Source organism: Loxodonta africana, chromosome 13 (assembly GCF_030014295.1).
Source record: "Loxodonta africana isolate mLoxAfr1 chromosome 13, mLoxAfr1.hap2, whole genome shotgun sequence".
Lineage (NCBI taxonomy): Eukaryota > Metazoa > Chordata > Mammalia > Proboscidea > Elephantidae > Loxodonta > Loxodonta africana.
In genome coordinates, this window is record NC_087354.1 from 10024896 (window position 1) to 10313253 (window position 288358).

The 288358-nt window shown below is 42.6% G+C and overlaps 3 protein-coding genes and 1 non-coding gene across 13 annotated transcripts in view; 3 read left to right on the forward strand and 1 right to left on the reverse strand.

Moving 5' to 3' along the window:
- The first annotated feature begins 39938 nt into the window (after positions 1–39938).
- Positions 39939–178080, forward strand: TRPM1 (transient receptor potential cation channel subfamily M member 1). Its single transcript, XM_064296180.1, has 26 exons — positions 39939–39944; positions 66534–66613; positions 68621–68816; positions 70247–70460; positions 71145–71269; positions 72312–72483; positions 75646–75820; positions 76254–76377; positions 77140–77212; positions 78111–78211; positions 94803–94976; positions 96526–96660; positions 103972–104022; positions 112428–112568; positions 113851–113880; positions 119160–119452; positions 120988–121216; positions 137387–137845; positions 139818–139946; positions 142336–142587; positions 151697–151871; positions 153469–153489; positions 154466–154610; positions 156581–156783; positions 157945–158077; positions 176811–178080. Exons 1-26 carry the CDS (start codon positions 39939–39941, stop codon positions 178078–178080), a joined length of 5106 nt encoding a protein of 1701 aa, XP_064152250.1.
- On the forward strand, positions 78278–78349 carry TRNAC-GCA (transfer RNA cysteine (anticodon GCA)). Its single transcript has one exon. It is a non-coding gene; the product is annotated as a tRNA-Cys (tRNA).
- Positions 178081–187060: 8980 nt separating the features above from the next.
- MTMR10 (myotubularin related protein 10) lies at positions 187061–262792 on the forward strand. 4 transcript variants are annotated; one of them, XR_010323745.1, is made up of 17 exons: positions 187331–187462; positions 188485–188545; positions 212364–212500; positions 215043–215115; positions 215511–215653; positions 222063–222153; positions 228641–228824; positions 230724–230811; positions 230903–230991; positions 233607–233737; positions 234957–235026; positions 235612–235682; positions 250273–250442; positions 251586–251756; positions 257823–258005; positions 258613–259376; positions 259548–262792. XR_010323745.1 is itself a non-coding variant. In XM_064296228.1 (16 exons), exons 3-16 carry the CDS (start codon positions 212489–212491, stop codon positions 259207–259209), a joined length of 2073 nt encoding a protein of 690 aa, XP_064152298.1. In that variant the 5' UTR covers positions 187061–187090; positions 188485–188545; positions 212364–212488; the 3' UTR covers positions 259210–262792. The 4 variants fall into 4 exon arrangements, 3 of the variants coding, with proteins under 3 accessions (XP_064152298.1, XP_064152296.1, XP_064152297.1); XM_064296228.1 differs by lacking the exon at positions 187331–187462 and adding an exon at positions 187061–187090 and having other exon boundaries at positions 258613–262792; XM_064296226.1 differs by having other exon boundaries at positions 258613–262792.
- A 42-nt stretch (positions 262793–262834) lies between these two features.
- The window catches only part of FAN1 (FANCD2 and FANCI associated nuclease 1), a 43109-nt gene continuing 17585 nt past the window's right edge, over positions 262835–288358 (reverse strand). For 4 of the 7 annotated variants that reach the window (XM_064296222.1, XM_064296220.1, XM_064296221.1 and 1 more), the window contains exons 7-14: positions 288121–288229; positions 286957–287076; positions 278881–279045; positions 278213–278363; positions 271505–271608; positions 270732–270926; positions 269997–270125; positions 262835–263099 (exon numbers count right to left, since the gene is read on the reverse strand). In XM_064296222.1, coding sequence (XP_064152292.1) covers positions 262962–263099; positions 269997–270125; positions 270732–270926; positions 271505–271608; positions 278213–278363; positions 278881–279045; positions 286957–287076; positions 288121–288229 — 1111 coding nt within the window. In that variant the 3' untranslated portion in view covers positions 262835–262961. Of the gene's footprint in view, positions 263100–269996; positions 270126–270731; positions 270927–271504; positions 273162–278212; positions 278364–278880; positions 279046–286956; positions 287077–288120; positions 288230–288358 lie in introns of those variants that run through there. The other 3 variants (XM_064296223.1, XM_064296224.1, XM_064296225.1) reach the window with 3 other exon arrangements.

The following is a 288358-nucleotide window of genomic DNA, read 5'->3' on the forward strand; positions in this document are numbered from 1 at the left end:
TAGACGTATGGATTTTATCCTATCACTGACAGCGTTGTACTTCAGGACAGATCTTGAAACGTTCTTTTTGACGATGAATACACCATTCCTTTTCAAGTTGTCATTCCCAGCATAGTAGATTATATGATTGTCCAATTCAAAATGGCCAATACCAGTCCATTTCAGCTCACTAATGCCTAGGATATCGATGTTTATGTGTTCAATTTCATTTTTGACGATTTCCAATTTTCCTAGATTCATACTTCGTACATTCCAGGTTCCAATTATTAATGGATGTTTGCAGTTGTTTCTTCTCATTTTGAGTCGTGCCACATCAGCAGATGAAGGTCCTGAAAGCTTTACTCCATCCACATCATTAAGGTTGACTCTACTTTGAGGAGGCAGCTCTTCCCCAGTCATCTTTAAGTGCCTTCCAACCTGGGGTGCTCATCTTCCAGCACTATATCAGACAATGTTCCGCTGCTATTCATAAGGTTTTCAGTGGCTAATGCTTTCCAGAAGTAGACTGCCGGGTCCTTCTTCCTAGTCTGTCTTAGTCTGGAAGCTCAGCTGAAACCCGTCCTCCACAGGTGACCCTGCTGGTATCTGAATACCGGTAGCATAGCTTCCAGCATCACAGCAATACACAAGCCCCCACAGTACAACAAACGGACAGGTGGCCCAAAATAGCCAAGTGGTCCACAGTAAAGCAGGAGCAATAGCAAGAGGCAAGGGCCTTGGGAGAACAGTAAAGCAGTCAAGTGTGGGTGTTATCCCAAAGAGAAAACCAAGAAGGGCTACAACCAACACAGGCTCAGGAGGGCAGCAAAATAGGAAGCCCAGAGCATAGCCACAGTATAGACAGGGCATTGGTAGGGAGAACTCCAGGGGCATATAACACTCAGTTGAACCAGTATTCACAGAGTGCCTGCTAGGCTCAGGGCCATGGGCACCCCTTTACTTTGATGCCTTTGGGGAGGTTACAGTCTGACAGAGAACACAGGCCTAGACACAATAGTTCCCATACACAATGCCAAGTGCCAGGATGGAAGGTGCTATGGGAGTCCAAGGAAGGCACGTAGTCCCCAGGCCTAGATGGGTCAATGAAGACCTCCTGATGGAGATGATGCCCCTGTGTGGGGGATGACTTGGGCACAGAAAGGGAAGCCCAAGCTTAACAAATGTGATGGGTGAACTTCAAAGGCCAGTAAAGAGAAGGAGGGTAGGTTCATAAAGGCATGTATGAAGACCTATGGATAGGAAAAGACAGAGTCAGGCGATTTGATAGATATAGGAGAGAGATTTGCACAAAATGCTGAACACGGGAAGTGGCCCTTCAGAGAGTCCTTGGCCCAGGGCCACAGGACAGTCACCAGGGCACTACTTATCCAGGGCTCACCTCATGGGGAGCTCAGGAGGCAGAAGCTCCTCCTAGAGTCTGGCCCATCAGAAGAGTGGGAGTGGGGAGCAGAGCTGTTTGTCTCCATCTCCACTTCCTGCTGATTCAGCAGGGAGACTGGCTCCAATTGGTACACATACTCCAGCTGGAGCAGATGGGCAACGGTGAGTCACAATATTAGTAATTCCGATAGAATCCACATATAGAGATCATCCCATCTCACTAAAGACAAGCTAGCCCCTCAATAGGAACTGTCAAGGGCCTTTCCCCAGCCCATTTCTTGTTAGCCAGGACTTTGAATGGGGCCTCAGGGAGTAGTGTGTTCCAACACCAAACAGTCACTGGCACCTCCGATGGTTAAGCTTGTGGTGCTTCCCAAATCTTCCCGTGTGTCCCTTTGGATCTGAGAGATATTCAGAGGTATTCCAGAAGAAAAGAGGATTCCATGGCAAAATGAGTTTGGGAAATGCTGGTGTGGGTAAAGGATTATTTTACCCAGAGAATTTGGTTTTTGTCCTCCGTTCCTGGGAGGTAACATTTAAATCCTTGAATTTTCCCAAGTGATTGGCATGTCTTGGTTATTTATTATTTATGGAGGGCTCCAGACCACAGCTGAAAGTTTATGCTAATTAGGTGACTCTAGCTTGGGGTCTGGCCATGTCAGAAAGGCCCACCACGTGGTATCAGGCGAGGGGGCTGGATATTTAGTTCGACCACATGGGCAGTGATTTAATCCCTCATGCTTACACAATGAAACCCCAATGAAAGCTCTGGGCACTGAAGCCTGGTAAGGTTCCTTATTGCTGCATGGGAAGGCAACGTGTCTTTGGGTGGTGCAGTGGTTAAGAGCACCAGCCACTCCTTGGAAACCCTATGGGGCAGCTCTACTCTGTCCTTTAAGGTCACTATGAGTCAGAACCAACTCAACAGCAATGGGTTATTATAGAGGAGATGGAAGCTTTGAGTTAGAGATCCTTGCAGGCCTTGCCCTGTGTGTCTGTCTTGTGTCCTTTTAGCTGTAATAAAATTGTAGTTGTTAAGTATAGTGCTTTGCTTAGTTCTGCAAGTTGTTCTAATGAATTATAAAACCTAAGTGGGTAATGGGAACCCTCAAATTTGTAGCCAGAGGGGAACCCCCAAACTTGTAGCTGGTGTTTGAAGTCCTGGGCAGACTTGACAGTCTGGAGGATTGCGCACTTAACACGTGAAGTTTGAACCTAACTTTTGGTAGTTAAGATCAGAGGAACTAATACTATAGTTAATGTCAGAACAGGATTGAATTGAATTGATTTTTACAGCTGGGTTACATAAACGTAAAGAGATTTCATTGTCTCAAAACTTCTCAGAGTCTTTAATATCCTAATATGCATTGTGAAACTCCAGAAGAAAATACAGTAAGCAGAGTTGCCCAAACTTAGTTTACGTGGAATCATGTTTTCCGAATGTCCAAGCTCCGAGGAGCCCAGTTTACAGAACGTTGCTCCCTGACAAATACTATAGGAGACACCATCACTAGGTTAGGGGTTCTTCAAAGCAGCTGTCATTCTTCTTTGGCCCAGAAAGGTAACAAAAGTTTAATTGGCTCCCAGGGGAGAAGAACTGGGCATGATGGTGAAGAGAAATCTCTTCCAAGCAAAGTTTCCCAGGACTAGAGAAAATTTGGGAGTAATTGCTAATAATCTCTTTAACCAGGATATTTGCTGTTTGCTTGCACTTCTGAATCAAATGGGAAAGAAACAAGGAGCTTTAAAAAGAAGAATGTGAGAATGCCTCCCGCTGTTTCCACATTTTGCAGAGCTGACCTTGCCCACTGTGGCTGCCTCTGCTGCACTCACGCTTGCTGCCTTTCTCCTTAACCACCCTGCCCTCGGCTTGGGTCTCCATGGCCTTTCCAAAGATTTTTATCAAAAGATTTAAGTTCAAAGTCTTCCTGTAAATTTAAACAAAAGATTCAGGTGACAAATTACTCTCAGAACTTTGGAGTTAAACCTCTTACTGAGTTTTACTGGATGCACCCAAATTTTTGTTTGGGCCCCATTTTTTGCTTTTTGAGTTATTATAGCCAAATTTTTCTTGGATCCACAATCAACAGCCATGGAAGCAGCAGTCAAGAAATCAAACGATGCATTGCATTGGGTAAATCTGCTGCAAAGGACCTCTTTAAAGTACTGAAAAGCAAAGATGTCACCTTGAAGACAAAGGTGCACCTGAGCCAAGCCGTGGTATTTTCGATCTCTTCATATGCATGTAAAAGCTGGAAAGCTGAATAAGGAAGCCCAAAGAAGAATTGACGCCTTCGAATTGTGGTGTTGGAGAAGAATATTGAATATACCATGGACTGCCAAAAGAATGAACAAATCTGTCTTGGAGGAAGTACAACCAGAATGCTCCTTAGAAACAAGGATGGTGAGACTGCGTCTTACATACTTTGGACATGTTGTCAGGAGGGATCAGTCCCTGGAGAAGGACATCATGCTTGGCAAAGTACAGGGTCAGTGGAAAAGAGGAAGACCCTCAAAGAGGTGGATTGACACAGTGGCTACAAGAATGAGATCAAGCATAACAACGATCGTAAAGATGGCACAGGACCAGGCAGTGTTTCGTTCTGTTTTGCACAGGGTCACTATGAGTCAGAACCCACTCAGTGGCACCTAACAACAGCAACAACGATAGCCAAGTTGGGTAAAATCCAAATTTTAGAAGCTCTGAAGCATTACTGAAAGAGATGACACTCATAGACGTTTATGAGCACCAATGTTCAAGTAGGGCATGATATGTGAGATATAAACAACAACTTATGTGACAGGTGAAAAAAGTGTGTAGAACCTTCACAACCTTGGATCCACAATCAGTAGCCATGGAAGCAGCAGTCAAGAAATCAAATGACGCATTGCATTGGGTAAATCTTCTGCAAAGGACCTCTTTAAAGTGTTGAAAAGCAAAGATGTCACCTTGAAGACTAAGGTACACCTGACCCTCGTGCTTCTTCCAGGGCTGATTTGTGAGAAGACACAGCTGTCAGTGCGAGGCCCACTCTCATCATTTCAGTCCCCAGTGATTCTGTTCTTTTTATGCAATCGGTTGCCATAAACAAAAGAAGTTTGGGGTAAGATTGAGGCAAAAGAATCTCTTGCCATGGTTCCTGCTCAAATTTCTTCACAAGAGCACAGAGATCTTGAAGGAAAAAGGTCAATATGACTTTCATATAATTGGACCCACATTTTGGGAGATCCACCATCACTCCAAAGTGGAGAGTGTAAGAAGCATCGGACTCTGATAGTTCTCATTAGGACCCACTGGGGGTAGAATGCTACATCCTGACATTTATAGGTTGCAGCACAAGTCACACATAGGGCTTCTTACAGATGGTTGGTGGACTTTCGGATTAATGAGATGTCAGGAATTTGCTAAAGAGGAAAACCACCTCAGATAGTGCTTTCTCCATGGAATTTCCGGAGGCTCCGGATCTCACTTCCAGCTGTGACACTGCACCCGACAGGGCCCAGGCACCCTGCCCTCCTGTTCCAGGACTTACTCCACATGGCCACATCAGGTTCTTGACACTCATATGTGACCCTCTGCCTTCATGTAAACATCTACAAATTCTTTACGTAATTGATTATACCCACTGCAAAGTCACTGGCTTCGTTTTCATTGTAAAGATTATTCTGAAAACTAAAAATGTGAAATGCTTGGCAGGTTTTTCATCCATGTGTTTGTTATTCGAACACACATCACCTGCCAACATTGCTCCATAACCCACTGAGAAACAAAAATAAATAAGAAAATGAAAAGAAAAGAAAGCTCTTATAATCAGACAGAAAATCATTGTCCGGATGCTCCCACTGATACCTCCTGTGGTAGGTTTGTAAGAGCCTGTCTTATCCACTGCAGAATGATCATTGATGGAAGCAACCAGGAGAACTCCAGCTCTGCCTAGCCTAGAGCCATGTGGGGAGAAGAAGGGTGGTGTAAAAGGGCTGCTGCCAATATTCAATTATTGACAGTGCTGGGAATTGTTTGGAGAGTGACCAGCATTTGGTGGTCAACTTGGCCCCTAAGGGTCACCAGGAAGACCCTCTGCCTTTCTAACAGCTTTAGAACAAGATTTGGAAATAAAGAAAAAGACCTTATAGAAAAATGAGTAAGAGATATGTACAGTTCACAGAAAGAAACACAGAAGGCCCTTCAACATGAAAAGATACTCAACCTTACTCATAGCAAGATAAATGCAATCCTCCTCAATTCTTTTACAGCTATGTAGCCTTAATCGTTGGGTGAATGTATGAGAGTTGATACAACCAGTCCTTTACTGATGGATACTTGGGGGGGTTGACAGTCTTTTGCTTTCAAATAGTGCAACTATGAAAAGCCTTGTCATAAATCTTTCTGAACTGTGCCAATATATCTTTGGTATAGATTCCTGGATGTTGTTCTTGCTGGGGCTAAGGGTAAATGTAGATGTAATACCGCCAATAATGCAAAAATTTCCCCCAATGCATCATTTTGCATTTCCACCAGGATTTATGAGAGTTCTTGTTTCCCCATAATCTCTTCAACAGAATATGTTGTAAAACTTTCAGATTTTTGCCAGTCTTACGGGTAAGAAATGATATCTCAGTATAGTTTTGGGCTATAGTTTTCTTAGATGCCTTTGTTTGGTTTTGGTATTCAGGTAATACTGTTCGTATAGAATGAGTTGGGAACATTCCTCCTCTTCTATTTTCTGGAAGAGTTTGTACAGGATTGGAATTAATTCTTCTTTATATATATTTTCTTATCTTTTAAAGAAAATTGTTGTTGAGAATATGCACAGCAAAACATACACCAATTCAACAGTTTGAACATGTACCATTTAGTGAGTGACATTGACTACATTCTTCAAGTTGTACAACCATTCTCACCCTCCTTTTCTGAGTTGTTCATCCCGCATTAACATAAATTCATTGCGCTCTGTCTTGGTCATCTAGTGGTGCTATAACAGAAATACCACAAGTAGATGGCTTCGACAGACAGAAGTCTATTCTCTCACAGTCTAGCAGGCTGAGAAGCATGAATTCAGAGCACCAGATCTAAGGGAATGCCTTCTTTCTCTGTCAGATCTGCAGGAAGGTATTTGTCATCAATCTTCTCTCGGACAAGGAGCTTCTCCGAGAAGGAATTTTAGGTCCAAAGGACGTGATCTCCTTCTGGCACTGCTTTCTTGATGGTATGAAGTCTCCATGTCTCTCTGCTCACTTCTCTCTTATATATCTCAAAAGAGATTGACTTAAGACACAATCTAATCTTGTAAATCTCATCAACATAACTGCCAGTAATTCATCTCATTAACATCATAGTGATAGAATTTAGAACACACAGGAAAATCACATCAGATGACAAAATGATGGGCAATCACACAATACTGGGCATTATGGCTTAGCCAAATTGGCAGGTATTTTGGGGGGACACAATTTAATCCATGACACCCCCTAAGGTTCCTATCTAATATTTCAAGTTGCTTTTATCAATTTGATCCCATATAGATGGTTCTTAAAAGAGCATAATGTTCAAGGCAGACATTTTTTACTAGTTAAACTATCATTTGATTTTAAGAAGACTTCAGGGAATATTTTTGGCTTAAGGTCTAAAGATCATCTCAGGGCAGTACTTTCAGGGGCTCATCCAACCTTCATGGCTCCAGGAAGTCTGGAGTCCATGAGAATTTGAAATTCTGTTCTGCGTTTTGCCCCTTTTGATCAAGATTCTTCTAGAGAATGTTTGATCAAAATGTTCAGTAATGGTAGCTAGGCACCATCCACTTCTGGTCTCATGGCAAAGGAGGCAGTTGTTCATGGAGGCAATTAGCCACACATTTCATACCCTCCTCCTTTTTCTGACTCTCTTTCTTCTTCCATTGTTCCAAGTGAGTAGAGACATACTGTCACGTCTTGAATGGCTGCTTGCAAGCTTTTAAGACCCCAAGCACTATGCAGCCAACTAAGACGTAGAACAGAAGCACCAAACACGTTATTAAGCCAATTAACTGGGATGTGCACCAAGGAAGAGTGCAACTTGAACTCTTGTGTCCTGGGGAAGTGGAACACTGGAGAATAGACTGAACTGGAATTTATGAATACCCTGCCTGGGGAGCAGAAAGGCTGAATAGACAATCCCAGGTAAGGAATAGATAGACATGCTGAACACAGGTTGGCCAAAAGACTAAACCCAGAAGCCCTGGAAAATGGGTGAAAAGAACACAGCAGGATTTCATTGAGTACACAGTTCTCAAATGGAGGGGGAAAGCCCTCTTAACCCTGCGGTCCCAAAACCAGGAGCAGATCTCCAGGGAGAACAGTGTGGGAGCCCCCGCCCCTCTCCTAATAGCCAACCCACACTGTCAGCAGGAACACAGAGCTCTAGTGCCTCGACTCAGAGGCCACAGGCAAATTTCCAGGGTGGTTAGTTTGAGGGGTCCCTGCTTTTCCCCCTCACAATGCAGAAGAGAGAAGTCCAGTACACTCAGCAGCCTCAAGATTGCCCAGCAGCTGTGGACCTACACAGCAGCATTGGGGCCACCCACTAACCAGTGGCTTTGAAGCCTAAAGCAGATATCCTCTGCATAATGTCTGAAGTACCTCCACCCCTACCCTTTCCAGCGCAGCACAGAAAAGTCTGGGAATTTCCAGGCAGCTGTCAGCTGGCCCAGAGTGCAATGCAGACCACAGTACATGAATACTCAACCCTGGCACGGAGAGTTTAGGTTGACACAGTGCAGGCTGAGACACCTGAGCACCCAGGCTTGGGACACTGTAGCTGGCTCAGTACTGCTTGGGCAGAAGATTCTTTGAATCCTGGGAAGAAGCAATGAGATAAGCAGTGAGGACCAGTGTTCATAAACTTGTGAGGACATGTGGTGAATCAGCAATAGTTGTTGTTTCAAGGTGAGACTCTGCAACCCATATAGTGCAACCAGCACTCCTGGGAGAGGAGTCTTGTGGTGCATCTGTGAAGGCTGCAGCTCCTGGGTGGGAAGCCTAGCTTCAGAGTTATGACTTGCCCTCACAGGGAGAGAGATCTGTAGTGAGCAGTCAGAGACACCCAGCCATTCCAACAGGTGCTGGAGGGACATAGCAGGCATTTCTCAGGGTGGTGGAGTCTGATAGCAGAGTAACATAGTCAAGATCCCCAAGAGTTGAGGGGATGGCGAACACAACAAGTACTATAAGTCACAGAGTTTAGTGCTTTAGTGACTAGGCCAGTATAGCTAGTAAGGAAACTAGAAGCAAAACAGTGATGGCTGGTGCCCTTGGGCAGGGCAACCAATAAGGAAGCAACAACAGCAAGTGAGCCTAGACAGGGAGGTCAGAGTAGAAACAGAGAACTATAACCTTCAATGATAAAGAGGAAGAAGAGCAATTTATAGAGACAGAGAAGAATCTGATCTCTTGATTTATCAAAGTAAAATAGCTTAATGTCCTGAAGACAACAATTGCAAAGCATATGAAGGAACAGGGAAGGATGGCTCATGCAAATGACCAAAATAAGGGGACAAAAACTCACCCTGAGGAAGGAAAAATAATGAGATTACACTGCAAATACTTCAAAGCAACAGTATTAAGTATGCTCAAAGAGATAAAGGAAAGCACAGGTAAAGCTCTGTGATGGTTAAGACTGTGTGTCACCTTGGCTGGGCCATGATTCTCAGTCTCTTGGTAGTCGTATAATATTGCGATCACTTCCCTGTTGATATGTGATCACCCCCATGATGGGATCTGCTGTAAGTAGTAAATCACTTGAAAGGGAGTTTCCTTGGGCACATTTCCTGCATCAAGTGTCAGAAGACATTTTGGCAGGGCTCAGGGGCTTTTGCTCATTCTGGATCCTGCAGCTGACTCCTGTTTATCAGACCTCCAGTTCTTGGGACTTGAGCTAGTAGCTTACCTGTGGTCTTGCCTGCCAATCTTGGGATTTATTGATCTTCACAGCCTGTGAGCAACAACCCTGCTTTCTGACCTGCCAATCTTGGGTTTGCCAGTCCCTGTGGCTATGTGAATCGGGAGAAGCCTCTATCCTGACTCACAGACTTGGGACTTTCCAGCCTCTACAACCGAGTGAGCCATTTCCTTGATATAAATGTCTATAAATATATACATTTATAAGCTTTACTGGTTTTGCTTCTCTAGAGAACCCAGCCTAAGACAACCTCTAAAATAAATGAGCAAAACAACACGAGAACAAAACAAGAATTTCAATAAAGAGATAGAAATTAAAAATAAATAAATAAAACAAGTAGAAATTCCAGATTTAAAAGTAAAATAGCAGAAATAAACAATTCTCTGGAAGGACCCAACAGTAGAATTGAACAGACAGCGGAGGGTCAGTGAACTCGAAGAAGGGGACATTGAGATTGTTAAGCCTGAGGAGCAAACAGAAAAAAGATTGAAGAAAAATGAACAAAGCCTAAAGGATATGTGGGACACCATCAAAAGGAATAATAAATGCATTATGGGAGTTCTAGAAGGAGGAGAGAGAGAAAGGCCTAGAAAGAGTTTTTAAAGAAATTATGGCAGAAAAACTTCCCAAATATGACAAAAGATGAAAATTTTCACATCAAAGAAGCTCAGTGAACTCCAAATAGAATAAATCCTAAAAGAACCACAACAAGGCATATAATAATCAAACTCTCAAAAACCAGGGACAAGGAGAAAATCCTGAGAGCAGCACAAAAGAAGCGAAGTATCACATATAAGGAATCCTCAATAAGATCAAATGCCAATTTCTCTTTAGAAACCATGCAGACAAGAAGGCACTGGGATGACATATTTAAAGTACTGAAAGAAAAGAACTGTCAGTAAAGAATATTATACCTGGCAAAACTTTCATTCGAAAATGAGGATGAAATTCAGACACTCCAAGATAAACAAAAACTAAGGAACCAATCAGGCCTGCCCTACAAGAAATATTAAAAGGAGTCCTCCAGAAGGAAGAATAATGACTCTAGACAGTAACCTGAAGTGATACATACAGGAAGAAAAAATTCCACTAAAGGGAAAGTCTTGGTAGTATAGAGATCAGATTTAAGGTATCTCTGGATGACGAATACAATGAATATGTCCTTCATCCTTTACAATAAAATATTTTTAAAATGGGAAAATAAACACTATGTACATATAATAATAAAGTACATTTAAATTTAGATCACAGGGAAACAGAGATACAAGGATGCAACTTATGATAACAACAACATAAATAGGGGGAGGATTGGTGTAGGTAAAAGGTTTTTGTATGCTACTGAAGTTAAGTTGGTATCAATATAAACAAAGTTGTTATAAATGTAAGATGTTAAATGTAATCCTCATGGTAACCACAAAGAAAGTAAATTTAAAAAATACAAAAGAAGGAAAGCAAAATGGCTCAGCACACACACACAAAGAGGGAGAAAGAGAAAATCCATACACAAAAAGAAGTCAGCACAAGAGGAAAAGAGGAACAAAGAAGCCATTAAGTCACGCAAAAAATCCTGTAACAAAATGGCAGAAGTAAATCCTCCATTATCAGCAATTACTCTGAATGTAAACAGATTAAATACTCCAAACCAGAAGCACAGAGTGGCAGAATCAACAAAAACAAAATATGACCCATTTATATGCTCTCTACAAGAGACACATCTGGATATTCCAGTTAAGAAGATGGCTTTGTTAGACCACCATAACATCCCCCTACAATAAAGATTCCGAAAACTAAGAAAAAGAGACACAAATAATGACCTTGGACCCATGAACATCAAATGAAGGGCTGAAGAATTGGTTGGAGCACTGATTGTAAGGAGAGATAGAACAAACCAGTGGGAACACAGAGAACCACAGATCTCTGTGCATTGCGCAGGATTGCCATTTGGGGGCAACAGCAAATGTCATCCCCTGGTGAGAACCCCAGGAAGACAACTGCATGGAAAACACAGCCAGGGGCAAGGATACTGGAGAAACAAACTTGGAAGAAAATGAGGCAGGCAGAATTTGTCCCAAATCCAACCAAGCCTGAGAGGGCAATGCATGGCAGTGCCATACCTCTGGAATTAAGGAAACATAGAGAAGTGCTACTGGAGCAAACTAAGGTAGTCTGAATTGTTGGAGGCTTAAGATGGGGGACAGATAGGACAGCGAGTGCAAATCTGCTGAGAAGCAAAGGGAAGCAACAGGAGGGTGAAGGAGAGATACAGTGTCCCTGGTGAGTACAGAACAGGGAGGGAACTATGAACTAAGGCTCAGATTGCCAGTCAGTGGTGGCACCCATTCATTTGGACTGGAGATGCCCTTTGATTGGTAACCTGCAGAGTAACAACAAGTAGCCCCCCAAATGACCTTAGGTGTCCCACTTTTCCCTTTCTTTGAGCAGTCTCTCCCACAGGTCTCCAAGACTCTCCTACCCTGTACCTCCTCACCTGCCCAGGCTGCTTGTGTGGATCCTGGCACCCTGGCCCTCACCCAACCCCCACCTGCCCCTGTCTTGCCTACTTATCCTTGCCTCGACACTCCATCCCCTAGCCCCATCCTGGCCTAATCTTCACCCACCCCTCCTCAGCCTGCTAACATGTGTCCTGGCACTCCATTCTCCTCAACCCCTCCTCAACCTCCACCTCCTGGTCTAATCCTCCCATGTACACCCAGGCACTCTGCCTCCCTGCCTAGCCTCCAACGGCACCTGCCCAGCCCACTTGCTCACACCCCGGTGCTCTACCTCCTGCCCTGGCCCGATCTCCACACACATGCCTGACCCAAGGCTCATCCTGCCCTACAGGGGCCACACTAGCCATTAACGCCAAAGCATGATATCCCCCAAAAGCTGTGAGGGGACCCTGACTACCTGACACCTGGAGCCTTACATCAAGGAGAGGATCTGTTCTTGCACCTCCATACAATCCTCAAAGGGAAGTCATATGCACCTAACAACATAGAATCCCCAGGTGCATGTGACACATCACACTCATCAGTGAGAGGAAAGCACACCCAGCCAATCGATAGCATCAAAGTCATACATAGATCAATAACACCAAACAACAATTAAAACAATACAAGTAAAAGAAGCAAAACAAACAAATAAAAAACAAAGCCAAACAAGTATGTTTTATATATATACATATATGCCTCAAAGACAACCATCAATTACAGATCACATGAAGAAGCTGAAAAAGATGGCTCAAGCAAACAAAATAAAGTGACAGAAATGATCAATGAGGAACAGATAACAGATCTACCAGACAGAGAATTTTAAAAGCTAGTATTAAGATTCCTCAAAGAGATCAAGGAAAAGATGGAAAGAAGACTAGAAGAATTCAGGAAAACAATCCAAGACCAAAATGACAAATTAAATAAAGAAACAGAATTCTTAAGGAAACAAAAACTAGAAATTCAGAACCTTAGCATTGAAATAACAGAAATAAACATCTCAATGGAAGGACACTGAAGTAGAATTGAAACAATGGAAGGAAGAATTAGTGAAATAGAGGACAAAACGTTTGATATCACTTGAAATGAGGAACAAAAAGAAAAAAGATGGGGAAAAATGAAGAAAGCCTACGGGTTATGTGGGACACCATCAAAGAGGAATAATATGTATGTTTTAGGAACAACAGAAGAGGAAGAGAAAGAAAACACAGAAAGCTGGTCTGAAAGAGACTGGAGGAACCCCTGAGACTATGGCCCCCAGGCCCTCTGCTAACTCAGAATTAAAGCCATTTCCAAAGTGTACCCTTCAATCAAAGATTAGACAGCCCTATAAAACAAACCATAACACATGTGAGAAATGTGTTTCTTAGTTCAATTGAGTATACGAGACCAAATAGGCAACACCTGCCCAAAAACAAAGATGAGAAGGCAGGAAGGGACAGAAAAACTGGACAAAAGGACACAGGGAACTCAGGGTGGAAAGGCAAAGGGGGAGAGTGCCAACACATTGTGGGCATTGCAATCAAGGTCACAAAACAATTTGTATATAAGTTTTTGAATGACCAACTAATTTGCACTGTAAACTTTCACCTAAACACAATAAAATTTTTAAAAAGACATGAGAAAGAATATTTGAAGAATTAATGGCAGAAAACTTCCCAAATATCATGAAAGATGAGATGATGATTATCCAAGAAGCTCAATGAATACCACATAGGGTAGACCCCAAGAGACAAAGACACCAAGACCTATCATAATCAAACTTTTCAGATCCAAAGACAAAGAAAGAATTTTGAGAGCAGCACATGAAAAGTGAAATATCACCTACAAAGAAGCCCCAATAAGATTAAATGCTGACTCCTTATGAGAAACTATGCATGCAAGAAGACAGTGGGATGACGTATACAAAGTTCTGAAAGAAAACAACTGTAAACCAAGAATTAAATATCCAGGAAAAATATCATTCAAAAACAAAAGAGAAATTAGGACATTCTAGGACAAGCAGAAACTAAGGAATTTGTAACTACCAGACCAGCCCTACAAGAAATATTAGAGTCCTTCAGATAGAAAACCATCAACAACAGATAACACCTTGAGGTAGAGGCACATGAGAGCATGTGAAGACAGCAAGCCAGGTGAAGACATCACGAGAGTAAAATAAAGCTAAAAAATTACTACAGGGAATCCAAAATACAAAATTTTAACCGATGACAGCGTCAATACAAAAGAGGGAATTAATGGTGTACTTATAGAATTTCCATATGAAGAGGAAGTTAAAGTGATTTCGAGATATAATACAATGTTGTAATTGTAAGATGTTAAATGTAAACATCATGGTAACCACAAAGAAAATTAATAAATCTACTCGCATAGGATAAGAAAAGCAAAAAGACTCAGTATACAAAAAACCAAAACTAATAAGTGAACAAAAAATAAATTTCACATGCAAAATGAACTCAGCAAAGAAAGTAGAGCAAAGAAACATTTAACACCACACACACACACAAAATATATATGTGTATGTACAGTAAATTCATCCCTATTGATAATCACACAGTCAAGTGGCAGAATGGATAAAAAAACACAGCCCATCAATATGTTGCCTACAAGAGACAAACCTTAGGCACAAAGATGTAAAGAAGTTAAAAATCAAAGGCTGGAAAAAAACATGTCAAGCAAATAGCAACCAAAAGAGAGCGGGAGTGGCAATATAATAACTGACAAAATAGACTTTAAGTAAAAATCTATTATAAGAGAAAAAGAAGAGTGTTATATAATGCTAAAAGGGTCAACTTACCAAGAAGACATAAAAATTAAGAATATTTATGTACCCAATGCCAATGTCCCAAAATTAATAAAGCAAACTCTAACAGAACTAAAGAGAGAAACAGCTCTACAATAATAGTAGGAGATTGTAATACACCAATGTCGATGATAGATAGAACAACTAGGAAGAAAATCAATAAAGATATAGAAGACCTGAATAGTACTATTAACCAACTCGACCTAACAGACATATATAGAACACATCACTAAACAGCAGCACAAAACACATTCTTCTCCAATGCACATGGAACATTCTCCAGAGTAGATCATATCTTAGTTTACAAAGCAAACCTCAGTAAATTTTAAAAACTTGAAATCATACAAACCATCTTCTCTGAGAATAATGGTGTGATGCTAGAAATCAACAGGAATAATAATAATAAATCCATGGAAACTAAATGACACACTACTAAAAAGCCATTGGATCACAGGAGAAATCAAAAAGTGAAATTAAAAAATACTTAGGATCAAACAATAATGAAAACACAACATACCAAAACCTTTGGAATACAGCAAAAGCAGAAGGAAATTCATGACAATAAATGACTGCATTAAAAAGAAGAAAGATCCAACCTGACAACTTTAACAAATAGAAAAAAGGAAGAGCAAAAGAAGATCAAAGCTGCCAGAAGAAAGGAAATAATAAATATCAGAGCAGAAAGAAATGAAATAGAAAAAAGAAAAACAATAGAAAGCATCAACAAGACCTGAGGTTAGTTCTTTAAAAGGATCAATAAAGTAGACAAGCCACTAGCTAAACTGAGAAAGGAAAAAAATGAGAAGAGGTAAATAACCATAATAAAAAGTGAAAATGGAGAAATTACAACAGATCTCACAGACATAAAGAGGATCATAACAGAATACTATGAAAAACTGTACTCTAACAAACTTGAAAACCTACAAGAAATGGACATATTTCTCGAATCATGCTACCTACTTAAACTAACACAAATAGTGACAGAAAACCTAAACAGACCCATAAAAAAGAAGAGATTGAAAATGTCATCAAAAAACTCCCAACCAAAAGAAGTTCAGGACCAGATGGCTTCACCAGGGAATTTAACCAAATGTTCAGAGAAGAGATGACGACAATTCTACTGAAACTATTCCAAAACATAGAAGAGGACAAAATACCCCCTAACGCACTCTATGAAGCCAGCATCAAAGCCAGATAAAGACACTACAAAAATAGAAAATTATAGAGCAATATTCCTCACGAATATACACACAAAAATTCTCAATAAAATTCTAACCAACAGAATTCAACGGCATATCAAAAAAATAATACATTGTGATCAAGTGGTTCAATGTCAGAAAATCAAAGTAATTCACCACATAAATAAAACAAAGGAAAAGAGTTATACAATCATCTCGATGCAGAAAAGGCATGTGATAAAATTCAACACCCTTCCTGATAAAAACTCTCAGCAAAACAGGAATAGAAGGGAAATTCCTCAAGATAGTTAAGGACATATATGCAAAACCAACTGCCAGCATTATTCTCAATGGAGAAAGGTTGAGACCCTTCTCCTTGAAAACGGGAATGAGACAAGGATGCCCATGATCTCCACTCTAATTCAATATTGTACTGGAAGTCCTAGGCAGAGCAATTAGGCAAGAAAGAGTAATAAAGTGTATCCAAACTGGTAAAGAAGAACTAAAACAATCCCTATTCACAGATGACATGATCCTATATGTCTTAGTTATCTAGTGCAGAAATACCACAAGTGGATGGCTTTAACAAAGAGAAATTTGTTCCCTTAGAGCCTAGAAAGCTAAAAGTTTGAATTCAGGGTGCCAGCTCCAGGGGAAGGCTTTCTCTGTGTGTCAACTCTGGGGGAAGTCCTTGTCATCAATCTTCCTCTGGTCTAGGAGCTTCTCAGAACAGGGACCATGGGTCCAAAGGATGTGCTCACTTCCTGGTTCTTCCTTCTCGGTGGCATAAGGTGCCTCTCCTCTCTGCTCAGTTCTCTCTTTTATATCTCAAAACAGATTGACTCAACATACAACTTAATCCTGTAGATTGAATCCTCCCTCATTATCATAACTGTCTCTAATCCTGTCTCATTAACATTATAGAGGCAGGATTTACAACAGACAGGAAAATAACATCAGATTACCAAGTGGCACAATCACACAATACTGGGGATCATGACCTAGCCAAGTTGATACACATTTTGGGGGGATATAATTCAATCCATAACAGTATACATAGTAGAAAACCTGCAAAGATTCCACAAGAAAGCTCCTGAATCTAATTGAAGAATTCAACAACGTTGCAGGGTACAAGATCAATAAACAAAAATCACTTGGGTTCCTTTATATTAACAGGAATAACTCTGAAAAGGAAATCATGAAAATAATACCATTTACAATAGCCCCCCAAATCATAAAATAACTAGGAATAAACCTAACTTATATAATATCACTTATATAATAAAACTATAACTTACGTAATAAAAGTAATAACTTACATAATAAAAACTATAAAACACTACTGCAAGAAACTGAGAGATCTACATAAATGGAAAAAGCATTCCATGCTCATGGATTGGAAGACTTAACATTGTGAAAATGTCAATACAACCCAAAGCAATCTACAGATACAATGCAATCCTGATTCATATTCCAACATTTTTTACTTGCATGGAAAAACTAGTCACCTACTTGATACAGAAAGCAAAGAGGCTCTGAATAGCCAAAGCACTATATAAGATGAACAAAGTAGGAAGACTTACAATCCCCAGTCTCGAAACATACTATACAGCCACAGTAATCAAAATTGTCTGCTACTGGCTCAATGATAGACCAATGGAATAGAATCAAGAACCCAGAAATAAAACTATCCATCTACAGGCAACTGATTTTTGACAAAGAGTCAAATTCCATTTGATGAGAAAGAAACAGTCTCTTTAACAAATGGTGCTGGTAAAATTGGATATCCACGTGCAGAAAAATGAAAAAGGACCTATACCTTACACCATACACAAAAACTAATTCAAAATGGATCAAAGACCTAAATGTTAAAGCTAAAACCATAAAGTTTCTGGAAGAAAACATAGGGACAAAACTAGGGAACCTAATTAAAAAAAAAAATCGAACACAACTATCAATGCAGCAGAAGTCAAATTAGATAACTGGGACCTCATATTAAATAATATGTGCATCAAAAGACATTAATCAAAAGAGTAAAAAAGACAGCCTGCAGACTGGAAAAAAAAAAACTTCGGGAATAACATATCTGATAAGGGTTTAATCTCTAAAATAAATAGAAAACTTCAACAACTCAACAACAAAAAGACAACCCATTTTAAAAATGAGTAAGAGACATTAACAGACACTTCACAGAAGAGGACATTTAAGTGGCCAACAAACACATAAAAAGATGATTGCAATTATTACCATTGTTGCTGTTGTTGTTGTTAGGTGGCGTTCAGTCAGTTCTGACTCATAGCAACTGTATGTACAACGGAAGAAAACACTGCCCAGCCCTGCGCCATCCTCAGGATCATCGCCATGTTTGAGCCCATTGTTGCAGCCACTGTGCCAATCCATCTTGTTACGGGTCTTCCTCTTTTTTTGCTGACCCTCTGCTTTAACAAGCATGATGTCCTTCTTCAAGGACTGGTCCCTCCTGATAATATGTCCAAAATATTTGAGATGCAGATCAAAACTACAATGAGATGCCATCTCACTCTGCTAAAACTGCACTGATCAAAAAAAAAAAAAGATAAATACTGGCAAGTATATGGGGAGATTGGAACTCTTATCCACTGCTGGTGGAATGGAAAATGGTACAACCACTATGGAAAATGGTATGGTACTTCCTAAAAAAAAAAAGCTAGAAATAGAACTACCTTATGATCCAGCAATTCTAATTCTAGGTATATACCCTAGAGATCTAATATTAAAGGCACCGTCAGACATATGCACACATATGTTCATTGCAGCACTATTCATAATACCAAAAAGATGGGAAGAACCTAACTGCCCATCAATGGATAAATGGATAAACAAAATGTGGCACATACGTACAATGAAATACTGTGAGTCATAAAGAATAATGATGAGTTCTAAAAATGTATTATAATGAGGATGAATCTGGAGGACATTATGCTGAGCGAAATAATTTAATCACAAAAGGACAAATATTGTGTGACCTCTGTATTATAAAAAGACAAGAATAGGTATACATACTGGCACCAATGATCACTGGCGGTTACCAGGGATAGGCTAAGGTGGATTGCTCTCTATAGTACACATCTGTTATTTCTGGTGATGGAAAATATAACACCAAATGTGAAGTGTGTGCACAACTTGACCAAGGTAAATGATGTTATTAAGAAGTAAGCAAGAAAAATGACATTTCTGGTAAATGCTGTGTCATACAACTGTGCAAGAACAACTAAAAAATAGGATTGTGGTTACATGTGTATGTATGTATGCATACAAGTATATATGTGTGTATGTGTGTGGGCATATATAGATGTATCTATATGCAGGTGATCCACTGGGTGCAATAAAGCACATTGGGGAAAAAACATGGATGCTTCCTAGACTTAACCAAATACCTCAAGGGATTGGTTTATGAGGTCTGAAGGCTTAGGACCATAGTCTTATGGGACAACTCAGGCAATCGGCATTATATAGTATGTAAAGTTTATGTCCTACATCCTAGCTTGGTGAGTAGTGTCTGGGGTCTTAAAAGTTTGTGATTGGCCTTCAAAGATACAACTATTGGTCTCTACACATTTGAAGTAAAAGAGAAAGAAACCAAAAACTCAGAGAATGAACTAGTCCACAGGCCTAACAGGCTACGTGAACCATGACCTCATCTACCCTAAGACCAGAAGAGCTAGATGGTGCCTGGCTACCACTGCTGACTATTCTGATCAGGAACATAATAGATGCATTCTGATAGAATGGGAGCAAAACATGAAACAGAATTCAAATTCTGGACTAGTTTAGACTGGAGGATGCCTCGAGACTATTGCTCTGAGATGTTCTTTAAATCTTGAACCAAAAGTATTCCATAAGGTCATCATTTAGCTAAAAAACAGATTGGCTCAGAAGATAAACAATATCATCTGTGAGTACTGTGCTCCTTTAAAAATTATCTCTATGAGACCAAATAGTCAATATTTGCTCAAAAGCTAAGACAAGAAGGCGATGGGGCAGGGAAGTTAGATTACTGGAAATGGAACAACCAGAATGCAAATAATGAGAAAGTTGACACAACCAATATCACTGAACAAATTATGTAAAAATTGTTAAATGATAACCTGATTTGCTGTGTAAACTTTCACTGAAAACGCAGTCGTGGCCATTTCCATTTTAGATATATTAAACTTTAAGTCAAAGTATATTATAAACGACAAAGAAGGACACTGCAGGCTTACATCCCAAGAATTGGCAGTCAGGTGACTAGAAGAGTGCAGGGTCGAGAGAGTGAGCCTTGCTGGAACATTCATTAATATACTGGAGGCAGCCCACACACTCAAGGAAACTATCCTTTCGATTGATTGGCTGATCACATCAGATCATATCATAGAGTTGATTACATTATATTACATTATGGAAGAGCAATCAGTCCAATGTCTGCCAAACCACTGAGAATCATCACCTTGCCAAGCTGACACATTAACCATCATAAGATCAGAGCAGAAACAAGTGAAATAGAGAATAGAAAAACAGTAGAGAATCAACTAAACCAGAAGTTGGTTATCTAAAAAGATCGATAAAATTGACAAACCATTTGCTAGACTGACGAAGAAAACAGCAGGTGCAAATTTCTAAAATTAGAAGTGGGGACATTACAACTGTTCCTACAGAAATAAAAAGGATTATAAGGGAATACTATGAACAGTTGTATGCCAACAAATTAGATACTTAGAAGAAATCGGCAAATTCCTTGAAACTCATAAACTCCCTACATTGACTCAAGAAGAAATAATGGGTCTCAACAGACCCATAACAAACTAAGAGATTGAATCAGTAATTAAAAACCTCCTGGACACAGGAAAATTCTATCAAAAATTTGTGGAAGTGACTCTAATCCTATTTAAATTTCTTCAAAAAATAGGAGAGAAGAGAAAGTTTCCTAACTCATTTTATGAGTCCAGGATTACCCTCACACAAAAGCCAGACAAAGATACCACAAGAAAACTACAGACCAATATCTGTAATGAATATAGGCTCAAATGTACTCATCAAAGTACTACCAAACCTAATCCAAATACATATTAAAGGGATTATGCATGATCAAGTGGGATTCATACCAGGAATGCAAGGTTGATTCAACATTAGGAAATTAATCAATGTAATACACCGCACCAATAGCACAAAGGGAAAGAACTACATGATCATCTCAATCTATGCAGTAAAGGCATTCATCAAAATTCAATACCCTTTCATGATTAAAACACTCAACAGTATAGGAATAGAAGGGAAATCCTTCAATATAATCAAGGGCATCTATTTAAAAAAAAAAGCAAAAAACCACAGCTGAAATAATAATCAACAGAGGAAGACTGAAAACTTTCCCACTAAGATCAGGTGCAAGACAGAGAGAGATGCCCACTTTCACCACTACTAGTCAATATCATTCTGTAAGCCCTACACAGAACAATTAGGCTAGAGGGAAAAACAAGTATCCAAATCAGGAAGAAGGAAGTAAAACTATCCCTTTTCATAAATGACATGATTCTATGCATAGAAAACTCAAAATAAACTCCACAAAAAAAGAAAGAAAAAAAGAATCTATTAGAAGCAATAAAGGAATTCAGCAAAGTGGCAGGGTACAAGGTGAACACACAAAAAATCAGTTGGGTTTCTATACATCAGCAATGTGCAAGAAGAAAAGGAAATTAAGGAAACAATTCCATCGACAATAGGGTTCAAAAGAGTAAATTACCTAGGAATAAATTTAACCAGGAAGGTAAAAGACATGTATACAAAAAAACTATAAAACATCACTAAAAGAAATTACAGAAGATCTAAAGAAATGGAAAGACATTTCATGTTCATGGACTGGAAGGCTTAATATAGTTAAGATGTCAATACTACCCAAAGTAATCTATAAATTCAATGCAATCCCCATCAAAATTCCAACAGCCTTCTTGACAGAAATGGAAAAGCCAATCCTCAAATTTATAAGAAGGCCAAAAAAAGCAAAAACAAACAAACAAACCAAACCCATTGCCATTGAGTAGTCAATTCTGACTCATAGCAAACCTATTGGACAGAGTAGAGCTGCCCCATAGGGTTTCCAAGGAGCAGCTGGTGGATTCAAACTCAGACCTTTCAGTTAGCAGCTGAGCTCTTAACCACTACACCACCAAAGATGGTCAAGGGACCCTGAATAGCTAAAGCACTCTTGAAGAAGAAGAATAAAGCAGGAGGACTCACGCATCCTGATTTCAAATCGTACTATAAAACCACAGTAATTAAAACACCCTGGTACTGGTATAACAATAGGCACATAAACAAATGGAATAGAATTGAGACTCCAGAAATAAGTCCATCCATCTATGGTCAACTGAGTTTCGACAAGAGCGCTAAATCCTTCCAATGTAGAAGAAAGAGTCTCTTCAATAAATGGTGCTGGGAAAATTGGATTTCCACAACCAGAGAATGAATTAGGGTACAACTCTCATATGATGCACAAAACCAGTTCAAAATCGATCAAGAACCTAAATGTGAAAAACCATGAAATTCTTAAAAGAAAATGTAGGCGTGAAATTGTAGTACCTAGGTTTTTGCAATGCATACTCAGCTATGACAACAAAAGCATGAGAAGCAAAAGACAAAAAAAAAAAAAAAAAAAGGACCTGATAAAAATCAAATACTTTTTTGTATCAAAGGACTTTATCAAAAAAGTGAAAAGACAGCCTACAGATGGGGAAGAAACATTTGGAATCTGTAAAAATGGCAGGGAAGAAGTGTCTGACTTCCTCTAAGGAAGGAGAATCAAGATCAACAGCCCATGGCTGATTCCTATGAGGCAGAGGTCAGACATGTCTCCTCCCTGCAAATTTTTTACCAATTCTGACACCAACCATCCCTCCTATAGCACTCTCTACTCCTCTGCTGGGTTCCATAATTCGTTGTAATGGCCACACAAAACTCATACACCATACTCACAATTACAGGGTTTATTAGGGAAGCAACAGGTTACAAGTCAGGATACAGTTCTTCAATAAGGACAGCTTCTTCTTAGCCATGCCCACAGGCAGGACTCTCTCTGGCCTTCAGCCGCTTGGCCCCTGCCCTGCTTGGGTAAGTGTTACAAAGCTCCACCAGGAAGCATCCTGCCTGAAGGCACTCAGCTCTCTGGCTCCATGGGCCAGGGAGCCCATCCGCTGTCTCCTGCCAGTCTCCTGGTTCTGCTGCCTCTGCTGCCACCATTTCTCTGCCGCTTTTTCTCATTGTCTCTCACCATCTCTGGTGTTACAACTCTTTCCATGTCCCCAGGGTCTAGAAGGGTCTCAGTACAGGGATCCTAGGTCCAAAGGATGCACTCCACTCCTAGCTCTTCTTTCTTAGTGGTAGTTAGGAACACCCCCCCTACCACACACACACACACACACACACACACACACACACACCCTGGTCTGGGATTGACGGCTCTGTTTAAGCCTGGTGGATGGCAAAACTGACCGATCCCCTCATTAGGTTTCCTAACACCTTATTTGCATGATCCCACCCCACAAAGGTGTCATGCACCTTATTTACATTATTAGCAAACTATTCACTCCCTTTGGTGGGCCACAAGCACCTCATCTGCATAGTCCCACCCAGTCATTTTGTGCAGTTACAAAGACAATGGCTAGAAGGGCTATATTAAGTAATTCACTGCACTGCAGAACCATATACCCAATAAGGGTCTAATATCAAAAATTTATAAAATACTTCCACAACTTAACAACAAAAAGGCAAACAACCCAATCAAAAAATGGACAAAGGACTTGAATGAACATTTCCCCAAAGAGGATATTCCAACGGCCAACAGCACATGAAAAGGTGTTCGAAGTCATTAGCCACTAAAAACCAAACCAAACCTGTTTCTGTGGAGTTGATTCTGACTCATGGTGACTCTTTAGGACAGAGTAGAACCGCCCCATGGGGTGAGATGCAGATGGAAATGCAGTAAGATACCATCTTACACCCATTAGAATGGCAATGATTTAAAATAAACAAAAAATATTAGGTTTTGGTGAGATTGTGGAGAAACAGGAACCCTCATCCATTGCTGGTGGGAATGTAAAATGATGTGGCCACTGTGGAAAACAGTTTGGCAGTTCCTCAAAAAGTGGAGCATAGAGCTACCACAACCAAAAAAAAAAAAAACCAAACCCAGTGCCGTCGAGTCAATTCGGACTCATAGCGACCCTATAGGACAGAGTAGAACTGCCCCATAGAGTTTCCAGGGCCCCTGGTAGATTCGAACTGCGGACCCTTTGGTTAGCAGCCGTAGCACTTAACCACTACGCCACCAGGGTTTCCTAGAACTACCATATGACCCAGTAATTCCACTTCTAGGTATATACCCAAAAGGTGTGAAAGAAGCAACACAGACACTTGTACACCAGTGTTCATTGCAGCACTATTCCCAATGGCCCAGAGATGGGAACAACCAAAATACCCAGCAACAGATGAATCAATAAACAAGCGGAATATTGTTGTTGTTGTTAGGTGCCTATGAGTCTGTTCCAACTCATAGTGACCCTGTGCACTACAAGGCAAAACACTGCCTGGTCCTGTGCCATCCCCACAACCATTGCTATGTTTGAGCCCATTGTTGCAGCCACTGTGTCAATCCATCTCGCTGAGAGTCTTCGTCTTTTTCTCTGACCCTCCACTTTACCAAGCGTGATGCTCTTCTCTGGGAACTGGTCCTTCCTGATAACATGTCCGAAATATGTGAGACGAAGTCTCGCCATCCTTGCTTCTAAGGAGCATTCTGGCTATACTACTTCCTCTAAGACAGATTTTGTTGTTGTTTTTGTTACGTGCTGTTGAGTCAGACTTATAGAGACCCCATGTACATATTTTACTTAGCCATGAAAAGGAATGAAGTCTGGATGCATTCCATAACAAGGATGAATGTAAAAAACATTATGCTGAGCAAAATAAGTCAATAACCAAAAGACAAATGCTGTATGATCTCACTCACACGATATAAACAAATATCTAGAAGCCAAAGATTATTGACGTTTACCAGGAGTGGGGGGAAGGGAAAAGGGGGAGTTTTTATTTAGGATGAATTGAATATACGTTCCTGTGGTGCGATAATTTGGAAAAAGATAGCAAGAATGGTTGTACAACTTGAAGAATGTAATCAACGTCACTGAATTACACAAGTAGAAATTGTTGAATTGCTTTGTTGTGTTGTATATATTTTATCACAATAAAAACAGATGAGGAATCGCTGTGTAATTGCCAGGATATATCATTGTTATGGATTGAATTGTGTCCCCCCCAAAAAACGTGTCAACTTGGCTAGTCCATGATTCCCAATATTGTGTGATTGTCCACCATTCTGACATTTGATATATTTTCCCATGTGTTGTAAATCCTACCCCTATGCTGTTAATGAGGCAGGATTACAGGCAGTTATGTTAAGGAGGCAGAACTCAATCTACAAGATTAGATTGTGTCTTAAATCAGTCTTTTTTGAGATATAAAAGAGAAAAATGAGCAGAGACACATGCATTCTTCAGACTCGAAGGCCCTGCACTGAGAAGCTCCTCAACTGGGGTACATTGATAACAAGGACCTTCCCCCAGAGCCAACAAAGAGAAAGCCTTCCCCTGGAGCTAGGCCCCTGAATTCAGACTTCTAGACTCTTGGACTGTGAGAGAATAAATTTCTCTTTCTTAAAGCCATCCACTTGCGGTATTTCTGTTATAGCAGCACTAGGTAACTAAGTTACAGAAACCCTGGTGGCGTAGTTGTTAAGTGCTACGGCTGCTAACCAAAAGGTCTGCAGTTCAGATCCACCACCCGCTCCTTGGAAACTCTATGGGGCAGTTCTACTTTGCCCTACAGGGTCACTATGAGTTGGAATCGACTCAACGGCAACTGGTTTAGATAACTGAGACAACTGTTAAGTGCAAAAAGCAAGATGAGAAAGTACGTAAAGTCCTCTACTGTTTATGAGAGAAAGGGGAGAAGGGATACAAATATATATTCATATTTGCTAATATCTTAGTTATCTAGTGCTGCTGTAACAGAAATACCACAAGTGGATGGCTTTAACAAAGAGAAACTCATCCTTTCACAATCTGGGAGGCTACAAGTCTAAATCCAGGGTGCCAGCTCCAGGGGAAGGCTTTCTGTCTCTGTTGGCTCTGGAGGAAAGCCCTTGCCATCAATCTTCCGCGGTCAAGGAGCTTCTCTACCCAGGAACCCGGGGTCCAAAGGACGCGCTCTGCTCCTGGTGCTTCTTTCTTGGTGGTAGGAGGTCCTAAACTCTCTGCTGGATTCCCTTTCCTTTTATCTCTTGTAAGATAAAAGGTAGTGCAGGCCACACCACAGGGAAACTCCCTTTACACTGGATCACAGATGTGATCTGAGCTAGGGTGTTACATCCCACCCTCACCCTCTTTAACATAATCTAACCTTGCCTCATAACCACTGGCAGAGATTAGAATTTACAACACAGAGCAAAATTACATCATTGACAAAATGGAGGAGAACCACGCAATACTGGGAATCATGGCCTAGCCAAATTGATACACATTTCAGGGGGACACAATTCAATCCATGACAGCTAATATTTAAAAACTGAAAGAATGAATGAAAACTTTTTTTAAAAGTTTACCTGTGAGGAGGGAGGGACTAGACGGAGGGATAGATACAGGTTCCAAACTCCCCTGAATAAATCTTGTATGCAAATTTGACTCTGCCATAATGTAAACGTTTTACATAATTTATTAAAAAATTACATTTAAAATTCAATTTCTGAAAATCCAAAGGAATATTAAGTAAATGAACATTACTGCATATCATGAAAGACCAATTGCTAGAAAAGGACATCATGACTGGTAGAGGGTCAGCGAAAAGAAGGAAAAAGGTCAATGAGATGGATTGACCCAGTAGCCAAAACAATGGACTCAGTCATAGCAATGATCATGAGGATGGCACAGGACTGGGCAACAATGTTATGTAACAGCTCTAGGCAACAATCATCAAAGGCCACTAACAAAAGAGAGACAACCCTACATTATTTGCCTTCCTGTGGAAGGCCACACCCCCACCAGTGAAATAGTCTGTGAAAAAGCCTACCCTGAATCTGAACAGGCTTCGAGATCTAATTATTGGTCAGGAAATGCAGGAGAAAGAGAATTCTAATAAATAATATTTCTGGGAAATATTACAAGTGATCCAGATTCCTCAACAAACAAAATGAGGGGGAGAGAGAGCCTGTAGCTGAATCTAGACTTTAGAGACACAGCCGCAAAATGCACTGTGTGGACCTTATTTGGATCTTGGTTCAAACAAATCGACTGTTTAAAAACATTCATGAGATAATCAGGGAATTTGAATACTGGGTATTTGAGAATATTATGGAATTATTGGTAATTTCTAAGTGTGATGATTGTTTCGTAGTTTTGGTTTTTAACTATCTTTTTAAAATACATACTGAGAGAGTTCTATGGATGCCATTGTATATCTAGGTTTGTTCCCAAGCAACCCAGTACATGTGGGGTGCGAGGGGGGGAATGGATATAAATGGAACAGTTGGCTGTGAGCTCGTGGTTGTTGAAGCTAGTAATCAGGCTATGAAGGCTTGTAATGCTTGTCTCTCTACTTTTGTACATCTTTGGAATTCTTCATGATAAAAAGAAAATCACTACAAAATTAAAATAATAAATAACCAGTTGGCATTGAGTTGACTGACTCAAGGCAACCCCAAGTGTGTCAGAGTAGGACTGTGCTTTAGAAGGTTTTCAATGGCTGATTTTTTTCAGAAGTAAACTGCCAGGCCTTTCTTCCAAGGCAGCCCTGGATGGACTTGAACTTCCAATCTTTCAGTTAGCAGTGAATTGTGTTAGCCATTTGCACTGCACACGGACTACAGCTTTAAGCATGCCGAAAAAACTCATTGCCCCCTAGTCAATTTTGACTCATAGCAACCCAGAGTAGAACTGCCTCATAGGGTTTCCAAAGCTGTGATCTTCACAGAAGCAGACCGCTACATCTTTCTCATTCAGAGCAGCTGATAGGTTCGAACCACCAACCTTTCGGTTCACAGCCCAGCTTTTTTTTTTAATCACAGCGCCACCAGGGCTCCATAGCTTTAAGTATACCAAACCAAAAAAACCTACTGCCGTTGAGTCAATTCCGACTCATAGCGACTCTATACGACAGACTAGAACTGCCCCATAGAGTTTCCAAGGAGTGCCCGGTGTGGATTTGAACTGCCGACCTCTGAGTTAGCAGTTGTTAACACTTAGCCACTACACGACCAGGGCTCCACAGCTCTAAGTATAAGCTTATAACATCTAAATATCACTGAGAATATCTAGCACTGAGCACTTCTAGACTTTCTACGATAGCCTTTTTGACATGTCTGCATCAGCACTACCATTAAGACAGCTTCTTACTGGACTCCTAGCCACCCTTAAAAGCCATCGCTTTTTCATACACAAAGAAGAACTACTCAAATAAAATACGCTTTATATCTTTGCCTGGTTAGCATATCTTATATTCTAATCACTTAAACTTTCATATTAAATCCGTGAAGCTGTAGGATAAATGATGGGGAAAATACATTTACAAGAAATCAAATGTGCAGAATATAGTTTTCCGGTCACCTATGCCTTTACTGGCTTTCGACTTGCTCTATCTATCAATTAGGAGCCCTGGTGGCGCAGTGGTTAAGAGCTCATGCTGCTAACCAAAAGCTTGGCAGTTGGAATCTACCAGTGGCCTTGGAAACCATCTGGGGCAGTTCTACTCTGTCCTGTAGGGTCGGTATGAGTCAAGATCAACTCCACAGCAATGCATTTTTTGGGTAGTCTCCAACTATAATAGCGAATTTGTCCATTTCTCTTTGCGGTTCTATCAGGAAAAAAAAAAAAGTCAGATTAATTCGTTAATAAAAGTCAGGGCAAGAGCCCAGAACTATGGAAGGCTGGTGCAGAGTGGGATATGAGGGGCAGATCCCCCAGTGGAAACGCCATAACCCAGAGAGAACTGTAAGGCCGGAAGCCCTGTCAGGGTGGGATAAGCAAGTGGCTGAGAGGTTAGGGTACCAACACGGGGCCCGGCAAGGGACAGGGCTTGCTGCCCCCGTGGTCAGACCTGCCTCCAGGTGACGCTCAGAAGGGATGGCAGAGGGGGACAGCCTCAGTGCTTTGGGTGACTGCAGGGGTCTCAGACAATCCTGTAGTGTCACGGGACATCTCAGGCAGTTCAAGCGGCCTTTCAGAGGACATCTCTGGGGCTGCCCTGAGGAACCAGCACCCAGGCTGGAAGGGGTCACTGCTGTCTACGTGTTGGCGCACAGAGGGTCCTGGCGGAGGGGCCAGCCGGGCGAACAGAGCCAGGATTGCTGGCTGGCACCGGAACCTCAGGAGGAAGGGCAACTGTTAAGCCTGCCCCGGGCCTGTATCTGTCCCCCTCCGCGGCTCTCCGGCGACAACTGTGGATAGGACTGTCTTGGGACAACTGTGGAAGGAATCACACCGGGCTGCCCTGCCGGTGCAAGGAGGGGAAGCCGCAGCCCAGCCCAGGTGTAGACAGGTGAGGCTCACCGCCTCTGCGCTGTGCGTCCGTGACCTCTGGCCCCGCTGCATATGATCTGAGGAAGGATTAGCCCTGGGGGGCGCCGGGGGTGCCTTCTGAGAGGACGGTTGTGTCTGACCGACTCAACTATGCAACCAAGCTGATATTTTTAGCCCTGGAAGGTCCGGCTGGGGGGCGGGGGTGTGGTCACTTCAAAGGGAAAATTCTAGCTCCAGCATCTCACAGATTCCGAGGCTGCTTTCGAGGGCCCCGGACGGGGCAGCCTGGCAGCTTGGGGCCTGGTTCCCTCCTGGTCACGGGGCGCGCCCTCACAGGGATCAGGAGAACCCGGCGCTCACATGCCAGTCATGTGGACTTGTCTTCTTAAAGGGTAAGCCTCCTCAGCCGCTTCCTGTCCGGCCAGAGGCGGAGGAGGAGGCCGGGCTGCGCCCTCCTGGCGGCAGGTAAGCTCAGGTGTGGCTCTGCCTCCCTCACCCGCCCCTCTCCTGCTGAGCTGGCTGGACAGGGCACTGGGGGAAAGGCCCGGATCCGGGCTCTGCCTGGGCTCCAGGAGACTCTCGGAAAGGGAATGGGTCCTGGGGGGATAGTTCCCTGAGAGGACAAGCGGTCCTTTCAGCAACCGCCACAGGGCTCCAACCAGGGAGCCTGGCCCAGGTGCTGGCTGGAGCAGGAGGCCCAGCTCCAGGGCTTAGCCTCCTCCGCCTGCTGCTCCTCAGCGTCTTTGCTTCTTGAAGAATGTGTCTTCGCGACAGCCCTGTAGAGTGCTGAAGCTCTTGTTGTTGATGTTAGTTGCGGTGAGTTGATTCTGACTCATGGCAACTCTGTACCTGCAGAGTAGAATTGCTCTGTAGGGTTTTCCAGGCTGGGACCTTTCGGAAGCAGATCGTAGGCCTATCTTCTGAGGTGCCTCTGCGTGGGCTTGAACCGCCAACCTTTTGGCTAGTAAGTAGTCTAGCCCTCAACCATTTTTACCACCTAGGGACTCCTGCTGACCTTCTTAGGAAGGGTTGTAGCTGTAGGCCTTTATCAGCTAATATTTTAACTGCTAGTTGAAACCTTAGGGAAAGATATCACAAAGGTTTTTCCCCCCTTTGGTTGGCTGGCACCTGTACAGTCCCTTAGGCTGCATCGATGCTGGGGGGCGGGGGGTGCAGTCAAATTGGCCAAAGAAGTGGATTTGTCTTTGTCTTGTTAACCCCAATCAGGGTTAGTAGCTGATCTCCAAGGTACAGTCCTTGCCCCTTCCCTCTCCCTCTAAAGCATTAATGGTCCCCAACTACGCAGCAGAGAGGCAGACCTAGGGGGTATTTGAAGGAGGAGCCACCTCTCCAAGGGCTTTTGCACCCCGACCTGGTCTCTGCTCTGGTGAGCCTCAGTGGAAGTTATGGTCATAGGAAGGAACCAAGTCAAGGAGGTGCTCCAGGGCCTGTGTGGGCCCCTGTGCCCACTCTGGTGAGCCTCAGGCGGAAGTGGTGGTTGTAGGAAGGGACCAAGGCAAGGAGGCGCTCCAGGGTTGGTACCCGCTCTGCACCTTGTGCCTCCACTCCACGCAGCTGGCTGCCAGGCTGAGCAGGCTGGTCCAGCTGAGGCTGATGCTCCAGCAGAACCTTGTGCTAATGTCCTGACCACTCTCCCACCCTCACCTCCCATCCCCCCAGGACCCAAGTCCCTGTTTCCTGAGCCCAGGGCTGTCTGGGCTGTTGGCATTCACAGTCCTGGAGAACCTGGGACGAGGCGGGGAAGGATGGTGGCCCAGCCAGCCTCTCCTGCCTCCAGCTTAATGCTGCTTTCCCCCGTGGGGATCTCAGGGGCTGTTTGAGTATATATTTTCACTCTGATTATTTCATTTTAGATGCTGATTTTTTGTGTGCATGTCTGTTTTCTACTTTTTAATGGGGATAGCAGCTGGACCACCCACCTTCCCACATCTACTGTCCCCCTATTGTTCTCCCCGGCTGTCCTGGCCTGGGGTGTAGGGAGGCTGCAGCATGTTGCTGAAGCAGAGCTGAGCCCCAAGTCCTGAAGGAAAAGGCAGGCAGGCCTGGTGGGCCCTAGGAAAGGGGGTCATGGCGGGGGGGGGCAGGCTATCATCTGTGTTTCAAATAGGGCTCATTGTACCAAGGGCTCGTGGGTCACTGGTTATCCGAATGCCAGGGGTAGGTGGGTGGTGGCAATGCGCCCCCCAACACTGTGCCCTGGTAGAGAAAGCATTGACCTGCCATACCCCCCCAAGCCCCCATCTTCTGACAAGCCTTTTGTACCCTCCCATCAGGATAATCAGTCCCCTCCCATCTGGGAGCCCCCTTTTCTTTCCTGTAGCCCCTCCTGGCACCCAGTCACCTGCCCAGGGGTGCCCTCTTCTCTTCCACCCCCACCCTTGTGGCCAACCCAGCTGATTTTGTAAGATACTGGGTTGGTGCACAGTGATTTTTTTATTCTTGTCATTTAAACAGGTCCAACATTGTTGGTTCTGTTTAACAGACAGGAGATGTTAGAGTTTATAGAGTGATTAAATGTGCAGACTATGCAGCAACAACCAAAAAAACAGGGCTGTGATGGGAAATTAAGATTCCTTCTCCATGCCAGTGGGAGTGTGTGTTGGCTTCCGGAAAGCAGATCGGCGGTTCCATGCCTAAGAATCCACAATCCTGAAGGTATGCCAAAATTCACCTACAAAAATGTTCATCATAGCATTGTTTACTACCTTAAAACAAAACTACCAATCCAAATGTCCAAAAATAGAGGATTGGTTACAAAATCATGGACTTCCTATAGGATGGCATATAATGTAGCCACTTTTTAAATGACCTAGAAAAATGCATGATAGCATAGAAAAATTTTAACAATATAAGGGGAAAAACAAACTATAAATTGGATGTGCAGAACGATCTCATTTTTCATTACACACACACCTGTACACACATGCACCTGCCGGGGGAAAAAAGCCCGGGATGGGGCATTATAGGTGATGTCTGTTTTCTCCTCCTCTACCTTCTCCTTTTTCTTCAATAATTTTCTATAAAAAAAAATCTTTAACTTTTATTGTCAAAAAATACATCTTTTTCAAACCTTAGCAAAAATTAGCAGAAGTGGTGGGGTGAAGGAAATAAAAATACATGTAGGCAGGGTACCCGGGCTGACAAGGGATTGGAGCTGACAGTGGAGTGGAGAGAGAGGTGGGGAGAAGAAAGACGAGACACATTTGCTGTCTGAATTAAATATTTAGGGAGGAATTAGAAGGGAACCCAGCCTTTGTAAGGGTGGACTTGAAAAATACGCGTTTGATTTTCAAGAAGTGCTCTCTTCAGCAATGTTCATCAATATCGTTTTGCAAACTATCTAGCGGTGGTTTTAATTCATGGCATTTGCAATTATATTTGTAGCATAAATTGGTTGCTCTCTGCAATGTATTTTAGGCCCCAGAGGATGTGATTAGAAATGTCAACTGATGTTGAATGTGTTTTCTGTGGTTGCTTACTTTTCATTGGCTATTTTCTGGGAGAAGTCTGGAATTTTATTTCGTTTGGTTCATTGCCACCTCGTTTATTTGTTTTGCAAGGTTGATAAGCACAAGAAATAGAACACCACTTAAACAGGTTAGGTGGCCGGTCATCTTCATTCGGAACCAAGTGAAAACAAAAGAGTTTTTCTATCAACCTAAAATTCCCTTATTTGGGGCATTAGGTTTTTTTTTTTTAATTCTCTTTTGCTTTGGTTGAAAATGTTTTCAAGGTGCCCTATATTCTGTATGTGTGTGTGTGTGTGTGTAGTTCTAGACCTGGGAAAACTGAAGCTCTCACCCAGGGAAATAATGGGACCCAACTCTGGGCTCCCATGACCTAGAAGCTTGGAGGTGGCAAATGAGTAAAATAAGCTCTTAGGCACTACGTGTGCATTGTCTGCGATCAGCAGAGAAGACCCAAACTGTGTTATTTGTACAACTGCTATTTACACTGATTTGCATTACTATGGTGTCATCTGTTGAATGTTACCACAGCAAAAGAGCAGAGGGGAGGGCAGCCTGGCTGCGAGCCTTCAGCCTTGGCTATAGTGCTGAGCTGCCGCTTGAATGCTTAGCTTGCAGGTGAACCACCCGGTGTCCCCGTCCCATCCTAGTGGACCCGGCCCTGCCCATCCAACCAGGGCAGACATACCATCCCCCAGGGGCCAGCAGTGGCAGCTTCATGGGCACCAACACATCACACATGCCATCAGTGACTGGTGCAACCTTCTCAGGGCCTGGGAGTCTGGAGAGGAAGCCCTGGTGGCAGGGACCTGGAAGGGTGGGGAAGGATGGAAAGCACCATTGAAACTGAAAGAGTGCTACCCTGGGAGCCGGGTGGGCATGGGGAGGCCTGGCTCTGGTCTTCTGGCCCTCTCCTCCATGGACACTGGGCTGCCCCTGCTTAGTTCGTGAGGACCAGACCACGGCACTTGGCAACTTAAGGGGGGACATTGAAACAGCATGTTCCCAGCTACCTCACCCTTCTGAGCTAGCCAGTGGGTGACACTGGCCAAGTCAGGAAGGGGGACTGGTGAAGGGCCCTTGTTGAAATCCCCAGGTTCCTGGACAATCAGGGATGCACTAGTCAAAAGGAAGATGGTGGTACCCGTAGATCATAGGCTATGCGATTCTTGTTTCTCTCTACTTCTTTTTTTATTCTTTTCAAATATTTTATTGTGAAATATAACATTGCTAAATAGTATATAAAACATACGCATACAGTTTAAGAAGTAATAATTAAACAAGCCCCCGACCCCCTCCCAGGGAGAGCCCATCCTGACTTGTGACACTCATGTTCGGACTTGTCTTTATCTTTTCATGTTAGACTCCATACAATTCTTAAATAATATGTTGTTTAGGTTCACCTGTTTCTGAGCTTTAGATTAGTGGAACTACACTACAAATCTTCAGGGTCTAGTTTCTTTGGCTCTGTTGGGCCCTGAGAGTCGTATGTATTCTTGCACGTGGTAGTAATTTGTCTCTTTCCATGGCTGGGTAACTTTCCCCTGTGGGACCACCTGGGAGCAGTGTACTCACACATCCTGCGGGACTGGACGCCTGGGCTGCCTCAGTCAGGCACTTAGGGACATCGGCCACAGACATACTTTCGTGCTTTCCTGGGGCACACAGGTGCAAGTACATGGGATAACCTCAGTGCTGAAGGACTGTAGGAGGTGGACATGCTCTCCTGAGGCACACAGGACCATGGCATGGGGATAACCTTGGTGCTGAAGGACCGCAGGAGGTGGACGTGCTCTCTGGGGGCTCACGGGACCAGTGCATGGGGTAACCTCAGTGCTGAAGGACCACAGGAGGTGGATGTGCTCTCCTGGGGTGCACAGGACCAGTGCATGGGGTAACCTCGGTGCTGAAGAACTGTAGGCAGTGGAAACGCCAAGTGGATTTCTGCTCCTCTCCTCCTATTTTAAAAGGAGGAGCTCAAAAAAAGTTGCCCAATTTGGAGAAAACCTTAGGAATCTGCCGAAGGAGACAGCTGTAGGATGACGGAAAGGGCTGTGGCTGTCCACTGGGGCTGATGATTCTGTGTGCCGCTTTGTCTCTTCTCTCAGGGCCCACTCACCTCCCAGAGCCCCCACCCACAGCCTAACTGCCCACGGCCTCAGTCTCCCCTCTGTGAAACCACAGTGAGGGAGCACATGGTCTCTGTCGCGCCCCCCCCAACCCTCCTTGCCTCAGTTCCACGTGGCGTCACTGTGACCAGGCAGTAGAGAAATGGGGCCCGAAGCTCCACCTGGTTGCTGCTGTTCCCTCTTCCAAGAGCTCCTTTCTCAGCTCCTCCACCCAGCGAAGTCCTCTTCATCCCTCCAGGCTGAGCCCAAACGCCACTTCCCCACCCCTCATTCCCTGTCCCCCCTCCCATTCTCTGGAGGCCATCAGCGTCTTCCAGAAGGAAATACTTGCTCCTTCCCCTCCTCTCCAAGCACATGTACACACTTTATGGTGACAGGTGCTCCACCTGGGAGCCTCAAGGGCCAACTGCACTCAGCACACCTGGAGCTGGCAGTGCCCACCACACCTAATAGGGGCTCCATCAGCTGATATTGTTGAATATGTGAACGCTGGCCCTGAATAACGTACAGGGTAGCCCCGTCGAACCTTTGAAGACCCACCCTCTGACGTGTGTGGTAAGGTGCATCTGTACATGCATGAGACCTTGACCAGGGGTCACCCCTTTCTGCACGCTACGCTGGTCAGCACAGCCCTTGGGGAGCATAGTGAGCTGAGGACCTGTTTGGGACGCCTGGGCCATCTCTTCTTCCTCTTCATCACCCAGCCGTCCAGGCTTCTCTTCACAGCTCTCACATCAGGGCCTGGCCTACCCAGGAACTCTCCTGCCTACCCTCAGACTTGCTCCTTCAGGAGTACCCATCAAGGCTTCCTGCTTCCTCCTCAGACCTGACCCCTCCTGGGTCCATACTTGTCCACAGAAAGTCCCAGGAAGCCATCTTACTGTGGATGATAATATTGTCTGCTCAGAGCAGCCATGAGGACCAAGTGAGAGAGCAGTTTTCAAAGTCTTTGTAAAACACAAAACCAGTGCTGTGTTCCTGAGGGAAAGGTCTCTGTGTCTCATCCGAGTGTGCCCACCACCCGGCACTGGGCAGGGCCTAAGGGAGCAGGTGTGAAGGAAAGGGCAGGTCTTGGGATGGCTGGCCAGGCCCAGGTGTGAATCTCAGCTCTGCTGTCTCCTCGACGGTGGAAGAGGAGATTAGAGACCGTTCAGAATCCATCCACCACACTGACGGGTCCTGGGCTTTAAAAGGGAAGTTTAATTCATGGCCCCTGTGACCCTTTTATCAATTAATGCTCATTGCGGAAGCTTTCAAAGTGTTCACTGACATGACAACATTTATACAAATGTCAAGAATAGACACATCCCTAAAGACAGAAGTAGATTAGTGGTTGCCGGGGGATGTGGGGGAGGGGAGAAAGGGGAGTGGCTGCTAATGGGCTTGGGGTTTCTTTTAGGGGTGCTCGGAATGTCCTGGAATCAGTGGTAATGGCTGCATAACTCTGGGAATGTACTAAAACCCGCCGAACTGTACACTCTGAAAGGGTTATATTCATGGTCACATCAATTTTTTGAAAAGAACAATGTCACTTCCTTTGGTCTGAAGTTTGGATTCTGTTTCTGGGGCTTCAGCCTGGAGGACTATCCACTGCATCCCCAGGGAACTGCAAACCTGGGAGAGAGGGACCCCTGGCCAGGGGAGAGGCCAGGTAAGAACCGAGAGGCCAGCCCTGTGCCTTCCTAGGTTCGGTGGCAGTATAGCACGGGAAATCGGCTCTCAAAGCTCTTCCGTACGTCATGTCACTTGGGTCTAAAACCTTCCCATAGTACAGGTGGGAGGGTGGTCTCATCCTCATTCACAGTTGCAAACACAGAGGCTGGGAAAGGTGGGGAGAGTCCAAGCTGGCCCAGCCTGGCATTCCACCTCATTCTCTGCTGCCAGGCTGGGTCTGCCCAGAGGCTCCCCTGGGGCCAGAGGAGGGAGCCTCAGCTAAACCTCCCAGAAATGGCCTGTTGGGCCCCAGCCAGGGCCTCTTGCAGGCAGTGGGGGTGGGTGGGAGGGTGGAGCAGGAAGAAATGATTATAGGGGTTGAATCCTTTGTGCATATAAAGAAGGGTGGTTTGTGCCATGTCATTTGCCAGAGAGGTTCCAGCAGGCAGGTGCTGCCCCAGGTGGGGCCCACAGCTGCCTCAGGAGTCAGGCAAGGGCAGGTCGTGGGGATCTGTCAATACATACCTGAGGGTCTACAACCACCTGCAGCCATGTGAGACACCAGCCACTGTTCCCACACCCTCAGGGCTCTCCTGGGACCCAGAAATCAAGGCTCTCACACATAGTCAGCCTACTTGTTAATAATAGCAGCTGGTTTGCCTTTTTATACAAGGGTCAAGCCAGGCCCATCTGCGGGCCAGCCGCAGCATGTGGGAGGAGAGTTTGAGATGTCTGCTCTAAATATAAACACAAAAAAAGTGGTTTCTTCTCGCTAAACTCGTCCACAAGTCAGTCATTTCATTGAGACTGCTGTTGATTTTGGCCCAGGAAACAGGACCATCGAGTAAACCAGAGACTCGCCTAGCAGTAAACCAGCTCTTATGTTGGAAACCACTGCCTGCTGGCGTGCCTTTGCACACCAAAGCCACACCCTGGTTTCACTGCCCCACCCTCTCCACCTCCCTCCAGGTGCCCTGACCCATTCCTGCCTCACCTTCCAAGGAGGTCTCCCTGCATGTAGGCTTCTCCTCCCTTCTGCACCCGTCAGTATTGGGTTGTCCCAATCTGTGTGTCAATGAGTGTTCTAGAAGGTCAGATTTGTTACAATCCCTCTCTTGACCCCCCATGCCCTTCCAGCTCCCACCATGTTCTCAAGGGGCTGATACTGCTGTCTGCACTTCCTCAGCCCCCTCCCTCTAAATCTGCAGGAATGTTTTGGGAGTAATACATCATGAGACCTGGGCAACCACCACCTGCGTTGTACAAAGGCTACCTTTGCCAAGCTTGTAGCAGATTCTCTCCCTTCCTTCCTTCCTCCCTCCCTCCCTGCCTCCCTTCTTTCCTTCCTTCCTCCCTCCCTCCCTGCCTCCCTTCTTTCCTTCCTCCCTCCCTCCCTTCCTTTCCTTCCTCCCTTCCTCCCTCCCTCCCTCCCTTCCTCCTCCCCTCCCTCCTTCCCTTTTTTTCTCTCTGTCTCCCTCTTTCCCTCCCTTCCTTCTTCACTCTCTCTTTCCCTCTATCTTTCTTTCAAAAACAGTGGCAAACCCATTTCTGCCTTGCTCTTCAGCCCACTCCCATCTGACTTCCTTCCCACCACTTTCCTGTGGTCCATCCACAGACACCTCATCTTTCGCTGAGGGGCCATTCCCAGCTCCCAAGACTGTGACTGTCCTTCCCTCACTGGCCTTCCTGCCGCAGTCTCCTTTGCTGCCTTCTCCTCCTCTGCTCCGTGCAGCCCAGTCCTGGGCCGTCTTTCTCTCTTCTATCTGCAGTCGCTAGGTCAGCACTCTTGATGATTCCCACTATCTTAGATACCAGCTACACACTAGGTGCCAATACTAGTAAGGCCACCTGCCTACGCAGCACCTCCACTTGGGTGTCCAAGGGACACGTTGGGCTAACACGTCAAAGCAGAGCTCTTGCCTGTCCTCCCCAAGCCCGTTCCCAAGCTACCCCACCTGCATAAATTGCACCACCAGCTGCCCAGTTCTTCAAGCCAGAAACCCAGGGGTCATTACTGCCTTCTTCCCCTTCCTGCATCCTCATCAGTGTCAGTCCCAACCCATTTCCCTTCCTTTCCTAAATATCTGCAATCTTTCTACCCTGCTCCATCTCCGCACTGCCACACTAGCCAGGCCTCCACCATCTCTTGGCTGGGCCACTCCTCCAGGCTTCCTACTGGTGCCCTGCCTTCCCTTTGCCCACATATAAGCCATTCTTCCTAAGATTATGTTACTCCCCTCTTACTCATTATATGGCCTAAAGTCCCTGCAGGATGTTCCCCGCCTGCCTCTCCACCCCAAGTTGTGCACATTCTCAATGCCCCTTGGCAACCACTCCCAGCTCTTCCTGCCGCAGAGCCTTTTCACACACTATTCCCTCAGTTGAGAATTCTTCTCTGATATTTAAGTTCTCAGTTTAAACATGTAACATGTTTAGTGAGGCCTTCCCTACCTAAAGAGCCCTCCCGCACCCCACATCCACACCCTGCACCCTTCATACCTCACATTTATCCACTTTGCACTCTGACCACAACTTGCAGTGCTCTAGTTTATTTTCTCGTTTCCTGTTTGCTGCCTGTGTTACCCACTGGAAGGTAAGCCCCATGTGGGCAGGGCCATGAGTACCTGGTTCGCCTTGTAGCCCTGCTCCCAGCCTGTGCCAGGTACATGGTGGGCACTCACACAGCTTCCACAGCATCAATCTGGCAGCCTGGTCTCTACTCACATCTCACAAAGAGAAAGCCCCCCCTAAAACATTTCCCTCACAGTGGGCACTTTCCTGCCTTGCACGGTACCATCCCAAGTGAATCCTGCCTAGATGAGGGATGGTGCAAAAATCCGCCCTCTCCCTTCCACTCGCCTGCTCCTCGGTCCCACCCTGCCCCTTCAGTCACATGGGTCCCCTCACTCACTCCTGCACTCCCAAGCCCGTGGTCACTCCCACTGCTTTGCCTATGCTGTTTCACCCACCCTGCTCACCCCCTGGCCCCAAATGTCTTCTGCCCACCTTTGCAAACCTTGCTTATCCTTGAGGCTTAGCTCAAGCTCCTTCCTCCGCGCTCACCTGCTCTGAACTCCCAGGGCCTGGCGGTTTTTGAACCACCAATTCACCCTTGATGACCTACTGCCTCTGCTCCCATTAGGCCTCTCACCATTTGGCAATAGAATAATGATCAAAATTTCCAGTTAAACTGCATACCTACCAAATACCTTATGGGTTATCCCAGCTGGGGCTCAAGGCAGCTCACAGCAGCTTCCATCTCAGAGAGGAGAAAACCACAGCACAGAGAGCATGGGGGCGTAGGGATGGCGGTGAGGTGAGTTCTGCCTCCAGCAGGACCTCCAGCGTTGGCTCGCTCAGCCACGCAGACAGACTGCCCGCTGGAACGGGCACTTGGGTCCGTGGGTGCCAGCTTTCGGCATTTCAGCACCAAAAAGAAAACAGTCGCTGTCGAGTAGGCTTCAACTGATGGTGACCCATGTGTGTCAGAGTAGAACTGTGCTCCTTAGGGTTTTCAATGGCTGATTTTTCAGAAGTAGATCTCCAGGCCTTTCTTCTGAGGCACCTCTGGGTGGATTTGAACTGCCAACCTTTTGGTTAGTAACCTAGTGCTTGACCATTTGCCTGACACAGGACTCTATCATCATGCACTTTGTTGTTGTTAGGTACCATCAAGTCAGTTCCGACTCGTAGTGACCCCGTGTACAACAGAACAAAACACTGCCAGGTCCTGTGCCATCCGTATTATGCTTGAGCCCATTGTTGCAGCCACTGTGTCGATCTGTCTCCTTGAGGGTGTTCCTCTTTTTCGCTGACTCTACCTTAGCCAGCCTGATGTGCTTCTCCAGGGACTGGTCCCTCCTGATAATAAGTCCAAAGTACATGAGACAAAATCTCACCATCTTTTGCTTCCAAGGAGCACTCTTGCTCTACTTCTTCCAAGACAGACTTGTTTGTTCTTCTGGCAGTCTGTGGTATATTCAATATCCTTTTTTTTTTGTCTTTCTCTCTCTCTCTCTGTCTTTTTTTTTTGTTTTAATTGTGATTTAAGTGAAAGTTTACAAATCAAGTCAGTCTCTCACACAAAAACTTATATACACTTTGCTACCTGTTACTCTCCCCCTAATGAGACAGCCCACTCTCTCCCTCCACTCTCTCTTTTTGTGCCCGTTTCACCAACTTCTAACCCTCTCTACCCTCTCATCTCCCCTCCAGGCAGGAGATGCGAACATAGTCTCAAGCGTCCACCTGATCCAAGAAGCTCACTCCTCACCAGCATCCCTCTCCAACCCATTGTCCAGCCCAATTCCTGTCTGAAGAGTTGGCTTCGGGAATGGTTCCTGTCCTGGGCCAACAGAAGGTCTGGGGACCATGACCACCAGGGTCCTTCTGGTCTCAGTCAGACCATTAAGTCTGGTCTTTTTATGATATTTGGGGTCTGCATCCCACTGCTCTCCTGCTCCCTCAGGGGTTCTCTGTTGAGTTCCCTGTCAGAGCAGTCATTGGTTGTAGCTGGGCACCATCTAGTTCTTCTGGTCTCAGGATGATGTAGTCTCTGGTTTATGTGGCCCTTTCTGTCTCTTGGGCTGGTAATTACCTTGTGTCCTTGGTGTTCTTCATTCTCCTTTGATGCAGGTGGGTTGACACCCATTGATGCATCTTAGATGGCTGCTTGCTAGCGTTTAAGACCCCAGACACCACTCTCCAAAGTGGGATGCAGAATGTTTTCTTAATTGAAAATATTAAGCCAATTGACTTAGCTGTCCCCTGAAACCATGGTCCCCAAACCCCTGCCCCTGCTATGCTGGCCTTCAAGGCATTCAGTTTATTCAGGAAACTTCTTTCTTTTGGTTTAGTCTAGTTGTGCTGACCTCACCTGTATTGTGTGTTGTCTTTCCTATCACCTAAAGTAGTTCTTATCTATCATCTAATTAGTGAGTACCCCTCTCTCACCCCCCCTCCCCTATCTCATAACCATCAAAGAATATTTTCTCTGTTTAAACTATTTCTCAAGTTCTTATAATAGTGGTCTTATACAATATTTGTCCTTTTGCAACCAACTAATTTCACTCAGCATAGTGCCTTCCAGATTCCTCCATGTTATGAAATGTTTCACAGATTTGTCACTGTTCTTTATTGATTTTTTTTTTAGTATTCTATTGTGTGAGGTATATTCAATATTCTTTGCCAATACCATAATTCAAAGGCAGCAATTCTTCAGTCTTTCTTAATCCATGTCCAGGTTTCACATGCATATGAGGCAATTGAAAACACCATGGCTTGGGTCAAACTTACCTTCATCCTTAAAGTGATGTTTTTGCTTTTCAACACTTCATACAGGTCTTTTGCAGCAGATATACCCAGTGCAATAAGTGGTTTGATTTCTTGACTGCTACTTCCATGGGTGTTGATTGTAGATCCAAGTAAAACGAAATCCTTGACAACTTCAATCTTTTCTCTGTTTATTATGATGTTGCTTATTGATCCAGTTGTGAGGATTTTTGCTTTCTTTATGTTGAGGTGTAATCCATACTGAAGGCTGTGGTCTTTGGTCTTCATCAGCAAGTGCTTCAAGTCCTCTTCACTTTCAGCAGGCAAGATTGTGTCATCTGCATGTGGTAGGTTGTTAACGAGTCTTCCTCCAATCCTGATGCCCCATTCTTCTTCATATAGTCCAGCTTCTTGCATTATTTTTTCAGCATACAGATTGAATAGGTATGGTGAAAGGATACAACCTTGACACACACCTTTCCTGACTTTAAACCACTCAGTATTCCCTTGTTCTGTTCAAGAGACTACCTCTTTGTCTATGTACAGGTTACTCATGAGAACAATTAAGTGTTCTGGAATTCCCATTCTTTGCAATTTATCCAAATTTGTCAGGATTGGAACAGTCAAATGCCTTTGCATAGTCAATAAAACATAGGTAAACAACTTTCTGGTATTCTCTGCTTTCAGCCAACATCCATCTGACATCAGCAGTGATAGCCCTCATTCCATGTCATCTTCTGAATCTGGCTTGAATTTCTGGCAGTTCACTGTCAATGTACTGCTGCAACCGTTTCTAAATTATCTTCAGCAAAATTTTACTTGAGTGTGATATTAATGATATTGTTCAATATTTTCCCCACTCTGTTGGATCACCTTTCTTTGGAGTGGGCATAAATATGGATCTCTTCTGGTCGGTTAATCAGGTAGCTGTCTTCCAAATTTCTTGGCATAGATGAGTAAGAACCTCCAGTGCTGCATCTGTTTGTTGAAACATCTCAGTTGGTATTCCCTCAATTCCTGGACCCTCGTTTTTCTGTCAGTGCCTTCAGTTCAGCTTGGAATTCTTCCTTCAATACCATTAGTTCTTGATTATATACTACCTCCTGAAATGATTGAATGTTGACCACTTCTTTTTGGTACAGTAACTCTGTGTATTTCTTTCATCTTCTTTTCATGCTTCCTGGGTCATTCAATATTTTGCCCACAGAAACCTTCAATATTGCAACTTGAGGCTTGAATTTTTTCTTCAGTTCTTTCATCTTGAGAAATGCCAAATGTGTTCTTCCCTTTTGAATTTCTAACTCCAGATCCTTGCACATATCTTTATAATACTTTGTCTTCTTCAGCCGCCCTTTGAAATCTTCTGTTCAGCTCTTATTATTTCGTCATTTCTTCCATTCACTTTAGCTACTCTATGTTCAAGAGTAAGTTTCAGAATCTCTTCTGACGTCTGTTTTGGTCTTTTCTTTCTTTCCTGTCTTTTTAAAGACCTTTTGCTTTCTTCATGTATGATGTCCTTGATGTTATCATGCAATGCATCTGGTCTTCAGTCATTAGTGTTCAATGCGTCAAAACTATTCTTGAGATGGTTTCCAAATTCAGGTGGGATGCACTCAAGGTCATATTTTGGCTCTCGTGGACTGGTTTTATTTTTTTTCATCTTCAACTTGAACTTGCTTGTGACCAATTGATGGTCTGTTCTGCAGTCAGCCCTGGCCTCATTCTGACTAATGATATCCAGCTTTTCCATTGTCTCTTCCCATAGATTTGATTCTTGTGTTTTTTATCCAGAGAGGTCCACGTGTATAGTCGCCATTCATGCACTAAAGCATTCAAAATAATTATTTCTGATGGACAGGGGTATTTCAGAAGAATGGGCAGTTTCTAACCCTAATGGGGGTCTTAAAGGGCTTGTACATGAACCACAGGAGGCCCCGCCCTCTGTTCATCCTTTGCAAGAACAGAGTGTGACATGAGTAGGGTCCTACCTGTGATGCGGCACCTGTTGCATGACTAATTTATTAGGAGACAAGGCAGTGTCAGCTCAAAGATGTGATGGCTTTGTCATTACCTCGGCATTCTCACTCCAGGAGCAGGTAACGCGTCCGGAGGGGAAGGAAGAGGTTGAACTTTCTCTGGGCAAATTTGGTGAACTTCCTTTTGCTCTTGGTGTGCACACTCCTGGGCTAGAATGGGCTGAATAGAACAGGCTGCCGCAAGGGTGTTAATAAGAGTGGAGTGGTCTTGGCAGTGCTCTGCCCAGGGGATTCACTCATTCATGTGGTTATTAAAAATATCGAGCATTGACTCTCTGCCAGGCACTCCTGGGAGCACAGGGGATATAACAAAGAATGGAAAAGGGTACGCTTCCAGGTGTTTGAGTTGGAGAAGGAGGACAGAGATCAGTGTGAGGAGGTGTTATGAAGAGCCCAGAAGCAGGGCCAGGATGAGATGAGATGGGGGGTCAGGAAGGTTGCATTGAAAAGGAGCCATTTGAGCAGAAACTGGAATGAAGCGAGGGCTCGATTTGTATGTCTTTCTCCTCCCCGCCCCCCCCCAAAAAAAAGTGCAGGCAAAGAGTGGCTGCTGTACCTTTTATTTACCCTCGGAATGTTCTAGAGCATTTTTGGAGACAGTATTAACTTGAACTATTGAACTAAGGACATTCTTCAAAACTAATCCTTTAAAAACTAATGGTTAACACTAAAGCAAAAGCATTTTCCCCCTAGGGAAAGTATGTTAGTCACATGCTAGCTTTTCCATTACAGAAAAATGGATTTTAAGTGAAGCAGAGAGACGTGGATTGAGCCTAGAGTAGGCTGTGGACACCAGCTGCACTTGCCGAGGGCCACAGCAAGAGCTGATGCTGAGCACTCTGAAAAGCCCCCTGCTAGGTTTAGAGGGCAAAATGCAAGATGATGCCACAGAGAGATCATGCACCCCCTGTACCAGGGCGTTAAGGAAGAGATGGAACCCTCATGTGACGAGGACATTTCAACACCCATCTGTAACAAAACAGACTTACTAATAAAAGCAAACAGCATGTGATTGCTCTCCAAGCATTTTCACCCACCCCATCATAAAATTCTGAAGGGCAGGTGGCATTTTCCACTTTTCATGCTTTGGGACCTGAGGCCAGAAGGATCAAGTGGAGTGGCTGAGCTGGACATGGGTTTTCCAACTCCCTATGCTGTGTTGGCTGCTGTGTTCCCGGGCACTGCCTCATCCTTGGTTTCATATCCTAAGACAGTGCAAGGTCAGGGGAAAATAATGTGAGGATTTGAAAAGCATTAACAGGCCAATACAGAGCCCTAGTGGCACAGGGGTTAAGTGCTTTGCTGCTAACTGAAAGGTCAGCAGTTCAAACCCACCAGCACCTGTGCAGGAGGAAAGATCTGGTGATCTGTTCCTGTAAAAATTACAGCCTAGGAAACCCCATGGTGCAGGTCTCTGTCCTATAGGGCCACTATGAGTCAGAATCCACTCTACAACACAATGGGCCAGTTGTCCAAACAAAAGCAAAATATGACTTGAAACTCCCAATAGACGATCCCTTAGTCAGGGGGAGCAGGGAGAAGGGGTTGGGATGAGGGGGTGACCTGGAGGGGGTGACCTGGAGGGGGGACATTTCAGTGCTTTGAAATCCCAGGGCCCCACCAGGCACTGCCTGAGCTCAGAGGAGAGCCAGTCAGAGGTTGACCCGAGTAAGGGATCGGGATCAGAAAGAGCTGAGGGCAGAGTCTATAGGGCAAGGATGAGGTGTGGGGCCTAGCAGGGATAGAAAGCAGGGCCTGAAGGGTGGGCTATAGAGGATGAGGCCAAAGGGGTGGGGCATTCCATTCTCATATCTCTTTAGCTTCTGGAACTCTTCCTCAGTCTGGCTTTGTCTCTCATGGTCCTGACATTTGTGAACAGTACAGGTTAGTTATTTTATAGGCTGTCCCTCAGTTTGGGGAGTCTGATGTTTCCTTGTGGTTAGATTCAGGTTATGCATTTTTGGTAGGAAAATTGAGTTCTTCTCAGTGCATTATATCAGGAGCCTTATGAAGAATGCTTGTTCCATTACTGGGATGTTCACTTTGTTCACTGGGTGGTGTTCATTGATTTCTCTACTATAAAGTTACTAACTTCCCCTTTGTAATTAATAAATATCTATGGAAGCTCTACCACTCACCTATCAGCTTGTCATACTATGGTTGCTTCCACCTGGGATGCTGGAAGCTATGCCACCAATATTTCAAATACCAGCAGGGTCACCCATGCTGGACAGGTTTCAGCTGAGCTTCCAGACTAAGACAGAATAGGAAGAAGGACCTGGCAGTCTACTTCTGAAAAAATTGGCCAGTGAAAACATTATGAATAGCAGCCAAGCACTGTCTGATATAGTACTGGAAGATGAGCCCCTCAGGCTTGAAGGCACTCAAAATATGACTGGGGAAGAGCTGCCCCTTCAAAGTAGTTGACCTTAATGACATGGATGGAGTCAAGCTTTCAAGAACTTCATTTGCTGATGTGGCACAACTCAAAATGAGAAGAAACAGCTACAAACATCCATTAATAGTCAGAATGTGGAATGTATGAAGTATGAATCCAGGAAAATTGGAAGTCATCAAAAATGAAATGAGACATATAAAGATCAACATCCTAGGTATTAGTGACCTGAAATGAAATGGTATTGGCCATTTGGAATCGGACAATCGTATGGTATACTATGCCAGAAATGACAAATTGAAGAGCAATGGCATCACATTCATCATCAAAAAGAACACTTCAAGGTCTACCCTGAAGTATAGTGCTGTCCATGATAGAATAATATCCATATGCCTACAAGAAAGACCAGTTAATGCTAATATTATTCAAACTTACATACCAACCACTAATGACAAAGATGAAGAAATTCAAGTTTTTCACCAACTTCTGTAGTCTGAAATTTATCAAACATACAATCCAGGTGGATTGACAATTACTGGTGAATGGAATGCAAAAGTTAAAAACAAGAAGGATCGATAGTTGGAAAATATGTCCTGGCGATAGAAATGATGCCAGAGATCACATGATAGAGTTTTGCAAGACCAATGACTTATTCATTGCAAATACTTTTTTCAACAATATAGGGGGGCAACTATATACATGGATCTCACCGGATGGAATACATAGGAATCAAATTGACTACATCTGTGGCAAGAGACCATGGAGAAGCTCAGTATCATCAGTCAAAAGAAGGCCAAGGCTGACTACAGAACATACCGTCAAATTGCTCATATGCAATTCAAGTTGAAGCTGAAGAAAATTAAAACAAGTTCTTTAGACAGGCCTATAAAACAAGCAATAACATACTTAGTCCAGCCATGTATACGAGACTAAATGGGCACACGGTCCAAATGCAAAGGCAAGAAGGCAGAAAGGAGCAGGAAAACTGGATGAATGAAAATGAGGAACCCAAGATCGAGAAGGGGAGTGTTGACACATCGCAGGATTGGCAAACAATGTCACAAAACAATTTGCATTTTAATTGTTAAATACAAAACTAATTTGCTCTGTAATCTTTCACCTAAAGGACACACACACACAAAAATTAAAACAAGTCTACAAGAGCCAAAGTATGGCCTTGAGTATATCCCACCTGAAATTGGAGACCATCTCAAGAATAGATTTGATGCATTGAACACTAATGACTGACTAGACGCATTATGGGATAACATCAAGGACATCATACATGAAGAAATCAAAAGGTCATTAAAAAGACAGGAAAGGGAGGGCGAGCCAAGATGGCAGAATAGACAGATGCTTCCGTTGAACCCTCTTTACAACAAAGACCCCCAAAAACAAGTGAAACGAGTATATTTGTGATAAGCTGGGAGCCCTGAGCATCAAAGGCAAGCTTAGACAACGAACTGAGGGGCAAGGGGAGGAAGAGACTGTTCAGAAGTGGAGAGCAATTGCCAGACCTGAATCATGGGGAGCCCTCAGGCACCATTCCCAGAGCGGCGGCAGTGGCAGCAGCGGTGGCAGCGGGCTGGTACTACCGTTTGGCCGTAGTTTCCTCCGGGAGGAGCAGCAGCCACCCAGCCCACTCACACCTCTGGAACCTGAGGAGAACACCGTACTCTCGGCAAAAGCTAAGTACTTGCATATATTTTCCTGCGCCTCCTCCCCTCCACACACAACCCCAAGCCGGCTTCAGCGGCTGAATCCCTGGGCCTGAGATAGACCCTGGTGAGCACCTAGAGCTGTCCTCCCAGCCTTGGGGAAGGAAAAAATTTGCAACTGGGGGAAAAGATAATTTGCTTGCTCCATTAACCAGGGGAGCTCAGGACAGAAGCGGCTCCTGTACAGGCATAAACCGTCCATGAACCTTGAGCACCTTTCCCTTCTGCATGGACCTGTGTGGGCCTATTTCGGGAGAATAGGCCCTGTTGGCAAACTCCAACCATTTCAGCTGTGCAGTGGAGAGGTGGGTGTTAGACGTTTGACATTGCTTTACCTATTAAACAAGGTCCTCACCTACCCACAAGAGGGACCTAAGGACTGGTAGCTCCACTCAGATCACCCAGCCACCTGCGACGGGGGTCCAAGGATAACTGGTACCTCCCAGTCCTTACAACAAAAACTTTGGCGTCCATGGTCCCTCTGCAGAACCCACCCACCACTACGCTCCAGGGAACAGAGACGTGTTTTCCTCAGAGACACTTGGGGGTCGGTTCTCAGCCCCCTGCCTTGTTCAGAGAGTGACCTGCTGCTGCAATCAGATACCTGTATATATGCCAATCACCCCTGCCCCTCTAAGACTGTATGACAGAGCCTGTACCACACACTTGATATCAGCTACCTGGAAACCTGAGCTGAATTCATACAAGAAAACTGAATGGACTCTAGACTGATATACTTGATAACAGCTCTAGCCAGCTGGGGACAGGATACCAGAGCTCCAAAGGTGGAAATAATCAAGGTAGTTCGCTCAAGCAACCCATAGGGGTATACCAAAACAAAACAAAGCAAGCAGCTACAACACAGTAAGTAATCATAAACTAATACAATACCTCCTAGATGGCTTGGAGATAACAGTCAGTATCAAGTCACATAAAGAAACAGGCCATGACTGATCACCTCAACAGGCTCTCAAAACAAAGAATCCAGGGATATTTTAGATGAAAGTGCATTCCTGGAATTACCAGATGCAGAATACAAAAGTTTAATATACAGAACCCTTCAAGACATCAGGAAGGAAATGAGGCAATACGCAGAACAAGCCAAGGAACACACAGAACACTCCACCCAACAGCAACCAAGTATACTTTCTTTTCTAGTGTACATGGAACATTCTCTAGGATAGACCACATATTAGGTCATAAAGCAAGCCTTAGCAGAATCCAAAATGTTGAAATATTACACACCATCTTCTCTGACCATAAGGCCATAAACATGGAAATCAATAACAGGAAAAGCAGGGAAAAGAAATCATACACTTGGAAACCGAACAATACCCTGCTAAAAAAGACTGGATTATAGAACACATTAAGGATGGAATAAAGAAATTCATAAAATCCAATGAGAATGAAAACACTTCCTGTCAGAACCTTTGGGACAGAGCAAAAGCGGTGCTCAGAGGCCAAATTATATCAATAAATGCACACATACAAAAAGAAGGAAGGGCCAAAATCAAAGAATTATCCCTACAAATTGAACAAATAGAAAGAGAGCAACAAAAGAAACCCACAGGCACCAGAAGAAAACAAATAAAAAAAATTAGAGCCAAAGTAAATGAAATAGAAAACAGAAAAACAATTGAAAGAATTAACAAGAACAAAAGCTGTTTTTTTGAAAAAATCAACAAAATTGATAAACCTCTGGCCAAACTGATAAAACAAAAACAGGAGAGGAAGCAAATAACCCGAATAAGAAATGAGATGGGCAATATTACAACAGACCCAACTGAAATGAAAAGAATCATATCAGAATACTATGAAAAACTCAAATTTGAAAACCTAGAAGAAATGGATGAATTCTTAGCAACATACTACCTACCCAAACTAACACAAACAGAAGTAGAACAACTAAATAGACCCATAACAAAAGAAAAGATTGAAAAGGTAATCAAAAACCTCCCAACAAAAAAAAAAGCTCTGGTCTAGAGGGCTTCACTGCAGAGTTCTACCAAACTTTCAGAGAAGAGTTAATTACTATTAAAGGTATTTCAGAGCATAGAAAAGGACGGAATACTACCAAACTCATTCTATGAAGCCACCATATCCCTGATACCAAAACCAGGTAAAGACACCACACAAAAAAAGAAAATTACAGACCTATATCCCTCATGAACTTAGATGCAAAAATCCTCAACAAAACTCTAGCCAATAGAATTCAACAACATATCAGAAAAATAATTCACCATGACCAAGTGCGATTCATACCAGGTATGCAGGGATGGTTCAACATTAGAAAAACAATTAATGTACTCCACCGCATAAATAAAACAAATGACAAGAATCACATGATTTTATCAATTGATGCAGAAAAGGCATTTGACAAAGTTCAACACTCATTCATGATAAAAACTCTCAGCAAAATAGGAATAGAAGGAAAATTCCTCAACATAATAAAGGACATTTACACAAAGCCAACAGCCAACATCACCCTAAAAAGAGAGAGCCTGAAAGCATTTCCACTGAGATCGGGAACCAGACAAGGATGCCCTTTATCACCACTCCTATTTAACATTGTGCTGAAAGTCCTAGCCAGAGCAATTAGGCTAGATAAAGAAATAAAGGGCATCCAGATTGGCAAGGAAGAAGTCAAAGTATCTCTATTTGCAGATGACATGATCTGATACACAGAAAACCCTAAGGAATCCTCCAGAAAACTACTGAAACTAATAGAAGAGCTCAGCAAAGTATCAGGATACAAGATAAACATACAAATATCAGTTGGATTCCTCTACACCAACAAAAACAACATCGAAGAGGAAATCACTAAATCAATGCCATTTACAGTAGCCTCCAAGAAGATAAAATACTTAGGAATAAATCTTACCAGAGATGTAAAAGACCTATACAAAGAAAACTACAGTACACTTCTGCAAGAAACCAAGAGAGACTTACATAAGTGGAAGAACATACCTTGCTCGTGGATAGGAAGACATAACATTATAAAAATGTCTATTCTACCAAAAGCGATCTATACATTTAATGCAATTCCGATCAAAATCCCAAGGACATTCTTTAATGAAATGGAGAAACAAATCACCAATTCCATATGGAAGGGAAAGAGGCCCCAGATAAATAAGGCATTATTGAAAAAGAAGAACAAAGTGGGAGGCCTTACTTTACCTGATTTTAGAACCTATTATACCGCCACAGTAGTCAAAACAGCCTGGTACTAGTACAACAGATACACGGACCAATGGAACAGAATTAATAATCCCGACATAAAGCCATCCACATATGAGCAGTTGATATTTGACAAAGGCCCCAAAACAGGTAAATGGGGAAAAGAGTCTTTTTAACAAGTGGTGCTGGCATAACTGGATATCCATCTGCAAAAAAAAAAAAAAAAGAAAGAAACAAGACCCATACCACATACCATGCACAAAAACTAACTTAAAATGGATCAAAGACCTAAATATAAAATCTAAAATGGTAAAGATCATGGAAGAAAAAATAGGGACAATGTTAGGAGCCCTAATACATGGCATAAACGGTATACAAAACATTATAAAGAATGTAGAAGAAAAACTAGATAACTGGGAGCTCCTAAAAATCAAACACCTATAGGGTTTTTTTTTTTTATGCTCATCCAAAGACTTCACCAAAAGAGTGAAAAGACTACCTACAGACTGGGAAAAAGTTTTTAGCTATGACATTTCTGATCAGCGCCTGATCTCTAAAATCTACATGATACTGCAAAAACTCAACTGCAAAAAGACAAATAACCCAATTAAAAAATGGGCAAAAGATATGAATAGACACTTCACTAGAGAAGACATTCAGGCAGCTAACAGATATATGAGGAAATGTTCATGATCATTAGCCATTAGAGAAATGCAGATCAAAACTACAGTGAGATTTCGTCTCACTCCAACAAGGCTGGCATTAATCTAAAAAACACAAAATAACAAATGTTGAAGAGGCTGTGGAGAGATTGGAACACTTCTACACTGCTGGTGGGAATGTCCAATGGTACAACCACTTTGGAAATCTCTTTGGCGCTTCCTTAAAAAGCTAGAAATAGAACTACCATACAATCCAGCAATCCCACTCTTTGGAATATATCCTAGAGAAATAAGAGCCTTTACACAAACAGATACATGCACACCCATGTTTACTGCAGCACTGTTTACAATAGCAAAAAGATGGAAACAACCAAGGTGTCCATCAATGGATAAATGGATAAATAAATTATGGTATATTCACACAATGGAATACTACACATCCATAAAGAACAGTGAGGAATCTCAAACATTTCATAACATGAAGGAACCTGGAAGGCATTATGCTGAGTGAAATTAGTCAGTTACAAAAGGACAAATATTGTATAAGACCACTATTATAAGAACTGGAGAAATAGTTTAAACTGAGAAGAAAACATTCTTTCATGGTTACGAGGGGGGAGGGAGGGTGGGAGAGGGGCATTCACTAATTAGATAGTAGATAAGAACTACTTTAGGTGAAGGGAAAGACAGCACACAATACAGGGGAGGTCAGCACAATTGGACTAAATCAAAAGCAAAGAAGTTTCCTGAATAAACTTAATGCTTCGAAGTTCAGCGTAGCAGGGGCAGGGGTCTGGGGACCATGGTTTCAGGGCACATGGAAGTCAATTGGCATAATAAAATCTATTCAGAAAACATTCTGCATCCCACTTTGAAGAGTGGCGTCTGGGGTCTTAAACGCTAGCAAGCAGCCATCTAAGATGCATCAATTGGTCTCAACCACCTGGATCAAAGGAGAATGAAGAACACCAAGGACACAAGGTGATTACAAGCCCAAGAGACAGAAAGAGCCACATGAACCAGCGACTACATCATCCTGAGACCAGAAGAACTAGATGGTGCCCGGCTATAACCGAGGACTGCCCTGACAGGAAACACAACAGAGAACCGCTGAGGGAGCAGGAGAGCAGTGAGATGCAGACCCCAAATTCTTATAAGACCAGACTTAATGGTCTGACTGAGACCGGAAGGACCCCAGTGGTCATGGCTCCCAGACCTTCTGTTGGGCCAGGACAGGAAACATTCCCAAAGCCAACTCTTCAGACATGGATTGGACTGGACAATGTGTTGGAGAGGGATGCTGGTGAGGAGTGAGTTTCTTGGATCAGGTGGACACTTGAGACTATGTTGGCATCACCTGCCTGGAGGGTAGATGAGAGGGTGGAGGGTGTTAGAAGCTGGCGAGATGATCACGAAAAGAGAGAGTGGAGGGAGAGAGCGGGCTGTCTCATTAGGGGGAGAGTAATTGGGAGTGTGTAGCAAAGTGTATATGGGTTTTTGCGTGAGAAAGTGACTTGATTTGTAAACTTTCACTTAAAGCACAATAAAAATTATTTTTAAAAAAAGACAGGAAACAAAGAAAAGACCAAAACAGATGTCAGAAGAGACTCTGAAACTTGCTCTTGAACACACAGTAGCTAAAGCGAATGGAAAAAATGATGAAGCAATAAAAGCTGAACAGAAGATTTCAAAGGGTGGCTCAAGAAGACGAAGTAAAGCATTATAATGAAATGTGTAAAACCCTGGAGTTAGAAAACCAAAAGGGAAGAATACACTTGACATTTCTCAAGCTGAAAGAACTGAAGAAAAAATTCAAGCCTCAAGTTGCAATATTGAAGGTGTCTGTGGGCAAAATATTGAACAACACAGGAAGCATCAAAAAAAGATGGAAGAATACACAGAGTCACTGTACCAAAAAGCATTGGTCGACATTCAGTCCTTTCAGGACGTAGCATATGATCAAGAGCTAATGGCATTGAAGGAAGAATTCCAAGCTGCACTGAAGGCATTTGTGGAAAAACAAGGGTCCAGGAATTGAGGGAATACCAACTGAGATGTTTCAACAAACAGAGGAAGCACTGGAGATGCTCACTTGTCTACACCAAGAAATTTGGAAGACAGCTACCTGGCCAAGAGGAGATCCATATTTGTGCCCCTTCCAAAGAAAAGTGATCCAACAGAATGGGGAAAATATTGAACAATATTGTTAATATCACACACAAGTAAATTTTTGCTGAAGATAATGAAAAGCAGTTGCAGCAGTATATCTACAAGGAGCTGCTAGAAATTCAAGACAGATTCAGAAGAGGACGTGGAATGAGGGCTATCATTGCTGATGTCAGATGGATCTTGGCTGAAAGCAGAGAATACCAGAAAAATGTTTGCCTGTGTTTTGTTGACTATGCAAAGGCATTTGACTATGTGGAGCGTGACAAATGATGGATAACTTTGTAAAGAATGGGAATTCCAGAACACTTAATTTTGCTCGTGAGGAATCTGTGCACAGACCAAGAGGCAATTGTTTGAACAGAACAAGGGGATACTTTGTGTTTTAAAGTCAGGAGAAGTATGTGCTGAAAGTGAAGAGGACTTGACACACTTACTGATGAAGACCAAAGACCACAGCCTTCCGTATGGATTATACCTCAACATAAAGAAAACAAAAATCCTCACAACTGTACCAATAAGCAATATTATGATAAATGGAGAAAAGATTGAAGTTGTCAAGGATTTCATTCTACTTGGATCCACAATCAACACCCATGGAAGCAGCAGTCAAGAAATCAAAGGACATATTGCTTTGGGAGAATCTGCTTCAAAAGACCTCTTTAAAGTATTGAAAAGCAAAGACGTCACTTTGAGGACTAAGGTGAGCTTGACCAAAACCATGGTGTTTTCAATCACCTATATGCATGGGAAAGCTGGACACTGTATAAGGAAGACCAAAGAAGAATTGATGCCTTTGAATTACGGTGTTGGTGGACTGCCTAAAGAGCGAACAATTCTGCCTTAGAAGAACAGCCAGAACGCTCCTTAGAAGCGAGGATGTAGAGACTTCATTTCACGTACTTTGGACATATTTTCAGGAAGGACCCATCCCTGGAGATGCACATCATGCTTGGTAAAGTAGAGGGTCAGTGAAAGAAAAGACCCCCAACAAGATGGATTGACACAGTGGCTGCAACGATAGACGTAGCAATGATTGTGAGGATGGCACAGAACAGGGCAGTGTTTCATCCTATTGTACATAGGGTCGCTGTAAGTTGGAACTGGCTTGATGGCGCTTAACAACATCATGGAAGATACTTTAAGATTATATAAGCATATATTACTCTTCAAAATTTTACACACTAGTTTTAACGTTCACTAGAGATTCTTAATGGCTGCCACAATGATGATTTTCTAATTCCACCATTCCTTATACCTGTATTAAATGCTTTCTACCGCAAGAAAGAACTTTCCCATCTCATTTGTTTATTCGTTCATTCATTCATTTATACTTATTATTTATTTTCATACTCAAATTATCACAAATAAGGCCAATGTGAGTACCTTCAAAGTGTCTCTTGCGTTCTTTGGACCTGTTCCCATGCCAAAAGTAAATAGTTCCTTACTTTCTGGCATGATGAGATGCTCCAGGCTCATCTTGCGTTTTCCCTGCCCCAGCCCTGGATTCAGCCATTTCTCCGAGGAGCCCTGCTCCCTTTTAGTAGAGCACGGTATTTAGAAACCAAGATTTGAGCACCGGTTATGCTCTTTGCCATCAAGGTGTTATTGCTTCTATGCCCTGTCCTTGGAGAGAGCTAGGAAACACGTGTATGTATATATGCGCACACATATATGTATATGTGTGAGAGGTATATGGCTCCCCAATATACCCCCAATGAGGTATATTGACCCCCAATTCTCTCCCCTGGAGTACGGGAGGCCCGGTGGCTGGCTTCTAATGAGTAGAATATGGCAAAAGTAATAAGATATGATGTCACAGATTAGGTTATAAAAAAAACTCTGGCTTCCCTCTTCTGCTTATTCACTCCGATGGAAGTCGGATGCCCTGTTTTGAGCTGCCCTATGGAGAGGGTCATGTGGCGAGGCCTTAGGCCATCAGCAAGGAACTGAATCCACATGAGTGAGCTTGAAAACTAATCCCGGTCAGCCAAGCCTTCAGCTGAGACCATAGCCCCCTGATACTGATATAGCTCAACTGAAGCCTTGTGAATGACCTAGCTAAGCTGTATCCAACTCCCGACCCTCAGAAACGGCGAGGTGATAAATGTCTGTTGTTTTAAGCCACTAAGTTTTTTTTTAATTGTTCTTTAGGTGAAAGTTTACAGCTCAAGTTAATTTCTCATACAAAAATTTATACACATATTGTTATGTGACTCAAGTTACAATCCCTGTAATGTGACAGCACACTCCCCCTTTCCGCCCCTGGTTTCCCCCGTCCCTCCAACCAGCTCTGTCCCTTTCTACCTTCTCATCCTGCCTCCAGCCATGAGCCACCCATTTGGTCTCGTGTATCTGCTTGGACTAAGAAGCACACTCTTCACAACTATTATTTTATGTTTTATAGTCCAGTCTAGTCTTTGTCTGAAGAGTTGGCTTCAGGAATAGTTTTAGTTCAGGGTTAACAGAGCATCTGGGGGCCATGGCTTTGAGGGTTCCTCCAGGCTCAGTCAGACCATTAAGTCTGGTCTTTTTACGTGAATTTGTGTTCTGCACCACACTTTTCTCCTGTTCCGTTAGGGGCTCTCCGTTGTGTTCTCTATTAGGGCGGTTATTGGTCAAGCCACTAAGTTTTGGGATAATTTGATATGCAGCAATAGATAAATAATATAATACGGTGTGTGTGTGAGAGAGATCACACACACACACACACACCTCCATCTGTTTTCACATCACTCTATGTATATTACAGTGAGTCCATACTGATAACTTCAGTTTCGGTCCCCACTTTCCACAATTGCAACTCCCGTCTCAGTCAGAGAGAAACCCAGCTCCCAGTACCTGCAATAGCATAGATGCATTTATTTGCTCAGTCCCAGAGCATGCATCAAGTGGTTTCAGAATCACTATCCCATATGTCTGTGGAAAAGCAGCCTACACACTGGAGTTCAATTTTTGTTTCGAGTTCTCGTTGTAGTATGTCTAAGGCATATAGTCCAAAAACTGTGAACCGTGGGATTTAAAACAAAACCAAACCAGGTATGCTGTCCCAGCTTCTCCAAGGAGTAAGGAGCAAATGCTCTACCTAGCCATTTTGCACTGGATGGTAATTAAGTCCATGTAAGGAAAGCGTCTTTTTTTTTTTTTTAAGGAAAGCGGGGTGGAGACTTCGGAGGCTGGCGCTCTGTGTTTATGCCTCTGAGCTGCTCACCTTCCTCTTATGAACACAAAGGCACCAAACACTGAGGCCAACAAAGTTGTTTTCAAGCAGTCATTAAACTATTTGGAGAGAAAAGTGTGTGATGTTGCTTTTTGAAGGCTCCTGGGGAAGAAGGGTTTGAATTGTAGCCATTCCCATTATTCAAAAGGAAGCCAAGTGACCAGGCGACCCTGGGTCTCCACAGGAAGGCTTGGGCTGGGTGGGACTCCTGGGTCCTTCCTGAAGCTCTGAAACCCGGAAGTTCTGTGCAAAGCTGGGGCCAGGACTGTGTGGAGCAAGAAATGCGGCACCAGGTCCTCGACATGACCTTGCTGGAGAGGCCCCCTGTGGCAAAAGGTGGTCACTGCAGCCCTCGGAGAAGGTGGCCTGCACAGCGACAAGAGAGGCCCCAACTCAGCGTTGCTGCCTTGGGGGTAGGGGTGGCAGGTATCTAGACACACAGGTGGCACCCTGGTCACAGGTCACCCTGCGGTGCTCCCCCGGAGACTGGGAAGCGGCCAAGGATGTGATGCTCTGACCTCCATGGTTTCTCCAAGATCTGAGTCAGGATTCTCCAGGTTCCACTTCATTCCCTGTGCTTGCCAACCCCACAAACAACCTCAGAGACACATACCCCACACACACACCACACATGTACACACGGTACATACACAGACATGACACACACACACTACACACTCACAGACATACATATATCACACATACACAGATACCACAAACACACACGACAGGCATACATGCCACCACACACACACACATCACATTATACACACACATTATACAAACACACACACACAAATACCACAAACACACACTAGGCCAGGTGTCATAGACAGCTCAAAGACCACCGGCTCCCAAGTGGGTGGACAGCTCCTCTCCACCCTTGCCTTCCACTGTGCTCTGACACTGAACCCCCAGGCACCCCACCCCCAAGCCCACTGCACACATGTTTCCTCTGCCTGTTTCCTCACTGCTCCCCTCCCTGGGAAGACTCTTCTCACTCTCATCACTCACTGACTCCCACAAATCCTGGGAGACAGACCACACTGGGGGCACCTCTGATAAGGGGCCTGTTCTTTCCCACTCTCAGCCCAAGGCTCCCCCTTTGTGTAGGGTGTCAGTCAAACTGCAGACAAGCTGGGGCCGTGGGTAAAGCCAGCAAGGCCACGCGGAGGTGGCTGGCACGAGGCAGGGCCTCCATGCTGAGTCTTCCGCCGCCTCCTTTGCCTTCTTCGAGCTGCCATCCCCGTGGGCACCCACTGTCTCCACCCCCATCACCCGATGGTGAACTACACTTGCCCGGGAGTTAGCTTCTCAGACGTCCCACAGCACCCATTGCAGCACTTGGCACAAAAAATGTCTCCAACAAATGGCTATCGATAACCTAGGGTTCAGTGAAGGAAAAACAGCAGCACTTAATTCCTAGCGTGATAGGGCTATGGGAGGAGTCCCTGGGTGAGGCAAACGATTAATGCACTCAGTTGCTAACCCAAAAGTTGGAGATTGGTGTTCACCCAGAGGTGCCTTGGAAGAATGGCTGGCAATCTACTTCAGAAAAATCACTCGTTAAAAACTCTGTGGACCATAGTCTACTCTGACACACATGGGGTCGCTGTGAGTTGGAGTGGACTCAATGACAACTGGTGGTTTTATAACTTGATGATCTTTCCCTAATGAGATACAGAGAGCGTCCTTTTTTAAATATATAACTATTTTTTCTAATAGCTGCAGAATATTCCACGGGTGAGTGTTCCATAACACAGAAAACAGTCCTCTGCTGACAGACAGTAGGTGATTTCCAGTCTTTTCATATCACAAACAATACTGCAATAAAATAACCATAAGCATGTGTTCAAGGATATCTGTAAAATAAAATCCTAGAAGTGGAATTGCTGGGTCAAAGGTTTATGCTTTGTAATTGGGATAAATTATTGTCAGTTGCCCTCCGTGGATATTGTACCAATTTACAGGCTTGGCAGCTGTGTTAGATAAGTGCCTGTTTCCTTACAGTCTTGGATTTTTAATTATAAAAATTAACTTTCAGTGAATCTGAGCACCGGTTAGAGAGTCCGCTGGTAGAATGACCATGGCATGGGGGGCCTGCAGCGCTGGAGGAGATGGCGTCTTTGGGAGCAAAGCAAGAGACTTGCAGACTTTGTCCGTCTCCTCCAGAAACTCTCCTTCGCACCAGGACTCCCTGAGCACCAGCTCTTAGTGGGCTCTTTCCTCCCCAGGGGCACCACTCCACTGGAGCAGACTTCTGTGTACATGCAGTTCCAAGTCTTTTTGTCTAATTCTCTCTGTCTCTTCATAGCAATAAAAGTTTGCTTGTGGCTACCAGGGACTGGGAAGGTACTGATGGCTCAGTAGTAGAATTCTCGCCTCCATGCAGGAGACCTGGGCTCGATTCCCAGCCAAGACACCTCATGCACAGCCACCGCCTGTCCGTCAGTGAAGGCTTGCATGTTGCTATGACACTAAACAGGTTTGAGAGGAGCTTCCAGACTAAGATGGACTAGGAGGAAAGGCCTGGCAACCCGCTTTCAAAAATCAGCCAACGAAAACCCTAGAGATCGCAATGGTCCAATGTACAACATGGGGATGGCGCACCATGGGGCAGCATTTTGTTCCATTGTGCGTGCAGTCGTCATGAGTCAGGGCAACCTGACAGCAGCTAGCAACAACAACAACCAGGGATGGCAGAGGGGGAGGGGAATCACTGCCCTAGGGGCACTGAGTCTCTGTTCAGTGATGAAAAAGTCTGGCCACACAACACTGCAAACATAGTCAATGCCAGCGAACTGCACTCTCCACATGGCTGAAGTGGCAAAATCTTTACCACACACACCTTACCACAGAAAAAAATGTCTTAATGTTTACAGGTATTCAATCACCTTTAGGGAATCAAACCATAAACACGTGTATGCTTACAGCCACACGCCAGGCAGGATGTGGGCACTTTATATGCGCAGTTATCTAACATTCATGGACTAGTCCCCCTGTTTTACTGGTTAAACGACCCAGATTCAGAAATTAACTAACCATTGGGGAAGCTGCAGGATGAGCTGGGCCATCCCTTCAGTTCCCGTTGACAGGGAAATTCATCTCGATTTTGTAAAAGAGCAATTGAGCAGCTTTGAGTCATTTTCCATGTCTAGAAAATGTTCCCTTCTATTTTAGGGGCCTTTCATTTTTCTTTCTTGTCTTAGAACTATTTCAAGATTTTCCAATCTAAATACGTGTTTCCTTACAAAAGGCAGATGTTGTTTCCTAAGAAAGAGTCCTTCTGTCCCTTCTTCCCTCTGATTAACCCACCCTCGGTTCCTCTTGCCTCACCTGGAAGAGTTCACAGTGACAGCTCCATATTCCATGTTACACAGTGATGGCTGAAGTTTGCTGGGCAAGCAGTGACCAGACAAGTGGCTCCTTTGAGGTCCATTATTTCAACCATCTGGAGACAAATGAAGGTTCTGCATGCAGTGATGACCAGAAGTTTGTCTGGAGCAAGGACTCACTGTTTGTCCATCCACACATCCATACATACACCCATAGTACAAACATTTATGAAGAGCCCACTGTGCCCCAAAAGCTGGTGAAGAGACACAATAGCTTCTCCTCGGGATAAAGCAGAGGGGCACTAAGAGCTCCCCTTCGGGCCCCCATCACCCAAGGACCACCAGGGAAGGCTCTATACAGATCAAGCCCATTGAGCCAGACTTCCAGACAGGACTCATTCTTTAGGTGTGGCTGGAAGGCAGTGGGAATGGCAACAGGAAGTCTGATGATGTAGGATGAGGAGGGAGCAAAGACAGCCCCTCAGAGTCTCCACTCAAGGACATGATGAGAGTTCCACCTGGGAAGATGGTTGTTCTTGTACAAAAGGCTGCATGCCAGGTGGAGGACCTTCACTCTAATTTCTGGGAGTCACTAAAGGGGCTTAGCAGAGGAGTCATGCATCCACTCTGCATCTGCCCATGGGGGTGGGGAATGAGGAGGAAGATTCTGAAGGCAGCGAGGATGAAGTAAATATTCCTGAAATAATCAGGGCTTGAAAAGGCCCACTGATATTTTGAAACTAGCTCTGAAGGCAGCACCAGCCTTTCCTTATTCGGATGCCCCTTTCCTTCTCCTTTCATCTTGAAAGGTGCTCCTTTGGGTGGTGCAAATGATCAACAAGCTCCACTGCTAACCAAAAGATTGGAGGTTCAATTTGGTACACAGCAAAAGCAGTGCTCAGAGGTCAATTTATGGCAATAAACACACACATCCTAAAAGAAGAAAGGGCCAAAATCAAAACATTAATTCTACAACTTGAACAAATAGAAAGAGAGCAGCAATAGAAGCCCATGGGCACCGGAAGAAAGGAAGTAATAAAAATTAGAGCAGAAATAAATAAAATCGAGAATAGCAAAAAAATTTGAAAGAGTTAACAAGACCAAAAGCTAGTTCTTTGAAAAAATCAACAAAATCAATAAACTACTGGCCATATTGACAAAAGAAAAACAGGAGACAAAGCAAGTAACTCAAATAAGAAATGAGATGGGCGATATCACAACAGACCCAACTGAAATTAAAAGAATCATAACAGAATACTATGAAAAATTATACTTTAACAAATTTGAAAACCTAGACGAAATGGACAAATTTCTAGAAACACACTACCTACCTAAACTAACACAAACTGAGGTAGAAAAACTAGATAAACCTATAACAAAAAAAAAAAAGAGATTGAAGAGGTAATTAAAAAATTTCCAACAAAAAAAAAGCCCTGGCCCTGATGGCGTCGCTAGAGAATTCTACCAAACTTTCAGAAAAGAGTTCACATCACTACTACTAAAGGTGCTTCAGAGCATAGAAAAGGATGGAATACTCCAGACCCATTCTATGAAGCCAGCATAACCCTGATACCAAAACCAGGCTAAGACACCACAAAAAAAGAAAATTACCAACCAATATCACTCATGAACTTAGACACAAAAATCCTCAACAAAATTCTAGCCAATAGAATTCAACAACATAGCAAAAAAAAATAATTCACCATGAACAAGTGTAATTCATACCAGATATGCAGGGATGGTTCAACATTAGAGAAAAACAGTCAATGTAATCCATCACATAAATAAAACAAAAGACAAGAACCACATGATCTTATCAATTGATGCAGAAAAGGCATCAGGATAAAAAAAAAAAAAACTCTCAGCAAAATAGGAATAGAAGGGAAATTCCTCAACATATTAAAGGGCATTTGTACACAGCCAGCAGCCAACATCATCCTAAATGGAGAGAATCTGAAAGCGTTCTCCTTGAGAACAGGAACCAGACAAGGATGCCCTTTATCACCGCTCTTATTCAACATTGTGCTGGAGGTCCTAGCCAGAGCAATTAGGCCAGAAAAAGAAATAACAGCATCCAAATTGGTAAGAAAGAAGTAAAAGTATCCCTATTTGCAGATGATTGCTATGAGTCAGAATTGACTTGACAGCACTGGGTTTTTTTGTTTGTTTGTTTGTTTGTTTTATGATCTTACAGAAAACCTCAAAGAATCCACAAGAAAACTACTGAAACTAATAGAAGATTTCAGGAAAGTATCAGAATACAAGATAAACATACAAAAATCAGTTGGATTCCTCTGATGAACAAAGAGAACTTCGAAAAGGAAAATCACCAAATGAATACCATTTGCAATAACCTCCAAGAAGATAAAATATTTAGGAGTAATTCTAAACAGACACATAAAAGACCTATACAAAGAAAACTGCAGGACGCTATTGCAAGAAACCTACATAAGTGGAAAAACATACCTTGCTCATGGATAGAAAGATTTAACATTGTGAAAATGTCAATTCTACCCAAAGAGATCTACAGATACAATGCAATCCAGATCCAAATTCCAATGAGATTTTTTTTTAATGAGATGGAGAAACAAATCACTAACTTCATATGGAAAGGGAAAAGACCCCAAATAAGTAAAGAATTACTGAAGAAGGACAAAGTGGGAGGCCTCACAGTACCTGATTTTAGAACCTGTTATACAGCCACAGTAGTCAAAACAGCCTGGTACTGGTACATCAACAGATACACAGACCAAAGGAACAGAATTGAGAATCCAGACGTAAATTCATCCACTATGAGTAGCTGATATTTGACAAAGGCCCAAAGTCCATTAAACAGGGAAAAGGCAGTCTCTTTAACAAATGATGCTGGCATAACTGGATATCCATCTGCAAAAACATGGAACAAGACCCATACCTCATACTATGCACAAAAACTAACTCAAAATGAATCAAATACCTAAATATAAAACCTAAAATGATAAAGATCTTGGAAGAAAAAATAGGGACAACCCTAAGAGCCCTAATACATGGCATAAACAAAATGCAAAACATAATAATGCGTAAGCACCAGAAAAGAAACTACATAACTGCGAGCTCCTAAAAATCAAGCACATGTGCTTACCAAAAGAGTAAAAAGACAACCTACAGACTGGGAAAAAAAATTTTGGGTACAACATACCTGATCAGGGTCTAATCTCTAAAATCTACAAGATACTGCAAAACTTCAACAATAGAAAGACAAATAACCCAAATAAAAAATGGGCAAAGGATATGAGCAGGCACTTCACCAAGGAAGACATTCAGGTGGCTAACAGATACATGAGGAAATGCTCACGATCATTAGCCGTTAGAGAAATGCAAATCAAAACTACAAAAGAGATACCATCTCACCCCAACGATTTTTTTTTTTTTTTCTAGTGCGGCTAGCATTAATCCAAAAAACACAAAATAATAAATGTTGGAGAGGCTGTGGAGAGGCTGGAACACTTATACACTGCTGGTGAGACTGTAAAATGGTACAACCACTTTGGAAATCAATTTCACGCTTCCTTAAATACCTAGAAATGGAAGTACCATACGATCCAGCAATCCCACTCCTTGGAATATATTCTAGAGAAATAAGAGCTGTCGCATGAATAGATATATGCACACCCATGTTCATTTCAGCACTGTTCACAATAGCAAAAAGATGGAAACAACCTAAGTGTCCACCAACAGACAGATGGATAAACAAATTGTGGTATATTCACACAATGGAATACTATGCAACGATAAAGAACAATCATGAATCCATGAAACATCTCACAACATGGATGAATCTGGAAGGCATTATGCTGAGTGAAGTTAGTCACAAAAGGACAAATATTGTAGGAGATCATTATTATAAGAACTCAATAAAAGGTTGAAACACAGAAAACATTCTTTGATTGTTACAAGAGTGGGGAGGAGAGAGGGGAATTTGCTAACTAAATAGTAGACAAGAATCAAGTTAGGTGAAGGGAAGGACAACACACAATACAAGGAATGTCAGCCCAATTAGGCTAAAACAAAAACTAAGACATTTCCCGAATACAACCAAACACTTTGAGGGACGTAGTAGCTGGAGCTGGGGCCTGGAGACCATGGTTTTAGGAGACATCTAGGTCAAATGGCATAATAAAGTTTATTAAGAAAATGTTCTGCATCCCACTTTGGTGAGGGCATCTGGGGTCTTAAGAGCTTTTGAGTGGCTATCTAAGATACATCAATTGGTCCCAAACCACCTGGAGCAAAGGAGAATGAAGAACACCAAAGACACAAGGAAAATATTAGCCCAAGAGACAAAAGGGCTGCATAAACCAGAGATTCCATCAGCCTGAGACCAGAAGAACTAGATGGTGCCCAGCTACCACCAATAACCACCCTGACAGGGAACAAAATAGAGAGTCCCTGACGGAGCAGGAGAAAAATGGGGTACAGAACTCAAATTCACATAAAAAGACTAGACTTAATGGTCTGACTGAGAGTAGAGGAACCCAGAAGACATGGCCTCTGGACTCTTTGTTAACCCAGAACTAAAACAATTCCTGAGGCCAACTCTCAGACAAAGATTAGACTGGACTATAGAAGATAAAATAATATTCATGAAGAATGTGCTTTTTCATTCAAGTAGACACACGAGACTAAATGGGCAGCTCCTGTCCAGAGGTGGAATGATAAGGCAGAAAGGGATAGGAGCTGGTTTAATGGCCATGGGAAATCTGGGGTATAAAGGGGAGAGTGCTGTCACATTATAGGGATTGCAAGTAGGGTGACATAACAATATGTGTACAAATTTTTGTATGAGAAACTAACCTGAGTTGTAAACTTCCACCTAAAGCACTATAAAAAAAGTAAATAAATAAATAAGAAGACTGGAAGTTCGAGTCAACCCACATGTGCCTCAGAAGAAGAGCCTGGTGATCTACTTCCTAAAAGTCAGCCTTTGAAAACCCTGTGGAGCACAGTTCTACTCTGATATACATGGGGTCACCATGACTAAGAATTGACTCAGTGGAAACTGGTACCAGTCCTTTTTAAAAGTACTCAACTCAAGCTTATAATTGAAAATGACTTTAAAATGACAGAAGTCACATTAGCACTATTATCCACAAATCAACAGCCTTTGAGATTCTTGGGTACCTGGGTCTGAGTGGCGGGTAGCCACGGCTGAGGAGTGGCTGGGGCTATTGCCGTCAAGCAAGTTAAATGGAAGGAGGCAAAGACCAGGCTGAGGGTCAGGGCGGCCACAGAGGCAAGGTGTTTCATGCTGGAAAGGGTCTACCTGCACCATCTCCGTGGAGGCATGCTGAGTCCAAGCCGTTTCTCTTAAAAGGAATGACAGCTAAGATCCTTAAAGACTTGCATCAACCAGTGAAGGTGGCTGTTCCAATATCTCACCACTCGTCTGTCAGTTTGTCCTACTCTGGTGGCTTGGATGTTGTTATCATACTGGAAGCTATACCAACCGGTATTTCAAATACAGGTAGGGTCACCCATAGTGGACAGGTTTCAGCAGTGCTTCCACACTAAGACAGACTAGAAAGAAAAGTCTGGTGACCCACTTCAGAAAATGAGTCAATGAAAATCCTATGGATCACAACTGAATATTGACTGATATAGTGCTGGAAGATGTCCCCTCTGGGCTGGAGCTACAACAATGAACTGAACCATATCTACCAATGACCACGAGGATGGTGGAGGACGGGGAAGCATTTCATTCTGTTGTACATAAGGTCATCACGAATAGGAGCTGACTTGCTGACAACTAATAACAATGATAATTCCAATGTTATGGGCAAAATTCCTGTTAGTAGCAGAGTCATTTTATAAAAATAAAAGGGTGAACTCTGGTGATGGTTTCTGAATATATCTGTCTCATTTCCACCTTTTTCTCTTCCAGGGTCAGAAATCTTGGATCGAGAAAACTTTTTGCAAGAGGGAATGTATCTGTGTAATTCCGAGCACTAAAGACCCAAACAGGTAAATTAGAAGCTGTAATTCAGACATTATCCAAGGTGGCACTTGCCCGCCAGTTATCCAGCAATGATTCCTCTGGTGTTTGTGGGAGAGGGAAGAGGAGTCAAGAAGAGTGGCCAGAATCTAGCCCCGCATAAGTCATTAACCAGGAAACACTTGGGCTAATAAGCTCCTCTATTAAAATGCACAAACATCCTTGGCAGAGTTGCTACCTACCATTCACCTCTAATGTGAGCTCTCAGACCCAGGTGGGCCCACAGCTTCCCATAGTCATAGAGAGGTTAGGGTGCTGAGGGCTTTACAGACTGTCAGGAGTCTTCTGGGCCTCTTCAGTTGTGTTTTATAATACATTTACATGAGAGATAGCTTCCATCACAGCAAAGAGCTGAGTGGTTAAGCGAAGTAGAAATAACTTCATTAAAGGGATTGATTTGTACACAAAATGTCAGACGATTTCATTTTGGCATCTGTTAGAAACTGAACAGGTCTCCTAAAGCCACACAAGCAGACAGAGATGAATCTAGCTGAAACTTCTCGTCTCTGATGGCACGGGCTGAGACTGGGCTGAGGAGGTAATTTATTCATACTTTTGTGCCATATGGATCTGCCCAGGTGGGATCACTGACACTCCTAGAGATGATCTGGTTTGAATTTATATGACACCTGTAATCACAGCCCCCCATACCTCCGACCGCTCCCCTCTACCCACCACCCCAAGGCTTCTCTCCCTTCCTGGAGGCCCGTGATTACCCCAAGGTAAGATGTACCATATGGGACAACTCTAGTGGTACCAAAGTCTCCCCTTCTGTTACATATGCCCTCCATATTTCAGAGACATCCAGAGCCTGTCTATGTCACTCCTCTTTAGCACGTGTGAAGCCACAGTCCCTCACACAGACAAGTGGCCTGGTAGTAGAGGAAGCAGCAAGGGCATCAGGGCTCACACCCACCCACGAACTCCGTGAGTTCTCTAGCCAGGGCCAGAAAACCCGTGCCACCAAGAAAATAGCCTAGAAACAGAGGCAGAGAGTTGTAGGCTGGCCCTAGGAAGCTGTGGGTGGCAAGGGCCACCACACACCTGCACCACCCATCCGGTGCAAGAAAGATGCCGCTCTAGTTCCTAAGCAGGCTCCATCCCCTGTGCTTCATTCCCCAGCTCACTGCCTCCATCCAGGCTCTCTAGACCCACCCCCTGGCAAGTGTGACTGCCCATGAGGGCCCGTCAGGTCCAGAAGCGGCTTCAGTCCTCCCCCAGTAGCTTCTCAGGCCACTTACCCCTAGATTTCAGCTCCACCAACACTTACCACCCCAGGCTACTGCTGTTCTCCCAACAGACTTCTCATGCTTTAGGTGAGTCCAGTCCACTCAGGTATGGAGCAGCCTAATGACTGACTGACTAACAAAACCTGGGCCAGCTAGGAAAGGAAATTGGCACGAGACCAAGTAATACACTCAGAGAAGACTAGAAAGAAAACCCAAAGCCAGAGCGCAAAAGGCTGGCTGAGTCATGGAGAGAGGCTGTAGAACAAGATCCCCAGATCTGGGGTAGGTGATGACCCAATGGGAGAAAAAGAAACAATTGGTCTCTTTGAAATATACTTTCAACATTACTATGTAGAGAAATGTTTTACAAAGCGAAAGAAGAATTAAAAAATATCAGAAACTCTTGACTAATGGAAGATTAACTCAGCTGTTCTGAGTGTATTGTACTTTTCACAGTATGTTCAGTAATTAATGCCCATATTGATGTTGTGAAGACATAAAAAGAATTAAAATATATTTAGTAAGGAAGGGCAATCACCCAATGTGTTTAAAATAGATCGGTATGTAAATAAATATGCATTGATTATCTGGCATTTCTGTTTCCAGTAAAGTTGGGTAAGTGAGGGGTTAGAATGCCCCTGTTCAGGGGCAACTCACCTGTCCAGGTTAACGCATCAGAGATAATGGGGTGCCGGGGAGGGGGGAGGAAAATGTTATAGAAAGACTGTGCTTTGCCTTTGTTTTCAGGTGTTGCTGTGGCCAGCTCACCAGCCAGCATATTCCTCCTCTGCCAAGTTTAACACCCGGCAAAAATGGAGAGGAGAACAAACAGGTGGAAACGCAGCCCGAAAAATGGTCTGTCAGCAAACATACCCAGAGCTACCCAACAGATTCATACGGGACTCTCGAATTCCAGGGCGGCGGGTATTCCAATAAAGCCATGGTAAGAGGACCTTGAGAAGTGGGGTGCCACTGAGACCACCGCTTCATCAGAGGCTAGCCTCCCACAGCCCCAGACTGTGGGTACCTGGGTCTTCTTTCAGGGATGTGGTTAAATCTTTCTGGATATTTCATTGTGAAACCAAGAGATACCTCTGCACACATGAATTTCTACCCATGGGATCTGGAAACTGGACACCACTGTAAAGAACATAGCGTGTCCTTTAAATCCATACCAAAGCTCTGAATCCGCAAACCATGCTCCAACCCAACCTTGCAACCACACGCCAACACCAGTGATGAGAGAGAAATTCTGGGGTATTTTTGATAATATGTGGACTACAAATCTCCTTAGACATGTGAGAAGCCCCTGGAGGGATTTCCCTCCTGAAGTCTGTTCACAGCCTCCCTTGGCAGAAGTCTTCCACATATGCAAATTAATAGAGTGCCCTCTGACTTTCTGATGGGTCCTGCCAGACAGGGAAGGCACGGTGGGCCTTTCAGCTAACTCTGAATAATACTTCCACAGGCCCAGCCAGATCCTTTCTAAAATTTCATTTTATCTTATGGGGCCCAACATCATTTTTCAGATAAAACCCAGTTTTGCTTCAATTCTACAACACACGATCTTCTGGAACAAACACAAAGCCAAACCTGTTACCGATAAGTCAATTCCGACTCATAGTGACCCTATAGGACAGAGTAGAACTGCTCCATAGGGTTTCCAAGGAGCTGCTGGTGGGTTCCAATTGCTGACCCTTGGTTAGCAGCCAAGCTCTTAACTACTGCGCCACCGAGGCTCCATTCTTCTGGAATAACACTCTAAATGTTGGCATGGACACAAAGAACCAATTCATAGAGTCCAAGTCATCTGACCATTAACCTCTTATCCCATTAAGTAGAAGGTCAAGTCCAGAGGCTGGTCCATGATCCCTGTTCCCAGAAGTCACTCAATTTGGCCAGTGAGCCACTGACCCAAAAATATCTTTGTCCAATCTCTTGGGGCATGGGTTTAACTGAGCAGCTTTAGAACTGACTCTCTCAAGGTTAGGGTTGCCATATAAAATACAGGATACTCAGTTACATTTGAATTTCAGATAAATGACAGATAATTTTTTAGTATAAGACAGCAGGTAACCTGGGTCTTCTTTCAAGGGCGTGGTTAAATCTTTCTAGTTATTTCTTTGCAAAACCAAGAGATACACACTTATGTTCCAAATATTGCATGGGACGTACTTACACTAAACCTTTTTCTGAAAGTCAAATGTAGCTGGGCATCCTGCATTTTTATTTGCTAAATCTGGTAACCCTATCCGAGGTTCACTTCATTTATTATCCACACAGTTCTTACTAGGATATGAGCAATAGCACTTTCCCTTTTGACAAGAGAAACAAAACTCAGAACAGGTGCTTAACATCCACACTGTTTTACAGTATATTCGCGTATCCTATGACACCAAACCAGATTCGCTGCTTCATCTCATGGTGAAAGACTGGCAGCTAGAACTCCCCAAGCTCTTAATATCCGTGCATGGAGGCCTCCAGAACTTTGAGATGCAGCCCAAGCTGAAGCAGGTCTTTGGAAAAGGCCTAATCAAGGCGGCCATGACCACTGGGGCCTGGATTTTCACCGGGGGAGTCAGCACTGGTGAGAACAGGCTTTCCTTTTACTTAAATATACCTACCTAGAGCTCATTATGAGTCCCAAAGAACTTCCTGATAATTAAGATCAAAGCCGTTGCATTTGAGAGTGTTTGTGACAAAAAATGAAATCTTTACTCAATAGCGTGTTTTTTTATTCAGGTATGATTCATATTTTTAAGCAGCAAATATAATAATAATAATGATAATGGTCAATGTTTCTGGAACATCCACCAGGTACCACTCCCTGAAATGAGCCCCGAGCAAGCATATTCTTCACTGAACCTCTCACAAATCTTTCCCCATTTTATGAGAGAAGAAACTGAGGCACAGAGAAGTTAAGTAAAATGCCAGGCAGTGTGGCTCTCAACTTCAGCTAAATGCAGCTGAAGATGGCCAGAGGGACCTCAGTTACTTCTGCCTTTTGATCCTGGAAACGTGTAGAGGAAATCTCTGTATAATTGTTTGGAGTTGTGCTGTGATTCTTCCTTTTCTAGGAGCCAGTGCAGGAGCACTACTTACTATGAGCCCAGACTTCCAGTGTGCTTTCTGTTAGTGATGAAGATCACTGTGTCTCAGCCCTGGTCCCTAGGAGTAAAGGGGCTCAAAGAAGGTGCCCCTAAAGTTCAGGAATGGTGGTGTGATGGGTAGTATAGAAGGGCCTAAAAATATGACTTCTCACCACTCACAGGTGTCATCAGCCATGTAGGGGATGCCTTGAAAGACCACTCCTCCAAGTCCAGAGGCCGAGTCTGTGCTATAGGGATTGCTCCCTGGGGCATCGTGGAGAACAAGGAAGACTTGGTCGGAAAGGATGTAAGTGTCTTCTCTCCAGACATTGGCAACTTTTAAAAATTGAACTCTATATTTTCAGGTAATTATAGATTCACATGTAGTTCTAAGAAATAATACAGAGATTCCATGCCTCTTTTACCTAGTTGCTCCCAGTGGTAACATCTTGCAAAATTATATAGTACACTATCACCACCAGGACATTGACATTGATACAGTCAAGATACAGAACATTTCCATCACCCTGAACCGCCCTTTCCTGGCCACACCCACCTCCCTCCCACCCCCTCCATAATCTCTGGCAACCACTAATCTGTTCTCCATTTCTACAATTTTGTCCTTTCAAGAATGGTGTATACATGGAATCATCTAGTGTATAACTCGTGGTGACCCATGTGTGCAGAGTAGAACTGCTCCATAGGGTTGTCAAGGCTGTGATTTTCCAAAAGCAGATTGCCAGGTCTGTCTTCCAAGGCACCTCTGGGTGGATTCGAACTGTTAACCTTTCAGCTAGCAGTCAGGCCCTTAACCATTGGCAGACTAGATGGCAACTAACAACAGCAGCATAGTAGATAACCTTTGGGATCGGCTGTTCTCACTCTCGGAAGAGCCATCCATGTGCAGCGCGCACCAATCATTTGTTCCTTCTTATTGCTGAGCGGTGTCCTGGGGTACGGGGGGACTGCTGCTTGCTTCACCGCTCATCGGTTGAAGACGTTTGGGTTGTCTCCAGCTTGGAGCTAGCACAGATAAAGCTGCCATGAACATGTGTGTACAGATTTTTGTATGAACATAAGCTGTTATTTCTCTGGGATAAGTGCCCAGAAGTACAATTGCTGGGTCATCATTATCTAAAATGTGAGGTTGTTATTAACTAAAATAATTTGTTTTTTTCCCACACTATAGAATTAGGAAACCACCCTCACTAGGTCGGGTAGGGCCATGAGAATACATTGAAGTACACGATTAAATGAAGCAGTGCCCACGAACAGAAGTATTCTGCTGGCTTCCCGTTAGCCCGAGTCCAAGTTCTGCAGCTCTGATTTGTGTGGTTCGTGTTTGTCAGGTCACCAGAGTGTACCAGACCATGTCCAACCCTCTGAGTAAGCTCTCTGTGCTCAACAACTCGCACACTCATTTCATCTTGGCCGACAACGGCACCCTGGGCAAGTACGGCGCCGAGGGGAAGCTGCGCAGGCAGCTGGAGAAGCACATCTCCCTGCAGAAGATCAACACAAGTAAGTTCTTACGGGCACGACCCTCGGACCAGGGCCGCTGCCAGGAAAACCCCGGCTGCGAAGGAAACTGCCTGAGGGCTTGCTCCTTTCCTGTCCCTCTGGGCCTTTAAAGCTTTAATCTTGATTCTCCCTAGATTGCAGACAGTGGCTTACCTAGGCCTTACCCACCTACCGAATGGCATCCACTGAGCTACGTTTTGATGCCTCAAGTTTAAAAGGAGGGCTGAGATGGCCCACCACATTGACCAATGTTTCTTGTTCCCTGTAATTAATGTAGGTATTTTTTAAATGTTTTAACAGGAAAAAAAAATCACACTCCTAGACTCTTTGATCAGCTGATGGATATTATGTGTGATCATTACATATCTCTGTAGCCCTGACTGTCACCCAGACTGAGATAGGACAGATGGGAAACTTCTGGGGCAGGAGGCAGGACCCCGGTCCAGGTGGCACAGCACCGGGAGAAGCTGCCGCAGGGAAATGCGGGGCCAAACTAGAGCGAAAGAAATGAACGTCAACCAGATGGAGCAATAATAACAACTGGTAGAATTAAAGTAACAGGCTTAATCTCTTGGAACATATTCATACTTTAACAATTATTTTTGTTAAACAATTGTTAGGTGATCTTACACAGCATTTTGTTTTTACCGTTACTGGTAAGATTTTGTGAAGGACAATCTAGGCCTGAAAAACGGGTCATTATAAAGCATAATTATGGGGCATTGGTAGTTCAGTGGTGGAGTTCTCGCCTTCCTGCAGGAGACCAGAGTTCAGCTCCTGGCCAGTGCAGCCATCGTGCATAGCCACTGTCCGTCTGTCGGTGGAGGCTTGCACGTTGCTGTGATGCTGAACAGGTTTCAGCAGAGCTTCCAGACCAAGACAGACTAAGAAGAGAGGCCCGGTGATCTGTTTCCTAAAATCAGCCAGTGAAAGCTCTATGGATCACATGGTCTGATCCACAGCTGATCACGGGGATGGCGCAGGGCCGGGCAAAGTTTCTTTCCACTGTGCGAGGGGTCTCCATGAGTTGGGGCCGACTCAGTGGCAGCTAACAACCGAAAAAAAGCATAATTAAAGTAACTGTGATCCTGTACAAGTGGTTAGAATGAGGATGGTGTACTACAAAGACTCACTAATTTCCAAGAATCAAATCTTGATTGATAAATTGACTGATGACAGAATTTTTTGTTCTCATGTTTTTAATTTTTCTGGACTTGTGAGTTTTCACACTGCCCAACTTCACCTGGCCATGTGACCTGTGGGCTTCCCTTTGTCATCCTTTGCCTAGGGCTCTGAGTGGGGCAGGGACAGCAAAGGGGTGCTCAGTCGTCACTTCCCACAACACAGAGCTTCGAGGAGTCCACTTAAACCAGAAGAAGCAGCTCTAATCTTCTAGAAAAGAAGGCAATTTGGTCACCATATTCCTGAGGATCTCAATACCAAGCCTGGGGTGGGTTGGAACTCTCCAAAGTGGGTCCGTGTCATCTTGTCCCTGTTTCTCCAATGCCTTCTGGTCAAGGCCAGGCACAAAGTAGACCCTCAATACATGTTTGCTGAACGAACTGAACTGAAGGTACCTGGTAGGAGACAGCAAAGTCTTTCAAAATATTTGACAGGCTCTGGCTCCAGGAATATATCATGAAAATACACTGGAAACACTGAATTCACCCACTTGAATTTCTCAAATCTCTTCATAACCTATGCTAGCAGGTTTCTTCTGAAGGCCTTTTCAGACCTGAGACCAAGGTCACTTCTCCTACCTGCCATTTGTTAATGTTGGACCCATCCCAAGCTACACCTGGTGAAACGAGCTCAGATTATGACTTGCTGTGACCAGTTGGGGTAAAATTGTGAAGTGGGCAGATTTGCCTTTGTTTCTCTTCTACTCTCAGACTTCTGTCTTCCCTCTCCGTAATCCCCATGCTGCCTCTTGCTTTCCAGCACCCACCCTGCTGGATGTGCCATCAAAAGTTAGCCTGCTCCTATTGTGGTCCTGAAGCCTATTATCTGATAAGAGACAGAAGGCAGACTCTGGGAACACGTTATGAACTGATAAACTAACAGCAGCCCGTGTGTTTGCCATCCCAGGTAGCAGGCTGTCTTATTTCAGGCAGTGGAGTCAGGAGTAGCAACAACAACAATAATAATATACCATACCTATATGCCAGTTAAGCGCAGTGGTGGTTCAGCAGAACTCTCACCTTCCACGTTGGGGGAGGGATGGGAAACCCAGGTTCGATTCCTGGCCAATACACCTCACGGGGAGCCACTACCTGTCTATTGGTGGAGGCTTCTGTGTTGCTATGATGCTGGACAGGTTTCAGCTACACTGCAGACTAAGATAGACTAGGAAGAAAGGCCTGGCGATCTGCTTCCAAAAATCAGCCAATGAAAACTCCATGGGTCACAATGGTCCAATCTGAAACTGATCATGGGTGTGGCCCAGGACTGGGCAGCGTTTCATTCTGTTGTGCACAGTGTTACCAGTGAGTTCAGACTATCTCAACGGAGCTAATAACAATATGTTAATTCAAGTTTACAAAATACTTTGTTAACCAAATATTTTTCATGTGTTTTATCTCTATTGCTCCTTTAGGAGAAAGGGAAGCGTTGTGATATTCACTTTCCACAGTTGTTCATCTAAGGCTCATGGAGGCCTGGTGACTCTCCTGGTGTCATAAGACTTATACATGAGAGGCCAGGAATTGAATCGAGCGCCTCCAGCTGGTCCAGAACCCCTTTCACTGCATCGCCCTTTAGGGCACAGCCATGGGGTGGGGGGGAATTTCAGACACTGGGGCTGGGCACTGAGGGAGGCATTTTTTCAGCAAAGAACATCTTCCCATGTTTCTTGCATCTCACCTCAAAGTAGCCTTTATGTCAGGTGAGCGATACATGAGTCTCACCACATAGGATTCAGAGGGTTCTTGATTTCAAGGTCTGTTCTTTCCAATGAAGACATGACACAGGGTTGAAATAAGAGAATGAAAACATTTAATCAACATATGCCTGGATTCCTTCCAGCCTCTCTGTAAACACCAGCATCATATGGAGCATCAGTCAGGTCGCGGTCTTTGCTCTTCACCCTATTTCAGAAACGAGAACGGGAGAGGGGTGGTGCGGAGACACTGGACGCAATGGAGACTATGGTTTGTGTTGCAGGACTGGGGCAGGGTGTGCCCGTCGTGGGCCTTGTGGTTGAAGGGGGCCCTAACGTGGTTTCCATTGTCCTGGAATATCTCCGAGAAGACCCTCCAGTCCCCGTGGTGGTTTGCGATGGCAGTGGACGCGCCTCGGACGTTCTGTCGTTTGCGCACAAGTACTGTGAAGAAGGAGGGTAGGAGCTCTGACGACTCCTGGGCTGGGAGGGGGGCGGGCGGTTGACGGCCTGCTGGTTGCACCAAGGACAAAATCTAAGTGATAGGCTTAGGCATTTCCAAATGCTTCCATAAGAAGGTTTACTAGATCTTCTCGCACATTGCCCCAGGTCAGCTTGGAGGGGGCACACTCTTTCCTATGGAATTCTTTCTCTGGTGGAACACCTTCTCTTCCAACCTTGTCTTCCCTTACAAGGTTTTCAACAAGGCTGGAATTTAGGACAAGTGTGAACACAGTTTTGGCTAGGGTCACTTTTGGTCTCTTATCCCAGGATAGCCTCCAACAGCGAAGTTTCAAATCAAAGATGCCAGATGGATGTATAGATGTCGAATGTATTAATGGACCGATTTAACGCATATTGTCTTGTTCCCTTTTGCATTTTCTTTGAACAGGATTATAAATGAATCCCTCAGGGATCAGCTTCTAGTTACCATTCAGAAAACATTTAATTACAGCAAGACACAGTCTCATCAGCTGTTTGCAATTATAATGGAGTGCATGAAAAAGAAAGAGCTCGTAAGTGTCTTGAATTTATTTTCAAACGCGCTCCACAGAGAGAATAATTTTTCCTTTCTAATTCCTCCCATGTGTGCCTGATGGAGTTATTCATATCTGAGCTTAACGTTTTCCAAGAGGCAGTTTACAAATCCGTTCCAAACTGAGGTGCTCTTCCAGGTGATTTCCACGTGATGGGAACAGAATAGGCACATGCAGGGAGGAACCGAGGTGGACCTCAGTAAAGGTTAGGCCACACAGCTCCCATTCTGAGGCTCGCGATGCTCATTAGATTTAAAGAATTGGGGAAGAATGACATCTACCACACTTTTAGGGGTGGTTACAAAGGTCTGTCATTTCAGTTTCCAAATACAGTACTTGCTTCCCGCTTCTTCCCCCCTAGGTTGTGCTTAGCAGCCGTGGCCATTTTAGTTGCACACGTAGATCGTTTCTTCAAAATTCTTAAAATCTGTCATATCTGAGTAGAGATGTTTTTGTCATCTCCGATGACGGTTTAGGTGTGTTAGGGTGTAGATCCTGAATGGGCTGCACTGGAGTGGTTTGGATAAACGTAAAACAAGAGCCTAGACAAGGACTCAAAGTCAGGAAGAATAACCCTGTAACTTCAGGAAATGGAAAGCATTTGGTTTAAAACCATTGCGCTCCCAGGATTATTTCATCACTCATCAGTCCTGTGTGAAGTTCTTTTGAAAGCGCTCCCACTCTCCCATTTGTCTCCAGCTCAGCTCTAACTTGGTCTTTTCCCATTTAACCTGTTCTCAGGTCACCGTGTTTCGGATGGGCTCTGATGGCCAGCAAGACATCGAGATGGCCATTTTGACAGCCCTGCTGAAAGGTAAGCTCTCAGGACGCAGTGACTGTGTCCTTCCAACACTGGCCTGGCCTGGGTTTCACTTGTGATTGGACATGTCTTCTCTTTCCTTTCCAACTGGAAAGACAGCAGGCAGTCTGGAGTTATCTTGGTATGAAACCATGGCAGAATGGCAGGGTCCGGGAGGTGGGCTTCTTGCAGGGGGGATTTTCTGTGTGTGCCAATGAACTGTGATGGCCTGAACCATGATGGCTAACCCTGAAGTCAGGACCCATTTCCATTTGTAGCTGAGTCATGGAGGGTTTCGGCTCATAGACTATATAAACATGAAGGCGAGTCTTCATTTCCAATCACTGCATCCGTGCGACGTTGGCATCAGTTGCGCTCAGAGCATCACTGACTGTGTCCAAGTCCATGTCCCTGCCTCTGTTGACAGCCTGCCACTCGACACTCATGGCATGGGGTCTGCTCCAGCATGCATCCGTCCTCCCTGATTCAAGCAAGACTGGGGCTGTGTGGAGGCGGGCAAGAGAGGGGGACTTGGTCCCCCATGCCCCTCAGGCTGGCAGTACTGCACGTCTCTATGGGGCCACGTGGCTGGTGCCCTTGGGCAGGGCTCCCCTTTGACCTGGCGGGCAGCACCCCTTTTAGATGAGGGCCCACTCAGGGAGACTACACAGAGCTAGGGTGGGAATAGGCTGCCTCCACTTCCTCCCGGGAAGGTCTTTGAGAATAGGGATGTCTTGGTCTGGGGGCCTTAGTGGCAATCCAGCAGCAAGAGAAAAGCAGTGATGCCCCATCCACAGGGGTTCCAGCCGGCCCTGAACCAGCCCCAGGAAGTCCATGATCACCGCCCAGCCCCTGCTGAGCCCGGCAGCCCAGGCATGGAGCGAACACTTGCTCTTGCTTCTCTCCTTTCCAGGAACAAATGCATCGGCTCCAGATCAGCTGAGCTTGGCCCTGGCTTGGAACCGCGTCGACATAGCACGAAGCCAGATCTTCATCTTTGGGCCCCACTGGCCGGTGAAACTGAGTTCTTTTTTTTTTTTTTTTTTATTTGGTCATAACACCAGTCTCAACTTTGGTCCTGGGGGTGTAGCTCAGTGGTAGAGCATTTGACTGCAAATCAAGAGGTCCTTGGTTCAAATCCAAGTGCCCCCTTCCTAGGGAGCCCTGATGGCACGGTGGTTAAAGTGCTCGGCTGCTAACCAAAAAGACAGAGGTTTGAACCCACCAGCCTCTCCACGGGAGGAAGATGTGGCAGTCTGCTTCTGTTAAGATTACAGCCTCGGAAACCCTACGGGGCAGTTCTACTCTGTCCTATAGGGTCTCTATGGATCAGAATCAACTCCACGGCAGTGGGTTTGGTTTGGTTTGGTTTTTGGTGCCGTAACTTTGTAGATGCTGCATTAGTATGTCCCTTCTTGTGACATGGATCTCATGAAATTACCTAGGGTTTCTGATGGGATCCCCTGTGTAATCCTTTAGGATTATTAAAAAAAAAAAAAAAATTAGACATTGCTATTTAACTTCGAAGAACCAGCAAGAAGTAAGAGCTATTGGCATGAGTTCCAGATTCAAACTAGTATTCCTGAGGAAATTAACCACTTAACATTTTATCGTTACTGGTGAAAGTGGGATTTTATCCTTTGAAAGAAAAAGAAGGAATAGTACATGGAGATTGCATACAGTGCTTCCACCTAGAGCGCTGATTTTTCGAACAACGTTCCGTGAACACCTAGAGGTGAACAGAACAGAGGTGGGGGGACAGGGGTATCGTGTGTGGTGATTTCGGTAGGTGTGTGGTGTGTGATGTGTCTGTGTGTGGTATGATTGTATGTGATAAACAGCGTGTGTGGTGTGGTTTGTGTGTGAAATGTGTGTGTGTGTGTGAATGTGTGGCATTGAGCGGTGTGTGTGGCATGAGTGTGTTTGTGCATGTGTTGTGTATATGCTGTGCTGTGTGGTGTAGTGTGTGTGGATGTGTGATGTGTGTGTGTCATCTACAATGGGTAGTGTGTGTGGTATGGAGTGGTATGTATGTGATGAGCTGTGGTATGTATGTGTGGTGTGTGTGTATGTGATCTGTGACGAGTGGTGTGTGTGGTGTGAGTTTGTGTGTGATATGTGTTATGCTGAGTAGAGTATGTTGGTGTGTGTTGTGAATGTGTTTGTGATGTGTGAAAAGTGGTATGTGTGGTGATGTGTATATGTGATGAGCAGTGGTATGTGCTGTGGGTGTGTGCGTGTGTTCAGACGCATATGTGCACGTATATGTGTGTGTGTAATGTTGAGTGATGTGTGTGGTGTGGGTGTGTTTGTGTATGCACGTGTTGTGTTGAATAGTGGGTGTATGTGTGTTGAGTGTGTATGTGATATGTGATGAGCAATGAGTGTGTGGTGGTGTGGTGCATGTTTTTGTGTGTGGTATGGATGTATTTATGTATTATGTGGAGTACTGTGTGTGTGTGCGTGTGTTTGTGATGTGTGACAAGGTGTGTGTGTCCACATGTGTGATGTATGTGTGCGTGTTAGTGGTGTGTGTGTAATGAGCAGTGATGTGGTGTGTGTCTGTACATGTGTGATACACATGTGTGATAAGGTGTGCGTAATGAGCAGTGGTGTGGTGTGTACGTATGCATATGTGATAAGTTGTGTGTGTGGTTGTTTGTGTGCATGTGTGATATGCCTGTGTGATAAGATGTGTGCATGTGGTGTGTGTAATGAGCGGTGGTATGGTGTATGTGCATGTGTGATGTGTGTGTGATGAGATGTGTGTGTGTGTGATGAGCAGTGGTGTGCTGTGTGTGGTAATGTGTGTGTATGATGAGCAGTGGTGTGGTGTGGTGTGTGATGAGTGGCTGTAAGCCTCCTACTCCTCCTTCAATCAAAGCGGCTTCTTTGATCTGTTTTGTAAATTGGAATTTCTGTTTATGAAAAGAACTCTGCTACTTAAAAAGGGGTTGGGGGCATCTAGAGGGTTCATGTCAGGTTTAAAAAACGTATTTCTTAAAACATACCTGGCATATTGCTGTATGAACACATTTCACTTTTTTACAACAAATAATTTTTATCAAATTAGTGCCATGAGTTTACAGAATAGGATGAGCAGGTTAAAGAAGTAAGATGCTCGGGAGAGGAGTTTTTCTGTGTGTTATTTATTGAATTACACAAATTAAGAAGAATAGTGTTGTTGTTAGCTACTGTCTAGTTGCCCCCAACTCGTGGCAACCTCATGTACAATGAATCGAAATGCTGCCCAGTCCTGCGCCTTCTCCATGATCGGTTGTGGATTGGACTGTTGTGGTGGGTTTTCACTGGCTGATTTTTTGAAGTACATCACCAGGCCTTGGAAATGGCAGGAAGCAGCTCACTTTCACTGACCTCATCTCTGGGCCCCTCCCATATTTGACAGTATGTGTTTAATTCTTTTATTGGTTACCTTTATAACTGTAGAGACTACAGTGAACCAGCTACTTGTTTCATCAGCTTTAGATTCCTGTCTGGTAAAACTAGCAGCTCTACACAGCCCTTTCTTTCCCTTACACCTTCAGCCTTCCTAATACAGTCAGACACACCCTTACTTTACATGATTGAGATGGTTAACGCTTACATACCATCAGCCTTTAATCATTATTAGGGCTCTCTTTACATCTCATTCTTTAATCATCACTAATTTTCACACTTGGAGAAGCCAGCAGGTTTTACATTGCTGTGACTATGTAAAGATTGTTCACTGCTGAGCCCAGCAGTATTGAACCCAATGAGAAGGAAAGGTAAGCCTAGGTCACTAAGCTGTGTCACACAGAGGAAAATGTGACAAGCATCAAGGTCAGGTGGAATCTCTTTTTTACACTTCAATCAGTGTTTAAAATTATGTGACATTTTAGGAGAGGTGGGATCAAGATGGCAGAATAGCCAGACACTTCAGGCCATCCATCTTACAAAAAAGACCCCCCCCCAAAAAAACAAATGAAATGATTATATTTATGACAAGCTAGGAGCTCTGAATATCAAAGGCAAAGTTAGAAAATGGACTGAGTGGCAGGGGGTGGGAGAGTCGATTCAGAAGCACAGAGGAATTGCTGGACCTGAATTGCCGGGATTCTGCAGGCTCCATTCTCGGGAGTGGATGTGCTGGGCTGGTGGTAGCGTTCGGCCACAGTTTCCTCAGGAAGAAGCAACCAGCCACACAGCCTACTCACACCTCCGGAACCAGAGAAGAATGGCTCTCTCAGCAAAAGCTAAGTACTTGAATATATTTTTCCTTGCCCCCCAGCCCCAAGTTGGCTTCAGAGGCTGTTGATTTCCCTGGGACTGAGATAGGCCATGATGAGCACCTGAAGCCATTCTCCAGGACTTAAAAAAAGGAATAAATTCACATTTGGGGAAAAAGATAATCTGCCAGCTCCACTAACCTGGGGAGCTCAGGACTGAAGTGGCTCCTGTCCAGGCATAAATGGTCATTGGACTTTGAATAACTTTCCCCCCTGCATGGACCTGTGTGGGCCTATTTCATGAGAATAGGCCCATGTTGGCAGACTGCAACTGTTTCAGCTGTGCGGTGAAGACGTGGGTGTTTGATGATTGACACCACTTTGCCTATTAAACAGGCTCCTCACCTACCCACATTAGGGGCCTAAGGAGTGGTGGCTCCATTCAGGTTACCGAGCCACCCACGACAGAGGTCCAAGGATAACTGGTACCTCCCAGTCTTTACTACCAAAAGCGTTGGGTGGCCATGGTCTGTGTGTAGAACTCACCCACCTGGACGCTCTAGGGAAGAGGGATAAGCTTTCCTCAGAGTCACCGGGGGGATGATTCTCAGCCCCCTGCCTTGTTCAGAGCATGACACCTTGCTGCAACCATATACCAGTACCTACACCAATCACCCCTGCCCCTCAGAGACTGTAAGACAGAGCCTGTACCACACACTTGATGACCAGCTACATGGACACCTGAGCTGAATTCATACAAGAAAAGTAAATGGACTCCTAGGCTGATATACCTGAGACCAGGTCTAACCATCTGGTGACAGGAAGCCAGAGCTTCAAAGGTGAAAACAATCAAGCTAGCTCACTCAAGCAACCCATTTGGGCATATCAAAACAAAACAAAGCAAGAAGCTATAATACAGTAAAATAAATAAATAAATAAATAAACTAATACAATAACTTATAGATGGCTTGGAGACAACAGTCAATATCAAATCACATAAAGAAATAGACCATGATCGCTTCAACAAGCTCTCAAAACAAAGAATCAAGGGATCTTCTAGATGAAAGTGCCTTCCTGGTATTACCAGATGCAGAATACAAAAGATTAATATACAGAACCCTTCAAGACATCAGGAAGGAAATCAGGCAATATGCAGAACAAGCCAAGGAACACACAGATAAAACAGTTGAAGAAATTAAAAAGGTTATTCAAGAACATAATGAAAAATTCAATAAGATGCAAGAATCCATAGAAAGACAGCAATCAGAAATTCAGAAGATTAACAATAAAATTACAGAAGTAGACAACGCAATAGAAAGCCAGAGGAGCAGAATTGAGCAAGAGGAAGGCAGAGTTGGCGAGCTTGAGGATAAAGCACTTGGCACCAATACATTTGAAGAAAAATCAGATAAAAGAATTTTAAAAAATGAAGGAAACTTAAGAATCATGTGGGATTCTATCAAGAAAAATAACCTATGAGTGATTGGAGTACCAGAACAGGGAGGGGTAACAGAAAATACAGAGAATTGCTGAAGATTTGTTGGCAGAAAACTTCCCTGATATCGTGAAAGATGAGAAGATATCTATCAAAGATGCTCATCAAACTCCATATAAGGTAGATTTTAAAAAGAAAGTCACCAAGACATATTATAATCAAACTTGCCAAAACCAAAGATAAGAAGAGAATTTTAAAAGCAGCTAGGGATAAACAGAAAGTCACCTACAAAGGAGAGTCAGTAAGAATAAGCTCAGAGTACTCAGCAGAAACCATGCAGGCAAGAAGGCAATGGGGATGACTTATACCAAGCATTGAAGGAAAAAAATTGCCAAGCAAGAATCATATATTCGGCAAAACTGCCTCTCAAATATGAAGGTGAAATTAGGACATTTCCAGATAAACAGAAGCTTAGACAATTTGTAATAACCAAACCAAAACTACAAGAAATACTAAAAGGAGTTCTTTGGTTAGAAAATTACTAATATCAAGTATCAACCCAAGACTAGAACACTGGACAGAGCAACCAGAGGTCAACCCAGACAGAGAAATCACAAAAATAAATCAAGACAAAAAACACTCAAAACAGGGAAACAGTGATGTTATTATGTAAAAGAAGATAACATTAAAACAAGAAAGAGGGACTAAGAAATGTAGTCATAGATCTTTCAAATGGAGAGGAAGACAAGGCGATATAAAGAAATAAAAGTTAAGTCTAAACTTAGAAAAATAAGAGTAAATATTAAGGTAAACACAAAGGAGAATAACTATCCTACTCATCAAAATAAAACAAAAGAAAAAAATAGAGACTCAGCAAAAACAAAATCAACAACAATGAATATAAGGAAAAGACAATATATAAAGATAAACTACTCAGCCAAAAAAAATTTAGTGGGAAAAAGAAACTCTCAACAACAAGGAAAAAAGACATCAAAATGATAGCACTAAACTCATACCTATCCATAATTACACTGCCTGTAAATGGACTAAATGCACCAATAAAGAGACAGAGAGTGGCAGAATGGATAAAAAACACGATCCGTCTATATGCAGCCTACAAGAGACACACCTTAGACTCAGAGACACAAACAAACTAAAACTCGAAGGATGGAAAAAAATATATCCAGCAAACAACAATCAAAAAAGAACAGGAGTGGCAATATTAATTTCTGACAAAATAGACTTTAAAGTTAAATCCACCACAAAGGATAAGGAAAGACACTATATATTGATTGAAGGAACAATAGACCAGGAGGATATAACCATATTAAATATTTATGCACCCAATGACAGGGCTGCAAGATACATAAAACAAACTCTAACAGCATTGAAAAATGAGATAGACAGCTCCACCATAATAGTAGGAGACTTCAACACACCACTATCGGTGAAGGACAGGACATCCAGAAAGAAGCTCAATAAAGACACGGAAGATCTAAATGCCACAATTAATCAACTTGACCTTAGAGAAATACACAGAACACTCCACCCAAAAGCAGCCAAATATACTTTCTTTTCTAGTGCACATGGAACGTTCTCTAGAATAGACCGCATATTAGGTCACAAAGCAAACCTTAGCAGAATCTAAAACATTGAAATATTACAAAGTATATTCTCTGACAAGAAGGCCATAAAAATAGAAATCAATTACAGAAAAACCAGGTAAAAGAAATCAAACAGTTGGAAAATGAACAATACCCTTCTCAAAAAAGACTAGGTTATAGAAGACATTAAGGATGGAATAAAGAAATTCATAGAATCCAGTGAGAATGAAAACACTTCCTATCAGAACCTTTGGGAGACAGCAAAAGCAGTGCTCAGAGGTCAATTTATATCAATAAATGCACATATACAAAAAGAAGAAAGGGCCAAAATCAAAGAATTATCCCTACAACTTGAACAAATAGAAAGAGAGCAACAAAAGAAACCCTCAGGTACCAGAAGAAAGCAAATAATAAAAATATGAGCAGAATTAAATGAAACAGAGAACAGAAAAACAATTGAAAGAGTTAACAAAAGCAAAAGCTGGTTCTTTGAAAAAATGAGTAAAATTGATAAACCACCAGCCAAACTGACAAAAGAAAAACAGGAGAGGAAGCAAACAACCCGAATAAGAAACAAGATGAACAATATTACAACAGACCCGACCGAAACTAAAAGAATCGGATCAGATTACTATGAAAAATTGTACTCTAACAAATTTGAAAACCTAGACGAACTGGATGAATTTCTAGAAACAAACTACCTGCTTAAACTAACACACACAGAGGTAGAACAACTAACTAGGCCCATAACAAAAGAAGAGATTGAAAAGGTAATCAAAAAACTCCCCCCCCCCCCAAAAAAAAGCCCTGGCCCAGACATCCGGCTTCACTGCAGAGTTCTACCAAACTTTCAGAGAAGAGTTAACACCACTACTACTGAAGGTATTTCAGAGCATAGAAAAGGACAGAATATTCCCAAACTCATTCTATGAAGCCAGCATATCCCTGATACCAAAAGCAGGTAAAGACACCACAAAAAAAAAGAAAATTACAGACCTATATCCCTCATGAACTTAGATGCAAAAATCCTCAACAAAACTCTAGCCAATAGAATTCAACAACATATCAAAAAAAGAATTCACCATGACCAAGTGGGATTCATGACAGGTATGCAGGGATGGTTCAACATTAGAAAAACAATTAATGTAATCCACCACATAAATAAAACAAAAGACAAGAACCACATGATTTTATCAATTGATGCAGAAAAGGCATTTGACAAAGTTCAACACTCATTCATGATAAAAACTCTCAGCAAAATAGGAATAGAAGGAAAATTCCTCAACATAATAAAGGGCGTTTATACAACAGCCAACATCATCCTAAATGGAGAGAGCTTGAAAACATTCCCGCTGAGATCAGGAACCAGACAAGGATGCCTTTTATCACCACTCTTATTCAACATTGTGCGGAGGTCCTAGCCAGAGCAATTAGGCTAGATAAAGAAATAAAGGGCATCCAGATTGGTAAGGAAGAAGTAAAAGTGACTCTATTTGCAGATGACATGATCTTATACACAGAAAACCCTAAGGAATCCTCCAGAAAACTACTGAAACTAATAAAGGAGTTCAGCAGATTATCAGGATACAAGATAAACATACAAAAGTCAGTTGGATTCCTCTACACCAACAAAAAGAACATCAAAGAGGAAATCACCAAATCAATACCATTTACAAGAACCCCCAAGAAGATAAAATACTTAGGAACAAATCTTACCAGAGATGTAAAAGACCTATACAAAGAAAACTACAGTACACTTCTGCAAGAAACCAAAAGAGACCTGCATAAGTGGAAAAGCATACCTTGCTCATGGATAGGAAGACTTATCATTATAAAAATGTCTCTTCTACCAAAAGCCATATATAGATTTAATGCAATTACGATCCAAATTCCAAGAACATTTTTTAATGACATGGAGAAACAAATCGCCACCTTCATATGGAAGGGAAAGAGGCCCTGGATAAGTAAAGCATTACTGAAAAAGAAGAACAAAGTGGGAGGCCTCACTCTACCTGATTTTAGAACCTATTATACCGCCACAGAAGTCCAAACAGCCTGGTACTGGTACAACAACGGATACATGGACCAATGGAACAGAATTGAGAATCCAGGCATAAATCCATCCACACAGGAGCAGTTGCTATTTGACAAAGGCCCCAAATCAGTTAAATGGGGAAAAGACAGTCTTTTTAACAAATGGTGCTGGCATAACGGGATATCCATCTGCCAAAAAATGAAACAAGACCCATACCTCACACCATGCACAAAAACCAACTCCAAATGGATCAAAGACCTAGATATAAAATCTGAAATCATAAAGATCATGGAAGGAAAAATACAGACGTTAGGAGGCTAATACATGGCATAAATGGTACACAAAACATTACTAACAATACAGAAGAAAAACTAGATAACTGGGAGCTTCTAAAAATCAAACACCTATTCTCATCCAAAGACTTCACCAAAAGAGTAAAAAGATTACCTACAGATTGGGAAAAATTTTTAGCTATGACATTTTTGATCAGCACCTGATCTCTAAAATCTACATGATACTGCAAAAACTCAACTACAAAAAGACAAATAATCCAATTAAAAAATGGGCAAAGGATATGAACAGGCACTTCACTAAAGAAGACATTCAGGTAGCTAACAGATACATGAGGAAATGCTCAGGATCATTAGCTATTAGAGAAATGCAAATCAAAACTACAATGAGATTCCATGTCACTCCAACAAAGCTGCCATTAATCCAAAAAACACAAAATAATAAATGTCAGAGAGCTTGTGGAGAGACTGAACACTTAGACACTGTTGGTGGGAAAGTAAAATGGTACAGCCACTTTGGAAATCAATTTGGCACTTCCTTAAAAATCTAGAAGTAGAACTACCATACGATCCAGCAATCTCACTCCTTGGAATATATCCTAGAGAAATAAGAGCCTTTACATGAACAGACATATGCACACCCATGTTCATTGCAGCACTGTTTACAATAGCAAAAAGATGGAAGCAACCAAGGTGCCCATCAGCAGATGGATGGATAAATAAATTATTGTGTATTCACACAATGGAATACTACACATCAGTGGAGAACAATGATGAATCCATGAAACATTTCATAACATGGAGGAGTCTGGAAGGCATTATGCTGAGTGAAATTAGTCAGTTGCAAAAGGACAAATATTGTATAAGACCACTATTATAACAACTTGAGAAATAGTTTAAACAGAGAAGAAAATATTCTTTGATGGTTATGAGAGATGGGAGGGAGGGAGGGAAGGGGGGAGGTTTTCACTAATTAGACAGTAGATAAGAACTAGTTTAGGTGAAGGGAAAGACAACACACAATACAGGAGAGATCAGCACATCCAGACCAAAACAAAAGCAAAGAAGTCTCCCGAATAAACTGAACACTTAGAAGGCCAGCATAGCAGGGGCGGGATTTAGGGGACCATGGTTTCAAGGGACATCTAAGTCAATTGACCTAACAAAATCTATTAAGATAACATTCTGCATCCCACTTTAGAGAGCAGTAGCTGGGATCTTAAACACTAGCAAGCGGCCATCTAAGATGCATCAACTGTTCTCAACCCACCTGGAGCAAAGGAGAATGAAGAACACCAAGGTCACAAAATAAGTATGAGCCCAAGAGACAGAAGGGGCCATACAAACGAGATACTACATCAGCCTGAAACCAGAAGAATTAGATGGTGCCCAGCTACAACCAACGACTGCTCTGACAGGGAAGACTGCAGAGAACCCCTGAGCGAGCAGGAGAGCAGTGGGATGCAGACACCAAATTCTCATAAAAAGACCAGACTTAGTGGTCTGACTGAGACTAGGAGGACCCCAGTGGTCATGGTCCCCAGACCTTCTGTCAGCCCAAGACGGGAACCATTCCCAAAGCCAACTCTTCAGACAGGGATTCGACTGGACAATGAGATAGAAAATGATACTGGTGGAGAGTGAGCTTCCTGGATCAAGTAGACACATGAGACTATGTTGGCTTCTCCTGTCTGGAGGGGAGATGGAAGGGAGGAGGTGATCAGAAGCTGGCAGAATGGACATGAAAATTGATAGTGTAGGGAAGGAGCGTGTTGTCTCATTAGGAGGAGAGCAATTAGGAGTATTACAGCAAGGTGTGTATAAATTTTTGTATGAGAGACTGACTTGATTTGCAAACTTTCACTTAAAGCACAATAAAATTTTTTTTCAAAAAAATTTATGACATTTTAGTTTCCGTCATATCTAGACCATGAGTTCTTTAAATAGGTAAATGTTTTCTTTTCCTTGCATTCTAACTGATTTTCTTTTCTTCTTACCTTATGCCTTAACGTCATTAGGACTAGCCACGCTCTCTTTTTTAAAGTAATTTATTTTATTTTGCTGTTGTTATTGTGGAAACCCTGGTGGCACAGTGGTTAAGTGCTATGGCTGCTAACCAAAAGTCGGCAGTTCGAATCCACCAGGCACTCCTTGGAAACTCTCTGGGGCAGTTCTACTCTGTCCTATAGGGTCGCTATGAGTTGGAATCGACTCAATGGCTCTGGGTTTGGTTTTTCGGTTTGATTGTCATTGTTGAGAATGTACACAGCAAAAAACACTTCTACAATTCAGGTTTCTACCTGTACAATTCAGTGACACTGATGACATTCTTTGAGTTGTGCAACCATTCTCACCTTCCTTTTCTGAGTTGTTCTTCCTCCATTAACATAAATTCATTGCTCTCTAAGGTTCCTATCTGATCTTTCAAGTTGCTGTTGTCAATTCGATCTCATATAGATAAATCTTAAAAGAGTATAATGCTCAAGGCAGACATTCTTTACTAGTTAAGCTGAATTATTTTTTGGTTTTTAGAAGATCTCAGGAGATATTTTTGATTTAAGGTTTAAAGATTATCTTGGGCAAAGTTTCAGGGGTTGCTCCAGAAAGTCTGAATTCCTCGAGAATTTGAAATTCTGTTCTGTATTTTTCTCCTTTTGATCAGGATTCTTCTATGGAATCTTCGATCAAAATATTCAGTCATGGTAGCTGGATACCATCCAGTTCTTCTGGTCTCATGGGAAAAGAGGCAGCTGTTCATGGAGGCAATTAACCACACAGAGTACCTATTCTCTAATCATTACTGTCCATTAAATGGAATCCCCCTTCTTCTTGAAGGATCTTTAAAAGCCCTGTGATTTCCTGCCCTTGTCTGCCCTGAATGCTGTGAGAGCCAGGTGTACACTCTCAGCTCTGGACAACCCTTCACTCTCTCTGAGATAGGTCCATTGCTTCCTGGACCTTATGTCATCCTCTCTCAGATTCTTTTTTCACTTTGCTGGAGCATATGTTCAAGGTTATTTATTTATTTATTTATTTTTATGAAAGTGTGTGGGAAGATAACCATTCTGTGTCTTTACATGTCTGAAAAAAGTCTGCCACTCACTATGCTGTCATATGATTCTCATTCAGTTCTAGATGAGGCATTATTTTCTCTCAGATATCTTTTAAGATCTGCTCTTTATCTTTGGTGCTTTGAAATTTCCCAAAGACATGTCTTCTATTTCAAACAAACAAAAATAGAAGTATATAGAGAATATAAACTCAAGCAGTCATAAGGTCATTCTTGTATCCATTCACTCTATTTGGCTGTGAACGGGCCCTTTTATGCTGAAGACCTGAGTCTTTCCTCAGTTCTGTGAAATTTTCTTCTATCACTTCTTCAGGTATCTCTTCCTCCATTTTGTATGTGTCTTCAATCTGGAATTTGTATTGGTCAAGCAAACAGTGGACCCCTTGGATTGTCCCTCCATTTTTTCATTTCCACCTCTTTGCCATTTTGCTGCATATTTTTTTTAAATCTCCTCAACTTTTTCTTTAGCTTCTATACTAATTTTTTTAATTAGATAATCATATTTTTAATATCTAAGAAAGCTTTCTTGTTCTCCACTTGTTCTATTCTGATACTAGCCTGTGTTCATCTCATAGATGTAATATCTGAGGTTATGGCTTGAACTTTTTAAAGTTCTCTTCTGTTCCCTGCATGATCTGTATTTTCTCTCTAGTCAGCTGCTCCCATTGTTCTCTTTGTCCTTTTCTGTTGTGCTGTGGATTTCCCTCCAATGCTGCAGATCCTTGGTTGTTCATGCATATTTAAGAAGGAGGGGAGAGACTGTGTACTTACTATGGAAGGCCTATTTTGCCAACAGGATTTTCTCCTGCCTGGAGGACTGATGAGGAATTCCTGCTTAGGAATGGGAAGTGTCAGCTGAATAGCTTTGCTTTGCCATGTGCAGGCTGGAGAGTCTCTGGACCCCCCTATGTGGGCCCTTCCAGTCCTCCAGCAGACATTCTTCCACCTTCTGGCTGGGGGTGAAGCCCTGGAATGCAGCTGCTCTGCTCCCACCCAGTGGTGGCATGGAGTGTGGGAAGGAATGAGTGGTCTACTGCTCTGCAGACTGTCCTTCCATTAATCACCATGCTTTATGTCCTCCATCTGCACCTCTACAACAACCTCCAAACTACGTATTCTGGGTTCTATCTTACTCTCCATGGCTTTAACTGCCAGTCTGCTCCCATCAGTATTTCCAGTATTGTTAATAATTCTGGTCTGCCTCTTCTCCCTGAAACAGATTTTTCCTTTTCTTAGCCCCTGCTGTCATTTCAGGGGTATTTGGGGCAGGACGAAAGGCAGGAAACACATGTTCAAACTGTAACCTGGAACTGAAAGTCCTTCTCTGTCTCCTTGTGATGGAGTATCTGCTCTTCAAATCTTCCTTTAATGGTAAAGTGCTTAAGAAACTATGTACCTGTGCATTTATAGTCTTTCTAGACAACATGAAACTTTTTACATGTTGTTCATGTATGTTATGTTTTACTATCAAGATTCTTTGATCTGTATATATCATTATTAAATGCAAAAATAAAAACTGCCCCAACACAATCCTTTGTTAAAACGTGTTAAAAACATAACAACAAAAAGAGAAAATGTTTGATATGTCTGAGTAACATATTTAGATATTTAGCTATATCGAATCATAAGACCTTGGACTAACATCTTTTTAAAGAAAAATAGGCTAAACTCAGTCTGTGCATCCAGGAGTGAGGCCTGGTGACATTCAGACTGCTGCCCACTTTAAATATAAAGTCTGTAAATCTTGGCCAGCCTCATTGAGATTTTAGAAATAGAAATGTCTGCTGACTTTTCAGAACAAGAACTATTTGTTTGGCTTTCATCTCTGGACGTAGGGCCTGCTTTGGTAAAAACTGAACTTGAATCATTAAATCTAAAGTGAAAATTGGTAGTAATGCCTGATGTTTGGGTAGTTCGTTGTGCTTTACCACATGTACTCAAATACGTGAACATTACTGGATTGTCATTTGATAGTTTGAAAAAAAAAATTGACAGTCCAAGAGGTTAAGTGATTTCTGAGAAGTTCACTCAGCTAATTTGGCTGTGGCAGACAGGTTTGAAGGTGGCCCCCATGATCCCTGCCTCCTGGTATTCACACCCTCTCCTTGAGCATGGGTGAGACCTGTGACCAGTAGAATATATCAAAGATGGATGTCACACCTGTGATTACATTACATTACATAAGAATATGTCTTGTTAGCAAACTCACTCTAGAGACTCTCTCTCTGTTGCTGGCTTTGAAAAAATAAGTTACCACGAATTCTAGGGCTGCAAGGAAATAAATCCTGCCAACAACCTGAGTGAACTCAGAAGTAGATTCTTCCCCAGTCAAACCTCCAGACGAGAGCACAGCCCAGCCACATGTTGATTACAGCCTGGTGAGACCCTCCAGCAGAAACCCAGCTAAGCTGCACCTGACTTTTAACCCACAGGAACTGTGAGATAATAACTGTGTGTTCTTTTAAGCCGCTAAATTTTGGGTAATTTGTTATGCAGTGATAGAAAACTAATGCAGCATAAAAGCCAGCATCTGAACTCAGGATGCAAACCCAGGTCTGAAGATTCTTTTTATGGATATGAGAGGTTATCAAGTATCCCCAGTAATCCAACCAGTGTTTGAAACACTTTCTGTAACATCCCCAGCAAGTGATTGTTCAACTCATGTCTGAGGTCGTGAGGAAGAATTTCCTCCCTCCGGAGGAGAGTTACAGAAGCTCTAGGGAGAGAGGTGGGTTGAAGCTAGAAATGAGAGGTTAAAGAAAGAAATGGTGACCAGCTGCGTGGACCTCTGTGAAATTGCCTAGGGTGAGAGTAAAGAGGGAAGGGAAGAGAGCCAAGAACAGCACTCTAGAAAGCCTTGACATTGAAAGCCTGATCTGAGAAGCAGCAGACAGATAGGAAAGAGGAAAACCAGGAGTGTATGGCACTGGAGAAGCTGAGAGAAGAAGCTGGAGTAGGGAGCAGGCAGCAGTTAGACTGCTGGAAATCCAGCAAGAGGGTGACAGAAAACTCCATGGAGGCAGCCAGTGCCTGGAAGCTTGTCAGTGGCCTCACTAGGGCTGTGGACAGGGAGATAGGGCTTTGGACAGATGGGCAAGCAGCCGCTGGAGCGGTAGAAGAGAGAGGGGAAGTGAGGGAATGGAGACTCCATGGGCACAAACTCTCAGAGAAGTCTGGCAGGAGAAGAGGGGAACTCTGGCAAAAAAGACCCCCGCTGGAGGGATCAAAGGTTGTTTCAGTGTTGGTCTTCTGAGCAGGCTCTGTGTCTGCACCAGGACAATGTCCACATGTTTTCCACTTGACTGAGGGACTTGTTGAGGCCAGAGGGGAAAAGAGCTCTCTGTCTTGTTCTCTTGAGTGGAGCACATATTTTGGATGTTTTCCAATCTGTAACCTCATTGCGTATATCTCAGTAACACCCAGGTATGCCCAAAATTTATGTCCTTCTGGGACATCAGAATGTGACCTTGTTTGGAAATAAGGTCTTTACAATGTAATTAGATCACATGAGGCCATAGTGGAGTAGGATGATCCCTAATTCACAATGATTGGTGTCCTTGTAAGAAGAGATGAGACACAAAGACAGAGACACATAAAGAGAACACCATGTTACAACAGAGGTAGAGAGTGGAATGATGCATCTACAAGCCACGAACACCGAGGATTGCTGACCATCACCAGAATCTGCAAGAGGTAAGAAAGGATTCATCTCTAGAACTTCAGAGGGAGTATAGTCCTGCTGACACCTTGATTTCAGACTTCTAGCCTTGATGGCTGTGAGAGAATAAATTTCTAATGTTTAAAGGCACCCATTTGGTTGTACTTTGTTATGGCAGCCCTAGGAAACCAATACCCAGGAGACCTCTTTTACCCACTGCTATGGATTGAATTGTGTCCTCCAAAATATGTTTCGACTTGGCCACACCAGGATTCCCAGCATTGTGTGATTGTCCACCACTTTGTCACCTGACATGATTTTCCTATGAGTTGTAAATCCTACCTCTATGATGTTAATAAGGCAGGATTAGAGGCAATTATGTTAATGAGGCAAGACTCAATCTACAAGATTAGGTTGTGTCTTAAGTCAATCTCTTTTGAGATATAAAAGAGAAAAGTGAGCAGAGAGACATGGGGACCTCCTACAACCAAGAAACAAGAGCCAGGAGAATAATGTGTTCTTTGGACCTGGGATCACTGCACTGAGAAGCTCCTTGACCGGGGAAGGTTGATAACAAGGACCTTGCTCCAGAGCTGACAGAGAAAACCTTCCCCTGGAGCTGGCACCCTGAATTCAGGCTTCTAACCTCCCAAGGCTGTGAGAGAATAAATTTCTCTTTGGTAAAGCCATCTACTTGTGGTATTTCTGTCATAGCAGCAGTAGATGACTAAGACACCCACCAGTGAGTTCCACCCAGATTTGTATCTAAGCATAGGCACCGGGGTTATACTCATTGTTTTGAGCCTTCGCAGTCGTTTTCTCCTATCTATCGTTAGACATCTATATACATGTTTGTCTTTGGTGCCTTCGTACTTACCTTTCATCACCCTTTCCTTTGTGCAAAGACACACATCAATCAAGGGCACATCATCAGCCATTTAAAGTATGCAAAGATGAGTCCTCTATATACATGTCTGTCTTTGGTGCCTTCGTACTTACCTTTCATCACCCTTTCCTTTGTGCAAAGACACACATCAATCAAGGGCACATCATCAGCCATTTAAAGTATGCAAAGATGAGTCCTCAAGCCAAGTGTACATTTTTGGATATAAGTAACAGTGGTTTATGATATCAAAGCTTTCTCCATCAACCAGGCAGGCTTGCCTTGACCAAGTGTGTGTGCGTATGCATGTGTGTGCATGTGTGTGTGTGTACAGTGGCAAGGAGGCGGGAATCAGTACACTTGTCTTTGGGCAAGGGACAGCTTTAATATTTTTTCCAAACTTTGTTTGCTATCAATTGCAGCCCCTGGGAAGCCTGGCACCCCCGACAAATAACAAGGCCACAGAGAAGGAGAAGAAGCCACCCATGGCAACCACCAAGGGTGGCAGAGGAAAAGGAAAAGGCAAAAAGAAAGGGAAAGTGAAAGAGGAAGTGGAAGAAGAAACCGATCCCCGGAAGATCGAGCTACTGAACTGGGTATGCGGGAAACATTGAGACCTTAGGGATCACTGAGTTTGTGTCACCTTCTCTCTCCAGAGGGGTCACAGTTCTTGTTTCCTTTGCTGTAGCCCCAACCCAGGACCCTAAGTCATAGTACAGCAGTGATAAAGGATTAAGGAGACAGCCTCCATATTTCAGATAGGCTAATGGCAGCTGCACATCTGCCTTCAATGGGGCTGTCAGGCTGAGAAAATGAGAGTGTCCCTGCATTTGGGGGAAGGATGCCACCAAGAGTGGACATCCTGCTGACCTTGCTCAAAGGTGGCTCTCTCCGTCTGGTGGACATGCACATGTTTGATTCATGAAAACATGGGACACAAACCAATATTACCTAATAAATACAATTCAGTGAACAAGACCTTTTTGAAAGATGGGACACATGACTGGGTGTGTGGAGATAGTAGCAGTTTTCTGGGACAGAGGCTGGAGCCAGAACATCACACAGTAGTTCTCAGCCTCACTGCTGCCAAGACAGCAAAGCCAGGGCACTGGGGCTCTGCAGTGTCCTATGTGTGGCAGGCACATTGAGGTCATCCCTCACCTAGCACCGTGGGGACACAGGGCATGCTAGGCTGCCACCCGTCCCTCTCAGTCAAGGAAGCAAACTGTGGAAGCTGAAGTGAGCAATGTCACTATGGCTGCAATTTTGAATCCTCTTCAATTTTTTTTTCCTTCTAAATTATATTCATTTTGTTGTTGTTGAGAATATACACAGTAAAAAAAAACACCAATGTAAGTTTTTGCGAGTACAGTTTAGAGACATTAATTACATTCTTCAAATTGTGCGACCATTCTTACCCTCCTTTTCTGAGTTGTTCCTCCCTCATTAACATAAACTCACTGCCCCCTAATGCTCCTGTCTAATATGTTGCCAATTTGATCCCATATAGAGTTCTTAAAAGAGCATAATGCTCAAGGCAGACTAGTTAAGCTAAACTATTGTTCAATTTTAAGATGACTTCAGAAGATATTTTTGGTTTAAGGTTTAAATATTATCTCAGGGCGATAGTTTCAAGGGTTCATCCACCCTCCATGGCTCCAGAAGTTCTACAGTCCTTAAGAATTTGAAATGCTGTTCTGCATTTTCCCCCTTTTGATCAGGATTCTTCTATGAAATCTTTAATCAAAATGTTCACTAATGGTATAACAAGGCACCATCCAGTTCTTCTGGTCTCATGGCAAAGGAAGCAGTTGTTCATGGAAGCAATTAGCCACACATTCCATACCCTCCGCCTATTCCTGACTCTTTCATCTTCTGTTGCTCCAGGTGAATAGAGACCAATTGCTGTGCCTTAGATTCTTTGACTTGTTTTTAAAAGGAGAAAATCATTTTGATACCTCGATAGCACGTATAGGGGCCAGATGGAGAGGGAAGGAAGAGGGAAGATAGCAAGAGCAAAGAGAACCATGCCCAGAATACTCCAGGATCTGGGGGACAGAATACCCTTCCTGCGGTGTTTCCAGTCTTCCCCCTGTCTCACATCTCTGAGACGCTCTCTCAGCCCTCTTTCCTGGGCTCCTGCAGGTAAATGCTTTGGAGCAAGCAATGCTGGACGCGCTAGTGTTAGACCGTGTGGACTTTGTGAAGCTTCTGATTGAAAACGGAGTGAACATGCAGCACTTCCTCACCATCCCAAGGCTGGAAGAGCTCTATAACACGGTGAGTGCGCCAGAAGGGGGCCAGAGAGGGGCTAGCCATCGACACGGAAGTATACCTGATGCATATTATGCATAAAAGGGCTCCAATGAGCATAGAGTAATAACTGGGGCAGGGTTTCAGCTGGGAACGCCAGTATTTCATGGCATCTAGTTATTACTTACCTGCAGTCCACAAGCTATTCACATTTTATGAGTTAGCGCCCTGCCCAGCCAGACATCCCCTTCTGAGGCAGTATTAACACTTGTTGAACACTCGAGTATAGCGTATGAATAAGCCAAAAAAACCAAACCGTTGGTATCGAGTCGATTCCAACCTATGACAACTCCATGTGTTACAGAGTAGAACTGATCCGTAGGGTTTTCTTGGCCATAATCTTTATGGAAGCAGATTGCCAGGCCTCATTTCTGTGTGAGGGCTCCCCGGATGGCACAAATGGTTAAGCACTCGACTACTAGTTGAAAGGTTGCCAATTTGAGCCCATCCAGAGGTGTCTTGAAATCTGCTTCATAAAGGTCACAGCCTTGAAAACATGGAGCAGTTCTACTCTGCACACTGACTTAAAGGCAACTAACAACAACAACAACCACTGAATAGGTTCTCAAACCACCAACCTTTAGGTAAGTAGTCGTGTGTAAACCACTTGGGCCACGTAGGTATATGAATAATAGTTCATAAAAAGAGGGGATTTATCAGGCAGCTAATAGATACATGAGGAAATGCTGGCAACCGTTACACATTAGAGAAACACAAATCAAAACTACAATGATATACCATCTCACCACGACATTACTGGCATTAATCAAAAAAACAGAAAATAACAGATGTTGGAGAGGCTGCGGGGAGAATGGAACTCTTATGTACTGCTGGTGGAAAAGTAAAATGGTACATCATTTTGAAAAATGATATGACACTTCCTTAAAAAGCTAGAAATAGAAATACCATATGACCCAGCAATCCCACTCCTAGGAATATATCCCAGAGAAATAAGAGCCATAACACGAATAGACATATGCACACCCATGTTCACTGCAACATTACTGACAATAGCAAAAAGAAGGAAACAACCTAAGTGTCCATCAACAGATGAATGGACAAAGAAACTATGGTACATGCACACAATGGAATACTACGCAGTGATAAAGAACAATGATGAATCCGAGAAACATCTCACAACGTGGATGAATCTAGAGGACATCATGTTGAGTGAAATAAATCAATCACAAAAGGACAAATATTACATGAAACCACTATTGTAAAAACCCGAGAAAAGGTTTATACACAGAAGAAACAATCTTCAATGCTTACGAGGGAAGGGAGGGGTGGGGAGGGGAAATTACTAACTAGATAATGAACAATCGTTAACTTTGGTGATGTAAAGATAACACACAATATAGGGGAAGTCAGCACAACTAGACCAAGGCAAAGTCATAGAAGCTTCCTAGACACATCCAAACACCTTGAGGGACTGAATTACTGGGGCTGAGGACTGAGGATAATAGTCTCAGGGGACATTTAGGTCAATTGGCATAAAATAGTTCATAAAGAAAATGTTCTACCTCCTACTTTGGTGAGTAGCACCTGGGGTCTTAAAAGCTTGTGAGCAGCCATTTAAAATACACGTATAAATCCTATCCCATCTGGAGCAAAGGAGAATGAAGAAAACCAAAGACACAAGGAAAACATCAGTCCAAAGGACTAATGGACCACATGAACCAGAGCCTCCACCAGCTTAGCCCAGAAGAACTAGATGGTGCCCAGCTACCACCGCTGACCACTCTGACAAGGTCATAATAGAGGGTTCCGGACAGAGGGGGAGAAAAATGTAGAATAAAATTCAAATTCACAAAAAAAGATCAGACTTACTGGTCTGACAGAGACTGGAGGAACCCCTGAGACTATGGCCCCACCTATCAGCCAAAAATTAGACAGGCTTATGAAAGTAACAATAACACACTAGAGGAACATGCTTCTCAGTTCATTTAACTATATGAGACCAAGTGGGTAACACCTGCCGAAAAGCAAAGACGAGAAGGCAGGAAGGGACATGAAAACTGGATGAATGGACACAGGGAAACCAGGGTAGAAAGACGGAGAGTGATGACATATTGCCAGGATTGCAACCAATATCACAAAACAATTTGTGTATAAAATTTTGAATGAGAAACTAATTTGTGCTGTAAACTTTCACCTAAAGCACAATAAAGTAAAATAAAAAGACTTTACCAAAAAAGTGAAAAGACAAGCTACCAACTGGAAAGTATATATCTGATAAGAATCTAATAACCAAAAAATATATAAAACTTCAACAATTTAACAACAAAAAGACAACCCAATCATAAAATGGGCAAGGTGCTTGAATAGACATTTTCAACTAAGAGAACTTTCAAATAGCCACTAAACACATGAAAAAATGCTCAACATCATTAACCATCAGAGAGATGCAGATCAAAACCGCGATGAGATATCATTTTACTCCCACTAGGATGGCTAACTCATACTCATAGTGACCCTATAGGACAGAGATGAACTGCCCCATAGGTTTTCCAAGGCTTTAATCTTTACAGAAGCAGACTGCCACATCTTTCTCCCATGGAGCAGCTGATGAGTTTGATCCATTGACCTTTTGGTAAGCAGCCAAGCACTTTAACCACTGCACCACCAGGAATAACCTCATTTCCTTTGAGTCTATTCTGACTCATAGCCACCCTATAGGACAGTGGAACTGCCCATAGGCTTTTGAAAGAGCAGCTGGTGGATTCAAATGCTGACCTTTTGGTTAGCAGCCATAGCTCTTAACCACTGTGCCACCTGGGCTCCCCACCAGGGCTGTCGTTGTTGTTGTTAGGTGCCTTCAAGTCGGTTCCAACACACAGCGGCCATGTGTACAACAGAACAAAACACTGGCTACTCCTGTACCATCCTCACAATCATTGTTATGCTTGAGCCCACTGTTGCAGTCACTGTGTCAATGCATCTTGTTGAGGGCATTCCTCTTTATCGCGGATCGGCTACTTTACCAAGCATGATGTCCTTCTCCAGGGACTGATCCCTCCTAACAACATGTCCAAAGTATGTGAGACACAGTCTCTCCATCCTTGCCTCTAAGGAGCATTCTGATTATACTTCCTCAAGACAGATTTGTTCATTTGTTCATTCTTTTCACAATTCAAAGGCATCAGTTCTTCTTCAGTCTTCCTTATTCATCATCCAGCTTTTGCGTGTATATGATGAGATTGAAAATACCATGGCTTGGGTCAGGCGCACCTTAGTCTTCAAGGTGACATCTTTGCTTTTCAACACTTTAAAGAGGTCCTTTATCCTGAGACCAGAAAAACTAGATGGTGCCCAGCCACAGCCGATAACTTCCCTGACAGGGAGCACAACAGAGAACCCCTGAGGGAGCAGGAGATCAGTGGGATGCAGACCCCAAATTCTCACAAAAAGACCATACTTAATGGTCTGACTGAGACTAGAGGAATCCCGGCGGTCATGGTCCCCAAACCTTCTGTTGGCCCAGGACGGGAACCATTCCTGAAGACAACTCATCAGACATGGAAGGGACTGGACAGTGGGTAGGAGAGAGATGCTGATGAAGAGTGAGGTATTTGTATCAGGTGGACACTTGAAACTGTGTTGGCATCTCCTGTCTGGAGGGGGGATGGGAGGATAGAGAGAGTTGGAAGCTGGCAAAATTGTCACAAAAGGGGAGACTGGAAAGGCTGACTCATTGGGGGAGAGCAAGTGGGAGTATGTAGTAAGGTGTATATAAGTTTATATGTGAGAGACTGACTTGATTTGTAAACTTTCACTTAAAGCACAATAAAAATTATTAAAAAAAAAAAAAAAAAGAGGTCCTTTGCAGCAGATTTGCCCAATGCAATGTGTCTTTTGATTTCTTCACTGCTGCTTCCATGGGTGTTGATTGTGGATCCAAGTGAAACGAAATCCTTGACAACTTCAATCTTTTCTCCATTTATCATGATGTTGCTCATTGGTCCAGTTGTGAGGATTTTTGTTTTCTTTACGTTGAGGTATAATCCATACTGAAGGCTGTGGTCTTTGATCTTCATCAGTAATTGCTTCAAGTCCTCTTCACTTTCAGCTAGCAAAGCTGTGTCATCTGCATAACGCAGGTTGTTAATGAGTCTTCCTCCAATCCTGATGGCCCGTTATTCTTCATAGAGTCCATCTTCTTGGATTATTTGCTCAGCATACAGATTGGATAGGTATGGTGAAAGGATACAACCCTGATGCACACCTTACCTGATAGTAAACCACGCTCTGCTCAAACAACTTCCTCTTGATCTATGTACAGATTTCTCAAGAAACCTGTGTTTCTGGAATTCCCATTCTTTGCAATGTTATCCATAATTTGTTATAATCCACACAGTTGAATGCCTTTGCACAGTCAATAAAACACAGGTAAACATCTTTCTGGTATTCTCTGCTTTCAGCCAGGACCCATCTGACTCAACAGTGATATCCCTGGTTCCACGTCCTCTGAATCCGGCTTGAATTTCTGGCAGTTCCCTGTTGATACACTGCTGCAGCCGCTTTTCAATGATCTTCAGCAAAATTTTGCTTGTGTGTGATATTAACAATACTGTTCGGTAATTTCCAAATTCAGTTGGATCACCTTTCTTGGGAATAGGCATAAATATGGGTCTCTTTCCAGTCAGTTGGCGACAGACAAGTGAACACTTCAGTGCTGCATCCATTTGTTGAAACATCTCAACTGGTATTCTGTAGATTCCTGGAGCCTTATTTTTGGCAATGCCTTCAATGCAGCTTGGACTTCTTCCTGCAGTACCATTGGTTCCTGATCATATGCTACTTCCTGAAATGGTTGAAAGTTTACCGGTTCTTTTGGTACAGTGACTCTGCATTCTTTCCATCTTCTTTTAATGCTCCTTGCAGTGTTTAATATTTTCCCCATAGAATCCTTCAGTATCACAACTCGAGGCTTGAATTTTTTCTTCAGTTCTTTCACCTTGAAAAATACCGTGCACGTTCTTCCCTTTTGGTTTTCTACCTCCAGGTCTTTGCATATGTCACTATAATACTTTAGTTTGTCTTCTCAAGCTGCCCTTTGAAATTTTCTTTTTAGCTCTTTTACGTTTCCATTTCTTCCTTTTGTTTTAGCTACTTGATGTTCAAGAGCAAGTTCTAGAGTCTCTTCTGACATCCATTTTGGTCTTTCTTTTCCTTTCCTATCTTTTGAATGACCTCTTGCTTTCTTCGTGTTTGATGTCCTTGCTGTCATTCCACAACTTGTCTGGTCTTTAGTCATTAGTGTTCAACGCATCAAACCTACTCTTGAGATGGTCTCTAAATCCAGGTGGGATATGCTCAAGGTTGTACTTTGGCCCTTATGGACTTATTCTAATTCTCTTCAGTTTCAGCTCGAACTTGCATGTGAGCAATTGCTGGTCTGTTCCACAGTCAGCCCCGGCCTTGTTCTGACTGATGATATGGAGTTTTTCCATCGTCTCTTTTCACAGATGTAGTTAATTTGATTCCTGTGTATTCAATCTGATGAGGTCCATGTGTATAGTCACCATTCATGCTGGTGAAAAAAGGTATTTGCAATGAAGAAATCATTGGTCTTGCAAAATTCTATCATGCGATCTCCAGCATTGTTTCTATCACCAAGGCGGTGTTTTCCAACTACCGATCCTTCTTTGTCTTCAACTTTTGCGTTCCAATCACCAGTAATTATCAATGCATCCTGATTGCATGTTTCATCAATTTCAGACTGCAGAAGTTGGTCAAAATCTTCAATTTCTTCATCTTTGGCCTTAGTGGTTGGTGCATAAATTTGAATAATAGTCATATTAACTGGTCTTCCTTGTAGGCATATGGATATTACCCCATCACTTACAGCATTGTACTTCAGGATAGACTTTGAAATGTTCCTTTTGACAATGAATGCAGCACCATTCCTCTTCTATTTGTCATTCCCAGCATAGTAGACCATATGATTAGACCAGGGATGGCTAAGATTAAAAAAAAAAACTCAGAAATAATAAACGTTGGCGAAGATTTGGAAAACTTTTATCCATCATTGGTAGGAATTAAAAATGGTACAGTTGTTCTGGAAAACGGTGTGGCAATTTCTTAAAAAACTAAAAATAGACCTACTATATGACCCAGCAATTCCACCCCTAGGTATTGAAAGAAGGTGTTCGAACCTACCGGTCACTCTGTGGGAGAAAGATGTGGCAGTCTTGAAAAGACATGAAAGCAGAAATTCAAACAGATACTTGTACACCAACGTTCACTGCAATGCTATCCACAATAGCAAAAAGCTGGAAACAACCTAAATGCCCATCAGCGGATAAGTGGAGAGACAAAACGTGGTACCTACATACAATAGAATACTACTCAGCCAGGAAGAGAAATGGAGTCCTGATACATATGGGTGGAGCTTGAAGACATTATGCTGAGTGAAATAAGTCAATCATGGAAGGACAAATATTCTACGACCTCACTTATATAAAAAGACAAGAACAGACAAATGTATAGAGATCAAAGTTTATTAGTGGTTACCAGTGATGGGAGGGAGAGGAAAGGGGGTGGATGTTGCTTATCGAGTACTGAGTTTTGGTTCATGGTGATGGAACGGGTAGGGTTGCACAGCAACCAGTGAAAAACGTGGACCTAAGTTTTCATGGGAATAAACTCCACTGTATTAGAGGGGAAGTAGTTAAATGAAATCCCCTTGCTTTATTATTGCAATATAAATTTTGAGAGTTTACATTTCCTTCTGTGTTCTAAAATTTTAATTAGCAGAAATGGTCCTCTGTAATTACGTGCTAAAACTTGTATGTGAAGTTTTAACACAATATTTTACATCACAAGATACACTTTAAAATAATTCAATAAGAAGTATTTAACATATATTTTAATGTGTTGAATACTTAACCACAACCTGTTCTGCCTCTTAAAAGAAACAAAGCACAGAGACCAAAGCTCTTCAGTGGTTACCAGGGACAGGAGGGAGGGAGGGGGAGTCGTTGTTAGTGGTTCTGAGTTTCTGAGTTAAGGGTGATGGTGGTGAGAGTTGCTCAACGTGGTGAAAGTAATTAATGTCACTGAACTGTATGCATACAAACGGTTGAACTGGCAAATATTTTGTTATAAATATTTCAGCACAATAAAAATGTAAAAAAAAGAAAGAAAGAAACAAGCCCATAGTGGGTCACAGTCCATACAATCTAATAATTCATTAATTCTGTACAGAAGGGTAGGTTTTTCTCCAGGAATTGAAGAGGAAAGCATATTTGACATGGCTGAATGCTTCTCTTACAGAGACTGGGTCCGCCAAACACGCTTCATCTGCTGGTGAGAGATGTCAAGAAGGTCAGTCCTCTGTTCTATAGTCCTTACCAACTGACGTCTTTTAATGAAACATTTTTAAAAAGCAATTTTTAGCTCCCAAGATGTATTGAATTCTCATTATGCGAGGCATGAGAGACAATGCTTCTCACACAAAAAGAGTTAACCTAAAGCTAATGCTTTTAAAGTTGAATATCCATCCCCACACATGATAGGTACGTGCTGAGTGACTGCCTGCTTACATGTTGGCACCATTACCAACACCAGGGCAACAGCAGGTGAGCTGGCTGTGGTACTGACCACCTGAAGCACAGTCAGTGAAGCCCCATGTTACAAAAAAAACCCACTACTGTCGAGTCTATTCCAACTTACAGTGACCCTATAGGACAGAGTAGAACTGCTCCATAGAGTTTCCAAGGAGTGCCTGGCAGATTCAAACTGCCGACGCCTGGGTTAGCAGCCGTAGCACTTAACCACTACGCCACCAGGGTTTTTAATCTCTGTTGCTCACTTAATCCCGGTGCCTCTTTCCAGAAGAACAATAGGAGGTGCCTCATCTCATTCCAGTGTGTGCCATTGATTGGATCAATTGTTCTTGCCTTTTGTGTCCTACCATTATGAAGTGATAGATGTTTCTTCCCACTTGCCATTGCTACTAACCACCTAAAGTTCATGCTGTCATAGGGCCTGGCTCCCTCATTGTTGCACCATGGTATTCTGAGGCGTGTAGCCACAGTCAGAGGATTAGACTGGGCTGATGTAAGAGTGGGTGAGGGTTGTGTGTTGCTATGATGCTGAACAGGTTTCAGAGGAGCTTCCAGACTAAGAAAGACTAGGAAGAAAGGCTTGGCAATTGACTTTAGAAAATCAGCCAGTGAAAACCCTGTGAATGACAGTAGTCCTATCCACAACTGATCATAGGGATGGAGCAGTACTGGGTAGTATTTCGTTCATTTGTGCATGGGGTTGCCATGACTCAGGACAGACTTAGAGGCAGCTAACAAACACAATAACAATATAAAAGTGATTCATTTTGCTAGAACTAAGTCCCGGGCATGCAAAATGTACAACATTTATTAATATTCTGAGCAAGAGAGAATAATTCAAAAGTAGTTTTCAGTCAGAATCCTAACTAATCTGGTTATATTTCAGGCAAATATGTAATTCTAATAATATAAGAATTTGGCTTCTACAGCACTCATTAGACTGGAGCAGAATCAGTGCATTTGGGGACCAAGAGGGATGTCAAAGACCCTGTGACCAGTGCCCTAGTTTGCTACATAAGGCATCTGATTTCCCCCAAGGAAGATACATTATAAAATATAAATATTCAAAAACTACAGCTACCCTGGCTTAGGCCCAAATATTTCTCACCTGAATGGCCTTAATAATCTTCCTCCCTCCCCCAGCTCCACTCTCTCCACCATCCACAGTCATGGGACTTCCTGCTCGAACCCTCCAGAGTCCCCCCACCATGGACCACACAGCTTAAGCTGGTTCCAAGAAACTCCCACCACACTGGGGTCTGGCCATACCCTGCTCCACTCCCAGTCCCATCACGTGCCCACCACACTCTATGCTCAACCCTGAAGGGGTCCTGACGTGTCCTGTCTGTCCACACCTTGCTCACGTCAGAGGTGCTCACCCCTCACCACCTGCACTTCCTGCTCCTCAGGCCCAAGGACCGAGCACCGAGCACCGAGCACCGAGGAGGCTCTGCTCAGGGAGGCCCTGTTTCCTCCCCCACCTGCACCCCAGGCAGAACTTGGGCCTCTCCTCCTCTGCACGCAGCATGTGCTGCTACTCCGAGGCTGTTGATGGTTTTGTTCTTCTCCCCACAAGGGCGAGCTCCTTAGGAGCATGGTTGGAATTCCTTATCCCTACACGGAATCCCCCACACCATCAGGGACCACAACAGGGCTAACAAACACTTGACATAGGAATGAATGATTTAGCAAGTGTGGCTAATCTAATTTAAAGGAGGACATTTAAGATGTGTGATCACCACGTGGTGGGCCCCAGGTTATCATCATCATCTCAGCCATATGAAATTAACCAATCAGTAAATGAACCAAAACCACAAGGAGATGCCATTTCACTCCCACTAGGATGGCTAAGACTAAAAAAGACAGAAAAATAACAAATGCCGGCAACAGCATAGAGAAATTGGAACCCTTTTCTGTTGCTGGTGGGAATGCAAAATGGTACAGCCATTGTGGAAAACAGTGTGGCAGTTCCTCAAAAAATTAAAAATTGAACTACCATGTGACCCAGCAATTCCACTCCTTGCTATATAACCAAAAGGCTTGAAAGCAGAGACTCAGAGACTTGTACGTCAATATTCATTGTAGCACTATTCACAGTAGCCAAAAGGTGGAAACAACCTAAATGCCCATCAACAGATGAATGGATAAACAAAATGTGGTACATACATACAATGGAATACTACTGATTTCCCCAGAGAAACAGGAGAAATGAAGTAAGAGCCAGTAAGAGAAATGAAGTCCTAACACACTCTACAATATGGATGGAGCTTGAAGACATTACGCTGAGTGAAAAAAGTCAGTCACAAAAGGATATTCTATGACCTCACTAATATAAAAAGACAAGAAAAGTCAAATGTACAGAGATCAAAGTTTATTGGTGGTTGCCAGGGGTGGGAGAAAGGGGGAAAGGGGGAGGGGGTAACGGTGATGGAAACACTGCACTGATTAAAGGTACGGTTGCACAGCCAATTTTTTTTTCCTACCAGTCATCTCTTTTTTTTTTTTTCAAAAGTTTTTGTGTGTGTGCGAGTATGTGCACACACGCACGAGCGCACTTTAGGTGGAAGTTTACAGAGCAAGTTAGTTTCTCACTGAAAAATTAATATAAAAAAAATACATATTGTTAAATGACTTTGGTTGCAAACCCCACGACCTGTCAACACTCTCCCCTTACTGACTTTGGGTTCCCTGTTTGCATTGGGTCAGCTTTCCTGTCCCCTCCTACCTTCTCGTTCTTGCCCTTGGGCTGGTGTGCCCATGTAGTCTCGTATACATGGTTGAATTATGTGTGCTATTGTTTGTTTTGTAGGCCTGTCTAATCTTTGGCTGAAAGGTGAGCCTCAGGAATGGCTTCAGTACTGAGTTAAAAGGGTGTCAGGGGCCATACTCTCAGGTTTCTCCAGTCTCTGTCAGACCAGTATGCCTGGTCTTTCTGTGTGAGTTCCAATTTTGTTCTACATTTTTTTCCAGCTCTGTCCGAGATCCTCTATTGTGATCCCTGTCAGAGCAGCTGATGGTGGTAGCTGGGTACCATCTAGTTGTGCTGGACTCAATCTGATGGAGGCTGTGGTAGTTTTGGTCCATTAGTCCTTTGGACTAATCTTTCCCTTGTGTCTTTGGTTTTCTTCATTCTCCCTTGCTCCAGATAGAGTGGGACCAGTACATGTATCTTAGATGGCCCCTCACAAGCTTTTAAGACCCCAGATGCTACTCACCAAAGTAGGATGTAGACCACTTTCTTTAGAAACTATGTTATACCAATTGAGCTAGATGTCCCCCAAGATCATGGCTCCCAGCCCTCAGCCCAGTAATTCAATCGCTCAGGGAGTTTGGATGTGTTTATGGAGCTTCTGTGAATTTGCCCTGGTCAAGTTGTGCTGAATTCCCCAGTATTGTGTATTGTCTTACCCTTCACCAAAGTTACCACTTATCTATTGTTTATTAGTGCTTTTCCCTCCCCAACCCATCCTTCCCTCATAACCATCAAAGATTATTTCTTTTTGTGTGTGAATCTTTTCATGAATTTTTATAATAGTGATCTCATACAGTATTTGCCATTTTGTGATTAACTTATATTACACTTAGCATATTGCCCTCCAGATTCATCCATGTTATGAGATGTTTCACAGATTCATCATTGTTTTTTTATCATTTCATAGTATTCCATTATGTGAATGTACCATAGTTTGTTTATCCACTCATTTGTTGACGGGCACTTGGGTTGTTTCCATCTTTTTGCTATTGTCAATAATGCTGCAATAAACATGGGTGTGAATGTGTCTATTTGTGTGACAGCTTTTATCTCAGGGTTCTATTCCGAGGAGTGAGATTGCTGGTTGTATGGTATTTCTATTTCTAGCTTTTTAAGGAAGTGCCATATCGTTTTCCAAAATGGTTGTACCATTTTGTATTCCCACCAAATAACATTTATTATTTTCTGTTTTTTTTTATTCATGCCAATAATGTTGGGGTGAGATGGTATCTCATTTGTAGTTTTGATTTGCATTTCTTTTTTTAATGGCTAGTGATCTGGATTATTTCCTATGTATCTGTTAGCCATCTGAATGTCTCCTTTGTGAAGTGCTTTGCGAATTGTCTGTTCATGTTCTTTGCCCATTTTTTAACTGGATTATTTGTCTTTTTGTTGTAGAGGTGTTGGATTATCCTATATATTTTAGAGATTAGATCTTTGTCAAATATGTTACAACCAAAATTTTTTTCCCGGTCCGTAGGTTCTCTTTTTATGCTTTTGGTGAAGTCATTTGATGAGCATATGTGTTTAATTTTTAGGAGATCCCAGGCATCTAGCTTATTGTCTGGTGTTTGTATATTGTTAGTTATAGTTTGTATCCTATTTACTCCATATATTAGGGTTCCTAGCATTGACCCTATTTTTTCTTCCATGATCTTTATAATTTTTGCACAGCCAGTTATTGTAATTGCTGTCAATAAATTATATACCTGTAAAAAGTTGAATTGGCAAGAATTATGTAATAGATATATTTACTACAATGACAAAAAAACAGTAGCTGCTGAGACTGCTTATGTACAACCAAAAACCTCTTGGGATTTGGTTCCTTCGTTTGGAGGTTTAGGGTCATGGTTTCATGGCACATCCCAGTTAACTGGCTTAATAATGTGTTTACTGCCTCTGTTCTACCTGCTGGTTCCTTTCGTAGTGCCTCGGGTCTTAAAAGTTTACAAGCAACCATCCAAGGCACCACAATCCGTCTCTGTTTGCCTGGAGCAACAGAGAAAAAAAGAGTCAAGAATAGGAGGAGGAAATGGAATGTGTGGCTAATTGCCTCCATGAACAACTGCCCCCTTTGCCATGAGACCAGAAGAACTGAATGGTGCCCAGCTACCATTACTGACCATTTTGATCAAGGATTCTGTAGAGAAATCCTGACCAAAGGAGGGAAAATGTAGAACAGAATTTCAAATCCTCATGGACTCCAGACTTTCTGAAGCCATAGAGAATGAATGAACCACTGGAACTATTGCCCTGGTATAATCTTTAAACCTTAAACAAAAAATATCCCCTGAATGGTGCCTGGCTACAACCAATGACTGCTCTGACAGGGAAGACTGCAGAGAACCCCTGAGGGAGCAGGAGAGCAGTGGGATGCAGACACCAAATTCTCATAAAAACGTCAGACTTAATGGTCTGACTGAGACTAGAAGGTGTCTAGTGGTCATGGTCCGCAGACCTTCTGTCAGCCCAGGACTGGAACCATTCCCAAAGCCAGCTCTTCAGACAGGGATTGGACTGGACAATGGGATAGAAAAAGATGCTGGTGAAGAATGAGCTTCTTGGATCAAGCAGTCACTTGAGACTATGTTGTCATCTCCTATCTGGAGGGGAGACGAAAGGGCAGAGGGGGTTAGAAGCTGGCAGAATGGACACAAAAAGAGAGAGTGGAGGGAAGGAATGGGCTGTCTCAATAGGCGGAGAGCAATTAGGAGTATATAGCAAGGTGTATATAAATTTTTGTATGAGAGACTGACTTGATTTGTAAACTTTCACTTAAAGCACAATAAACTTTTTTTTTTTTTTAATCCCCTGTAGTCTTCTTAAAACCTAGTAGAAAAAACTCTGCCTTGAGCATTATGTTCTTCTAAGATCTATCTATATGGGATCAAATTGACAACAGCAACTCGAAAGATTTGATGGGAACCTTAGAGGGCAGTGATTCTATGTTAATGGGGGAGGAAAAACTCATAAAAGGAGGGTGAGAACGGTTGCAAAACTCCAAGAATGTAATTAATCAGCCAAGCGCTTAACCACTGCACCACCAGGGCTCCTTATGCTCTAATAGGCTAGCCATAATTTAAAAGCCTGGAGCTCTATATACTGCTTAGGGATATGGGCATAAGTAGTAAAAGCTGAGAAATGCGTAGGATTGATAATTATACAATTTAGTTTTAGGTTTGTCTGGGGTGGAGGTAGTGGGAAAAGGAGCATGGCCTGGAGGGTTTTGGGGGATACACAGGGGGCTACAACTCCATAGAGTGTTTTATGTTTAAATCGAGTAATGTGTATGTACTTGTTCATTATTCTTTATACTTTTTTGTACCATACATACGTTTAAATGTATTTTAAAAAAATATGTAGCTATCTCTATAATTTGTATTTTATAGAGGCCCCATAGGAGTAATTTTCCATCAAGAAATCACTATTAAAATTTATACTTTTTGTGTTGTTAAAAGAAAAAGAATGTAATTAATGTCACTGAACTGTACATGTAAAAACTGTTGAATTGGTGTATGTTTTGCTGTGTATATTCTCAACAAAAATAAATCAATAAATGAAATTTAAAAAACAATAAATAAACCAAAAGAAACCAGTTGCCATCCAGTTGTCTCCCACTATGGCAACCCCATATGTGTCAGAGGAGAACTGTGTCCCATAGAGTTTCCATGGCTGTGATCTTTCGGAAGTAGATTGGCAGGCCTTTCTTCTGAGGTGCCTCAGGGTGGACGTGAGTCTCTAACCTTTCCATTAGCAGCTGAGCACATTAACCATTTGCAACACCCAGGGACTCTGGGCAACAAAAGCATCTAGCAAAAACTTCTATAAAGGGCTGGTCAGCTCTGCCCTACCCCTAAATGTCTTTCTTCTAAATGTGGGGGTGTCACACCCCACTGGACCAGCTGCAGGAGTGGCTCCAAGGGGGCACAGGTCGGATTCTGAAAAAAGAGGCAGCAGTAAAAGCCACGTTGATCAGACAAAGCTTTATTAGGAACTTACATACAGAGGTCAACGCCAGGATTCTCGGGAGGGACAGTGCAGCGTGGAGTGTCACCCAGGTAGTGGTCTGCACAGGGTGGTGTGGGATGTGGGTTTATACACCTAGTGCTTGTGTGCAACCGTAGGTGCAAGGGACCCAGGAAAAAGTTCTCATCTATGACTTTTGTACCAGCTAGTAGGTTCCAACTGACGTTACCCAGAAGTCAGGTGTTTGGTGTGTTTTTTCCTGGCCCAAGTCACTGCTCAGTAGGGTAATCTGGTTCTCTCGCAGAGTCCTTTGCAGGCAATATCCACGTTTTGTTGTCCCGGGCCGAGTCCTTTGCAGGCAATATCCACGTTTTATTGTCCCGGGCCCTCTCAGGGGGCCATCTCTTTTCAGACTGTCCCTCTCCCTCCACGTGCTGACTTTGTCTCAGCAGACCCTTTTCAGCTTTGAGGCACAACTCTGCCCCTGCGCTGCCTCCCAATCACCTCAAATAGTTTGTGGTGTTTGTGTTCTTACTGAAGACCTGGTGGCCCCTCAGAGTCCCCAGGCACCATGCAGAGCATTTCACCCAAAGAGCCCCAGCCCCAGGCATGTTCTGTCCTCCCTCTGCCTCTCAGGAAGTCCTCCCCCTTTGCCCTACTGCTTCCTCCTTGTGCATGAAATCTGAGCTCCAGACCCTGCAAGCACTGCCAAAGCACCTTGTCATCAGAAGTCATCTGCTGTCACAAAGGAGGTCTCACGCCAGCCTCACAATGCCACTTTCTCTGTGTTTACACATTCGAACTACAGACCACCCTGTCCAAGCCCGTGAACACGCCCAGCTATCTACCCTACAGACACGTGGCTTCCTAGTGAATGCATCGTCCCCCTCAGTCACATGATGATTGACTATTGTTTAATCCCCCATCAGTTGCATTAACTGACGCAAGTTGGGGCTGAGGTGTGTGGTGAATTCCACATCGCTAATGTATTCTTAAGGAGCCATGGTAGCACAGTAGGTAGGTGCTCAGCTGCTAACAGGCAGGTTGACGGTTCGAACCCACCAGCTGCTCCAAGGGAGAAAGATGTGGCAGTCTGCTTCCGTAAGATTTACAGCCTTGGAAACCCTATGGGGCACGTCTTCTCTGTCCTACAGTGTCGCTGTGAGTTGAAATAGACTTGATGGCAGTGGCTTTGGTTTGAAATGTATTCTTGGAGTCCCTGGGTGGTGCAGACAATGTGTTTGGCGGCTGATCGAAAGGCTATAGGTTTGAGTCCAGAGGTGCCTCAGAAGAAAAGCCTGGCAATCTTACTTCCAAAAAATCAGCCATTGAAAACCCTACGGAGCACAGTTCTACTCTGACACATGGAGTCAGAGTCGACTTAAAGGCAACTGGCTTTTTAAAATGTATTTTATAGGTACTCAGACCAAACCTCCTTCTTACAGGGAAACCTTCCACCTGATTACCACATCAGCCTCATCGACATAGGGCTTGTGCTGGAGTACCTCATGGGAGGAGCCTACCGCTGCAACTACACTCGGAAAAGTTTTCGGACCCTTTACAACAACTTGTTTGGACCAAAGAGGGTAGAACTAAGTTAACCTGTAGTGTTCTGTGGTTTTGGGAACCACATTGGGTTCCTTGCTGCCTTTTTCAATAATCAACTTTTTCAAAGCTAAACTGATCACTCCGCCCCCAAGCACACCTGCCTTCCTTCTCCTAAAATGACTCTTAGGTGTGAAGCCTCCCATCCTAACAGACTCATCACCCCACCGCCAAGCACACCTGCCTTCCTCCTTCTACAATGACTCTTAGGTGTGAAGTCTTCCATCCTAAGAGACAAACTGATCACTCCACCCCCAAGCACACCTGCCTTCCTCCTCCTACAATGACTCTTAGGTGTGAAGCCTCCCATCCTAACAGACAGATTCATCACTCCACCCCCATGCACACCTGCCTTCCTCCTCCTACAATGACTCTTAGGTGTGAAACCTTCCATCCTAACAGACAAACTCATCACTCCACCCCCAATCACACCTGCCTTCCTCCTCCTACAATGACTTATAGGTGTGAAGCCTCGCCATCCTGGAAGGTGCCCCGGCTTGTGCATTGAGTCACTCTCCTTCACCTGCTTAGAGAGTCACACAGCACAGCCCATCATTTGCACATGCCCTCCTTCCTTTGTCCGTGGTAGCCTTCCTCCTGGGCTCCCTTGCTGCCATTCTTGCCCTCTCTAATCTGTCCTTGCTCTGTAGCTTCCATAATCCTCCAAAGCCAGGGACATGATGGCACTTGTCCTTCTCAAAAGTTCCCAGTGCCCCCCCGCCATGGGGAATCACGGTCAAGCTCATTATCTCAACATCTGAGGCTTTCCAGCAGCAGCAGCCGTCCTGCCCCATCGTGGTGGACCACTCCTACGTCCATCCCGCAGACCTCTGCTAAAGTCAAATTGAGTTTATGTTCCTGCCATGTCTTTCCCCTTGATCAGGGCCTTTCAAAATCCTACTGTTATCACAAGCCCTTCTCAAATGGTAGGCCCTTCTTGAAGTGACCCTGTCCCTCCTACTTAGAGCCCTGTAGCCCTGTGTCTAGATTTCTGTTCCAGAACGCCTTTGGTTCTGCCTGGAATAAGGGTCATTTCGGTGCATCCATTTCTCCTCAGCTGACTTCTGCTGACAGAAGCAGAGTTTTCACATTAAAACATTTGCCTTCCTTGGATGTTATCATTAATTGTTAATGATACAAAGTCCTTTTTAGTCTATTATTAGTCTACTAGTAACCTTAATATCACTGATGTTCTACTTACATGACTACTATTATCATCAGTAATCTGTGTAAATTGATTTGTTTTCCCCTTTCTTTTCATAGCCTAAAGCTCTTAAACTTCTGGGAATGGAAGTAAGTAGGAATTCTTTTCAATAGTTTTATGATCTCTTGATTAGATATCTGTAGTCATCTTAGTTTTGTATTTGTTTAACACAATTCAAACAAGTTTGTTTTCCAGGAATAAACCCACTATGTTACTCCCCAAAATCTACTTAGATGATTTATCCAAATTATACGAAGGTCATACACCTAAGAAAGGCTAAAACTACCCAGTTCTTTTTATTAACAAAACCGTGATTTGGAAAGCAGGCAAAGATTAAACTAAAAAAAAAAATGCTACTTACACATGCAAAAATCACAAATAATACCAAAAAGAAATTCAATAGAATATTTTTAAAGTCCTAAACAAGTAATTAAAATCTTTCAGGAATGAAAATACAACTTACTGTCAGTAGCTCTTTAATATATTACATCGTATCGATAAGTCAAAAAAGGAAAAAAACTGTGACATTGTCGGTTTTCAATAGACACTGAAAAGGAATTTGACAAGAGGTAAAACACATTCTTCAATTTAAACAAACGAAAAAAAAAGTTAGCTTGCTAGGAAGATAACGGTAAAGTAAAATTACTTTCTTGATGTGACTAAATGATGTGGCTCCTTCCAGAGAGAGGACACCCAGCACCGAGCAGGGAAGCACTGGGCTCATTTCTGTTAAAATCCAGAGGAAGACAAGGTACCCACTATGGTGGCATCATTATCCCTGTTGCAGGACAAGGCTCCTCAGCTTGGGACCAAGTCCTGTGTAGGTTCTTGCCTTCTACTGACCAAGAATGACCAGGAGAGGCTCAGAAGTCCCACACGCACAAAGGTTTATTAGTGACAGAGAAAAAAACAAAACAAAACAAAACAAAAAAAGCTCGCGAGGGAAGGATGGAGAGGGGCTTCTACTACACTAGCCTCCAGTCTCTCTCTGAATGGAGGTTTTCTTGGAGTTTATAAAGGGTTTTAGGCGGGGAGGATCTCATGTTTTATTCATTGCTTTCTGGGGGAAAAGGTGGGGCTTTTGGAGAAATAGAGGGGTTCAGAAATTAGGTGGGTGCGCATCTGGAATCCAAAGTGGAATCAGTTTGGACAGTGTCACGTCATCACTGCGCAGTCTCAGTGGCCACTTGACAAGACTGTAAGGTCGCACCCATTCTCACTGCACATGCCCTGGGGATCGGCTGATTCTGTTCATCTTTGGAAAACAGCTTGTAGGGAAGATATGTTGAACTTCATGCGTCAGAGTCCAGGATGTGGGTTATCTTGTAACACCAACCCCTATGGTGGGGTCCTGAAAAACAACTTACAAGAGAGAGATGCAGGACGCCACCCCCATAGTGGGGTCCTGAAAAACAACTTGAGAGAGATATGCAGGACGCGACCCCCACAGTGGGGTCCTGAAAAACAGCTTGGGAGAGAGATATTGTAAGACTTTGTGCATCATGGGCTGAATGTGTGGGTTGTCTCGTAACATTCCCCGCGGGATATAGTCCCAGATCAACGGGCCTGTTATTCCGGCCTTGAGGCTCTGGAGCCTTCTGTTACTGTCTCATCCCCACTAGATTTTTTAAATGTTCTGGAAGTTCTAAGGCCTGAAAAAAATATATAAATGATAAAGAAAAAATATCTAAAAAGTGGAGAAAATTATTATCTGCAAAAAATATTGTATATTTAGAAAACCCAAGAAAATCAGTGAAATCTCCCTCACGAGAGGACAAAGGAACACAGAAAAAATCTTACCTGGGAAGGTATGAAGCATATATTTTAAAATACCAAAGGACTAGATATGAAAATATTTAAATTATTGATTAAAAAAAATACCCTAACACCAAATATTAAGACTGCCTATTATAAAGGATCTTCTCAAATAAATTCATGAGTTTATGGCATCTCAATTTCTGTATGGATTCAGGCAGAAGATTTTATTATGTGTTCACGATTAAGCTTGATCTTTAGCACCAGTGTATCCTCATTGTTGGACTTTTGTTACTATAAGGATTATGGTACGAAACTTCCATAGTTCCCTATTTTTCAAACTCTTTATGTCATATGGGATTATCTGTCCCATGAAGGTTGGATAGAACTTGCCTATAAAATAGCTTGGGCTTTGTCCTATTTATTAAGTGTATATCTTTGACTCATGAGTTGGAATCAACTCGTCGGCAACAGGTTTAGTTTTTTTGGATCTTTGACTCATAGGGTCTCTATGAGTTGGAATTTACTCAGCGGCAACTGGTTTTCCTTATCTTTGACTACCTTATAATAACTTCTGTAACTATGAGTTTGTGCAGGCTTTCTGTCTTCAAAAGTCAACTTTAGTCATTTATATTTTCCTAGAAAATAATTTATTTTATCTAAATGTTAAAGATCATGAGTATAAACTTTTACATAGTACTCTAATCTTTTCAATCTCGTTGTCTTTATTTTGTGCATTCCTTGTTCCAATTTTTAAATTTATATATATTTTTTTCCCTTAACTATACTTGCCTGGTGGTATAGTGGTTAAGTGCTACAGCTGCTAACCAAGAGGTTGGCAGTTCGAATCTGCCAGGCGCTCCTTGGAAACTCTATCAGGCGGTTCTACTCTGTCCTATAAGGTCGCTATGAGTCAGAATCGACTTGACGGCAGTGGGTTTGGTTTTGGTTTTATACTTGCCTACATATTTGATTGTCATTTTTACTTTATCAAGCAACTTTCTTTTTTCTGTTTTCTATTTTATTAATGTCTGTTTTTTATTGTTATTCATTCCTTCCATATACTTTCTATACAGTTACTATGTTCTTACTGACTCAACTCAAAAGAGAAATTCACTCATTTTCAACGTCCTTTGTATTCTAATAAATGCATTAAAGATGTAAATTTTTTCTAGAGCATTGTTTTCATGGTAGCCCAGGGGTTTGGCCATTCATTGCTAAATAGTTTATAACTTCCTCGTTAATCTAAAAGTCGTTTAGAAGCGTGTTTAAAATTTTCCAGTTGTCATAATTTCTAATTTTATTCCATGAATGTAAACTATATGCTTTCCGTTTTTTGGAATTTGTTGAGAGGAAATCTCCGAGGAAGTGGTGTTGATTTCTTTCACTGATACATGCATGTTTGAAACACATATGCTCTCTCTTCATTGGGTACGATTCTTACGTTTATCTGTCAGATCAGACTTCTTAGGTATGTTATTCAATTTGTTTCTCTGTTCACTGTTTTTTTAACGTTCATTTCCATATGAGGTGCGTCTAGACTCTTACCATGATTTTGAATGAGTCAATTTCTCCTTGTACTTCCAGCTCAGAGCCATTACGCTTTCACTGGGTTGTTTCTCTTGCTCTTACTGATTTGTGGAAGTCTTTGCATGTTAAAGAAATTAATCCCTTCTTTGTTATATTCTCTCTCTAGCATTCTTATAATTGTTTTAAAAGAATTGCATGCAATCAATATTTCCATAATATTAAACATTATTGAAAGCCTGGCTTGAAAGAACTTATTTTACCACACTTTGTTAGTCGTTCATTAGTTTTATTATATATTCCTGAAAACAAAGCTGTAATTATTTTTAAATATATGTGGATTTTTAACCTATATAGACAAACCAACCCACTGAAATCAAACTCACTGCCGTCGAGTCGATTCCTATTCATAGCGACCCTATAGGACAGAGTAGAACTGCCCTGTAGAGTTTCCAAGGAGCGCCTGGTCGATTGCAACTGTCAACGTCTTGGTTAAGAGCCATAGCACTTAACCACTACGCCACCAGGGTTCCCATATAGAGAAACCTTCCCTAAAATTACTGCGACTTGTTGTAGTTTTACTGTGACAAAACCATACATACCTACAAAGGTAAAACAAAAACATTTAAATCTGAGGTCAGACAGTATACTTTCAATTAAAATATTATAATAGCTCATTATAATTGTATAAAAATTGGATCAGTTGTGAAACAACACTTGACAGGAACTGGAGAACCAGGCTCCGCCCAGGCTCTAGTCCCTTCCAGCTGGGTGAATGTGGGCAACTCTGAGCCACCGTTTTCTCTTTTGAGGGAATGGAAGAAATTCATAGCCTGCCAGAGTGGTTATAAGAATAAAGGCAGATCATTGATGGGAAAGCTCATTGCAAAAGAGCAAATATCTATTTCTATTATTACCTTTAGTGCTAAAATCTTGGCCCGAAATAGTCTAAGCCCCCACAAGTTTCCAGGCTACTCCCAAGTCTCCACTCCTGAGCTGTTTTTCTTAGGATTCTGCTCCATTTTCAGAACCATCCCTTGTAATTATTTTAGGAAATGGGAAATGTTTGTGTTCCAATTGTAGCACACACATGAAAGGATAGCACTCATGCAAAATTCAACGTTTGCTTTCTTAAAATACTAGTAGCAAAACCTAAAACATTTTTCTCCATTGCCTTTTATATTTTTCCTGTTGACTCATGGTTCAGCTGTGTCAGGCAAATGAGCAATGACACTTCACTGTGCTGAAGGACTTCCCTGAAGAAAACAACTACGGCCTCTTTGCCTCTCCCACAGCGCTACTTGTATTTTATGTTATCACTGTAGTTTTAGCAGCATCTCCTCAGTTAATGGCTTCTGGAAAAAAAGCTTAACCCACAGGTATGAGGTATTCAAATAGTGGTCCACCTTTTCAGTTCCTTCAGTTTTAGATGATTTTCAAGAGAATAACTATATCTAGTGGGCAGGACTTCAAACTAGTTCTTCCCAGTTCAATTATGGCTAAGGAAGTAAAACCGGAATAGACACGAATTTTTAAAATTTGAGTGAACTGGAACAATAACCAGAACAGGAAAAATTACGAGTTGAATCCCTGCTAGTAACCTACTCTCCCTCTTAGAAAACAAGGGCCGTGTATTTGTTGCATAGCAACCAAATGTCTTGCCTGTTGGATTTTGAGCAGAGTCAGAAACAGTTGTGCCCTGCTCAAAGACGGCAGCTGACCATGCCACTTCTGTGTGTCGCTCTCCAGTCCTGCCAATAATCCAATCTCAAGCATCAGTCTCCTGAAAGGGCTCACTATGCCTCTTCTGAGTCTCCCATTCCAAGGCTTCAACTCATAAATTTCCCCATTCCAGTTATTGTTCCAGATTACCCAAATTGTATTCAGGTCTGTTCCAGTATTGCTTCGTTGGCCATGACTGAACTGGTTCAAACCAGTTCAAAGCCCTGCTAGTGGGAACTTAAGATATGCTTATCAAGCCTCTTTATTACCTATGGGAAAAAAGTTTTTCTTTTTGGCAGTTGTTCAGAAACCCTTTGTTGCACATTTATAGCCAACCGTGAAAAACATGCTCTTCTTCCCTCAGGATGATGAACCTCCAGCCAAAGGGAAGAAGAAGAAAAAGAAGAAAAAGGAGGAAGAGATTGACATTGACGTGGATGACCCTGCTGTGAGCCGTTTCCAGTACCCCTTCCATGAGCTGATGGTGTGGGCTGTGCTGATGAAACGCCAAAAGATGGCCGTCTTCCTCTGGCAGCGAGGCGAGGAGAGCATGGCCAAGGCCCTCGTGGCCTGCAAGCTCTACAAATCCATGGCCCACGAGTCCTCTGAGAGTGAACTGGTGGATGACATCTCCCAGGACTTGGACAACAATTCAAAGTTAGTGTCTAGAGAGAACTTACAGACCAAGAGACTGTTGTCCTGAGTACTTGTTCCTTTGGGGGAGAGGTGGCAAAATGTACTTCTGACTTAAATAAATTATGTCTAATGCTTGTTCCTGAATCGCTTTGTCCATCATATCAATATTTTTCCTGATGCTCCTCTGAGGTGTTCCTAAGTTTCTGGATGATCCTTGTTTTCATTTACTGACATTTTAATGCAAAGAAAGGAAACGAATTTCCATAAGGAAACATACATTGAAGAGGGGTATAATTTTATAGACACCTGAACTTGAGTCATATACAGGCACCTCTGCCAACATCTAACATCTTTGTGTTCTAAAGCATGCTGCTTTTATTTTGGACTGGATGGGTCCCAGAATTATTAGTTGATTTCTAAACATTAGGAAGTGAATGCTGTCTAAAAGCCAAGATGTGTTCACCTACTTCAGCAGGGTGCATAGATGTCACCCCTCTGCTTCCTAGACAACTCACACAATGAGGGGTCACCTGCAGCTGGGAGGACCCAAGGCCAGAAGGTACTGCGAAGAAGCAATCTTCTTCTGGGAAGAGAAGGCAATTCCCTCACATAATGCCACCCTTCTTCTTCCTTCAGCTCATAAATGGAATAAAATCTTCTGTAAAATGGAAGAGCAAAAACAGAGGCTGATGATCAGCATGGGAAGATATCTTAGCCACACTCCACAAAAAAAAAAAAAAAAAAAAGTTAGGACTGGAAATGTTTATGGCTAGTATCAGATATTTAAATTGTGGTCATGTGGAAAAGGAAGAGGTTTTAGGTTCAAAATTCCTCTCGTAACACCTTCTCTGCCGTACCCCACCCCTCATCACCACCACCCCAGCATTAGGTCCTCCCTTTCTCATCTGGGACCCCTTCTCTGTCGTGGCATGAGAATATTGACTCCTCCTGGAGTGAAGTGTTATTGATGAGTAACATACACACAGAGAGGACATGTATGCTAAACGCAAGGCTGACGACTGCTCCCAGACAGAACACACGCATAGGACCAACACCTGACCAAGAAACAGAGCCCACGCTCCAAGCCTTCTCTGTGTCCTCTGTCAGTCCTCACCCCTCTTCCCACCCTTCCCAGGTAGCACTATTCTCACCTCCAACCCCACATGGGCTGGTTTTGAATTCGCCTTTGTTATCTTTTCTGTCTGTGTCCCTGTTCTGCGAACTCTTTGAGGGAAGCAATTTCATCTTCTCCTCTCTGTGTCCCAGGGGCCTGAAGGACAGATGTTGGGGTCAACCTAAAGTTCTATTTGCAGTAAGAGCAGTCCCACACTGGAGTCAGCCCCAGCCTGGCTGAGCGCACAGCCCCATCCCTTGCCAGGCTGCCAGCAGCCAAGGAGGTACCCTGTGAGCTTCTTGCTTTGCAGAAGACAATCACAGCCCCTTCCAATCAAGGACTTTCCATCCTGTGGCTCCATAATGTCACTATAGACACATCTCTCTAAAAAAGAGCTGTGGCCACTCCCGCTTCACTGACTATTCCTTTTCTTTTTCCTCAGAGACTTTGGCCAGCTTGCTGTGGAGTTGTTGGACCAGTCCTATAAGCATGACGAGCAGATCGCCATGAAACTTCTGACTTACGAGCTGAAAAACTGGAGCAACTCCACCTGCCTCAAGCTGGCTGTCGCAGCCAAACACCGAGACTTCATAGCCCACACCTGCAGCCAGATGCTGTTAACCGATATGTGGATGGGAAGGCTGCGGATGAGGAAGAACCCCGGTCTAAAGGTATGCGTGCCATAGGTGTTAGGCTAACAAGAATGACAATTGACACCTGTTGAGCACCTACTCTGGGCCAGATTGAGCTAAACACTTCCTGTGGATTATTTCACTGAGTCCCTTCAACAACCCCATGAGGCAGATCCTATAGATGAAGAAGCTGAAGCTTTCACATTATAATTTACCTAACGGCTTAGCTGGTAAAGATGTGGGTCCAGGACTTAAACCCAGGTGGTCTAATGCCAGAACCTGATCTAACCACCATGCTTGGCTTACAGAGCTCCCTGGCCACATAATTCCTGAATATAGTCAATGTGCCTAAAATGGAGGCCACCATAACTAATCATGCACCCTTGGATAGGCCACACACCTGCCATTCAAGCAGGGACTTGAACTATATTTTTACAGATCCCTTTTCAACTCTAAAATGGTGTGATATTACTTTAATCACAGACGTGTTTATTACATGGAATTCATGAGAGGATATGAATCTATGAAAGGATTCGAAAAGGCTGTAGTAGTGATAAAATTGTATTGAGACCAAATCCTTGCTCTGCTATTTACTGCTCTTAAATACTAGGCTATCTTCAAAAGAGATTCTATTCTTCAGATAGTCCAGCTAGGTATGGCAGTATCATATCTAATGAGATTGTTATAAGGATAAAGAAAAGACAACATGTGTTATACTGTATAGCATGGTGTCTGGCAAATAGAAAGCAGTTTCTTAAAAATACGAGCACTATTTCTAACTATACAATTCTATATAATGAACTAAGTTGATATTTTACATAACTTTGCATATTAATAAATAGTTTTCAGAATACCAAGAATAAAGAGAAGATCCTAAAGCTTTTAAAGAAAATAAAACAGATCACTGCAAAAGAATGAACATCGTATTGGTATCAGACTTTTCATCAATAATACTGAAACCTAGAGGGCAGTGGAACAAGGCCTTCATAGTTATGAGGGGAAAAAAAATTGGGAACCTGGATTTTTTTGCCCAAGCCAGCTATTTAAAAACATAAGGTTTGAATATCTATTTACTATAGGCAGGAACTCAAACTATATACTTTTTACATACATATTCAGAAAAATTACTTCAGCAGGTATTCCAGGAAAAGAAAGGTGAAAGTTACAAGAAACAAAGATGGTGGGGAATGCCTGTATGAAAGCTGTGCAACAGGATGAAAAGGGAATCAGACCAAATGAAGACAAGAAGTCAGTGGGGTCCAAAAAGAAAGTACTCAGGAGGAATAGAAATGGTTCCAATAAATAGGTAGGATGACTAAGGAGCTACAAAATATCTGGGGAATGGTTTGGGAAACAAAAACAGTTTATAATCTTAAAAAGAAAATAGAAGGAGAATCATAAATCCCAGGAAAAACAAAAAACTGCACACAAAATTTAAGGCCCAGTTATGATTAAAATTAAAAGTTGGAATGATTTTGTGTAATTAGTAGAGTGGAAAAAAAAAAAAGGGCCATCTGACCTTTGATACCAGGAACATGTTCCTTTAGTGGCACTGGAATTCTGTATTAGAATTGTAATCACAGCACACCATGTGGCAGTACAATAAACCATGTTTATATAGTAATAAAGATAAATGCGTTTTACTGGTTTCCAGCATTTAGGATAAATAATCCCATAGACAAACTATTGCAGAATTAAATATGGTTACTGTCTTAGTCATCTATAACAGAAATACCACAAGTGGATGGCTTTAACAAAGAGAAGTTTATTCTCTCACAGTCCAGGAGGCTAGAAGTCCAAATTCAGGGTGCCATCTCCAGGGGAAGGCTTTCTCTCTCTGTCAGCTCTGGAGGGAGGTCCTTGTCGTCACTCTTCCCTTGGTCTGGGAGCAATTCAGTGCAGGAACCTCAGGTCCAAAGGATGCAGTCTGCTCCTGGCACTGCTTTCTTGGTGGTATGAGATCCCCATGTCTCTCTGCTCGCTTCTCTCTTTTATATCTCAAAAGAGATTGGCTTAAAACACTACCTAATGTTGTAGACCTCATCAGCATAGTTGCCGCTAATCAATCTTATTACATCATAGTGATAGGATTTACAACATATAGGGAAATCACATCAGAAGATAAAATGGTAGACAATCATACAAGGGAATCATGACCTAGCCAAGCTGACAGACACTTTTGGGGGACACGATTCAATCCACGACAGTTCCTAAAGAGAATACAAATGTTATCAAGTATAACGATATAAAAGTAAAGGTACAACTGAAAAAAAACTGGGTGGTAGAAGCGGGAAAGAAGAAATGGTGAAAAGGATAACCAGTTGCTATCAAGTTGACCCCAACTTATGGCACCCTATGCGTGTCAAAGTAGAACTATGCTCCGTAGGGTTTTCAATGGCTGATTTTTGGAAGTAGATCTGCAGGCCTTTCTTCTGAGGTGCCTCTGGATGGACTCGAACCAACCGTTTGGTTAGCAGCTGAGCACATTAACCATTTGTACCACCCAGGGACTCTGGTGAAAAGGATGATATCCACATATTATAAAGTGGAGGTCAAGAGACTCTCAAATGTTGTTGAAACAAAAGATAGACACTTCAGTTTACTATGTGACATCACAAAGCCAATTTTGTAGGAGCTGAAAATACTGCTGTGGCTATTAATAAGTGGGGAGGGAAGGCGGGATGGGATGAGGTAAGATAAAGTCTTATCTAAGATTAGGATGTCAGCAGATAATACTTAAGTTAACAAAGAAATAGCAATATAAGATATTGCTTCTATTGTGAAGAGATATGGAAGGATCAATAAGAACTAAAAACCAAACCATTGCCATTGAGTCGATTCCAACTCATAGTGACCCTATAGGACAATAAGGCTTCCAAGGAGCACCTGGTGGATTTGAACTGCCAACCCTTTGGTTAGCAGCTGTAGCACTTAACCACTACACCACCAGGGTTTCCAGAACTAAAAGCAGAAATAGTTAAAAGGGATTGTCTCAAAACACAATTCAAAAAAAATTTTCCTGAAGAAAAATGATAGGAAACTACATGCTGAAAGAACACATTGTGAACCTGAGAATATCAACCCATAACAACCAACATCAAGACATATTTAAGCAAATGTGGCACTGAATATTAAAGAAAAAGAAAAAGCTTTTGAAATTCTAGACAAGAAGACTAAGTGACTTATAAGGGAAAGAAAATTAGATTATCATCAGATTTTCAACAGCAGCCATTTATTTTTTTAAAAATGGCGTATCATATTTAAGACACTTGCAGAAAGAAAATGTGACTGTCAATATAAAGGACACACACAAACTATTACAACATGCAAGACCTCAGGGGAATATTGTTCCCAGGAATCCATCCTGAAGAACCTATTAGAGAATGAGCTTCCAACAACCAAGATGACCAGGGAGGCATCAACATAAGGGCTATTGGTAAGCATCGCATATGTATTTAACTGTAGTGCAAAGACTAAATGAGGATTAAAAGGGAGAGAATATAGTATATAATGGCTGTATGATCTGATAGTGTACATATACTACAACAATAAAAATGGGGGGAGAATGGGCAGTTCCTATGCAAAAAAAAATTTTTAACTGTTTTCAGTAGTCATAATTGATAGTAGTAACATTAACATTGTTAATGTTAACTGTAAAGTTAAAATAAATGAGTAATTATGGGGTATTTAAATGTCATCATCCCCTATGTCCATGAGAACTAGAAGCCAGCTTGGAACAAAGGGAAATACAGATGCAAACCAGAAAACAGTAAGTAGACAGCCTGCAGTCCTAAATTTTAATTGGCAGTATCCACATGAATGTATTCCTAGTTCTGACCACTGAAAAGACTCAGAAGCAATGGCCAAGTAGCTATGTGCATCCCCAGTGCCAAGATTGTGGCCTTTGTGATGATTAAGGCTGTGTGTCAGTCAGTTTGGCTGGGCCATGATTCTCAGTGGTTTGACAGTTATGTAATGATGTAGTCTGGCAGTTACATAATGATGTAGTCATCCTCTATGATGCAATCTGATGTGATCAGCGAGTCAGTTGTAAGGGAAGTTTCCTCAGGGGCGTGCCCTGCATTCAACATATATATGCACGTTCTGGCAGCTTGCTTGCTTGCTCTGGCTCCGGCACCTGGCTTGTCATCATCTGACCTCTGGTTCTTGGGACTAAGGCAGCTGCCTTCATCTTACCTGCCAATCTTGGGATTTGTCAGCCTCTGCAGTCTGTGAGCCAGCAGCCTGCTGTCTTACCTGCCAATCTTGGATTCATCAGCCTCCACAGCTAATGAGTCAGCAGCACCTGACGTCTGACCTGCCAATCTTGGGTTCATCAGCCAAATGAGTTAGGAGAAACCTCCAGCCTGATGCCTGACCTACAGACTTGGGACTTGCCACCCTCTCCAACCCCATGAGCCATTTCCTTGAGATAAATCTCTCTATATATGTATGTATATGCAGAGAGAGAGAGAGAGTTTTTCTCTCTGGTTTTGCTTCTGTAGAGAATCCAGCCGATGGCAGTCTTAAAATACCATTTCCTGCTAATAGAAACCAGGACGTTTTAGAGAAATGGCTGAGTGGGAAATATACAAGATGAACCTGGAACATCTTGCACACCAGGTAGCAAAGATGCTATCAAAGACCACTAGGGTCTCTGTTGCATAGTGACTGGGGTCTTAAAAGCTAGCAAGTAGCCATTCAAGATACAACAGTTGGTCTCCATTCACCTGAAGCAACAGAGGAAGAATGAGTGTCAGGAGTTGGAGGAGGAAATTGAATATGTGTCTGGTTGCCTCCATGAACAGCTGCCTCCACTGCCATTAGACCAGAACTGGATGGTGCCCGGTTACCATTACTGAACATTTTGATCAAAGATTCTATAGTAATCCTGATCAAAAGAGGATAGAAATGCAGAACAGAATTTCAAATTCTCAATGGAATCCAGACTTTCTGAAGCCATTGAGACTGTGTGAGCCCCCAAAACTATTGCCCTGAGATAATCTTTAAACCTTGAACTAAAACTATCCCGTGAAGTCTTCTTTGAACCAAAAGAGATAGCTTATTTTATTTAGTAAAGTACATCTGCTTTGAGCATTGTGCTCTTCTAAAGAATTATCTATGTGCGATCAAACTGATAACTGCAACTTGAAAGTTGGGTGGAAACTTAGGGGGCAGTGAATTTAAGTGATGGTGGTGGAATAATGTGGAAAAGAATAGAGAGAATGGTATCACAACTTGAAGATGTGTAACCAGTGTCACTGAATTGGACATGTAGAAATTGTTGAAATGATTTGTCTTTGGCTGTGTGTATTTTCACCAAAAAGAATTAATTTTTTTAATTTCAAGAAACAAACAAAGACCACTAGGATCAACTAGAAGGACTCAAAGAGGTTCCACTGCCCAACGATGGTACATTTTGAGTCTCAATAGTATTCATAATTGCAGTGCATTGAAACGTATCAAATGTGTTTAAATCCATGAGTTCAACACAATGTATTTAAAAAACCAAGTCACCTTCAGTGGATGATAGGAAACCAATTCATTATCTTGTAAAATGGTAAATAAAGGGAAAGAATCAAGAATTTATCCTGTATTTCCCATATAAACTATCACTGGGTAACCACCTAATAAATGGAGGAATCATTTCTTTATAAAATTATTCCAAATAATAAATGAAAAAGAAATGATAGAATTTGCAACACTCAGTGAATCTGGCATTGAGCATTACTGACAGCTAACATCACCAAAAGAGAGACAATCTGCCTCCTGATGAAGACGTACAACATCTACAGCCTTGCTAAAGGGTTCAGACCTGAGTCTGATCAGACCTCTACATCCAGCTGCCAAGGACAGAAGACTGAGGACAGGGGAGCATGTTGAAGTGCACATGAGTATGCAATTGCCCAATTCCACTCTGGGAAACACTACAGGTCTAAATCCTCAGGGTTTTCAGCAAATTGTAAGGAAATCTGCATATTAAGATAGAATTAACCTACAACATATATGAAAATTAACTCAGAATGGATCAGTGACCTAAACAGAAGAACTGAAACCATAAAACTCTTAGAAGAAAACATAGAGGTAAAGCTTCAAGACTTTGTTTTTGACAATGAATTCTTAGATATGACACCAACAGCATAAGCAGGAGAAGAAAAGATAAATTGGCTTCATCAAAATTAAAAACTTTCATTCATCAAAGGACTCTATCAACAAAATCAAGCGACAACCTCCAAAATGGAAGAAAATATTTGGTAACCACATATCCGATAAGGGTTTAACATCCAGAACATATAAAGAACTCCTACAACTCAAGAACAAGATTCAAACGACTCACTAAAAATGGGCAAATCACAATAGCAAAAAGACAGAAACAACCCAAGTGCCCAACAATGGATGAATAGATAACAAACGCAGTACATCATACAGTAGAATACTACATGGCCATAAAGCATGATGGTCAGTCCTCAAAACATCTTGTGACATAGATGAGTCTGGAGGATGTTATGCTGAGTGAAATAAGTCAATCACAAAAGGACAAATACTGTACTTTTATAAGCAGACAAGAATAGATATATATACAGAGACCAACGCTCGCTGGTGTTACCAGCAATGAGGAGGGTAGCATAGAATGTGGGTGAAGTGCACACAGCTTGACCAAGGTGGATGATGTCACTATGAAGTGCACAGGAGCAAAGGGTGTTTTTGGTAAAGGATATGACAAATATAATTTTGCCACAACACAAACAGCCACCGAAAAACGTGTGTGGTTATACAAATATGTATGTAGGCATATGTGCATATAGGTATGAAAAGATGTGCACAGATAGATGTAACTATAGGCATATGTATACATGCATGTATATTCATAGACATAATAGACCACGTAAGGGACACAGTTACAGATACTTCTTAGATATAACCAAATACCTCATAAGGTTAATTTTCTGGGTTTGAGGGCTTAGGACCATAGTCTCATGGGACAACTCAATTTATTGGTATAACATAGTTCCTAAAACTTATGTTCTACATCTCAGTGTGGCGAGTAGTGTCTGGGGTCTTAAAAAGCTTGTGAGTAGCCACCTAAAATACAACTATTCGTCTCTACTTATCCAGAACAAAAGGGAAAGAAGGAAATGAAAGACTCAGAGAAGAAAATAGTCTACAGGACCAATAGTCTACATGAACCACAATCTCATCTACGCTGAGACCTGAAAAAACTAGACGGTACCCGGCTACCACTACTGACCATTCTGATCAGGATCACAATAAATGGCTTCTGACAGAATGGGAGAAAAATGTGGAACAGAACTCAAGTTCTTAAAAAGTTCAGACTTACTGGACTGGCTGTGCAAACACCCAGAGTTAGAAAAGGTAAGAACACGCTCAACATTTCTCAAGCTGAAAGAATTGAAGGGAAAATTCAAGCCTCGGGTTGCACTATTGAAGTATTCTATGGGCAAAAAAAGAAATTGAACGATGCAAGAAGCATCAAAGGAAGATGGAAAGAATATGGAGTCGCTATATATATGATCAAGAACCACTGACACTTCACCGCACTGAAGGCACTCGCGAAAAAACAAGCCTCCAGGAATCAACAGAATAGCAGTTGAGGTGCTTCAACAAATAGATGCAAAGCTGGAAGCACTTATTCATTTTATGTCAAGAAATTTGGAAGATAGCTGGCCAACCGACTAGAAGAGTTTCATGTTCGTGCCTATTCCAAAGAAAGGTGATCAAACAGAATGCAGAAATTATTAAATAATATCATTAATATCATATGCTAGCAAAATTTCGATAAAGATAATTCAAAAACAGCTGCAGCCATACAATGACAGGAATCTGCCAGAAGTTCAAGCCAAACCTAGAAGAGGATGTGGAATGAGGGATATCATTGCTGATGTCAGATGGATCTTGGCTGAATGCAGAGAATACCAGAAAGAGGTTTACCTGTGTTTTATTGATAATACAAAGGCATTCAATTATATGGATCATAACAAATTATGGATAACATTGTGAAGAAGGGGAATTCCAAGACATTTAATTGTGCTCGTGCGGAACCTGTGCATGGACCAAGAGGCAGCTGTTCAAACAGAAAAAGGGGGTACTTCATGGTTTAAAATCAGAAAAACCGTGCAAGATGGTTGTATCCTTTCACCTTAGTTATTCAATCTGTATGCTGAGCAAATAACCCAAGAAGCTGGACTATGTGAAGAGTAACATGGCGTCAGAACTGGATGAAGACTCATAATAACCTGCAATATGCAGATGACACAGCCTTGCTTGCTGAAAGTGAAGATGACTTGAAGCACTCACTGATGAAGGTCAAAGACAACAGCCTTCAATATGGATTACAACTGATCATAAAGAAAACAAAAATCCTCACAACTGGACCAGTAAACAACATCATGATAAATGGCAAAGAAATTGAAGTTGTCAAGGATTTCAGTCTGCTTGGATCAACAATAAATGCCCTTGGAAGTAGCAGTCAAGAAATTAAACAATGTACTGCCTTGGGCAAATCTGCTGTGAAAGACCTCTTCAAAGTTTTAAAAAGCAAAGATGTCACTAAGATGCACTTGACCCAAGCCATGGTCTTTTGATTGCCTCAGTTGCAAGTGAAAGCTGGACAATGAATAAAGAAGACCAAAAAAGAATTGACACATTTGAATTGTGGTGTTGGCAAAGAATATTGAATACACCATGTACTACAGAAGGACAATTGAGATGTCTCGACAAACAGATGCAGCACTGGAGGTGCTCACTCATCTATGCCAGAAATATGGAAGACAGCTTCCTGGCCAACTGACTGGAAGAGATCCATATTTATGCCTATTCCCAAGAAAGGTGACCCAACAGAATGTGGAAATTATAGACCAATACCATTAATATCACACACAAGCAAAATTTTGCTGAAGATCATTCAAAAGCGACTGCAGCAGTGTATCAACAGGGAACTGCCAGAAATTCAGGCTGGTTTCAGAAGAGGATGTGGAACCAGGGATATCATTGCTGATGTCAGATGGATCCTGGCTGAAAGCAGAGAATACCAGAAGAATGTTTACCTGTGTTTTATTGATTATGCAAAGGCATTTGACTGTGTGGATCATAACAAACTATGGATAACACTGCGAAGAATGAGAATTCCAGAACACTTAACTGTGCTCATGAGGAACCTTTACATAGATAAAGAGGCAGTTGTTCGGACAGAACAAGGGGATACTGATTGGTTTAAAGTCAGGAAAGCTGTGCGTCAGGGTTGTATTCTTTCATCATACCTATTTAATCTGTATGCTGAACAAATAATACGAGAAGCTGGACTACATGAAGAAGAACAGGGCATCAAGATTGGAGGAAGACTCATTAACAACCTGTGTTATGCAGATGACACAACCTTGCTTGCTGAAAGTGAAGAGGACTTGAAGCACTTGCTAATGAAGATCAAAGACCACAGCCTTCAGTATGGATTACACCTCAACATAAAAAAAAAAAAATTAAGAAACCAAAAATCCTCACAACTGGACCAATGAGCAGCATCATGATAAATGGAGAAAAGATTGAAGTTGTCAAGGATTTCATTTTACTTGGATCCACAATCAACAGCCATGGAAGGAGCAGTCAAGAAATCAAAAGACGCATTGCATCGGGCAAATCTGCTGCAAAGGACCTCTTCAAAGTGTTGAAGAGCAAAGATGTCACCCTGAAGACTAAGGTGCACCTGACCCAGGCCATGGTATTTTCAATCACATCATATGCATGTGAAAGCTGGACAATGAATAAGGAAGACTGAAGAAGAGTTGACGCCTTTGAATTGTGGTGTTGGCGAAGAATACTGAATATACCATGCACTGCCAAAAGAACGAACAAATCTATCTTGGAAGAAGTACGGCCAGAATGCTCCTTAGAAGCAAGGATGGCGAGACTGCGTCTTACATACTTTAGACGTGTTGTCAGGAAGGATCAGTCCCTGGAGAAGGACATCATGCTTGGCAGAGTACAGGGTCAGTGGAAAAGAGGAAGACCCTCAACAAGGTGGATTGACACAGTGGCTGCAACAATGAGCTCAAGCATAACAATGATTGTAAGGATGGCACAGGACCGGGCAGTGTTTCGTTCTGTTGTGCGTAGGGTCGCTATGAGTCGGAACCGACTCGACGGCACCTAACAACAACAACGACATGGAAGGACAAATAAATCAGTCTTGGAAGAAGTACAGCCAGAATGCTCCTTAGAAGCAAAACTGGCAAGACTTCATTTTGCTTACTTTGAACACATCATCAGGAAAGACCAATTGCTAGAAAAGGACATCATGTTTGGTAAAGCAGAGGGTCAGACAGTGAAAACGAGGGAAACCCTCCATGAGACAGACTGACACAGTGGCTGCGACAATGGGCTGAAACATACCAAAGTTTGTGAAGATGGTGCAGGACTGTGCGACTTTTTGTTCTGTTGTATCCTTTTGTTGTATTGTCTTCCGGTTTGTTCACAGCTGACTCAATGGCAACTAACAACAACATACAAAATATTATCATTTCAATGTGTGATCTGTATTAATGAAATAGTTTATATTCTTTTTTATGTGCTAAGTCTTAGAAATCCAGGGGGTATTTTACACTTACAACACATCTCAATTTGGACTAGTCACATTTCGAGTGTTCAATATCAACATGTGCTTCATGGAATCAAGTCGACTGCATCTGTGGAAAGAGACAATGGAAAAGCTCAGTTTGAATCTAGGAATACAAGCTCAGGTGATAAAATGATAAAAGATTGGAAGGAATTGCTTACTTAAAAGTCAGGATGGTGGTTCCTTTTAGAGAAGGGGACTGCGATGGCAACAAGGCACACAGAGGGACTTCCAGGGTGGCTGACAAGGCTCAACTTTGTGAACCAGTTATGATTACAAGCATGCTCATCTTACAACAATTCATTACTCTATGCCTTCCTTTTCTGTGCTTTTTTTCATATATGTGCTTTATTTTATAACAAAAAGGTTTTAAAAAGCGTGCCTTTGGGGAGCACGATTGGAGACCGGAAGAACTAGATAGTACCCAGCTACCACTACTGACCATTCTGATCAGGACCTCTGATCAGAGGGATGGGGCAGGAGACTGTTCCTGTTAAAATATTAATAAATAAAATTCAGAAAAGAGGCCCAGGTTGTTATTATTTCCTTCTGTTTTACTTAATGCTCCTTTTTTTGAAAATATTATGTATACCAAAAGATATGAATATGTTTAAGCATTAGATTTCCCTCATATCATTTGTACATTTGCAAGGTAAAAATATAATTATTTTAAAGTACAGATTGTTTGGATTGTTCTTTTAAATTTAATTTTTTGGATAAAAGTCAATTGCCCTCAAGTCGATTCCAACTTATGGTGACCACATGTGTGTCAGGGTAGAATTGGGCTCCTTAGGGTTTTCAACGGCTGATTTTTCATAAGTATATCACCAGCCCTTTCCTGCGAGGCATCTCTGAACGGACTTGAACCTCCAACCTTTCAGCTGCTAAAAGCGTGTTAACCGTTTGTACCACACAAGGATTCAAGTTTTTGGAGAGGTAATATGAAATGTACATGGTTCAAAAAACAAGAAAGTATTTAGAAGTGTAAGTGACCAGTCTCGCTCCTGCTCCTGGCCCCCATCTGCCCTGCTCTGGTCCAGTGGTAACCACTGATATTTGTTTCTTGTGTATCCTTGCATATATAAAACTAAGATGAATAATAGTCTCATTATTTTCTCTTTTCACAACAGTTGGGTGCTCACCGTTGCACACCTTGTATCCTGGAGATCTTCCCACAGTATTACATACGTGTTAGCTCATTCTTTCCCAGCTGGATTGTGTTCCATTCTGCACATGGATCAATGCCTATTTAGCCAGGCCCCGCTGAGGCAGTGGAGGGCCCTCCCATCTGGTGGTGTTACGCTCGGTGCTACAGTGAATACACTCGGACACAAATCGTGTCTCGCATGTCTGTTAAAGGTCCAGAAGCCAGACGTGAAGCTGGTGGCCAAAAGGGTATACGCACTTGTGATTTTGATAGCTTTACCAAACCTCCTTGGAAGGAGTTGTAGCGATTTACACGCCCACGGGCCGTCAGGGACCACCTGTTTCTCCACTCTCTCACCAACAGAGAGGGTAACCAAGCTTCCCAGTTTTCCAGCCTGATGGGAAGCTGACATCTCCATGTAGTGACTATGCATTATCTCACTACGAGTGAGGATAGGCATCTTTTTGTGTGAGTATGAGTGTGTTTTGGTTCATAACTTTTGCTCATTTTTATGTTGGGTTGTTGGAATATTTATCAGCTTCTAGGAGCTCCTTTTATATTGAACGATTAGCCCATAGTCTGTGACATGAGCTGTGAATATGCTTTCCTATGAGTTGTTTTTGACTTGGGTTTTTTTTTTTTTTTTTTTCCTGTGCGGAAGCTTGTGACTTTTAAGTTTCAAACACATTGGCCTTTTTCGATTGTTTCTGGATTTTGAGACATGATTAGAAAGAAAGGCCTTCCCCGACACAAGGAGCCCCCGTGGCTCAGTGGTTTAAGTCCTCAGCTGCTAACCAAAAGATCTGCAGTTCGAACCCACAAGCCACTCTGAGGGAGAAAGATACGACAGTCTGCTTCCATAAAGATTTACAGCCTCAGGGATCCTATGGCGCAGTTGTGTCCTCTAGGGTCACTGTGAGCCGGAATCAACTCGACAGCACTGGGTTTTTGGTTTGGTTTCCCCCACGCACTTACGAAAGAATTCTTCTGTGATTACTTTTAGATCTTTTAGGCTCTCTCTTCCTTTTTTCCCCCTATATAATCTTCAATATGATTGGAATTCATTCTGGTGTGTGTGTAAGCTATGGACCAAATCTTACTTATTTTCTAGATGAGCACCCAGTTTCCAGACACCATTTATTAATTAGTCTTTTATCTTGTGATTTGAGGTGATAATCTTATCATATACTAACTTCCTATGTGTATTTGAGTCTATTTTGAAACTCTCTATCCTATTCCATTGTTTAGTCTATTCATGTGCATATATCACACTGTTTTAATTACAAGCATACCTCGGAGACATTGCAGGTTAGGTTCCAGACCACTGTAATAAAGCAAATATCTCAATAAAGCAAGCCACATGCATTTTTTGGTTTCCCAATGTATATTAAAGTTATGTTTACACTGTACTGTAGTCTATTAAGTGGGCAATGCATTATGTCTAAAAAAGCAATGCACATACCTTAACTAAAAAGTGCTTTATTGCTAAAAAATGCTAACCATTGTCCAAGCCTTCAGCAAGTTGTAATCTTTTTGCTGGTGGAGGGTCTTGCCTCAGTTTTGATGGCTGCTGACTGATGAGGGTGGTGGCTGCTGAAGGCTGGGTTGACTGGCAATTTCTTAAAATAAGACAACAACGAAGTTTTTCACATCAATTAACTCTTCCTTTCACAAAAGATTTCTTTGTAGCATTCCACGCTGTTTGATAGCATTTTACTCATAGCAAAACGTCTTTCAAAATTGAAGTCAGTCCTCTCAAACTCTGCCACTGCTTTATCAAATAAGTTTGTGTAATATTCTAAATCCTTTGTTGTCGTTTCAACAATGTTCACGGCATCTTCACCAGGAGTAGATTCCATCTCAAGATACCTTTTTCTTCCGTCATCCATAAGAAGCAACTCCTCATCCATTAACATTTCATCGTGAGATTGCAGCCATTCAGTCACATCTCCAGGCTCCACTCCTAATTCTAGCTCTCTGGCTGTTTCCACCACATCTGCAGTTTCTTCCTCCACTGAAGTCTTGAACCCCTCAAAGTCATCTATGAGGGTTGGAATCAACTTCCTCCAACCCCCTGTTAATGTTTGTATTTTGACCTACCATGAATCATGAGTGTTCTTAATGGCATCTAAAACAACATATCCTTTCCAGAAGGTTTCCAATTTACTTTGCCCAGCTCCATCAGAAGAATCACTATCTATGGCAGCTATAACCTTACGAAACGTATTTCTTAAATAATCAGATGTGAAAGTTGAAATTACTCCTTGACCCGTGGACTGCAGAATGGATATTGTGTTACCAGGCATTAAAACAACATTAATCTTGTAGAGTTCCATCGGAGCTCTTGGGTGACCAGGTGCACTGTCAATGATCAGTAATATTTTGAAAGGAATCACTTTTTCTGAGCAGTAGGTCTCAACCATGGGCTTAAAATATTCAGCAAATCATGTTGTAAACAGAGGTGCTTTCACCCAGGCTTTGTTGTTCCATTTACTGAGCACAGGCAGAGTAGATTTAGCATAATTCTTAAAGGCCCTAGATTTTCAGAATGCTAAATGAGCATTGTTCAACTTAAAGTCACCAGCTGCGTTATCCCCTAACAAGCTGCTTTGAAGCCAGGCACTGACTTCTCCTCTCTAGCTATGAAAGTCCTAGGTGGCATCTTCTTCCAATATAAGGCTGTTTTGTCTACATTGAAAATCTGTTGTTTAGTGTAGCCACCTTCATGAATTATCTTAGCTAGGTCTTCTGGATAACTCGCTGCAGCTTCTACATCAGCACTTTCTTGCACTTTTATGTTATGCAGACGGGTTCTTTCCTTAAGCCTCATGAACCAACCTCTGCTAGCTTCAAACTTTCCTTCTGCAGCTTTCTTACCTCTCTCAGCCTTAATACTTGAAGAGAGTTAGGGCCTGGCTCTGGATTAGGCTTTGGCTTAAGGGAATGTTGTGGCTGCTTTGATCTTCTATCCAGACCACTAAAACTTTCTCCATATCAGCAATAAGGCTGTTTTGCTTTCTTATCACTTGTATGTTCACTGGAACAGCACTATTAATTTCCTTCAGGGACTTTTATTTTTTATTCGCAGCTTGGCTAACTGTTTGGCACAAGAGGCCTAGCTTTTGGCCTATCTCGGCTTTCGACATGCCTTCCTCACTAAGCTTAATCATTTCTAGTTTTTGATTTAAAGTGACAGACGTGTAACTCTTCCTTTCACTTGAACACTTAGAGGCCCTTGTAGGGTTATTAATTGGCCTAATTTCAATACTGTCATGTCTCGGGGACTAGAGAGGCCAGAGGAGAGGGAGAGATAGATGGGGGAGACAGCCAGTTGTACAGCAGTCAGAACACACACAGCATTTATCGATTAAGCTCACCATCTTACAAAGGCGCAATTTGTGGAGCCCCAAAACAATTACAATAGTAACATCAAAGATCACTGATCACCGTAATAGATATAATAACAATGAAAAAGTTTGAAATACTGCAAGAATTATCAAAATGTGACACAGAGACACAAAGTGAGCACATGCTGTTGGAAAAAAGGCGCTGATAGACTTACTCAACGCAGGGTTGCCACAAACCCTCAATTTGTAAAAAAAAATGCAATATCTGCGAAGCACAAAAACCAAGGTATGCCTGTACTGATGTTTTATAAAATGGTTTAATAGATGGTAGGAATAGCCCTTTTGTGTTTTTCTTAATAATGAATTATTGAGGAAAATTTTTTATCAGCCCTGAACATTGAGACACACAGCCCAACACTGATAAAAACAGCCACATGGTTCTTCTTCTGTGGATCATGTATTGTCTAGGCTGAGCCCAATTCCATTCTCCTTTGGCGAGGCCCTTTAGTCTTCCAACTCTCATAACTGCGCTTGACTCACATATTCACATGGTTAAGAGCTCGGCTACTAACCAAAAGGTCAGCAGTTCAAATCCAATAGCCACACCTTGGAAACCCTACGGGGCAATTCTACTCTGTCCTGTAGGGTCACCATGAGTCGGAATCGATTCAATAGCAAGGGGTCCGGTTTTTTTGATATTCACATTTCCATGTAAGTTATTTCTAAATAAAATATTTTGAATCTGTTTTACTGGAGGAGAATAATTTTTTATATTTTAATTTAAAGATTTCTCTGCTTTGAAATTCAGTGTAAGATCTTTGTTTTTTAAGCAGAGATTATACATTATGCTTCTTGTCATTCATCTAAAAAGTTCGGTGGGTGTTCTTAAATTTTTGACAGTCTGCAATTCTACCAATTTACAAAAATAAGCTGCAGAATATTAGAGCAGGGGTAAACACATTCCAGGTTTTCAAGGTCTTGACTAATGTTAAAACTTATAATAAAAAATTTTTTTTAATTAACTATAATGGGAAAATTGTCTCAAATTGCCATAGTTTACAAACAGATTTATTTCTCATCATCCACAGGTTATAATAGGGATTCTTCTTCCCCCCACCATCTTGTTTTTGGAATTTCGCACTTGTGATGACTTCTCATATCAAACATCCAAGGAAAACGAAGATGGCAAAGAAAAGGAAGAGGAGAACATGGTCAGTGTTACCCTTGGTCATAAGAGTAGCAACTTGCTCTCATTTTCAAAATGGTTTGTGATTTCTCTTACTATGAATTTAAGAATCTCGGTAATTGGAAGATATTATAAGTCTTTACAAGGTACCTGTCTATTAAATACCACTCTGAGGTACGTGGCATTTCCCATTAGCAACTGTTGCCTTGTGCTGTGCTCTGTTTTCCAGGACGCAAATGCAGATGCTGGATCAAGGAAGGGGGACGAGGAGAATGAGCACAAAAAGCAAAGAAGTATTCCCATTGGGACAAAGATCTGTGAATTCTATAACGCGCCCATTGTCAAGTTCTGGTTTTACACAGTAATGACTCCTCATTAGCATTTGCCGTTTAGCTTTTTTTTTTTCTTTTAATACTTACATATGTCAGGATCAAGAAAAAATGTCAAGGGCTTAAAAAAAGTCTTTAAAAATTCATTGACTTAAATGAGGTATGACAACAAAATTGGGACTAATGGATACCTTTAACTAAAATTGGATCAGCTGTATTGTCATACATTTATACATACTATATGTATCAATTTGGCCATCCTAGTCCCAAATACATCATTTCATAAAGCAAAATAGTCACATTCTATTTGCTTAAGTTGAAGGATTTTTTAAAATGTCTTCAGAAATACAAAATTTGGAAAATATTTTATTTTAAAATGAACAAAGACAGCCAGTGTTTGAACAAACTCACAGATTCCATTTTTCATGAAACCAATGGAGCTATTAAAAGGGCGTTGCTGAACCCAGATTGTAAACTCTGAGAATAGGGGAGCAAATCAAGGCTTCTCTGCTGTGAAGTGCACACCGAGCTGGGCAGTCACATTGTCCTCTGCCATCTTCAGTGGTCACTGTTTTGACAGGTCAGGATGGCATGGTGTGCCCACAAGGGCAGCCTCAGGGTGCCCACGGGGAAGGAGTGCAGCCCCCTGCCAGGCTTCTCCTAGGAAATCCCAAGAACTGAGCCATAGCCTGCACCAGGCAGGCCCTGGCACTGGGGTTCCATTTGACTGGGTGGGAGAAGATGATGGGATGTGAGGAGCCTGGTCCCAGGCTATACACTGGGCAATGCATGAGGGGGAGCCGGGGTGAGAAGAGGCAGAGCTCTGGGGATGGCAGTTCAGAGCTGTTTGGGGACCCAGGGTAACCTTGGGCCTGGCCTGACTCCAGAAACCCAACCTTTTGGCCACCATACCTGATAATGCGGGTGAAGCCACTGTCAACCACCCTCTTCTGCTCAGAGCCAGCTGAGGGCGGGGCTGGGCCCAGCCAGCAGGAGAGGTTGGCCACTGGTGCTGCTGAAGAGGGCTTCTCAACCCTGGCCTCACCCAGACCCTCTGAATGCTGTCTCTGGGCATAAGGGAAGGAGCCTGCACATTGTGTAGCTTCCCTGGGGATTCTGATGCACCCCAAAGTTTGAGAACCCTGGCTCTAATCCCCCTGCAAGGAACAGATGGTGAATACATGGAATTTTACCATCAACCTCAGCAGTGGATCCAGGTTTTATTGGACCTGAAACTTATACAATTCAGCAGATGGGGGTTGGGGGGAGGGAGTCTATAAAACAAAAATGGCAACAGAATCACAAATACACAATTGCTAGGACCTCCCCAAGCCTTGGGAAGGGGCCTGTGCCAGTGAGGAGTCCTGAAGCTGAAGCTTTGTCAGCTTCACAGGGAATCAGCCCCAGACAAGCTCCCCCCACCCCATACCTCATCCCTATGCACCTCACCTACCCCCCAACCCCCAACTCCATCTTTTCTTGCCACAAAGATAGGGGCTGCACTGTGGCCACAGCATGTCATTAGACATGTCAAGCTAACCGAGAGAGCTCATGCCTGGTCAAACAACTCATCAGCATGGCCTCCCTTCTCCCACTCTCCCATTAGTTGTGAAAGATTCAAGAGGGGAATTTTCAAGGCAGCAAGGAGAAAGTAACATTTTCCAGTTTCCAGGAATATAAGAGACACACCATTAAACTATTATAAGTTTCACTGTGTGTCATAATTTTGTGCAACTTCATAATTTCCCCATGAGGATGATAAGTAACAACACACATACGTCTTCCTGTAGAAAATGAAATCCCGGGGCTCACATCATGGCGAAATGCCTCCCCGCCTGCTTCAAACTTCTCTACTGTGCTGGTGATTTGAACGGAAGGCTTCTTCTAAATGAGTTGGTCACATTGGAAAGATTTGTTTTAGAAGACGTGTCCACGTGAAAATAGGGTTTCAAAACTTTATTTGAACACATTACCAAACACCACTAACAGCTGCTCTTATTTCAGATCTCATACTTGGGCTATCTCCTGCTGTTTAATTATGTCATCCTGGTGAGGATGGACCGCTGGCCCTCGATCCAAGAGTGGGTGGTCATCTCCTACATTGTGAGCCTGGCCCTGGAGAAGATCCGAGAGGTGAGGACTCCAAAGGCCCAGCCAGCCCCACTAACCACTGACTGCAAATTAGAGATGGCCGCTTGTTGCAAAAACATCTCATAAACATTATACGTGCCATGAGACTTTTCTTTAGCAATGTCACATTCCCAAGTTTATTCCACTCACTTGCTTAAAATGTCTAGGTCCCTGCTTCCAGCTGAATTTGAAAGAACTAGCAAATCAAAACACGAGGCAAAGTAAATGATGTTTAGTGATAAAACAGGCCTGAGTCTGGATAAACACTGCCGAGAACCTGAGATGTACCAATTACTACAAGTGGGTACAAATTTGGGCTTGGTTTTCTGGAAGCTAAAACTAGAAACACAGAGATGTAGGAGGTGAAATGTTTCCTGTGACTTCATGCTCTGAGCCACCTGTCACAGGTCAGGCTCCCTCTGCCTGTGATGGAGAATCTCGTGCAAGCAATTTATTAAGGAGGGCTCTCGGAGGGCCAGGTGAGGGCAGGAGAGGAGGCGAGGAGTGGTCTCAGGTGAAATCTGAGCCCCACCTACTCCTGCAAGTGGCTTTGAGTGTTTTGGACGCCATAGACTGTGGTCCACCCTGAGCCGAGGGTGGAGTTTTGTACCCCACCTCCATCAGTCGTTTGCACTGACTGGAGAGACAGCTCCAACTACCCAAGGACAAGGCTCCCAAGAAGGCGGAAGGTGTGAGCCTACCTGCAGCACTGAAACAGATGGAGACGGGCCCACACACCTGGTGAAAGGCCTGCAGGGGATCTGGGCAGGCACTAAATCACCTGCGACAAACAGAGCAAGCAATATTTTCAACTAAATGTTGAAAAAGAACAGGCACCATCTACGATCCTTACATTATAAAGGGCTTAAAACGTAAGTCAGAGAGGCAGTCTCCGCAGGTGGCAGAGGAAATACGGGCCAGGTAGTCCTCTTTCTAATATAATCCACAAGTTTCACTTTACTAGATTAGCTTAGAAAGTTTTATCCAAGAAAAAAACAATAAACCGGAACTGAAAAAGCACACAGCATGTTTCAGATTCTTTCTCCAGCTGATATAGAACCATTACCATTACTTTGCACTTATTATTGAACCTTTCACTGAACTTAAAAATATGATGGAGAACCTCTTCCAGGTAATGAGTTTGATGCCAGTGGTGTCTAATGACAATTAGTGTCTAATGAGAGGCTGAAAGCCCCTGGGTGCAAATGGTTCCCACTCAGCTACTAACCTGAAGGTTGGCAATTCAAATCTACCCATCGGTGCCATGGAAGAAAGGCCTGGTGATCTACTTCCGTAAGATTGCAGCCAAGAAAACCCTGTGGAGCAGAGTTCTACTCTGAAACACGTGGGGTTGCCATGAGTCACAGTCCATTGACGGCAATGGTTTTTTTAATGAGAGCCTGACCAACCACAGTTGTAAGAGAAATCAAAAAAGCATCAGACCCAAAGTTTTATAGCTCATCATGTCCACTACTACTCTTTCACCTCTAAAAAAAAGATTGGGTTTTATTCGAACTCTGCAAATGTTAAAGCTAGGATTTCCAGAATGGCTGCCTTGCATAGCTTAGTGCATCACAATCCTTGCTAAAAGCCAGCCATACAGTAAGACACTGCTCTTTATTCCAGGAGCTTAGCCCCAGTCACAGGAAAAAGGAAGGAGCCATCAGCCAGTGCGCACTGGTTGTTAAAATAACGAATTCCTTCTTTGTTGGCTGGTAACTAGCCACCACCCATGCCAGGCCTGGGACCTACCTCCAGCCCCACTCCAGCACTATAGCTGAGTCTGCTGGGATGGGTCTGTGCGTGCCCAAGCCATGCTGCTGTTAGATATTTCCAGTTTTACTCTGAGGAAGTGCCCATTTAATCAGTGGTAGTTTTCCAGAGCTAGTGTCTCAAGTAGGGAAAACCAGGTTCAACTGTCTCCTGACCTCTCACATCTGAGTTGTAAAGGAATTTTGGCAAATAATTATCTCTGAGCCCAATTCTACCATCTCTCATGGGGTGGATTGCCCCCATGGGAACATGCAAGGCTCATCTCTGCTCCGGAGTTTTTGTCCTATGCCAAGTCTGGAACATGAGCTAGCAGGCACACGTCCAGATAGTTAGAAAAGAAATCAAGCTGCTTTAAGTACAGCCAGAAGGATATAATTTAGAAGGCATTTCCTGATAGTGATGTTTGTGAAACCCTGAATCTAAGAATACGGAGGATTCCATGGAATTCCCCTGTCTAAATATCGCTCTCTGCCTGAGAAGGCTGGTGCTTAGAGGTCTTAAACAGGAAATGGGACCAGATGCCTTGGGATGCTCCACCAGGCTACCCGTCCAGGAGTCTAAGACAATGAGACGGAACACACGCTCTTAGTTTATGCATCCTTTGGGCGTTTGTTTTCAGATCCTCATGTCAGAACCAGGCAAACTCAGCCAGAAGATAAAAGTTTGGCTTCAGGAGTACTGGAACATCACTGACCTTGTGGCCATCTCTGTGTTCATGATTGGAGCCATCCTTCGCCTACAGAATCAGCCGTACATGGGCTATGGCCGAGTGATCTACTGTGTGGACATCATCTTCTGGTACATCCGAGTCCTGGACATCTTTGGTGTCAACAAGTACCTGGGGCCCTACGTGATGATGATTGGAAAGATGGTCAGTACTAACATCATGAGTGACCAAGGGCATCTTGGCTGTGCTAGACATGAGGCTAGGCCTTGGGCATGGCTTATGGAGTTTCATTTGGTCTTTCCTCTGAGGTTGGTTTCTTACAGGAAACGTTCTTTGTTGTAAGATGCACAGTTATAAGTTAATAAAAAAAAATTGACAGAGATGTGTTGGGGGCCTTGTGCTAGGCACGAGAGGGAGTATGAACAGAGATGTAGACGCTGCTCTTGAAGAGTTTCCAACCTAGTTGGGGAGGAAACACAAGCTCATGATAGTTAAATAAGAATAACAAATTTTACGCTGGAGTTCAAGGTAGCAATTGAATGGGTGCAATGGCTGTACAGAGCACCCTCCATTGCACAGAATGTATGTGTTTCAGAAAAGCATCTAGAAAATGAACTTTCTCCAAGTGAATGTGGGTAGGAGGTAGATTCTGGTGCTTACATAAGCAGGTTCTCCTCCTGGGACAGGCTGAGGGTGGGCCACAGAGCAGGGACTTAGGAGAAAGCTGAGGGGGGGACCGTGTTGGGGAGGTCCACAAGGAGGCAGCAAAGAGCACCTCAGCCCTCAAACAGGGCCCGGCAACAAGACAGTCTCCCTCAGTCAAGGCAGACAGTCACTGTCTCATGGGTGCTTGAGCAGGTGAAGGAGCCAGGGGGAAACAAGCCAGAATTCAAGTAAAAAGAGTGCCAGAGGAGGTCCTGGTGCCAGAACTGGGCAGAAAGGAGGCTCTACCACAAGCAACAATGCAAAGGCCCTGGTTCGGAGGCCAAGTGCTAGGTCAAACCAAATGGAGTAACAGGCCTGGCAAGACATGTTCTCTGCCACCTGTCTCCAGTCCTGCTGACAGGAAAGGGTATATTGCTCCCGCCAAGGAATCAGACCAATGCCAGAACTGAGGAGGTGTGGTTCTCTTGGGGGCTAGAGGGTGTCTGTAGGTGAGATCTGGTGTTGAGAGGGAGGCCAGGCCATTTGCACATTGATTCCTGTTTTAGGGTTAGAAATTTATTGACATAGAAAACAGAATACTGCCCCCCTCCAACCCCAGCAGATTACATTGAGAATAAGCCTCCCTGGCATTCACCCATTTGTCAGATGGTTGAGAGCCTGCTCTGTTCCAGGTGCTGTTCCAGGTACTGATGATACCATGGGATCAGGACAAAGTCTGTGGCTCTTTGAAGTTCACCTCCTATGAAGAGATGGACAATGAAGGAATAAGAAGGCAATCTACAAAATTGTGTCAGATAATGATTAGTGCCCTGAAGAAAATGAAGCAATGTAAAGGGAGAGAGAGTAGTAGGGCTTCTCTTGCCAAGAGAATGTTCTAGAAATCCTCTCAGAAAAGGTGATGTGTGAAGTCACCTGAAGGAGTAAGACAAGCTTTAAGAATACCTGTGGAAGACATTCCAGGCAGAGAATAACAGCAAAGGTCCTGTGAGGACCGTGGGTGAGGAGCTATGGTAAGGAAGCCAGTGTGGCCAAAGTGCAGAGAGGCCCAGGTGGTGGGCAGGCCACTCAGTGGCACTGGGCCAGATGAGGGGTTGAGGTGATGCTGACTGCAAAAGGAAGCCACAGAGCATTTCAGCAAGAGCATGATGTGGCCTGATTTGTGTTTAGAAGGGAGACTGCAGGGTTACAGGATTGGAAGCAGGGGCGAGTGACGAGAGCCTGGAGTGGTAGCAGTGGAAATGGTGCCCAGCAGCGGATCCAGATAGATTTTGAAGCCAGAACTGGCAGGATTTGGTGCTGGATAGGACATAGGGTGAGAGAGAACAGGAGGAGTCAAGAACGCTCCAAAAGTTTTGGCCTAAGTAATGGGGTGCGTGGTGGGTTCCAGTTTGGAAATGGGAGACATACAGGTCTGGAGAGGGGGATTGAAGGTTTACCTTTGGCCCTAAGTTTGGAACATGTATTAGGCACAAGTAGAGACTCACAACAGGCATTTGCAGTAGAGAGAAAAGGTCTGGGGTCTAGGGGAGGTGTCAAAGTTGGAAATAGACTTTGGAGAGTTCAGACAATGAGAAGAGGTCCAAGGCCAGGTCCTGGCAGCACTTCAATCTGTAGAGGGAAAAAAGAGAGGAGGATCCAGCAAAGGAGAATGAGGAGGGGCTGGGAGACAGAAGGGAAGCAGGAAGAGACTGAAGAAACTGTTTCAAGAAGGAAATGGTGATCCATTAAATCTATGTTGTTGAGAGGTTGAGTGAGATGAGGGCTGAAACAGCCTGTTGGATCTGGCAATGTGGAGCTCACTAGCCATCTTGTTGATGGCGGATCACAGAGACAGGGTGAGGGGAGGGAGAAAGACTGATTGGATTGGGTTCCAGAGGGAATGGTGGAAGAGAAACCGAAATCTGTTGGCCTGGACGACTCTACTGAAGACTTTCTGTGAAGGGGGCCAGAGAAATGAGTGGAAGCTGGAGGGGGATATGGGGTCAAAAATGTTAGCACTGCAGCACAACCACCATTCTAAGCCTGTTCCCGACTACTAGAAGGGCATTACCATGGAGTACTCTCTTTTTTGTTGTTGTTGTTATTTTTTAATAATTTATTTTATTTTGTTATTGTTGAGAATATACAAGCAAAACATACACCAATTCAACAGTTTCTACATGTACAATTCAGTGACATTGATTACGTTCTTCGAACTGTGCAACTGTTCTCACCCTCCTTTTCAGAGTTGTTCCTCCCTCATTAACATAAATCCACTGCCCCCTGAGGTTTCTACCTAATCTTTCAAGTTGTTGTTGCCAATTTGATCCTATATAGACAGGTCTTAAAAGAGCTTAGTGCTCAAGGTAAACATTCTTTACTAGTTAAGCTCAACTGTTGTTTGATTTTAAGAAGGCTTCAGGGGATATTTTTGGTTTGTTTAAAGATTATCCAGGGCAATAGTTTCAGGGTTCATTCCACCTCCAGGGCTCCAGAAAGTCTAAACTTCACGAGAATTTGAAATTCTGTTCTGTAGTCTTCCTCCATTCATCAGGATTCTTCCATATAATTTTTTTTTTTACATTTCTTTGGGGTTCGGGTGAAATTAGTTTCCCATTCAAAAATTTATACACATTTTGTTTCTTGACATTAGTTGCAATCCACTCAATGTGACCGCACAGTACCCACTTCCTCCCTGAGCTCCCCATTTCTATTTGCACATCTTTCCTGCCCCTTCCTGCCTTCTGAACTTTGTTTTTGGGCAAATGCTGCCCTTTTGGTCACGTATGGTTGATTGTTCTGAGAAGCACTTTCCTCACTGGCGTTATTGTTCACTTTATAAACCCGTCTATTGTTTGGCTGAAAGGTGATCTCTGGGAGTGGCTTCAGCTCCAGGTTTGAAGGATGTCTAAGGGCTTTAGTCTTGGGGGTTCCACCAGTCTCTATCAGACCCGTAAGTCTGGTCTTTTTTATGAATTAGAATTTTGTTCTATGCTTTTCTCCCACTCTGTCCAGGATCTTCTACTGTGATCTTGCTCAGAGTGGTTGGTAGTAGTAGCTGGGCAACATCTAGTTCTCCTGGTCTCAGGCTAGTGGAGGCTGGGGTTTGTGGGTCTGTTCGTCCTTTGGACTAATTGTTTCCTTGAGACTTTGATTTTCTTCACTCTTCATTGCTCCAGACAGGAAGAGACCAACAGCTGTATCTTAGAAGGCCACTCGCAACCTTTTAAGACACCAGTCATTACTTACCAAAGTAGGATGTAGGACTTTGTCTTTATGGACTATGTTATGCCAATTGACCTAGATGTCCCCGGAGACTATGGTCCTAATCTCTCAAGTCCAGTAACTCAGTCCCTTGAACTGTTTGGTTATGGCTAAGAAGTTTTCATAACTGTGCCCCCATGTGCTCTACTATATAAATGGATATATTTGTAGCACATACATATGTATGTAAAACTATCCTCTGCTAAACCTATATATGCCATCCCATACCTATTCAGCTTACATATCTACCTATGAACACACTCATAAATTATTGTGTTATTATTGTTATTGCAGGATTGTGTATGTAATATTTACCATTGTTGCTTTTTACTCTTGCGTACCACTCAGTGCCTTCCTTTGCCTTGATCATGTTGTACTACTTCTGCCATACCGTGTATTATCTTTCCCTTCACCCAAGTTAATACGTGTCTACTATCTAGTTAGTGATTTTCCCTTCCTCCCCATCCCATCTCTGGTAACCATCAATGAATTCTTCTTTCTGTGTGTAAACCTTTTCTTGACTTTTTATAGTAGTGGCCTCATACAATATTTATCCTTTTGTGATTGACTTATTTTACTTAGCATAACATCCTCCAGGTTCATCCATGTTTTGAGATGTTTTGCGGATTCACAGTTATTCTTTAATATTGCCTAGCGATAGCACTATTTTTTTTATTTATTGTTCCATTGTGTGTATATACCAGTTTATCTATTCACCGTTGATGGGCCCTTAGGCTGTTTCTATATTTTTGCTATTGTGAACAATGCTGTGAACATGAGTGTGCGTATATCTATTCATTTCATGGCTCTTATTTCTCTAGGATATATACCTAGGAATGGGATTGCTGGATCATATGGTATTTCTGTTTCTAACTTTTTAAGTATGTGCTATACTATTTTCCATGGTGGTTGACCATTTAATGTTCCGACTGCAGTGTATGAGAGTTCCAATACCCCCACACTCTCACCAGCATTTTTTGTTGTCTGATTTTTTTTTTTATCATTGCCATTATTGTGGAGGTGAGGTGATATCTCGTTGTTTTGATTTGCATCTTTCTAATGGCTAATGGGAGCCCTGATGGCACAGTGGTTAAGAGCTGCTAATCAAAGGATTGGCAGTTCGAATCCACTAACAGCTCCTTGGAAACCCTATGGGGCAGTTCTACTCTGTCCTATAGGGTCACTATGAGTGGAAATCAACTCAATGTCAACGGGTTTGGTTTTCTGGTTTAATGGCTAATTATTGTGAGCATCTCTTCATATACTTGTGGGCTGCCTGAATGTCTTCATTGGTGAAGTATCTGTTCATGTCCTTTGCCATTTTTTAAGTGAATTGTTTATCTTTTTGTTGTTGAGGTGTCAGTTTTCTATAAATTTTAGCGATTAGACCCTTGTCAGATATGACGTTGCCAAAAATCTTTTCTCAGTCTGTAGATTCTTTTTTAACTCTTTCAGAGAAGTCTTTTGGTGCATGTAAGTGTTTAATTTTTAGGAGGTTCCAGTTGTCTAGTTTATCTTCTGCTGTTTGTGCATTTTTAATTATGTTTGGTAGTCTATTTATACCACAAACTAGGACCCTAGGTTCGCCCCTATTTTTTCTTCCATGATCTTTACAGTTTTAGGTTTTACATTTAGGTCTTTGATTCACCTTGAGTTAGTTTTTGTGTATAGTGTGAAGTACGGATCCCATTTCATTTTTCTGCAAATGGATATCCGGTTTTGCCAGTACTATTTGTTAAAGAGACTATCTCTTCCCCCATTTAATGGACTCCCGCCCTTTGTTGATCGATTGTCCATAGGTGGATGGACCATGGAGTACTCTTTAACCCTTTGTATAGTACTTTCTAGAGGAGCCCTGGTGGCCCAGCTGTTAAAGTGCTTATCTGCTAACTGAAAGGTAAGCATTTCAAACCCACCAACCGCTCCACTGAAGAAAGATGTGGCAGTCTGCTCTCATAAAGATTTACAGCCTTGGAAACCCTATGAGGAAGTTCTACTCTGTCCTACAGGGCACTATGAGTCAGAAACAACTCAACAGCAGTGGGTAGAGTACGTTCTGTCTTAAGTTCTTCTGTCTTAGAACTTCTGTGACAGAAATACCATAAGTGGGTGGCTTTAAAGAACCAGAATTTATTTTCTCACAGTTCAGGAGGATAGAAGTCCAAAACCAGGGCACCAACTATAGGGGAAGACTCTCCCTTTGTTGGTTCTAGAGGAAAATTCTTGTCTCAGCTTCTCTAGGCCCACCATCTGTAGCCCTGGTGTTCCTCAGCTCCTCGAGATCTTCACATGTGCTTCTGTCTTCCCCAGTTTGTGCTCCTTGTCTCTGTGTCTATGCTGCTTCTCATAATTCAGAAGTGATTAGATTTAACAGAAACTGTTGAGTGGACACAGGAACCCGGGGCAGAAAGGGGAAGTGTGCTGTCACATTGTGGGGATTGCAACTAATGTCACAGAACAATATGTGTACAAATTTTTGTATGAGAAATTAACTTAAGCTGTAAACTTTCACCTAAAGCACAATAAAAAAGAAGAGGTGATCAGGTTTAGGACACACCCTACAGTGATATGACCTCATTAACATAACAAAGAAAGCTCTATTCCCAAACAGGATACAGGAACAGGGGTTAGGATTCCAACACAAATTTTGGGGGAACACAATTCAATTCATAATACTTTCCCCACTCCAACATTTCCCCTTGGCCATCACTTAACACTTTGTCCCTTCAGAATCGCAGAATTTCTCACATGCTACAGGACACTCTGGTTTGTACTCAAACCAGAATTTGCTCTCCTCCTCTTTCTGTGTGAACTCCATGGAAATCCACTCCAAAGTAGAGCAAGATTGCCATAATTTACCTGATCCCAAGGGTACCATCCAGGGCCTGAGGGACTTATATTTGAGGCTTCAGTTTCAATCAAGTGATTAAGTTCTTTATCACTGTAGGAAATGCAAAGTATTGTTGATAAAGTTGTATTGAAGAAATCAGTTCATGTCATGGAGGGAGTGTGAACTTTAGAATCAAACCAGGCTGGTCATTTCCTAGCTGGACACATTGCTTCATCTCTCTGAGGCTCAGTTTTGCCAATTATAAAATTGTAATATTATCCTATAGTGTGCTGGAAGATGAGCCCCCTAGGTTGGAAGGCACTATGCAATAGCTGCAACAATGGACTCAAACATACCATTGATATGATGATGGCCCAGGACCAGGCAATGTTTCACTCTGTTATACACAATGGTGCCACAAATCAAAGACAACTCAATGGCGACTAACAACAACAAAATTGTGTAGTAAAGGTGAAAAGGAAATAATGTGCCATATATATATGTTCCAAATTATATATATTTTATATATATATACGTATATATATCCTATACCCGTTTAAAAAAACCCGTTGCCGACGAGTCGATTCCGACTCATAGCAACCCTATAGGACACAGTAGGACTGCCATATATACAGACATTGGAAACCCTGGTGGTATAGTGGTTAAGCACTATGGCTGCTGACCAAGAGGTTGGCAGTTCAAACCCGCCAGGCGCTCCTTGGAAACTCTATGGGGCAGTTCTACTCTGTCCTATAGGGTCGCTATGAGTCGGAATCAACTTGATAGCAGTGGGTTTGGTTTGGACTGGTTTTATACAGACATTTATCAGGCACTCAGCATGTTAGTTTCTTTCTTTCATACCATGTTTAAAGTGAAGAATGACCAGTTTCTTTCATTTTTTATTCTTTCTGATTTAACATTAATGAGGATATTTTGACAGTAAGATAAAGGAATATCCTCCTCTTTTATAAGAGCTTGTTTCCTTCCCGGGATGTAAGAGAACATCAAGTTTCATGCAATAGGAATTCAGCAACAAAATGTTATTAGGTGCCATCGAGTCGGTTCTAACTCATAACGACCCTACATACAACAGAACAAAGCAGCGAAATAGGTGTCTCAAAATATTTATTCTACTCTTTATGCCTGGAAACATTTTTCAGCGTTCTTTAGTATGAGGACTTGGTTTTGAGATTCTATGGGTTTATTCATTTCAGAATGTTTATATAATAATACCCTGACTGACAATCTTCAAACGGGTAGTAGAAGCCAGGGTCAAAGTGTGCCCTGGTTCGTTCCCCCACCTGCATTCCGGACAATCTTCGGCTCCTGTCCTCTCGCCTGGAGTTGACATAGGTAATTAGAATTACCTGTGTTTAAATTCTTGCAAAAAGACCAGACTTAATGGTCTGACTGAGACTAGAAGGACCCCGGTGGTCATGGTCCCCAGACATTCTGTTAGCCCAGGACTGGAACCATTCTCAAAGCCAACTCTTCAGACAGGGATTGGGCTGGACTGTAAGATAAAAAATGATACTGGTGAGGAGTGATCTTCTTGGCTCAAGCAGACACATGAGACAATGTGGCCAGCTCTCGTCTTGGGGAGAGATGAGAAGGCAGAGGGGACAGAAGCTGGCTGAATGGACATAGAAGTACAGGGTGGAGAGAAGGAGTGTACTGTCTCATTAAGGGGAGAGCAACTAGAAGTACATAGCAAGGTGTATATAAACTTTTGTATGAGAGACTGACTTGATTTGTAAACTTTAACTAAAAGCATAAAAAAAATAAATAAAAATTAATTAATTAATATCACTTGGGAAGAAAAAAAAAGAATTACCTGCGTTAAAGTATGCCAAGATAAATCCATGCTGTGTGATGAGGCCAAGACAAATCCACGCTGAGGTTTACTCCAGAGCAGGCCACACAATGTGAAACTAAAAATGAACGAACAGCATATCCTTACATTACCTAAAATAGCCTGTATTAGGATTTGTCCCAGAAAAAAGTAAAAGTCTTAAGTTTAGGAAACTCTTTAAAGGGCAAGTAGTTTTCAGCTAAGAGAGATTAGGTTTAGCTTATCCCAGCAAGGACCTTCACCTTCAGGGATGTCCAAAATTAGGAATTTTACAGGTTGGGTACCCACAGTGACTAGATCATTGCTCATCATAACCGTTGCTCAGCATTTGTATAATGAATGAATAAGCATTGGTGTATACTTCTGATTCATTATTTTTTTACCATTTTAGGTATCTCCTCTTATTACTCCTTAGTTTCCCATACAGATTCCATCTTCTTTCATAGTTCTTCCCTTTCTCTGTCTGCAATTGTAGTTACTAGAGGTACATTTGTTTATGGGCAACAGTAGAGGAGAAGCAAGGACTAAGAGCAGGAGATGAGGATAGCAATGTTCTAGAGTAAGCCTTTGCATTGCAGGGAGTAGCCCCATGGACAGGGTAGAGAGAAGGAATAGAGGCTTTCATCATCCTAATTAAGCCCTTGAGAAAGCAATATAATGGACCAGGGTAATCTTGGCCCAGGAATCAAACAGTAAAAGAGGCAGGTGTTCTTTCTGTTCAGATGATCGACATGCTGTATTTTGTGGTCATCATGCTGGTCGTGCTGATGAGTTTTGGAGTAGCCCGACAAGCCATTCTGCACCCAGATGAGGAGCCTTCTTGGAGACTAGCCCGCAACATCTTCTACATGCCCTACTGGATGATCTACGGAGAGGTGTTTGCAGACCAGATAGACCGTAAGAATAGAATTCATAGTAAGATTCTCTTCCCTGCTTCTGAGGCAGATGATCGATTTCAAATTAAAGGACGAATATGTGTTCATTTGGAAACAAAATATTTTTCATTGTGCTTCACAAGGCATCAAATTATTTTGTGAAAAAAATAAGTGTACATTCGTAGATGATAAAATGTAGATTTTGAAATATCAGTAATTTCTTCTACTCTAAAAACCATTAAGCAGAATTCTGAGTCTCACTTCCCTTTAGCTGGATCTGGTGCACATCCTGTGGAATCAGTGTAGTTCCAATGCCAATCTCTTAGTTTTTCTCCAGTCCAGATTTCACTCCACCCTGGGGTAGAGATGGTGGTGTTATTCAGGTAGAATGAAATGGTAAGCATGCAGGATAACTGGGCCCTCGCATCCTCCTCCTTTTTAAGTCATCAAGCCCACTGTCTACATAGTGATCAATTTCCCCTTCACTACTGCAGTACTATTTTTATTATCACAGTGATCTGGATGCTGGAAGAGAAAACGAGCTGCAATCCTGCCGTGGATTTCTGGGGGATGTAGACCCCGGCTCCCCTCAGGCTGAGCTAGTAGGTTAGATTATCTTGTGTTGGAGGGAAGTGAAGCTCAGTGTTTCTGTGCCTATTTCACTAGGGACAGGTATGCACCACCAATGAATGAGGCTCTTTAGTTCTATTTTCATGTCAGTACCAACGTTTGCATTCACATGTTCATACTTTCTCTGCCTGTGTTCTCCTATTTGAGAACAGGAGATTTCAAACATCCTCCTGTCTTATGAAACTCAGGGTTATCAGTATGTCATCTACTCTAAGTCAGACTGATAACTGGTTCACGCAATACCTTCTCTCTAGCTTTTATAACACAATGTGATCACACTCCTACTGCAAGTACCACAAAGTCAGTTACTGAATTTGTTTGTAGCTAGGTAAGCCAGAACATAAAAATCTAATTTCATTTTAGGAGAATATTAGTTTGGGTAAATACAAGTGCATGCTAACAGCCTCAACTCCAGCATAAGCGGTAATATTTTTATTGTTTTTTTTATTATTATTAATGACAGAAGATGGAGAAACAGACTTGAGCCTATACTATGTTCAGCGACACCATTAAATGAAGGTTTCCCAACTAGGTCAATTATTACATAGTAATTTTGTATCCATTTGTGTTTACGATATGTTCGTGTTGGAACTTAAGGAATGCTTGTTCAGTGGGTTAACCTGTAAGTTAAAATGATCATCTGCCAGTAGCACCATGTCTTTCTCACAGTATTTTTTTAAACTGAGATTTTGCTATTGCCTATGACGTGTCGTAAAATAAATATCCATGAAAATATATTTTTCTAAAATTAATAGAAATAATAACTTATTAGTAAAATTAACACCCCAATCACTGTTCCTAAGCAAAAAAAAAAAAAAGCACAAGTCTGTAATTTCAAAGTTTGCGACCTTTGCATTTCTTGACAGCAAAACAGCTCTTGTGTCCTTAAATTACTTGTCTTACTTTCTCTTAACTGTCATCTTGTTTTCTTTTCTCCTCTCCTGTCACAACTAAAAAAAAAAAAATTCTGCTTTCCAATTGCTGTATAGTCTATGCCATGGAAATTAATCGTAAGTTGACATGAAATTGATGGTTATAGTGTGAAACATGTTTATTAATTAGTCTTTTCCTTAGCTGATTACTAATTGTCTTATACAAGTTTCAAATCCTTCTTTTCTGATGCCAAATGCTTTTTTAAGCTTACATAAAAGTAAGCAGTCTATAAGATCATAAAGATTACTTCACTAAACACTGTTGGGAATCATCCTATTTTTTTTCTTCTAAAATGGGTTCTATATTATATGATAAAGTATGGCATTTCAAGTGAGCAGAGAAAGGAAAGGTTTTTTTTTTTAGTGGCACCAGAGCAGTTGATGAACTGATTTGAGGGGCAGAAGGGAGTTTGATCTCTACCTCATATTCTAAAATATCTATGTCTACCTCATATTACATAATAAAATTATTTTCAACATTAATGTACAAATAAAACCAAGAAAACATAAGCTAGTGGTAAACAATTAGAAGACACAAGAACTTCCTAACGGATAAGAGTAAAGGAAGAAACCATAAAGATAGATCTGTCAGTGGAAAAATTAAGAATTTCTGTATATCAAAAACACAATGAACAAATGGGAAAATGTTTACAAATATGACAAATTAAGAATGACTGTCCTTGGAGCCCTGGTGGTGCAGTGGTTAAGAACCTGGCTGCTAAGCAAAAGGCCAACAGTTCAAATTCACCAGCTGCTCCTTGAAAACCCTGTGGGCAGTTTTATTCTGTCCTATAGGGTCTCTATGAGTCGGAATGGAATCAACTCGACAGCAACGGTATGGTTTGGGTTTTTTTTTTTTTTTTATCCCTGAGTGCAGTAATGACTTTCTCAGCTTCTTTTTCATGTGAGTTGATATTTTCACACAGAAAATTATTGCTTGTGAAATCAGAAAAAAATCAAATCAGAAAATAAATAGGTAATTTAATAATATATGTAGCAGTTACTTATTCCTTTCATTATACATACAAAACAAAAACGCAAGCTTACCTTCCAGCTCCTTGTGGTGAGAACCTGTATGATGAGGACGGCAAGCGGCTCCCGCCCTGTATCCCGGGTGCCTGGCTCACCCCCGCCATCATGGCCTGCTACCTGCTAGTGGCCAACATCCTGCTGGTGAACCTGCTGATAGCTGTCTTCAAGTACGTGCCGGGGCTGATGACCATGTTCTTGTTATTATTGCTTTACAGTCTTCCAGGTTACTCTCAGAAACTTCCCATGTTACCATGTGTCTTAGTATCTAGTGCTGCTATAACAGAAATACCACAAGTGGATGGCTTTAAAAGAGAAGTTGATTCTCTCACAGCCCAGTAGGCTAGAAGTCCAAATTCAGGGAGCTGGCTCCAGGAGAAGGCTTTCTCTCTCTGTCAGCTCTGGACGAAGGTCCTTGTGTCTTTGCTTTGTCTGGACGCATCTCAGCACAGGAACCTCAGGTCCAAGGGATGCACTCTGCTCCCAACACTGCTTTCTTGGTGGTATGGGGTCCCCCGTCTCTCTGCTCACTTCTCTCTTTTATATCTCAAAAGAGATTGGCTTTAGACACTGTCTAATCTTGTAGACCTCATCAATATAACTGCCGTTAATCCACCTTATTATATCATAGCGATAGGATTTACAACACATAGGGAAATCACATCAGATGATAAAATGCCAGACAATTATACAGTCATACAAAGGAATCATGACCTAGCCAAGTTGACAGATATTTTGGGGGGGCCAAAATTCAATCCATGGCACCATGTATTTGCACATTTTACTGGGGCTTTTTTAAAGGATATAATTTTTGCAGTCTTCTTTGTTCAATCACAAATGAATCAGCCTTTATGTATTCATAAATCATGCATCAACATTTAAATAAATTTAAATTTCATCTTTGGTTGGTATTTTAACACTTCAGCATGCATTTTAATCTCATGAAAATATTTTCTTAGATGAAAGTCTCTTGAGGTAGTTGTGCTTTTAATTCATTATCAGAGGCACAGAAAGCAATATCAACTCATAAAGAAAGCAGTATCAATTTCATAAGCTGTTACAATTACTGTGATATCATGTAAAATCTTTTTCTTATGATTTATAGAATAGAAGAAAAAATGGCCTAGGAAAGAAAAAGCTTAAATTATTAAATCAAGCTTCTTGTAAAATTTGGCCATTTGGCATGATTTGCTGAGTATGTGGCCATGCTTAGTAAATGTTGGGAAAAAAAAAAATTAGATTCTAAGATGAAATATGTACAGGAAAAATCCTTCATAAAAATATGAACTTAGAGCTGAACGGTACACTGGAGAGAATCTGGTACAAACTCCTGGGTTGAGAGATGAGGAAACTAAGGCCATGGGCGGTTAAGTGGATTTTTTAAGGTCCCAGTATCAGTAGAAGGAGCCCTGGTTGTATGATGGTTAAGGTCTTGGCTGCTAACGGGAAGGTCGGCAGTTCGAACCCACTGGCCGCTCTGAGGGAGAAAGATGTGGCAGCCTGCTCCTGTAAAGATTACAGCCTGGGACACCTAGGGGCAGTTCTACTCTTTCCTACAGGGTTGCTATGAGTTGGAATCGACTCCACGGCAGTGGGTTTGGCTTTGGTTTAGTGTCAAGAGACAACAAGCTTGATCAGGGTTTCCAACTTCTAACAACACTGCGCTTACTGTCTCCTGTTGGAGCTAAAAGAAGGCAAAGCTTGTGTACCTACCCAAAGTCCAAAAGAATGCACCATTGATCAAATCAACTTAATAATTAATCAATCCAGTGACAAAAAAGTAGTCAACTGGATGTTTGATTGAAGTGAAAGTTTAAATACATCAAAAGGCTTAGCTGAATAGCTCATACTTTAAAGTACATGAAATAAAAATTCTTGGCACATGAATCAGTAGATTGTGGTGTGGTTTTTCAAGAAAGCAGTTATAGCAATTTCAAATACACTTAATTCTTAATTATGTCCTTGATCCTAGATAATCCACGTTGACAGATAAACAAAGAGAATGGGTAATCCAGAAATCAATCCTAAATGGCACTAAAAGGCATCTTTATATTTTCATTTCAGTGGGAGTAACTGATCTGGGAAACCACAGCTTAAAAAAAATAATAATATCAATAACTTTAAAAATGTCTTTTTACAGCAATACCTTCTTTGAAGTAAAGTCAATATCCAACCAAGTGTGGAAATTCCAGAGGTACCAGCTGATTATGACATTTCATGACCGGCCAGTCTTACCACCACCCATGATCATTTTAAGCCACATCTACATCATCATTACGCGCCTTAGTGGTCACTGCAGGAAAAAAAGAGAAGGGGACCAAGAGGAACGGGATCACGGACTCAGTATGTGCAAGACCCTTTCATTTCTATCCTGGGCTAATTTCAAGAAAGTGTTCCAATTGACCACTCTCATAGAAATCTCACGAAACTACTTAAAATGTGTAAAAACACAGCACTCTAGCCCAACTGCTGTTCTTTGCAGAATGCTTTTCATTTTGTGTCAATTTTATTCTGGTTTTGTTAATTATTAGTAATTAAAATTACAGAAGCTCCCTAGCTGTGGAAAACAACTTGCACTTGACTGCTAACCTAAAGGTTGGCGGTTCCAACCCACCCGGGGGACCCAGGAAGAAAAAGCCTAGGGATCTACTCCCGTTAAGATTGTTATTAGTTGCATCAGGTCAACCCTGACTCATGACAATCCCGTATGTTACAGAGTAGAACTGTTCCAAAGGGTTTTCTTGGCTGTAATCTTTACAGAAGCAGATCACCAGGCCTTTTCTTCTGAGGTAGGGCTGGGTGGATTTGAACCACCAACTTTAGGTTGGCAGTTGAGACAAACTGCACCACCTAGGGTCTTTGCCATTAAGATTACCAAAAACTAAACCCATTGCCATCGAGTCAATTCCGACTCATAACGACCCTACAGGACAGAGGGCTGGTGAAATCAAACTGCCAACCTTTGGTTAGCAGCCATAGCTCCTAACCACTGCACCACCAGGGCTCAGGACACCCTGTGGAGCGGTTCTGCTCTGTAACACATGCTGGCCCTGAAGTGGCACCCTCTCCATAGCAACATGACTGAAAGCCAGCTGAAGGGACCAGAAGTTGAGAATTCTTGGCAACACTTTTCTCCATAAATTCAATGTTCCTTTCAAGATGTTTTAATTTATTGCATCTAAAGAGGTGAGAAAATAATGCTATGCTTTTGACTCTATCCATAGATGTGGAAGTTTTTCCAGAAGATGGTACTTGGTTTTTACTTTCCTAATTTTTTTTTAATGGGTGTCATTTTGTTTCTGGTGTTAACCAGTGAGCCATTTTGCTCTAACAGAAAGATGATTGCTGTATATAAAAACCTATTTTGGGATGATAAACAAGTAGCCAGAGAACTGCCTACACGTGGTGGAAAAGGGAGTTTAATTAAAGCTGGGCTGTGAAATTCGCAGTAAGGCGACTGAATGGATTCTTTTCTCACCCGACGACACCTCTCCCGCTACACAGAGCTGTTTCTGAGCGACGAGGAGCTGAAGCGGCTGCACGAGTTCGAGGCGCAGTGCGTGCAGGAGCACTTCCAGGAGAAGGAGGACCAGCAGCAGTCGTCCAGCGACGAGCGCATCCGCATCACGTGCGAGAGGTGCGCCTGCACGGCCTGCCCCAGGGCCCAGGGCCCAGGGTTCGCGGAGGCCTCCACGAACCTGCGGGGGATGCCAAACAACGCTTAAATGCTCACTCTGACTTCTCAGGTTTATTCAGACGTGTCTGCTCCCAAACCAACAAAGCAACCAACCAACCCCTTGTCCGTGGAGTTGGTTCTGATGCATAGCGACCCTGTAGGTCAGAGTAGTACTGCCCCATTGGGTTTCCAAGGAGCTCTTAACCACTGTGTCCTCCCAAAACAGTGTCAAAGTTTCTGGGTCATCATTGTGTATCTTATAAAGAACTGAATGATAGTATTTATTGTGATTATTCAGGGCCAAAAATAAATAAAATTGACAGTTCTTGCCCCCTCCCCCTTATGGGGGCATTTCCTTATGGGGGCGTTTTCCACAATAAAAAAATGGGGGCGTTTTCCACAATAGCCGGCATTAATGCAGAGAACGATCAGCTGCAGGGCTGTGTCACCGCTCAGGAAACCACCTTGCCTCCGCTCTTGTGCATACCTTTCCCTTTGCCTACGTCTTCCCCTCCCGGCTGATCCCTTTTCCCCGCCTCACGTCCCTGCTTCTCCTGGACACACTTCCCAACCTCCCGGGGCAGAGATAAGGGTCCCTTCCTCTGTGCCCCGAGGGACCTTGTACTTTGTGCTGACAATCATGTCTTTCCCTGGGGAGGGTGGAAGCCTCTAAATTAGGGCAGGGTCTCTGTTGCAGGCCCTGGACCATGCAGAATCCTCAGGACCATGCAAAATCCACATGATCTACATGGTAAACCGAAATAAATACATAAACCCGTTGCCATCGAGTTGATTTCAACTCATGGTGACCGGCGTTTGTTACAGAGGAGAACCGCTCCATAGGGTTTTCTTGGTTGTAATCTTTATGGAAGCAGATCGCCATGCCTGTCTTCCATGGTGCTGCTGGGTGAGTTTGAACCGCTAACTTTAGGCTAGTAGTAGTCCTGCAGAAACTGTCTGCACCACCCAGGGACCACATCTGCATGGTAGTGCTCAATAAATGCAGACTGAATGAATGCATGAGTGAATGAATCAGTGAATGAGTACAGGAAGGCAGGTCGGGGAGGGACAGAAAGGGTGACATTTTCCAAGCTTGAAAATTATAGTACTGCTCCCCCCACAGCTGAGAGAGTAACAAGCAAGGGTAGATGGGAACAAGAAACCCTCACTACCTACATTTTTTTAAGTATGTAATTTTTGAGAATCTTTATCGTCAGTAAAAGCAAGTGAAAACTTGTTAAATGTCAGTGATAACTGATAATATGCTGTTCCAAAGAGTTTAACTAACAATGTGGGGGAAGGATGACCTTGGAGAAGACAGGTCGAAGGGGACTCTAGGGCATCATCATAGCTCGAGGACCCAGAATTAAAGTTTTTGATACAGATATGTGTGTATGCTGATAAACACAAAAACGTGGTAGGACTTCTCAAAGATACTTTTGCAGACAATTCCCAGTCAAGGGCCCAGTAATTAGAACAGAATTCACAGACGAACCTTGATGTCTCCCTGGTGTATACGTACAGACCAGTGACAGCCACAACCCACAGGAGGAATGATACCCCAGCAGCTGCAGGCCCTGGCCTCAATCCCCTCCCAGACTCAGACACCTTGTAATCCAACCAACCCCAACCAGCCAAACTCAAGGATTGCCTATACCAACTTTTGACCTTAATAAGGCACATTTTCAATAAAACTTTGAAACACTGGCATTTTAGCAGTAAATGCTAAGCTTTTAATATATGAACATTATTTCTTCGTAGGAAAAATAAAGCACCATCTAGACAGTCTAAAATTTCTACTTATTAGTTATATAATAACTTGAATCATAGTCAGTAATTTACAATGAAATTGTTTTGTTTTGCTCTGCCTCTTTCCCCAGCATTGTTTGGATTTTTCCCATTCTTGGACCAAGGCTCCAGGAATGTGGTTGTCAGGTCACTACCGAATTGCATTTTTCTCTTGGGGCTCTGTGGAGACAGAATAGGAATGAACGTGCACAGAGCAGTAAAAACATGCTACTTCCTGCTTTCCTTGGCTGCGATCCCCAGGTGTGATGGGAGCACATTCCTGCCCCTCCGTTTCCCTTACTGACCTTCCTAGGCAGATTCAGGTGACCGCCAGAGATAGAGACGAGGAGGACTGCATTGAAGGGTTGAGGAGATGGTAGTGTTCCTTCACTCTTCCTTAAATCTTAACCACGACAGCCAGGAGCAAGGGGTAAGGTGGCAGAGTGGAAATAAAATTAGTTAGTTTTTTTTTTTTTTTTTTGCCTAACTTTTGACAACTTTGATTACCTTTAAAATCAAATTTTTGAGTATTCAAACTTTCCTGCCATTTCTTTAATCTTCTCTATACATCCAGTAAGGTCCCTGAGTGGCGCAAACAGTTTGCACTTTACTAACCTAAACGTACGTGGTTCAAATCCACCCAGTTGTCCCTTGGAAGAAAGGCCTGGCAATCTGCTTCCCTAAAGATTACAGCCAAGAAAATCCTATGGAGCAGTTCTACACATGGGATCGCTATGAGTCAGAATCAACTCGACGGCAACATATTTGGTTTTTTGTTTGTCTGCCTGTATACCTAGTTGTTTTTATTTTCTGTACCACTATTTGTCATTTGATGATTTTCCTGTTCTTGTCTTGGTTGTGTCTTCTCCAGCACCATTCAGACCTCAGGGCACAGTTGGAAGTGAGAATTTATGGAATGTGCTGTCTATATCAGTTCCTTCCTGCCACCCTGTTGTTTGGGCACCTTCTCAAACCCAGGCTAAGGATTTGCATGACTCAGCCTCGCAAACATGTCCTCACAGGAGCAAAGTTTACCCATTCAGAAGCTCTTCCCCTCACCATGCTTTGAGTGCTTATGTGTGGGCGGGGCGGATTAACAAGTAGGCGAGGTACGCATGGGCTCACCTGTGCTTACTTACTAACCCGTAGTGCACAATTTTAACTTGGGTAATCCATCCCTGTGTGTGGGAACCAAATTCATGGTCTTCTCTTAATGCCTGGTAAGTTATATCCAAAAGTTTCACAATGTAACCATTTATTTTATCATAAAATTCTGACACTTCGTAAGAGCCAAAGTAAGTAATTTAGTCTCTCAATATGAGGTTTACAATATGAGTCGGTTTTTAGCTGCAGCAGGATTTAACACAAAAGGCTGGCTCTAAGTAAGCAAAGGGGTTGCTGTGTTTTGTGCCAGAAAGCCTCCAAATGGTCTTCAAGGCTTGCTTTTTGTGGGGTGCAAAGCACCAACAACCCCAAATTCCGATGCAGCTACCTACCACGAGGGTGGCCTCTGGGCCGTGGGTTGTCTAATTGGCATGCAGGCTGGGCTAAGAGCCAACCAGGACTCCCTGTGTGTACAGAGGCCCTTTCTCAGAGCAGCCCCCACAGCTGGGCGACCTTGGGCGTTTCCTCCCTTCAAGTCAGTGGCTAGCCCGGGTGGCTTCATCCTAGCTCAAAAATGCAAGCTTCTAGGAAAACTACTCACTAAATAGCTGAGATTAAATGAATGAATTAAATCATGAAAGGAGACCAAAATGCTGTCCTATTTTATTTTAAAACATATTTGATAGAGATACAATAGAATCCTATGATTTCCCTTAAGAAAGAAACATTTTCAGTCTTGAGAGGTAAAAAACAAAAGGAATAGAAATAGTTTTCCATCTCTTAATCATTTTAAAACCCTCATTATGTTCTTCTTTCAGACCATAAAAGCCATAATACTGACTGCAACAAGTCAAACACGGGTGGGGGGAGGGGGGCGGGAAAGACTTCCTGCTCATTAAAACAAACATGAGTTGTTTAATATATAAAAAATAATAAACCTATACACATAACTTTGCAATTTAGTTTTTCCCCACTTAACAATTTCTCACAGATACTGTGGTCCTCCATAGGCCTAAATCCTTCTTTTTAATAGTAACATCGCATCCCATAGTACAGGCGTACCATCATTGCTCAGCACCTCCTCTACCAACTGATGTTCACTACCCAACACGTGTTTATTGTGCCCACGTGTGGGGCATTGTTCCCCACACTTGGGATAATACGTCAGTGACCAAATCCCCAGGGAGCAGTGATAAACCACAAACATTACCATCATAAATGAAAACAGTGTGTAGTGTACTACAGGGTGAAAAGTGCAGTAAAAAAAGGAGAAGACACCATACAGTGAGAGGGGCCGGGAGTGGAGAAGGACGGGGGCCATGGGGTGGGCGCTCAATTAGCAAGTGGGATTGAGCAAGGATTGCAAAGGAGCTGGTGGGATTCGAGGCGTTGTCCTGGGAGCACCTATGCAAAGGGGCAGTGAGAGCACGTGCCCCATAGTGGGAGCACACCCACCCCAGCAAGAAACAGTAAGGGCTGCAGCTGTGGGGGTGAGCTGGGGGACGGTGGTGGGGTGAGGTCAGCCAGATGATGGGCAGCAGTCACCATGGAGGGTCCTGGAGGCCTGGGCTCTGCTTTGAGTGAAATGGAGAGCCAGTGAAGGGGGTTAGCCACAGAGTCACCTGATGTGACTAGCATTTCCCAAGCTCGTTTACCGTGGAATACTTTCCGCCAAGCAGCTCCCTAACTAGTGTTCCCGGTGCGCACTGACCCTGCACCTCCCGCTCTAGTACCACCCTTGGTCACATAGTCAGACGTGGTCTTTGCACCAGGTGTACAATGCTGAACGAGTCTCTCCTAAGCCAGAGAGCCTCGGAAGAGATCAGGCTTCAAACTCAAGCAGCTGCCCGTCCGTTCAGCCCAGCGTCTCAGGCCCTCGGTCAGGTGCAATGCACCGATTTTACAGATGAACAAAAGCGTTCAGAAAGCTCAAGCCACTTGCCCCACATTTCCGACCAGACCAGGGCTCTGCGGGCAGTTTCTGCAAAACCGTTTAGAAAGCTCAAGCCGCTTGCCCCACGTTTCCGACCAGACCAGGGCTCTGCGGGCAGTTTCTGCAAAACCGTTTAGAAAGCTCAAGCCACTTGCCCCACATTTCCGACCAGACCAGGGCTCTGCGGGCAGTTTCTGCAAAACCGTTTAGAAAGCTCAAGCCGCTTGCCCCACGTTTCCGACCAGACCAGGGCTCCGCGTGCGGTTTCTGTGGGTTTTTAGGCTCTGCGGGCCAGAGGTCTCTGTCACGGCTCCTCACCTCTGTCACTTCAGTGTGAAGGAAGCCATAGCCCATATGTGAGGGAATGAGTATCTCTGTGCTCCAATGGCACTCTGTTTATGGATGCTGGATTCTGAATTGCAGACAATTTTTACCTGTCAGCAAATATTATCCTTCTTTTTTTTTTTTTTTAATTCCCAATCATTTCAGCATGTGAAAACCACTGTCACACACAAACAGTCGTGGTCCAATTTGCCTTGCAAGCTGTAGTTTGGTGGCCCCTGCTCTGGTCAATCTCCAAGGCAGCCTCTTTCACACCCAAGCTTCAGCCACTGTCTATACTCCAGTGACTCTCAAAGTCAGACCTCTCCTCCATCCTGAGCCCCCATATCCAAGTCCCACGCCATGTGCCCACTTAGCTGCACTCGTGGGTTTCTCCCGAACATGGCCTCCGCTCCTGTGCTCTGAGCTCTATGAACGGCACCACCAGCCACTGACTCAACAGGACAGAAACGGGCACATAACTCTGCCATCTCCTTCACTGACGATCATCAACTTCTGTTTCCTTTACCCTTGGACGTATCATGGTCTAACCACTTTTCCCATTTCTACCCCCACCGCCCTAGTAGACGCTTCCGTCATTTACACCTCGGTTCCTGCAGCTGCCCCCAACTAGTCTCTCCATACTCATTTTCTGTCCTTTTAGTCTTGCATCTCACCCCCCACCACTCTCCCTAAAAATCTTTCCAGGGCTCCCACTGTTCTCAGCCCACAAGGCCCTGCACGGTGTGGCCCTGCCTTCTCCCCAGCCTCGCCCTGGACTACTCTCTCCCTCACGCTCGATACCCAACCTGCTGGCCTCCTTTCATTTCCGCAAAAGCACCTGCCTGTCTCCTGTCGCAGAGTCTTTGCACGTGCTGTTTCTGCTGCCTGGCACACCCCGCCCTCCTTCCCCTGCTCATCCATCAGATCTCTGCTCAAATGCCGACTCCTTATGGAAAACCTCCCTGCCCATCTCACACCTTAGGCTGGGTCAGGACCCCAGACCTTAAGTTCCATGAAGTCAGGGACTGTGTCTGAGTTTAGCTCGCTGGAGAGCCCAAGAACCAACAGGCATCTTCACATAGTAAGAGCTCAATTTTTGTTAATTGCCTTCTATCCAACTCAGGTTTTGTAACGTTTTTTGTTTGGAAATAGTTTCAAACATACATAAACGTTGCAAGAACACCACAAAAGAGGAGCTCGATTTTTTTTTGAATGAATGAATGGCTTAAAGTTTGTCTCCTGATTTGAATGCAAATTTCTATCCCATCTTCAATGAGCTCCCCCCGGGGATATGAAATAGGAAATCAGCTATGCTCCCTCTGGGCTGGAAACATTGCTTTAACTACTAGGAATTGGGAACGGTCTCAAGATACAAACAATTCTGTTACCTGTAATTGTCAGGAAGACTGTTTAATACCACCAACACCGAAACAAGTGTTGGCATTGGCAGGCATTGTCTCTTTGCCCAAAGGTATAACATCAGATAACCAAGAGGGCTGGCGCGATAAGAATATTTTATAGATAACTTCTGCAAGCATGGTCAAAGTAGTGCCTTTCAACCTAAATATTGTATTTTCATACCAGGTTGACATGCGTCCCTATCATCTGGGGCTTAAAGGACACCTCTGTGTCTTCTGCAAATCCACCACTGAATACACTGTTCTGTGGTTTGGCATCCCTTATCACAGGTTCATGGGTTCCAGGTAAAACCTAGTCAGAAGATTAAACTTCCTTTTATCAAATAATGGGAATTACTTAATCCCGTGTGTTTTCCCTTTTTTCCATATTTGCAAGGAAGCTTAGCACCAGACGTAATACCTAATTATAGTAAGTGTATTAGTGAAGGTCCTTTGGAACATGTGGATACGTTATTGCCTCCTTATTTCTTCCTCTTTATTTTTTATAGCTTCTATTTCCGTTTACATAAATTTGATTTTATGTGTCTGATATTTCAAAGTATGCAGGGTGTAACTCATAAAGTATACATTTTAAACGTAGTTGGCCCTGAACATAAGGAGCTTCAGGTCTATTATAGCTATCTAAGCCCATTATACTCTACTAGCCAAGCCTATTATACTCTACTAGCCAAGCCTATTATACTCTACTAGCCAAGCCTATTATACCAGGTTCTGACTCCCCAAGGCTTCTGGGTTCAGTGGTTTCCTGTCAGATTTGTGGATCTGGGTTAAGATCTTGGGTTTCTTATAGGCTTGCTGGGGAATCAGTGGCCTTGAAATCTTATTTGGCATCCTCTTTTTGTGGCCAGGATGAGAAGGTGCTGGTAGCAGAGACCTCAGTAAGAAAGAGAGAAACAAGACAGTAACTATCAGGGGAACCAAAACAGGGATCAGTCTTAGAAAGGAGGAGGGTGACTCCTCTGATGTAGAGAAGGTTATAGAAAGACAAGCATGCAGTCATGGAGGAGAAGTTTGGGGACAATCCAGCTGAATGTCTTAATTCTATAAAGTGATAAAATTCTAGGTTGCTTGGATGACGCGGAAGGGGTTAGACTCAGTGTTGGAGTTTTAATATGCCTAATGAATGACACTCTTGTTCCCTGCCTGACTTTGAGAGCCCATTCAGAGACAGATGCAGATATCAGGCAGAAACAGATAACAATATCAGCTTTATGGTAATCAAAGTGGTACTCGAGGTGTAGCTCAGTTCTTGCCAAATGCACAGCCTATAATTAGATGTACCCACGCAGTCACAGGCAGAGTTGGCCTCCCTGGCTAAGTTTCCCAGACAACCAAGGGAAAGTGAGAACTCAGGCTCCCTGCGGGCATCTGGCTTCCAAAGGAGGAGAGAAAAGAAGCAATGCTGACTCCCTGGCCCTAAACTCCATTCATAAAAGCAGTCCTCTTCAAGAATAAATAAATAAAGGACTGGGGGTGAGGCCAGGAGTCTTACTCTAATAAAAAGTCCATACACATAGAAATAAACAATAAGAACAGGGGAAAAGTGCCCTCTGTCGATACTACAGACTTGAAACCAGGAAAGAGAATCTGAGTTCACCTTTATCGAAAATATGGTAGGAAAGGAGATAGCCAAGAGATTGCTCGGCAGGAATAATGGGGACCCATCTGAAGTTAGATAACACAACTTTGCATTAGGCCAAGTCAGTGTGGCTCCCATGAATTTCATTAATGACACTCCAGAGCCCAAGGGCAAGGGTGCAGAAAGCAAGCCAATCATGGCACAAAGGGGAAGCAGAAGGGGATCTCTGTTCCCAGAATCAGTCAACGGGGATATCACAACAATGCTAGTGTTTGCAAATGGCAGCATAAACGTAACACATTGTTTCCACTGGCACCATTTATCTCTGCCCAGCCGTGGAGCCCTGATAGTGGTAAATGAAGGGTAGGGATGGGCACTATTATTTTGGAAACAAGGTAAAGAGAACCTAGGATATTAATATATGTTGCACTGACGACAGAGTCTGGTCAGAACAAAAAGTGAAACAAAGACAGAAAAAGCTAATGATTTAGAGGACTTGAATTCTCGAAACCAAGGAGGTCTGAGGTGTGGCCAAGTTGGTGTATATAAATGATGCAGGATAGATCTAGAATCCTAGCCAGCTTAATATACTTTTAGTAACTAGTAACCATTTATTAAAAAGAATGAGAAAGCCAGAAGATTTAATATTTGCCTTTTAAAGGCTTTCACATATAAAAACTCTGGAAGTAAATACAACAAGGTCCTACTCTGGGTGTCCTTCCTATAATTACTAAATTTAAAAGGCAACCCTACATAAGGCAGTAGATGGAAATTAAAATAGCTGGATGTAAAATTTGGAGTGGATTAAAAAATATTATGATCTATAGATCTGGAGTAAAATAACAGGGTAGGAATGATCTTAGAACTCAAGTATAGAGTACCATGGAATCCTGAAACATGGGTTTCTTCAAGTATGAACTGGACCTAGTTGTTCCACTAACATTATGTTTTTTATTTTAACATCTAACTCTGTCATTAAGGAAATGTTCCCATATACTTTATGGGCTGCCTTACAGGTGAAGGGTGATCATTGCACATGAAAAGATTACTACACATAAAGCAAGTTTTAATAACTGGCTTACTGCAGAATTCCAAATTTCTAAGTTCTGTCCTTAGGAAAAACATACAAAGATTCTACCATGAGAACATGAATTTGGACCTTTTGTTTAACCGACAGGGTCTATGCAAGGTCCAGTAAAGTTACATCATTCATAGATAGTCTCTTGGAAGTTATTACAAAAATTCCACAGATTTATATATTGATGTGATGTTGTTAGCTGCCATCAAGACAGCTCTGGCTCGTGGTGACCCCATGTACAACGGAACAAAATGTTACTCAGTCCTGCACCACCTTCATGATCCTTGGTATGTCTAAGTCCATTGTTGCCTTCCAACCTAGGGGCTCATCTTCCAGCACTATGCCAGACAATATTCTGTTGTGACAGAGACATAGCGAGGGTGACGAGCAACCAGAAACAATCTCTAAATTGAGCTCCTCCCCCCAATTTCAAGATGAATAGATGTTGATGGTGGCAACACGTCAGCAAAAACACCTTACCCCATCTTGTTTGTCCACCTGTCGCAGTCAGGCGCCTTTCATATTTGTGGTGCCTCAGAATGTCGTTCCATACCTTGTCTGGTGCCCCCTGGGACTTGCACCAGAAGGCAAGTGCTCCCCTCTGCCCCCACCCTCACTATGCCTCTGTGTTGGGATCCATAGGACTTTTGTTGGCTAATTTTTGTAAGTAGATGACCAGGCCTTTCTTCCTAGTCTGTTCTAGTCTGGACAGTCCACTGAAACGTGTCTGCCATGGGTGACTCTGCCGGGATTTGAAATACAGGTCATAGCAACATGCGAAGCCACCACAGCACAGCAAACTGGCAGACGGGTGGTAGATATGTTATTGAACCTAACTGTTGCGTGAATGGATTGGAAAGTATTATTTAGTTTCAGTTAAACTGCTTTAAGTTGCAGTGCACCACTGCTAACCAAAAGATCAGTGGTTTGAACCCACCAGCTGCTCTACAGGAGAAAAGGTTCGGCAATCTGCTCTCGTAAGGATTAACAAAACCAAACCCACTGCTGTCAAATCCATTCCAACTCATAGTGATCCTACGGAACAAGGCAGAGCTGCCCCAAGGCTACACATCTGTACGGAAGCAGACTGCCACATCTTTCTACTGAGCGGCAGCTGGCGGGTTCAAACCGCTGACCTTTCGGTAACAGCTGAGCGTTTAACCACTGTGCCACTAGGGCTCCTTTGGGGCTGTCCTACTCTGTCATATAGGGATCACTATGAGTTGGAATTGACTTGAAGGCACACAACAACAGTATCATGTTCAAAATCAAGGTAGAGGTACCTGGAGATTTAGTGGCGGGTCTACTCCACATGCTCGTACCAGTTCACATTTGTACAGCAGCTACAGCTCATGGGGTACTTCCATTTGCCCTATTTCTCTTACTTCTCACAATGCTGTCATGTCACTATTGTATAAACCACTGACCGGTGACAGACCCACAACAGACAGAAGCTGGTGGAGCGGCTTCCTCCCTGATGCTGATACGGGCTCATCCCAAAGGTAACTGTCAAGTCAACAAATGCTCATCAGAAACAGCCTTTCTTTTTCCTCAGAAGCAAACTAAACAGACAAAGAGTCATGATATACAACATCAGTTAATCTTGTACCATTATCTTCCACTTTCTTAAGTAATGAGACGAGTATTTGTTGTTAGCTGCTGTCAAGTAGAATGATGACCCCATGTGTGCAGAGTAGAACTGCTCCCTGGGGTTTTCAAGGCTGTGACCTTTCAGAAACAGATCACCAGACCTGTCCCCGAGGTGCTTCTGGGTGGGTTTGAACAACCAGTCTTTTGGCCAGTAGTCGAGTGCTTAACCCATTTGTGCCACAGAATTATATATAAATGCCAGATTTTGAGCGTGATTAGGCAATTAAGGTGTACCCTTTTAACAAAAAGGCACAAAGACCAATCTATACTCTAACCTCTGAATCAAACAGAGAAAAATATCGGGAGGAGAAAACATGGCGATTATTACACCAAGACTGATTAAGCAACTTAAGTTCTGGGCAGATCCTGGTTTTAGAAGGAGATATTCTAAGTAGTAAAGGGTGGGGAAAATACTATCATAAATCAAGTGCAGTTTAAAATTCTATTCAAAGTCAGGAGCATGCTTAATTTGGACTCAGATAGTGTAGACTTCATTTGTTTCTAGTTCCCATTGATAGAAAAGCATGTGGGAAGCTGGGCCTTGGGAATTGTTCTTCAAGCCTGCCAGTTGAGAAATTGTGTGTTTGGTGGTTAGAAAAATGGCTGTAAAAGCTTTTTCAAAAGTATTCTAAAATGGAAGAATTTTTGCGGGTGAAGTAAATGCTACCTTAATACGTGAAATTATAAGTAACTCAAACACAGAAATAATCACAGAAACATGGAACTCAAAATGGACACAGATCTGATAAGAGATCGGTAGTGCAGCACCACCAAAGTGCCCAGCATCCAATGGAGGAGCCCCTTTGAGATGAGTACTAGTCATACTAGAGTTATAAGTGATTTGAACAACTGATTTGAAATATTCATAAGAGAGTACCGGTATATTTTATAAAACGAGTATTACTTTCAAAAAGGTTATACACAATAATAAAGAACACAGTCATGTTAATCTAAATTATTATTGATTTTATTGAGTAAGGCGGATGCTAGGATAGCAACATACTTTTACGTACAGTGGCTGGGGTTCCTGACCACACAAGATGGCTTTCATTCATCTGGTTCTTATACAAACATAGAGGTGTCTGTATGTTCTAGAACAGGTTTCTCAAACTGGGGTCTTCAAATGTCTTGAAGTTTGGGATTTTCACATTCTAAGAGAATTTTACTTTTTAATTTCAATGATGATGGCATGTTTGTGAAAGGTGACTCGAGCAAATGTGGGGATGGAAAATGAGAAGCAGGAAGGGAGGACGGGGTCAGTTTCTGAACAGTTTTGAATGTATGTAAGAACCAAAAAACCACATCTGTTTCTGTTGAGTCGATTCCGACTCATAGCGGCCCTATAGGACAGAGTAGAACTGCCCCATAGGGTTTCCAAGGAGTGCCTGGTGGATTCAAATTGCTGACCTTTTGGTTAGCAGCCGTAGCTCTTAACCACTGTGCCACCAGGGTTTCCAAATATATGTAAAGAACAGAGATCTTTAAAGGAGGAGGCTACGAACTGCTGTTGAATGAGAAGAGAAGACTGGACGCTGCACTTGCATGGCATGTACTTTATGTTGAGGAAGTGTCCACTGTCACATCATAGGATGGGATTACCAATAGAGGTTATGAGGGTTCCCTACTTCACCCACTTCTTGGTGCCTACTACTGCTAAGAAATTTGTTTTTTAAGTGCGATGAGAAGCTGCAACAGTTTTTAAGCAAGAAGTGACATGATTGTGTACTACATTATCTTTACGGATTCCAATGAGAAGAATGTCGGAGGCAAAGAGCCTATTTCTAATAACTAACTTTTTTTGCTTTATCGGTTTAGGGTACAAAACGAGGTCATATACCTTTTAATATTGAAGGAAATGATTTTGAAATCCCATCCTGGTTATTCCAAGAGTGCCTTTCTTCTTTCCCTATTGTTCTCCCGAGTCAGTTGCAGGAAATCCAGTGGCCCAGTAGTCTGCTTTCTAGCTGGAGGATGGAAAAGGGGAGCCTCAGGATCTGGAAATACCAGGGAGAATTGTGCAGAGAGAAGATCGTGGGGACGTGACCCCATAAAGTTGTTTATGAACTGGAGCTCACCCCAGGCTGTGTGTCTGTATGGTTCTGCACCTTAAAAGCATAGCAAAGGCCTTGAGTGTGTGTGTGGAGGCGGGGGAGGGGGGTGGAATTCAGCAAAAATAGTGGAATAAGGAACTCCAGAATTCTACCCCTCCATAAAAGCAACAACAACAAATTGTCTGAATCAACTCTTTCGGAACTCTGAAAATAGCCAAAGGCTTGTAGCAACCTGGGGAGCACTTGTTCAAGAAAAACAGCTGAATCTTGGTAAGCATAATAAGCTTTGTGACATTTTAACTTACCCCAGTCCCATCACCCACTCCTCAGCTCAGCAGTAGCCTTGAAAATTACAGCCCATGTTCCCAGCACCAAAGCAGAGAGCAGAAAGGACCTCTTACACAAAGAATTGTAATTATTTGTGCCCCACCCGAAAGATGGGCTCAAAAGGCTTGTTTTTATCTCACCTGACTGGCCCAGGGCTAAAGCTGCTACCTGTGAGGCATTTGTAAAAGACATTTATAGGCAAAAGTTTTAATCTCTGCTACCCAAGGTGATAAATAACTTGTTGGTGCAAACAATAGACTAAGCAAAAAGCCTGGGAAGAAAGACTGAGAATAAGGACTTTTAAAATCTCTGACATATGCCTAGAAATCTAAAGGACTGTGTGCATGCACAGGGCTGAGTGAATGCCCTGGAACAACCTAAGGAGGCCCTAAACTCTCACTTCTGGCTGACCTTGCGGCTCCCTGGAAGCAGAAGTGAACAGTAAGGCAGAGATGTAAACTGCCCAACTGAGTGTTGAAAATGCACCTCAACACACACACACAGAGCTCCTCAGCAAAAACTGGGAGATTTCTTGGATCCAGGCATTTAAGAAAACCTGTGACCACTAAGCTAATAGAACAGAGACTTCAGGTCACATGTGACAAAGAATACAGACTTTAAAATAATTACTATTTTACCTACTCCTGTCAAGTTGATTCCAACTCATAGAGACTCTATAGGACAGAGTGGAACTGCCCCATAGGGTTTCCAAGGAGCTGCTGGTGGATTTGAACTGATGACGTTTTTATTAGCAGCAATCACTAAACAACCAAACAATAACACAATAAACAGCATCAACAACATACATTGGGGGAAGAGAATCTGATTTCCAGAGCTGTCACATTTTAATTTTCAAAATATTCAGTTCTCAACAAGAATTATGAAGCATGCAAAGAAACAAGAAAGTGTGACCCATAGCGAGGAAAAAGAAATCAGCAGAAACTATAGTGATGGAAACTGATCAGTGGTTGCCAGGATTTGGTCTAGGGGAAGCATAGGGCTATAAGGTCTGAGGGAGTTTGGGGGAATGATGGAACTATTTTGTATCCTGATCTTGGTATTGGCTAAACAAATCTACGTTGTCTTGTTAGGTGCCCTCGAGTCAGTTCTGACTCACAGTGACCCTATGTACAGCAGAACAAAACACTGCCTGGCCCTATGCCTTCCTCACAATTATTGCTATTTTCATCCCCTTGTTGCAGCCACTGTGTCAATCCATCTCAGTGAGGGTCTCCCTCTTTCTCACTGACCTTCTACTTTACCAAACATGATATCCTTCTCCAGGGACTGGTCTCTCCTGATAACATGTCCAAAGTACATGAGATGAAGTCTCGCCATCCTAGTTTCTAGGAAGCACTCTGGCTGTACTTCTGAGACAGATCTGTTTCTTCTTCTGGCAATCCATGGTATATTCAATATTCTTCACCAACACCATAATTCTATACATGTGCTAAAATTTAAAGAGCTGTACACCAATAGAAAAAAAAGTCAATTTACTGTATAATTTTAAAAATAAGAAAGAAAATACAAAATTTGAAATACATTAGAAATACGTCTTTAAGAGGAAACCAGTTTCAAGTAGGTTCATCTACGTTGTGAGATGCTTCGCAGATTCATCATTGTTTCATAGTATTCCATCGTATATATGTACCACAGTTTGTTTATCTAGTCATCTGTTGACAGGCACCACCTAGGTTGTTTCCACTGTTTTTCTGTTGTGAATAATGCTGCAGTGAACATGGGTGTGCATATGTCTCTTTGTGTGACGGCTCTTATTTCTCTAGGATCATATGATATTTATATTGCTAGCTTTTTAGGGAAGTGCCATATCCTTTTCCAAAATGGTTGTATCATTTTGCCTTCCCACCAGCAGTGCATAAGAGTTCCAATCTCTCCACAGCCTCTCCAATATTTGTTATTTTCTGTTTTTTTTTATTTGTGCCAGTAATGTTGGGGTGAGATCTTACCTCATTGTGGTTTTGATTTGCATTTCTCTGATGGCTAGTGATCTCGAGCATTTCCTCATGTATCTGTCAGCCACTTGAATGTCTTTTTTGGTAAAGTGTCTGTTCATATCCTTTGCCCATTTTTTAATTGGATTGTCTTTTTGTTGTAGAGGTGTTGGATTTTCCTGTAGAATTTAGAGACTATACCTTTGTTGGATTTATCACAGCCAAAATTTTTTCCCAGTCTGTAGGTTCTCTTTTTACTCTTTTGGTAAAGTCTTTTGATAAGCACATTGTTTAATTTTTAGAAGATCCCAGTTATCTAGCTTATCTTCTGGTGATTGTGTATTGTTAGTTATGGTTTGTATCCTGTTAACGCCATGTATTAGGGCCCCTAGAGCTAACCATACTTTTCCTTCTATGATCTTTATATTTTTTGGTTTAAATTCAGGTCTTTGATCCATTTTGAATTAGCTTTTGTGTATGGTGTGAGGTATGGGTCCCGTTTCATTTTTTTTGCAGACGGACATCCAGTTTTGCCAGCACCATTTGTTAAAAAGACTATCTTTTCCCCATTTGATGGACTTTGGGCCCTTGTCGAAGATCAGGTGACTATAGATGGATGGATTTACATCTGGGTTCTCAATTCTGTTTCATTGGTCAATGTATCTGTCTTTGTACCAGTACCAGGCTGTTTTGACTACCGTAGCTGTATAATAAGTTCTGAAGTTAGGTAGTGAAAGGCCTCCTACTTTCTTCTTCTTTGGTGGTGCTTTATTCAAGGCCTCTTCCCTTTCCATATAAAGTTAACGATTGGTTTTTCCATCTGTTTAAAGAATGCTGTTGGTATTCAGATCAAGATTGCATTGTATTTGTAGGATACTTTGGGTAGAATTGACATTTTCACAATGTTAAGTCTACCTATCCATGAGCATGGTATGTTTTCCATTTATGTAGGTCTCTTTTGGTTCCTTGCAGCAGCGTTTTGTAGTTCTTTGTATAGGTCTTTTACATTCCTGATTAGATTTATTCCTAAGAATTTTATTGCTTTAGGGACTATTATGGTAACTTTATATAGGGATGGGAGAGTAAAAAGGCACCAGAAGAGGTGTGTCCTACCTTCCTACCACTGATAGAGCTTGGTAACTGATTCATGGGGAAGGGAGAGATACTTATCTATATTTTACCAGTTTATTTTTTAAATTTTGCACAGGTGAATTATCTTTTAATGTAGTATTTGTTAAAGTATCTCAAGTTTGTTATGGAGGCAGTGTGGTTTTTAATACAAAAGGAATCATCAAGGGTAATAGATTTGGGGTGAGCAGAGCCATTACATTTAACATGGGAAAAATCAAGTCTTACTCAAAAGTAATGAAAAGTTAATAGTGAAAAGCTCTTCTTTGGTCCCTGAAATTCCAGGAGAGAGTAAACTCTTTCAATTTGCAGTATGGGATGCTTTAAAAGAGGGAAACCAGAATTTTCCATACATGGAGAATTGGTCCTCTTGGTGGCAAACTTCCAGGAAGCCAGACCCTTCCTGCTTAAATGATGTGGTTTCCTAAGGGGCATATAAATAATCCTCTCCCCGTAAAAAGAATTGTTTAAGAATAGAAGCTAAGAACCCTCCCACACATCAGAACCCAGCTGTCAAAGTGTCTAACAAGCACAACATCACCAAAAGCACACTTGGAGGGAACGTAGAGTAAGACAGCAGCAGAAGCAGCAGGAGGGATGGAGAAGTAGTCAGGCAGGGCAGTGAAGAGGAGTTAGCAATGCAGAGAAAAGCACCAGAAGACAAGAAAGGGGGAAGCAGACCATCACGAGGTGGATAAAAGGAAAGAAAGTGAACAAGTGAAGAAATGTATAAGGATACATAGAGAGGCTAGCAAAGACGTAATAGAACCTAATAGAAACAGCCTGCGATGCAAGTCAAGTGACTCTGTCGTTAATTGCCACGAAGTTGCTTTAACTCATGGTGACCCCACGTACAACAGAATGAAACACTGTCCTATCCTGTACCATCTGCATGGTTGTTGCTATGCTCAAGTCCATTGTTGTGGCCACAGTATATTTTGAATACCTTCCAGCCTAGGAAGTTCATCTTTCAGCACTGTATCAAATAATGTTCTGTGGTAATCCAAAGGGTTTTCACTGGCTAATTTTAGGAAGTAGATCATCAGGCTTTTCCTCCTAGTCTGTCTTAGTCTGGAAGCTCCATTGAACCCTGTCCACCATGGGCGACCTTGCTGGTATTTTAAATATCAGTAACATAGCTTTCAGCATCATAGCAGTGTGGAAGCCACTACAGTATGACAAACTGACAGATGAATGATAGCAAGTGAGTCTAGAGATTATCTATATGTTTCTAAGAACAGACAGAAAAGTGGGAGAAAGTAAGAGTCTAACAGAATCAGGTCAAAGTGTTTACCTTCACATGGGAATGAACCTTCCAGAACAGGTCACCACATGACCCAACTGGGAGCCAGGACACTCCCCACCCCAGACAAATGTAACTTTCAAAAGGCAGTCCTAGGTCCTGGGCCTCACTCCCTCTTAGAGTTAAATTTCATGGATCAGTTGAAAGAATTCATATGATACACACTGTTGAAATATAAAACATGGTCTATTCCACCAGATTTTTGGTCCAGGCAACATTATGGTTTCATAGCTCTTGCCTAATCTTCTAGAAATTAAAGGAATAAAAAAAAATCTAACAGCAGACATTTATAATCTGCTACAATCTTATTTTGTTTAACTTCATAAGGTAATGCTAATTTGTTAAATGTAATGAGCAATTTAAAGTTACTGATATTCTTCAAACAATTGTCTGAAGTAAACCTTCAGTAAACCATCCCTTACGTAAACCATCCAATAATCTAAACTCAATTATTAACAACTCATTTTCTGAATCCCCTGAGCTTCCAATAAGGATTTTATTTGTCGTCATAACCATTTATTGCTGACAGCCACAGTCAAAACTCAAAAGACTAACACCGGTAGCTCTCGCTTTTGTTGGAGGCAGTGAAGAGACAAAGGCTGGAGAAAATGCTGGGCTAGATTATGAGTATTCACAGCCCAGCTCCCCTGTTTAGCAGCTGTGTGACCTTGGGCAAATTACTTACACTCTCCATGACTGAATTTCCTCACCTGTGAAATGGGGATGATAACATTAGTATCTACCTTCCAGGGCTGTTGTGAAGATTCAATAAACCTAGAACAATACGTCAATAAGTACTTGTTAATAAATGCATGAGGTACTTAGAACAATGGCTGGTAAACAGTAAGTACTAGATGTGTTAACCATTATTTCCATTATTTTCTGACGTCCATGATAATAATATTCAGAAGTCATACTAGAAATATGTAAATTTGGAAAACGTGCCCAAGGTTCACGACTCTCAAAAGACTGAAAATTCAGATAGCAATGGCATTGTCTTTTTATTTTTAATATGTAGTTAATCTCGTTTTAATAAATCTACCCCTTTGTATTCACCAGAGTTGAAAATATGTCAATGAGGCTGGAGGAAGTCAATGAAAGAGAAAACTTTATGAAAGCTTCTCTACAGACTGTTGACCTTCGACTTTCTCAACTAGAAGAATTATCTAGCAGAATGGTGAATGCTCTTGAAAATCTTGCAGGAATTGACAAGTCTGACCTGATAAAGACTCGGTCTCGAGCTTCTTCTGAATGCGATGTAACTTATCTCCTAAGGCAAAGTAGCATCAACAGTGCTGACGGCTACAGCATGTACAGGTACCATTTTAATGGAGAAGAGTTATTGTATGAGGATGCTTCTCTCTCCACGTCTCCAGGGGCAGGAGTAAGGAAAAAAACCTGCTCTTTCCGTGTGAAGGAAGAGAAAGACGCAAAAACGCACCTGGTACCCGAGCGTCAGGGCAGCCTTCACCTTTTATCTAGCACAAGCCCAACAGCAACACCAGACTGCAGCAGACCTGTATTGGACAACTTAAAGAACCCATCGGAGCCAAAATTAGGTCCAGACATTGGGATTTCAACCAAAGATGATGGAAGGCAGGCAGACTCTAAAAGAGAAGAAACTACTTTCCCAAATTTAAATCAAACATATGTTATGCATGGACAGAACACATCAGATTTTCAAAACACTCAGCTAACAGTGGAAACGACAAAGGTAGAAGGCACTGTTTTCTGTCCCTTGGAAGAAACAAAAATTATCCGCTATTACCCTGATGAAACTTTCAACACTTATAAGGCAATGAAGTCCAGAAGCTTCGTATATTCTCGTGGAAGGAAGCTGGTCAGTGGGGTTAACCGCTGGAGTGCAGAATACGGCTCAGTGTTGGACCAGGCGGGCCCTTCTACAGTACAATGGACAACAGAATTGAAATGCCAAGTTCAAAAGATTACACGGTCTCGTAGTACAGAGATCCCTTCCGTTGTGTCTGAAACTACAATGCAAGCTGAGCAGAAAGAGCAGTTCGCAGATACCAAAGATGAAAACTCTGTTCCCAGAAGAGTCCCTCAAATCTCTTGTTTATCCCTAGCTGTTACTGACAGAACTGAAAAAGAAAACTTACTGTCTGTGAAACCAAACCAAGCTTTCCGATTCCCATCTACAAGGTCAAAAAGCTTGCACGGCCATCCTAGGAATGCTAAATCCCCTCAGGGTAAATTAGACAGATCTGGACAAGCCAGCAGTGCAAGTAATTTAGTAGCTGTGTCTGGGATTACAACAGAAGGACAAAAGGTTAAGCAAGAGAAAGCAGCCACAGAAACGGAATGCTAATGGACTTTACTTCTCTCATTTTTAAATAAAAACTACTGATAGGTCTCGTTTGGCCATTTCAACAACCTAAATCTCTGAAAATGTTTTCATTAAAAATTTTTGGTAATTTGGACTAATTAATTTAAAATGTAGTGCCCTAAACTTAAAGTAATATTTTGTTAGCCTATGTTAGTAAACTTAAGAGTTTTAGTTGGAATAGGATCAAACGAAAGTGACAACCCTTCAATAGAGATAAATCAATACATAGATTCTACAATCTCCTTACTTCTGAGGGCCACCCAGTAGCCTAAGAAATGCCATCGGGTGCCACCACCAATAGGTCATTTAAGGAGTACACAACTATGCAAGAAAGAGAAATTAAAGAGAAAGCAAACATGGAGAACAAAGGAGGGAGGAGAAGAAGAAAAAGAAAATTATGAGGTGCAAGAAGTAAGAAGTGGAAAGGAGCCGTAGACATCATGTTTCTTAGGTCTCACTCAAAGGAACGCTAGTTTAGTTTGCCTACCTCTGGTTTAGATGCTACGATTTGTTAGCTCTGATAAGAGCTCACTTACTATTCTTTGAAAGTCACACGATGAAAACAGTGCACAGCGGTATCAAATATCACACCCTAATGATTTAAGGTGACCAAGAGTTTTGTCAATATATAAAAATAAAGTATCCAATATGTATTTTCCTGTTGTCATAGAGTCCTTGACAGTAAACACAAATTAATTGTACCTCCATCTATGCAATTGTTTGTGCAAAGCTATATCTAAAACTTAAAGTATACACATTCAAGGTGGGAATTGTCAAGAACTACAGAGACAAGCACATGACTGAGGACACAAGGTGTTGGCCTTTTACTTGTACCTTCAAACAAACACCTACCATAGTACTAGGAACGCCCATTCAGGCGTGCAGGGGGAAAACTCCCTCAGAACCTATAAGATGACCACCCTCAATCACTCTTGTCTATACAAAAAGGGCCAAAGAAGGGCAGAACAGGGTCTTTTCTAGCTGCAGTAGAGGTCACCAACACTCAGAGGTTAGAGTCGGACCCTGAGCTCTCCCCATCCTCCAAGAGCATCTATTTTAAGGTCTTGGGTGGGGGGGGGAGGGGCGGGTAATCTGGAGCACACAGAGCCAGCCTATTGCCTAGAAGTACTGACAGCTGTTAAATGAGTGAAGTACCTCAACCCAGAAAGAATCATTGTGTCAAGTATCCAGGAATTGGTGGTGATAGGGCTGGGGGCTGTGTCAGACAGGAAAAGGAGAGAATCACAAAAAGGGAGACCACCACTCCCATTCTCATCTGAGTACAGGCCGTCAGTCACGCTGCCAGAAGCTGGCAAGGGAGGAGACAGAGAGAGAGAATGAGGAAGGGAGAGATCATGGCCCATTCCTCAACGACAGCTCGCCAAAATTATGCGGAAGAGATCAGAGATAATAATACCTTCTGACTGACTCTTTTTCCTCAAAACGTGGATGAGATTTTGACAATCAAATTAGAATCCCTAAACTGGGCTGAATTTATCATTGAGGACTAGGATACCATTCCATGGGTGGTGGGGCTATGAAATTTAATGAATAGCATTTGTTTAAAAAATGAAACTGTTGCTTGTTTGCATATTACTAACTTGAGCCGTCACATTTTACCTCATTCTTAAATCTTTCCTTTTAGTGCCCTTTACCATATTCTAGAAAAAAGGTCTCTCAGGATAAACTGGAGAATCTGTAACAGCTCCATAAGCTGGTCTGAAAAAGATAAAGCTAGTGTCTGGAATTCTCTACCTCCCTGTTAATTACACAGTCCTCCTTACACAGGCCTACGCTGGTCTCGTCTGTACTGAACATGGTCAGACTTTTTTTCTTGTCATTATTCCCTAAATAATACAGTATAATAACTATTTACACAGCATTTACATTATATTACATACTATAAGTAGAGATGATTTACAGTATATGGGAGGATGTGCGTAGGTTATAAACAAATATTACACCCTCCGTGGATTTTGGTTTCTATGGGGGGTCCTAGATTACTTCCAAGGATGACTAGAACCAAGGGATACCTAGGTCCTATAATACCTAGGGACGACTGTAATAATTTTCTATGGGATTTGACTTCTTTTCTGTCACTTATTTTTATGCGGAATGGGTTCTACTGATTTTTTTCTCTAAATTTTATTTATTTTGTTGTTGCTGCTGAGAATACACATACACCAATTCAACAATCTCTACATGTGCAATTCAGTGACACTGATTACATTCTTCAAGCTGTGCAATCATTCCCACCCTCCTCTTCTGAGTTGTTTCACCCTAAGTTCCAAGACACAGTCTCTCCATCCTGGCTTCTAAGGAGCATTCTGGTTGTACTTCTTCCAAGACAGACTTGTTCGTTCTTTTGGCAGAGCATGGTATATTCGATATTCTTTGCCAACACCGCAATTGAAAGGCATCAATTCTTCTTCGGTCTTCCTTATTCATCGTCCAGCTTTCACATGGGTATGAAGCAATTGAAAATACCATGACTTGGGTCAGGCACACCTTAGTCTTCAGGGTGACATCCTTGTTTTTCAACGCTTTAAACAGGACCTTTTCAGATGTGTCCAATGTAATGAGTCTTTTGATTTCTTCTTGATTGCTGCTTCCGTGGGTGTTGATTGTGGATCATAGTAAAATGAAATCTTTGACAACTTCAATCTTTTCTCCGTTTATCATGTTGTTGCTTATTGGTCCAATTGTGAGGATTATCATTTTCTTTATGTTGAGATGTAATCCATACTGAAGGCTGTGGTCTTTGATCTTTATCAGTAAGTGCTTCAAGTCTTCTTCACTTTCACAAGCAAGATTGTGTCATCTGCCTAACCCAGGTTGTTATTGAGTCTTTCTCCAATCCTGATGCCCCGTTCTTCTTCATACAGTCCAGCTTCTCGGATTATTTGCTCAGCATACAGATTGAACAGGTATGATGAAAGGATACAACCCTGATGCACACCTTTCTTGACTTTAAACCAATCAGTATCCCCTTGCTCTATCCGAACAACTGCCTCTTGATCTATGTTCAGGTTCCTCATGAGCACAATTAAGTTTTCTGGAATTCCCATTCCTCTCAATGTTATCCATAATTTGTTATGATCCACACAGTCGAATGCCTTTGCATAGTTAATAAAACACAGGTAAACATCCTTCTGGTATTCTCTGCTTTCAGCCAGGATCCATCTGACATCGGCAATGATATCCCTGGTTCCGTGTCTTCATCTGAATCCGGCCTGAATTTCTGGCAGTTCCCTGTTGATATACTGCTAACAGCTGCTTTTGAGTGACCTTCAGTAAAATTTTGCTTTGTGTGATATCAATGATATTGTTCAATAATTTCCACATTCGGTTGGATCACCTTTCTTGGGAATAGGCACAAATATGGATCTCTTCCAGTCAGTTGGCCAGGTAGCTCCTTCCAAATTTCTTGGCATAGATGAGTGAGCACTTCTAGTGCTGCATCCATTTCTTGAAACATCTCAATTGATATTCCATCAATTCCTGGAGCCTTGCTTTTCACCAAGGCCTTCGGTGTAGCTTGGACTTCTTCCTTCAGTACTGTTGGTTCCTGATCATATGCTACCTCCTGAAATAGCTGAACGTCAGGCAATTCTTTTTGCTATAGTGACTCTGTGTATACGTTCCCAACTTGTTTTGATGCTTCGTGCATCATTTAATATTTTCCCCATAGAATCCTTCACTTTTGCAACTTGAGGCTTGAATTTTTTCTTCAGTTCTTTTGTTGCTGGAATCGAATAAGGTTCTTGCCTCTTACTGATCAAGAATGAGCAGGTAAGGCATGAAAAGTTTTCCACATGAGCAAATCTTTATTGAAGAGGCTTGCAAGCGGAGACGAGGAGGGCCTAAGCAACGCATACTCCCATCTCACAGAACAAAAGACTTGCCTGGGTTTTTAAAAGTTCTTGGGCTGCAAAAGATTCATGTTTATTCATAGGCATAGGCGAGGATATGTTAACTACGATGCGTGCGCAGCAGCTTTCTAAGATGGCTCCTGCGCCGAAGACCTCTGGGATTCATAGCAGGACTTATTATGGGTTGTCACACCTGCACAGTCTCTTGCTCCCCGAGTTTGATTCCCCGGCTGGGGCTGCAGCCCCTCACTGGCCCTGGTGGAAGATCACACAGCGGTCACAGGTGGATGTTTTGTGCATGTCCCCGAGGCTGGTTTTATCTAGCTGCTTCTGCAAGATAACTTTAAAGAAGTTTGTGGGCTGTTTTCTGATACTCTGCCTTATTGTTCCAGGGAATGGCTTTGTTTCTACACCCTGGCCCATTTCCTGTTACTTTGTTTGCAGATTTGGGGGCCCCTCTATTCCTTATCTTACTTTCAGTTTGAGAAATGCCAAGTGTGCTCTTCCCTTTTAGTTTTTTTTCTCCAGCTCTTTGTACATGTCATTATAATATTTTACTTTGTCTTCTGGAGCCGCCCTTCAAAATCTTCTATTCAGTTCTTTCACTTCATCATTTTTTCCTTTTGCTTTGCTGCTTGATGTTCAAGAGCAAGTTTCAGAGTGTCTTCTGACATCCACTTCGCTTTTTCTTTTTTTCCTCTCTTTTAAATGACCTCTTTGCTTTCTTCGTGTATGTCCTCGATGTCATTCCACAACTCGTCCGGTCTTCAGTCATTAGTGTTCAAAGCGTCAGATCTATTCTTGAGATGGTCTCTAAATTCAGGTGGGATATACTCAAGGTTCTACTTTGGCTCTTGGGGACTTGTTCTAATTTTTTTCAGTTTCAAGTTGAACTTGCATGTGAGCAATTGATGGTCTGTTCCACGGTCAGCCCCTGGCCTTGTTCTGACTGATATTGAGCTTTTCCATCTCTCTTTCCACAGATGTAGTCGATTTGACTCCTGTCTGTTCCATGTGGTGAGGTCCATGTGTATAGTCACCCTTCATGTTGGTGAAAAAAAGTATTTGCAATGAAGAAGTCCTTGGTCTTGAAAAAAATCAATCACATGCTCTCCAGCATCGTTTCTATCACCAAGGCCATATTTTTCAACTACCAATCCTTCTTCTTTGTCTCCAACTTTTGCATGCCAATCACCAGTAATTATCAATGCATGCTGATTGCATGTTTGATCAATTTCAGACTGCAGAAGTTGGCAAAAATCTTCAATTTCTTCATCTTTGGCCTTAGTGGTTGGTCCGTAAATTTGAATAATAATTGTATTAACTGGTCTTCCTTGTAGACGTACAGATATCCTATCACTGACGGCTTTGTACTTAAGGAAAGATCTTGAAATGTTCCTTTTGAGGACGAATACATCATTTCTCTTCAAGTTATCATTCCCGGCATGATAGACCATATGATTGTCCAAATCAAAATGGCCAATACCAGTCCATTTCAGCTAATGCCTAGTATATTGATGTTTATGTGTTCCATTTCATTTTTGCTGGTTTCCAAATTTCCCAGATTCATACTTCATACATTCCATGTTCCCACTATTAATGTTTGCAGCTGTTTCTTCTGATTGAGTCGTGCCACATCAGCAAATGAAGGTCCCGAAAGCTTGACTCCATCCACGTAATTAATGTCGACTCTACTTTGAGGTGGCAGCTCTTCCCCAGTTGTCTTTCGAGTGCCTTCCAACCTGGGGGGCTCATCTTCCAGCACTATATCAGACAATGTTCTGCTGCTATTCATAAGGTTTTCACTGGCTAATTCTTTACGGAAGTAGCCTGCCAGGTCCTTCTTCCTAGTCTGTCTCAGTCTGGATGCTCGACTGAAACCTGCCCTCCTTGGGTGACCCTGCTAGTATCTGAATACCGGTGGCATAGCTTCGAGCATCACAGCAACACGTGAGCTCCCACAGTACAACAAACTGATGGACATGTGGGGGGCTTCACAGAGTACCTCTCTGTTTTTACTCTGTGGCATTAAGAAATGTCAGCTTGTTTTTTGAGAATTCCTGTTCCTCCACTTTTATCCTGACCTTTTCTTTCCCTGATCTTTATTCTGCTCCATTCTGTTTCCATCCCAGCAATTTGTCCTCAATGTGGAGCACTTCCTGAAAGGAAGCCGTGGTAGGTCACCTTAAAGACTTCCTATAGCTATACTGCTCCAGCCCCTTAGACCTTACTAGAAGCCTCTTGTGCTCTTACGCTATTTGAGAAGGTGAATTCTCCTTCTTTAGTTGTAGCTGTTGTTCTCAACGTGATTGGCTTGGCCTTCCAGTGAATACCTTTCGGATAGTTTGGAGTTCTCCACAAGTGTCATTGATTCTTTTTGCTGGTATCACAAACATCTTGTGACTGCTATGGAGTTGTTCCTGCTGGCTTACATTTTGGAGATCACTGGGATACCATTTGACTAAGATTTGTTGTAAATGTTGTACTTGGGGTTTTGATTTTGCTATAAGTTTGTCTTTTTTTTTTTTGGTGAAAATATACTCAGCAAAGGATACACCATTTTGACAAATTCCACATGTATAATTCAGTGACTTCACATTCTTCAAGTTGTGCAGCCATTCTCAATATCCTTTTCCAAATTATTCCACCACCATTAACATAAACTCATTGCTCTCTAAGTTTCTCATCTAACCTTTAAGACTTTGTTTTTATGTGGAGATTAAAAAGCTGTGCTGCTGTTGCCACCATTTTCCCAGAATTCCCTTCAAGAAACTTTTTTTTTTTTTTTTAATTATTAAATAGTTATCTTAAAAGACCATCTACTCAGGCAATGGCATAGTTTTGGAGACATTGTTTGTATAAGCACTTCTAACTCTTCCACTGCTGCCACCATCACTTGCTTTTATCTGGACTATTACAACAGCCTCTCCCCCACCCCCGCCCCGCCCCCACTAGTGCTTCAGCCACACTGGCCTCAAACACACCACACAGGTTCTCACCTCAGGACATTTGCACTACTATCCTCTCTGCCCAAAATGCTTTTCCTCCTGATTACCACATGGCTTGGTCCATCACTTGGTCTCTGCTCATATAGCATCTTCTCAGAAAGGCCTTCTCTGACCACATACTTCCCAACTGAAATATAGAACCCTCATCTTCTTCCTATGTTTTTTTTCTTCGTGATACCTGTTAGCACCTGACATCTTATATATTAGTATTTTTAAACATAAATATCTTCCTATCCAGAATGAAAACTACATGTAAGTAGGAGCTTCATCTTACTGTTTAATTCCTAGTGTCCAAAGTTAAGCATTCAATACAAATTTGTTAATTGATTGAATGAGTGACTGAATAAATACGTAAAATACCTGACACCTAACAGTACTCAGGATGTTAGCTTTTTTCCTCTCTTGACAGGCAAAAGGAGAGATTCCTAGAGAATATCTATCCCCCATGCTAGAAGAACTGACAATGGATACACAGGAGTGGTCAGAAAAATAGAAGGAGGAGCAGGACAAAATAATGACATTAGAACCAAATGGGGGAGGTGATCAACTATGCCAAATGTACAGAGTAGTCAAGGAGACCAGGAACTCAGAAGAGGCTACAAGACTAGATATCCGGAAAATGCCATAAAGTTTAGTGTTAGGTTGATAACAAATTGGGAAATCAGTTTTTCCACTTTTCAACTGTACAGTTACATATTGCAGAGCTGTGCATCCAAAGAAAATTTGTACAACAGAAACTAAATCATGGAAAAACTAATTTCAATATAAAGAAAAACTCAGTTATCGCTTGAAGAGTATTTGTGGGGAAAAAATCTATTTAACGTAGGGAGTCAAAGAATTTTCGCAAACATAAAAAAAGTTCACACATGAGTGTTTTTAACGTTGTGGTTCCTAGGCACAATGGAATCATGTGTACTCAAACAGGTTAACCAGAAAGATCAACAGAGTTTTGGATCCAGGATAAATTATTTTCAGAAAAAAAGGAGCAACTTTTTGAATCTTTTTTTTTTAATGTTTCCTTTAGCAACACCTGTCAGTATGATTGTGATCCATATGACAATATTGGAGCTTCCCCGTGACAGTAATAATAAAATGATAAATTTTAATTTTAAGTAATAATAAAACGCTAAATCCCCCAAATTTAACATGCCTAACCCCTCCTCTCCAAAGGCTGATCCAGGTCAGAAATATGGTAAAAGTTCAGAAATGTCCTACGCTTGATATAGTGAAATTCGCTTTTCTTTGCAATTAATGGGCAGATTATTTGGTTTAAAGCTTATTGAAGCTCTCCACGCCGCTAGGGACTTTATCTTCTTGCGGTTTTGACCATTTATTTGCTCACTAGCAACTTTACACGTGAGGATGGCCATGAAAAGAAAGACAGTTTATTATCTTTTTTAGACACCAGTGTTTAATAAGGAGGGTAGAAATTGATGAACTAAAAGTGAGGAATCCGGACTACCTGCCAATGTTATCTGTCCACGGTCCTCTCAACCACAGACCACACAAGTCGTAGCATCCCGTGGACGCCAGCAGGGAGTAGGCATCCCTGGGTCAAAGACCTGCGCCATGACAACAGACGAAGCGAAGGAAGAGTCTCCTCCGAGAATGGACCCTAATCGCGTGCGGCAGAGACCGCGCCGAACGTTCGATCGTGGTCACTGTCGGCCGCGCCCGCCCACTCCCCCGTGACGGTCCCTCACACACCGTGAGCAAAGCGTGACCGACTGGCCGAGTCGGCGGCACCACGGCCCTTTCCCTCCACCCCGAACTCCTTCCCAAGACTCGAAAAAACAAAGATCGCCCCGGACTGATAACTAACGAGCAGCAGTCACGGGAACTGCCCCGGAAAGGAGGGTCCGCGGGGCAGTCGGGACAGACTGCAACGCACCACCGTCGCAAACCTCCTCCCGCGGCTGCCGTGGCCCCTGCGCGCCGCCGTAGGTCCCTGCGGGCCGCCGTAGTCCCCGTGGGTCGCCGTGACCCCCGCAGGCCGCCGTAGGAGCGCCCTCAAGATGGCCACCGGGTTCCGCGGTCCCCGGCGCCGTCGCTGAGGTCCGGGCGGCAAGCGCAGGCACGAGTCCTGCGTTCCGGCGCCGGAGCGACCTAGAGGTCAGCGGCCGCCCGCTGCCGGCCCTGCGCACGCGGTCTCTCGGGGCGGGGCGCTGCGCCCCAGCCGGGGATGGGCCCCGGCGCCCGCGTCGCTCCGGCGCTGCCCTGGCTCCTCCCCGCTCGGGCGGGCGCTCCGCCGTGTCCCCGCCCGTCAGTCCGCCCCGGCCGGCCCGGCCGCAGACCCGGCCTGGGCGGCCACACAGGGAGCCGTGAGTCGGGCGGCGTCGGGCGGCGTCAGCGCTGCGGCTGCCCCGCGGCGGGTCCGGTGCTGCGTCGGGGCCGGCGCGAAAGGGCGGCGGCACCATGTTCTCCCTCAGGCCGCCCAGACCCACCTTCAGGTCCTACCTCCTGCCGCCGCTGCCGCCGCCGCAGGTAAACAGCCCTCCCCCGGCGCCCCTCTGCGGCGCTTCCGGGGAGCCGCCGGCGCAGGGACCCCCGAGGCCGCGCCGTCTCCGCGCCCCGTCCGCGCGGCTGTCGGAGCCCAGAGACGCCCCTCCTCCGGAGCCCGGAGCCGGCGCGCTGGGGAGCGTGTGTCTGCCGGGCCCCGGGGGGAGGTGTGCCGGTGGCGGGACTCGGCGGAGCCTCGGCGGCTGGGCTTCGCTTCTCGCCTTTCGCGTCTTGTGGATAGGCGGTGGCGGTGGCTGGGGGCACCGGGGGGCGGTGGCTGGGAGCACCTGGTAGGGCACCTGGGGGCGGTGGCCGGGGGCACCGGGGGGCGGTGGCTGGGGGCACCACCTGGGGGCGGTGGCTGGGGGCACCTGGGGGCGGTGGCCGGGGGCACCGGGGGGCGGTGGCTGGGGGCACCACCTGGGGGCGGTGGCTGGGGGCACCTGGGGGCGGTGGCCGGGGGCACCTGGTAGGGCACCTGGGGGCGGTGGCCGGGGGCGCCGGGGGGCGGTGGCCGGGGGCACCGGGGGACGGTGGCTGGGGGCACTTGGTAGGGCACCCGGGGGGCGGTGGTTGGGGGCATCTGGTAGGGCACCTGGGGGCGATGGCTGGGGGCACCTGGGAGGGCACTGGGGGGCGGTGGTTGGGGGTACCTGGTAGGGCACCTGGGGGCGGTGGTCGGGTGCACCGGGGGGCGGTAGCCGGGGGCACCTGGCACGGCAGCGGGGGGCGGTGGCCGGGGGCACCTGGGGGCGGTCGCTGGGGGCACCTGGAGGCGGTGGCTGTGCATGAGCGAGCACCTGGAGTCGGCACAGGCGGCTTTCCTGCGTTTACCGCCGGGCTCCCGAGTCGATGTGAGCAGGTGGAAAAAGGAGAGAGTGAACGGGAGAGACTTTAAGGCGGGGAGTATGTGACTGGGCGTGTGTTCTTACCTAGGAAGTCAATTTTCCTTAGCACCTCACTGCGAAGAAGTTTGATTTTTGTTTGTTTTTGCGAATGTCTTTCAGACTGATGATAAGATTAATTCGGAACCGAAGATTAAAAAACTGGAGCCAGTCCTTTTGCCAGGTAAACGTTAGAGTTCTAATAGATACTTTAGAAATGTGTTTTGTCTAAGATTGTTATACCCACTAGTACCCTGTAGTTAACTTCCCTCCTGTATTTTAAAGTTTTTCCAGTTAAAAGTCTAATGACTGAGAGGAAAAAGAAATTAAAATGTTGAATAAAACTAAACAGCAACAAAAGATAACAGCTGATTAGTGTTGATACTTGAAAGTTGGAAGGATCATAGGAAACTGTCAATAGTGTAGCTACCTTGAAAAGACTCACTCTCTTTTTGGCTTCCTGAGATGTTCTCTTTGAAAGGCAGTGTGTCTTTAGTTGCTTAAAAAAAAAAAAAAATTTAGTTGCTTAGTTGCGTAAAAAGATTTTAGTTGTTTTAGCTGCTTAAAAAAAATTTAGTTGCTTAGGTAGTGAAAAAAGTGTTTATTCTTTATGTCGGTCTTCTGCAACTTCGTGCGTTAATGATTAATGATCAGTTCTCATTTTTAATGGATTTTGGTAGTAAAAAAAAAAAGCAGCCTTTATTACATCTGTGTCTCTGTACGAATAAGAAAGCTTGATGAAGTTTGGGTTACTTACTTGGCAATTATTTTTTCAAGTTGTCAGGTGTATTTGCAAATTTGGTTTTTCAGCTTAGAGCAGGGTTTTTCTCAACAGTGGCACTACTGACATTTTGGGGCAGATAATTTTTTGTTGAGGGGTAAGGAGCTGTCCTGTACATTGTAGGACATCTAGCAGCATCCCTGACTACCCACTGAATGCACCCCTCCTCCCCTCCGGGTGTATCAACCAAGAGCATCTCCAGATATTGCCACGTGTCCCCTGGGGGGGCAAAATCTCCTCCTCCTAGTTGGGAATGACTTCTTTAGAACAAGATTTATCTGAGAGGTGGAGGAGGTAGTTGATGGTAGGCGGGGGTTTAGCTTTAGGTCATTCCTTACATAATAATTAGGGAAAGTCAATTATTTAATATGATTTATTAGGAGGAGGATCCGGATACTTAGGAAAACCTGTTTTAAACCTAAAATATAATCAAATACCAGCTTATGGCTGCTATTAACATTTAAAACCTCAGAGTTTTCACTCAATGCTAGATTTAGAAATGGTTAGAACTTTGTAGGTGGTACTTGAAAAACATGGAAACTTTAAAATTTGTACTTTAAGTTTTTAAATATTAAGTAGGGACACACATTAAAAACATTAACCGGTGCTTCCATGTTTTAGATACTAACTCTTAAAAAATATTTTAACTTATTTATTGGAGTTATATTTTCCCTTTATTTTGTTAATGCTTTTTACCCAAGCAAAGTGTACTCGTTAACCCTTTGTACTTTCCCTCAAAATGACAATAGAATTAATAAGTAACCCTCTGTGGAGCCCTAGTGTCAGAGTGATTGGCTGTTAACCAAAAGGTTGGCAGTTTGAACCTACCAGCCGCTCCTTGGAAACCCTATGGGGCAGTTCTACTCTGTCCTATAGGGTTGCTGTGTGTTGGAATTGACTCCATGGCAATGGGTGTTTTTTTCCTCCCTGTGTGTGCTCTCTTTCAGTCTTAATCACTCCAGGCATTTAAAGGCAGTTATGGGAAACAGCGTTCACTTCGAATGCCTGGGAGCTGTTGAACTTTGGTTTTCTTTACTTTGTCTGAACAGGCTGGATTCTTAGGCTTTGATCCCCTTTCCCAATAGTGTGGTTTGACACTGATAAACAGCATGATCTTAGCTGCAAATGATAGTGCTTGGTTCTTTTTTTTTTTTTAAGATATGCTTATGAAAAATTTTTGCTAAATATTGATAAGCTTAAAGAAGCTTTTCATTGAAGGCACATCCCTTCTGTAGAATTCCAAAAACTCACGTTTCTATTAAAACGTCATAATTTTCTGAGGAAGATTTTAAACCTGATTCCTGACTCTAAGTGGTTTACTTGTCCTAGAAATAGCAGCCAAATCTGGGTATTCTTTTAGCTGCCCATTAAGGAATTCTCTGACCTATATTTTTCTTCCACTGAATGCCACATCGCAGTTAAAATCTGTATACGCATACGTGATTGCTATCACCCAGTGTTGTTTTCACTTTATTCCATGCAGAACATTTCACCAGTCCTGATTGCCATGTCTTTTGCCCTCCTTCCCAACCAACCCTTCTGTTCTTACCTTCTCATCCCAGCCTATCCCACACACTTCCTGGTTGTGTTCTGTCTGGTGCCCCGTTGTAGTCTCCGTTCCCTGCTTCACCTCTCCTGTCACATCTCTGACTGCTGCTAGAACCACTGTTGCTCTTCCTTTGGGTGTGCAGCCTACTCTTCTACCTGTGAGATGTGGAAGGCGTGTGGTAGTAACTGCAGCATTGGTGATCCAAAGACCTAGGCTAGGCTAGGGCTTTTACTAAGAGCGCTTCAGTAATAGAATTCTGCCCTTCATTACTGTCAGAAACCAAGAGAAGACTTGGCCAGGTCACCTATGTCTTTACACAGGCACACAGGACAAGAAGCAATTGTTCAGGGATATAGTCTTGCATGTCATGTTTTGGCATATTACCTTGGGTTCAAGAATATTCTAATTCAGTTGCCTGAACTGTGAACTTTTAATTCAGTAAGCAGATGAAAATTAGAACACAGAGTCAATTGTTTATTTGTGTGTAGTCACCACGTGCTCAGTTGGAACTTAACAAGGCTAAATTAAAAGTGATCTTCATCTTTTATTATGTGAATAGAAGGAAATGACTAGTGATTTAATTTAGATTATGGTTTATGTTAGTAATTCTCAATTTCCCAGGTTCATAGCACTCTTTGAGATATATAAATTGTACTAATTCAACTTTGTGGCCTGAGCACAGTGCCTGGAATGTGATAGACACCGATGTTATTGAGTAAATGACTGAATGAAAGGATCCCTCAGACCACGTGCTTAAACTATTAGCATACACACACACACCCCAGCTCCCACACACACACATACCCCCAGCTCCCACACACACACACACACGCAGCTCCCAAACACCCCCAGCTCCCACACACACACACCCCCAGCTCCCACACACCCTCAGCTCCCACACACACACACACACACTCAGCTCCCAGATTTAGTAGCGAGAGGAAGACTGTTCTTTGGTGCCTTGCATCTCAGCTTGCTCTCAGTTCAGAGCCAAACTTCTTGAGAGAATTGTATCAGAGCCTAGAGCTGAAATGTAGTATTTTTCCTTGGGTGGTGCAAATGCTAATCAACAAGTTGGACATTCAGGTCCACCCAGAGGTACCTTGGAAGGAAAGCCAGCTGATCTGCTTCTGAAAATCAGTCATTTAAAGCCCTGGGGAGCTCAGTTCTGCTGACACACACGGGGTCACCATGAGTCAAACTGACTTAACAGCAGCTGGTTTTTGTCAGAGCAGCCAGCCCTTGCCCACGGTTTCTCTCCATCTTTCCATCATTACACAGATCTCATTCTTTTAACAACTGAACTGTGTATGTGCAAAATTACTCCAATCCATTTTGAAAATGAGGGAGGGATGAGTGTGTAAATTTTAGAGAGAGAGAGAGTGTGTGTGTGTGTGTGTGTGTTCGAGCATAGGTTAAGAACAAGTAATGCCAGGCTGTGCTCATGTCTTTTTTTCGATAGCTCCTGACTTGGTGGATCAGTTCAGGGAGCACCTGCGTCCCCCCTGGGTGCTGGGCTGTGCTTGGTGGATCAGTTCAGGGAGCACCTGCGTCCCCCCTGGGTGCTGGGCTGTGCTTGGTGGATCAGTTCAGGGAGCACCTGCGTCCCCCCGGGTGCTGGGCTGTGCTTGGTGGATCAGTTCAGGGAGCACCTGCGTCCCCCCGGGTGCTGGGCTGTGCTTGGTGGATCAGTTCGGGGAGCACCTGCGTCCCCCCGGGTGCTGGGCTGTGCTTGGTGGATCAGTTCAGGGAGCACCTGCGTCCCCCCGGGTGCTGGGCTGTGCTTGGTGGATCAGTTCAGGGAGCACCTGCGTCCCCCCTGGGTGCTTGGCTGTGCATGGTGGATCAGTTCAGGGAGCACCTGCATCCCCCTGGGTGCTGGGCTGTGCTTGGTGGATCAGTTCAGGGAGCACCTGCATCCCCCTGGGTGCTGGGCTGTGCTTGGTGGATCAGTTCAGGGAGCACCTGCGTCCCCCTGGGTGATGGAGGCTTGAGTACCTTTGCTGCAGCATGGGCTGGTGCAAGCTCCAAGCTGCCTGTGGGCGAGAGAGAAGGATGCCACCTGGATCAGTGGTTCCCAGATTCCAGGCAGGGCCTGACGTCAGATCTGGAGGAAGGTCTTACCAGTCCTTGGTCAAAATGAGAAAATTAAGAAGAATGTGGCTTTTTCATGAAGCTACATTTATTTCATTCAAGGGATTGTCCTTTATTCTAAGATCATGCTCTTCTTAGTTCTTTGGTATAGATATGTTCTTTTATTAAACATGTCAACACTGTAGATGTGGCCTTAAATTTTTTTCTTTTTTTTTATTTAGCACCCTAAAGGATTGAGACCTCTGTATTGGCACCCAGAGTTATTTTTATAGTATACCTGATCTGTGAAATCTAAACTGAAAGCCACTGGACGAGATTCTTATCTTACAACCAAAACCAAAAACCCGTTGCTGTTGAGTCAATTCCGAGTCCTAGCGACCGACCCCGCAGGACAGAATAGAACTGCCCCGTACAATTTCCAAGGAGTGCCTGGTGGATTCAGACTACTTACCTCCTGGTTAGCAGCGGCAGCTCTTAACCAGCACACCGCCAGGGTTTCCTTCTGATGTGATAGGGCCAATTAATCAGCCTACAAACACGGAACGTCAGTTGTTCTGTCTGCCCAGGAGTCCTTCCACTGTGTTCTGAAAAATGTGCCCTTCCTTTTTTGACAAGTTTGGTCTTCCTCATCTCCTCCCAGCCTCGGGTTCTAGTGCGGGCAGCAAACAAATACCCACCCCAGGCTGCAGGCATGAGCACAGTCTTCCTCTGGATGTTTTCAGATTAGAGCTAAGGAAAGAGATCCTTTTTGGTAAATGCTGCCAGTGGCCATAGCTCCAAAAAACCTGTCCAGTCAGTGTTGAGAGAAGCAGAGGCAAGAACTCAGGGAGCGTTGGATGGCGTTCAGTTGCTAGGCTCCATTTTCCTTGAGGCCCAGCTAACAAAAAGCCACAGAATCCCCTTTTTATTAAGCCAGTTCCAAGTGTGTTTCTGACACTTCCAACTAAGATCCTTAACTAGTATATCTTACAGGTTAATTCTCATCATAACCCTATCTGGTAGGGTACCAGTTTATCTTCAGGTGACAGATGAGAAAACTATAGCTTACAGAGGTGAAGTAGCTTACCGAGTGTTACGCGGCTAGTAAGGGCATAGCCAGGATTTGGGCTGACTCCAAGGCTATGCCTTTAGCCACCTGGCGGCATGGCTGACCTGACTGCTGGTGGCAGAACACAGATTTATGCCTTTGGAGCTGATTGAGGGTGGAATGGATATCAGCCTAAAGGGAGTTCCCTAGTGAGGCAGAAGGAGCTCTGTCCTTGCCTCAGCCCTTTTCACAGCAGTGACAGATTTTGACCCAGCTTGAGGAGGAACTTTCAAACAGTTTCAGCTGCCAGAAAATAGAATGTCTTGGGAGGCAGTGGACTTCCTGTTGCTGGCCATGCTTAGGCAGAGGCTGGTTGAATGCCAGTGGCTTTGTGATGAGGATGGGAGGTTTGCAGTGAGTTGAGTTTGATGGCTGTTGCCCTGCTCTGACCCTTGGAACAGAATCATTTTAAGTATCTACGGGGTACAGTGGGCTCAAACAACAACGATTGTGAGAATGGCGCAGGACCAGGCAGTGTACATAGGGTTGCGGTGAGTCGGAACCAACTCGACAATGCCTAACGACAGCATGAGGTAGGAAGGAGTAAGAGTTGAAATGATAGAGCTAACAATCATGAATTAATTTGCTCAGCAGGTATTGAGTGTGTGCTTGATGCTTCTTGGCAGAGGCACAAAAAGCTGGAAAAGGTGGAATCCTGCCCTTAGACACAGTTCAGTGGGGAAATGCTTCAGTAGAGGACAGCAGAGGTGGTTGTGAGGGCTTAGAAGAAGGCCACCTAAACCAGATTTGGTGAGGTGGGAAGAAGCGGTCTCAGGAAAGGTGTCTCAGGAGATGACCTGTGCTCTGAGTCTTGAGTGCTCGCTGAGCCTTGGCCATGTGCTTGGGCTGTGCATCCACTCAGTTTTTCCTCTCCCCATCTACAGCGCCACCAGCACCTTCGTTACTGAGGGGGGGACTGTTAGGTCCATAACGGATGCATTGATTGTCAGAGCCTTTTATGATCACTTCAGAAAAGCGTGCCACTGTGACCTGTCTGGAAAACAGCCATGGTATTTATCTGTCTCATTTATTTTTTACGTGTTCACAGTTTGGCTATTTTCCTCCTCGCTGCAAGTCTTATTTTCTCAGTTGGATTGTGAATCCCCCAAAGGCAGAGATCTTGTCTTTTGAGTGTTCATGGTTTTTCTTTTTAATTCTTTTTGGTAGATAGGCTTTATAAGTGATGGTAGACTGTTTTTTGTTGTACTTTAATTCACAAATACATTGCTTTTGAAAGACTACAGGATTCGTAACGTGCCTTTGGGACCCCGAACAATGTAACCAGTTGGGTATATTATCTTAGCATTTGATTTATACTTCATCTATAGAACCTTAGAACTTTTGGAGCTGTCTATACCTTAGGCTCCTGCCACAGTGTGAAGCCTGCGGTACCCCAGGCCAGCATTTTGTTACTCACATCCTCACCAGTCTGCCTTCCTCTGAGCGCCTCACCATCCATCTGTCTGTGCCTTGCCACTCCTGCTAAGAAACTCTTCATGACTCTCCATAAATAAAATCCTGCCTGAGCAGGATAAAATCCAAATTCTTCAACCTCTGTGATTTGCTGACCTCATTTCTTGGTGTTTCCCAATGCTGATGTTTGCTTCCATCAGCCTGGTTCCCTGCTCTCTCACAGCTCCCTTGTTCCTTACTGAGGCCACTGTTGCTGTTGTTGCCATGTGTCCTCTCTACTGTCTCAGCCCTCTTCTGCTTTTAAGGCTTCCTTCTGGCCTCTTCTCTCCCCAAGGTCTGCATTGGTAACCTTCCTCTCTCCCTATCCTCCCTTCACCAAGTTGTGGGCAGCACTTGTGGTACTTGTCTGCATGCTTTTTTGCATTGTGTGTGACCCACAGAACCAGACCCTGTTAGTACCAGTGATGGCATCAGATGGTTCGTGTTTGTCTTCTACATAGTTTCAACTTCCCACGGTAACTTTTAGGCCACTTTCATTCCTGAATTTCTCTACAGCTAGGGTGACCAACTCCTCCCAATTTGCTAGGGACTGTCCCGATTTTAGCATTGAAAGTCCCATTACCTGAAAACCCCTCAGTCCCAGGCAAACTGGGACAGTCGGTCACCCTACTTAAAGCCACAGATTGAGTTATATGTTTGGCTTGTACACATTCCATAGATTAATTAGTCCCTGTGCACAGTGGGATTTGTCTTAAAAGTGTTTTTCAAGCTAAAATGATGGGAAAAAATTATTTCTATTAATCAAGCATGTATTGATTTTCTAAATGCTTAAAGCATTAAGAAAGGTGTTGGGGACACACAGAAGATAATGTGACATGAATTTTTGGTCCTCAGGGAGTTAAAAACTTTCCTAGCTATACTCTTCGGAGATTTATTAACTTTAATTATATGTCCCTTCTCATTTATCTTCACACACAGAAGGGTCTTAAGAAAACAAACTTCAGTGATTTTTTGATTCCTTCCCTGGGTTGTGAGAGAAACTCTTCGCTTGTCAGCTGATAGTTTAGGTAGTTTTTTCTATGGTACTTTTGTTTACTTTAAGATAATTTCCTACTTTCTTTATCTTCCCTGAGGCTTCGCTATGGCTTACCACCAGCGGTGTGCTGGTAAGTGTTTCCCGTGTAAATGTCCCACTGTGGCTGATTCCAGCCTATCTACCTGATGCCGCTGAACCCGGAGGTGAGCGAGGTGAGCGTTTCCCTCAGCCGGGCGCGGTCTAGCACACCAGTGTCCTACCGCAGAGCCGTGCGGCACAGTCGTATCTTCTGGATTTTTGCAGCTTTTATTATGTGTTTCCTTTTCACGGTCATTCATTTAAAACAGAAACAAAAAACAGTCTTAGTACTTACCTATTTATATCTTATCTAGGAAGAGGCCACCTGTTTTCTTTTTTCCCTTCTAGTAGCTACTTTTCTGGCCCACATTATTGTAATACTTGGCAGTAAATTATGACAGCTCCTGTCCAGTGTTCCTTCTTTTTAAAAAACTTATGAGCAGGTAACTGTTATGAGCAGACAGCTGTGCTACCTGATCCAAATCGTTTAAAGCTGCTTCTCCATGAATAAAATCTACTGTTATCAAATAAAACTCAAGCTAGGTCAACTTGGCGCTTATTGAATTAATTAATAAGGTGACCCAGTTATAGCATATCCCCCGGAGGTGCCTCCTTTTCTTCTTCCTTTCTACTCCTCCCTCCTTCGATTCTTTCTCTCCCTAAGGCTCATTTCCATTCTCCGCTTGAAGAGAAAATTGTGTAATACTTTTTCCTTAAAAAATCCTATCCCAGAGAGTATTACTTTTTTTAAAATAACTTTATATTCTTCAGTTTTATTTTGAAATACATTTTGATTTATAAAAATGTTATATGAGAGAGTCCAGAGGATTACCATACAGTCTTCACCCAGGTTCCCTTAATGTTAACATCGTACATAACCTTGGTAAATCTATGTAAACTAAGAAACTAACATTGGTACCATATTAATAACTAAGCTACAGGTTTTATTGGCGGCCTGGTGGTGTAGTGGTTAAGTGTTCAGCTCCTAACAAAAAGATCAGCAGTTCAAATCCACCAGCTGCTCCTTGGAAACCCTGTGGGGCAGTTCTCCTCAGTCCCGTAGGCTCACTATGAATCGGAATCGACTCGATTGCAATGGGTTTGGGTCTGGGGTTTTTACAGGCTTTATTCAGGTTTCCCTATTTTTTCCATTAATGCACTTCATCTGTTTCAGGGTTCCACGTTATATGTAGTCATTGTATCTTTATCTCCTTAGTCTCCTCCAATTTGTGATAATTTCTCAGTCTTTTCTTGTTTTCCAGGACCTTGACTTTTTTTTTTCTTTTGAATCAGGGCTTTTTTTCTCCTAAAGAAAAACCAAAAGCTCTTTAAACATAAAAAAATACCTAATATGAAAGGAACAGAGGCACATATACAGATACAGAAATAAAAATAGCTGTGCTTCCAGAGGTGGGTATACATGTGTGTATCTTCTAGCTCTGTCCCCGAGAGGCCCCAGAGTAGCAGCGAGCACACCCAGCACCTAGATTTGGTTTTCAAATACTGTTCTCCAAATAAAGGAATCAGAGCTCTTTGGAGAAATGGCTGATTCTAGGGCTGGGACAGGGGAACACAAGGTGAGCCTGGAGTGTCCGATAGTGCCAGTAAGTAAGGAAGTGTACCAAAAAAGGGAGGGTATGTCCAAAGGATAAAGGAGCCAGCAGGAAAGAACTCCCAATGCTCGAACCTGGAGCAATTTGAGAGACAAAATAAATAATAGCACAGAATTATAACACAAAGAATAAAATAAAAGTCCATAAGTCGATACTAATGTAATCAGATGATTTAATAAACAAATGAGTGGGAGAAGAGAGAAATCTTCCTAACAAAGAATTCCAAATAAAAGAGGGAAATAGAAAATTACCATTAGAACACCCCAGCGAGAATGGCGGTGCTCGGTATGCGTTGATGAATGCTAAAATTACTGAGCAAAACTTTAAGGAGAAACAGCATATTCGCGTAGCCCCAAAGTTATCTCCCCTAGAGTATGGAAAAGGAAAAATAGTAACTTTACAGAGAAACCTGGCAGACGCTACTTTAACCAAGTGATCAAGGCTAACGTGGCTAGAATAAGTCATGTTGATAGTCCTGTACCTCCTGATAGTGATGCCAGGAGAAGGGTCTGTCACCTTTGTGATATTCTTAGCAAAAAATTCATAACCTCCGTCTAATCAGAAGAAAATATTAGACGCATCCAAATTGAGGGACAGACTTCAAAATACTTGAATACTCTTCAAAAACGTCAAGGTTTTGCTGGAAAATACGAGTAAAGGGTATACATGGATTGTTTATGTTATTCTTGCAACGTTTCTGTATGTCTGAAATTGTCTATGTATTTAATAAAAAAAAAAAAATTGAAGAAGTTTCCTCTCTACGTTTGTGCCCTCTACAAATTGCTCTTGTTGCTAGGCAGTCCTGTTAGTCATTTCCTATGGATTCTCTAGTGAATTTCTGAGGCCGTGATTTTAAACCTTCTCTCTTCTCCTCAACCGTTTGCCATCTAATCAAGTATGACTCATGGTAAGTCCCTGGATGGCACAACTCATTAACGGCTAACCCAAAGGTTGGAGGTACAAGTCCACCCAAAGACACCTCAGAAGAAGGAAGGCCTACCGATCTCCTTCTGAAAAACTAGCCATTGACACATGGAGTCACCATGAGTTGGAGTCAACTCAACAATAACTGATTTGTATTCTCCTCGAACTTCTGTCCCTTCAGATAACTCACTGCCTACTTCTGAAGGAAATAGTGGCCACCCATGACATGCCTCATCTCTCCCAATCACAAGTGACTTTATTTCCTTTCCCTGTGATATCAAATCTAGCCCTTCCTGGCTTCTCTGGAACCTGTCTCATACATTCTGTCTCGTAAAAACCTAGGTAATTCTTTACCTGCAGGTATGTCTGAATTTCCTGTGTCATTAAACAGTAAATGAAAACATTTTATTTCACTCTACTATCCACGAGTTTTTTTTTTTATCCACTACTTAGAAGCCCTAGTGGCATAGTGGTTAAGAGCTATGGCTGCTAACTGAAAGGTCGGCAGTTCAAATCCACCAGGTGCTCCTTGGAAACTACTCTGTCCTGTAGGGTCGCTGTGAGTCGGAATCAGCTCTGGGGCAGTGGGTTATGCACTACTTTTATTCAGTTGTCTACTCCTCTTTCTCCCTTCTTTTATTGCCAAACTTCATGAGCAAAATGTAGTTTAATGATTGGGGTCACAGGTAAGGATTAGAGTTGTGGTTTTGCCACTTAGTAACACTTTAAACCACAGGTTCCTCATTTGATAAAATATTTTAAAACTTCCACCTCATGAGTTGAAAAATACGCACTCTTAATTACCAAACCCATTAACTCTTATTTGGAAATCTGTTCCCTTAAGCCCCTCAGTAGCAGTTACCCCATTTGATCACTCTAAATTGTACCTTTTCAGAGTCTTTTGGTTTCCATGGGATGGCACTAATGTTTTTTTTTTAAACAGCTTTATTGAGAGAATCCACATGCCATCCATTCACTCCTTTAAAGTGTACATTTCAGTGTTTTTAGTGTACTCACAGGATTATGCAGTCATCACTACAGTCTAATTTCAGGGCATTTTCCTCCTCCTCCCGCTCCCCAGGACCCGTTAGTAGTTACCTCATTCGTCACCCCACGCCCAGGCCTAAGCAACCAGTAATCTACTTTCTGTCTCTGTATATTTGCCTATTCCGGACATTCCTTATAAATGTTATCATACAACGTGTGGTCTTTTGTGATTGGCTTCTTTGACTTAACGTATGTTTTCAAGGTTCATCCATGTTGTAGCATGTGTCAGTACTTCATTCCTTTTAATGGTAAAATAATATCCCATTGTGTAGATATACCACATTTTATTTATGCATTCGTCAGTTAAAGGAGCCCTGGTGGTGCCATGGTTAAGTGATTGGCTTCTAACCAAAAGTTCAACAGTTTGAAACTACCAGCCTCTCCACAAGGGAAAAATGTGGCAATCTGCTTCCATAAAGATTGTTATTGTTGTTGTTGGGCGGCTGTGGGTGGGTTCCAACTCATAGCAGCCCTGTGTACAATAGAATGAAACACTGCCAGGTCCTGTACCATCCTCACAGTCATTGATGTGTTTGAGCCCATTGTTGCAGCCACTGTGTCAGTACATCTCGCTGAGGGCTTTTGACCCTCTACTTTACCAAGCATGATATCCTTCTCCAAGGACTGGTCCCTCCTAATAACACGTCCAAAGTACATGAGGCCGTTCTGTGTCCTACAGGGTCGCTATGAGTCAGAACTGACTTGACAGCAGTGGGTTTTATTCATCAGTTGATGTACATTTGGGTTATTTCCACTTTTTTGACTATTATGGAAAACACTTTTATGAACATTCATATACAAGTGTTTGTGTGATAGTATGCTATGTTTCACTTAGACATATACCTCGTAGTGGAATTACTGGATCATATGGTAACTCTGTTTAATATTTTAAGGAACTGCCAGACAGTTTACCATTGTATTTCCCTGCCACCAATGTATGAGGGTTGCTGTTTCTTCACATCTTTGTCAACACTTGTTATTGTCTGTCTTTTTTATTATAGCCATATGAAGTGATATCTCATTGCAGTTTTTGATTTACATTTTCCTAATGAATAATGATGTTGAACTTCTTTTCATGTGTTTACTGGCCATTCATGTATCTAATTTGGAGAATTACGTGTTCTTATCATTTGCCCAGTTTTTAATTGGGTTATTTTTGTTTTTATTACTGAGTTGTAAGGGTCATTTCTACATTCTAAATTATTGTTGGCTTGTTGGCTCCAACTCATGACAACCCTGTGTACAACAGAATGAAATGTTGCGTGGTCCTGCACTGTCTTCATGATCATTGGCATGGTTGAGTTCATTTTTGCGGCAATTGTGTAGTACCTTCCAACCTAGGGAACTCATCTTCCAGGAGTGTATCAGACAGTATTCCGTTGTGATCTATAGGGTTTTCACTGGCTGATTTTCAGAAGTAGATTAAGTCTGTATTATTCAGGAAACTCTGTTGAAACCTACCCACTATGGTGACCCTGCTGGTTTTTGAAGTACCAGTGCATAACTTCCAGCATCTTAGCAATACGCAACCCGCCACACTACGACAAACTGACAGATGGGTGATGGATAGTCTAGATAAAAGCCCTTTATCAGATATGTCATTTGCAAATTTTTTTCCCATTCTGTGGGTTATCTTTTTTACTTTCTCCGTGGTGCCCGTTGAAGCACAAAAGTTTTTAATTTTAATGAAGTCCAGTTTATGTTTTTTTTTTTTCTTTGGTTGTTTGAGCTTCTGGTGTCATCTAAGAAACCGTTGTCTCATCCAAGGTCAGGAAGATTTATGCGTATGTTTTCTTCTAAGACTCTTATAGTTTCACCTCTCCTATTTAGTCTTCATTCCAGTTTGAGTTAGTTTTTGTGTATTGTGTGAAATAAGCATCTAAATTTATTCTTTTCCTTGTGTGTGCTTGTCCCAGCCCCATTCGTTGAGTAGACTATCCTTTCTCCATGAACAGTCTTGGCAACCTTGTTGAAAATCAATTTATCATAAATGTGTGGTTTTATTTTTGGACTCCAACTTTGTTCTTTAATATTGTTTTGGCTCTTGGGGGTCCCTTGCAATTCCATGTGAGTTTGAGGATTGGCTTTTCCATTTCTGCAAAAAAAGGTCATTGGAATTTTGGTAGGGATTGCACTGAATCTGTAAATCACTTTGGGTAATATTGCCATCTTAACAATGTTGTCTTCTAATCCATGGCTCTACTCTGCCCTATAGGGTCTCTATGAGTCGGAATCGACTCAACGGCAGCAGGTTTGGTTTTCTTTTTTTTAAATCCATAGTTAGGGGATGTCTTTGCATGATGAGTGGTTAAGAGCTCAGCTGCTAACCGAAAGGTTGGCAGTTCAAATCCCCTGGTCACTCTTTGGAAACCGTATGGGGCCGTTCTGCTCTGCCCTATAGGGTTGCTATGAGTCGGAATTGACACGACAGTGAGTTTGGGGTTTTTGTTTGTTTTGCATTTATTTAGATCCTTAATTTCTTTCAGCAATGTTTTGTAGTTTTCAATATACAAGTCTTGCACCTCCTGGGTTGAATTTATTCCTAAGTATTTTATGCTTTTTGATGCTATTGCAAATGGAATTGGTTTTTTTATTATTTCATTTTCAGACTGTTCACTACTATCGTATTGAAATGCAGTTGATTTTTACATGTTGACCTTGTATCCTTGCTGAACTGGTTTATTAGTTCTGATAGTTTTTTTAGTGGATTCCTTAGGATTTTTTATGAACAAGACCATGGTTTCTATAAATAGTAGTTTTTTGTCTTCCTTTCCAATCTCGATGGCTCTAATTTCTTTTTCTTCCCCTGACTGGAGTATCTCCAGTACAGTGTTAAATAGGAAGTGTGAGAGTGTACGTCCTTCCTGAGCTTAGGTGGAGAGCACTCAGTCTTTGACTAGTAAGCATAATGTTAGCTGTGGGTTTTTCCTAGATTCCCTTATTAGGTTGAAAAGGTTCTTTTCTGTTTATAGATTGTGGAACATTTTTGTGATAAAAGTGTGTTGAATTTTGGTAAATGCTTTTTTCGGTGTCTATTGACAGGACCATATGGTTTTTGTACTTTATTAATATTGTGTATTATGTTAATTAATTTTCTGATTTTAAACCAACCGTGCATTCCTGGAATAAATCACACTTGGTCGTAATGTATAATCCTTTTTATTTGTTGCTAGAGTTCGTTGGCTAGTTGTGTCTCTTTTCTTATGGGGTATAAGTCTGTAGTTTTCTTGAGATACATTTTTCTGATTTTGCTGTCCAGGTAATAATGGCCTCGGGATGGTTGGGAGGTAGACCCTTCTCTTCTACATTTTGGAAGAGTTTATGAAGGATTGTTATTAATTCTTCTCTGAATGTTTGGTAGAATTCACCAAGAAGCCATCTGGCCCTGGGATCTTCTTTGTGGAAATTTTTTAAATTACAGATTCAACCTCATTTACTTGGTGTACATCTATTCACATTTTCAGCTTCTTGAGTCAGTTTCAGTCATTTGTTATCTTTCTAGGAATTTGTCCATTTCATGTAGATTATCCAATTTGTTGGCACACAGTTGTTTGTGATATTCTTTTAAAAAACCTTTTTATTTCCGCAAGGTTAACAGTGATGCCCTTCCATTATTCCTGGTTTTAGTAACTTTTACGCACGCCTTTCTTGCACGCATGCGTCAGTCTAGCTAAGGGTTTGTTGGTTTTATTGATCTTTTCAGAGAATCAACTTTTGGTTTTGTTTGTTTTCTCTGTTCTCTATTTCACTAATTTCTGCCCTAATCTTTATTATTTTCTTCCTTCTGATTGCTTTGGATTTATTTTCATGTTTTTCTAGCTTCTTAATATGGGAAGCTTAGGCTATTGTTTCAAGATCTTTGTTTTTTTGTAATATAAGCATTTACAGCTATTCACTTCCCTCTGAGCACTGCTGTAGCTACATCCCGTAAGTTTTGGCATATTGTGTTTTTGTTTCCATTCGTGTCAAAGTGTTTTCTCATTTCCTCTGTAATTTCTTCTTGGACCCACTGGTTAAGATTGTATTGTTTAATTTCTACATATTTGTAAATTTCCCAGAATTCCTTCTATTACTTATTTATGAATTAATTCCATTGTAATTGGAAAGCATACTTTGTATGATTTTAATTCTTTTAAATTTATTGTGGCTTTGTTTTATGGCCTAGTATATGGTATAGCCTGGAGAATATGCCATGAATGCTTGAGAAAAATGTGTATTGTCCTGTAGTCGGGCAGAGTGTTCTATAGATGTCTCTTAGGTTTAGTTAGTTGAGTTATAGTGTTGTTCAAGTCTTCTGTTTCCTTGTTGATTTTCCCACTGGTTTTCTATTCTTTGAAAGTGGTGTGTGGAATTGCCAGCTATTATTATTGAATTTTCTGTTTCTCCCTACAATTCTGTCAGCTTTGGCTTCATGTCTATTGGTATTCTGTTGTTAGGGCCATATATGTTTATAATTGTTATGTTTCCTAGTGGCTTCTTCATTTTATCATTATGAAACATCCCTCTTTAGGAACATTGTTTTGTTTTAAAGTGTTTTGTATGTTAGTATAACCACTCTGGGTATAGCCACTCTGGCTATTCTGTGCTGGTTTTTGCATGGTATATCTTTTACATCCTCTTACTTTCAACTTATTTGTATCTTTGGATCTAAAGTGTATCTCCTGTGGATACAAGCTTTATGTCTCTGCCTTGCTTTTCTCTCTCGCTGGACTCCTTGCCTGTCTTACCTCTTCGCTTTATGTGTACACAAATGGTTTTTGTTACCTGCAGTCCCTCATTCTATGCCTTGCACAGATTATATCCTCAGAAGATGTGAAACGCTGGTGTTAGGAGAAGAATAATGATGCATAGTTCAGAGTCTGGTTGCTTGCCCTTTATTCTGTTCTGACAAAGGCTGCAGTTATTTATATCGTCGGATCAGCTTCTGGCATAGCGTTTAAGCTCTGTCACCTCCTCAACTGCCTCCTCAGAACCTGCTGCTCTTCTTCAGTCCCACAGACCACCATGGCTTTTGCATTGCTGCAGGCCACAGCACATTTTGCCATCAGTTGGAGAGTCCGTGCCAGAGCCCATTACCCCGCTTCTTGTCAGAGGCTCTCTGGGATGTAGAGCCCATTAGCCATCACTGACAGTCTTGCTGAGGCCCCTCCAGCCTGAATAACTCAGACTGATACAAATACACTGCTGGGAAACCCTGAAAGGTTCCTTAGCAGGATGCCACGTCCCTACTCTGAGTCCTACCCCAGAGTATAATAAGGCAGGCCACCGTCCCTTACCCTCCCTATCTCTGGTTTCCTCAGCACTGACACAGAAGGGGGGGAGCAAGTAAGAGTCAGGTAATTCAGAGAAGAGAGAAATGGAAAGCCATTAGCTAACTGTGATTGCTCCAGAGCCCAAGGAGAAAGCACCTAATAGCCAGCCCTGGGATTCTCCACTCTGGTTGCACACCTGGGGAGCTGTTAAAAAAGGCTGATGCCCAGTCCCACCTCAGACCAAATGAAGCAGAATCTCTGGGGATAGGACCTGGCACTGATATTTTTTAAAGCTTCTCAGGTGATGCTAGTGTGCAGCCAGGGTTGAAAACCATTGGTATTCCTCTCGTGGGCATATCCCCAGTGTTTGACCTTGCTCTTCTGTCCTCGTGTTTCCCCCTTTCTCCATAGTATCTCTTCCAATCCTGCAAGGGAATCTCTTCCCACCTTTGGGCAGATTCCAACTCCATCTTTCAGGGTTTCCCAGCAGTGTATTTCTATCAGTCTGAGTTATTCAGGACTATCAGTGATGGCTAATGAGCGCTACATCCCAGAGAGCCACTGACAAGAAGAGGGGTAATGGGCTCTGGCATGGGCTCTCCAATCCTGGGCTCTTGGAGGATGCTGTACCTGCGTGCAGTGGGACCTGCTCAGTGGGAAAGGGTCTCAGCTGTAGACACAAGCACAGCCCTCCCAGGAGCAAACACTAGTTCTCAGCATAGTACAGTCTAACACTTGAGGGAAGAAGTACGTTCCTAACTGCCTTCTGATGTGCCCCTGAAGTCAGCATCCCGAATATATGCAGAGCAGTGATTGCCCTCTTCTTCATCTGTGGCCTCTTTGGGGTCCAAAAGCAGAGCTATTCACCTTGCTTACGCAGAAGCTTCATCCAAACATGAAGATTGGAGGACTGGATTACGTTCTAGCCAAAAACTCTTTCCATTTCCTTGTCCCTGAGTATGGGGAGAGAAGCGCCTATTCTCCTGGTTACAGTTTTGGGTTAGATAACTAATAATTACTTATCCTGAGTTGAATGGGCCTGTTCAGTCTTTGGCTGAAGGGTGAACCTCAGGAATGGCCTCATTACTGAGCTGAAAGGGTGTCCAGGGGGGCCATACTCTCAGGGTTTCTTCAGTCTCTGTCAGGCCAACAAGTGTGGTCTTTCTTTTGGGGTTAAAATTTTGTTCTGCTTTTTTCTCCAGCTCTGTCCAGGACCCTCTGTTGGATCCCTGTCAGAGCAGCCTGTGGTGGTAGCCAGGCACCAGCTAGTTGTACTGGACTCAGTCTGGTGGTGGCTGTGGTAGATATGGTCCATTTAGTCATTTGGACTCATCTTTCCGTTGTGTCTTTAATTTTCTTCATTCTTCCTTGCTCCAGGAGGGGTGAGACAAGTGGAGCATTCTGGATGGCCACTCACAGGCTTCTAAGACCCCAGATGCTGCTCACCAAAGCGGAACGTAGAACACTTTTCTTATAAACTCTGTTATGCCAATTGAGCTAGATGTTGCCTGAGACCGCGGTCCCCACAGCCCTCAGCCCTCACGGAGTTTGGATGTGTCTGTAGAGCTACCATGGCCTTGCCTTGTACAGGCTGTGCTGGCTTCCCCAGTATTGCGCACTGTCTTACCCTTCACCAGAGTTACCGCTTATCGTCTATTAAGTATTTTTCCATCCCCCCACCCCCACCCCCCACGTAACCATCAAAGATTATTTCTTTTTGTGTGTAAACCTTTTCGTGAGTTTTTACAGCAGTGGTCTCATACAATATTTGTCCTTTTGGGATTGACTTATTTCACTCAGCATAATGCCCTCCAGATGCACCCATGTTATGAGATGCTTCACAGAGTCATCGTTGTTCTTTATCATTGTGTAATATTCCATTGTTTTTACATACCATAGTTTGTTTATCCATTCATCTGTTGATAGGCATCTAGGTTGTTTCCATCTTTTTGCTGTTGTGAACAATGCTGCCTTGAACATGGGTGTACATATATCTGTTCATGTGACGACTCTTATTTCTCTAGGATATATTCCTAGGAGTGGGGTTGCTGGATCAGATGGTTTTTCTATTTCTAGCTTTCTGAGGAAGCGCCATATCATTTCCCAAAATGGTTGTATCATTTTGCATTCCCACTAGCAGTGTGTAAGAGTGCCGACCTCCCCGCAGCCTCTTCAGCATTTGTTATTTTCTGTTTTATTGATTCGTGCCAGTAATGCCTGGGTAAGATGGTATCTCACTGTGGTTTCGATTTGCATTTCTCTGATGGATAGAGAGAGTGAACATTTCCTCATGTGTCTGTTGGCCACTTGAATGTCTTCTTCGGTGAAGTGTCTGTTCGTTTCCTTTGCCCATTTTTTAATTGGATTATTTGTCTTTTTGTTGTAGAGGTGTTGGATTTTCTTATAGATTTTAGACATTAGACCTTTGTCTGATTTGTAATAGCCAAAAATTTTTTCCCAGTCTATAGGTTCTCTATTTACTCTTTTGGTGAAGTCTTTTGAGGAGCATAAGTATTTAATTTTTAGAAGCTCCCAGTTATCTAGCTTATCCTCTGGAGCTTGTGTGTTGTTGGTTGTGGTTTGTATCCTGTTAATGCTGCATATTAGGGCCTCTAGTGTTGATCTTATTTTTTCTTCTGTGAACTTAAAGTTTTTGGCTTTATAATTAGGCCTTTAATCCATTTTGAGTTAGTTTTTGTACATGGTATGAAGTATGGGTCCTGTTTCATTTTTTTGCAGATGGACATCCAGTTTTGCCTGTACCATTTGTTAAAAAGACTGTCTTTTCCCCATTTGATGGACTTTGGGCTTTTGTCCAAGATCAGGTGACCATAGGTGGGTAGATTTACATCTGGGTTCTCAATTCTGTTCCATTGGTCAATGTACCTGTCGTACCAGTACCAGGCTGTTTTGACTAGCGTAGCTGTATAGTAGGTTCTGAGGTCAGGTAGTGCAAGTCCTCCTACTTTATTCTTCTTCAGTAGTGCTTTACTTACTTGAGGCCTCTTCCCTTTCCATATAAAGTTAATGATAAGTTTTTCCATCTCTTTAAAGAATGTTGTTGGTATTTGGCTTTGTATTGCATTGTATTTGTAAATCGCTTTGGGTAGAATTGTCATTTTCACAATGCTGAGTCTACCTATCCATGAGTGTGGTATGTTTTTCCATTTATGTAGATCTCTTTTGGTTTCTTGCAGTAGTGTTCTGTAGTTTTCTTTGTATAGGTCTTTTATAACCCTGGTTAGATTTATTCCAAAGTATTTTATTTTTTTATGTTTTGCCTTTTTTTATGGTGGAGCCTGGGTGGCAAACGGTTTGATTTGGGTTTCCAATTTAACCTTCCACTGAGTGCTGCAGCTCATTAGTAAGAAAGGAGCCTTTTGAGTTGTCATAGAAACATTCCAGGAGCAAGGTAGTCTGTCCTCATCACTGCCCTGAGCAGGCCTCAGGGGGGGCTCTCTCACTGTCTCACAGTGACATTGCATTTTGAAATACCTGTTCTCTGAAAGATGTGTCTAAATGCATCTCCTAAGCTTTGTTTCAAATATTTGAAGAGTTGTCACTTAAGCGACCATCTCTAACACAGGAGTGGGCAAACTTTTTCTATAAAGGGCCGGAAAATAAGTGTTTTTAAGCTTTGCAAATCATAAAGTCTCTGTCTTCAGTACTCAGTTCTGCCTTTGTCCTGTTAAAGCACCCGTAGGCAGTACACAATGAGCATGGCTGTGTTTCAGTAACATTTTATTTACGAAAACTGGGAGCTGGATTTGGCCCACAGGCTGTAGTTTGCTGTCCCCTGAACCCACTGAATGCGCTCTCCTTCTTTTACCTTTGTTTCATTCTCACTGCACTCATGAACAGTTTATGTTTGTGACATTGGTAAGAGAACCAGGTTTCTCTAAAAGGCTGTCCGTGAGTGTGTACGCCATAACTGCAGTCTGCAGATGGTTCTAGTGGGTTTTCCTGTGGTCACAGTCTCCTGCCCCCAAGGCCTCCAGTGGTCTGCTCATCTCTTTCTCTCCATTATCACCTCTGCATCCTTCTCAGGAACCTAGGATCCTGTGGTATGGTGTAAGCGTAACATACATGTGAAATGTGTGTAAATCATAAGTTTTACAACTGGGCGAATTTTGGTAGCATTATATTGAGAGTTCTATTGTGGATGAGTTGGCTAATTAAGGAAGGTGGCACAGCATGTGGTGATGTAGGCTGTACTTTATGAGCCAGTGTTCGAGGGGTATGTCCTGTAACTACCTAAAATGGGACTAATTAGTTTAGGCTCTGTTGTAATTGGTAGCTAAGATTTGCTAGTGGAGAAGGAGGGCTGAATATCCGGTAGCATAGGTTCTGATATCGGAGTTGGTAAAGATCACGTTCAAAGAGCTACAGAAGATTTACATTTTAATGTCCTTGAATTGTTTAATAAGTTTCTCTGTATTTTTATCATTTTTCTATTGAGTTTTTCTAGTTAGAATCCAACTAAAACCAATACTTTGAAACTTCAGTTTTGATGCTTGCTCTGTAGGGTTGCTATGAGTCAGAATCGACTTGGTGGCAACGGGTTTGGTTTTTTGGTTTGGTACATCAATAAAGTATGTTTTATTTTATCTAAGTATAGGGAAATAAGTATTGGATCTGAAGTCAGGGCGCAGTTGCTTATAAATTCCAAGTTGACTTCTTAATAGTTTTCAGATCTTAGAAAAGGGATTAAGGTCTTCAGGTCTGAGTCTGTATATTAAAGAAAATACCCACTTTCTTAGCTTACAGGTTGTAGAACGATCAGACAGGATAGATGTTGAGAAACTCTCTTTGGTAGGCCTTCCAGCTCTCTGTGCATGTGATAGGCAAGCAGTGCAGCTCTGTGATTTTTTTCTAACTTCATGTAAGTTCATCAGCAGCCTTATCTTCTGACCTGCTTGGCCATATTGAGTTACTAGTCTGTCTGGAACAGCGTCTGTCCAGCCAGTAGTGGCCTGGTAGCCAGGAGTCATGAAGTGATTTCACTCAGTCATGCTTCAGCATTCATTTAACAGGCACCTACCATGTGCTTGCTATGAGTAGGAATAATTTGATGGCAGTGGATTGGGTTTTTTGGTTTTGCCATGTGCTAGGCACTGTTCTAGGCACTACAGTTTCAGCATTGAACAGAAATCAGTCCATCTTATACAGTACCCTAGCCTTTTGGAGAGTGAGACAGGCATGAATGAAAAAAGGAGATAAATGCAAAATTGTAGCTGTGATAAGTGGTAGGAATTACGAGTATGTGACGCTCTAATAGAGGATTTAATCTAGGCAGGAAGTTTTAAATAAAGAAAACATTCCCGAGAAAGTGGTTAGGCTAAGGGAAGAGGAAAGAATATACCAGGAAATGGGAATAGAATGTACAAAGACCCAGTAGGTAGAGCAAGCACGATAAGTAGGAGGGATTAAAGAAGGCCATGGTGGCAAAGCAGCGAGGTGAGGAAACTCATGCTGTTGGGCTAGACGTGCAGGCTGTGTAGGCCATGTGGAAGAGGCCTGCCTTCAGAATGGAAAATTACTCAAGTGGTTTGAGCCAGGGATTTGCCTTGAGCAGACTGGAATTAACTCTGCAAGTAAGTGTCAGGGTGCTGTCCTTAAAACTAACCTTCTGTATTTTCAGAATGTATTATTGCAACTCAAATGTATTACATTTTTGTTAAGAGAAAGGTTGGTTTGAGACTGTAATTGTGTTTTTCATGAAGTGGTAGGTGTTTGGGGATCATCAGTAAACCGGTTACTGTCCATCACCGTTGAAAGTTTTTATAGTGATGGAACTGGGCAACCCCATAGATCAGCACCATAATTATTGACCCTGGAGCCTGATTGCTTAAAAATGTTCTTAGGCCCGTTGAGGTTTACTAGTGCAATTAAGGTTTAATGATGTAACTTTTGTTTTGATTTCTTGTATTTAATCTTCCCATTTAACTCTAAAACTACATTTTAAAGTTTTATTGCCAACTAAGTTATAATTTAAGTGAACAGGAAGACTTGATATGGCTTTCTTGATTATCTTAAAATAGATTGCATTATTAATTCTGAGGTTAAAGCTAAACTCTGTTTTTCATTCCTTACAAAAGGAATCAAAGATGTTGGTTTGGAAAATCAAGTCACGTGTTAGTAGAACACATTTTAAATATTATGCCAAACAGTTCTCTAAAGGAGAGGGTACAGTTTCTTTCATCTCCAGAATACTTTTCGGTAACATATGCAGCTTCTGTGTTTGGTAAATGTTCACTTGTCTTTGGTAAACAACAAATGTAAGCTAAGCACATTTCCAGAAATAAACAGGAAAATAGACCTTTAACATTTCTTAGAAGGAGTAGTGTTTAGCAGGTACGGTGTTTAAAGGGGGAAGGTCCACCTGCAGTTCCGTATGTGCACACCTGAGGAAGCCAGCCATAGTCTTTCACAGGATAGTAGTAGTAAAGGGTCCGCTAAAGAAACCCAAGTGTTGTCCTGAGCCTTCTGCTTCCCACAAAGGTGTGATGCCCCCTTCTAAAGAGCATGTATTTCTATACATGCCTCATTTTCTAACTCCTAAGTGTCACTGTGAAAATAAGATTATGGCGTTATGTTATTAAATACCCATTGTCATCAAGGCAATTCCGACTCATAGTGACCCTATAAGACAGAGTAGAACTGCCCCCATAGGATTCCCAAGGCTGTAAATCTTTATGGAAGCAGACTGCCGCATCTTTCTCCCACAGAGCTGCTGGTGAGTTCAAACCGCCAACCTTTTGATTAGCAACCGAGCACTTAACCACTCTGCCACCAGGGCTTCTCCATGTTATTAGATATAATCTGTAAATAATGAGAGGCAGTGCAGAACAATAGCTAAGAGTACAGGCTCGAGTGCAGCCTTTCTGGTTCAACCCGCTCACACCCCTAAAGCTCTTTTTGCCTTATTTTCTGTATTTTACAAGAGGAGAACAATCTCTTGTTTTTATTGTCACTGTTGTGAGGAGATAAAGCGTTTACAGTGCCTGGCACCTTCTTTATTACCATCATCATCATTGTTATGCAGCGTTCCTTCTAGGTCACTAAGTGACTGTGGACATTTTACAGTAGTGGTTAAAGCCCACACATTGATATTTTTCTTTTTTAAAGGAGAAATTGTTGTAAATGAAGTGAATTTTGTGAGAAAATGCATCGCAACAGACACAAGTCAGTATGACTTGTGGGGAAAGCTGATATGCAGTAACTTCAAGATTTCATTTATTACAGATGATCCAATGCCGTTACAGGTGGGTTTTATTTGTATGCTGTGTAATTGTATCAAGGCTTTTGACTCTAAGCACATATTATTGTATAAATCACAGATATGGAAAAATTACAATGGAATTAGTACACCCACTCCTCACTTTGTGAGACATGGTTAGGTTCCAGAGACCAGGTTGTTAGGCAAAAATGGAGGACGGCCACATCAGATCACAAGATGGAAGATGACTACATCATCATATAACTTCCGCATTACGTTGTCACATAACTGCCAAACCATTGAGAACCATGACCCAGCCAAGTTGACACATAACCTTAACCATCACAGCCAGTGTTACTCTCACCTCACATCTCAAGTGTTTGTTACTGTCAGGTGTATATCGTTAATGTGCAAAGTAGTCAGATAGTAGTTTTTTATTGTCATAAATGTGCAATGTTGGATAACAAGATAGTCGATAAGTGAAGAGCAAGTATGGTAATCTAATGCTGGATATGTGTTATATTAAAATTCAAAATAAGTTTAAGTAGAATGTTGGGACATGAAGAATAGAACCAGATGGCTTGGAGCCACTTTGCTATGTTTATCCTCTGTGAGCATTGGTTATTTGCCCTTTCCATCAGGGAGTTATTTCCTTGCTTCCAACTCCTTTAACCTGCTTATGAAAACAAAGATATCCTTACTTACTAATCATAAAAAGAAAAGCATAATTATTTAGCAAAAACATTTATAAATATTACACATTTTATTGATTTTATAATATTTTTTACTAATTAGGTCTTTTTCCAAAAAATCAGAGTCTAGTTTTTAGTGTACAGAGTGAAAAAAATATCAATAAAGTTTTTCTTTAATAACATGTATAATCTTACTGGAAAACAATACAGTAGTCCCCCCTTATCTGTAGTTTCGCTTTCTGTGGTTTCAATTACCCCTGGTCAGCTGCGGCCCGAAAATATTAAATGGAATATTCCAGAAATAAACAGTTCATAGGTTTTAAATTGCACGCCATCCTGAGTGGCATGACGAAATCTTGCACCATCCTGCTCCATCCCGTTCTGTCCCACCCTGGACATGAATTATCTCTTTGTCCAGCGTATGCACGCTGTATCCTCTACCCGCCTGTTTCTTGGTCACTTGGTAGCTGTCTCAGTTATCAGATCAACTGTTGCAGGATCACAGTGCTGTGTTCAAGTAACCATTATTTTACTTAATAATGGCTCCAAAGTGCAAGAGCTGTGATGCTGGTAATTCAGATATGCCGAAGAGAAGCGGTAAAGTGCTTCCTTTAAGTGAAAAGGTGAAAGTTCTCAACATAATATTTTGAGAGAGAGACCACATTCACGTAACTTTTATTACAGTATATTGTTACAGCTGTTCTATTTTCTTATTAATTATTGTTACTCTCCTACTGTACCTTATAAATTTTTAATGTGTAGGGTTTGGTACTACGTGCAGTTTCAGGCATCCACTGGGGGTCTTGGAATGTATCCCCCACGGGTAAGAGGGGACTACTGTAATTCCATGCTATTTTGTTTTTTTAAAAAATCAGGCATTCATTTGATTAAGTTAAAAATTCTTGATTTCTTTATGAGCCCTCCTTCTATTTGATTTCTAAAGTATTTTACACCTTTTTTTTCCTCCCTAAATCTTTGATTTACAATAGTAATTATTCTCTAATTAAATATTTGGATATTAATCATAAACTTTGAATTGAAGGACCTAACTATATGTAAATATATCTCATATAGTCACTCATTAATTTACCATAATATTTACTAGATATTTGTGTTGATTGCAGTGTTCTGTAGGTGTGTGTAGGCTACATTCAGGCATTCACAGATACCCAGTATGTAGAGACACAAGCATATTTGGATGTAGACTTGAGTTTTCCCCTTTGTTCTTAGCTTCATTGAGGCCAGGCTTCACTGTAAATGAGAAGCATATACCTGGAACAGCTTAAATTCAGTGCCACCAGTAAGAAAACAAACCAGTGACCTGCTGATGGCAGGTTAACAGTGTCAGTTTGAAAATGTGCATAAAGTGTTTGTTAACAGGTGGAGAAAAAATGATAGTTTACCAAAAGCTGCTTCTAAAGATTTTTATTTCTCGTAACTTTCTGCTCTGAAGAGAGAGAATTATATTCTGCTCTAAAATCTCCACGTTGTGAAAATCAAGCCATTAAAATCCGATTACTTTAGGAGTCCCCTTTTATTTATTATTTTGGTGACAATTTAAGCAGAACTAGATATACAAATGTTTGCCTCTGAAGTGATTGACAGTATTACATAGCCTGGATATGAAAATGGTATCGGCTGTACATTTTAACCTAATTTTATTTGTTTAAAAAAAATGGGAAGAAAGGTAGAGAGCCTGAACACAGCAGATAGTTCTTCCTATCCCTGCTTTGCTACTGAGGTGTGTTCTAAGACACTATATCCTTAGAGCTGTCATAGCTCCACGGACAGAGACTTTTTGTTCTTTTTAGAGATAGTTATCACACTTGAAAGTAAGGCTTGTATTATCAGAATTTTGGGAAAAGAACTAACATAACTATAATTTCTTTATTTTAGAAATTCCATTATAAAAACCTTCTTCTTGGTGAACATGATGTCCCTTTAACATGTATTGAACAGATTGTCACAGGTATGTAGCATTCTTTACTCAGCCTATAAAAGTTGATTCTGGAAATACTCCTTGAAGAGTCATACCTCTCAAATACCTGGGTTGCAATGTTATTTCTGTAGAATTACTCCCCACCCCATTTTTTTGAGTTTTTACCCTCTTTTTAATTAAAAATTTAATGAGTAGATGTATCCAGATGGTGGTGATATTATGCAAAGAACAACTTAAAATACCTTCAAAAGCAAAATTTAAAAAGACACTTGAAAGTTGTAGGAACTATAGACAAATATTCCAGAGAAATAGTGTTCAAGTGATGGATGGCCTTCCGGTTATTCTTGTTACAAATTTGTTAAAAAAGTGGGTACTAAAGAGTGAATAACAAGAACTTTTACAAATTTCTTTCTTTCTTTTTTTAGTAAATGACCACAAGAGGAAGCAGAAAGTCCTAGGCCCCAACCAGAAACTAAAATTTAATCCAACAGAGTTAATTATTTATTGTAAAGATTTCAGAGTTGTCAGATTCCGCTTTGATGAGTCAGGCCCCGAAAGTGCCAAAAAGGTAATACTGTTTAAGTTTTATCAAGTTCTGGGTTCTGCACTGTTTTTACCAATTTCAGTTCTGTATGGAAGTTCTCATTTCTCAATTGCTCAGGTTTGCTAAGAGAAGTCGCCATCAGATACCGCCTTAAGTAAAGTCAAAGCCAATAATGTTAGTAGAACTATTTGCTTGGACTAGTTTATGGCTGCTCTAAAGTCTTCTATATAATTGTATTAGCTCCTAAAATATTTAAGAATAGACTATCATGTGGAAATTAACTTACCTTTTAAATTAAAACCATTGCCAGCTCGTTTCTTTCTTGCTTAAGAAGGCTAAGAATTCAGGGATGTGCTGTAATTGAAGTTTGGTGAGACTTTAATCGAGTACCTCGGAACTTTACCAAAGACTGGAAACTATGACCTAAGTTATATGAGAGTTAGGTCAAGGCATAGTTACAAGAAGGACCTAATAATTATTAATGGTTTAAAGAAATATTAATCTGTTGATTAGAGTGATATTCGACAAGGGCAATCAAAAGCTAGGGAGTTTTAAATTGGCCTTATTTTCCCCCACCTTACAGGGAATGTTTATGGCCTACTTGTGAAGGAAAATTCAAGGGCAAAAATCCCTTCCTCTTTGATTCCATGTTTGGCTTTGGCAGAGGACTGAAGCTGGTAGACCTAATGCACTTCTGCTCCAGTCTGTGGTACAGCAAAGCAGAGAATAACAACAAATTTCAAGGAGAAGGTCTGCTCCCATATATTGGGAATAGAGGACCGTGTCTAAGTGGAGTAGAAACTTGCCTTTCTGACAGATGAGACAGCTTTCGCACTACTAAGAAATGGGTGCATTTGTTTTCCATGGTTAAGACAACGCAGTAAAATTTTTGGTATCAAAGTGAGGTTTTCAAGAAGATCTTAAGGCAGCTGTTTTCATATACTTGGAGGAGGAGATGGTAGATTTGTTTTGGGGACTAGAACCAACCGTGTCTTCACAGGATGGCAGACGTGAGATGCATATCTGCAGATGTGTAACCACTGGGACTGTCTGGCAGAATGATGGTGGGCTCTGTGGCTAAAATTTTCACGTAGTACGGAAAGCCATCTGTCGGCTTGCTGCATTACTGAAAGTTTAACTAGATTGCTTTTAAGGCCCTTAAAACTATTAGATTCTGCAGTTGGTGCTTCTGGCATTTTACCAATTTGAAATACCTGTTCTTATAAAGCAGGGCTTTAGAATAATTAAGCATAAACTGTATATAAAATGGTTTAACCATGTTATTCTCCTGAATTTAAGTATACTTGTCGTTTAATCCATCAAAGCATCAAGAACTTACCAGTAAAAAAAACTTTCAAGATGTACTGCATCTCAAGAGCGGGGACACCATGGAACTTGTGTTAGGACAGCATATTTTTTAAATAAGAAATTGATACAATTGGCGCAGTATTTTTTCAGAAAAAAAGTTTACATCTCTCCTGTCCTCCACTATATTTTTCAGATGCAACTATTTCAGTAGGTCATCTTAAGTGGAAACCATTGTTATTTGCCTTAGTTCTTGAGCCATCTAAAGTATTTGTTGGCCATTTATTATGTGTGAGGCAGTGTGCTAAGTTTTTCAAGACAGGAAGGATAAGATACAGTTTCTTGCTCTGAAGAGCTTAGTCTAGTTGAGAAGATAAAGCATGAGCCCATGAAAATTAAATCATAGTGCAAAGGGACCGCAGAAAAGTTTCCACAGATGAATGCTCTGGGAATTCAGAGAAAAACAGAAAACCAGACCCTCTGCTCTCTAGTCGATTCCAACTCAAAGCCCTTGTTTATGGCGTTGCTGGTGAGTGATCGGGGGGCCTCATCGAACTGCTGCCATAAAACACACAAGTCCGTCTTTTTATGCTTTTCCTGAGACCATGTTTCAGGCAAAAATTCTTTCCCCAATGTCTTAAAATTAAAAAAAAAATTGTTACCTCAGGCCAGATGTCTTATGAGTTGTATAGTCAGAGGGAAAAAAATGCAGGAGAAAAATAGAGGCAATGGAAATACAGAGATTTTTTTTTCTGATTTACATCTTTTCAAACACAAGGTTAAGTTATGTGTGATTTCCAAAGCTTGATGGCTTTGAGAGTTAAAAACAAAAATTCTGGCATTTCAAGTGAAAGTTTTCGTCTAAAATCAGGCCACAGTTGGGAAGTTACAGCTCACTTCTACCTCCTGGAAACTTTGAATGCTAAGTTTTCTCTGGAAAATGCTGTGATTATATAAGTTGTTTTAGAATGTCCAGATGCATGTTCAGAGTTCTCTGCAGAAGTGAACCATAGGATTAGTTTTGAAGTACTGAAAACAATGATGTTTCTGTTTGAAATATGAAATCTTAAAATGCTAAATTGGTTCACGTTTTGTTAAGTGTTGTTTTAAAGCCTCCTGGTAATCTAGTTGATGTTGGCCAATTTGTGTTACGAAAAAAAAGATTACTTTGTGCAGCTGCGTCCGTAAACTTCATCCTCATTATCCTTGTGCTGTCGAGAGAAGATAAGGGTACCTGTGAAAGGATAACGTAAAGAAAGGTGGAGTTCGGTCATGCAGAATTAGACATCTAGCCTCAGCAACTCGGAGTCACCTTTTCCTTTTGAGTAACTTATGCTCAAAAATGAGGGGAAAAATTGTTTTTAATAATTTATCACTCTTAAAAAGATGTAAAAAAGATGGTAAGTTAAATATAGATCCTTTGTCTCCAGTTAATTCTAGAATTAGTTGACCCCTGTGAACACTTGTTCAGGCACAGTGTATCCATTTAAAGACCAAGTGGGCCTTTTCCTGCACTGTCACTTAGTCCTTGAATCTGACTCACCCCTTGACGGCTTTCAGACTGAGTAATACAGGGGACCAGTCTGGTTTGCAGACGCGATAGAACTTGGTGAGGTTTGAGCATCATGGCCTTGAGCTTCTCTAGTGCTGCACCAGGACCTGTGGATGTTTCTGGCCGTTGTCCAGACAAGAATATCAGTGTTGGTCCCAAAATTGGCCCAAAGGTAGTTTACCATAATTTAATGTCTTTAATACCAAGGTTTTCTTCATTTCCTATGATAACCAGGGCAAATGAACTATTTCAAAGGCTTTTTTCCTTTAAAAAATTTTAGTGTTTAGGGAGTAATTGTAATTAATTTTACATGGAAGTGGGACCTATTCTTTAAGTCTTTTAAACTCTTCTTAGGGATAGAAGCTAGGAATAAGCTTGTGAAATAGTGTGTACTTTCCTCTCCTCAGAATGTTCCACAACAGCAGCATGAGTTTAATCCAGATATACAAGTTAGTATGTGCCTTCGTCTCTTTATGCAAAGATGCCCATTACTTAAAACCAAACCCGTTTCCGTTGAGTCCGTTCTGACTCATAGTGACCCTATAGGACAGAGTAGAACTGCCCCAAAGGGTTTCCAAGGAGTGGCTGGTGGATTCGAACTACTTACCTTTTGGTTAGCAGCTGAAGTCTCAGCCTCTGCACCACCAGGGCGCCAACCCTTTACTTACGTTACACAAAAGTAAATTACACATGCTTGTAATTATACTACAGAGCAAAAGCAAGTTTAGTTCAGGTTGTGCCTTCCTCCAAAAAAATCAACCATCGTGTGAGTAGTTAAACTCAGCTTCAGTTTCACAATATTTTTTTAGTCTTCTTTAAATATAGATGCTACTAGATGTTATGTTATTTTAAAAGAACTTTTCAGAAATGGGCTGTGTTGTTTTTTAGCTAGCAGATAAGCCTTGTTTGTTTTTTGCTTCATAGGCACACAAAAACATGTTCCACTACCAGTGATCTGTGAATTTCTTTTGTGTAACCAGGACCTGTGACTGTTTGCTAAATGTCTTAGAAAAGGGAATATTATTATGGCTTTGGAGCATTTTCTTTAATATATTAGTAACTTATTTGCCAGGTAGTGTTCTCAGTATACTCACTGTTGGGCACCAGGCACCCTTAGGAAGCAACTGAAGAGACCTCACACAGCACAGAGGTCTGCAGGTCTTCTCACATCTGCTCACAGAGGCCATTCCTGGCCTCCTCTCTAATGTTAACCTGCTTCCCTCTTCCCTCACTAACACTTCTTTGTATCCTCCTTCCCTGCTTTTTTTTCCTTTAGCACTTACCGTTACCTAACTTAACTATATTTTTTCTTGTTTATTGTTTGTCTCCCATACTAGAATGTAAGCTTGATGAGGACAGAGATCTCTCTCTTGTTTTGTTCACTGCTGCATCTGCAGGGCTTAGAGCCTAGTAGATGCTAAGTAAATATTTGTTGAATGAATGAAAGACATCCATTACCCTTGAGGAACTGAACTTAATGGTAGGAGTTAAAGAACCACCTGTGGCCTATTTTTTATCCACACTCATAACTATTATGTGAATACCTTGAAAGCACAATTAACTAAAGAGATGCTGTATATCAGAACTGTTAGGATTCAGAAGGAGCAAAAGGTTTCTGGGATTAATACCATAAAATTGACCTGGTCTAGGAAGGCTGGTGAAGAGAGTATTATAGAACAGAGATGTAAATTACAGAGAAAGCATGGTTGGCTGGGAGGAGTAGAAGGATTCCCAAGCAGAGAGTAATAGAGGAGATGGCTGGGCTGAGTCAGATAGCCTGTGTGCAAATATGTCTTTCTCTGACCAGAGGCTACGGGGAGGAATACTGGGAAGGTGAGGGATGTCTGGTAGAGGAGAACCAGTTTTGTGGATAATCAAGAATAAGGAGATTTAATCTGTTATGCAGGTTTCTGGGACCCACAGCAGATTATCAAGGGAACAGAGTGATTGGTCAAAAATTACATCTTTAGAGGAGAATTCTTAAGTGTTGTGGACTGGTAGAATGTAGGGAAGCCCACGGAGGTACCCCGAGGTGAGTACAACTTAGGGATGTGGCTGTGGTAGTGCAGAGAAGTGGGACAGATACGAACAGTGTTCTAGAGAAAAGTGCAACCATGCTTATCAACTAAATACGGTACCCTGAAGAACAGGAAGGGATGAGGACTTTTTTGAAGGCAGATGTAAGTAGTTCTGCTGCTAGGTGTGCTTTAGGAAGGAAGCGTCAAGCAGATTAGGACTGGGAATATAGATAACCATCTTCTGATTGTTGTAAGTGGGACCTTCACAGAAAGCTCCCCTGTAGACATGGAGAAAATTGAGGTATTAAGTAATTTCAGAAAGCTTTTTTTTTTTTTTGGTCAAAGCTAATAGTAATTGCTAATACTTGTCCCCTTTGCTGTATATTTTAATTTAGTAAGACAGGAAACATTTATTCTATAGAAGACTTTTGAACTAAATTTTAAACAGCAAGCTGACACATACTGGTCAACAGAATTTTTGTCAACCCACCCCAGACACCACTAATTTGACAGAAACTAACAATTAACTAAACTTTGCTTGCCTGCTTGCTTGCTCACTGTTGAAAGTGTTATTCTGGCTTAATACTTTACCTTCTAAATGTGATTTAATCTTTGAGTAAGATCATCTACTTTTCTCTGCCTGCATATGTCTTAAATTTCTTTTTTGCTCACTGAAGAGTGTTAATATCCACCCACAGTCCAGCCCAGGGCCCTGTAAGCATAGAGCTCCATCCTTGGTTCCATCCCGCAGCAGCTGAGAATAACCACCACCATATTTCTGTGTGTGGAGGAAGGCCAGGCATGCATTAAGATCACTAACCCTTAAACCACAGCCAGAGGTACTGTCCCCTGGTTACGGATGAGCGAACAGCGCCTCGGGCAGATAAGTTGACTTCACACAAATTACTTAACCAGAAAAGGGCAGGGAAGGATTTCAATTCTGATTTGTATCATTCAAAAGCCTGTGTTTTTTCTCCTACAGGGCACAGTCTCAAGACATTTTACTTAAACACAGTTTTTAAATGTACCTCTTTTTACCATATATTTGGGGTTTCTTGCTAAGGTTTTTTTTTTTTTTTTTTTTTTTGTAAATGTGTTTTGTCTATTAGGTTTAGATTTTTTAATCCACGAGGTATGAACATTAAATGTCATGCCTTATATTAAACCTTCCACATTACTGGTATTGAATCATTATATTACTCCAAAAATAAAACTTTTTTTGTTTACTTTAGGAATTATGTTACTTGCTTTTTGTATGCTTCTTTAGCTTTCATGTTTCATTTATTTGAATAAAATTGCTTTCCTATAAAAATTCAACTTGCAAACACTTACTGAATTCTTCCCATGTGCTAGCTAAAGATGAAACAGTATCTTGGGGTACAATGATGACTATAGACAACTGGCCTCAAGGGGTTCTTTCACATTCTAGATCAGCAGAAGAACATATAAGTAAGTCTATAAATCACTATCCACGCGTGACACTCCCAGAGATCAGGCCTTGTTGTACATTTCATTTAAGTGTGTTAAAATCAAACTCTAAATGTAGAATTTTTCCTAGGTATGCCTTGCAATAGCTCATTATTCCCAGCCAACAGACCTCCAGCTACTCTTTGCATTTGAATATGTTGGGAAAAAATACCACAATTCAGGTAAATATGAAACTATTAAGTATTGTGACTAACTGTACATTGTGTAAATTTTCTTGTTTATCAGAAACCTCCAAGTACATGAGCTTTAATGATTGTAGACTTGTTAGCTTCACGGCTGTTAGAGAAGCAGGCACTATATGCCAAAAGAACCAACATTAGTCAAGTTATTTTTTGAAAAGTGACAAGAGAGAACCTGTAAGTAGCTATAAACATGAGCTTATAAGGGTCATGTCAAATATTTTACCCAGAGTCACTTTGGCTTGTATTTTATGATGAAGGAAAATAGATTTTTCCCCCCTATTAATTGGTAGCTTGAGTTAAAGTAACCTTTTAAGAAAACTGTCAGAATACCTTTTAAAAGACAGTTGAAAAGCATAATCTTCCCTGGCAAGATGTGATTTGTGCAAAAGTTGAAGTGGTTAAAAACTTTCAAGATCATCACAGTATTGATTTTGTATTTCTGAGTAAGTTTCGTGAAAGGAAGATGAGCATTTGTCCAAAGCGCAGGTATAATTCTAGGTAGTTTTGTAAAAGTAAAATTATCCGTGTATCTTTGTCAGCCATGACACCACCAGGAAAAATTCCAGGTGATCATGTACTTCTGTACATTCTGTTTAAATACAATTTTAATAAATCAGTTTAATTTCAGTAAATCGTTTTTTAAACTCTCATAAAAGGATAGAGAAAAAAGGCATGCCTTTGGGTTTGTGACCACACACTGACTTATCTGTGGTGGCCTGTGTTCTCCCATTCTTTAAGGAAGAAAAATAAATCAGCTGAGTATTTACAGTGAAAGACCCACTCACCTTAGCATGGCCTGGATGGGGGTCTTAGAAAAAAATATTAATTTTCTTGAATTTTTGTACTTTGTTCCCTCAAGACATGTGATGGTAATTTAAATAACCTACATAATAGAAGCATATTCCAGGATCACTGTATTGTAAATATATGAAAATGTAGTAACAATACACAGTTATCTGAAGATGCATATGGTATAAGTGCTTTTTCATAACTCTAGAACACTGTAGAGATGATTTATGAAAATGATGCCTTGGTGAACAGCTTTTTCATACCATATTTCTAGAAATTAGAAAACAAAGGTATTTGTAACTTAATTTTTCTTCTCAAGATGTACACTAATTGTAACTTAGGCTTGAACAAAGCAGTTTTTAAAGTTTGTTTCTTAATATAAAGAACACTTATTGTCCTAAAAATAGTTAGTTTTGTGGATCTTGTACTATTAGCCAGGCGAATATTCCTTTGGACCATTACCAAGTTCCTGAACTGTGATCATCAAGGTCGCCTGCAGCAACATTCTCACCTAAAGCTGCGAGAGAGTAACTGAAAGGAAAGTTTCAAGAGATACGAGTTATAGGAGAGTGTCTTTGATTCCCGCTTAAATTTTCTTATAATACAAACCAGTCCTTAATGCTACTTCTTTTCTCATAAAAAGAGATTCAGTCCAGTGTACAAATCCATGACTTCTGCAGCAATGCCATGGCTTGGCCTCAGCAAATATAGTCAACTTTGTTGCACAATTGGTAACCTGATGCCTGGCTAAATTACTTTTCTTTTCCCACATTTTTCTTCATTCATTCCTTGTGGCATCTCTGGGTTAATACTTTAAACAGCTTATTCAACCGGTAGCTCTTCTAATCAGTTCCTCTATTTCTTCTTGTTGGTAAAATTTGGTGATTAATACTTAACAACGTCAGGAACGCTCCTTCGTATTGAATCCTTCAGACTCCTCCCCCTTTGACAAATTCATCATAAACGTAACACTTGGCCAAAGTTTTGTTACGATTCCTCATAGGGCGACATCCTTTAATACCCTTCCACGCTGTTGGAGAAGCATAAAGTGCATCTTTAAGATCAAAAGACGCCTGAAATTTCCACACACTGCAGTCAGAAATCTTTAATTTGAGAGAGAAAGATGCCCAATTATCCACTCTTGAACTTCTGGATGACACCTTCATTCATTGGCTGGATTAAAGAAGTCCTTTTTGCAGGCAGGTAGGTGACAAAGCTGTTTCCACAAATAAGATCTGAAGCCGGAGGATGTCCTCAGCAATTACCTGAGAAAACAATTCTTTAGCTGGCCTTAGGTGCTCTGAAGTTTTCCTTCCTGTCCGGCATCATAGGAGTAAACTCTCTGGGAAACTCAGCAGTCATCCAGATACTTCTCTGAGGCTCCTTAAGTCCTGGACACCATACAGCCACAAGGCTTTAGAGCATTTCCATACACAGACTGCAGGAGGCGCTAGCACAACAGGGATTCTTTTTGGTCTTTTTAACTTGAAAGAAATGATGAGGACTGTTTTCACAGTCAGAACTAAAGACTTGAAGATCTGATAACATTATCTGCAGCCTCAGTGTTACCACCTCGACTCCGTGACAGACACTGTACTCAGGAATGCTGCAGTGTCATCTGAATTTGTCATGTTGCCTCACATTCAGAAAATAAGCATTTTCGATGAAATTTTTTAAATTTTTAATGCTGTCCTTTTTATTAGCATAGGCCCTGGTATTGAATTTTCCTTTAAATGCGTTCTTGAAAACTGCTGACATTACACAATCCATTTGACATGGTTTAGGAATTTTTAAAGTTTGTTGCTTGTCAGTCCTTTTATGATTGTAATTAATCCCTTTGTCTGTCGAATATTGATGCCTAACCAGCCACAGGCATCAGAATCGCCTGAGGAGCTTTTAGAACTACAGCCTCAGGCTCCGGCCTAGACCTGCAAATCAGGGTCCCTAGAGGGGTTCTTTCGCAGATTCCAGTTAAGAACCACTGTGCTGACTGGTCTCTGCTGAACTTCTTAAAGATCACAGTTCTGTTTTTACTTGTTTCACCCTTCATTCTAACTTTTAATTTCTGCAGTACCATCAAAAGGATAGATTTTGTTTGTTGACTACTTCTACTGTCTTTGCTGCTGTTTGAAGCCATGCTACGATATGGATGGGGCTGATAAAGTGGAAACGCTCTAAGAGAACCTCACCCCCGTCTAGGGTTAGAGCTCCACGTGCTGCCGCAGAAGACAGCCTGATCGGGAGGTTTCAGGTCTCATTTCACTTTAGTCAGCTAAGGAGCTGTGTCATAAAGCCTCGGTCGCAGCTGTCACGAGAGCCACATCTCCTGAGATGGCCCTCTGCCAGTCTGTTGCTATGATCCATCACAATGATCCAGGATAGAACAGGCCACAGGTATTGGGCCTTAGGAACTTTCTGAAAGCCATAAAAGTTTTAGGCTCTGTATTGCCAGACTGAGTGTCTATTACGTGTTCCATAATGAGCTGTTACTGAGGAAGACAAAAAACACAACAAAACAAAACCTGTTGCCGTGGAGTTGATTACAGCCCATGGAACCTCAGTGTTGACCGAGCAGAACTTCCCACAGGGTTTTCCTGGCTGTAAGGTCACCTTGCCGTGAGCTGGAATCAACCTGAAGGTCACTAACAACAGCAGTCTTTACTGAAGCAGTTCACCAGGCCTTTCTTCCGTGGAGCACCTGGGTAGGTTTGAACTGCCAAACTTTACATCAGCAGCTGATTGTAATCCAGGAAGATAGAGAATACATAAAAGACCCCTAACCTAGTTGTTGAGAAGTGTGCAGAAAAACCTATAAAATAGCAAAAAATACAAGATCCTGTAGACAGTCTTAACTTTATGTCAGAAAAAATTCTCTTCTTAGATTTGGAGACTGAATTTTACCAGTGGAACAATCTTATAAATGGTAATATGTTCACAGTTTAACTTATTAGAGTCTGTAACTCAAAACACTAAAATATTTATTTTCTTTCCTAGTGATTATTGTCTTAAAGTGTGTCTAGGACCTCTGGTGTAATGTTGAGTAGTAATAATGAGAGCGGGCATAGTTTCAGTTCCTGGTTGTAACGAAGATGCTTTTGGCTCTGTGTTTCTGATAAATATCCTTTATCAAGTTAGGGAAATTCTCTTTTATTCCTAATTGCCTAAGAGTTTTTTTTTTTTTTTCTTCCTTAATCATAAAAACGTGTTGAACTATATCAGCTGTTTTCCTGCACTTACTGAGCTGACCATATAGGTTTTTCCCCTTTAATTTGGTCATATGAGGAATTAGTTAGATTTTCTAATGTTGAATTTTCTCATACTGGATGGTATTCTGTGATTTTGGGGGCTTTTTTTTTTTCTTTGGTGCTCCGGAACAATGTCTATAAAGTGAGAATTGCCTAGAAATCCCATGAAGATTTACATTCTGAACAGATCCTAACCCCAAGTCCCCTCAGCACACTTTCCCATTGTTAAGTTGCTCCTGAGAAGGGGCTGAAGTGGGTGGAATGGAGCTGGGATATGTGCCTAGAACTAGCATTTTAATTGTTAGCAAGCTCTGTTAAAATTGGAATCCCTGGATGATTCTGATGCCACTTGAGAGATAAAATTCAGAATTCCTACCAGGGCATGGAAGACCATTCCTAATCTAGAGTAGCACTGTCCGAGAGGACTTTCTGCAGTGATGGAAATGTTCTCTAATATGTCCTGTCCAATATAGGAGCCAGTAGCCACGTGAGCTCTTGAGCTCTTGAAACGTGGCTAGTGCAAGTTTCCAATATATTTCCGTTTAAATTTAAATAGACCCATGTAGCTAGTGGTTGTTCTGTTGGGCAGTACAGATTTAGAGTGTAGGCCCTGCCCATCTAACTTTTCACCGTCTCGTCCACCGTCCCGTGATTCGTAACATACTAGCTATAGTTCATTATTCGATGTTTCATAACGGTGCTATGTTTGTAATGCTCTTCTTCGCCCAGCATGCCTGCCTCCTTCTCACCAGCCACCTGGCAAGTTGTGACTCACCTCTTAGGACTCTGTTGAGATGAGGTCAGGCTGTGAAGCCTCCCCTGCCCCAGCACTCCTCTCCAGTGAGTTAGGGCTCTTCTCTCCTGTGCTGTCATTGCACTCACACGTCCAGCCTTGTTACTGCACGTGCACTCTGGTTGCTGAGCTTACTCCCGCTGTCTTGTGAATATATTAAAGTGAGAGGTCAAATCTTATTTGTCTCTTTATTCTCAGGCCTTAGCACATGGTGGATTCTCCAGAAACACCTTTCTTCACCAACAGTTAATAAATAGTCTATAGGAATGGATATGGCACATTCATGGGTTCGTAAAGGGTTTTGTGTGGCCACAGGGGAGAATGGGAATTGGGAAAGAATGAGAAATGAAGGTCAGATCCGTTATGTGAGGGATTCTTAAAGCCAAGGGGAGCAAGCCATTTAGGCTTGCTTGATTCAGTTGCAAAATGAGCATGATTTAAGGCAAGGGAATAGCATCCTGAAAGCATCTCTTTAGGGAAGCGTGTCACGACGCAGCCTGGTTTGAGCACAGTGGAACGGCATGTCGGGATGTCAGCTAGGAGACTTGCCACTGTTGCAGCACACAGCAGACACTGGGCCAGAAGCGTTGTGCCATCTGTCAGGGGAGATTTGGCTGGCCTGTTAGGACCTCTGCAGGTCTCCCAAAGCCATGCGTGTGGTCATAGAAGATAGCACCACTCCTCTCTTTAGAGAAGGCTCCTTGCTAAGGACATTTAAGTCTTCATTCTCCTTGCTGAAATCTTTGTTGGGGACCAGCACTGTAGTGGAGAACAAGGAACCTCTGTGAGTTTTCAGAGGAAAATTGAGTAGGTAGAGGAAACAACACGTTTTATAATGAGCTGATAGAAAAGGGTCAAAAAAATCAGTATTAGAAAAATGAAAGGTTTGTTGAGCTTGAGATAGTGTTTGAGAACAGAGATGATGCATTCATTTTTCTAGGCAAAAAGTGCGGAGAAAGTGAGCAGATGGCTGGGGCTTACACAGTTTAGGGCAGTAGAATGAGGAGGGGTCAGGAATGGTGTCCACAGAGCAGTACTGTCGGAAGACAGCTGAAAGTTAAGAAGAAAAATGGAGAGGAGATACAGCAGCAGGCATTACTCATCATTTGGGAAGTTGGCCAGTAGAAGGAAGGAGGAAAACATATAATAGACGGAGTGGTCCAGCATGATCAAACGGAAGTCTTTCCAAAATTGAGTCAACCTGTCCGTGATTGAAGGCACAGAAGATAGAACAGAAAAGGGGAAGGTGCGTAGGAATTGGGAAAGAGCTAGACAGAGACTGCCCAGCCCAGGTGCCGTCGAGTCAATTCCGACTCATAGCGACCCTATAGGATAGAGTAGAACTGCCCCATAGTTTCTAAGGAGCGCCTGGCGGATTTGAACTGCCAACCCTTTGGTTAGCAGCCGTAGCACTTAACCACTACGCCACCAGGGTTTCCGAGACAAAGATTAAATGAATTCTTTTTAGAAAGAAGAAGGGTTACGTCTTTCTCAAGCTTGCTGGAAAAGTTAAGATTCTTGGAGAGACTTGAAGGATGAAGGGAGGAGGAAGTACCAGAGTCACAAGAGTGTGTGTGTGACAGAGAATGATGTATGCACATGCAACTGTTAAAATTAATAACTTTGCTCTTTCCTGTAGTCAGCAGTATAAATGGGATGTCCTCAGGAGCTGGAGGGGCAGCAGGCGGTGGGGCTGCCAGCGGCAGCAGCCAAAAAACTCCACTGTTCGAAAGCTACTCCGATTGGGACAGAGAAATCAAGAGGACGGGTGCTTCCAGCTGGAGAGTGTGTTCCGTTAATGAGGGTTACATGATAGCCACTTGGTGAGTCCAGGTTGAGCAGTTACTATTTATAAGTGGAAGATACTTCTCTGTGAATAATAGACTGCTGTCAGTGATAACTTTCAGGTTATGGTTAACAGAATATTTGTTTTTAATCAGAATGTAGTGTTTTAATAAATATTTTAAATATACTCACAGTATATCAATATCCATTGAAAGAAATTGATAGTAATTCCTTACGATCACCAGTAGTCTAGTCAGTGTTAATTTACATTTATGGCATGTGAGTGTCTTTTACAATTGGTTTGTTCAGATCAGGATCCAAACAGGGTCCTCATGTTGAATATGCTTCTTACGTCTCTTCAGCCTTTCAGTGTGTAACCGTCTCCGCTCACCCATCTTTTGACCAACCATTCATTTGTTGACAAAAACCAGGTCATTTGTTCTATATAATTTCCCTCATTTTAGATATTGCCTGTTTTGTCCTGTGGTGTCCTTTAGCATGTTCCTCTGGGTCCTTTATTTCCTGTAAAATTTTATCTAAATCTAAAGGCTTAATGGGATTCAGGCTCAGTGTTTCAGGCAAAAAATGCTTCCTGAGTGGGGCCTCCTGCGAATCACCTGGGAATCTCCCCTGGGCAGCTCTGTGATGCCGATTGACCAACAGGCTCAAAACTCCCCATTTGTGTACAGATAATGCTCATCGTTTGTGGTAGTTACGGGAACACTGAATTAGCAAATACTGAGCCATTGCTTCTAGGAGAAATAGAGGGTTAGGTTCTTGTGAGCCTTTGGTCACATTTTCATCTACCAATCAATGCAGAACTGTTCTATGTGTGTTTCTCTTTAAAGACACTTTATTTAGTATATATTGTTTCATTAACGTTGAACTCACAGCTGACAGCATTGTAATTCGTGCCTGGACGAAGCTTGTTGGCATGCATATTTTCTCCTTAAGGCACATCACAGCCTTCTTGTGCGTAGTAGGAACACAGTGGGAACACTAGACAGCACTTCCTGGGGCCATTTTAAATAGCTAAATCACCAACAAAATGCAAAAACATGGCACTAAGTAGACCCACAAAGAGAACACTAGTTTACAGTATGAGAGCTGAAACTAGAAGGCTAGACGTCACCTGGTTCCACCTCAGCTGGCAGTGTGTACGTTGGGCGACTCAAGTTTTTGCCACTCTCAGCGTGTCTACGACTGCCTGCAGAACTGCTGCGAGGATTGCTGCGGGGTTACAGGTAGATTGTAGCAAGTGGGCATATTTGCAGGTACGGAATCCACAAACAGTGAGGATTGTCTGAAGTGATTTTAGCTGCCAAACGTGATCTTCATTACGGAGGGAGGATTATTGCCAAGATCAATTATTAAGGATTGCTATTGATCACGTATGAATTCTGTTCATTCTTTCTGCTTTATGTCAAGGTTTTCTCTTTTCCACCCTGTGGCACCCTGAAATACAGTTCGAAAAAGAAAGACTGTGTACATAATTGTCTAGTCAGTGTCCTGGAGTCTGACCGCTCCTTTGGCACTGGGGCATTGTAGAAGAGGGAGGTAATGTGAAGAAGGAAACTAAGGCTTCTTGGTAGATTTGTGGGGATTTTGTTTACTTTGTTTCTTTGGCCTGGCATCTCTTTACTCAAGAAAACAAAGGGAGGTTATATTTTTCAGAAATTGCATACATGTTTGACTAACAGTCATTCTGAAAAAAATTTCAGGTATCTCATTTGAATTTTTTTCTCTGCTACCAATTTAAATTTTGTGATTACTGACCACATGGCGCGTGTGTTGAGCAGAGGTGTCTGGGTTACTCAGTGGGGTACACGTTAGGTAGGGATGGATGTGTTTAATCGTGTGTGGGTCTACAGAGCACACGCAGCCTGCCTGAAGCACAGGATTCTCATGTTAAGATCTGTTTTTTTTTTTCCTTCCAGCCTTCCAGAATACTTTGTAGTGCCAAGTTCTTTAGCAGATCAAGATCTAAAGATCTTTTCCCATTCTTTTGTTGGAAGAAGGATGCCAGTAAGTGATTTCTCGTGTATATGTTATTTTTTTTTTTTTTTGATGTATCTGTTTTTTAACCAGTTAAGTCAGTATTATGCTTCTCTCCTAGCTGTGGTGTTGGAGTCACAGCAACGGTAGTGCTCTTGTGAGAATGGCCCTCATAAAGGATGTATTACAGCAGAGAAAAATTGATCAGAGGTAATCAACAAGTGCCGTTGTTACTTTAGAAATTCGTATTTGTGATAATTAAGTTAAATACTGTAAACTCCCTAGGAATCCCTGGGCAGCACACACAATTAAGCACTTGACTGCTAATTGAAAAGCTGGCAGTTCAAACCCACCCAGAGGGACCTTGAAAGAAAGGCCTGGCGATCTGTTTCCAAAAGGGCCCAGCTTTGAAAACTCCCTACTAACTGAAAATAATTGCCAGATCATGTAGTCTTGTTAATTAGTTAATACCGTGTATTTTGTATAAAAAAACCTGTTGCCGTTGAGTTGACTCCAACTCATAGCAACCCTACAGACCTGCCAGCCTTCTGGTTAGCAGCCAGCTGGTCACTGCTGTGCCACCGGGGCTCCCTATTCTATATGAGAATTGCTATACTGGAAACAGCTTTTAGTATATTAAACCTAGCTGACGTTTAAGTTATACTAAATACAATTATTTGGTTTATAAGAAACCTCAGGGTCTCAGAGTGCTGACCTCTTGGCATAATGACCATCACTTGCAGTGCATTGATTTCCAGCTGAGAGCCTTCAGGATAATCCAGACTTTTCTTGTAATTCAGTGTGTCTTATTTAAGTATAAGAAGTCATAGTAGCTCAGAGAGTCATTTTAATTAGCCACTACAGAAAAATTTGGCATCACCTGCCAAAGTCACCAATAACCTCCATGTCACTGAAGGTAGTGGGCGTTTCTCAGTCTTCTCATAGCAGCGGCCAGCACCTTAAAGCCCCCTGGGCCCTTGGCTTCTGCTCCTGAAGCTCTCTTCCTTGCTGGCACTCTGCCTTCCACAGGTCCATCAACTTCTATCCAGCCACTTCCTCCTCTTACCCTGTGTGCCCTTCTGAAGAAGTTCAGGAAGGCTATGGCTTTAGTGACCATCTGCTTGCCACTGATCATCAACTTTATACCTCAGATCCAATTTGATGGCCTCCACGTGTGAACTCATTATGTCCAAAACCACACTCAAGGATATGGCCTCTACACCCTTCCCAGCTTGCCCTTCCTCCCCTCCCCTTGCTTCAGTCACTGTTCTCAGACATCAAGGAGCCAGCCTTGATGTCTTTCTCTTTCGCTTCCCCTCTCCATACTCAATCCGACATTACATTTTGTCACCTCACCCTCACGTTTTAGAAATCTAACAAAGCCATCTGCTTCCGCCACAGCTCCACCTCTCCCAACAAGCCATCATTCCTTTCGTCCGTGTCTCATCTAGTACTGTGTCCTGCCCCCTCATCCTGGGCTCCAGCCACCTGACTTTTCCTCTTCTCTTTCATCTCCTGACGTCTGCCTGTGCTGTTCCCTTCTGGGTTGCCTTCTTCGTGCTCATCCATGACCCCCTCCACCCCATCCACTTGGCACTCACTCCCTCTTTATATCTTAGCTCAGACAGCACTTCCCTAAGACAATCCTTCCCTCCCAAATTAGATGAGGCCGCACAGTTGTACATTCTCTATAGCGCTCTGATTTTTCTTCATAGCAGTCTTTACAGTTTTAGCTACATATGTACGCTGTAGTTTGAATGTACCTGACTTTCTTACTAGGCTATAATTCTGTGAGGTAAGGGTACTATATCTGTTCTGTACACCATTGTGTATTCAGCCTCCAAGAAGTACCTACGATATTGAACATTTGTTGCATTAATGAGGAACAAATAAGCAGATTTTCGAAAACAGCTCAGAGAGCCTCAGATTGCGGTATGTCACAGTTATTGGTATAGCCACGTATTAGGTTTTTTCCACAGCGCCATAACTAAGACAGCCAAGTGAGCCCTAAATGACGCTTCAGTTTTCTGGAAAGGAGGGTGACTGCAGTTAGCGCACGTCCCCATTCTCTGGTGGGTTTTGATTTTGCCTTAATCACATTGGAAGTTAACTGTCCAGCCTGTCGTGCTCTGAGCCTTCTTTCCACCAACATGGGCTCATTAAGTACTCAGGGAGGAGTTTCGCTGTTAAAGGGAAGATTGCAACACTGTGGGATGAGATTTAGTTGTAAAATTTTATCGCCAGTGGCAGTTGTTAATTGTTCGATTCGTTCGGTTAACAATTATTTTAATGCCTTTTGTTTTTTCAGCAATCCTGTTCTTCACACTTAGGGCAGATTCTCTTTGTTGTTCAGCCTCATCTTCAACCCCTTTTTTCTCCCTTGCATGTCATCTAGCCCCATGGCCGCTGTTCGGTTTCTCAAACGGTCAAGCCTGTTTTTCACCACAGGGCCTTTGTATTACTGTCCCTCTGCCTAAAGCCCCTCCCCTTCTTCCCCCCGCCCCCATCTCTGCGTGTCTCCGAATCATGTCAGCTTCAGCGTCAATATTATCTTCTCAGAGGAGCCATTTCTGGCCACTTGACCTAAAATAGCCCTGTAGTCATGAGATTACATCACCCGTGGCATTCACCACACGTGCCCTGTTACTTCCTTGTTATTGTTTACCCCAGTGGCAGGAACGTCAGCTTATGAAGGCAGAGGCCTTGCCTGCCTTGCACATCTCTCTGCCCAGCTTTTAAAGCAGAGCCTGGCTCATAATAGGTGCTCAGTAAGTAGATGCTGAATAAATGAATGGATAGTGACTGAAGGGTTTTGTCTTTATTAGGATCTGTAATGCAATAACTAAAAGCCATCCACAGAGAAGTGATGTTCACAAATCGGATTTGGATAAAACCTTGCCCAATATCCAAGACGTGCAGGCGGCATTTGTAAAGCTTAAGCATCTGTGTGTTAATGGTAATTTCATCATTGTTTATATATGTACACGTAAGTGAACAGCAGTTACAGAATTGTACGAGACAGGAAAGATGATGTACCTTAGAAATGTAGAAATGGATGTATTTAGGGAGAGGCTCATTGAAATATTTGTACAGGTTATATTTCATTGTGCAAGAATGTCAGAACCTCTTAGGAAATAAAGTTTAACTGCATTTTGTTGGGGGAAAATGAACCAATTAAATCACCCTCAAATCATGAAAGGTATAATGGAATACTTTTTTATAAAATCATTTCCTAAGTAGAACAGCATATTACCTTGTAGATAAACTTATTAAGATTTTAATGCATAGAGTTATTTTGAGCAATGTGACTTGACATGGATATTGAATAGAGCCGTGTTGTGTAATTTCTGCGACGTCAGAGTTGTGATACATCTGTTAGAGCAAACCCTTGCCAGGTCCCTTTGATGTGCCCTGGAGGGACAGGCCACACAGAAGCATATTTAGTGTAAAGTATGTTCTCCTGGAATTGCGTGCAGGGAGATCCCTGGGCTACCTGGGGGTCAGGAGAGCCAGTCTGGAATGAGGAGTGGGAGTTTGCCCAGAAGGGGAGCTCTCCGAACAGCAGAAGGTGGGGCGGGTTTAGAAGAACACAGCGACATGAATGATGGCCAGAAGTCCGATAAGTTGAGTGTAACTGAAGCCTGGGCTCTGTAAGGTGAGAGGCAACTGGAGGTGGGTCAGGGCATGACTGTAGGGCAGCACAGGCCATGCCAGGAAGGTGCCTTCTCAGTCCTGCAGGGGCACCATCAGTGCCCTGTCAGTCGTTCTGCACTGACTGAAGGGAAGAGGGCAAGGCAGGGCCAGGCTTGCAGAAAGGAAGTCTGTGGGGTAGGGGCCTCTGGCAGTGTTTGCAGAGTACGGAGGGCCAGAAGGAGGGCAGGGCCTGACAGGGATGACCAGGAAGCCAGGAGTCGCTAACTCTTAGGAGGTCAGTTGTTAGGACTATCCAGGATTTCCCTGAGAGAGCCAAAAGAGAAGATGGAGACCCGAAGGAATGCTTTGTTTTGCTTTTTTGTATTTGCTCTGTTATCAAAGTGAAAATGCATGATATTTCCTTAAAGCCAACTTTTAAAAATTAAAAACTGTCATGTGTCTCTTAACTGTGGTATAGATCATGCACTGTTAAGCTTAAAATGCCTAAAGCACTGCGTGCGTGTGTATATATCATATTACAGAGCCTTTTGAAGAAACTGAAGAGAAATGGTTATCTTCTCTGGAAAGTACTCGATGGTTAGAGTACATAAGGTTCGTACAACCTCTTTCCTTTTTCTTTCAAATTAATTATAGACTCATAGGAAGTTGCAGAAATAGTACAGAGGTCCCATGTACCCTTCACTCCTTTTCCCCCAATGGTAGCATCATCTTACATTACTAGAGTACAGTATCACAGCCAGCAAATTGACATTGGTATAATCTACAGGCCTTATTCAGATTTGTCCTGTGTGTGTGTGTAGTTCTGTGAAGTACTGTCACATGTACAGATTTACGTAACCACCCCCACAGTCAAGACACAGGACGCAGTCATCACCACAAGGCTCATTCTTGATGTTCCTCTAGTACCTGGCAAACACTAAACACTTCTCAATAATTTTCCCATTTCAAAAATGTTGTATAAATAACTTTTTATAAAGGATAATGAATTTCCCTGATATAAACATCACAAAATATACTTTGTTAAAGAATGATATAAATACTGAAGAAATCTGTAAGTTATTGAAAATATAAATATGTATAGTGAAAGCTTAGATTTGCTTGATATCAACTACTTTAAAAAAAAAAATTTGTAGTGGAATTTAGTTTTCTTTAAGTATTCTTTTTTCTTTTCTCCAGGACATTCCTTAAACATTCAGCAGAACTAGTGTACATACTTGAAAGAAAACATCTCTCTGTAATCTTACAAGGTAATTAAAATAATTACTGAAAACACTGTGATTAACATACCAGCCAATGTTGGTGATTAATTGTCCACGTTCAAGTCAATTACGCTAATCTTACCTGTTTATTATTTACTGCAGTATTAAATCAGGTGCGCTACAAATTTTACAGGTTATTAGATTAAGACAGTGGCACAAAGATTGCCAGTAGAAGAACAGGAAGAAGTCCAAGTTTCTGCCCCCCCCCCTTTTTTTTTTAACTCTTTCTTCCTGTTTTATGGTAAGGGTGTTCACATCGCTTACTGGATTAATACTGAGTGTTAACTTCAGCAGAGCATCCTTCGTCTCTAATCTTGCTATCTTTTGAATTCACGTGAATTTGTTTTAGCTTAAATACCTCATAGTTACTGCTAGATTGTGACTAAGGAAACAATTCGATATCAAGAAATGAATTGAACTGCACAGCCAATAATGTGAATTTTGTCTAGTATTTGGTAGGAATGAACAGCAGTGTAAAAATCTTCCAGTGAATCAAAGGATAATTGTATATTAGGTAATTTTACAGCTAGTATAAGTAATTACATTAGTATAATTTTTAAACCTACGATAAAGCTTAATAGACCATAAACTACCTGATTTTAGAATATAAGCACTTGCAGAGTACAGGAATACTATGCTGCTTAAGCTTCTGGAATTGCTTTTATCAACTGTCAAACTTAACTGACTAAAACAAGGCAAAGGTATTTAAAACCATGTTTTTTGTAAAGAATAATAATACGCTGTGGAAAGTACTTTGTACCTGCTGTAGTCCGGGCACACGTGTGTTATCTCACTGGCCGTGCAGAGCCCAGCAAGCGGCCTGCTGTCCTCAGCTGGTGCCTCTTCCCGTCCTCTGGGAACGTCTTCACTCACCCTAGATTTCTCCATGCATTTGTCATATGAAAGGCCTCAGCGGGGTTACTGAGCCTGCATTTTACTAATACTTTTTATAGGGTGTCTTTTTTTCAACAGTTTATTAGGGTGTAATTTACAAAATATGAAATCCACCTATTTTGAGGGCACAATTCAACACTTTTTATTAAGTATACATACTCCAGCTTTAGATAATTTTCATCACCACCGCCCCCCCGCCAAATTCCTTGTATCCCAGCCCCAGGCAACCACTAACCTACTTTCGTTTCTTTACTTTTTTTAAAGTATCTTTTATTGTTGAAAATATACACAGTAAAACATACACCAATTCAATTTCTACATGTGCAATTCAGTGACATTGATTGTATTCCTCAAGTTGTGCAACCATTCTCCTCCTTCTTTTCTGAATTGTTCCTGCCCCATTGACATAAACTCACTGCCCCAAGCTTCCTATCTAACCTAATTAACTGTTGCTGTGGTCATTTTAATCCCATATAGATGGCTCTTCAAAAGAGCACAATGCTCAAGGCAGACATTCTTTACTAATTCAGCTAGACCACTGTTTGGTTTAAAGAAGACTTCAAAGGATGATTTTGGTTTAAGGTTTTGAATTTGGTTTTATGCCTTAATCCATTTTGAATTTGTTTTTGTGTTTGGTGTGAGGCTTGTATCCAGTTTCATTTTTGTGCATATTAATCCAGTTTTCCCAACACTGTTTATAGAAGAGACTCTTCTTTCCCCATCAGATGAACTTGGCACCCTTGTCAAGAATAAGTTGACCATAGATGTGCGAGTTTATTTCTGGACTCTCAGATCTATTCCACTGGTCTGTGTGTCTTCTTATACCAGTGCCAGGGTACTGTATAATGTTTTGAAATCAGGAAATGTGAGTCGTCCTACTTTGCCATTCTTCAAAACTGCTTTAGCTCTTTGGGCCTCTTGCCATTCCATATAAAATTGACGATTTTTTTTTTTTCTTTCTGTGAAGAAGACTGTTGAAATTTTTATTGGGATTTCGTTGACTCTATAGATCACTTTGGGTAGTATTGACATCTTAACGATATTATGTCTTCCAATCTGTGAACACAGAGCTTCTTTCCATTTATTTATTGTTATTATTAGGTGCCCTCAAGTTGGCTCTGACTCATAGTGACTCTGTGTACCACACAACAAAACACTGCCCAGTCCTGCACCATGCTCACAATTATTGTTATGCTTGAAACCATTGTTGCAGCCACTGTGTGAATCCATCTTGTTAAGGGTTTTCCTCTTTTCCGCTGACCCGGTATTTTACCAAGCGTGCTGTCCTTCTGCAGAGACTGATCGTTCCTGACAACATGTCCAAAGTATGTAAGATGCAGTCTCGTCATCCTTGCTTAGGATCCTTAGGAAGGAGCATTCTGCTTGTACCTCTTCCAAGACAGATTTGTTCATTCTTTCAGCAGTCCATGATCTATTCAGTATTCTTTGCCAGCACCACGGTTCAGAGGCGTCAGTTGTTCAGTCTTCTTTACTCACCGTCCAGCTTTCAAATGCATATGATGTGATTGAAAATACCATGGCTTGGGTCAAGCGCACCTTGGTCTTCAAGGTGACATCTTTGCTTTTCAACATTTTAAAGAGGTCCTTTGCAGCAGATTTGCCCAATGTAATACATCTTTTGATTTCTTGACTGCTGCTTCCGTGGCTGTTGATTGCGGGTCCAAGTAAAATGAAATCCTTGACAACTTCAGTCTTTTCCCTGTTTATCATGATGTGGCTTATTGGTCCAGTTGTGAGGATTTTTGTTTTCTTATGTTGAGGTGTAATCCATACTGAAGGCTGTGGTCTTTGATCTTCATCAGTAAGTGCTTCAAGTCCTCTTTACTTTCAGCAAGCAAGGTTGTGTCATCTGCATAACACAGGTTGTTAATGAGTCTTCCTCCAATCCTAATGTCCCGTTCTTCTTCATATAGTCCAGCTTCTTAGATTACTTGCTCAGCATACAGATTGAATAGGTATGGTGAAAGGATACAACCCTGATGCACACCTTTCCTGACTTTAAACCATGCAGTATCCCCTTGTTCTTTCCAAACAGCTGCCTCTTGATCTATATACAGGTTCCTCATGAGCACAATTAAATATTCTGGAATTCCAATTCTTTGCAATATTATCCGTAATTTGTTATGATCCACACGGTCGAATAAAACACAGGTAAACATCCTTCTGGTATTCCCTGCTTTCAGCCAGGATCCATCTGACATCAGCAATGATATCCCTGGTTCCACGTCCTCTTCTGAAACTGGCCTGAATTTCTGGCAGTTCCCTACTGATACACTGCTGCAGCCGCTTTTGAATGATCTTCAGCAAAATTTTGCTTGCATGTGATACCAGTGACATTGTTCTATAATTTCCACATTTGTTTGGATCACCTTTCTTGGGAATAGGCATAAATATGGATCTCTTCCAGTCAGTTGGCCAGATAGCTGTCTTCCAGATTTCTTGTCATAAATGAATGAGCACTTCCAGTGCTATATCTGTTTGTTGAAACATCTCAGTTGATATTCTGTCAATTTCTGGAGCCTTGTTTTTCACCAATGCCTTCAGAGCAGCTTGGACTTCTTCCTTCAGTACCATCTGTTCCTGATTATATGCTTCCTCTTGAAATGGTTGAGCATGGACCAATTCTTTTCGGTATAAAGACTCCGTGTATTCCTTCCATCTTCTTTTCATGCTTTCTGTGTCACTTAATATTTTCCCCATAGACTCCTCCACTGTTGCAATTTGAGGCTTGAATTATTTCTTCTGTTCAGCTTGAGAAATGCCGAGTGTGTTCTTCCCTTTTGATTTTACCGTCTCCAGCTCTTTGCACATGTCATTATAATACTTTACTTTGTCTTCTCGAGCCGCCCTTTGAAATCTTCTGTTCAATTCTTTTTTCACTTCATCATTTCTTCCTTTTGCTTTAGCTGCTTAACGTTCAAGAGCAAATTTCAGAGTTTCTTCTGACATCCATTTTGGTCTTTTTTTACCTCTTTTTAATGACCTCTTGCTTTCTTCATGTATGATGTCCTTGGTGTCATTCCACAACTTGTCTTCAGTCATTAGTGTTAAATGCATCAAATCTGTTCATGAGCTGGTCTCTAAATTCAAGTGGCGTACACTCAAGGTACTTTGGTTCTTGTGGACTTGTTCTAATTTTCATCAGTTTCAACTTGAACTTGCATATGAGCAATTGATGGTCTGTTCCACAGTCGGCCCTCGCCTTGTTCTAACTGATGATATTGAGCTTTTCCATCATATCTTTCCACAGATGTAGTCGATTTGATTCCTGTGTATTCCGTCTGGCAAGGCCTATGTCAACAGTTGCTGCTTACATTGTTGAAAAAAAAAGGTATTTGCAATGAAGAAGCCATTGGTCTTGGAAAATTCAGTCGTGCGAACCCCAGCGTCGTTTCTATCACCAAGACGATATTTTTCAACTGCCGATCCTCCTCCTTTGTTTCCAACTTTCACATTCCAATCACTAGTAATTATCAGTGCATCCTGATTGCATGTTCTATCAATTTCACACTGCAGAAGCTGGTAAAAATCTTCAGTTTCTTATCTTTGGCCTTAGTGGTTGGTGTGTAAATTTGATTAGTAGTCGTATTAACTGATCTTCCTTATAGGCATATGAATATTATCCTATCACTGACAGCATGTACTTCAGGATAGATCTTGAAGTGTTCTTTCTGACGATGAATGCAATACCATTCCTCTTCAAGTTGTCATTCCTGGCATAGTAAACCATATGATTGTCCGATTCAAAATGGCCAATACCAGTCCATTTCAGCTCACTAATGAAATGTGTTCCATTTCATTTTTGACAATTTCCCGTTTTCCTAGATTCATGCTTCATACATTCCATGTTCTGATTATTAATGGATGTTTGCAGCTGTTTCTTCTCATTTTGAGTTGTGCCACATCAGCACATGAAGGTCTTGAAAGCTCAACTCTTTCATTAGGTTGACTCTGCTTTGAGAAGGCAGCTCTTCCCCAGGCATCTTTTGAGTGCCTTCCAAACTGAGGGGCTCATCTTCCGGCAGTATATCAGACAGTGTTCCACTGCTGTTCATAAGCTTTTCACTGGCTAATTCTTTTCAGAAGTAGACTGCCAGGTCCTTCTTCCTAGCCTGTCTTGGTCTGGAAGTTCAGCTGAAACCTGTCCACCACGGGTAACCCTGCTAGTATCTGAACAGCGGTGGCATAGCTTCTAGCATCACAGCAACATGCAAGCTCCCACAGTACGACAAACTGACAGACATGTGGGGATCCTTTTATTTAGGTCTTCTTTAATCTCTTTCAGCAGTGCTTGATAATTTTCATTATGTAAGTCTTTCACATCCCTGTTTAAATTAATTCCTAGGTACTTTATTCTCTTAGATACTATTGGAAATTGAATTTTTCCTAATTTCCATTTCAGATTTCTTATTACTGGAGTACAGAAACCTAACTGGCTTTTGTTTGTTAAATTGTACCCTGCAACTTTGCTAAATACCTCAGTTTCCTAAATAGAAGCTTTCTTGTGGATTCTTTGAGATTTTCTGTGTGTAGAATCCTATATGCAAATAGAGGTAATTTTACTTCTTTTCTGATTTGGATACCTTTTACTTGTCTTATTGCTTTGGCTTGTACTTCAAGTACAACATTGAATAGCAGTGGCAAGAGCGGGCATCCTTGTTCTTGATTTCTAGGGGGAAGCTCTCAATCTTTCTCCATTAAGTATAATGTCGGTTGTTGGTTTTTCATAAATGGTCTTAATCATATTTAGGAACGTCCCTTCTATTCCTGTCTTGTTGAGGACTTTTATCAAGAAAGGGTGTTGGATTTTATCATATGCCTCTTCTGCAACAGTAGAAATGATCATGTGGTTCTTTTCCTTTGTTCTATTGATGTGGTATATATTACATTGATTGATTTTCTAGTGTTGAACCAGCTATACATTCCTAGAATAAATCCTGCTTGGTCATGGTGTGTTATTTTTTTAATATGCTGTTGGATTCTGTTTGCTAGTATTTTGTTGAGAATTCTTGCATCTGTATTCATAAGGGATATTGACCTGTAGTATTTTTGTCTTGTGGTGTCTTTGATTTGAGTATCAAGGTAATTAATGTTGGCTTCATAGAATAAATTAGGGGGTATTCCTTCCTTCTCTGTCTTGGGAGGTGTTTAAACAGGATTGGTGTCATTTCTTCTCTAAATGTTTGGTAGAATTCCTTAGTGAAGCCATCTGGTCTAGGACTTATTCTTTTTGTCCAGAGCTTTTTGATTACTGATTCAGTCTCTTCACTTGTTATTTGTCTGTTGAGATTTGCTGTTTCCTCTTGCCTCAATTTAGGTAGGTTGTGTGCTTCTAAGAATTTCATCTAGGTTATCCCGATTTGTTAATGTCCATTTATTCATCATGTTCTGTCATAATTCTATTGTGTCAGTTGTAAAGTTTCTATGTTCATTACTTATTTTGGTTTTTTGCAGAGTTTCTCTTTTTTTCTTTGTCAATCTGTCTAAAGGTTTGTCAGTTTGACTGATATTTTCAGAGAACCAGCTTCTGGTTTTGTTGATCATATTTTCTGTTTTCAGTTGCATTTATTTTTGCTCTGATCTTTGATGTTGTTTTTCTTCTGGTAGCTTTAGGCTTGGTTTGCTCTTCTCTTTCTCTAGTTCCTCTAGTTGTAGAGTTAGGCTGTTGGTTCAAGATCTTCATTTTTTATGTAGGCATTTATCACTATAAATTTCCCTCTGAGTACTGCCTTTGCAGCATCTCATAAGTTTTGGTATGTTGTACTTTCATTTTCATTTCACTCTTAAGTATTTTCTCTTTTCATTTCTTCCCTTAATAGTGTTTTGTTTAGTTTCCATATGTTTGTGAATTTTCCAAGGGTGGTTTTTGTTTTATGTTATTAATTTCTAGTTTCCCTCCACTGAGAAAATACTTTGTATGATTTCAGTCTTTTTAAATTTCTGGAGAGTTACTTCATTACCTAACATACAGTCTATCCTGGAGAATGATCCATGTGCACTTTAGTAGAATTATATCATGTCAGAGGAAGTGTCCCATATATGTCCGTTAGGTCTAGTTGGTTTATAGTGTCATTCAGATCCCCTTTTTTCTTTGTTGATCTTTCTAGATGTTCTGTGCAATATTGCAAGTGGTGTATTGAACTTTCCAGCTATTATTGTAGTGCTGTCTACTTCTACCTTCAGTTCCAGCAGTGTTTTGCTTTATATATTTAGGCACTCTGATAATTGGGTGCATATGTGTTTATAATGTCAAATACTCTTGATGAATTGACCCTTTTATCAGTACATAACATGCATCCTTGTCTCTTCTAACACATTTTGTCTTAATTTTGTCTGATATTAATAAGATTGCCACCCTAGCTCTCTTTTTGCTATTAATTTGCAGAGTATTTTTTTTCCATCCTATTCACTTTCAACCTGTGTCTTGTGTCAGAGATGTATCTCTTGTAAACAGCATATAGTTGGATCATGGTTTTTTGTTGGTTTTTTTGTTGGTTTTTCTTCATTCTGCTACTCTCTGCCTTTTGTAAATTTAGCCCATTTATATCCACTGTAGTTACTGATAAGAAAGTTCTTATTTCTGCTGTTTAGTTATTTGTTTTTTGTGTGTCTTAAACCCTCTTGGTCTGTTTCCTCTAATACTGCTGGCTTTTGTTTTCTGTTGTGTGCCATTTTGATTGCCTTCTCCTTTCCTTTTGTGTATATTTAGATATTTTCTTAGTAGTTACCATGAATATTATATTTGAAATCTTGTACTTATAACACACTAGGGTTAGTTGATAACAATTTCTGTGGCATACAAGAAATTCTATACCTATATCATTCCTCTCTCCTCACTAATTTGTTGTTTTCGTCAACTGATTACGTCTTTATATTTCACGTGCCTGTAACATAATGCTATTCTTGCTCTTTATACATTTGTTTTTAAAAAGCACGAAGGATAAAATTAGAATTGTCAAGCATGACTACCTTACTGGCCCTTATTCTTGTGCATGCAGTTAGCTTTACTGGAGAGCTTTCTTTTTGTGTGTGGCTTTGGATTACTTTCTGTTGTCTTTTCTCTTCCATCTACAGGACTCCCAGTAGTTTTTTGTTATTGTTGTTGTTTGTATGATCAGTCTGGTGGATATGCATTCTCTTTGCTTCTGTTTGTCTGGCAATGTCTTAGCTTCACTCTCATTCTTAAAGAACAGTTTCACTAGATAACAATATTCTTGGGTAACAGTTTTTTTATTTCAGCACTTTAATTGTATCATTTCATTGCCTTCTGGCTTTCGCTGTTTCTGAGGCTCAGTTGGCCCTTAATCTTCCTGGGGATCCTTTATATGTGACTGTGAACTTCTCTCTTCTTGCTTTCAGGATTCTCTATCTTTACTTCTGGGGGCCCGATTATGATGTGGCTCAGGTGTAGATCTCTTTGGCTTTATCTTGCTTGGATCCCATTGAATATCTTGGATATGTAGATTCATTTCCTTCATCACATTCAGGAAATTTTCTGTCATTTCTTCAGATGTTTTATCTGCCCCTTGTTCTTTCTCATCCCTTTCCAGAATTTTTGATACGTGTGTTAGGTCTCTTCATGTTGTCCCATAATTCTGTTGAACTGTGCTCACCAGCCGTGAGCTTCTGTTCTTGTTGAATTTCAACCTACATAATTTTGACTCTCTCATCCTCCAGTTCACTGATTCTTCTGCCTACTCAAATCTGTTGTTAAATCCTCTCACTGTGTTTCTCATTTCAGTTGTCTCTTTCAGTAGCAATATTTCTGTTTGCTTTCTTTTTTAGAGTCTGTTTTTTTTAAATCTTTGTTTTGTTCATGCACTTATTTTCTTATCTCTTTTACATATTTGTCTATATTTTCTCTTAGTTCTTTTGTTCTGCTTAACGTTGTTATATTCTTTCATTATGTTCATTATTTGGGCTTCTGGAGATGAGACTTTATTCCCTATGTGTTCATTTAGATGGCCTATTGTTTGTCTTATCTCTTTGCATCTTGTGATTTTTTGTTGTTGTTGTCATCGGGGCACTGGAGTTTTGGAGGGTGTTAACGTTCTCAGTTCTCTCCAGTATTTGGTGCTTTTGCCCACGCTACTTTCTGCAAGAAACTCTTAGGCAGGCAGAGCCTTTGGTCCCTGTTTACCTCTTCTCTGTGATAGCTCCTTCTCCTTTCATGTTTCAATTAGGATTTGAAAGTTCCGGATCTCAATTTTCAACCTGTGTCTCCCAGACACACCAGAGAACAGGCAGTGATCAATCTCTCCACCGGAGGGCATAGCCAGTCTGGAAATATGCTGAGCAGTAATCAGTCTGTCCACCAGGGAGTACAGTCTTATCTCTCTGGTTATTGCTCCCTTCCCTGCTGTATTTCTGCAACCATGGTTTTCAGTGGGAAAGCCCACACCTGGTGAGCCTCTTGCAGGGCTGGGTATTGCCCTTAGGTGTTGCCCAAGGCTTGCTTTTCTGCTCTGGGGGGGTTGCTCGTATCTGAGCTGGCACGCAGGGGAAGCAAAGGCAGACTTTCCTTTGTGTTAAGAGAAGGAGGGGCTGGCAGTGACTCCCCCCCTCCCCCCCAGGAGATCTACAGTGTTGATTTCGGAGGCCTGAGCTATGGGGTGGCCTGTATACAGGTAGGCAGAATGCTGGCTGTGGGAGTGGACCCCACTGTAAGGGCCTTCTATAGCAGTTTGCAGCAGTCTGGGAGCCAACAGTTACTGTGTGGGGTAGAGCTGGCATGCTCAGAATGGACTCCTAGGAGGTCTGCCTTGTTAATTTCAGAACCCCAGCTGTAGTGTATTGGCTTTGGGACCAAGCTCTACGAAAGGTGCCTGCTTCCTAGCTCACAGCAGCTTCACTCAGCAGTTGTCAGCATCGACCGGAACAGGGGGCATACAGACCCAAAATGACCCTCAGGGAAATCTGTTCTGTTGATTTCAGGAGTCTCTGGTATAAAGTATGCAGACAGGCAGAATTTTTATGATGGTAGCAAGCTCCACTACGGGGAACCTCTTGTAGGAATTTGGAGCAGCCTGGCAGCTGCCAGTTACCGGGTGAGGGAGAGACTGGCATGCTTAGAATGTCCCCCAGGGAAATGAGCCTTGTTGATTTTAGAGCAGACTTTGCACAGGCAGAAGATGTGGTGACTGGGGAAGCGGGTTTTTTTGCTGGGGTCGCTTCCTCAGTTCACAGCATCCAGCGGCCCCACATGGCTGGGCAGAGAGGCACATTTGGTGGTAGAAGCAATTTTTCTGTTGTATGCAACTCATTGTGGATTCTTACCATTCTGCAGTTACCCACTATTGTCCTATGCTCTCCCTCAAGGCCAAGTACCGTTTTCTTGCTGTGTTCAAGGAGTAGGGTTGGAACAATGATCTATTTATGCTGCCATCTTTCCAAGTCCTCCAGTAGTATATTTCTATCTATAGATTTGCCTTTTCTGGACATTTCATACAAATGGACCACAATGCTTCTTTCAGTTAACATAATATTTTTCAGGTTCATTCATGTAATATGTATCAGCAGTTTGTTCCTTTTTATTTCTGAACAGTATCCTGTTGTATATAAATACCATATTTTGTGTATCCATTTATGCATTGATGACACTTGGGTTGTTTCCACTTTTTTTGCTATTATGAATTACGTTGCTGTGAACATTTATATAAAGTCTTTATGAGGAAATAGGTTTTTATTTCTCTTGGGTAAAAACCTATAAATGGAATTGCTGAGTCATGTGATAAATTTATGGTCAACTTTTTAAGAAACTCTACTGAAGTGGCTTACCATTTTACTTCCCCACCAGTAATGTGTGAGTAATCTTTGGTGAAATATCTATTCACGTTTATCCCCATTCTTCATTTGGGTTGTTTGTCTTCTTACTGTTGAGTTCTAGGAATTCTTTATATAACCCAACCCAGACCTAGTCTGGATAAAAATTCTTTATCATATGTATGATTTGCATATATTTTCTTCCAGTCTGTAGCTTGTCTTTTCATTTTCTTAAAGCTGTCTTTTGAAGTACAATTTTTTTTTTATAAAGTCCTATTTATCTTTTTTTTTTAACAGATCGTGTTTTTGGTGTTTTATCTAAGAAGTGTTTGTTTAATTCAAGTCATAATGACTTTTCCCTGTTTTATTCTATAAAAGTTTTATAGTTTTTTGGCTTTTACATTTAGGTGTGTAATCCATTTTTAATGAAGTTTTATATGGTCTTAGTTAATAATCTTAAATTTATCTTTCTGCATGTAGATACTGAATTGTGGTGGAACCATTTTATTGAAAAAACTTATCATTTTCTATAGAATTTCCTTGGCACCTTTGTCAAAAGTCAGTCGCCCATAACTGTGAGGATTTATTTCTGGACTCTCCATTTTATTCCACTGATCTTTATGTCTGTCCTGTGCCAGGACCACACTGTCTTGATTACTGTAGCTTTGTAGTAAGTTTCGAAAGTAAGACATGTAAGTATTCCAACTTGGTTCATTTTCAAAGTCATTTTAGCTACTCTGGGTCCATTGTGTTTCTGTGTAACTTTTGGGATCAGCAAAAAATACCTACTTGGATTTTCATAGAGATGTTTTGAACCCATACATAAATTTCAGGAGAATGACGTTGTCTTAGTTATCTGTTTCCAAAGTACAATCAGTGGTGGAACAGGCTCAAGGTAAACATTTCATTATAAATGGGAGAAATTGGAGAGAAAGAAGGGATAACGGGCACCAGCAGAACACATTAAATTAGCTCTCGAGGCTTGAAAATAATCTTCTCTTAGACCATCTAGTCTGCCCTCCAGATTCTGGGTGTTGGCCATGTTCTCTGGATTCTGGGTGAAGGCACCTCAGCCCTGGGCTTCAGCTCCGGCTTCCAGACTCAATAGGACAGCAACTCTGCTCCCTCGGCTTTGGCCAGTCCCATTCTCCTAGTCCATCTGACTGGCGATCCCCCTCTGCTCTGACAGGCCTTGTTTTTCTGCCTCTGGGGCATAGCAGCTCTGCCCCCTCAGCTTTGGGCGGCAGCTCCACCCCCTGGCACGCCTTGACGGCAGCCCTACCCTCCAAAACCAAGTTGGTGAAGATCTGACTCTTTGAAACCTGGAAGGCCCTGCCTCCTGTGCTCCTTCCATCAGTTCTGCTGATCTTGTCTTTGGAGGACAACAGATGTATCTCTTGTCGTGTTTCCAGTGTAAAATTCCACGATGCAGGCGTGTTCTTTCTCTGTCTCCTTCAACCTAAGTTAATAGGTTTTCTGCTGTGGTAGTTGATTAGACCCATCGTCACAGGCTTAATTTCTTTAACAAAAAATCATGTAGCCACATCCTTGGTGAACATTCTAGGACACATGTCCTTAGTTTGTACAAACGGATTTGCCAAATCTTTAAGTTCTGTTTTCATTTTGCACAGTTCATTTTAAAGTCCTTCTCTTTCCTCTTGCATTTTACTGTAAGCAGCAAGGAGAAACCACATGGTCCCTTTAAGATCTTGCTTAGAAATCTCAGCCAGAAATCCAAGTTCATCACTTACAAGTTCTGCCTTTCACCAAACATTCGAATATAATTCAGACGAGTTCTTTGCCACTGCATAAAAGGAATCATCACCCTTCCTCCATTGTCCAAACACATGTTCGTCAGTTTCCGTTAAAGCCTCACCAGAAGCACAATTGAACACCCACCCACGTTTCTAGGAGCGTTCTGTTGCTGGCACCATGTGTGTTCTCTAAGACGAAAGAGGCTTTCTCTGTAGCTCTCGTCCCTTCTTCGGAGCCCTCACCAGAATTGCCTTTGACATTGGCTTTATCCATAATTCTACCACCTGTCTCTTCAGGGCAATCTAGGCTTTTCCTATTAAAAAAAAAAAAAAATTAGGCACCTTTAAACTCTTCCAGCCTCTACCCAGTACCCAATTCCAAAATCACTTCCATATTTTAGGTATTTGTTAGAGCAGCACCCCCCTTCTTGGTACCAGATTCTTAGTTACTTAGTGCTACTATGACAGAAATACCACAAGTAGATGGCTTTAAGAAACAAATTATTTTCTCACAGTTTGGGAGGCTACACATGTGAATTCAGGGTGCCGCTCTAGGGGAAGGCCTTCTCTCTGTGTCAGCTCTGGAGGAAGGTCCTTCAGCTTCTGTTTCCCGATTCCTTGGAGATCTCCATGTGTCTTGGCATCTGTCTTACGCCATCTCTCCTTCCTAGGTTGTTTGTTTAATCTCTTTTATATCTCAAAAGAGATAGACTCAAGATACACCCTACACTAATCCTGTTTAACATAACAAAGACAACCCATTCCTAAATACAATCATAACCACAGGCACAGAGGTTAGGATTTACAGCACATTTTAGGGACACATTCAGTCAGTAACAGACATCTTAACAATATTGAATCTGCCCATCTGTGAGCATGGATGTCTCTTCATTTCCTTAGAGCTTCCTTGATTTTACAGCAGTATTTTGTAGTGTACAAGTCTTGCAGTGATTTTGTTAAACACATTTAATATTTTGTTTTCTAATACTATTGTAAATGTAATTGATTTCTTGATTTCATATTCAGATTGTTATTGCGTGTAGAAATATAATTGATTTTTCTACATCGAACTTGTATTTCTGCAATTTCACGGAGCTCATTTATTCTAACACTTTGTGAATTCCATAAGACATTTTACATACGGGGTCACGTTAAAACTGCAAATACTGTTTTACTTCCTCCTTTCCAGTCTGGGAGCTTTTTATTTTCTGCCTTACTGCACTGTCTAGAACCTCCAGTGTAATGTGAATCGAAGTAAGAACAGACATGCTTGCCTTGTTCCTGGTCTGAGGGAGAAGGCATTCAGTCTTTCACCAGTGAGAATGATGTCAGCAGTAGGTTTTTTGTAGATGGCTCCTATCAGGTTGGGGAAGTTCCTTACCGGGTCGGGCAAGTTCCTTACCGGGTCGGGGAAGTTCCTTACCAGGTTGCTGAGAGTTTTTATCAGGAGTGAATCTTGGATTTTGTCCGAGGCTTTTTCTGCATCTAATGAGATGATCATGTTTTTGTCTTTTATTAACATTGTGTTAAATTGATTTTCAGATGGTAGACCAGCCTTGCCTTCCTGGGATAATTTGATTTGCTAATATCGTGTTGATAGTTTTTGCATCTATAATCATAAGGGATATTATATTGGTCAGTAGTTTTCCTCTGATGTCTTTGTCTGGTTTTGCTATCAGGATAATACTTAGCTCATTAAAAAGGGGACGAGCTATAAAAATCAGAGGGGTACGATTGCTGCCTGTTGGAGGATGACAGTGGAGTACCTATGGGGTGCCCCTCATTCGCCTCCAAGACATCATCATGTGGCGTCATCAGTAGAAAGGTTACATTATATTTAATATCCTTGATAAAACAGCAGTGGAGTGGCTTTTAGAAAGATTTTTGCCACAAACCATTGAAACATAGAAAGTATGAGGCTTGAGCTATTATGTGCAAGACATAGGGAAAAGACCACCTCCCATTTAAATGAGATGATTACTTAATTTCAAAGTCTCTGTAGTATTTTGGAGTTGCCAGAATACGGGGAGCTTCCCTTACACAGGTCATCGTGAAGGCAGCCTGGGTGTGGTGTACTCAGTTGCCTGTTTTACCCGTCCGCCGAGTGTTTTTCCGGTAGTAATCCTTTCCTTTCCATTTCATTACAGAGGAGGAGGGAAGAGACCTGAGCTGTGTCGTTGCTTCTCTTATCCAAGTGATGCTGGATCCTCACTTTAGGACAATTACTGGATTCCAGAGTCTGATTCAGAAGGAGTGGGTCATGACAGGATACCAGTTCCTGGACAGGTGCAACCACTTAAAGAGATCGGAGAAAGAGGTAACAACGTCTCCGTGCCTTATTGTTAGCGTTTCAGTCTGCCGAAGATAAAGTCTACGTCTTTGTCAGAGGAGTCTCCTGTGAAGAGGTGGGGGAGGCTTTACCTATTGTACACTTAGTTTCCTTAGTCCTAGACTAGCTAATGGATTAGCGTCCAAATTGATGGACTTGTGAATATTATCGTAACTCTATAGGTGAAATCCTAAAAAGTTGTCTGTAGCATTTTCCCTAAAATGGAAAAACCTGAAGAAATGCTGCATGAACTCCTCTGCAAAGCAGATAAACCAGCACATCCAATAGAAGGGGGTACGCTGGATAAAATGCGTCTCTTAGAAGGGGCACGCTGGATAAAAACGTGTCTCTTAGAAGGGGGCACACTGGATAAAAACGTGTCTCTTAGAAGGGGGCACGCTGGATGAAAACGTGTCTCTTAGAAGGGGGCACGCTAGATAAAAACGTGTCTCTTAGAAGGGGGATGAAAAGTTCAAGAGGAACACCTTTGTAACAGCTGTGGGTAGTGGGTGCCTTGGATCTGTAGTTGTGTGGCCATCTCAGGCCAGTCAGATCATCTGCTTCCTACAGGCTGCCTTCCGAGGGCACAGTTTGACTTGTGCCGGCTCATATTTAATAATGAATTACATTATCTGAGACAGTTGCCACAGTGAATCCTTCCCTTGTAGAATGACAGGACTTCTCTGTCATAGGACATGGTCGTGATAACATAGCTGATGCCAAACTCATAAAGCTCAAGGACGTGCTCTGAATGGTGAGCCCACAGGGTCAACAAAAGCTAGTTACAGAAATTTTCCATCTTTTAAAAAAATTCTAAAAATTGTTTCCAGAACACAGTTAAACACGTATTTTCCCCATCCTTATTCAGATAATGGCACCCTGCACCCCTCCACTTTATCTGCTTACTGGGAAGTGAGAGTGTGATACATATCAGGGTGGAACATGCTTCCTAAGCGTGCCGTCAGATCTGGTGACGAGTTTCACAAACCCTTAGCTCAACTCAGGAGTCAGGTGTGCTTTGAGGCTTCACTGTTTTCTTAATCCCTTCCTTAATGGCAATAAATTTGGAAATAAATGTGAGCAGCTGAAGGACAATATTAAATAGTCACATTTTCTGTTTTTATTTGCCAGTCTCCCTTATTTTTGCTATTCTTGGACGCCACATGGCAGCTCCTAGAACAATATCCAGCAGCTTTCGAGTTTTCTGAAACGTACTTGGCGGTCCTGCACGACAGCACCCGGATCTCACTGTTTGGCACTTTTCTGTTCAACAGCCCTCATCAGCGGGTGAAGCAGAGCACAGTAAGCAGTGTTGTGGCCGCAGCTACTTTTTTTTACAACTTTTTTGAGATATAATTGAAGTGCAGTAAACTGCATATTTGAAATATACAATTTAAGACCATTTTAGTTACCATTTTAAGTTGTAATTTCTATATGAGCTATTTTTTAAAGATTTATATAAAAATCGGAACTTGTTTTATTTTTATGAATGAGCATTTTATGTCCTTTTCTCTGATATAAATTGTTCATAATAAACCAATTTAAAGACATAAATTATTTTACCCACCTTAAATGTTATCCTTTTCTATTTATATTTTCCCATGTGGGCTGTTGGGATGGTGATTAAAAAAAGGCCCTCTGAAGACACTTAATTCCTGGCTCGGTAGAATAAAAGTTGTACAAAGCAAGCTCAGGATAGTTGATAGGTGAGATGTAGGTGGTGTGTACCAGACTCAGATTCTGTACAGAATCCCGTGGGCCATACGGCAGTCGCTTTTGGGTAGTATTGTAAGTTTTTAGTCACAATTCATCAGCCTAGAAAAAGAATCCTTATGACTAAGAAGGGTCTCAAGCAAGATTAGAAACATGCCTCTCTGGTGGCCGCTCATGGAAGACACGAGTTCTGTCTCCCACACATTTGAGCTGGCAGTTAAAAACCCCGTAAGTACTGGAGTGAACGCCAAGGAAAACTGAAAGAGCAGCTGAGGTAGGCCTCTGGAAAGACTTTCTAAGAAGAGATTACCCTCACAGTGAACTGTGGGGCCTTGAGCTTTAGCATTAGGGCTCTGGTCTGGGCAAGATGCTAGGCCTAGGTTCCTCTTAGGTTTAAGCCTGTAAGCCCAGGTTCCTCATCTCTAAGATGGATCCATCGAGCTAACAATAGTGTCTTTGGCCTCAATGAGGTGAAAACATTTTGTAAACTGTGAAGCATTATGCAAATTATCCTAATGAATCATTCCGATTACAGCTGTGAAAGCTAAATGCACTAGGCAGTGAAGGGGGTGACTGCATTCAGGCTAGTGCAATAGGGAGTTGTTCTGGTGCTGTGGAGTTGATCTTGACTCAGTAACCCTACGTACAACAGAACAAAACGCTGCTGCCCGGTCCTGTGCCATCCTCACTATCATTGCTATGTTTGAGCCCATTGTTGCAGCCATCATGTCAGTCCATCTCGTTGAGGGTCTTCCGCTTTTTCACTGACCCTCTACTTTACCAAGCATGATATGCTTCTCTAGGGACTGGTCCCTCCTGATAACGTGTCCAGAGTATTTGAGATGAAGTCTCACTGTACTCACTTCTGAGCAGCATTCTGGCGATACTTCTTCCAAGACAGATTGGTTCTTTCTTCTGGCAGTCCATGGTATATTCTGTATTCTTCCCCAACACTGTATTCATATGCATCAGTTCTTACTTGATCTTCCTTATTCGTTGTCCAGCTTTTGCACATATATGAGGTGACTGAAAATACCATGGCTTGGGTCAGGCGTACCTTGGTCAAGGTGACACCTTTGCTTTTTAACACCTTAAAAGAGGGTCTTTTGCGGCAGATTTGCCCGGTGCAGTACGTCTTTTGATTTCTTGACTGCTGCTTCCATGGGTGTCGATTGTGAATCCAAGTAAAATGAAATCCTTGACAACTTCAGTATTTTCTCCATTTATCATGATGTGGCTTATTGGTCCAGTTGTGAGGAATTTTGTTTTCTTATGTTGAGGTGTGAGACATACTGAAGGCTGTGTCTTTGATCTTCAGTAAGTGCTTCAGGTCCCCTTCACTTTCAGCAAGCAAGATTGTATCCTCTGCATATTGCAGGTTGTTAATGAGTCTTCCTCCAGTCCTGATACTGTGTTCTTTGTATACGCTGGCTTCTCTAGTTATTTGCTCAGCATACAGATTGAATAAGTATAGTGAAAGGATACAACCCTGATGTACACCTTCTTTGATTTTAAACCACTCAGTAGCCCCTTGTTCAATTCGAAAGACTGCCTCTTAGTCTAAGTACAGGCTCCTCTTCAGCACAGTTTAGTGTTCTAGAATTCCCGTTGTTCACAGTGTTATCCATAATTTGTTATGATCTACACGGTCGAATGCCTTTGCATAGTCAATTAAACACAGGTAAACATCTTTCTGGTACGCTCTGCTTTCAGCTAAGATCCATCTGACATCAGCAGTGAAATCCCTCATTCCACGTCCTCTTCTGAATCAGAGTTGAATTTTGGCAATTCCCTGTCAACATACTGCTGCAACTGTTTTTGAATCATCTTCAGCAAAATTTTACCTGTGTGTGGTATTAATGGTATTAGTTCCATAATTATCACATTTTGTCGGATCACCTTTCTTCGGAATGGGCACAAATATGGATCTCTTCCAGTTGGTTTGCCAGGTAGTTGTCTTCTGAATTTATTGGCATAGACGAGTGAGCGCTTCCCACATCGCATCCGTTTGTTGAAATACCTCAATTGCTATTCTCTCCATTCCTGGAGCCTTGTTTTTCCCCAGTGCCTTCAGGGCAGCTTGGACTTCTTCCAGTACCATCAGTTCTTCTTCACATGCTCCCTCCCGAAATGGCTGAACGTGAACCAGTTCCTTTGGTGCAGTGACCCTGGATTCCTCGCCATCTTCTGGTGCTTCCTGTGTCGTTCAGTATTTTGCCCATAGAATCCTTCAGTGTTGCAACTCAAGGCTTGAATTTTTTCTTCAGTTCTTTCAGCTTGAGAAATGCTGAGTGTGTTCTTCCCTTTTGGTTTTCTTACTCAGGTCTTTGCACGTTTCATTATAGTACTTCATTTTCTCGAGCTGCCCTTTGAAATCTTTAGTTCACTTCAGTTACTTCATCATTTCTCCCGTTGACTTCAGCTACTCTACGTTCAAAAGCAGGTTTCAGAGTCTCTTCTAACATCCATTTTGGCTTTTCTTTCTTTCCTCTTTTTAATGACCTTTTGCTTTCTTCATGTGTGATGTCCTCGATGTCATCTCACAACTCCTGATCCTCAGTCATTAGTGTTCATTGTTGAGACGGTCTCTAAATTCAAGTGGGATATATTCAAGGTCCCACTTTGGCTCTCGTGGACTTGTTTCAATTTTCTTCACCTTCATCTTGAACTTGCATATGAGCAATTGATGGTCTGTTCCACAGTCGGCCCCTGGCCTTGTTCTGACTGATACTGAGCTTCTCCATCATCTCTTTCCACAGATGTAGTCGATTTGATTCCTCTGTATTCCATCCAGAGAGGTCCACATGTATACTCGCTGTTCATGTTGTTGAAAAAGGTATTTGCAATGAATGAGTCGTTGGTGTTGCAGAATTCTGTCATGTGATCTCTGGCATTGTTTCTGTCACCATATTTTCCAAACACTGTCCCTTCTGTAATAGGGAGAGAGCTCCATTAATGAGGAACATCCCAAAGAGGAGGGGCCTGGGGCAGAGGTCGTTCCCCAGAATACATGAGCCATTTCTTCACATTGCAGCTGCCTTCTGGGAGCACAGGGTTCAGATACATTCAGCATCGTTGTAGGGTTTTAGATATAATAATTGCGGAAAGAAATTTTTATCAAATGTATCCTATGCTTCCCTAAAAGAATTTAACCTTTGTCACTATTGTAATAGGGAACAGCGGTGGGCTCAAGTCTACTGAAGCAGGGAAGACTATTTGTTCCTACAATAGTCTGAGTTATTTTTATCTTTTGTTTGCTGTAGTTAATTAGTTTTTTGTGCCCATTTCTTTGCTCTTCTTATGTGAAAACTGAAAATATTTATCTCCCAAGGAGATGAAATTTTGCACAAACAGTACCTGACCTGACAGCATCTAGAGTGGCCTCCATTCTGGAATGTCCTCCATGTTTTGTTTGCCTGCCTCTTGCTGTCTTCTCCATTCACTTCCTTCAGCACCCGGTATGCACCCCTGGCATGCGTGCACCCACGTGCAATTTAAGCCTGAATTTACACGAGGCTAGGAAATCAAATAGCCTTGTTAGATTGAAGTATAAGAGTGTATAAGCTTGGAGATCCTGGTGAGTTTCCAGGGCACTGGGTGGGCACTAGGGCACAGGACAGACTATATGGGTGCCAGGCTGGCCCCAAAACACTACTCGCTTCTGCAGGATATGTTTACAAGTAGATGGATATACAGGAATAAAAGTTACTAAACATTTTTAAATACCAGTATTTCATCTGCTCTCCCTCTATTGTGTTCCAGTGCTATATTTTTAAAATTTGGCTTTTTCCAAAAGCTTTTTTCTGGCAAATCCCTCCATTCCTTCTCCTTTTCTCCAGTATTTTATATTCATGATTTAACTGAACAGCAGGAGCTGAAGCTGGTCAGTGCTGCCTCTGTGCCTAAGAGCCATGGTTTAGGGCTGATTTTAGTTCCTCCCACACAGTCCTATGCTGGAGTGGAGCAGCCTTTCCTTTTTTCCAGTCTGAGGCCGCCTTAGACGCTAGTGGTCAGTAACCGTTTGTGGAAAGTTTGATCGTCCTTCTTAGAGAAAAATATTTTTACTTTTCATATTTGGGGGAAAAAAGATGACTGTTTTCTATATACTTTCCTAACAGCCATTAAAGCTGGTTGGGGTTTGTGTTTTACTAGATTTCATCTCTTTACAGCACTGTTTTCTAAAGCTAATAGGCTGTTATTATCCACGCATATATATGATGACACTTCAAATAACTAATTCTTAAGAATACATTTTGGTGCTTAGTGAGTTAAGTTTTACATATTTGAAACAGATAATTCTGTACAATGTCCTGCTCTGTTGTGCCGTCTGGCCGTGTTTGGGTGGTCCGGGGCCGTGGTGTGGCAGTGGGCAACACCTGCTGTAGACCGTGCTGGCTTCTGCTGCAGGGCCATCTTCCCTGCCAACATTCACTCTTTGCCATTTTCCTAATTTCCAAAGAAGTGCGTGTTTTTTTTTTTTTTTTTTTTTGGTGGAAATTGTGGAGAGTACTGAGAGGTACAGCGTAGAAAACTGAAGTCAGTCATTTCCCAGCACTCACTGACTATTGTGGGCCATTTCCCTGAGGGGACTCTGCACACAGGCAGCCCCTGACTACTAACAGCGATGTCCGGACCCACTTGCCCTTTCATGTTACGTGAACTTGCCCGCACTTTGAAATGACTGAACCGACCCCTGCTTGCAGCACATTGTTCCTCACAGTCACCTCCCCTTCCTCACGGGCAGCTTTTAAATCATCGACAAGGCCTCGAGCCGCTTCCTGCACTAAATAAGGACTGGAAGCACCTGTTCCCACTTACCTACAGGTTCGACTTGGAGACTTAGACACACTCGGAAACAGGTCTCATCCATAACCCAGGGCCTGCCTATGAACTGTTTCGGTAGCTGCTTTTCTCACTCGCTGAAGATGGTGTCCTTTCTCCATGTCACTCGGTATGACTGCCGTGGTTGGAGGTGATTTAGGTGGCCTGTCAGCAGCTAGTGTTTGCCTTGGTTTGTCTGGGGAACCAGAGCCCCAGGCTGCATCGGCCGTCTCCTGTGAGTGAGTGAGGGCCCCGTCCGGGCCAAGTGCTAGCACCATGGGGGAGGTGATTCCTTGCTCCCTGCTCTTTGGCTGTGTCCCAAGGACTTCAGATCACGAGATCAGTGGCATGTGGCTATGCATTTAGAACGTAAGTTGTAAAATAGGTGGCAGTGAATTCCATCCAGAGGTGTTGTTGTTAACTCTACTTACTAAGTTTTATACCCAAAAGGCAATTGCTTACATGTGTGATCATGTGCTCATAAAAGTAAAATACCGTGATTATAACAGTAACTTCAGCATGTTTAAGACTTCATGGTATCACATCAGTGAAACTTTACTCCTCTTAGTTGTAGTAAGGGGCGGGTCTGCCCTCCCTGGTGTGGTGAGGACAGGAGCGCACTAGGCACACAGACGCTGATGGCCTTGGACTGGAAACACCAAGAGTGTCTCCTCTCTCTTGAAGTAAGGCGTGCTGCTCTGCTCTGGTGGGTTCTGAGTGTTCCCATTCAGAAAATCTGACTTGTACATTGATGGCTGGCTCAGCAGGAAAAGTAATTTAGGAAAGAGCTTTAGTTCGCATCTTTTCACAGCGCTCAAATATTTTATCTTGCAGGAATTTGCTATAAGCAAAAATATCCAGTTGGGTGATGAAAAGGGCTTAAAATTCCCTTCAGTTTGGGACTGGTCTCTTCAGTTTACAGCAAAGGATCGCACCCTCTTCCATAACCCCTTGTACATTGGGAAGAGCACACCTTGTGTGCAGAACGGTTCTGTGAAATCTTTTAAGCGGACGAAGGTAATTATAAAAATGCACTAACAATATGAACCTGATACTTGCGTACACATAACCCAAAAACATCGCTTTCAGAACACAGAGCATTAAAAGTGAAGTCACTTCCCATGACAGTACTACTAATACAAGGGGTTTGAGGGCTTCCTCAGCTGAGCGGACCTTCCTTTGTCCGGACTTCTCCTCTCTGGGCCCCCAGACCCTGAGGAGTGTCTGATGCCAGCGGGGGCAGCTCTGAGCTGCAAATTCCAGCTCCGCAACCCTCCACTCACATCTGTTTGTTGTTGCTAGTCAGCCAGGTCCAGTTTTGTTTTTTTAACCCAGAAGTCTTAGAAACTTACACTTCGGCAAATTAATAGATAGATGGTGCTCATCTCCCCACCCCCATGCAGGCAAGTGGAAATAGCCTAGGGAGCGTAACACCTAAAACAGTTTAAGTCCAGTGGGAGAGGATTAGGATGAGTGTCAACAAGGGAAGGAACGAAATGTCCTCTAAGGCTGAAATTCCACTGGTTTTTCACAGTACTGTGTTAATTTTTGCCATTGGACCTTTACTGTCTTTCTAAAAAGGTACGCTCCAGGGAGATAATGCTAAAATCTGTCTTCTATACAGAAAAGCTACAGCTCCACCCTGCGAGGAATGCCACCTTCCTTAAAGAATGGAGTGATCAGTGACCCAGAATTCCTTCCAAGGAGAAATTCACTGATACTAAAACTAAAGCCAGAGCCACCTGAGCAAGCCGAGAGCCAGAACAGTGGGGTGGAGCAGTACTTCAGGGACTGGTTCTCCACACCCGTCGACCTGCACGGTGTCATCTTGCCACGGCTCTCAGGAATCCACATAAAGCTGTGGAAACTCTGCTACTTCCGCTGGGTCCCTGAGGCCCAGATCAGCAGCGGCGGCGCCATCACTGCCTTCCACAAGGCCTCCGTCCTGGTGGACGAGGTTGATGTGCTCAGCAGGATGCTGCGGCAGCACCGGGGCGGCCCTCTGCCAGCCTGCTTCTCGGAGACAGACCAGAGCAGGATGTACTTCCAGGCCAGCGGCCCGCACGCCGCCTCGGGGACCCCCGACTTCCTCTCCTCCACGTTTCCGTTTTCCCCTGTGGGCAGTCTGTGCAGACGGAGCATTTCAGGAACACCGTTCAGCAAATTCTTAAGTGGGGCCAGAATATGGTTATCTACTGAGACACTCGCCAACGAGGACTGAAGAGTCATGTTTTTGGAACATTCTGAGGGAAGCTGTTTTTTTTCCTCTGAATTAAAACTGTTAACCTAGGCAATTGAAGCTCTAATTTTATACGTAAGAAGAATAGTTGAATTTTGCACTAATATTTAAAAAACAGGTTGAATCACGCTTCCTTCAGTTGTTTTAAGGTAGGCGTACATTTTTATTGTATTTCCTCATTTTCAGGTGGATTACCCGCAGATAGTCCCACGTTTTTGTCTGCATCCATTTTTCCTGCCACCTCAAAAGATTATCTGATCCTCAGATTAGGAAGCCAAAGCAGCAGGCATCAGGAAAATTTTTTTAAAATTGGTGTTTAGTTTATTTCCAGATACACTCAGACAGAGGAATGATCTGTAAGGTGAGGCACAGGAGTGGCACGACTTCATTCTGTTAAACATGAGGCCACCGTGCGTTGGCGTCAACTCACTGGCAACAAACAGCTCACTTCCAGAAGCATCGGATAAACCCCCAGAAGGCTCAGTAGGTATTCACATATTGTTCTGGTACCTTCATACTGTCTCCAACTGGTTTCAAGTGAGGGAGGGGTCAGCGTTCCAAAGCCATAATGATTACTGTAGATCACCTCGTTTGGGACTGTCATCTGTTAAAATCATGGGTTTTCTTTTACCTCATTGGACTAACTTTAAGATGATATGAACTGTTAACCTTAAAGCATTTGCTGTAGAGAATATAATTAAACTTAGAAGTGCCTTTGACATTAATGTCTGAACAACACAGCAAAATAGTTTTTAAAATTAGGGTGTTAAAAACCCCACTGCACATTTTTCACCGCGCTTTTCACACTGAGCTCCATATCAACAGCTGGGAATCCCCAAAGCCCCATTTCTCTCCCCCAGGGAGCCACCGAGGGCCTGTGGGAGCCACTTCCGTGAAAGCCCCCGGGCCATCCACCCGAGGGAGGCACGGTCCCAGCTCCATCCCAGAGCAGCAGGGTTAGCGTGGGAGAGCGCCGTCCGCACAGGAGCGCCCACCACTCCTGCCCGAGCTACAGTGTGGGAGACTGCTGCCTGCGCTTCCCTTTGGAGGAACTGAGGTCAAGCCTCAGGTCGCCCGTACAGAAGTCCTTTTTCTCTAGATTCTTAACACTACGAAATAGGAAATGTTTAGAAAGTGAAAATGGATCTCGTTCACAGTCCTGCCGTTGTAATAGAGAAGTGCACCTCCCATGTCCCATCCCTGACTTGACAGCAACACTCAGAGGAGGCTGAGAAGCAGACAGGTGTATTCGTGGTCCCAGAGGCCCTTGCTTCCATGTCATATGGCAGGATCCAGCCAGAGCTGTGGGGCCGGAGCTTAAGCCTCTTCCATCGCTGACGTGTAGCACCATCCCCACACTCTAGTCCCCGTTTCAGAGGTGGATGTTTTCAAATCTGGCTGTATGATCTTAAGAGTTTCTTAAATTGCCATCTTAAGATTTTGAAATTTCTCACAGTAAAGTTTCTAGTTATTTCCTTTTCTAAAAACAAGTTTTTTTCAAAATACTGTATTTTTATATATGATGAACACACATTTCTATTTCAATTCTTTGCCTTTTAAGAATTGATAATATATCTAGACTGAGAGACAAACTTTTTATAAAATGTCTTAGGAAACTCATCTTGTGGATAAACCCAATGTTTTTTTTGCCCATTTGTTACCTAGAAAATCAGGGCTCTTTCCAGCTTACACAGAGCATTACTGCCATCACACACAGTTTATGGTCTGATCAGCAACCACCCTGCCGGCCCTTCGAGAACCACGCATCCTGCCACCGAAAGTGTAACGGTTCTTTATTTTTTATTCAGCTGCTTTTGAATTATTAGAAGTTGTTCTAAATTCTTTTTTGGGGGGTTGAACATTTATTTCTCTTAATTTTCTTTCCTCACACATTGATGTCAACGTCATTAATAATGGTTTTTTTTGTTAATTTACAAGTTTAAAAAGATTAGGTACCATTAATATTGTTTTAAAATAGAAAATGTGCCTATTTTTGTATGATAATCAAATGTAGTAAAATACTTGTCTTATTTTTTGCTGGTAAGTTGTTATAGCATGATTATTGTGCCACAATTTATCGTGCATAATATGAAAAACAACTATAGCGGCCTTAAGTCCTGACCTTCAGAAAGCTGTGCGGCACCTCTGCTAGCTCACAGGACGTCGTGGTGGCAGAAGTCCTGAGTGTGGCAACGTGCACTGTACCAAAGAGAGCCATGCACTCAGCGCTTCACAGTGTTCCTGTGAGCAAAGCCTGTGCTGATGGGCTGCCACGCGCATAGCAGCCTCAGCCGGACTGGCTAAGGTTGAACTTAAACGAACCGTGTCTCACTGTTATTTTCTGATGGAAATCAGTTTTAAAACTGAAAATGTCTAAAATGTCTAACTTTAAAGAAAAGCTATTAATCTGTACTAACAGAGTGAGAAGTAGTCAACACATCCTTTCACAGAATCTGCTTGCCACAGCAGTAACCTCAAATTGTTAAAACTTGGTTTTGAGAGAAAACTAAAACCTTTGTGCCTAAAACTGATGATGACTTGAGTTAAGGAGGGTGAGCTGGAAGATGAACGACCTTGTTCAGCAGTGACAAATGTGAAGGAAATTTTGACAGCTAAATAAAACGTCCACAGAAACTGTCTGTTGTTGTAGTTATCATTACGAAATCATCCACAAGGATGCAGTGACTCAAGATCCAAAGGCTGTTTCTTCCACCTGTGCTTATGTGGGGGCCCTGGTGGCACAGTGGCTGAGAGCTCAGCCGCTAACCAGAAGAGGTCAGCAGCTTGACTCTACCAGCCGCTCCTTGTGGGGCAGTTCAGCTCTGTCCTGTAGGGGCACTGTGAGTCAGAATTGAGGACAGTGGGTTTGGTGTGTTCTCTTATACTTGTGTGTGCCATCCACTCTCTAAAGTGAGGCAGCTAGCTGTCAATCATGTTCCTGACATCAGTTCAGTGTTGGCTGTAACTTAAACCATGTGGGTATTAATGGGCCCTGCCTTAACTGGTCCTTCCATTCAAGACAGAAAGAAACTGGGACATATTTTCCCAGAAGGCCTCAGGAAAAGTGTGTGAGACTAGGATCCTGGGCGTGGCATTCTGTCTGATAATTGGCTTCCTACCATATATCTTCCCCAGCCCAAAGTTTTTCCTTCAGTGGTATGAGACAAATAGCCACGTAGCCCTGTTTTAATTATGCTATCTATATACACAGTCACCCCTGATCTAGCCATTAGGGATGTTCCAAAAAGCAGGAGAAGGGACAATTGCTAAAGAAATTGGAGTTTCAATTGTTTATATCCTTCAGAAATCATAAAACAAGAATGTTTAACAGCTGAATGTGTAAAACAGTACACAAACGCTTAATTTCAGGAATCTCTGTTTCCAGTATACTCACTAGAAAGACGCATTGTTCATGCCGCTTTTTTAAAAGACCTAGAGCTGTTGATCGCCTCTTGTGGGTTTTCCCGCTTTTTTCTAAATCTAGGATGCATCCAGCTTCTAAAATGGCCACAATATCTTAACCTTTTAAAAATTCATTACCTACTGTGTGAAATAAGTATATTCAAGCAAATAGCAAGTTTTGTGATACACAGACACAGTACAATGATGAGTGATTAAACCATCAGGTTTATAACTGACAGTAATAAAGTCAACACTAAATAAAATGTAACAATGCTTATGTTTTTGAAAATCTTATGTCAACCAATAACCAGATACTGTTACTTCCGTAGCTCTTAACTGAGGCCTTTGCTCTTGGCTCCAACAGCAACCACATGGCAGACTTCTACTTCAGCCCCCAGCTTCTGCAGTTCATCCAACCAGAGCATTTGCTTAGGTGAGAGACGATCATTGGGGCCTTTAACTTCTACCAGCTGGAAGATAAGTTTTTAAGATGATTAGTATCTATGGAAACTGAATAGCCATTCAAATAAGCGACTGCTGTTTTCACTAATAACTATTTACATGGCTTATTCTACTCAACAACCATTTGTATATATATTGTGTGCCACTGAGTCGATTATGACCATAGCGACCCTACATGACAGAACTGCCCCCAGAGGGTTTCCGAAGCTGTAATCTTTACAGGAGCAGATTGCCAGGTCTCTCCTCCTTTCGATTAGCAGCTGAACGCTTAACCACTGTGCTTGCAGGGCTCCTTATGTGAAATTCCTTGAGAAGTTTTTCTACTCTAGAAACTAGACAGTCCTTCACAGAAAATCAGTACATTGATTTTTAATATAGCAATTGAAAAATTGTTTTAAACCATGAACTGGATTGCTTCACTGCTTAAAACCCTTCTGTTACTTTTGCAATTAAATCCAAACTTCCCCACAATAACCTACAAAACTGTATGATCAAGAACCTGTTAACTACTCAAAAGCCTCCTTTCAGTTTCTGGAACAGACGCTGTCCCACTCAGGGGCCCTACTTGATACTTGCTGTCCCCCAGCCTGGGACATTTCTCCCTGGTTTTCACATGCCTTTCTCCCTGTCTTTGAATGCTCTGCTTAACATCATCTCAGATCCACCAGAGTCTCTAAGTGGATTCTCGCCTGTGTACTTCTTCCATGGCATTTCTCACAATATAAAACTGTTTATATGCCAGCTCTCTGAAAGCAGGACCTCTCGGTTTTGTTCGCTGCATAGTAACTGAACTTGAAGACACAGCAATAAAAACTATCCAAAATGATAAAGATTTTCTTAAGTAAACAGCATTAAGCAGCCTGATATACATGTAATTAGACAGCGTCCGCAAATGAAAAGAGATGGGAAAAATATTTGAAGATATAATGGCCAAAAGTTTTTCAAATTCAGTGAAAACTATAAACCCAAAGATCCCGGAAGGGAAAGAGGGTCCAGATAAGTAAAGCATTACTGAAAAAGAACAAGGTGGGAGGCCTCACTCTACCTGACTTTAGAACATATTATACAGCCACAGTTGTCAAAACAGACTGGTACTGGTACAACAACAGATACATGGACCAAAGGAACAGAATTGAGAATCCAGACATAAAGCCATCCGCATATGAGTAGTTGATATTTGACAAAGGCCCAAAGTCAGTTAAATGGGAAAAAGACAGTCTCTTTAACAAACAGTGCTGGCATAACTGGATATCCATCTGCAAAAAAATGAAACAAGACCCACACCTCAAAGACCTAAATATAAAATCTAAAACAATAAAGATCATGGAAGAAAAAATAGGGACAATGCTAGGAGCCCTAATACATGGCATAAACAGTATACAAAACATTACTAACAATGCAGAAGAAAAACTAGATAACTGGGAGCTCCTAAATATCAAATACCTATGCTCATCCAAAGACTTCACCAAAAGAGTAAAAAGGTTACCTACAGACTGGGAAAAAGTTTCTAGCTATGACATATCCGATGAGCGTCTGATCTCTTAAAATCTACATGATACTGCAAACACTCAACTACAAAAAGACAAATAACCCAATTAAAAAATGGGCAAAAGATATGAACAGGCACTTCACTAAAGAAGACATTCAGGTAGCTAACAGATAACATGAGGAAATACTCATCATCATTAGCCATTAGAGAAATGCAGATCAAAACTACAATGAGATTTCATCTCACTCGAACAAGGCTGGCGTTAATCCAAAAAACACAAAATAATAAATGTTGGAGAGGCTGTGGAGAGATTGTGACACTTACCCACTCCTGACGGGAATGTAAAATGGTACAACCACTTTGGAAACCGATCTGGTGTTTTCTTAAAAAGCTAGAAATGGAACTACCATACGATCCAGCAATCCCACTCCTTGGAATATATCCTAGAGAAATAAGAGCCTTTACATGAACAGATATGTGCACACCCATGTTCACTGCAGCACTGTTTACAATAGCAAAAAGATGGAAGCAACCAAGGTGCCCATCAACGGATGAATGGATAAATTATGGTATATTCACACAATGGAATACTATGCATCAATAAAGAACAGTGATGAATCTGTGAAATATTTCGTAACATGGAGGAATCTGGAAGGCATTATGCTGTGTGAAATTAATTGCAAAAGGACAAATATTATATAAGACCACTATTATAATAACTGGAGAAATAGTTTAAACAGAGAAGAAAATATTCTTTGATGGTTAGGAGAAGGGGGAGGGAGGGAGGGGGGTTTTCACAAATTACATGGTAGATAAGAATTATTTTAGGTGAAGGGGAAGACAACACATACAGGCGAGGTCACTACAACTGGACTAAACTAAAAGCAAAGAAGTTTCCTGAATAAACTGAACGCTTTGAAGGCCAGCGTAGCAGGTGCAGGGGTTTGGGGACCATGGTTTCAGGGGACATCTAAGTTAAGTGGCATAATAAAATCTATTAAGAAAACATCCTGCATCCCACTTTGAAGAGTGGCTTCTGGGGTCGTAAACACTAGGAAGCAGCCATCTAAGATGCATCAACGGGTCTCAACCCACCTGAAGCAAAGGAGAATGAAGAACACCAAAGGCACAAGGTAGTTATAAACCCAAGAGACAGAAAGGACCACATGAACCAGAGACTGCATTAGTCTGAGACCAGAAGAACTAGTTGGTGCCCGGCCACAATCGATGACTGCCCTGACAGGGAACACAACAGAGAACCCCTGAGGGAGCAGGAGAGCAGTGGGATGCAGACCCCAAATTTTCATAAAAAGACCAGACTTAATGGTCTGACTGAGACTAGAAGGACCCCAGAGGTCATGGTCCCCAGGCCTTCTGTTGGCCCAAGACAGGAACCATTCCCAAAGCCAACTCTTCAGACAGGGATTGGACTGGACTATGGGATAGAAAATGATACTGGTGAGTAGTGAGCTTCTTGCATCAAGTAGACACGTGAGACCATGTGAGCAGCTCCTGTCAGGAGGGGAGATGAGAGTGCAGAGGGGGTCTGAAGCTGGCCGAATGGACATGAAAATAGAGTGGAGGGAAGGAGCGTGCTGTCTCATTGGGTGAGAGCAGCTAGGACTGTATAGCAAGGCGTATATAAATTTTTGTATGAGAGACTGACTCGATTTGTAAACTTTCACTTAAAGCACAATAAAAAAATTTTTTAAAATCAAACCCAAAGATCCAAGAAGCGCAGAAACATAAAGAACAGTACAGTAATGAACATCACAATTAAACTGCATAATCAGTGATAAAAAGATCTTAAAGCAGCCAGAATTTTAAAAAGCCCAAGGAAAAAAAGCAGATTTCCCACTGGAAACAATGCAAGCTGTAAGACAGTGGACCAACACCTTTAAAGTACTGAAAGAAAAAAAACTGTCAACATAGAGTTCTTTGCCCAGAGAAAATATCTTTCAAAAACAAAGGCAAAATAGCCTTTTTAAGACATAGAAAACCTAAATGAATTCATCAGCAGCAGATCTCCAGGAAAGGTTACAGGACGTTACTCAATCAGGAGAGTGACACCACATGGAACCCTGGCATCACCAGGACACAGCACTGGAACCAGCATCTACATAAACCACATGCAGACCCCCTTTTCTTATTAATCAACTGTGTAAAGCAAAAATCGTAATGCAGAATTTATAATACATATGGAAGTAAAAGGTATGAAAACAACAGCACAGACACTAGAAGGAGATATAAAAGTACACTTGCTAAAAGTTTCTCTATACCATACATGAAGCAGCATACTATCACTTGAAGATATACAAGTTTAAAATGTACATTATAACACTAATGCAACCACTAAAAAAAAAGATTACAGCTAACAAGCCATCAAAGGGATAAAACGCAATCATAAAAAAAAATCCCCCAAAGAGGAAAAGGAACAAAGGAGAGCTAAGACAGGTGGAAAACAAGTTATCAAGATGGCAGGTTTAAAGCTGAACATGTCACTAATCGCAGTATGTGTAAACGTTCCAAATATCCCTATTAAAAGGCACAGGTTGTCAAATTTAATGAAAAAGACCTATACTACATGCTGCCTACAAGAAACCCACATTAAATGTAAAGACACAAATAGGTTAACAGTAAAAAACTGTGAAAGTAAAAAACAGAAAAATTATCAATATCAGGAATAAAAGGGTGGTAGAAATAGAGATTCTATACAGACAGAAATGATACTAAGCAAAAAATATTTACAATGTTATGCCAATAAATTTAACAACTTAGATGAAACGGACAAATTCCTCAAAAGACACACCAACACGCAAATCAAGAAGAAACACATAATATGAATAGCCCTGTATTGATTAAAGAACTTATAAACCTTTCCACAAGGAAAGCTCCAAGCCCGAATGGCTTCACTGGTCAGTTTACCAAAGATTTTGGGTATGATACTAATTCTGGACAAACGCTTCCATAAATCGAAAAGGAGGGAATACTTACCGTCCCGTTCAATGAGACCAACATTAACATGAAACCAAAACCCAACAAACATATTACAAGAAAAGAAAACTACAGATCAGTATCTCCCATAAACATATATACAAAAATTCTTAACATTTTACAAGGTCAAATCCACCATTACATAAAACGGGTAATACATCATAACCCTGCAAGGTTTATTTGAGAAATGCAAGGTAGGTTTAATATTCAAAAATCAATCAAGGTAATTCACACTAACAGACTAAAGAGGAAAATCACATGTCAACAGATACCAAAAAAAGCATTTGACAAAATTCAGTGAACATTCCTGATAAACACTTTCAGAAAGCTTGGACGTAAAGGGAAACTCTTGTCTGATGAAGGTATCTATGAAATAGCTCCATCTATTCAACAGTGAAAGGCTAAATGTATTCCCCTAAGATCAGGAACAAGGAGATGGCTTCCGCTTTCACCTCTTAGTTTACTTTTTACTTACTTTACATTTCACTGTAGCTTCTAGCCAGTGCAATCAAGCAAGTAAAGAAAAGAAAGGCATCAAGATTGGAGAAGAAGTAAACTGTCTTTATTAGCAGATAACCTGATTGTCTATGTAGAAAATCCAATGAAGTATATATAAAAATGCTTCTAGAACTATGAGTACGTCACGTTTGTAGAATACAACATCAATATGCGAGAATCAACTATTTCATACAGCAGCAGCGAACAATTGGGAATTGTAAGAAAACAATACCACTTAAATAGCATCAAAAATATTAAATACTTAGAGATCAGTCTGATAAAAGATATGCAAGACCTACACACCGAAAAGTGAAAACACTGCTGACAGAAATTAAAGAGAACCTAATAAAAGGATGTATCAGGTTCACTGATCAAAAAACGTAATACTGTTAAGATACCAATTCTTACCAAATTGATCTACAGATTCCAAGTAATTCCAATAAAAATCCAAGCAGCCTTTTATTTTTAGAAATTGAGGGCTGATTTTACAATTCAAATAAAAATGCAAAGGACATAGGACAGCCAAAACAACTTTGGAAAAGAAGAGCAAAGGTGGAGGACTTAAACTGACTACAAGACCTAAGAAGCTACAGCAATCAAGGAATAGGACAAAGAAATCAGAATAGAGGGTCCAGAAACAGACCCACATACGTGTTGTTGTTAGGTGTCGCTGAGTCGGTTCTGACTCACAGCCACCCTATGTAAACAGCACGAAGCACTGCCCGGTCCAGCACTTTATCAGACAATGTTCCACTGTTATTCATAAGGTTTTTTCAGAAGGAGACTTCCAGGCCCTTCTTCCTAGTCTGTCTTAGTCTGGAAGCTCTGCTGAAACCTGCCCAGCGTGGGTGACCCTGCTGGTATTTGAAATACCGGTGTCATGTCTTCCAGCATCACAGGAACACGCAAGCCACCAAACTGACAGACATGTGGTGGACACATATATGGAACATGGATGTCTGACAAAGATGCAAAGGAAGGCAAGTCAGTGGAGGAAGGACAGCCATGCCTCGTGCCATACAAGAATTATCTCAAAATGGACCAGAGAACTAAATGTAAAATGAAAACTTGTAGAGGAAAACACAGGAGAAACTGGGACCTTGGGTTAGGCAAGTATTCCTGACACATGACACCAAAAGCATGATCCATGAAAGAACAGGTGAATTAGACTTTGCCAAAATGTAGAACTTCCATTCTTCAAAAGACACTATTAAGAGAATAAAAAGACAAGCCACAGACTGGGATAAAATATCAGCAAATCACATACCTGATAAAAGGACCTATACCCAGAATATATTTTTTAAAAAAGAAAAAAAAAGCTCTCGAAACTCCGTAAGAAAACAAACAACCTGTGATAAGCAGCAGGGTGGCGATGAAGGTGGGTGCCTACGGTCCCAACTTGAAGAAGGCGCTCCCTCAGGGCCCCGTGCCTCACACGTGCCTTGGCCTAGCCCAGTCCTGAGAGCTTCTAAAGTCCTTCTAAAGTCCTATGTCCTTTGCATTTTTATTTGAAGTCCCAGTGATCCCCGAGTGCTGGCACTCAAGGCCTATGGAATCCCCTCCCTTTGACTGTAGGCTCGATCAAGTGACTTGCTTTCAACAAACAGAAGTGCTAGATGTGTTTTCTGAGATCAGGTTACAAAAGACGGTGACTTCCCCCTCACTCCACACTCTCTGGCTCTTCTCACACGCTTGCCCCGATCAAACATGCCGCCATGTTGTGAGCGGCCACGTGAGAGGCCCACTTGGCAAGGAGCTGAGAGTGGCCTCCTGCCCACAGCCTGTGAAGAGCGAGGCCTTCAGTCCAACAGCTCACAAGGAATTGTATCTCGCCAACAGCCACATAAGAAACGCCTACTCTGTGGCCTTTGATTAGGTTGTTAATAAAATTACAAATACGACCTTCCATTCTGGCTAAACCGACCTTAAAGCGATGACTCTGGGAGTTCCACACCACCAGGTCAGGGAGGCCGCCTCGGCAGTGTCGGAAGTCAGCAGCCAGACGCCTGCACACTCCACTGAGGACAGGGCCGCCGAGGCAGGAAACAAGATCCTGAACACAGAACACAGAAATTTAGCCATGTCCCTTGTTACAGAGACCCTGATGTGCATCCCAGAGATCACGAGACAGGTAACAACTCAGAGGGAAGAAAGCAAAAATGTGTCCCAAGTAAACCCAAGGCTGTCTTGGTTCTTGTGCTGGGGCTAAAATTCTCACTGGCAAGCTCTAGAAGTTTTCCTTCGGTCACTTATCATGCCTTTGCCCAGAGTGGAGAATCCTGAGAGGTCTCTGGGGAGCAGGAGTCTGGAGGGGGCACTCAGGACTGGCAGCAGTAACGACACAGAGGCCCAAGAGTTAGAGGCGCCACAGGAGAGGCAAAGGAACGTTGTTACCCCAGGGATGGGAAAGCCATAACTGGGCTTTCTTTGTGCCCTAACATGTTCCCATCAATTACACCGGCATATGAGCGGGGGGGAGGGGGGTGCGAAGGTATCTCACACACACACGCATACACATACATACATGCAAACGTATGTGTCTGTGTGCATGCACATGGTCATATTTTGATACCGTTGCCATAGAGACACCCAGCAGCATCTGGAAGGCTTTACTTTCTGACCAAACCTGGCCGTGCAGGTAACAAACAGCTGCTATTACCTGAGCTTGCTGAAGAGAAGCAAAGCGGTCCCAGCTGACTATGGAAGCCACCCTGCCTTCCTGAGCCTGCCACGTGGCTGCCAGCCAGGCGCGTAGGGTCTCGGCAGGGGCAGCGTGGATGAGCTGCAGCCTGGCCTCGATGGCGGGGCCTCTGCTTGCAAAGAAGCTGTCTGTACACAAGTCCAGGGGGAAGGCCTGTATCACAGGGAAAACAAGCACTCAGACCGTGCCTGGCAGAACTGGATTAATCAGGAACATTCCATACCTACAAAATCTGGCAAATGGCCAATATGACTGAATGGACACCTTCACTGAACTTTTCCTCACAAGGTAAGTCAAAAATCACCTGATACAAGTAATCCGATACAAAAGCAACTTATTACACTTGTTTTTTGACTAATACTTTGCAGACAGACCTTTGAGATTAAATCAGCAGGACACTGAGCGGACCCGTCTGACGACGTCTGTGAAAGCACCAGAACAGAGCCGGGGACGTAGTAGGGCCTCAGAAATGCTGACGCCGAACCGACTTGATACTAAACGTGCAAAACCTAATGCTGAAGGTCAGTTACACTTAAAGTTCAAAACTTAACATGCTTACATTTGAAATTCTACTGGCCAGATTCTTATATTAAAGGGCATTCTGGCGGTGGAAGCAGCACCGTGCGTGCACGACCCGGAGGCTGCGCAGACAGGCACGTTTCTAGCCTCAGACACAGGCAGGCAGAGCCCACCTCGGGGAAGGCCCGCGCGTGGCCCTGCGTGACGGATACCTGGTAGGCGTTCCTGAAGACGTCTGGAATCCCGTCCATGAAGATGACATCCCACAGGAGAAGGCCGTACAGGGTGCTGAAGGTGGACCCTTCCCCATGGATCCCTGACAAAAGTCATACGGCTTTAACGGTTTTAAAAAAACTACGGCCGTAACCCACTGCATACTCAATTCCTATTCAATGCTCTAGATTCAGAAGCAAGCGCTGCCTTTGCGCCACTCCTAGCTCATCTTCTATACTCGGTATTGTTTACATATAGAAGCCTCATTTATTCACAACTCGGTAATCACGGACAAGCTCAAACCAACATTTCAAGGTAGCCGTGATTCTTAGCCTTTAGTGATAACCCAAGGAGGAAGTCAAAAACAAACAGCTGTAGCCATTCCACTCTCACGCTGCAGGCGTCCCCCCACCCACTGTGAGAAGCCAGGAGGAGGCTGAGGCCCTTCGGAGCCCAGCTGCTGACCAGGCCCTGGGAGCAGGGTGGGAAAGCCGAGGCTGGGCAGTGTCCCAGGGCCCGGGGGCCTCTGAGCCCAGGTGTTTCTACTCATCCCGTTCAACCGAGCATTGCACTATGTACTTCCAGTGTTTTTAACAAAGTTTTCACAGAAACCTTCACCCCTAAGACCACCTACGGACTTTACTGACTGGGAAGCAAACCCACCTACCCAGAGGTCATATAAAAAGCAAGAGGATGGGTCTGGAGTGGAACAAACAGCTTGGGCCTTGTTGTGGATTGAACTGTGCACCCCAAAATGTGTGTTGTAAATCCTAACCTCTATGCTGGTTATTATCCCGTTTGGGAATGGGTTATCTTTGTTACGGCACACATATACAGGTAGTGTCTCTGCGTGCAGGCCCTAGCGCAGCCCAGGCTGCCTGCCCACCGGTGCTCCACGCCCACATGAAAGTGCATCGGGCAAGACCAGAGCCCCTCATCGGCAAGACTCTCACGCTCCGCTCTAGCCCCTCATCCTTGTTCGGATGTCCTCGACTCCAAAGGACTGCAGCGGGAACAACAGGACCACCCAGCCTCCCAGCTGAAGCCAGATCCTCTTTTACTAGAAAGCTCTGGGCTTGGAGACTGGGCTCTTGCCCAGCCAGGAGTAAAGCCAGGACTTGATTTCCAATATGCTTTCTGTCCTGGTGTGGACATGAAAGTCAGGAACCCGGCAGGTAACACCACTCCTGCACTCCTCAGTGGTCCATGCTGAGCTTGGACTAGAAGCAAAATCATTTTTAGTGATGCTTCTGAGCAGCTCGGAAACGCGCTTCCCTGCAGGGGTCTAAGACTGTCCTCGCACAACCCCCTTGAGAACAAAGATGGACAGCAAAGCTCAGCTCATTCCCACTGAGTCGACTTCAGTAGGTGGAAGAACACTCTGTATCGCGGAGATGGAATCGTCCACGTGTTTTTCAGGTTCACAGCTAAACTGACGCATTTCTCTGAGCTCAGGTTGCACCCTGACCACCACCTGGCAGTCCTGGCCACCTGGGCCTGGTCACTCCCGCAGCAACTGTGCCTTCTCCAAGCTGCCTACGACTTCCCTGGGGACTGGAACTTTCATTCCGCTCTTGCATCTGGAACCTTTTCAGGTCTAGTGTATCTCTGTCTTCCTGGTGTTTGCACATCTTCCCCAATAGCATCACCCCTTCCCTGTAAGTAATAAAACATTACGTAGATTAATCTTCACCCTTACCTGTAATGCTCATCAAAAAGATAGCCACTCTTTAAAAATGCTATCTGACAGGAGTCATCTTATATTCCTCACTAATCTCCTGAACACTTGACAGCTGCACGACGCTCAAGTGGATAAAGGCCCGTTTTTCACATTTGGAAACAGCATTTTCATCCAAGCAACCCTACCGCATGGGCACGGGCACGGCACGTCTATAGACAAAGCTCATAAGATGTAACGGACAACCCACCGGGCAGTGTGCTGGGTGAACCTCACGACGAGACCGCAGGTGACTTACTGACACAATGTTTGGGATCTGCTTCCAAAAAGCCTCCCAGGAAGGGGTATACAAGAAAGAAAGCTGAATGAAACTGGGCGGGCGAACGGGGGTTCATATATTCATGCTGGGAGCACAAGGACTATCCTCTCTACTTCTGTATAAAGGCATGTTCAGTATCCTCCACAATAAAAAGTTTAAGAATGTGTTAGAGCCAGGCCCCACTGGTCCTCCGTCATCACCTGCCCCCTCTGTCACTCACGTTTGATCGGGCACATGAGTGCTTCCTCAGCATGGCTTCTCGCTCGTTATTTAATTCCACTTTTTCTATTCAGTACTACCATTTGCTATGGGCAATGTGGACCATTTCATTTTACCAGTTATAAGATATATTCCCAAAGTCTTCTCTCCAGCCTGGACCTTAAGATAAAGCACTAGATTTATAGTTCATTCTCTGAGACCAATATCAAAGAAATAATAAAAGGGAAGAGAGACTGATGGTGATAAACACATGAACATAAGCACTTTCCAACTGACAAAAGAAATAATTAAATGATTAAACAAAAATCCTCTTCACTGCCATTACGTGACCAGACTTTCACCGGTGACAACAGAGACACCCAGAACAGCACTCATCCTTGGTGCAGCCACAAACAAGCCCTGACAGGGCCACTCTCCAGTGCAGGAGAGCTCAGGGTGCCCATTACACAGAGGCTGCAGCGCGCCCTCAGAGTGCTGCATGGCCTGGGGAGCTTCATTCCCAGCTGGGTTTCTGTGGATACGAAGAAGGGCCTCTCAGAGAAGTGTTAGCACCTTGAGTCAAAAATGGCCACTAACTGTGCACAAGCTGCGATCTAAATGTCAAATAAGTAGCCAGGCCCTTTTTAAACTCACATGCTTTAATCAGGATAGTCTCAAATGGCCAAGTCCCAGCTCCCCAATACATACTTTGTCATGTTTACATCCTCTCTTAGTCCCCTTAGGTCACACAGACCAGTCTTCCATACCCAAGGCTACCTGCTCACTCACCAGGCACCCAGCCATCCCCAGGGAACAGAACCAGACCTCACGACAGTGTACGCATACTCTGAGCCACCCCGATCCCCTAAGGATAATAGAGAGAGTGGGTGCAAGGTTGGGGGAGGAGGAGGTCAGCTCCCTACCATCCTCAAAGGCAGGAGGACCAAGGGCTCTGGCAAGGAAAGGAGGTAGCAGGATTCAGGTTTCAGGTACTCTGAGGCTGGCCTGCTCAGCAGCCCATCCTGGGCCAGTGGATGCTGATGGAGTCTCTCTTCGACTCTAGGTGCATCTGCACACACAGTGGTTTCTCATTATTTTACAGCTATATCCCAACCAGGAGAGAGGCCCCACGTGCCTTCAACAGCCATCCTGCCCTATCCTGCAACAGCTCTAAGCTTCCCTCGGAGGTTCACGCATACCATGGATTGAATTGTGTCCCCCAAAATTGTGTGTCAACTTGGCTAGGCCATGATTCCCAGTATTGTATGGTTGTCTGCCATTTTGTGATCTGATGTAAGTATCCTATGTACTGTAAATCCTAACCTCTATGATGTTAATGAGGCAAGATTAGAGGCAGGTATGTTAATAAGGCAGGACTCAGTCTACAGGACTAGGTTGTATCTGGAGTCAATTTACTCTGAGATTTGAAACACAGAATTGAGCAGAGAGGAGACAGACCTCATACCACCAAGGAAGAAGTGCCAGGAGCAGGGTGCGTTGTTTAGGCCTGAGGTCCCTGTGCTGAGAATCTCCTAGACCAGGGAAGACTGATGACAAAGACCTTCCTCCAGAGCCAACAGAGAGAGAAAGCCTTCCCTAGGACCTGGCACCTGGAATTCGGACTTCTAGCCTCCTAGGATGTGAGAGAATAAATTGTTGTTTCTTAAAGCCATCCACTCGTGATATTTCTGTCATAGGGGCATTAGATACTTTAAGACAATTTGGTACCAGGAGTGGGGTGCTGCTCCAACAGATACCTACAATGTGGAAGCAGTTTTGGAACTGAGTGATGGGTAGAGACTGGAAGAGTTTTAAAGTGCCTAATAGTAAAAGCCTAGATTGTCCTAAGAGTCTGTTGATGGAATTATGGACATCAAAGACAACTCTGGTGAGGACTCAGAAGAAAGTGAGGAGAGCTGATACACTGGAGATGTCACAGATGCCGAGAAGCAGCAGAGAAATGGCAGCAGCAGAACCAAGAGACTGGTACAAGATGGCACTGGAGCCGACCCCCAAAGCAAAAGATCTGAGTGCCTTTGCACCAGAGGTTTCCTGGTGGAGTGGGGTGCCTCCAGGCACTTATCGGTGGAGCTAAATAGCTCTGGAACATTTGCCCAAGCAGGGCAGATGCCTGCTGGCCCAAGGGACACAGGAATCAGAGATGGGGCTGAAGAATGGAACCTGCCGGGGCCAGGGAGGGTAGAGTCACCATTCAGATGGACTAGGAGAACAGGGCCACCCAAATGTGAGGGAGGAGAATTTCCATTCCAACGGGCCTAGAAGGCAGGGCTGAAGCTCAGGGTGGAGGGGCCTCCATCCAGAATCCAAACAATATGGCCAACACCCAGAGTCTGGAGGGCAGGGTCATTGCCTAAACGGTCTCAGAGAATAGAGGGTTATTTTCAAGCCTTGAGAGCTAATACAATGTATTCTGCTGACTTGCTTGGTGCCTGTTATCCCTTTTTTGCCTCCAGTATCTCCCATTTGTATTGGAAACAACCTTGTGCCTATTCTACCATTTGTACCTTGGAAGCAGATAACTTGTTATTCCAGATTTCACAGACGATGAGTTTTGTCCTAGGGTAGAATTTGAACTTAAGAGTTGATTTAAGACTTTTGGGATGATATGATGGGGTGAATGTGTTTTACGTGTGGCAAGACATGAATTTGAGGGTTGGGGGCATAGGGTAGAAAAAGAGAGAAAAGGCTAAGTTGTCAAGGATTTCATTCTACTTGAATCCACAATCAATACCCACAGAAGCAGCAGTCAAGAAACTGAAAGACGCACTGCATTGGGCAAATATGCTGCAAAAGACTTCTTTACAGTATTAAAAGGCAAAGATGTCACCTTGAGGACTATGATGTGCCTGACCCAAGCCATGGTGTTTTCAATCACCCAATATGCATGCAAAAGCTGGACAATGAATAAGGAAGACTGAAGAAGAACGGATGCCTGTGAACTGTGGTGCTGGCAAAGAATATCAAATATACCATGGACTGCCAAAAGAACAAACAAATGTGTCTTGGAAGAAGTACAACCAGAACGCTCCACGCTCCTTAGAAGCAAGGATGGCGAGAGACTACGTCTCACATATTTTGGACATGTTATCGGAAGGGATGAGTCCCCGGAGAAGGACATTGTGCTTGGTAAAGTATCAATCTATTTTGAGATTTAAAAGAGAGAATTGAGGAGGGAGGACAGGGACCTCATGCCACTAACAAAGAACTGCCAGGAGCAGAGAATGTCCTTTGAACCCAGGCTCCCTGCACTGAGAATCTCCTAGACCAGGGGAAGATTGATGACAAGGACCTTCCTCCAGAGCCAATACAGAGAAAAAGCCTTCCCCTGGAACTGGCACCCTGAACTCGGACTTCTAGCCTCCTAGACTGTGAGAGGATAAATTCCTGTTCGTTAAAGCCATCCACTTGTGGTATTTCTGTTATACCAGCACTAGATAACTAAGAGAATGTGCTTGGAATTAGGCAGAATTCATTCTGACTTGAGCTCTAAACATTTCACAAAATAGTCTCTGAATGAAACCTTTGTCCAAAACAAGAGGAGGCCAAGTTGCCCAGATTAGCCTCCTTTGAAAATAGAACTGAGGCAAACTTGACTCTGGCCTCACTACACTTTTTATTGTTTAGAAAAATAATGCCTATCTCGTCAGTAGCCTCAAAGAACACAAAGTCAAGCTAAAGCACGAGAGGCACGTGACCACTTACCCCCTGCACAACACAACCCTACAATATCCCCTCCCACCAACAAAAAAGAGACCAAAGAAAGGGAAGGGCAGAAGAGAAGCTCAGTTCGGTGGGAACAAGCGGTGGTTTTCTCTTCTTGACTTCATTTTTCATCAAAGGTGGCGCCATTTTCCTTTGCAGTCTGTCTTTCAGTTCCCAAGACCGAGTGTCGGAGGAAGAGCAGGAAGACCACGTTTATTAGAAAGGAAAATGGGCAAAGCTCAGATTCTCACTAACTTACATGAGATTAAAAGAGCTCATTTTAAAAGACACTCAATCACTGCTCTTTCTACCAACTTATCTAGGTCCATTTCCACGATGCCATCCCGGAAGTTGGTACTTCAGTGCACTTAAAGTTGTTACCTGAATGCACGGCCTGCTCACTCCCATGAGAAACAGCCTGGCACTCCCCTGCCTAGCGCTTCAGCTGTGTTCCCCAGCAGGTTCAGTTAACAGCCTCTCTGTCAGTCTCCTGTGTTTCCTATGCTCCCCAAGTCAGTACTGGCTTCTGACATCAGAACTGTCTTACCTATGTCTAACTTCCCACAGAGAGGACAGTTCCTTACAGGCACTAGGGGGTAAATACTGAGTGGAAGGAGACCACCTTAAACCTACAGTTAGTAAAATTCTTCCCCACACCCTCCAGGCCAGCAGTGCCTTCTACTATGGGCGGAAGACTGGAGACGTCAGCCATCCACGACTGACTGGCCATTCTGCACTGCTGCTCTCCACAGGTGGCTGGGTGGGACGGGGAAATGCTGCTGGGTTTACCCTGGTCAAAGCCGTTGCATCTGTAATGGGCCAGCGCCAGCTCCTCAACTGAACACAGCACCGTGGCAGGGACATCGGCCTCCCTGGTCTCCATCACAAACACCGACTTCCCCGGCCCACTCTGCGGGCACACCTTGCCAGTGATGGTCACCTGAGACGGCAGCAAGAGAAGAATTCCGATTAGCCAAACGTCAAAGTTCCTGAAAACCAGCATTCGTGTCTTGATGACAGGCTTTTACCCACCCACCTAAAGCCACCTACTCTCAGCAGAGTGTGCAGGTGTGATCCACACTCTCACCCCGGGGGGATGCTGGCAGTCATTGCTCAGCTCTGAGCAGAACAGGAGGCAACTGGAATCTGCTCCCAGCCTGCCTCCCAGGCAGGCGGAACTGGCAGACGCTGCAACGTTCGCACCTCAGGGCTTTGTAGAAAGTCACTCTAATCCAGGCTGTGGCCCAACAAACCAACCAACCCGGCCGCATCAGTTAGGAGCGCGTCAGAGGGAAAACAGTGAGCAGACGGCCAAGTCACTGTCCAAAATGAAACGTAAATTTTTCTGTCTAGAAGAAAATATACACTAAAGACTATTCTTAGGTTGCTCCCACTCAGAAAAAGGAAAGCCAAGTAAATGCATTTAAACCCAAACCTCCCAAAGGATATTCACTTACATGTTTCACGTCCCCCACAGTGATTTCCGGCAGTTTGTACAAGAGATGCCTGTACTTTTTACAGCTCGGAGACTCTCTCAGGCGCACAGCTCTCTGATAGAGTGAGAGCCGATGTCCTGTTCTTACAGCCGGATCCGCCAACGCTTCTGCGATGCACTTAATAGCCTACAAATGACATGGGCCCACATCAGCATCCTTAAGGGCCCTGCAGCAGCACTCCATTTATTTAGCTTGACAGGAAAACTCACGATAATTAATTATTCAATTTTGCTAACTAGCAAATGAGCAAACCAGCACTTGCAGAAATTAAGGCTATGTCCTTAAATCTTACTCTGGTATTTTTTTTTATTTACAGTGAAAGGATTAACTGGTTTTTTGTGTGTGTGTGTGTGTGTGTGTGTGCATTAAGTGAAAGTTTACACATCAAGTCAGTCTCTCTTATACAAATTTATATACACTTTGCTGTATACTCCTAATTGTTCTCCCCCTAATGAGACAGCACACTCCTTCCCTCGACTTTCTCTTTTCGTGTCCATTCGGCCAGCTTTTAACCCCCTCTGTCCTCTCATCTCCCCTCCAGACAGGAGCTGCCCACATAGTCTCATGTGTCTACTTGATCCAAGAAGCTCATTCTTCACCCATATCACTTTCTATCCCATAGTCCAGTCCAATCCCTGTGTGAAGAGTTGGCTTTGGGAATGGTTCCTGTCCTGGGCCAACAGAAGGTCTGGGGACCATGACCACTGGGGTTACTGTGATATTTTTAATGCACAGATTAACTGTCTGTTATGGATTGAACTGTGTCCCCCAAAAATATGTGTTGTAAAACCTAACCTCTATACCCGTGGAAATAATCCCATTTGGGAACAGGCGTTGTTATGTTAATAATACAGGATTAGTGTAGGGTGTGTTTTATGTCAATCTCTTTTGAGATTAAACAAGCAAGTCAGCAAGCAGAGATGGGGGAAGACAGATGCCATGCCACAAGAAGATCACCAAGGAGCCAAGGAAGAGAAGCTGAAGAGACAAGGACCTTCCCCGAGACCCAAGAAAGAGAGATCGCCTTCCTCTAGAGCCCATGCCCTGAATTAGGACTTATAGCCTCCTAAACTGTGAGAAAATAAATCTGTTTGTTAAAGCCACCCACCTGTGGTATTTCTGTTATAGCAGCGCTAGATAACTAAGACATCATCCCACGCTGTAAATGTACCAGAGCATGCCAACCATGCTCCTGACACGAGTTCCCTGTTATACATGTACAACAGAGTCAGTCCTTCGAACTGATACAAACTAGTTCAGTCACAGCCGATGAAGCAAAACCAGAACAGAGCTCAATTTTTATAACTCGTGTGATCCAGAAGGATAACCGGAATAGGAAAAATTACGGGTTGAAACCCTGGAAAGGGAGACCCAGAAGAGGCATAGTGATCCCTTTCACCCTGATGTGTGAGAGAGGATGACTGCCAAGACTGTGCAGAGCAACACACATTCAAAGTGGTCGGTCACCATCTCTGAGCAGGATACTGCTGTTTCCGGCTCAAAATTCCACAGCCTAGAGATTAGGTTGCTATGCAACTCTTACGCTGCCCTTGTTTTCTGAGAGGAAGATGAAGTTTCTAGCAGGGCTACGACCCAGAAGTCACTTTTCCCATTCCAGTTATCGTTCCGGTTCACCCAAATTTGAAAAATGCGGGTATGTTCTGATTTCACTTCCTCAATCATGACTGAACTGGAAGAACCAGTTTGAAGCCCTGAACACAGTAACTGCTGCTGCCATACCCTCACAAAGAGCCTAAAAATCATGAAAGCCCCTGGACCACAGGGCTGAAAGAGACTTTAGAGAAAGACTTCTGCCTCCGTGGTCCTCAGGCATCCCCTGAGAAGCTTTTAAGAAGACATGTACCTAGGTATATACCCAAAAGTCCTGACAGCAGGAACTCAAACAGGCACTTGTACACCACTGTTTGTTGTAGCCCTATTTACAACAGCCACAAGGTGGAAACAACCCAAGTATCCAGCAACTTACAAACGAACAGACAAACGTGGTAAACACATATGACAGAATATCATTCGGCCATAAAGAGAAATGAAGTCCTGATACACGCCTCAACACAGACGGACCCTAAAAATATTGTGCTGAGTGAAAAAGCCAGATACGAAAGGACATACATTGTATGATCCCACTTTTATGAAATAACTAGAACAGGAAATGCACAGAGACAGGAAGTAGATTAGAGGTTACCAGGGAATGTGGAGGGGAGGGAGGAGGAGTTATTGCTTAAACGGTACTGAGTTCCTGTTTAGGGTGATGAAAAACTTCTGGGAACATACAGACCACTCTTTGCTTCACCAGAAGGTTGCACAGCATGGTGAATTTAATTAATGTCACAGATTTCTACACTTAAAAATGATTACAATGGCAAATTTTATGTTCTATAAGAAAATTCTGGGCGGAAAAAAAATGAGACAAAGACACATTGCCCCACCAGGATCCACAGAATGAGACTCTCCAGGGCAGCCCAGGGACTGGACAGGCTTCAGAGCTCCCGATGAATGTCACCTGTGGTCAGGAACCACAGAGCTGATCCAAATTCCTTATTTATAGGGGGAGGAACCTAGGGCTTGGATGAATTCCCTAAGGTTATTCAGAGTCACCACCACTCGTCTGTCACTTTGTCCTACGGTGGTGGCTTGCATGTTGCTGTGATGCTAGAAGCTATGCCACCAGTATTCAAATACCGCAGGGTCACCCATGGTGGACAGGTTTCAGCTGAGCTTCCAGACTAACACAGACTGGGAAGAAGGACCTGGCGGTATACTTCTAAAAAAAACTGGCCAGTGAAAACCTTAAGAATAATAGCAGAACAATGTCTGATACAGTATCAGAAGATGAGCCCCTCGGGTTGGAAGGCACTCAAACCATGACTGGAGAAGAGATGCCTTCTCAGAGTAGAGCTGACCTTACTGACATGGATCGGGTAAAGCCTTCAGGACCTTCATTTACTGATATGGCACAAATCAAAATGAGAAGAAACAGCTGCAAACATCCTTTAATAACAGGAATGTGGAATGTATGAAGTAGGAATCTAGGAAAACTGGAAGTCATCAAAAAGGAAATGGAACACATAAAGATCAATACCCTAGGCATCAGTGAGCTGCAACGGACTGGCAGTGGCTATTTTCACTTGGACAATCACATGGTCTGCTACGCCAGAGATGACAAACTGAAGAGAAATGGCATCACATACATCTTCAAAAAGAACGTTTCAAGGTCCATCCTGGAGTAAAGCATTGTCAGTGATAGGATAATATCCATACGCCTACAAGGAAGACCAGGTAATATGACCGTTATTCAAATTCACACACCAACCACTAAGGCCAGAGATGAAGAAATTGAAGATCTTTACCAACTTCTGCAGTCTGAAATTGATCAAACATGCAATCAAGGTGTATTGATAATTACTGGTGATTGGAATGAGAAAGCTGGAAACAAGAAGAAGGATCAGCAGCTGGAAAACATGGCCTTGGTGACAGACATGACGCAGGAGATCACTTGACAGAATTTTGCAAGACCAACGACTTCTTCGTTGCTAATACCTTTTTTCAACAACAAATAAAATGACTACACAGATGGACCTCTCTGGATGGAATACACAGGAACCAAATCGACTACATCTATGGAAAGAGAAGATAGAGAAGCTCAATATCATCAGTCAGAACAGGGCCAGGGCCAACTGCAGAACAGACCATCAAATTGCTCACATCCAAGTTCAAGCTGAATCTGAAGAAAATTAAAATTAAAACAAATCCACGCGAGCCAAAATATGACTTTGGGTATATCCCATCTGAACTCAAGAACAGATTTGATGCACTGAACACTAATAACCAAAGATCAGACAAGTTGTGGAGTGGTATCAAGGACATCATACACGAAGAAAGCAAAAGGTGATTAAAAAGTCAGGAAAGAAAGAAAAGACCAAAATGGATGTCAGAAGAGACTCTAAAAGTTGCTCTTAAACACAGTCGCTAAAGCAAATGAAACAAATGATGAAGTAAGAGAAATGAACAAATGATCTCAAAGGGCAGCCTGACGAGACAAGGTATTATAACGAAATGTGCAAAGGCCTGGAGTTAGAAAACCAAGAGGTGCGATGACACGCAGAATTTTTCAAGCTGAAAAGAACTAAGAAAAAAATTCAAGCCTCAAGTTGCAATACAGAAGGATTTTATGGGGAAGATATTGAATGATGCAAGAAGTATCAAAAGAAGATGGAAAGAATCCACAGAGCCACTGTACCAAAAAGAACTAGTCAACGTTTAACCATTTCAGGAAGCAGCATATTATCAAGAACCCATGGGATTGAAGGAAGAAGTCCAAGGTACACTGAAGGCACTGTCAAAAAACAAACCCAAATCAAACCAAGCCCACTGCTGTCAACTCGATTTCGACTCACAGGGACCCTACAGGACAGAATAAAACTGACCCACAGGGTTTCCAAGGAGCAGCTGCTGGAACTGATCTGCCAGCCTTTTGGTTAGCAGCTGAGCTCTTAACCACAGAGCCACCAGGGCTCCAGCAAAAAATAAGGCTCCAGGAATTGAGGGAATACCAATTGAGATGTTTCAACAAAAGAATACGACACTGGACGTGCTCGCTCGTCTATGCCAAGAAATTTAGAAGCCAGCTACCTGGCCAACCAACTGGAAGAGATCCATATTTGTACCCACTCCAAAGAAAGATGATCCAACCAAATGCAGAAATTATCAAACAATATCATTAATAGCCCGTTGCCGTCAAGTCAATTACAACTCACAACAGAAACCCTGGTGGTGTAGTGGTTAAGAGTTATAACTGCTAACCAAAGGCTGGCAGCTCAAATCCACCAGGCACTCCCCAGAAACCATATGGGGCAGTTCTACTCTGTCCCATGGGTCACTATGAGTTGGAGCTGACTTGACCACCGCGGGTTTCGGGGTTTTTTTTTTATCACTAATATCACACACAAGTAAAATTTTGCTGAAGGTCATTCAAAAGCAGTTATACCAGTACACTAACAGGGAACTGCCAGAGATTCGAGCCAGATTCAGAAGAGGACACGGAACGAGGAATATCATTGCTGATGTGAAATGGATCATGGCTGAATGCAGAGAATACCAGAATGATGTTTACCTGTGTTTTATCGTCTATGAAAAGACATCTGACAGTGTGCATCGTAACAAATTATGGGAATTCCAGAACACTTAATTGTGCTCAGGAGGAACCTGTGCATAGACCAAGAGGCAGTCGTTCAAACAGAACAAGGGAATACTGCACGGTTTATAACCAGGAAAGGTGTACATCAGGGTTGTATCCCTTCACTGTACTTATTCAATCTGTATGCTGAGCAAATAATCCAAGAAGCTGAACTATATGAAGAAGAATACTGCACCAGGACTGGAGAAAGACTCATTAACAACCTGCGATATGCAGATGAAAACACAACCTTGCTTGCCGAAAGTGAAGAGGACTTGAAGCACTAACTGATGGAGATCAAAGACTACAGCCTTCAGTGTGGATTATACCTTAACCTAAAGAAAACAAAAATCCTCACAACATGACCAATAAGCAACATCATGATAAATGGAGAAAAGACTCAAGTTGTCAGGGGTTTCATTTTACCTGGATCTAAATCAAAGTCTATGGAAGCAACAGTCAAGAAATAAATGACATACTGCATTGGGAAAATCTGCTGGAAAAGATCTCTTTAAAGTGTTAAAAAGCAAAGATGTCAGTTTGAGGATTAAGGTGCACCTGACCCAAGCCATGGTATTTTCAATCGCCTCATATACACGTGAAAGCTGGACAATGAATAAGGAAGACCAAAGAAGAATTGAAGCCTTTGAATTACGGTGTTGGTGAAGAATACTGAATACACCATGGACTGCCAGAAGAGCAAATCTGTCCTGGATGGAGTACAGCCAGAGTGCTCCTCAGAAGCAAAGATGGCAAGACTTCATCTCACATACTTTGGACATGTTATCAGGAGGGACTAGTCCCTGGAGTACATCAAACTTGGGAAGGCAGAGGGTCATCGAAAAAGAGGAAGGCCCTCAACGAGATGGAATGACACACTAGGTACAACAATGCGTTCAAATACAGCAATGATTGTGAGGATGGTGCAGGCCCAGGCAATGTTTCCTTCTATCATACATGGGGCTGCTATGTGACAGCACCCAACAACGTTCAGAGTCAGGTAAACAAACAAAAATGTTGAAAGTCAATTAAAAACCAGGCCATCAGTAGCTTAGTGGCCAGAGGAAGCCAGAGGTGAGAATGGGACAACGACAGGCTCTACTGACGCCCGAGACGGTGCTGGGAGGAGAGGCTGGTGGGCACGGGGAGGGGCAGCCAGGCCAGCTCCACCTCTGCCTCCCTCACAGGAGACCGAGGTCAAGAACATGGAACGGTAACAAATAACGAATGCTATGAATATCACCCTCTGGGATCTTTGGAAAACGGTTAAAAGGCATTAGAATTGTTTTAGCATCAATCTCAAAACTGAGCTCAGTGGCTCATCCACCTCTGTGTACATGAGTGAATGTTCCTACTAGCTCAACTGTGAACAAGGGTGAAGGCTGTAAAATCTTTGGAACCTTTAACAGAAAAAAGCAGCAACATAAACACAAATTTTCTCAATATTTGGTCACAGGCTGAGAGATGCTTTCACTTGCTATTTCATCCTAAATAAACACCTAGAGGTGACAGCACCACACCCACTTCAAGGTGAGAAACCTGTGTTCTGGGCTGGAAGCACTTGCGGTAACAAGGTGCTTTTTCAGAAGAAGGCAGGAAAAGCACTATGTCCTAGTTCCACATTCCACGGTCAGTTTTTTCCACCCCTACATAACCCTAGCCTACTTCATGCACCACTGGAAAAACAAAAGCTCCCAGAGGCCCAGTCTCCTCCTTCACCCAGATGCCCGGTGGTGGAAGGGGGTGGGACCTGCAGCCGCCCCACGGAGCCCTGTCACTGAGCCCCAGCCGAGCTGGCGGGGGGCTCACTCACTCCCCAGGTCCTCCACCACAGGCAAGGGGCTCAGGCTGCCTGCTCCAGGTTAGTCACACAACACATCTCCAGAGGCAAAGCAAAGTACTTCACCAAAGGACAAAGCTCTACTAAGACAACGTTTTTCCATCAACTTTTCTCCCTGAGGTCCTGAGCAACAAATGAATTAAATCATCATTTCTAAAACAAAACCCACCTTCCTGGAAGGCACCTGCTGAGGGTGAGGACACCCTGATGCTCCCTCCTCTTTAACTCCTAGATCCTGACTCCTAAATCCACCACAGCTGCTACTGCCGACATACCGTCCAAACTGGTGAAGAGAAACCTAAACGGTGTGTATTTGCATTAATGTTTGCTTTAGTGGCCGTTACTTGTTTTGGGGTTTGTGATGGTTGATGTTACGCGTCAACCTGGCTAGGCTGTGATTCTCAGTGGTTTGCAGGCTGTTATTTGTTTTGGGGTTTGTGATGGTTGATGTTACGCGTCAACCTGGCTAGGCTGTGATTCTCAGTGGTTTGCAGGCTGTTATTTGTTTTGGGGTTTGTGATGGTTGATGTTACGCGTCAACCTGGCTAGGCTGTGATTCTCAGTGGTTTGCAGACACTATGTGTCACCTCCCGTTCCGTGATCTCATGTGAGCAGCCAATCAGCTAGAAGAGGCGTTTCCCTGGCGTGCGGCCTGCATCCACGTTATAAATGAATGTTGTGGCAAAGCTCACTCTCGCTCCTTTCTGCGTGCATCTTGTCACCCTCTAACCACCAGTTCCTGGAATGTGAGAAGCCTTCGTACTGCCGCCCGACCTGCAGATTCGGGGTTGTCGGCCACCACAGCTGCATGAGCCATCTCCTGGAAATCTCTCTCTATACATGTGTGTTTTACCAGCTTCCCGCTCTAGAGAACCCACCTAAGCCAGGGTTGGATGGAAGTGCACAAACAAAAGAATTTCAACAAGAGAAATTAATGTTCTAACTGCATTTAGATTTGTATGGTATTTAAAGTTAAATATCTTAAAACTCTGCCAGATTTTACCGGTTCCAGGCGTTTCAGATGCTGGTGTAAATTAAGCGCCAGCCTGTCCCACCATCGGCCTCTGCTATCAGGACAGTAAATCTTCTGGGACAAAAGGTTTTCAAGTTCCTGGACCGCTTCCTATGGCAACAAGGAACCATGACAGCTCATTAAACTCACGGACAAATTAACCGCGATCATGCTTAGAATCCGGCAGAACTGGCAGTAACGGCTAAGGACAGGACTGACAGGCCAGGCGCTCGGAGGATTCTTCTGAGTGGGCGGGCCTTCCCCGAGGCGCCCCCGGCAAGCCCGCACGAGGCCCGTGAACACTGCGCGCCATCCTCCCGGCAGCCAGCCGGGTCACTCACCGCAGAGACTCACGGGGCCAGGCGCCCCGCAGCGGCAAGCACGGGCGCTCCTAGGACTCAGCAGGCCATAGGACCAGCTGAGGGAGGGGTTTCGGGGCAAGGAGAACTGTAACGAGGGGTTGTCCAAACCAAACACCCTGCTGCAGCAGGGAGACCACTGGTCTAGATTTCCCACGTAGACTTTTCAGTCGCTCTGCGTGTAAACCTTGTGTGGGTCATGGATCTCTCTGAAACATCTAATGATTCACCCCAGAAAAATGCACAAGCCCACGTACACATGCAATCCTGGGGGCTCACGGGTCCCCCAAAGCCCGTCCCATGGATCCCGGACCCTGGGTCAAGAACCCCACCTCTGGCACATCCCTTTGTAAAACACTCTTTAACATGGAAATAGCAAACATAAACAAGTTAATTGTAGCAACCTCTCAACGTTTACTAAGTCTAAGGCTACAACCAAATTTCTGATTTCTGAATGTCAATTATTTCCAGACAATCCGTGACAGCCAACATGTGAGATTTCCATCTCAGACACTTCCGGAGGCCTCCCAAGTCACACCCCCAGGTCTGAAAGAGCTCAGGCTCAGGGCTGCAGGGCTCTGTCCACAACCTCCAGGGTCACCTGGCACACATCCTCATCAACTCAAGACCAAGTGTAACAGTTGGCCGTCGTCGGCCATCTCTCCCTATTTACCCACGAGACACGAGTTGCTTATATGCTTCTGTTGTATTACTGCATGTTGACCAGGAGGGCTTCCTTCACAAGCTTATCACTGACACAGCAGTAAAAGGAAGGCCATGGGAGACATGCTCTAACCTCATACATGTGAAGTCTCTGCCATATTTCAACGCTTCGAGACAAAATCCTTGTATAAATCCACCCAACAGTAAAACACCGCAGGAAGAGTGGTAAGTCCTCATGGTATCTAAAATGAAGATCACAACAGTAGTTTAATAATTTGCTTTATTTATTATGAGACAATTATAAGAAGTGACAAAGCAGAGTGAATTCCATCTTTTAAAAAAGGATATTCTGAATACTTGTAGTTTTTTAA

Coding starts and splice junctions, on each gene's coding strand:
- MTMR10 (XM_064296226.1), top strand. CDS start 187,394: ATGTTCTCCCTCAGGCCGCCCAGACCCACCTTCAGGTCCTACCTCCTG. Junction 230,992..233,606: donor CAGAGAAAAATTGATCAGAG/GTAATCAACAAG, acceptor TGTCTTTATTAG/GATCTGTAATGCAATAACTA. Junction 250,443..251,585: donor TAAAGAGATCGGAGAAAGAG/GTAACAACGTCT, acceptor TTTATTTGCCAG/TCTCCCTTATTTTTGCTATT.
- TRPM1 (XM_064296180.1), top strand. Junction 96,661..103,971: donor TGGAAGAGCTCTATAACACG/GTGAGTGCGCCA, acceptor CTTCTCTTACAG/AGACTGGGTCCGCCAAACAC. Junction 137,846..139,817: donor TCAAGTTCTGGTTTTACACA/GTAATGACTCCT, acceptor CTCTTATTTCAG/ATCTCATACTTGGGCTATCT.